This window comes from Pristis pectinata, chromosome 4 (assembly GCF_009764475.1).
Source record: "Pristis pectinata isolate sPriPec2 chromosome 4, sPriPec2.1.pri, whole genome shotgun sequence".
Classification (NCBI taxonomy): domain Eukaryota; kingdom Metazoa; phylum Chordata; class Chondrichthyes; order Rhinopristiformes; family Pristidae; genus Pristis; species Pristis pectinata.
In genome coordinates this window covers 56580226-56868583 of record NC_067408.1, presented here as the reverse complement: position 1 = coordinate 56868583, position 288358 = coordinate 56580226, and the positions used below count along the sequence as shown (strand labels likewise).

The 288358-nt window shown below is 42.7% G+C and overlaps 3 protein-coding genes across 10 annotated transcripts; all 3 read left to right on the top strand.

Moving 5' to 3' along the window:
- Window positions 1-7418: 7418 nt before the first annotated feature.
- LOC127569750 (T-cell leukemia homeobox protein 3-like) lies at window positions 7419-25770 on the top strand. The gene is made up of 4 exons (XM_052014587.1): window positions 7419-7830; window positions 8222-8227; window positions 10034-10271; window positions 25560-25770. The coding sequence occupies exons 1-4, from the start codon at window positions 7419-7421 to the stop codon at window positions 25768-25770; spliced, it is 867 nt and encodes a 288-aa protein (XP_051870547.1).
- Window positions 25771-91052: 65282 nt separating this feature from the next.
- LOC127569445 (nucleophosmin-like) lies at window positions 91053-104998 on the top strand. Its single transcript, XM_052014091.1, has 11 exons — window positions 91053-91186; window positions 91576-91658; window positions 93465-93584; window positions 94433-94526; window positions 95461-95561; window positions 95846-95880; window positions 98516-98615; window positions 101730-101840; window positions 102294-102404; window positions 103417-103491; window positions 104859-104998. Exons 1-11 carry the CDS (start codon window positions 91120-91122, stop codon window positions 104904-104906), a joined length of 945 nt encoding a protein of 314 aa, XP_051870051.1. The 5' UTR covers window positions 91053-91119; the 3' UTR covers window positions 104907-104998.
- Window positions 104999-123507: 18509 nt separating this feature from the next.
- On the top strand, window positions 123508-273052 carry LOC127569724 (F-box/WD repeat-containing protein 11). Of its 8 annotated transcripts, none has more exons than XM_052014539.1 (15): window positions 123532-123660; window positions 134325-134493; window positions 186595-186657; window positions 189015-189116; window positions 198367-198589; window positions 217853-218039; window positions 219554-219644; window positions 228393-228530; window positions 232414-232532; window positions 235928-236177; window positions 241551-241669; window positions 243988-244098; window positions 249611-249689; window positions 256660-256849; window positions 271002-273052. In XM_052014539.1, exons 4-14 carry the CDS (start codon window positions 189057-189059, stop codon window positions 256819-256821), a joined length of 1539 nt encoding a protein of 512 aa, XP_051870499.1. In that variant the 5' UTR covers window positions 123532-123660; window positions 134325-134493; window positions 186595-186657; window positions 189015-189056; the 3' UTR covers window positions 256822-256849; window positions 271002-273052. The 8 variants fall into 8 exon arrangements, with proteins under 8 accessions (XP_051870497.1, XP_051870499.1, XP_051870496.1 ...); XM_052014536.1 differs by lacking the exon at window positions 189015-189116 and adding an exon at window positions 144114-144215; XM_052014540.1 differs by lacking the exon at window positions 189015-189116.
- Window positions 273053-288358: the final 15306 nt, after the last annotated feature.

The window sequence follows — 288358 nt, the reverse complement described above, 5'->3', positions numbered from 1 at the left end:
TATACATGGGCCCGTCTGTGCTCGCTTCAATTATCTCTAACAAAACCTCATCTTGCCCGGCGCTGCCTGTTTCGGTTTGCTCTCTGCTCTGCTTGCTCTCCGGGAGTTGGACGCGCAGCAGCCCGGAGCTGCGTTAGGGGCCGTGTCTGAAGGCGGGACACCGGCTGCTCCACGCCAGGTTGCTGGTATCCAGGCAATCCAATTAGCTGCGGCCCATGGTAACTAAAAACTAATGATCCGGACATTCAGACACAATCGGCAGGCGAGGAAATCGAATTAGAGCCTTTACAACACCCGGCGACTACTTAAAAAGGGGCTGGGTTTCATAACTCCTCTCTAATGTAGGGTTTGTCTCAGTCACATTCTGCCGCTGCTGTCTTCAGGTGGTTGCAGTCCACGGGGGGTCTAAACTGTAGAATCTGGTAGTTTTACACTTAGAAAAAGTCATCGTTTTCATCCAGAGTTAACGCTGTGTTTTGTGCCAGGAATTTCGCGAAAAGCGAAAACTACCGAGAGAGAGGGAAAGTGGGGGGGGGGGGGTGAGAGAGGGAGAGGGGGAGACAGAGAGGGAGAGAGAAAGAGGAAGAGAGAAGGAAGTAGGGAGAGAGGAGGGAGAGAGAGGAGAGGGAGAAAGAGGGAGGGGAGAGAGAAGGGTGGGAGAGGGGGAAGGGGAGGGGGGAGGAAGAGGGAGAGAGGATGGAGTTCAGCTCAGGAGGGCACGCGAGTGCAGTGAGTGGGAAGGGTAAAGTCACTCCCAGATCACTCACATCACCCTCAGTGATCAGTCCTTCGCCGACTGACAGCCTCACTCAACCTATTTTCAGTCTCATGCAGCCCCTCACTCACAAGCACCCTCTCATTCACACCCTCTTTCACCATTCCCCCACTCTTCATTCACCCCCTCATTCCCCCTCTATTTACCCCCTCACCTACCCCCTTCCACTCTCCATTCTCCTCCTTATTCACGCCTGTCTTCACCCTTCCACTCACCCTGAACCGTCTTGTAACAGCCTCATTCACTCTCTCATCCAACCCTTCACACCCCATTCGCCCTCTCTTTCACGCACCTTTGCCCCTGATTCCTCCCCTCAATGACCCTTCACACCCTCTCATTCACCCGTGTCACTCCCTCCTCATTTGCCCTCATTGACCCTCTCATTTCCCCCTCATTGACCCTCATTTCTCCCTCATTCTCCCACCCCCCTCAGGTTACACAGACCCTTTCCTGCTCTCTCTCTCTCTCTCTCTCTCTCTCTCTCTCTCTCTCTCTCTCTCTCTCTCTCTGTTTCCTTGGCCTCTGCCTCGTCTCCTCTCCACCCACTGTGGTGGCGAGTTCCCTTCCACTCATTCACTCATACCCTGTCCCTCAGCAAATGGTCTCCTCTCCCGCAGGACCATCCGCCCCACACTCAGCCCCTCTCACTTATTCCTCCATCTCCCTCTGTCGCTCGCTCTCACGCTCTCTCATGCAGTAACTCCCCAGGATGACTCTCTCTCTCTCTCTCTTGGATTGTTCTCTATCTATCTATCTACCTATCTATCTATCTCTATTTCACTCTCACTTACTCTGTGTGTGTGTGCGTGTGTGTGTGTGTGTGTCACTCTCCCTCTCACTCTCTGTCACTCTCCCTCTCACTCTGCGTGTGTGTGTGTGTCACTCTCCCTCTCACTCTCTGTCACTCTCCCTCTCACTCTGTGTGTGTGTGTGTGTGTGTGTGTGTGTGTGTGTGTGTGTGTGTGTGTGTGTGTGTGTGTGACTCTCCCTCTCTCTCACTCGCTCTCCCGTCCAGTCCTGTCCCGCCCGCAGGGCTCCACTTTCCCCCATTCCCTCCTGTGGGAACCCAGAGAACAGTTCCGTCCTCAGTGAGTTGCTCCAACTCCGGCGATGTTGACGGGAACCTGCGCCCGCACCGAGCCCGGCCTCCCCCGTACCTTCCCGCCCTCGCCCCTTCCTCACACACGGCGGGTCCCTCTGACAATCCTCCGCCGTGATCCGCTCCGCTGCCACTGTGCTCCTGATCTGCTGGTCAGAATCTCCCGATTCCCGACCCCGCACCTTCTGCCTCTCTTTACCGAAAAGACAAAGTTTATTCTCAACAGTGAGCGGGGATCTAGAGTTGTTCACGTCGCTGAAATTGAACAACCACTCGACATAAACCCAGATCGACTGATGCTTTTGGTCTCACCGACCCGCCCGGCTCTTCGCCCTCTTATTCCACCCGCCCTGGGTAACGCTCTGCAGCACTTCAGCACGGCGCCCGCAGTCAAATATTTAAAACAAAATCAGTGACATGCAGACAAAACTTTCAAATATACGATATGAAAATCGAGAATACAGTTTAATATAATTTGACAATGCTGCCGCGAAGAAATTAAACAGTTTCCGATTATTCCTGTTGTATCGCACGGATGACCATCCACACTGGTCGATGCCCCGCTCTCTCTCTCTCGCTGCCTGTCTCGGTAACGCCGTTACCGGCTTCACATTCTCCGCAACAACTGGGGAAGTTTCGTTAGAGCATTTTTAATTTTTAGAAAAACTTTGTGTTACTATTAAACGTTGAGACATACACCACTCGCAGCGGTGTTTTTCCCTGTCCCACGCTCCGCATTTTCTCCACTTTAACCAGCCGGCAATCATTTTTCTTCTTCCCGCTCCGCGCCTCTGTTTATTTATAAATGAAGCCAATTCCTGAGTAATTCAGTTCTCTAAATAACAGTAAAAAAAAACAAACATCAACACTGTACGCTCCATGCAGTCGGTAAATAACTTAGATCTTACACTGGAGCTGCCACTGCTGACTAAATGTATTTAATATATGTTAAATATTATGGCACGGCTGGGACAGCTAACGGAGAATAATGTGCAAAAAACTCAGATTCATCCTTATAGATCAACAGTAAGAAAGCACTTTTAATACCATCCGGATATTCTGGGATTGGAGACAGCAGGAAGTGGCATTTCTCAGGAATGTTCCGTCCAAATTATAACCGCGTTAAATAAATAGAATTTAATGGATTAAACTAGTTACTCAAATCTTTGAACAAGCGCAATTTATACATGACAGGATATATTAATAATTTTTAAAGTACTGGCGCAAAGACAACATTTTCTACCATGCTTCATAAATATACAGAATATACGTGTAGAAAATATGCTCTGCAAATTTGCATACAGTTTAACGAGTGGTTATTTAAATATGAAAAAATAAAGTACGCCATATATAATAATTTATACGTCTAAAATTGATTACTTGTTGGCTGTATATATTCACAATTATAAATGCAGTATTTTGTAAAAAAAAACATTAGGTAGTTACATGTAATGGTTGCATATTAATGTACAAAATGAAATACAAAGGCAAAACTCGGTACTCGCACGTGCTAAACTAAATATTTGCCTAATTCGTAGTTGCCCATACTTCTCGTTTTTTTAGGTTATATATGTAAAACGTTAAATAGTGCGTAATGTTTGTGTATTATGCACCTGCAGTAATATAACTGTTGTTTGTAGAAATACTTCACTCAGTGTAATAGAAAATGCAATAATTTGTGTTTGTTCCGTTTGTAAAATAATTTCAGTCAAGAATAAATAAATAATAAATTTGACAAGTGTTTTATGCCCATTTGTAAATTGACAAACACTATTTTTGTTTGTTCATGCGCCGTGTACATAACATTTCATTTACAGGTTTTTACAACGTGAAACATCCTGATGGAGAGATTTCATCCCAAATTTCGTAGCGTCCTCACCCGCGATATTGTCGATCGCCACCAGGACGAGGTGCTGCTGCTTATTTAACATTTAACCTCCCAAAAGTTGAGTGATCCGATTACTATTTAGTCTATTTCAGTGAATGTTCATTCACTACTTTGGGGTATCCTTCACTGATCGGGAAGTGTGAGGGGGTTCTGTGTTGGCGGGATCCTCTCAGTAACTGCTCGAGTCCACGGCTACATTGTCGCATTTCAATATAACCATTATATTTATAGGACTTGAGGAACTTCTCGTATTAAAAAGAAAACTCCCTCCATGAAGGGTGTTTGGAAGCCCGATGTGGGAATTAATCTCACAGCAAAAGTCCAATAGAAATGAGAAGACGAGACGGAGAGAGAGGGAGAGGGTGGGGGGGAGGTTGAAGAGACAGAGAGATAGGGAGAGAAAGAGAGAAAGAGAAGATAGAGGGAGAGAGAGAGAGAGAGAAATCCATCCTTTTTTTCTGACAATGAACGATCCCTATCCTCCGGCTAGAAATCCATCAAATGTTCAACACCAATCTCCATTTTTTTACACCAAGCTAAAAGTCCTGGAAACAGCGCACAGATCACGGGCGGGTGGCCGCTTTTATTTTGTTTTGCGATCCGCTTTAGAACGAAATTAAACTCTTATTCTCTGTGCCGCGCACAAGTCTTTTATTAAAACCCCCGGGGCTGTGTCTGCTCTTCATGGATTCGGCTCAGACAGCCGCGACTGAAGTAGCACGCATTTATATAAAGTGTTCGTTTTGGGAGTATTTCCTGAACATTTGTGAAAATGAATATATATCTGTTCGGAGTCCAGTGCTGTTTGTGCGGTGAAAGTTTCCCGGTTTCACACTGACAGCCGCTCGCATTCACTGCGGGAGAAAAGATTCAGTCCGGATTTCCTCAAATATCATCAATCTGAAAAATCTAGAGAGGCGAGAGGTAGTTTAGATCAGAAACTGTGCGAATTGTTCCTCTAAAGAACAGCGCCATATTTCACTTTGTATATTAGAGCGCGATTGTGTGCATCGCACTCTGCATTGGTAAAACTGTATATTGGGAAGTTGTAATGCTATAAAACAAAACAGTGTCTGCGATATTGGAAAATAAGAAGCTATAAAGAACATGCAAACAGTCCATGTAATTCTGTCATAATGTTGTAGATCTGAGTACTGCATAGTGTAAATGTAATACCGTACACGAAAGCAAACACTACAGTTGGTGTGCGTTTAATATTAAAACAGCGAAAGTCCATTAGAAATGAGAGGAGACGGAGGCCAGGAGAGAGGGTGTAAAAATTATATGTACTATTTAATTTTGGTTTACACATTAATTTTGAACAAATATGTTAGATGTGCTCTGTGTTGTATTTTGCAGAAACGTGAATCTTTGCATATATCTTATATTGATTCATCTGTACGCACGTACATGTAAATATGTCTATACTTGCATATAAACGAACAACCCCTGCATGTGTGTCCAATCCTGCACATTTCCACAAATTTAGACACGGCGAATAAAATCTGTAAAAAGCTCGATATCATTCCTCATTGGTAAAGGAGATTTCGTCCGTTTTAAATTCTTCTCTGTTGGAGCCGTTCTAAAGGAGAGGAATATTAACGTTTTATAACACAGCTTATATGAACTAAATGTTGGAATTAATCTATTTCGTTTATGATTTTTTATTGACCTTAATCGCCCAGATGTTATTTCAATGAAGGTGTTCGGGAGTGAAAAATAAAGAATCTCGGAGCAAATTATATAAAATATACGAAAAGTAAGTTGTTCTAAAAGGAACGCTAATAGATTCAAGACAAATGTAGATAAAAAAACAAATAAACAATAAATGCCCTAATTAACTTAATGAGATGTATAATGGAAAAAACACAATTTAAAATTCCTTGCAAGGAAATTAATTTTTGTTAAGATGAGACTTCAGTGATGGTGCTGGGATCAGTCTCTCTGGCCGAGGAACCATGCAATTTGTTTCAATCTTTGTTAAGTGCCCTACATTTCATCCGGCTAATTTTTAAAAACTATTGGAAAAGACTCGCCCTTGCATTTCAGGACCACTTATCTAGTTCCACTGCATCTTCTAAACAGCAATCAGCAAATTAGAGAGATGGCTTCTGAAGCCGGCTGTTTTGTGCTGTTTTATTGCAGTGATTTAAATTATTCAGCATGTTTGTGTAATTGAATACGAAGGCTTCGCAAAAACTAATAACCCCCGCCTTGTAACTGTTTTTATAAAATCACGGAATGATTCCTAACATACGCTGATAAAATGCTGATTTTATTAATGTAAAATTGTATTCCCTCTTTTCATTTCTCTTATAAAGAGATAAGTGACTGCATAGCGAGACCGTGGCAGTCTAACCTCGTTTGATTCCTTACACTTAATATTGTTTATTGGACTGGGCGTGGCTAGGGAGCGTGGCCAAATTCCAAATTATATATATGTTTTTAAAAAGTCTTCCATAATATTTATAGAATCGTAATAAAACTGTTTTTCGAGGGGGTCGAACGATATGAATCAGGGGGTAGATTCCGTCTTTCTGCCCTGGACTAACTAGTTCAGAGTTAGGAGGATCTCTGTCCCTACCAACACAAGCCCAAAATTCCTGAAACGGAGGAGTTTCGTTCCTGCTCCGCGACTGTATGTTTTGTTTTTCAACAGTAAAACTCTGGGAGGTTAAATAAAAAACCGACCAGATTTTACACTCCGCCGTTCAAGAGTTTGTTCTAATGATTCGTTGTTGAAATGTGAAGGAACAAAGACAAACCAAAACCATTCAAACATGACAACCTGGAAACTCAACCCTTATTTTAATGGCAACTCTGCCGATTTCGATGTCGTGTTACTCTGCCGGTTGCCGCAGTCCGTTAACGTAAGGCTGCGAACTTGTTACAATTCATTGTGTTAATTTGCTTCGCTGTATCAGTAAATAATGTACAATTTGAAAACAAAACTCGATAAAGAACAGAAACTTCATTTTAAATCGATCTTGACTTCTTAAACCATTTGCCGGCCGGAAGTCTTTTTTTAAAGAATGATATAATTACGCGAGTGCCGAGCTGCCGAGTCTAAGACTGTCGACTTTTAAATAAAATATAATAAATGAGACTCTGCAGTTTAAGTGGAGGAGGCAGCGCTGACCAGCACTTATTCGATAAAACTCAACAGATCGCCGCACATCGAGATAAATCCGTGGCACAAACACTGCATCTGGCCCGCGTCCATCGATTGCTCGGAGACTTAAATATCGCTGCATTTAACACTCGACGCTGAATAAAACGTTTCATGTTAATAGTCTTTCTTATCAATGATTTTGCATTGAATTCTCTGGTTAAGGCTGCTGACAAATCCACACGGCCCCTTGGCTCCCCCTTCCTGTGGATTTGCCAGGCGTCGGCCAATAGCAGGTGAAGACCTCGTCGCTCTCAGCCAGTGAGGGTGGTGAGTGTGCAGGAACCAGCACCAGGGCATGTAGTCGGAAGCGTCCGAGAGTGATGAAAGCTCCCTCTCAAAGCTCCCTCTCAAAGCCCACCTGCTCCGTCCAACCCTCGCAAAGTCCAACCAGGAGCATGCTTTGTGGATCTGCCGTGGTGGCGAGGCGCTTCTCCTGAAAGGTTTTTTTTCCTGGGGTACATATTGCTTGGTTGGGGGCGGGACGATGGATCAGTCTGGAAACACACAGACCCAGCCTCAACACGAACCCATCAGCTTCGGCATCGACCAGATCCTCAGCGGCTCTGACCAGGAGAGCTGCCTGCAGACTGGCGCCAGAGTGTCCGAGGCCGGTTACCTGCCCAATCCGGCCGGCGGCGCCTACCCGACCCTCGCCCCTTCCTACCCGGCCATGGGAGCTACGTACGAGGACAGTCTGTCCGGATCTTACAGTGTTAACCTGAGTATGAACGTCAACGGCTTGGCTTCTGCCGGGGTGATCAGAGTGCCGGCGCACCGGCCCATCCCGCAGGCCGCAATGCCCAACGTACCCAGCATTGGCAGCGTGGCTGGGCTCAGCGGTCTGAACTTTCCTTGGATGGAGAGCAGCAGGCGGTTTGCTAAGGACAGGCTAACAGGTAGGGGAGCGCTTTTGTATTAAACCCGCGACGGAGGTGGGAGGAACGCGGTCCCCAAAACCTGCAAACCAACTCTCCGTTTAGCCTGTAAACTTTACCAGCTGGTATTGCTTGCTCCGAAAAGTATAAGTAACATATTTAGCATCAACGAACAATCGAACCAACGGGGTAAAGTTTGCAAACGCCGTTGATGCCTTGTAAAGTTGGTGGTATTTTACAACTTGTTTGATTTCAATGCCAGTTGTTTAACGATCTTGTCCTTTGCTGTGGATTGATTTTCCATGTGTGGGGACATTGAATATAAAGACGTGGATGTTTAGCAACAGAGTTGGACTCAGCAAAGGAATCGTTTGTTTGAAGAAGTAAATTAAAATTAAAACCTTGTTTTAAGCAGCGAGTCCGGCCTCGCGGCTGATTTCAAGAGGTGATCAGACCTGACACCATGAGAAAAGATGATCGGACTAAATTTACCCCCAGAACGAAGATGACAGCGAAAGAGTAGAGTGGTCTGTTGTACAGGCGGCTTGGGTTAAAAATGAGTTCAAATCAAAACCAATAATAAACATTAAACGATTCTGTTGTAGTCAAAGTTGACAAACATTCAAAACAAACATCCTCTCTCAGAGAGAACAGACTGAGTCTGAACACAGCAAGCCCCGTCCCAGACACCGGGCCCCGTCCAGGAGAGCAGATCCCGTCCAAGAGACAAGGTCCCGCCCTGACACAAGAGACTACAGGTGCTGGTATCTAGAGCAAAAAAACAAACTACTGGAAAAATTCAGCAGGGTTCAAGTAGGGTCGCGACCCGAACCGTCGACCATCCGTCTGTCTCCACAGATGCTGCCTGACCCGCTGAGTTCTTCCAACAGTTTGTTTTCGTTTTGCTCCAGATCCCGCAGGGAGCAGGTCCCAAACCAGAGAGCAAGTCCCAGATCTCGTTAGCTGGTCCCAGTTCAGACAGAGCAGCTCACGGCTCAGAAAGAACAGGCCCAACACAGAAGAGAAAAAAATCTCAGCCGGGAGTGAAGGTCCTGGCCCAGAGAGACCAGAACCAGGGACAGAAAGATCAGATACTCCCCGAAACAGTAAACCCCAGCATCGACGGGGCAGCTCCCACGCCAGGGAGACCAGGCCTCGGTCCAGGGAGAGCACGGCCGGTCCAGAGGGACCAGGTCCGTCCAGGGAGAGCACGGCCCGGCTCAGGAGAACAGGACTCAGCCCAGCGAGACCAAGTCCCGGCTCAGAGAGACCCAGGTTTCATTTTCAGCTCGTTGGTTTATACATTTCCTTTCAGTTCTGGATAATGTTTAACAGGTGCACCGTTAAGGCACTCCGAATATTTTAGGGAGGAGTCTTCACACTATGTCTCTCTTCTGTATCACGCTTTTACAAACCAAACTCCTGAAATCCTCAGCATTCTACGTACTCAGGTGTGGGAGTGGGAAAGGGAAGGATCAGTGACCAGCTCAGGCATTCCTTAAAACCCGGTGGATCACCAGCCCCCGCGGGGAACAGCCTTTCTCTCTCTTTCTCTCTCTCAACAAGTTATATCCGTGGCCTGCAAGTGAAACCGTCACCATAGAGGATAAAAGAAACGTGGGTCAACTTGCGAACATTGTAGTGTCCAGCGAGCAGCGGCCTTGGTAGAGAGACAGAGCGAGAGTCCAAAGCTACTGCACCTTCCACTAGCTCCTCCCCGCCCTGCCGAATATTAAATTAATTCCAAATTTATGCAAGGAAGCTCTAAAATACGGAGTTTTGTTTATATCTTTCATGGGTTCAAATTCCAATGCCACAAGCTTGGATTGGTCAGTTTGGGAAGACTGTGTGTGTGTGTGTGTGTGTGTGTGTGTGTGTGTGTGTGTGTGTGTGTGTGTGGGCCTTTAAATGTCAGATACAACCGGTGTCTGAGTGTGATTCTGTGTGTGTGTGTGTGTGTGTGTGACTGTGTGTATGTGTGTGTGTGTGAGAGAGACTGTGTGTGTGTGTGTGTGACTGTGTGTGTGTGTGAGAGAGAGACTGTGTGTGTGTGTGTGTGTGTGTGTGTGTGTACGCGCGCGCATTTATGTGAGAATAAGTTTAAGGTTGGGGATGGAATACAGAGACCTGATCCCCACAGAGGAAGGAAGTTAGATGCGGATTGATGGAATGACGCCGGTTTGGACAGATCACTCAGACGCCGTGTTCTCTTTCCTTCTGACAGCCGCCTTGACCCCTTTCACAGTGACACGGCGGATCGGTCACCCTTATCAGAACAGGACTCCTCCGAAACGAAAGAAGCCGCGAACCTCCTTCACCCGGATCCAGATCTGTGAGCTGGAGAAGAGGTTCCATCGCCAGAAGTACCTGGCCTCGGCGGAGAGAGCGGCGCTCGCCAAATCCCTCAAAATGACAGACGCCCAAGTCAAAACTTGGTTCCAGAACAGGAGAACTAAATGGAGGTGAGCGAGGGCAGACCGAGTCAAGTGGTAGTCTGCAGTCTCTTGTCTCTCTAAATGGTGGGCAGAGTTGGGGGAAAGAGTGCAGAGGGATAGAGAGTGAAAAAATACAGCAAAACAATCAAAGGGAGAGGCAGGCATTGGAAAAGGGATACAAGTTAGATGTGGATTGGTGATTTAGCAATAAAGACCAACGGGAGAGATTGAGTAAAAGAAAGAGAGGCCTTATTGAGGTTAACGAGATCACAGAGAAGAAATTCATGGTCTTTATGGTGCGGACTCAACCCGGTCAAAGTTGTCAACGTTTCCGTCCGGATCCGGTCTGTAGTCCCACTGGGGGACAGAGTCGACGTCTGGCAGCAGGAATTGAAGACGTCTGGCAGCAGGAATTTAACCCTCGTTGAGAAAGGAGACAGAGGGTCAATAGGTAGAAATAAGACGGACGGGGAAATACAATTATTACAGTTCTACATGTAGCAGGTGATGGAAGAGATCTGGAAGAACACTCGAGTGAATTCAACAGAGTGGGGAGACGGTCGGAAAAGAAATTGACAGATTCAAAACTCAGTGAGAGTGTGACAGTAACAATTTTATCATTGATGAGAGTAAAGCAGTAGAGTTGTTGATAAAAGTGAGTGATCCGATGAGGGAGCGAAATTAACATTTAGCATGTGTCAAGTATCGGGGAGAGAGGGAACAGAAATACATTTAGAGACATGGTGAATGAAAGGGAAAGGGAAATCAGTACTAAAGTAGAGGCGATGCTGGGAGAGTGAAAAATTGTACACTCTAAATCAGGGAGAGGAAAACGGATCGAGTAAAATACACGGGAGTGGCGCTGGCGAAGTTAAAATACAGCAAAATGACACGGAGGAAGAGCAACGGTGAGAGGACGCAGAGCAACGGGGAGAGGATGCAGAGCAACGGGGAGAGGATGCAGAGCGACGGGGAGAGGATGCAGAGTGACGGGGAGAGGATGCAGAGTGACGGGGAGAGGATGCAGAGCAACGGGGAGAGGATGCAGAGCGACGGGGAGAGGATGCAGAGCAACGGGGAGAGGATGCAGAGTGACGGTGAGAGGATGCAGAGCGACGGTGAGAGGATGCAGAGCAACGGGGAGAGGATGCAGAGCGACGGGGAGAGGATGCAGAGCGACGGGGAGAGGATGCAGAGGAACGGGGAGAGGATGCAGAGCAACGGGGAGAGGATGCAGAGCAACGGGGAGAGGATGCAGAGTGACGGGGAGAAGAGGCGAAATAGAATTAGAAGCATTGGGAGTCGGCAGGGTGAGAGCGCCAATATATGGTTTAATATTACTGAAGACAGAGAGACAGGGAGAGCTATTAATACATTTTAAAATAACAATCCAAAGAATTGAATTCTACGGTGCTGTACTCGAATAATCCGTCACAACACAGAGCGGTGTAGCCGAAGTCGGAACTTGGGTTATTGTGAGGCGCTGTTATTGCCCGTCAGGTATGATTTGGATGAATTCGTTTCGTCGAATCGATGTGACATAATACAATTAAACGTGTTTCTGACCAGGCAAGGCATGCTTAATAAAGTTCGTTGGGAAATATAATTCTAAGTTCAACTCTGTGATGTAATGAGGATCTGTTTGAAGTTGATCTGCTAACTGGCGGATCACCATCCGAGCAATCTGAAGCAAAGGGGAGTTTTATACCTGTCCCGTGTGTGGAGGGAAGGAGAAATGTGGGGAAAAGAAGTGATCGACATAGGCTCCCTATTCGGATATTTTCGGGGTGGATTGATATCAAAGAGAACCGCAGATGTGCCTTGGCTTTTTTTTGCAGCGGGTTTTTTATGTGTGTAATTTTCATTTTATTTAATAATTAAATAAGACTTGGCTGTCTGTAAAATCTGGCTTTGTACCGTAGGGCTGTTTTAATTAACTTTCCCACCAGTAATAACACCTCTTTGATGGGGAAACAATTACTTTCCAAGAGCTGGAATAAGAATGAAAAAAAAATAGGCTGAACAATCCTGTAAATGTGTAAACAACAGCCCCGAGAAGGGGAGGGCTGTTACAATTTAAGGGATACATAAATCAGACAAATTATTTAAATTATAACCTCGCCCTCAGCTCTAGTTTAAAGTTATCTTTAAAGTATCTTTAAACTCCATTCAGTTGGTAAAAGTCTGTTCATAATGACCCTCTGACTCCGAAATCTTTTGGCTCTATTTTTGGTGTGAATATGTTATTGATTAAATAATACAATAAAGCAATTCGATCGGATGTTGAAGGCAGTGAATATCAGGACGGGGAAGGTGCTATTACCATCTACGTGTAAAACGACCCTAATTGAGATCCGCATGTTGATTTTTTTTCCAAGGTTTTGTTTATTCAGAAAAAGGAACATACTTAAATATACATGCAGGGATTGACATTAATGGCTCGTTAGTGGGGACTGACCTGTTTACAGCACAGTGTCAAACGTAATAGATTCTGAACAAGATGATAGCATTTGTAATAACACCAGTAAACAGCAGCAACAGTGTTATTGAACAATCTGTTATCAACACTGACTGCGCTACCCGCCGCCACAGTGAACGGTGATAAAAGGATTGTGTTTATTTCTCCGTGTGTCCCACAGTTATAAATCTGAAGGGCATGGGAGACTTCAAGGATGAATGGCAACAAAGTGCACATTTGGATTTTTTCCTCTCTGGCACAGTCGCCTCCGGTGAAGTGAATGATGGAGCCTGTAGTGCAGTGCACTCAATCAGAGCTAAAGATTCCAACCCGCTCCGCCGTGAAAATACCACAAATTGGTTACATCGGCGATTTATGATTAAAAACTAGGCACACCAGCTCTCCGGTGAAATGTGTGGGAGATCGTGTCAGAGTGAGTGGGAGAGAGTGTGCGAGAGAATGTGTTAGAGTGAGTTTTTGTCAGAGTGAATTCGCGCGTGTGTGCGCGCCCGTCAGTGAGTCTATGTGATTTTGTGCCAGAGTATCTCTGTGAGAATCTACATGTTAGAATATGTTTTAGGATGTGAGAGAAAGTCTATGGTTGTGTGTGTGCGCATGAGAGAGAGAGGCTGTTGTGTGTATTAAACTTGTGAGTGAATATTGGAATCAGCATATATGTGAGAGCGAGTCTATTTCTGTGTGAGGGAGAGGGACTCGCTGGGGCGGGGTGGGGGGGGGGGGTTGTAACCGTGTAAATGTGTGAGAGAATGTTTGTTAATGTGGACGTTAGAATGAGTGTGAGAGCGGGGGCGGGTATTTTGCACGAAAGAGTTATAGTGCTCTAGGCTGAGTGTGTGAGAGAATGTCCAGGGAATATGTGGGCTAAATCAAGTGTGTTTTGAGTTTATGAGTTTGTATATTTGTTTGTATGTGTATGAGTGTGTATCTGTGTGCCTCTATGTGTGTGTGTGTGTCTGTGTCTGTGTGCGTGCGTGTCTAGTGTGTGTGCGCGCCCGTTTCAATAGGCTGCAGAGAATCATCAGTATTTTAATGTTGAAGGAATAAACTGTAAACAAAGCGACCTTCGAACAGTTAATAACTGAACCAGTTACATACAGTTCCCTGCAAGTAAATCCTGCTCTTCATGTCATACTGCACACCTTCTGTACTTGTTCTAAGAAAAATTAAGCCTTCCGACCTGTATCATACAGGAGTAAATATTCTCTCAAATATAAGACACTCGCCGACATAAATAGTGTTATTGATAAACCATTATAAACACGTGTATTTGACATACATATTTCTCATATATTTTTAAAAATTCCATAAGCTCTCTTGAACAAACGAGTTTCTCACGTCATTTAAATCACTTTTTAAAAATCCACACCAAATGCAACTGGCAAATATTTCGAGGAGTGATCACTTACTCGGCTTGTTCCCACATCTCCTCCACCTCCCAATTAAATGACGGGCCTGCCCCATCCTGCGGGCGTTTCCCGATTTCGTTCCTGAATCCCACGGTCTCTGTTCTGTAACCGTTCAACAGCATGTTGTCATATTATCGCTGCCTACGAACTTCTGAATCTACAAGAGGGAAATAAAGACTGGGATTTACTTGCAGGGAACAGTATGTAGCTGATTCAGTTATAATCTGTTCGAAGGTCGCTTTGTTTACAGTTTATTCGTTCAGCATCAAAATACTGATGATTCCTCGCAGCCGCTTATACCTTAACCGAAGAGGTTTGTGATACGGTAATAGAAATTGTTTAAACGGATCTATACAGCAAAATGTGGCAGATGCTGGATATCCGAATGAAAAACAGGGAACGCTGGAAACACTCGGCAGGTCGGGCAGCGCCTGGAGAGAGAAAAATAGGCTTAACGTTTCGGGTCGATGACTTGCATCAGAAATAGGAAAAAAATCATCAACCTCAAACGAATAAGTGTTTCCCTCTCTATGGACGCTGCCCGGTCTGTGGAACATCGCCGACATCCGCTGTTTCTGTTGGCGATAAGGCGGATCACGAACAAATGAGTGAGGGGAGCGGAGAGCGGCGGCTCCATCACAACGTCTGCCACTGGCAGCAGCTGGAGACTCCCAGTCAGGGGGTGAGATGGGGAACCAGTGAACCCGTGGCCATGAAAGTCTCTGCGTTATAGTTGGGCCGCGCCCACACGCCAACATCCGTCAACTCCGCCCGGAGTCTGGCTGCAAAAATATCTCCGTCTGTACAGGGAATCGGGACACGTTCATCATAGAACGGCTGGGGTCACCATTGCACTCGCCATTCTGAACTCTGAGCTCTGCGTCAGTCTCCGGCTATTTTCAATCCGTCCTCGACTCTTTAACCCACATTACAAAGCTGCGCTGTGTCAGTTACTCATCGGAGAGCCCACACGACACCCCGTTACTCCTCCTCCCCACCGCCCCAAACACACACACACACACACTCACTTCAGCCCATTACTGATCCACCGTCCTCCCACTCCAATTACTAATCATCCCCTCAACCGCATTACTGACTCACTATCCCCCTTCTCACATAACTGACCCTTGACCCCTCTCCACAACCCAGCCCAGTTACTGATCACAACTGCTCCAGCCCAAGTGCTGACCCTCCAGCTCCCTCCCTCACTCCACCTGATAACTGATCCTCCATCCTCTCCCCAGATCATTGATCATCCCCTTCCCTACTCTACCCCCATTACTGACTTCTCCCTCATTTTCACCCTATTCCACACCCAATGTTCCTGCCCCGAACTGCTCACCATACAATAATAATAATGTTGACCCTCCAGCTCTATAGGTAACTGATCCATACTCTCATTGTTAGTCATGTATCCCCCCCACACCTCCCTCCCCACATCATCCATAATACTTGACTGTCCAACCCACACACACTCCAACCACTCACCCTCCATCTCCTCCCCCATTAATAAAGAATCCCCCACCCAACCTCCCCTTGTCCCACTCTGCTGTAAACACTGACCACTGAATATAATACCATAGGGAAGTCACTGAAGAGCATATCCCCACCACTGTTGAACTACTGGCTATACAGGAGAAAGGTGATGCAGTAGCCATTGGAGATCTGATGGGTAGGGGTTTAGATGGGCAATACTGCCACCACTGCCAGGGGTCATGCACAGGGTGTCCCCTCCCTGCTGCTCCATGGGAAATAACATTGCTGGAAGGGAAGAGAACCATCAGGAGATTTGGGCCATGCAGGAACCTGGGAGAGAAATAAATTGATTTCCTGCTGTCAGAGTTTCAGGAGTTGGGGAGGAGGACCTCAGTGGCAGGAATTTCTGAATTAATCTCAATGGCGTGCACTAATGAGTAGGGGAATGGTTGGATGAAGCAACTTCTTGTTTGGCAGGAGAAATAATGCAAAGGGTGGCAGATTCAGATCCCACAATCATGGTGACTTCCTTTGGAAGACAGGGGACCTGCTCAAGATGATTGGTTTGCACCCGAGCAGAACTGAAAATATCGTCCTCCTTGGAAATGTGATAGATACAGAGAGAGATTATTTACAGTCGTTTGTCAAGAGGATGGAAACCAGGAAGACTGTCTTGGAGAGGAAAAGCAAGGCTCTAAGGTGACAAGGAAGGGCAAATAGCAAATGAACAAGGATTAGTTCAGAAATGGTAGGGTCATACTGGGGAAATGGAAAGCAGTCTAAGATGGGTTTGGGACTCATGCAAATTAGCATAGTGGGGCAAATAAGGTGAGAGTATTCTAAGCAAAGGGCACAGAATTCAGCTGAGATATAGTGGCAATCACTCAAAAAAGGAGAGAACTAAGAACATTAAAGTTCTGGTACCAAATATTATGAGAAGGAAGGGATCTTACAGTCACATCAATAATTATAGCACTGGAGGGAGACAATGTTATTGAAGTCTCAGAGGCAGAGCCCATGGTTACATTTACAGAAACATAGAGGTGTCATTGCATCACTGGCTGCATTCTGTAGATCACTGGTCAGGCAATGGAGGAGTTGCAGTAAAAAAGTGCAAACTACAGAACTTTGATAATATCTGACTTGAATAATCCAGACATAGATTGAGATATCAATAGTGAGGGCAAAAAGGAAGGACAATTCTGAATCCAATTTAAAAAACTTCTTGATCAATGTGTATTCAGTTCAGTCACAGAGGAATAAGGTACTGGATCTGGTTCTGGAGAATGAAGGGGTGGGAGGGGTGGGATTGGAGAATGTTTCAGCGGGTGAGCATTTGCAACATAGTGACCATAAAACCATCAGGTTTAGAATAGCTGTGGGCACAAAGCAAAACATTTAAGTAGAGGAGGCCAGGGAAACAGTCTGGGTGCATTGGAATTAAAATTTAGTTGGCAAATTCAAAGCATGAAACAAAACAACTAAGAATGAAACAATGAAAAGCCTTTAAAGAGGGGATGTATTGAAAACTGGCTGTCTCATAGAAGACAGAGTTGGAATAAATGTGACCTTTTCAGACTGGAGGGATGTAACTAGTGAAGCACCTCAGCAGTTGGTTCTTGGCCCTCAAATGGTTACTAGTTACCTAATGACCCAGAGGAAGGAACAGTATGTTTTGCCAATGATGTGAAAATAGGTGGAAGGACATGTTGTGTTACGGATACTGTTATTCACCAAGTGGGCAAAAGACTGGCAAATGTGGGGAAGTGTAGAGTCATGCACTTTGGTAAGAGAAATCAGAAGGCAGATTATCATCTAAATGGAGAGAGACTGCAAGTGAGTGACATACAGATGGATCTATATGTTTTATTGCATGAATCACAAAAAGTTAGCAGGCAGGTCCAACAAGTAGTTAAGAAGGGAAATAACATTTTGGCCTTCATTGCAAAGGGGTTGGAGTTTAAGAATAGGGAGGTTTTGTTGCAATTGCATAGGGTGTTGGTGAGGTCACACCTGGAATACTGTGCACAGTTTTGGCAATCCAAATGAGATTCACCAGGGTAATTCCTGGGATGAGAAGGTTGTCCCATCAAGACAGAATAAATAGTTTGAGTATGAATTCCTTGGAGTTTAGAAAAGTGAGGGGTGACCTTATTCAGACATATAAAATCCTAAGGGTCTTGATGGGGTAGATGTTGGGATGTTTTCACTGATGGGAGACTAACAAACAAGGGGACATACTGCAAAAAAAAGGGCTGGTCATTTAAAACTGAGGTACTTAGAAATTTCTTCGCTCAGAGGGTGGTGAGTCTCTGGAATTCTCTGCCCTGGAAGGTGGTAGAAGTTGGATCATTAGAAGTATTTACAGTGGAGGTGGATGGATACTTGATAGATTGAGGAATAGAGGGGTGCAGAGAAATGGCACAGAAGTGGAGTTGAGGCCAGCATTGATCAGCCGTGATCATATTGAATGGAGGGGCCTGATGAGCTACTCCTGCTCCTATTTTTCTGTGTTCTTGTGTAACTGGTTTATATACCTTCCCATGGAGTTGGAAAGGAAGGGCACCCAAAGTTAGCCCTCTGCAGATTGCTGAAGAAACAGATGCCAAAATTAGACAAAAAAATCTTGGAGTAATTATAAAGGTCATAAGTACAGTTTAAAAAAAAACAAGCTGAATGTAGAAAGTGGAGAGGAGGTCTAAAATTGGGAATGGGCTGAGGTGAGGTGAGCCTCTGCCAAGAGAATGACAATAGATTATTGTAGTTCGAGGAAGGGATGGGCCAAAAAGATGCCAAGGGAAATGTTCTTGTAGAGGCAGGACTGCGTTTAGGATCTTGTTTGTTCACTAGAGAGGAGATTGTTGCCAATGCAAAGGAGGAGATCCAAGTAGAGGAAACACCAGGTCCAGATGGCTGTGTTCCTGAACTGTGAGTGGGAAGGGTGGGAAATGTGGAGGGTCTGGTCTCAATCTTGCAATCTTCTTTGGATGTGCGGTCAGTGTCAGGGGACAGGATGGTTGCATTTTGTATTCTGATTAAAAACAAGGGGAATAAATGGAGCAACTACCGTCCTAATGTCAGTCATGTGGAAAACCTACGAGGAAAAGTTGGGGCCAACAACTGGCAGTCTGTATGAACTTGTTAAAACGTGTGTTACATATATTGTAGGTCTCTCCTTTTGTGTACACCCTTTAAAATCGTACCATTTAGTTTTTGATGATATAATGGACAGGGTTGATGAAGGATGCAGTTAATGTTATGAATATGGACTTTCAAAAATAATTTGATGAAGAACATACAACAGACTTGAAATTAAAGGGCATGGGATCAAAGGCACATTGGGAGCATCCATAAAACGGCCAACAGGCAGAGAGCAGAGATTATCTTTGTGCAGTGTTTTTAGACAAAAGTAAATAAGTAAATAATGCTGTCCTGGAGGAATTGTTATTGGAACCATATATTTATGGTTCCAATAACAATTCCTCCAGAACAGCATTATTTACGTCTGTGTGTGTGTGTGTGTGTGTTTGTGTGTGTGTGTGTGTTTGTGTGTGTGTGTGTTTGTGTGTGTGTGTGTGTGTGTGTAATATAATGTACCATGTAAATATACTTGGGTATACAAGGCATACTTACAACATTTGCAGATTGTATGAAAAAATGTACTAAATAATGGAGATGATAGCAATAAGCTTCGGGAGAACATAGCCGGTGAAATGGGCAATGGAAAATGTGAAGTAATATATTTAGGCAGGAAATTGAGGAAGAGTATAAACTGGATGGTAGGATTTTATAAGGTGTGCAAGGAAAAGAGACTCACAGATACGTTTCTGGAAATGGAAGGACTTTGAAAATGTTGTTTAAAATTATTCAGGATCCTCGACTTTAGTAAGAGTAACGAGGTGCGAAACAGGGTAATTGTTCTAAACTTTGGTTTGGTGTGAGTTGGAATTCCATGTTCAGTTCTTGGCGTCACACACTTCAGGAAGCATGTGGTGGTCTCAAGGAATAAGATAACGAAACGGTGCTGGTGTGAGAGCCCTCGGTTATGTGGCGAGATTGTTTCCCTTACAGCGGAGGCGATCAAGACGAGGTTTTATAGAAGCGTTCAAAATAATGTGTGGTTTTGATAGAGTCAGGGAACCCCGCTTCCAGTGGCAGAACGCGCAGATTTAAAATGATCGGCAAAAGAAGCCGAGACGACTTAAGGATTTTGTTACACGAGTCTTTGTGATCGGCACTGCACTGCCTAGAAAATCAGATACATTGGTAGCATTTCATAGAGAAATGGCTAAACTTGAAGGAGCAAAATGTCCCAGGGTTGTGGGGCAGAGACGGGGGGAGTGGGAGCACATCTCCGCTCTGTGAACCCTCACCCCAACCCCACCCGCCTCTGACTATCTTTTGCCAGAAGTCAGATCTAAAGTCATCGTCTTTCTACACAAATAACAGCCAACCGGCGGTTTATGGAGAACCTTCCACATCCCAGCGATGTCCCAACATCCTCTACAATGAATGAAGTTGTTTCTGAAGTCTTGCAATTAAGGGAGAAAGTCTCCTAACCCGAGCAGAAATATATCTGCGTATTTTCTGTGTGGTATTTATGATTTAATAAATCCGTATTGATCGAGTGAGGGACTTTCAATAGTGTTGTCAAGGCAGGATTTTCAGTGGCAAGGGAAAAGCAAACCCTGGACTGAGCGAAACTACTGTTAATCGATAGAAATAGAGCAAAGGACGGCTGCGGAACCTTACGGAAAATATACGTTTAATAATACATTTTACACCCTAGAAGTTCACAGCTGTCTGATTATTATGGATCTGTTTTTGGTTGCCAACTATTTCTCTGAACCCGAACAGGATGAAGGGTGAGGATAAACTTCCCGCCGCGGGTTCCGGTTCCACGGGAAGCCTGACAGCAGCCGACACATCGGGAAACTCTTAGTCCAGCGTACGCACTTCCGAAATAATTTACCGAGACCGCATCGGTAATCGGGGCCTCGTTTTCTTTTTGCCCTGATTTTTTTTGGGGGGAGGGGCAAACACTGTCCTCAATTCTGACTCTTACCCCCCATAACTGGAAGCCTGCTAATACAAGGACTCAATATAATAGGAGCAGGAGTTGGCCACTAGACCCCTCAAGCTTACCCTACCATGTAATATGACCATGGCTGATCTATGCCGGCCTCTTCTGTGTCATTTCTCCACTCCCCTCTATTCCTCGATATTTCAAATATCCATTTACCTCCACTTTAAGTACTTCTAATGATCCAACTTCCACCACTCACCGGGGCAGAGAATTCCAGAGATTCACCACCCTCTGCAAAAATAAATTTCTACACACCTCAGTTTTAAATGACTGGCTCTTTATTTTGCAGTTATATCCCCTCGTTAGTGACTCTTCCACGAGTAAAAACGTGCCAACATCATCCCTGTCAAGCCCCCTTAGGATGTTGTATACTTGAATAAGGTCACCCCTCATTTTCCTAAACTCCAAGGAATACAGACCCAAACTGTCCAACCTCTCTTGGTAGGACAACCCTCTCATCCCAGGAGTTACCCCGATGAATCTCCTTTGGACTGCCTCCAATGTTACCCACATCCTTTTTTAGGTAAGGGGACCAAAACTGTGCACAGTATTCCAGGTGTGGCCTCACCCACACCCTGTACAACTGTAAAAAGAAACATCCTTTTTCTTAAACTCCAACCCCTTTGCAATAAAGGTCAACATGCAGTTTGCCTTCTGAACTACTTGTTGAACCTGCCTGCTAGCCTTTAGTCATTCATGCACTGGGACACCTGGATCCTCTGAACTTCACTCACTTGCAGTTTCTCTCCATTCAGATGATGATCTGCCTTCTGATTCCTCTTACTGAAGTGCGTGACCTCACACTTCCCCACATTAAACTCTGTCTATCAGGTCTTCTCCCAGTCAGTCAATCTATCAGTATCCATTGCAGAGTCACAACATGCCCTTCCACCTATTTTCATATCATCAGCAAACTTGGAAACCTTACATTTTGTTCCCTCCTCTGGATCATTAATGTGCATAGAAAACAATTCTGGGCCAAGAACCAACCCCTGGGGTACATTAGTTACATTCCTCCAGTTTGAAAAGAACGCATTTATTCCAACTCTCTGTTTTCTATATGACAGCCAGTTTTCAATTCATACTCACGCATCTTTCAATACTTTGGGCTTTTAATTTGTGCACCAGCCTCTTCTGTGGCACCTTGTTCAATGCCTTTGGAAATCTAAATACACTACATCTACAGGTTCCCCTCTATCAACTGTCCCTGACTTATCTTCCAAGAATTTAAGCAAATTTGTCAAACACGGTTTATCTTTCATAAAACCATGTTGGCTAGGTTTGATTATATTCAGCTTTCCTAAATGACTGGTTATTTCCTCTCTGATTATTGATCCCTGGCGTCTTACCAAAAATAGGTGTTGAACTAACTGGCTCATAGTTCCCCAATTCTGTCTTCCTTTTTTAACAAAGGGGTCACATTAGCTGTTTTACAATCTCCTGGTACCCTCCTGGAGTTTTGAAAGATTTCAACCAATGGATCAACTACCTCTGCAACTGATTTCTTTTAAGCCCTTGGATACAGGTCATCGGGTCCCCGTGATTTGTCTGCCTTTGGTCACATGATATAATACTCTACCCCTTACGATTGGGACTTCTACAAGTTCCTCTCTGTCATTTGAAATTGGCCCATCTGTTATCTGAGGGATACTTGCGGTGTTTTCCATGGTGAAAACTGATGTAAGAATCTGATTTAACATGTCTGCCCTTTCGTTGTTTCCTGTTACTAATTCACCAGCCTTGTTCACTAGAGGTCCCACATCTACCTTAGTCAGCTTCTTCCTATTTATATATTCATAAAAGTTCTTCCTGTTTGTTTGATACTAGACACAAGTGTTATCTCAAAATAATATACTTCCTTGTTGTTAACTTTTTAGTCTTTTGCTGCTGGATCCTTAAAAACTTCCCAGTCCTTTCTATGCCCTACTTTTCAATTTAACATCCTTGAACTCCTTCGCGAATCACAGACTGTGTCATTTTTCATGGAATCCCTCTTTCTAAGTGTTATGGATAAGCTGTTTGAAAATCTGCCACTGTTCATCTACTGACCCATCCCTTAGCATATTACCCGATCCGCCCTACACAGCTGCACCTTCATACCATTATAAGTGCCCTTATTTAAGTTGAAATCAGTAGTGTTCACCCTCAAACTGCATTTGGAATTCTATCATATTGTGTTCATCCCCCCATGCAGGATCTTTAACCACGAGATCTTTTATTAATCCTTCCTTGTTACTCATAACCCGTTCCCGGGCAGGTTCTGGAACATATTGTTCTAAGAAGCTATGAATGACACACTCCACAAATTCTTCTTCTAAGATTCTCTTGCCAGTTTGGATCCCCCAATCAATAGGTAGATTAAAATCTCCCATGATAATTGCAGCTCCGTTCAAACATACCCTGGATATTTCCCAATTTATGCTTCACCCTATCGAGAGGTCACATTTTGGGAGTCTATAGACAACTCCTACCCATGTCTTCTTTCCCCTGCTATTCATGATTTTAGCCAATTCCACATCACTACCCACGGCGTCCATATCACGACAACGCTGCTCTGGTACCCTCCTTGAGTAACAACGCTCCGCCGCCTCCTTTCCCTTTTGGCTTGTTCCTTATCAGAGTGACCCGACACTGATGTCCAACTGTAAACGCGGTTCCAAATTGAACCGGAATCATTAATAAACTTAAATACTCCACAGTGCAGCCATGTTGGGAATGAAGGGGAGAGACTGGTTTACAGATCCATTCGCCACAAAGCACCGAAAAAGCTCGCCCTTTAAGGCTTGGTTCTGAACCCATTAACCTCTGGGTCAGAAGCGAGGGCACCGGCAGCGTCCCTATCACACTCCCAGCCTGGACTGTACTTTCAACATAGTTTGACTCCATAAGATACCAGCCTCCCTCCTGACTCTGTCAAGCCGCTCCAAGCGCTCCACCAAGCAGGTTTATATTGTGGTGTCTTCACACTTTAGTATTCTTTTTGGGAAGGCATTGGCGCTTGTTTTATGAATGTGAATCCGTACGAGGAAGATGTAAATCCTTTACACCACGTCCCTGCGGGCTGGTTTTGTTTTACATCTTTTACCGTTTTTGGAAGACACGGGGATGAATTGAACGCGACATTTTTCTCTGGTTAGGAATTCAGTGAGTTTATACTCCTTGGAAGTTGCTGGGAGACTGCCAGGAGAGCGGGGACATTGGGCTAAATGTTCACCGCGAGGATGAAGAAAGAGTTTAAGATGTACTTTGAAAGTCAATGGCCAAGGGTTGTGCTCCCGGCTGTGGGATTGAGTCAACCATTTTTGTTTAGGGAAAACAGAAACAAATACTTGAATCCAGGGTGGAGAAATTGGGATTGTGCGGAGTTAAAAGGGCGGTGAGGGGTTACTTCAACAAAGACAGGGGTATACTGCATCCAGAGTACTGGTGTTTATAAAATAAAGTTCCTCAAGGTGTGGCCAACTCCGAGTTATTGGAAAGACACAGCGGCCTGTATGTTTAAAGTATAATGCAGTGGTGAGCTGGGCATTACCCGACATATTCCTGCTGTCATTCGCACTTTGGTTCTGCACACGCGGGTCCCGGTTATCCTTTGTCCAAAACCCTCGCCGTTTTACTGCGGGCACAGATAACGCCCACCAGATCCCCGACAAGGGAAAGGAATGGCTTTTTTATTGACCTCATTTATGTAACAAGTAAAACCTGCCAAGCTGCCCGTCCAGTTTTGCTCTGGCAGTATGACATCTACATGGGGGAAAGGAGACTGAGACAGTTTCCCCGAGCCCGAGCCGCTGCCCTGTGCGGGAACCAGTGCGGTGGGGTCGAGTCGCACTCTGACTGAAGCGTAGTCTGACCACACTTGGAGGCAGCAGTCTTCTCCGAGATGTAGGTGCGTTACTCGGAAAGGACGCAAACTGGAATTGTTTTGCAGTAACTGTTGGGTGGCGCCAACAAACGGATGTGAAGGGATTGCGGAGCGACAAAGGGACGGTGGGCTGTGACTCGCTAATTGATCTCGGGGCACGGTCTTCACGCAGGAAGAGAGAGTGGGGCAGATTGAGGCCTGAAGTGCATGGACATCTGGCTGTTCCTGATTCCTTCCCCCTCTCACACTGTTATAGTAACACTTCCGTCTATGAGGGTTGATTTGAACCTGTTTGAGATATTGAAAAGCCCGCTGCTGGGGTCTTTGAAAACACTGCCTTAGGGCCCTTAAACATAGAACAGCACAGCACAGGAACAGCCAGATTAAATTTAACCTCTTCTGCCAAAACATGATCTACGTTTATCCCTCCGTTCCCTACTTAATAATGTGTCCAACAGCCTCTTAAACGTCCCCTGTGCTTCTCCTTCCACAACCTCCCTGACGGCCGGTTCCAGGCACCCACCGCTCTCTGTGTAAAAAACCTGCCCCGCACATCTCCCTTAAACTTTCCCTCTCTCACCTTAAATGCATGTCCTCCAGTACTTGTCAGCTCTACCCCGGGAAAAAGATACCGACTGTCTAGTCTGTCTATGCCTCTCATAACTTTATAAACTTCTGTCAGGTCTCCCCTCTGCCGCTCCAGAGAAAACAACCCGAGTTTGTCCAACCTCTCCTTATAGCACATGCCCGCTAATCCAGGAAGCATCCTGGCGAACCTCTTCTGTACACTTTCCAAGACCTCCATATTCTGCTGGTAACGGGCGGCCAGAACTGCACACAATAAATGTGGAGTGAAGCCGCTAACTGAATAAGGCGGCGAGGAGCGAGAGCTCAGTGGCTGGACCCAGGAAAGGATCCATCCCTTCCCTCGCCTTGACTGGGCCCAAGGTGCTGAGAACTGGCCTCTGATCTAACGGTCCTGTTGTGTCTTTATCCCACTCAGACGGCAGACGGCGGAAGAGAGGGAAGCCGAGAGACAGCAGGCCAACAGATTGATGTTACAGCTCCAACACGACGCCTTCCAGAAGTCCCTCAACGACTCCATCCAGCCCGACCCTCTCTGCCTGCACAACTCGTCACTGTACGCGCTGCAGAACCTGCAGCCCTGGGCCGAGGAGAACAGCAAGATCCCAGTCGTCACGTCTTTAGTGTGAGACTGGGGGAGAGAGGGCTCCACACCGACCAGAATTCTCCAGGGCGTTTAGTTGTGTTTTTTTCTTTCAGTGATGAGTTGGAGGGAGTATATGACCATGGATGAGTGACGGGGGTCGAGGGCTCTCATTGAACGGACTAGGGCACTGGGTACTCCCAGCTGGTGGTCTGAGTCTACGGGCGTATCCAGGAGACGGTAAAAGCCAATCGTTCCGACACGCTCCTTGAACACTGGCGGCCCGGGAACAATAGAGGGCGGCGAATCGCAGTCACCACCCCCCCCCCCACCCCCCGTGCACTAAGAGTTGCTCCAAACCCCACCCATTTGTCACCTGCGCTGAAACCTCCGCGGAATTTTAATAGGTTCGTTTCGTTAATACTTAATTTTTTTTTAAAGAACCCCTCAGAAAACAAAAGCAGAAATTCAAACATTTTTGCTCACTTGATCCACTGGAAGACTAACTTTAGAAATGTTAATGTAACCTCTGCCTCTGTGCGCGATTGGTGGGGATTGGTGTCTACCTGTGATGTGAATGTGTACCAGCTCCCTCACTGGAGGAGCCACCACACCCAATGTCTTGCTCCTGTCCTCAAAGGATCGAACGCTCTCCACACTTTTCATCCCGGTTCCCGGTGCATTCCCTCTCGGGATCCGCAGAACCGCAAAAAAAACTCTCAGACCCTGAAGCGAATTGAGAAGGAATCCTGAACTAGATATCATTGTGAGAATTCAACGGACTTCACTAATGTACCTTAATCCGCGAGCAAAACAGCAGCCGTCCTTCAGTTTATTTATGGCTGAAATGATCGCCTTTCTTTGGACGCCCTCTTGTTCACCGTTCTCCGGCTTCAACCCCACCTGCGGCAGGGGCGCCGTCATCTCCTCACCTTTGTGTAATGAAGCATGCGCCAGAGCATTTTTTAAATGTATGGGTTCATATAACGCCATCGACTATAGGTTTAAGTGACGGTAATATAATGTATATAACAAGCACTGTACACTATTACTTTGTACTTACGAAATATGTAAATAAAAGTCTGTTTTCATTAAAAAATATATTTTGGTCGTTCTGACCCTACGTTACGAAACTTACACCACTGATACACAACTCTGGCTCAATGCGTTTCACTGCTCCGTCCAGCTACCAGCATCGAACCCCCCACCCCCACCCCCCGACCCGTTAATATGCCCCATCTCTCTGAACATGCACAGGAATATTATCCCAACTAACTGCAACGTTCCGCCGATTCATTCCCCTTCCTGAATTGTATTTTTCAAAAAAGATTTACGGCGTCAGGATATCCCAAATGACAATACATACTCTTGGATGCAGAGGCAAATTTTTCACAGCAAGATCCCACAAACAGATCACCTGTTTTTCAGATGTTGGCTGGGGTATAACCATTGACCTCCTCCCTCTGTGAAGGCGCATCGCCAGCCGCCTCACCGGAAAGACTGCCCGCCCAATAACCCAACACCCCACGCCTGGGTTAGCGCCTTCAAACCCCTGGAGAAAACTGTGTGCCCCAGATGTTCTGATGCCGAAGCGAGGACACTAGCGCCTGACCCACGGCTCCCTTCTTCCACCTTACATTTTGCACACAGCTTTACTGATCCCATTCTGGCCAAACCCGAGCGGCAGTTTTGTTGGCACAGCGGGTGCCCGAGGATGTGGCGCCTTCCCAAATAATAAACAGCGAACACATTCCGATCGCAGGTCAGGGCTCTTGTTTTGTGTAACGAACAGTGATGTGTGAAGGTTTGGTGATGATCTCGACGTCCCCGATTACGGTCCCGCCACCACTAATACCCGGCCCCTCTCGATTACACTGTGATGTTGGAACTGTCCCCACTGTCCCTCTGGACCCACTAAATGAAGCGGTTAAAGAAAACGCTGCAAGTGTCTGTTGGGGGGACAAACTCAAGAGACATGGGGAATATCCCACTGGTCCAAATGTGGCGGAACAGGCCTGTCCCTCGGTGACCGCTCTATCAGAGTCAACCCCTCGCCTCGTTATTGTGGACATCAGATCCTGTGGGGGTGAAGGTGGGTGGTGGAGGTGGGGATGGTGGGGGTTGGGTGGTGGGGATTTGGATGGTGGTGGGGGTTTGGATGGTGGGGGCTTGGATGGTGGGGGTGGGGGTGGTGGGGGTTTGGATGGTGGGTGGGGGTGGTGAGGGTGGGGGTGGGGATGGTGGGGGCTTGGATGGTGGGGGTGTGGATGATGAGAGTGGTGGGGCTGATGGGGAGGATGAAATTGTTTTTCTCCTCAGTGCCCGGATTTCATTCGGACCAGCTCCCCTTCCACTGTTTCCAATTCTCGCCCCACATTCAGTACCGCCTTCGGACAGAAGAACGGTTGTGAGCACCGCACAGATGTGGGACACCAGGGTCTGATTCCCCTGTGAGGCCAGGCGCAGACTAGGTGACCGCTTCACTGAGCACCTTCGCTCTATCCGCCATGGCTGCCCGGAGCTCCCAGTTGTCAGACATTTTAATTCCCCTCCCCATTCCCACACCAACATGTCCGTCCTCAGCCTCCTTCACGACCAGGGTGAGGTCAAACTCAAACTAGAGGAACTGCACCTCATATCCTACCTGGGTAGCCTACAACCTGACAGCATAAACTGCTCCTCCTCTGTCCCTTTTCTTTCTCTCCCTGAGCTACCCAGTTCCTTCTACACCCACTCAGCCCACCCACCCCCAGCCCCCGCTTGCACCTCCCCCTCCCACTCCATCTGCGCATCACCCACCCACTCCTCCCACTGGGACCCCTCCCCCCACTGTTCCCATCTGCCCTCCCCACTTCTTTGGTTCCATGCTCCACCTTCCTTTCCTGTCAGATTCCATCATCGGCAGCCCTCTGTTGCCTCCACCTATCAACTCACAGCCTCTGTTGCTATTTCCACTCTCCCCTCCCCTATCTGCCTCTCACCCCTCCTCACCTGGATTCACCTATCACCTGCCAGTTCTTGCTCCACCCCTTCCCATCATCTCGTTATACTGGCTATCTCCCCTCTTTCAGTCCAGATGAAGGGTCTCAACCTCCACTTCTCTCCACAGGTGCTGCCTGACCTGCTGTGTTCCCCCAGCAGTTTGTTTTTCACTCCAGATTCCAACATCGACAGTCTCTGTGTCTTCTGATTCTAATTCTGAAACCCGAGTACAGGATGGGGCGGCTCAAACCCAAAACGATTCTTCCCTCACCAGGAATCCATCAGGACTCTCCATACTGGAGAGTGAGAGCCAATGAGAAATGATCCAACAATCCAGCTGGTAAGTGTGTGCAGAGCAGGGATACCCCAAGGGAGGGATTACCCCAGGGAGTGGTTACTCCAGGAAGGGGTTGCCCTAGGGAATAGTTACACCAAGGAATGGTTACACCAGGGAGGGGTTACACCAGGGAGTGGTTAACCCAGGGAGTGGTTAACCCAGGGGAGGGGTTAACCCAGGGTGAGCTGGATGTCATGGTGAGTTACCAGTGTGGAGCAATCAGATTTATTCCTGATCTTTGCCTTCCTGTTTTTAGAGGAGTGTAGTTCTGATCTCTGAGGTCAAGCAGAGATCAAAAGTACACCAGGGAGTGTGGGACAATGCTTTGGATATGGCCCTGAGACCTGCAGTGGGGGTTGCAATCTCCTTTTTTAAAAGAATAGATACAATAATATATTTAGAATATGTGCATCATTTCCTTCAGTATCTTTACAAAGTTCAAATTCAAAATAAAACACAACCATCTTTGTTCAGGACACGCTCCAGCCCCTGCTGTGCCCACCAGTCCCAGAAGGGTAGCAGAAAGCCGATGGACACCATGTGCTCCCTCTCCAGAAACACCTGGGTATTAATGTATCCTCAGAAGAGGGGCAGGCAGTTGACTTGTGTGGAACTCCAGATGGCCCACTGCCTGGACCTGTGAATGGCCACCTTGTCCAGACCCAGGAGCAGACTGATGAGGAAACCCCCAACCGCCTCACCCCTCAGCCCCTCTGCACCTCCCTTCTTTCACCCCCATCAGCATGGGAATGGGCATTGCTCCACTGTCAACCTCCCTGCCCCGGTGTCCAGCAGTCCCACTTCAGCCAGAGTTCCGGATGGAGATTCCTCATTTGCTTTGAGAAATTGTCCTCAATGGCAATGATAAAAAGGAATTAATATTTGCATTTACATTGGAGCGCTTTTTAATGCCAGATGCCCAAGTGCTTTACAGTCTATGAAATATTTTTGAAGAGTATTCTGATTGTAGGAACCACGAAAACCAAGCTCCCAAAACAGCAATGAGATAATGCCCAGATTAACAAGCTTTTAATGCTGCTAAGACCATATTTTAGTTTAAGTTATTACAGCTGTTTTCATAATAGGGCTGCAATTTTGATTACTATATATGTTGCATAATTATTGATGCTATTATAATAATTATTACTATTATTAATCACAGGACAAACTGGTTGGCAGAGAGGTGGAATGATTAAATCCTCGAATCTCCAGTTTACAAGCCAGGACCAGAGTAAGCAAACTCCAAGGAGTAATTATTCTCTGGTGTAATGTGGGGGATATGTGCCCAGTGCACAGGCTGAGAAAAGGACAGAGCACGTTGATTAAAGGGGAACTTATCAAAAAGATTCATCATCAAATAACCCCTTCTCCTCCTACCTGTGCTATTCATTAAAAAATATTAACTAGAATCTTCATGACTGGAAATGTATCTTTGTGCAGGGAAAGGACTGTTCTTTTATTTTCTCTGAAAGAAATACACAATGAAATTCCTTAAACAAGTTCCTTTCCTGGATGGAGGTATGTCATTCATTTAACAAAAGAACTGGATTTTACCAAATTTCTAAAGCTTCAGGTTAATGTTTATTTGTAGTTTTAGTGAGCGGGATAATCATCTGAGAAAAATGAAACCATCAAGATTATTTCTCTTAGTTTCCTGTTATTGGGACCATATGCAAGTGATTGGTAATAAGGCTAGTGCTCAGTTAATTGGCATTAAGTTGTGTCCAGTTAATTAAACTGGGGCTATGCCCACATGATTGACATGGAACCCATTTTCAGTTGATTGAGATTGTGAGTGTGCTCAGTTGACTGACTTTGGGATTGTCTTTAAATGATTGAGATTGGGCCTGTGTTTGTGTTTAGTTGATCAATATTGGGGCAATGTTCATTTGATTATGCTGGGGCTGTGCTTAGCTGATTCTGATTGGGAATGTGTTGAATTGTCTGGTATTGGGGCTGTGTTCAGTTGATTGAGACTTACTTTTTGTTTTTTTTTCATTTTTTTTCATTTCATCGTTTTAGCTGATCAATTTTGTGATTTGTTCAGTTGGTTGATATTGAAGCAGAATCAGTATCAGGTTTATTATCACTGACATATGTTGTGAAATTTGTTGTTTTGTGGCAGCAGTACAGTGCAAGACATAAAGACATAAAATTTACTATAAGTTACAAAAATAAATAAATAAATAGTGTGAAAGAGAAATAATGAGGTTGTGTTCATGGACCATTCAGAATCTGATGGCAGAGGGGAAGAAGCTGTTCCTGAAATGTTGAGTGTGGGTCTTCAGGCTCCTGTACCTCCTCCTTGATGGTAGTAACATGAAGAGGGCATGTCCTGGGTGGTGAGGGTCCTAAATGATGAATGCCACCTTCTTGAGGCACCACCTCTTGAAGGTGTCCTTGGTGGCGGTGCAGTTGTGTTCACTTGATTGGGAATGGCATCATGTTCGATTGATCCAGTTTGGGTTGTGTTCACTGTACTGACACTGGGACAATGGTCAGTTGATTAAAATTCCATCAGTGTTCAATTGATTGATATTCGTGCTGTGTTTATTTGAATGAGAATGGTGTCATGTTCAGTTGACTTAGATTGGAGCTGTAAAAAGATATTGGGTTTACGTTCATTGTGCAATATTGGGAGTGAACCAATTTGATTGATATTTGGCCCATTTGAGTTAATTGATAGTGTGGTTGTGTTGAAGGTTGGATATTGGGGCTGTGTTTATTAGGGTTGGTGTGGTTGTGTTTAGACCTTGGGGAGACCCACAGTTGACTGATTTTGGGGTCCTGTTGAGTTGATTGATATTGTAGTTGTGCTCAACTGAATGATGTTTTGGCCATGTTGAATTGATTGAGTATAATTGTTTTCAGTTTTTTGATGTCATTTGGTTGACATCACAACTGGTTCAGAAGATTGATATCGAGCTCTGATTTATTAATTGAAATTAGGCCTGCACACAGTTGATTGATTATTGGGGCATGGTCAGTTTATATATATTGGGCAGTGTTCTGATGTTTGATGAGTTGGTGATCATGTGATCGACATTAAGATAGTGTTCATTTGCTTCTGTTTGGGTTGTGTTCCAATTGAGAGTGTGATGGGATGTTTGGTTACCCTTCAGAAGCTGGTGGTGAGCCACCACCTTGAACCACTTCTGGTGAAGATGCTTCCACAGTGTTTTGGGGAACATGTTCCAGAATTTGGATACAGCAATGATAAAGGAAGGGTGATATATTTCCAACTCAACTTGGAGTGGGTGGTAGTACTCCCAGTCACCTGATGTCCTTGTCCTTCTTGGTAGTAGAGATGGCACAGCAACATGCCTTCAGTGTTGTCAAGGTTTCTCTGCATGTAGGTATGGGCTGCTGCTTAGAGTCATAGAGTCCTTCTGCCCATCGACTCCATGCTGGCCATGAAACACCATTTACATTATTCCTACACTAATCCTATTTTATTCTCCTCACAGTCACATCAACTCCAACCCCTCCCACCACCGCCCCCCCCGCCCCCAGATTCTACCACTCACCTACATACTAGGGGAAATTTACAGTGGCCAATTAATCAACCAACTCTCACATTTTTTTGGGTATGGGAGGAAACCAAAGTACCCAAGGTACACTCACACAGTCAGGGAGAAGGTGCAAATTCCACAGAGACAGCACCGGAGGTCAGGATTGAACCCTGGTCACTGGCGCTATGAGGCCTTTGTGCCGGCCTAATGACTGATGTTTCAGTTGTGATCAGTTGATAACTGTTGGAGTTGTTTGGATTGATTGATGCTGGGGTTGTACGGGGTTAATTGATACCAGGATTATACTGGGTTGATTGATGCTGGGGTTGTATTGAGTTGGCTGAGATTGGGCCCGTGTTCAGCTAATTGATGTTGGGACCAAGTTTAATTGGTTGAGGTTCTTCTGCTGAGAAGATGGAAATGGAATTGAACATTGTGAACATTCATCAGTGAACATCTCCACTTTGGTCCAGAAGTGACTTTAGTCTACAACCCAGAGGCATGAACATTGTTTTCCAATCTTATGTAACCCTCCCCTCCAATAGGTTCTTTCTCCCTTTTTCCCCCTCTTCTCCCTTCCCACGTCTTCCATAACCCCCCTTCTTCCCTCTGCTCTTCCCCCAACCCCTCTTCTCCCCCTCCCCCACCCCCTCCTTCAGATACTTCTCTGGTCCTCCCATTTTTGTCCCCTTTCCTTCAAACTCCTATCCCCACCCCCCAGCTCCCCATCACCCCTCGCCCTCACCTTCCTCCTCCCAGTTCCATCCACCCACTGCTAACACAATTCACCCAGGGCCCCTCCCCTCATTTAGTTCTGGTTCTATCTGCCTTTCACCTCTCCCTTCATGGTCCCATTCCCACCACCTATACATCAGATTCCAGCACTGGTAGCGTTTTGTGTTCCTGCTTATCTCCCTCCAGCAGCTGATCCTATCTTCATGCTCCCCTCTCCCCACCTCACTCCATTTGCCTCTCATTTTATTTCTCTCTATTTGTCTGCCTCCATCTATCATTTACCTGTAAGTGTCTCCCCTCTCTGGTACAACTTGCCTGTCATCTTTCACCTCTCCTCAGTCCACCCACCATTGGACTCCTCATGTCTCAGTCACCTTGGACTCCTGTCTCACTACTCCCCTTCCCCTCTTTATACTGGCCATCCCCCCCTCTCCACTCTTCAGTCCTGATGCAGGGTTTTGGCCTGAAATATCGATAATTCCTTACCTCCCACAGATGCTGCTCAGCCTGCTGAGTTCCTCCAGCAGATTTTTTTGTTGCTCCAGATTCCTACATTTGCAGTCTCTTGTGTCTCCACTTCTGAACTGGTGACAGAAGAAAGGTCATTGATGAAGTAGCTGGAGATGGTTGGGCCTAGGACACCACCCTGAGGAACTCTTGCAGTAATGTCCTGGGGCAGAGATGATTGACCTCCAACAATCGTAATGATGTTCCTCGGTGCAACAGATGACTCCAACTACCAGAGTGTTTCTCCTTTGATACCTATTGACCTGTTTTGTCAGGGTTCTTTGATGCCACATTTGATCATATGCTGACTTAAAGTCCCTCTCACTTCACCTCTGTAGTTCAGTTTTTGGTCCATGTTTGGATCAAGGCTGTGGTGATTGGTCCTGGAGAAACCCAAACTGGGTTTCCAGATGGTTGGGTAGATGGAAACAGATGCTGCCTGACCTGTTAAGTTCCTCTAGCGCTTTGTGTGTTGCTCCAGATTCCAGCAGCTAGAGTCTCTCTTGTCTCCAGATGGAAACACTTGGCTGGTTTTGGAGTGCAAGTCTTCAGTACCAGAGCTGGGAGGTTGCATGATACCACACAGTCTTTGCTGTATCTAGTGCTCTTGGCTATTTCTTGATACCATGTGGAGTGAATTGAATTGGATGAAATATGTTGGAATTGTGCAGACCGTTGAGACTGGGGGCTATGTTCAGTTGATTGACGTGTCAGTCATAACCAATTGATTGATGTTGGGGTTGTACTGGGTTGACTGAAAATGGGTCTGTGTTCCGTTGATTGATGTTGGGACAAGTTTCAGTTGTTGAGATTATGATTCCTTCCAGCTGACTGATATCACGGCTGTTTCCTGTGGTCACAGCTGGTGCAGGTGATTGATATTGGAACTGTGTTTTTGGATTGAAATCGGTGCAGTATTCAATTGTCTGATGTCAGAGCCTTGCGTAGTATATTAAAACTGGGGCCATGTTCCGTTGATTATGTTGGGCTGTGTTTAGTTGATTGGTGATGATCTGTGTTCATTAAACTGATGATTTGATTGAGATCAATCAACTGATGCTGTGATGTAATCATGGGTTGGTATTGCAGCTGTGTTCATCTGAGGACACAGGGAATGTGCTTAATTAATGCTGGGCTGTGTTCAGTTGATAGATGTTGTGGCTTTGCTCACTTTGATCGATACTGGGGTCTTGGTCATTAGTTAAAATTAATGTTCTGATCTGTTGAATGACCTTGGAGTGGCTTCATTTGATTGGCATTGGGTACAGTAGGAATGATTGAGATTGAGGTCATTTTCAGGTGATTAATGTCAGGGCACCTTGCAGTAGATATATATTAGGGGTGCGGTCAGGTGATTGATGTTGGAGTCAAGTTCGGTTGATTAGGATTAAGTTTGGTTGATTGTAAATGGGGCCTGATGTTTTGTTAATTTATATTGAGGCCGTGTTCAGTTCATTGATTTTTGTGGCAGTGCACAGGTGATTAACATTTTTCATTTTATTCTGTTTGTTTTGTGTTTAGCTGATTGAGATTAGGTCTGTGTTCAACTGAGAGAATTGGGCTGTGTTGATTTGTTTGGGGCTGCATTGTGTCTATTAAGTTTATGATTATTTCTCAGCTAATTGTTAAAACAGCTGTGTTTATTTGCATTATTTCTTATTGCTGCTTGATATTGGGTTTGTAATACTTTGATTAAAATGGTGCTGCTCTGTGTTGATTGAGGTGGGATCCATGGTCAGTTGCTTGAGGTTGGACCTGTATAAAGTTGAGTGTGTTTAGTACCCTGTTGAGCTGATAACTTCTCAGTAGATTTCAACCACAACTGTTCAGTTGATTGATGTTGGGGCCAAGTTCAATTGATGGATGTTGGCCTTCTGCCAGTTGATTTTCATTGGGCTGTCTTTTATTGAATAATTGGGAACTTGTTAAATTGGCTGACATTGGGCTATGACCATTTAATGATATTCTGCCTGTGTTCAGTTGTACGATTGTGGGGCTATGTTCATTAACAATGTTGGGATTGTGCTTAGTTGACTGATCTATTGTTGATTGCTACCTATGGCTTAAGCCCATATCATGCTATATTATAGTTCTGTTCAGTCATTTGATTTTTACAGCTGTATTCACTCGATTGAGTTTGGGCCCATCTTCCGTTGGTGAAGACTGAGGGTGTAGTCAGTTGATGGAGACAGGTGCTCTGGATAGTTGGTTGTGGCCAGTTAAGTGATGCTGGGCTGAGTTAATTTCATTTCATTTGCAGGTTAACAGCCATGATCTATAAGGGCTTTAGTAAGGCATTTGACAAGTAGGCTGGTCCAGAAGGTTAAGGCACATGGGATCCAATATGAGCTGGCTAATTGGATCCAAAATTGGCTTGATGATTGGCAGAAGAAGGTGGTGAAGGAAAGATGCCTTTATGATTGGAAGTCTGTGACCGGTGGTGGACCGCAGGGATCAGTGCTGGGACCCTTACTGCTTGTGATATATATTAAAATTTTGGTTGTGAATGTAGGAGGCATGATTAGTAAGTTTGCAGACAGTATGAAAGTTGGTGGTGTTGTGGATAGAGAAGAAGGTTGTCTAAGGCTACAGCAGGATATAGATAGATGGAAAGTTGGGCAAACATTAGCAGATAAAATGTAATCCTAATGTTGTGTGCAGTTCTGGATGTCACACTACAGGAAAGATATGGTTATGCTAGTGAAAATGCAGAGAAGATTCACCAAGATGTTGCCTGGATTGGAGGACTTTGGTTATGGGGAGAGACTGGATGTACTGGGCTTGTTTACCCTGGAGCGAGCAAGGCTGAGGGGTGACCTGATAGAAGTATGTAAAATTTATAAGAGGTGTAGATAGTCAGCATATTTTACCCATAGTTGGGGTTTCAAAAACAAGAGGCAAGGGGTCTAAGGTGAAAGGAAGGAGTTATGAAGGTGATTTGAGGGGAAGGCTTATTACACAGTGAAAGGTTGATATCTGGTACTCACTGCCAGAGGAAGTGGTGGAGTCGGATACAATCACTGCAATTAAGAGACATTTAGATAGATACTTAAATAGGTCAGGTATGGAAGAATATGGTCCTAATGCAAGCAAATGGGATTTAGATGGATAAAAAGGTCAGCATGGATGTGGTGGGCTGCTGTTGGGGTTGAGCTTGGGGCTGAGTTTAGCTTTTTAATTTTAGAATTCTCTTCAACTGAGTGATATTGGGACTGTGCTCAGTTAATTGATGTTGGGTTTGAGTTCAATTGATTTCTATTGAGGCAATGTAGGGCCTGATATTGGGCCTGTGTTATGTTGATTAATATTGGGTGGGTATCCTGTAGCTTGATGTTGGGGCTGTGTTCCATTGGGTTTATGATTACCTTCAGCTGATGGATGTCACAGCTGAGTTCATTTGGTTGATTTACCTTTTTTGTGCTGATTAATCTTCAGGGTCTTGAGTAATTTTTGACTTCTACTATTCAGCTGATGAAAAGTGAGGCTGTATTCAGTTGATAACTGTTCAGGTTATGGTCAGGGTTTGACGTTTGGGTTGTATTTGAAAGTATTTAGTTGATTGAGCTTGGAACTGTTCAGTTAACTCATTAGGGCCATGTTCTGTTGATTGGGACCTTGGTGAGTTGGTTGGGATATTTCCTGTGTTAGGTTGCTAAATATTGGGGTTGTTTAATTGATTGAGGCTGTGTTCAGGTGAATGATGCTTCGGGACAACTTCAATTGATTAACATTTGGGCCATGTTGAGTTGACTGATACCGGGACTATGTTTGTTTAAATGATGTTGGAGCCAAGTTTAATGGTTGATATTGGAGCAATCTAGAATGAATTTATTTTGGGTTGTATTTAGTCAATTGATGTTGGGGCTATGAGTAGTTGATTGAGACTGGGACTGTGGTCAATTGATTGCCACTTGTCCTTCTTGAATAGAGCTGTGTTTAATTGATTGATATCATGGAGAGGAGAGGTGGATTATCGATGCTGGGACACTGTTCAATTGATTGAATTTAGGATTGTTTTCCATTGATTAACATTACAGCAACTTCCCTTTTTTGATATAGCAGATTTGCTTAGATGCTTGATGCTTTTTGATTGAAATTGGTACTGTGATCAGTTGATTGATATTGTGGTTATGGTCACGGTCTGATATTGTTTTGTGATCATTTGAATACATTGGGGTTGTACTTGATTGAGGTTGAATTCAATTTGACTGACATTGGGCCCTGTTGAGTTGACTGATTTTGGCATATGTTCAGTTGATGAGATTGTGTTCAACTGATAGAGGTTATGATGTTTTCTGTTGATTGATAGTGTGGTTATGCTCATTTGGTTGATGTAGCATTTGTATTCAGTTTACTGAGATGGGAGCTGTATTCATTTGGTTCATATTTCAGTTGTGTTTAAGAATTACCACTGGGATTAAGTTCAGTTGAGTATTCTGGGGTTGTTTGGCTCATTGAGATTGTGGCTGTGTTCACTTGGCTTCAATGTTGAGGAGTGTCCGTCTTGTTTCCTGGTTGATCTTCCATCTGTGTAGAAGTGTCTGCAGTGCCCAGGAGCAGTGTCATAAGACTCCCAACAACTAGGGACCAGTTGTTCCCAGGTCACCCCAGTCATATGTTGCATCCTGCTGCCTTCCTTGGGGACTGCGTTGGAAGAGGCATCACTACCATCTTACATATTGGCTATCTCAACACAGATCTCTTATTACATCTCTTCATGACAGAAGGAGGCCATTTGGCCCATTGAGTCTATACCCATTCTCAAAGCAATCGTATCAATTCTATTCCCCCACTTACTTGCCTATGATTTTTAACACTCCCCTGATTCTCCTGTTACCCACCTACACACTGGGGGTAGTTTAAAACAGCAATTAATTTCCCAGCCCACATGTCTTTAGAATGTTGGAGGAAACCAGAGCACCTAGGGAAACCCATGCTGTCATAGGGAGAACATGTGAACTCCACACAGACAACACCTTTTCTTTTTAATCTTTTTATTAGTTTTCAAATTAATACAGATTGATATATAGCATCAATATTTATACATGTAATACAAAGAGATCAGGATAACAATCATAGCATATATAATCATAAAGAACAATAAAATATAAAAAAATTCTGTAGATCCAACGATCTCTTGGTAAATGAATATAATATAAAAGAAAGGAAAGAAAAAGATTTATTATATAAATTTTTAAAAATCCCACATCAAAAACAATATAAAGTAAACAAAAAAAAATCTTTTTAAAAGAAAAACAAACAAAAAAAACTGGGCTAAAATTTCTCAGTAGAAACAGAGCAATATTATGTCGTCAAGTCCGTTCCTCCAAGTTGGAAAGTTATTGAAAGGGGATCTACATCGTGTGAAAATATTGAATAAATGGACTCCAAATATCTTCAAATTTAAGCAAAGGATCAACAGTACCACACCTAATTTTTTCCAAGTTTAAACATGATATAGTTTGAGAAAACCATTGAAAAGTAGTAGGGGGTATTGGATCCTTCCATTTAAGCAAAATGGATCGTTTGGCCATTAATGTAACACAAGCAATCATACGGTTAGCAGAAGGAAATAAATGGCCAGACTCTATCCTTGGTAATCCAAAAATTGCCGTGATAGGGTGAGGTTGTAAATTAATCTTCAATACGTTTGAAATAATGTTAAAAATGTCTTTCCAATATTTTTCCAGAAGTGGACAGGACCAAAACATATGTGTTAAAGAAACCACATTCGATTTACATCTATCACATATAGGATTTATATGGTTATAGAAACGAGCTAACTTATCTTTGGACATATGGGTCCTGTGGACTACCTTAAACTGTATCAAAGAATGTCTGGCACACATTGAAGATGTATTGACTAAATGAAGAATTTTCTCCCAAGTCTCTCTAGGTATAGATGTCTGGAGTTCACTTTCCCATTCATTCCTAATTTTGTCTAATGATTCTAGACGTATTTTCATAATTAAATCATAAATTATCGCTATCAAGCCCTTCTGATAAGGAGTAAGACCTAAAATTTTTTCCGTCGTTTCAATTTCATAAGGTGTCGGAAAAGAGGGTATAGTAGTTTTTAAAAAAATTTCTAATTTGCAAATATGGAAAAAAGTGTGATCTAGGCAAATTATATTTATTAGACAATTGTTCAAAAGATGAAAAACAGTTATCAATGAATAGATCCCGAAAACATACTATTCCCTTCCTTTTCCATATGGAAAAAGCTGAATCAACTCTAGAAGGATGAAAAAAAATCAGATTGAATGGGACTTGACAAATAAAATTTATTCAGTCCAAAAAATTTACGAAATTGAAACCATATTCATATTGTGTGTTTAACAATTGGGTTAGTCGTATGTTTACTTAACTTGGTAAGTGCAAAGGGGAGAGAAGCACCTAAAATAGAAACTAATGAAAAGTCAGGAACTGATTGGTGCTCAAGGCATACCCATTTGGGGCATTGAATTACATCAGAATCTTGTATCCAAAAAATTAAATATCTAATATTAGTTGCCCAATAGTATAATCTAAAGTTAGGCAAGGCCAAACCACCATCCTCTTTTAATCTTTGCAAATATTTCTTACTTAACCTTGGGTTTTTATTCTGTCAAATTATATGAAAGAATTTTAGAATCAATAGTGTCAAAAAAAGATTTCGGGACAAAAGTTGGAATCGCTTGAAATAAATATAAAAAATTTTGGTAAAATATTCATCTTAATCGCATTAATTTGGCCTACCAATGATAAAGACAATGGAGAACACTTAGTAAATAATTGTTTAACATGGTCAATTAAAGGCAATAGATTAGCTTTAAATAAGTCATTATGTTTCTTGGTAATTTTAACACCTAAATACATAAAATAGTCAGTTACCAATCTAAAAGGTAATTGGCTATAAATTGGGGTTTGCATATTCAATGGAAAAAGTTCGCACAGACAACACCTTTGGTCAGGATTGGTCCTAGGTTGCTGTGAGGGAGCAGCATTACCTGCTGCACCACTGTGCTACTCAACTCATGGGTCATAGAGTTATACAGCATGGAAACGAGCCCTTTTGTCCATCTCGTCCATGCTTCCTAAGCTAGTCCCATTTGCCCGCACTTGGTCCATATCCCTCTAAACTTTTCCTATCCATACTGTTGAAAATATCCTGACTGGTTGCATCATGGTCTGGTACAGCAAGTTGAATGCACTGGAACATAAGAAACTGCAGGGAGTAGTGGACTTGGCCCAATACATCATGGGCACATCCTCCCACCATCTGTGGTATCTACATAAGGCACTGCCTCAAGAAGGCAACATCTATCATCAAAGATCCCCACCATCCAGGCCATGCCATCTTCTTGCAGCTACTATCGGGCAGGAGGTACAGAAGCCTGAAGTCTCACCACCAGGTTCAAGAACAGCTACTTCCCTTCAACCATTCAGTTCTTGAATCAACTGGCACAACACTATGACCAATTTGCAATACGATGGACACTTTTTGGTTCTAATTGTGTTCTTTCACAAGAAAAACAAATCATACAAGAATGTTGTCTCTAATGCTATGTGCCTGTGATGCTGCTGCAAGTAAGTTTTTCATTGCACCAGTGCATGCATGTACTTGTGCATATGACAATAAACTTGACTTTAACTTTATCTGTCTAAATTTTTTTAAATGTTATAATGGTACCCACCTCTACCACCTCCTCTGGCAGCTCATGCCATATACACACCACCCTCTGTGTGAGAAGCTTGCTTTAAATCTTTCCGCACTCACTTTAAGTCTATGCTGCCTTCTTTTGGACTCCCCTACCCTGTAGAGAGACTGTGACCGTTCACCTTATCCGTGCCCCTCATGATTTTGTATACCTCTACAAGTCAACCTTCAGTGTTCCTTTGCTAAACAGTTCCAGCCTATCCAGTCTCCCCTTGTAACTCAAGCCCTCCAGTCCTGGTAACATCCTTGTGAATCTTTTCTGGTCAACCCTTCCTGGATTGCACAGCAGGTGACAACAACACAACTCACCACCAAGGGTGCCTGTTAGACTAATCCAGGAAACGCGAGCAGATTCAGCTCCCCAGCTGTCCACTTCACTCTGCATGGGATTGTGCCTACCCTGAGCAGCACTGCTGCTCTTCTGATACAACATCAGAATCCACACCTTCAGACTGCAGCCCTGGACACATCAGAATTTGTGTTCCATTCAAGTCACTTTGGAGGGTGGAAGAGGCAGGTGCTCTCCCATGGTGATCTGTGCCAATAAATCAGATGTGCACTGCATTCATTGAGTGGGACAACTTCTGCATAATGAAGTTTGTCTTCACTCAGCCTTCAGTGCCTGTGGGGCTCACACAACAGCCCAACCAACTCCAGGACAGGGCAGTAGGGTGGAAAACACTCACCCTTCTCCTGTAAGAACTCCTCAAGACAGTGCAGTAACCTAGTGAAGGCAGGCCAGGTGCACAGGGTGATGCAACACCTGCTCTCACTGCCAGGGGTTGTGGCTCAGAGTCTGCCTAGGGTGCTCCAGAGGGGCAGAAAGGCAGTTGTCACTCTCATAACAAGCTGTCTGTGCCTGAGGTCATCCTTCAGTAAATTGTTAACCTGTAATGTTTAACCCTGGTTCTTCACAGATGCTGTCTGACCTGCTGAGTGTTTCTGATGTTTCAGATCTCCAGCAGTTTTTGGGTTTGACATGCCTTGGGGGCAAGGTTGCTGCTGGCAACACCTTGGGCAGGTCACATAGTGAGATTTGGTGCATGTGAGATAAGAGCCCAGAGCCTCATTGGCCTCAGTCTGCTGTCAGCTGGTTACGAGCAACAACGTGTAATTTGTAAATTCTTCACTTTTTCACCAATGGAGGCTCCTTTATGGCAGGTTCGCAGTGAAACTGCACCAAAGAAACAGCAGGACGCCTCCAGCAGATCACCTGACCACACTGTAACTACTGCTGTCAAACCAAAACCTGTAAAAGCAAAAAAGTTCAGAAAATTAAATTTCACCATCTGGCAGGGTCAGCTGCTGTCAAACTGAGCTCTGTTTTACTTTTAATAATTGAGGTAGTACAGGGTAAAAACAATAACAGTAAAGTATCACAGCTACAGGGAAGTGCATTGCAGTTAGACAATGAGGTGCAAGGTCATAACAAGGTAGATTGTGAGGTCAGAGTCCATTTCATCGTATAAGGGAACCATTCAATACTCTTATCACCGTGGGATAGAGACTGTCCTTGAACCTTGTGGCCCTAAAGTCAAAGAAATCGGAGTATAGGAGTACAGGAATGTACTACAGATGCACAAAACTGCTGAAGTCTGTAGTCCCACCAGCAACTGATGGAAAGTGGAGAGAGGCAGGGTGCATGTATTTCCCACCATCCAGTCAGCACTTCCTGAGTTCCAGGAAAGGGACAAGAGACAGTGGCACCACCCATGGAAATTGAAGATCCAGTCGAAAGCTCCATGGCAATTCAGGAGGTTGATGGTTCAGTGGAGGTGCATGTCTCTTCTGAGCTACCAATATGCCAACATAAAACATTGGTAAGTGCCAACAATTACTGCCAGTGGCACCTCAGACAATCTGGGCCCAATGTAGGTAGGAATGATTCAGAGAATGAGAAGATGTGAGTACTTGGCGAGGGTAAAGCTCCACAATACTGATTAGTTTACAGACATTCACCAGAATATTCACCTAGCCCTGCAACAGTTGCATTCTCTTTGTGACAGGGACACCAGGGTGGCTTCAGTATTGGTGTACACATGTGATGATCCACACTAGCTCTTGGCTTTTACTTGCATGCAAGACATGAAAGTTACATGGACAAGGCTCATTGTGCTGTCAGTAATTCATCTTTCTGATTTCATTACATTTCATTGAAGTCAGAGTCAAAGCACAGAAACAGGCCCTTCAGCCCATCGTGGACATGCTGACCATCTGTACTAATCCTACTTCCCAGCACTTCATGCTTTTAGTGATTGAAGTGCTTGTCCAGATGCTGCTTAAATGTTGAGGGTGTCTGCCTCCACCACCTTCTCAGCCACTGCATTCCAGCTACCCTCTGGGTGGGGTGAAAAAAGTCTTCCTCAGATTCCCTCTGAACCTCTTGCTCACCTTTAACCCATGCACTCTGGTCTTAGACACCTGACGTGGGGAAAATTTCTTACTATCAACTCTATCTATGCATCTCATAATTTTGTACTCCTCGGTAAGGCCCTCCCTCAGCCTCCCCTCTCCAAGGAAAACAAACCCAGTCTCTCCTCATAACTGGACTGCAACATCCCAGGTGAATCTCCTCTCCAGCACTATCACATCTTTACTATAGTGTGGCATACAGAACAGTATACACTATTCCAGCTGTGGCCTAACTAATGTTTTAAGGTTAGATGTCCACATCTATTACACAGTCCTCATCAATATATTTAGTGACTTCTGCTCTTGTACTCTGTGCCCTGGCTAAAGAAGGCAAGTATCCTGTATGCTGCCTTCACCACCTTATCTGAATTTCCACCTTGTGCACCAAGGTCCCTTGGATCCTTGGTATTCCCTTGGGCCCTACCTTTCATGGTATATGTCCTACCGTTACTGGACCCCCAAAATCTATCACCTCGTACTTATCAGGATTAAATTCCATTTACCATTGCCCTGTCTAGCTTACCAGCAGATGAATATCATTCTGTAGTCTAAGACCACTGTCCTCACGACCATCAAATTTTATGCCATCTGCAAGTTTACTAATCAGACCTCCTATAGTCACATCAAAGTTGTAACAAACCACTAAGGGTGCTAGCACCATTCCGTGTGGTACACCACTGGTCACAGGCTTCCGATCAAAATAGCAACTGTCCATCATCACCCTCTGTCTCCTATTAGCAAGCCAATTTTGGACCTAATTTACCAGCTTTCTTTGGATCCTATTGGCTCTAACTCTTTGGACCAGTCTTCCATGTGGGACCTTCACAAAGGCCTTACTGAAGTCCTTGTAAACCACATCAATTACACATCCCTCAGCAATAAGATTTAATTACTTTTTCAATAAAACCAAAAAACAGGATCTCCCACCAACAAATCTGAGATGACTATTCCTGATCTACCCCTGCCTTTCCAATTGTAGATTGATTGTGTTCTTCAGGATTTTTCTAATATCCCTACCATGATGTTAGACTCACTGGCTGATAATTACCTCTGCTTATCCCTGCATTGCTCTTGAATAAAGGTACTACATCTGCTGTCTTCCAGTCATATGGCACTTCAGCTGTGGCCAGCAAAAGTTTAGTCTCTGTCAGATCCCCAGCAATCTCCGCCCCTTGCTTCCCACAGCAGCCTACGATACATCTCATCAGGCCCTGGGGATTTATCCACCTCTATGCCCGCTAAGACACCTAATACTCTTCCTTTTTAATCTTAATGTGCTCTAGAATTTCACCTTCCAAACTGAAACCTTTAATTACAATGACTTTCTCCTTGGTGAATACAGAGAGAGAGTATTCAGTTATACACTCCCATCATCTGCATGCCCTAGTTACCTGCTTGCTCTTAATATGTGTATAAAATGCCTTGGAATTTTCTTTAATCTTACCTCGGTGATATTTCATAGACCCTCTTTGCCCTCCTAATTTTTTTTACATACACACACATACTTTTATAGTGCTCTATATCCACTATATGGTACCTTTCATCAAACCCTCAAGGTCCTTTAACATCCAGGGTTCCATGGACACGCTGTCTGTATCCTTCACCCTTGCAGGAACACATTAGCCTGAAAGCTCACTGTGTTTCACTCTTAAAAGACTCCATGTCCCTGCAGGTAGAGCTCCCAATTTCCATTAGCCAGCTCCTGTCTAATGATGTTGATATTGGCCTTCCTACCCCCTACCCCACCCCCCAATTTAGGCGTTTAATTTCTGCACTATCCGTTTCCCTTTTCATGACTTTGATCCTCACTGAATTATGGTCACTATCCCCAAAGTGCTCCCCACTGACACTTCATCCACTTGCTTGGCTTCACTCCCTAGGAATATGTCTAACATGACCCCAATGGGACAATCTATGAAGTGGTACAAAAAGCTCTGCTGGATGTACCTTAAAAATTCCACTCCCTCTAATCCTTCCACATTAAAGTGATCCTAGTTAATATTGCAGGGATTGAAATCCTTTGTTACTCTACCCTATTCCTCTTGCACCCCTGTGATCTTTCCTATGTATCTGCTCTCCTATTTCTTGCTGACTGTTTGGAGGCCCTCAATTTATTCCAGCAAAATGATCACTCCTTTTTATTTCTAAACTCTACCCACATGGCCTTGTTTGAAGAGCTTTCTAAGACATCTTCCCTCAGTACTGCAGTGATGGTTGTCTTGATCAATATTATAATGCCCATCCTTGTATTTCCCTCCTTCCCCCCTCTCCCCCCCCCAAAAAAAAAACTCCTATACCCTGGAACATTGAGTTGCAAGTCCTGCCCTTCTTTCAACCACATCTGTGACTGCAACAATATGATATTCCCTCATGCTGATCAACACTCTAACTTTATCTGCCCTACCAGTCAGGGTCCTCGCATTAAAATTGATGTAATTTAGCCTTCCAATCCTCCCATGTGTCTTTACATGCCCACGTCTGGTTTGCCTACTGGATTAACCTGGTTTTTCTATATTTGACTGATCCTCACCCCCAAAGTGATTAGACTGGAATGATTTGACTTTAGTTAATGAGAATCTCAGTCCTTCAGCATTAGAGGAAACTTTCTAATTGTATGGAGATATTATTTAATCACTCTTGTGTTTTGTTTCCTCAGTGATAACATCTGATGCTTTTCTCGCCCTGCTTCATCTACACACAGCCCACTGTGGATGCAGCCAGGTTTGTAGGAGGCACTCTGTTTGGGTTGCTGTGGTGGAAATGGCCGTGATGTCCACAAGCATTGGGAAAGATTGGGAAACATGTCTGCATAGAGAGTTGAGAGGTGGGAGATGGTCCTTCATATCTGTTGGTTACCTGACAATTTGTCAAGTGTGTCCACAAGCACCAACCACAGCCTCCAATGTATCCTCCCCTGTTAGTGGTCCTCATGCAAGTCCTATGGGGAGGTGGGAACTCTCCCTCCAGGGAACTGGCATCCTAGTTCCTGAACCTTGTGCTGCCATTCATGTCAGCCCGCATAAAGCACATTCCTCCAGTCTAGCCCACTTGATCCTTGATCATGTAGAAAGCAGAGGGTTGTGGTGGAAGGAGTGCCCTCAGATTGGAAGGCAGTGACTAGTGGTGTCCCGCAGGGATCGGTTCTGGGACCTCTACTTTTTGTGATATTTATAGATGACTTAGATGAGGGGGTGGAGGGCTGGGTTAGTAAGTTTGCGGACGACACCAAGATCAGCGGTGTTGTGGATAGTGTGGAGGGCTGTCGGAGCTTACAGAGGGATATTGATAGGATGCAGAGCTGGGCTGACAAGTGGCAGATGGAGTTCAATCCAGAGAAGTGTGAGGTGGTACACTTTGGAAGGACAAACTCCAGGGCAGAGTACAGGGTAAACGGCAAGGTACTTGGCAGTGTTGAGGAGCAGAGGGATCTGGGGGTTCATATTCACAGTTCGTTGAAAGTTGCCTCACAGGTGGAAAGAGCAGTTAAGAAGGCCAATGGGATGTTGGCTTTCATAAGTCGCGGGATTGAGTTTAAGAGCCGCGAGGTTATGATGCAGCTTTACAAAACTCTAGTTAGGCCACATTTGGAGTACTGTGTTCAGTTCTGGTCGCCTCATTATAGGAAGGATGTGGAGGCATTGGAGAGGGTGCAGAGGAGATTTACCAGGATGCTGCCTGGATTGGAGGGTATTGAATATGAGGAGAGGCTTAAGGTTCTAGGGCTTTATTCACTGGAAAGGAGGAGGATGAGAGGAGACATGATAGAGTTATATAAAATATTGAGAGGAATAGATAGAGTAGCGCCTCCTTCCCAGGGCACCAATGCTCAAGACGAGAGGTCATGGCTTTAAGGTTATGGGTGGGAGGTTCAGGGGAGATGTCAGGGGGAGGTTTTTCACCCAGAGAGTGGTTGGTGCATGGAATGCACTGCCTGGGGTGGTGGTGGAGGCAGATATGTTGAACAGGTTCAAGAGCTTGTTGGATAGGCATATGGAGGAACGTGAGATAGAGGGATATGCGGGAGGAAGGGGTTAGGTAGTGTGAGGGTGGTCTGATGGACGGCACGACACGGTGGGCCGAAGGGCCTGTTTTGTGCTGTATGGTTCTATGGTTGATGTATCTGGTAGATCAGATACACAATGTCTTAGTCTTCCTCTTCCTGTGTGGAATGATGATCCCTTGTTAGGGGAGTGGGTGGGGTCTATCTTCTCAGACTCTTCAACGTTAAAGACAGAGTGTGGTGACGGTGAGTGGATTCTGCTGTCAGAACAATCCAAGGATTCCATTAGCCCACCTTCACTTACTCTGACACTGTTCCCTCTGCCATTGGCTCAGTGTGGCTACGAGGATACTGCACCAAACTATCTTCAACGTCACCTTCTAAACCTACCATCCCCTCACCCAGCAGAGGAAGGTAGCAGGATCATAAGAATACCATCATTTCCAAGAATTTCCCCTCAAAATGCACATGATTGTAACTTGGAATAAATTACTATTTCATCACGGCTACTGGCTCACCCCTATTCAGAGTAACAAGGTATGAGCAACAAATGTTGACCTTGTCAGCAATCTCCATACCCTGAAATTTTAAGCATTAATCTGCTCCGTTGACTGCATTTTTAATGTCAGGGAGACATCAGTGTGTGCCAATCTTCTCAGAAGTATAATAAGTATAAGAGATTTACAGGTGTCGTGCACAGTCAACAGAACCTTTCTTTCAGCATGACAGGCACATGTCCCATTGTCCTCTGGGTACTGAAGGTCTGTATGGATTCCAAATGGGGTTAGTTGTCAAATCTGTATGGGGTGTTATAGTCCCCAAGTAATCATCCATCAAACAATTTTTACAAAGATTTATGAGAATATTGCCAGGACTCAAGGTCCTGGGTTATAGGGAGAGGCTGAGCAGGCTAGGACTTTATTCCTTGAAGCATAGGAGACTGAGGTGGTGACCTTAGAGGTGTGTGTGTGTATATATCATGGGGAGCATAGGTTGAATGTGCACAGTCTTTTTCCCAGGGAAAGGGAACCAAAAGCTAGAGGACAAGTTCAATGTGAGAAGGGAGAGATTTAATAGGTACCTGAGGGGCCATCTTCACACAGAGTAGTGAGTACCTGGAAAAAGCAGCCAGAGGAAGTGGTTGATGCAGGTACAATAACAACATTTAAAAGAAATTTGGATAAGTACATGGCTAGAAGTCAAATGCAGGCAAATGCGACTAGCTTAGGTGGGCACCTTGTTTTGTGTGGATCAGTTGGGGTGAAGGGCCTGTTTTTGTGCTGTAATACTGACTCTAATTGCCTGTTCTTTCCCATGCTGCTGCTGTTCAGATCTCTGCAAGTCCAAATCAGTGGTTTGTCCAGGTTATTAATCCAGTGTCGTGGACTTAGCTCTGGGCACTGCAGCACAAAGGATTTATTGGCTTTCTGGTGAGTACAGGGTGGGTTCACCAGAATGAGCGAGTTTGAAAGGTTGGATTGTGAAGACAAACTGCATTGACTGGACTTGTGTTCCCCTGAGCTGAAGCAACTGTGGAGGGGGAGAGTGGATGAGAGGTAACTAGGCTGAGATGTTGAAAACTTGAACAAGAGTTAACAGAAATTTAGATGCAGAGAAACAATATCCACTGGTGAAAATTCCAGGAGAGGAGCCATATAATTAGAGCTGGCCATTGGGGAAGGAAATCAGAGGATGTTTTTGCAACGCAATGGTGGTGGAAGTTTGAAAATCTTTTCTTCGAATGGTAGTCAATAGTGAGGGTTAATGGAGCTTCCAAGGACAAGACTGATAGATCTTGTGAGCTAAGGGATTTTCGAGAGATAGGGAGCTACAGCAGGCGTGATCTAACTGTATGGCAGAGCAGGGTTAACGTGATTGATGACCACCACCGTCACTGTACGTGGCCTGATATCATCTGCTTGTTGATGAAGAGAGAGTTGCCAGTTCAGGCATGTCGCATGATTGGAACATGTTTTGGTATCTGTGGGTATGGTCGGGGAGATTTACACTTTAGGAGGATCAGACATTTGCTAAATTGGCTGCATCTTCCTGTTGTGTTGCTGCCCATCTGGTTCGATGTCTGATTCTCTTTCCACCACTCTACTGCTGTCAATGTGACCTTTCCGAGGCAAGATGGTGCAATGGACAGCCTCAGTAACAGCAGCACGAAGAGGTGGTGTGGCAGGAAGCAGAGAAACCTTTATCCTTGTGGGATTTTATTGAACAGCTGCGTTGAAAGGAAGGTAAGAACCAAAGTTTGAGGGTGGAGCAGAGTCTCAGTGGGAATGATATCAAGGTCTAATCTGTCAGAATACTAAGGCAGAGAAGCCAGACATTGTGCCCAACTTGGACCTGGCTTCTTACCACCAAGCAGCATCTGCAGGTTTCCACTGCTCCTGCTGTGATGGACAGAGCTCGGGATGCTCATCACCTGTTCTCAATCCTTCTTTTCTCTCTTGAATTTGAGCTGTCCCTTTTTTATATATAAAAAAAGGTAAATAAGCCCTCTGGTTGCCATGGCTAGATCGAAAATGAATGGTCAACGTTGAGAAGATAGTGGAAGGGGTGACGGTTTACATTAGATCCCCTGTGAAGACTTCAGTGAGGACCACAGGAAGGCTGCAGAAGAACCATACTGACATAATGTCTGGGCTTGGAAACCATTTCTGATGAAGGGTCCCAGACCTGAAATGTTACTACTTCTTTCTGCACAGATGCTGCCTGACCTCTACTTTTTCTTTTTATTGCATACTATTTCCTGAGCATTAAGAAGCTCCTTGAAGGAGAAAACGGGTCCATCCAGTGAAGGGTCTCACCTTGCCACTCCTCCATCAGTCGCTAAAGATCTGATGGATTGAGTTGCTGTGTGTCCCTGGTCAAACCTGCTTCCACCAGGCCTGTGGGAATCTGTAGCCTTGCCATTCTGCCTCTCTTGGTTCCCCAGCACTTCCAAGATGACTGGCGTTCCCTGGAGCACTGGTAGATACAACAGGTGACTGCTTCAGATACACAGCAGTTTCAGTGCAGTGAATGGGTGGTCTCTCAGAAATCCCCATTAGGTGGGATTGTGCCATCTGACACACACTGAATGAAGTTTTCCACTTTGTGATTTTTATAAAAGTCACAGAGGGTGACACAGCATTGCAGCAGTCGGCAATGGTGCCTCACAGCTCCAGAGACCCAAGTTCGATCCTGACCGCTGGTGCTGTCCGCGTGGTGTTTTCACGTTCTCCCTGTGACAGTGTGGGCTTCCCCCATGTGCTCCGGTTTACAAAGATGTGGGGGTTGGTAGGTTAATTGGCCCCTGTAAATTGCACCTAGTGAAGGTGGGTGGGAGGAGAATCAGGGAGTGCGAGGGAGTGCGAGAGACTGCAGATGCTGGAATCTGGAGCAATGAATTGCTGGAGGAAATCAGTGGGTGAGGCAGCATCTGTGGGAGGCAGTGGACAGCCAATGTTTTGGGTCAAGTCCCTTCATCTGGACTGGATCCACATGAAGGGTCTCAACTGGAAATGTCGACTGTCCATTTTCCTTAGGTTACAGGGACATTAGCAGGGGGATGGAACTGATGGGGTTGGTCTGATATCAGCATTGTCTTGATGGGCTGAACAGCCTCCTCCGTCATAAGAAAACATGAAAAATAGGTTGCTGAGCTGTGGTGAGTAGCAGCTGTATTCTCAGTGCCCATGGCATGACTCTGCTGTAAAAAGCACAGTGGTGGTCACCACAGGGAAGATGTATTGCTAATTAAACACTTTGGTCTTTTATTTCTACTTGCACGGCTGGACAGTGCACTGATGGTATTTTTTTAACACACTGCATCAATCGCTCCACTGGAGGTAGACTGCTCCATACCGACTAACTTCCCAGAGTGCTGACACTCACATTTGGATGCCTTGTTGCCTATTAACTGACACAATTAAGCAGTGTGTTTATTAGCATTCACATAGTTTGCTGCAATGAAGGGCAAAGCTGATAACTGCAGAGCCAGCCAATCTGTGGAAGCTTCCACCACTCTGAGGGTGTGGGTTTGTGCCTGTAACCCTCCGGGATACCTGTCATCCTTCAGTTCTTGATCATTCCCTGAATTTAGTCGCTGTGCTACTGACAGCCATGCCTTCAATTGTTGAGGCCATAAGCTCCTGAATTCTCATTCTCCTCCTCCTTGCCTCTCTCTACCTCCTTTTCCACCTGTAAAATGCTTCTTGAAGTCTCCCATTGTGATTTGAGCTTTCAAGCATTTGCCCTAATGTAGCTTAGTGCTCATTGTTTGAACCTGCATCTGTGAGGCACCTTGGGGTGCCTTGCTATGTTAGATGTCCAGTATCAAGACAGGGTGTGAGGTAGGGTGTCTGCAAGTGCTGGATGGGTATGTGTGGACAGAGGAGTGTGTTTGGATCTATGTTAGTGTGAGCTTTTATGAAGATGTGCAGGGCTCAGAGTGGGTGGCTGTGTGTGTGTGTATGTGGGATGAATGTGCATGTGTGTCAGTGTGTGTGCAGGGATACATGTGAAGGGTTGTGCATGCACACCAGGATGGGTATGTCTGGACAGGAGTGAGTGGATATGTACTGTTCAGTGCAGGTTCTGGGGGAGTGAGTGTGTGCTTAATACTGAGTATGTGTGCAGAATGAGTGAATTTAACTGGCAGGGTATGCAGGAGTGAGTGTGGTGGGATGAGTGTATCTGTTGAGTGAATGTGGCAGGACAAGTGTGTCATTGATGGGTAAGTGTGATGGAATGAGTTTGTTCAGTAGTGGGTGTAAGGTGGAGTCAGCGTGTGGGAATGTCTGCACTCTGTTCAGTGAGTGTGCAGGGGAAGAGTGAGTGTGTGCACGTGTGTGTGATCCAGGGAGATTATTGGTTGTGGGATGTGACCTGCTGTTACACATTGTGGCTGATTAATGGTTGATTCCAGATTCTCAGATCTCCCTGTAAATGACCTTGACCCTTGGAACTGGTGGGCAGGCCCAATGTTCTGTCTGAGAACTGAAACGCAATCTCTCTGCTGCTGCCTTGATTGTCTCCACTGGTTTTGAACCACTTCAGCTTGACCATAATTGGATATGTCTCTGCACACGTACTGCTGGAAGGTATTCATCTCGATACAAGGTAAATGCTTGCTTGCTGTCAGAGCTCGTGTTATGCCTGCACACAGTCTGGGTCTCATGAGACAGACACAAGTTAGAGTGCGTCACCAGCTTTGTCATTCCTGCTCTGAACCTTTGGATAAACTCTTGGTCACTTGTCCTAATTTTTTTTCCATATGTGGCTTAGTTTTATATTTGGACTGATAACGTACATGGGTGCTTGGGCTGTTTTACTGGTTTATGGCCGATATATCATTCTGAACCATTGTAATCAGCTCTGCTCTTGCTAATTTACCCCACAGTCAGTCTCACCCCTCTCCTCACATCAGATTCACCGGCTCTCGTGAGGAGAATTATAGAGGCACCTGCAGTCATTCAGTGCACTCATTGGATGGCCACTCATATCAATCAAGACAAGGAATGCCAGCTGGTGACCACCTCAGCCACAGCTGATCATTCTCACTGGAAATCTGCACATACCTGTACTAAAGTCCAGATGAAGGGTCTCACCTGAAATGTTGACTGTCCACTTCCCTCCACAGATGCTGCCTGACCCACTCAGTTCCTCCAGCAGCTCGTGTGTTGCTCCAGGTTCCACCATCTGCAGTCTCTTGTGTCTCCTGTACTGAAAGACCTTTTGTTGATGAAATCAAAGATCTGACAGAACAGATGTGGAAAAAAGGCCGAGTAAATGGATTGGAAAGAGAGGATTTGTAAATGACAAAGGAGGTGTAAGATCTTGAAGTAAGAACATAAGAAATGAGAGCAGGAGTAGGCCATTCGACCCTTTGGGTCTGGTCCACCATTCATCAAGAACATGGCTGATCTTCTACCTCGGCACCATTTTCCAGCACCATCCCTGTACCCCTTTCTCCAGAAATCTATGTCACTTTTGAACAAACTCAATGATTGAGTGTCTGAGGCCTCCCAGGATAGGGAATTCCAAAGGTTCACCAGCATCAGTGAAGAAATCTCTCCTCATCTCAACCCTAACTGTATTCTGTAACTGTGCTTGATCTTCATCCAGGAAAATCATCATTCTTGCATTCAAGTCCTTTAAAAAAAATTTATTGTCTGTTTCAGCAGTATCACCTCCTAATCTTCTAAACACTAGAGAAAAAAGTCCTAATCTACTCAATCTCTCTCTATATTGCCAATCCCGCCATTCCTGGAACCATCAAGTGATTCTTCACTACACTCTATGGCAAGTGCTTTCTTTCTCATGTAAGGAGACCACAGGAGCACACAACACTCCAGGTGCAGTCTCCCCAAGCCTTGAGACATTTGCAATAAGAGTTCTTTGCTTTGGTTATGTTGGCCTTAATTATGAGAAGATTTATTACATTTGCAATAACCTTCATAATAAAGGCCAACATACCATTTGTCCTGCTAACTGCTTGCTGCACTTACACATTGTCTTTCGGTGACTTGTGTACAACACTGCCCAATCTCTCACCATTTAACAAATATCCACATCTCTGCTATGTGCACCAAAGTGGATAATCTCGCACCTTTTTGCATTATATTCCATTTGCCACTCACTCACCTTGCCCACTTCCCTGTGAAGCCTCTTTACATCTTCCTCCCACTCTCAATCTTGGGTTAGTATTATCAACAAATTTGGATGATGTTTGGTTCCCTTGATATGGATTGTGAGTAGCTGGGGCCCGAGCACCCATCCCTGCATGCCACCCATCACAGCCTGACCACCCAAGACCATCTATTTATTCCAACTTTTTGCTTTCTATCTGATAACCAATTCTCAATCTGTCACTATTTTACTTCAAAGTCCATGTGCTCTAACCTTGTCAACCAACCTCCTTGCTGGACTTCATGGAGTGCCTTTCAAAAATCCAAGTACACCACAAACACTTTTTTCCTCACCTATTCTACTAAACACTTCCTTAAAGCTCTCCAGTGGATTAGTCAAACATGTCATGTTGCAGCTGTACAGAACTTTGGTCAGGTCTTGCCTCGAGTATTGTGTACAGGTCTGGTCACCACACTATAGGAAGAATGTGGTAGCATTAGAATGCAGAAGATTCACCAAGAAGTTCAAACAATCTGCTGGAGGAACTTAGCAGGTTGAGCAGCATCCGTGGGAGAAAAAGAATTGTCGACGAATTGACTTCCACACACACACACACACACACACACACACACACACACACACACACACACACACACACACACACACACACACACACACACACACACACACACACACACACACACCCACCCCCTCCAGCAGATTGTTTGTTGCTCCAGATTCCAGCATCTGCAGTCTCTTGTGTCTTCACCAGGATGTTGCCTGGAATGGAGGGCTGCAGTAATAAGAGATTGAATGGGCTGGGTTTATTCTCAGTGGAACTGAGACTGAGGGGTGACCTCGTAGAGGTTTATATAGTTATGAGAGGAGAAGACAGAGTAGATAGTCTTTTTCCCAGGCCAGAGGAGTCAAGAGCTAGAGGACACAGGTTTAAGATGAGAGGGGAGAAATGTAAAGGAGAACTGAGAGGTAGGTTTTTCCACACAGAGGGTGCTGGTTATCTGGAACATTCTGCCAGAGGAGAAGGTGGAGGCAGATACAATCACAACATTTAAAAGGCTTTGTACAGGTACTTGGACAGGAAAGCCATTGAGGGATATGGGTCTAATGTGAGCTAATGGGGTTAGTGTAGATGGGCACCATGGTTGGCATGGACAAATGGGCCAAAGGGCCTGTTTCTGTGCTGTACGACTCTGTGATTCCCTCATTCATGCCTGTCGTTCAGAGGCTGTGTCCTCGCGGTGTTTCTTCCACTTTCCACCTAGGTTTTGCAGCCTGTGACAGAGATGTCCAGTTGGGTGTCTGTGGATGGGGTGGGGAGAGGATTCTGGAGGCCTCGCCCCTGTTCCCCAGTTATTGCCCCTCTGCTGTGACTGCTCCTGTGTGTACTGCACCAGCTGGAGCTGCAGCTGTAGAGGCAGGGGTGTGTGAGGAAGACCAAGAATGCTCAGGAACCACCCCCGCCCCTCCTTGGAGCGATTTATCCGGGGGGTAAAGTTTCCATCCAACAAAGATCTGAGACCTTGGTCAGGCAGTAAAACCAATGGGCACCTGACCTGGGCCACTCTGCCCAGAGACATTGTGGTCTCTGTTAACCTGAACTTCCTCATCTCTGGATCAGTCCAGGCAGCAGCAGCCTGTCTCTGCCATATTTGGTGCTTGCAGAGGGAGGTCTGTGATGCTCCCTCCTCTCTCCTCCTCGGGCAGAGACCATCAGACTGTGCAGGCAGGATGACTTGAGGACTCTAGCCTTTCTGAAGGTTCCAGGTGACTGATTGAAATCCTGGGGTCCCTTTCAGAACCTGGAGCTCCCTGTGAATCACAGGGACTTTCACTCCCCCTGTCTGCCAGTTTGCTGCACACTGCTGCTTCAGAGTTACCTGCCAGATTTGTTCTGAGGTCAGTGTTCTACAGATTCACCATGCAGGATTAACCCAGTGTTTGATTTGCCAAAGGAACATCAGTACCCAGATTAAGACTGATATTCAGAGTAATGTCAAAACCCACAGTAACATCAACACTCATAGTAGCATCAACAATCACTGTAACATTAACACTTAGAGTAACATTGGGCTGACAGAACATCAGAGTAATGCCAATGCTCACAATAATGTCAACGATCACTAACATTGCCACTCACGGTAACATTAACACTCACAGTATCATTAATACACAGAGTAATGTTACCAGGTGAAATTGAGCCAGTTGTAATGTTGGACCAGGCACCTCCATGCACTATCCAGGTTATATTCTATACCCCAACTCGTGAAGACAAGTATTCATGTACCACAGGCCTGTAATTACCAGGATTATCCCTGCTCCCCTTCTTGAGTAAATGTGCTACGTTTGCTGTCCTCCAGTCATCTGGCACCTCGCATGTGGTCAGTGAAGAGTTTAAAAATCCTCTGTCAGGGTCCCACCAACTTCCCTTCCCTGCTTCCCACAGCAGCCTGAGATAGAACTTATCAGGCCTTGGGGACTTATCCACCTTTGTGTCCATTAAGACACTTAATATTTTGTCCCCTTTAATGCTGATGTATTTGAGAATTTCAGCATCCCCTCCTTGAATTCTCCAGCTACAATGCCTTTCTCCTTTGTGAGTACAGATGAGAAATATTCATTTAATACCTCACCCACATCCCCTGGCTCCATGTACAGAATGGACTTTGGTCCATAATGGGCCCTTATCTTTCCCTGGTTACTACCTTGTTTTTAAAATACATAAAAATCCTTGGAGATTTCCTTATTCCTGGCTATTGGTGACAATTCATATCCCTTTTGTCCTCCCGATCTCTTTAAGTACCCCCACACTTCCTGCTCTCCTGTATTCAGTTCTCTCAGGCTTGGGGTTTCTGAGGTTCTCATCACCCAGATATCTGACATTCAGCTCTACTCTGGGGCCTGGAGGTCAAGGTCATCTTTCCAAGTGACAACATCAGGTCTCTGCCATGTCTACCAAGTTTCTGCACACCCCTGCATCAGAGTTACCCAGGATCCCATGAACACAAGGAAACAGGAGCAGGAGTAGGCCATTTGGCCCCTCAAACCTGCCCCACTATTCAATGTGATCATGGCTGATCTGCCCCAGGCCTCGACTCTTCTTTGCCGGTTCCCCACAGCGCACAGTTCCTCAATCTTTCAAAAAGAATTCAAGCCAGTTTATTCAACATGATTTACCTTTTGTGAAACCATGTTGATTAGGTTTATATTAATCTTTCCAAAATGATTAGTTATTTCTTCTAAGATTATTGCCAACAATAGATGTTAAACTAATTGTTCTATAGTTCCCTGATTCTGTCTTCCTTTTTAAACAGAGGTCACATTTGCTGTTTTCCAATCCTCTGTACCCTCCTGGAGTTTAGTGAGTTTTGAAAGATTTCAACCAATGGATCCACAATCTCTGCAATCACTTCCTTTAAAGCTCTTGGGTGCAGACCATCTGGTCCTGGTGACTTGTCCACTTTTAGTCCAGTGAGTTTTTCAAATACTTGTCTTTCCTGATTTTTACATGTTTGCCTGTGCTATTTGAAACTAACCCTGTTAGCATCAGGATATTTGCAGTGTTCTCCATTGTTGAAGACCAATGCAAAAAAATCTCTTTAACATATCTGCCATTTCCTCATTTCCTGACAGTAATCCCCCCCACCCCTTCATTCTCAAAGGGGTCCCCACACTAACTGTACTATTTTTATATATCCATAGAACAATTTACTGTTTGTTTTGATATTACATGCAGGTATTCTTTCAAGATCAATCTTCCTCTTTGTTATGAGCTGCTTAGTCTTTCCCTGCTAGTTCCTCAAATATTCCTAAACCCCTTGTCTACCACCAGCCCTTGCTACAACTAGCCCTTCCTGGTTTTCAATTTCGCCCATATCATTGATCTCCTTTCATAACCACAGATGGTCCCTCTTTCTCATGGAGTCCCTCCACACTTATGAACAAACAATTTCATCCTCTTTACTTTCTGAGGAACAGGTGGATTCTCAGACCCTGGGATGTCCCAGCATTCCTGGCTTCCCATGAGTGTGGATGGCCGTGGACTCTATAAGTTCCATGAAGAATGTGGACCTCTTCATCAACAGCAAAGGGTTCCACTCCCTCAAAGTGCAGGTGGTGTGTAGATCTTGAGAAGAACTTCCTGATGGTGAACACCATGTTTCCAGGAAGCTACATGACTCCATCCTGAGTGTCCACACTTCTCAGAGGGATAGATTGTAACATGTGAGGGCCCTGACTCCTCGCACCAGGGAACTCTCCAACCGCAGAGACCTGAGCCCAGGTACAAGGGCCATGCAAGTACTGGAATGAAGCCTTAAGATGAGATTTCAGTGCCTGGACATGGCCTGCAGTAGTTGCCAAGTGGAAGCAGAGACTTCATGTGTGCACCTTGTGAACTGAAGGCAGTGGTCATGATGCAGAGCCTGAAGAGCAGCAGGAGAAACAAGAGTTGCCCAAGAAACATCCCTCCTCAGCATCCAGTCTCGTCTCCCAGCTGAGCAGAGGAGGGGAGAACTGTTGCATGGACTACAAGGATTCCCTTCTCCTAAGGAGCCTGGAAATGCAGGTGATGGGAAGGATTGTACAGGAGAGGGGGGGGAGGTAACAGGAGGTTCTGATCTGAGAAGGGAAGGGTTTGCCACTGGCCGGGCTTTGAACCATTTGGTGCTGAAGGTTCCAAGAGTTGAGGGGATGTCCTTTGCATCTTTGGGATGAAGCAGTGTGCTGAGACTTGGATCTGCCCTCGGGACCCCCTCGGAGCCACCCTGCAGCGCACCACACTGAGTGTGCAGGAGTGCCGTGTGGGACAATGATGGCCAGCTACACTGGAGTGTGAGCAGGGTGCCTGTGTGGTGGACGTCCTCAAGGCATTATGGCACCTGCTGGTCATAGCACTGAGACAGTGCTGCTGGGCACTGGCTGCTCTCCCTGTGGGTCTCGGGATGAGGGAGTTGTGATCGGTACCATCTCTGCCACCCTCATTCTGTGGTCTGAAGCCCCACTCTGCAGACTCTGTGACCATTCCAGTGCAGGTTCCCAAGTCTGAGTGATCCCATTGTGTGACATCAACTGACCCCACCCCCAGCTTCCACCATTGGTCACCCGACACTTCAGCCTGCCACCTTCCACAACTCCTCACCTCCTGATTGGACCAATACAGCAATTTGGAGCAGGAGTAGGCCACTCAGTCCTTCAAGCTTGCTTCCCCCATTCAATAAAATCATGGTTGATTTGGTTGGAACCTCGACTCTACATTCCCACCTCCCCTGGGTTGCCCTTCACCTCCTTGCCTATGAGATAACTCTCTCCCTCTGCCTTAAAGTCTGCCTTTACTGTCCTTAGAAGGAAAAGGGTTCCAAATGCTCACAGCCCTCAGAGGAAAATGAATCATTTCATCTCCATATTAAATGGGCAACCCCTTATTTTTGAACAGTGATTCCTGATTCCAGATTCTCCCACATCCTCTCTACTTCCACCCTGTCAGGATCCTTCAGCCAAGTTTCCACTCACTTCTCCGAACTCCAGTGGGTATGAGCCCACCCTGTCCAAAGTTCCTCATGAGACAACCCTCCTATTCCAGATGTCAGCCCATTAACCCTTCTCTGAACTGTCACTCTCCACCAGTCTGTTTCCCAGCTCCATAAAACTATCATCACCGTAAACATCGAAGAATATGAAAGAATATTTAAATCTGATTCTGAGTAGGTTTCTGTTTCTCAACAACCTCTCCCCACACTGATCCTGTCAATGTGTCCTTCCGTTTATTTCTCCCTCATGTAAATTGCTCTCAAGTTTATCCATGCTGTTGACCTTAGCAACTCCTTGAAATGCAGGATTCCATGTTCTAACTGCCTTCTGTGTAAAGAAGTATCTCTAAAATTCCTTAATCTGGTGTAGCAGTTAGCGAAACACTTTACAGCGCCAGTGACCCCAGTTCAATTCCGGCCACTGTCCGTAAGGAGTTTGTACATTCTTCCCCATGTCTGCATGGGTTTCCTCTGGGTGCTCTGGTTTCCCCTCACATTCCAAAGACGTACAGGTTAGGAAGATGTGGGCATGCTATGTTGGCGCTGGAAGCGTGGCGACACTCGTGGGCTGCCCCCAGAACGCTCTATGCAAAAGATGTATTTCACTGTGTGTTTCGATGTATGTGTGACTAATAAAGATCTAACTTTAGTTACGGATGTGTACTTATGGACCCAGATTTTGGGCTGCACTATTGTGATGAAGTCTCCTCCATGTCTACCTTCATGAATTATAAACCTCTGTCAGGCCACCCTTCCTTTCTGGAGAAGGGGGGAAATTCCTGATCAATCTTCCCTGAAAACTATCACCTTGCAGTTTAATTTTTCTTCAATTTTCCCAGTGTTTTCTTAAAAAAAAAAGTCCCCTTTTAATTTTTGCCTGGACTACAGTGGCCGGGAAACTCCAGGATAATCTGGGGAAGCCTGGTAACCCCACATTTGTGCTGTGCTGAGGTGGTAATAGGGTCCTCCAGAAAGAAAGGTGCACTTCAGTACAGAGTCTAAAATTTAACTAAATACTGCCCTCTGGTGGATTCAGCAGATGAAACTGAGGCAAAAGATATAACACAAGATTTGCTAAATTACCTGATCTACAGTAAGCAAGGAAGCAGTAGACTTACATTGGTTTTAGTGTCCTCAGATCGGGCAGGGTTTGGCCAGACAGGGTTCATGGAATGTGCAGGTGTTGGGTGAGTATAGGCCTGGGCATGGCAATAGGTGAATGTCCTGCCAGAATTCATCTTGATTCAGACTTGAAGCATGGAAGGTTTACAGCAGAGAGAAAGAGGATTAGGTCAGCCAATTACCAGCATTTCTCTCCATTGAACCTGCAGTCTAACCCCACTGTCCTGTAAACTCTTGTTCCCTTTATTCTCAGACTCTATGCAGAGAAAGGTTGTGATACTGAGATAAAGAAATACTTTCTAATGTCCTTTTATTTATTCTTTATTAAAGTCCCACTGTTTAGCCCTCGGTTGAAGCACACGGAATCAACTTCAAATGTGCCAAATGATCACTGAGCCCCCTCCCGAGATCCCCAGCATCACAGAAGCCAGTCTTCAGCCAGTTCAGTTCAGGCTGCATAAAATCCAGAAATCGCTGAGTGCATCAAAAACAGTGAGTCTCCAGACCAGACAATATCCTGGCTGCAGAGCTGAAGGCAGGCTCCCACACCTCTAACCAAGCAACTCCTGTGAGAGAAGCTAGTCCACAAAATGCAGGGTGGATCCAATGGCGACTTACTGCTCAGAACTCGTACGTCCGAGTGATGAAGATGTCATCTATGGTCCTGGCGAGTAGCACTACTTCATCAAAAACCTGCTCGTGAATACTCAGTGTGAATTTGGCTCCAGACCACGTTGTAGTCTCATTTCAAACATAAGCAGAAGAGCCAAAGTCTGCAGCTGATGTGAGTCTGAGGGCACCTCACTGAGTACCATGCAGTGTGACTGCTGGTGGAGCATTATACCAGCCACCGCTGTTAGTCTGGGTACATGGATGCTACTGGCTGGAAACCAGTTGGTCACTGGTTGCAGAAGGCAGAAAGTCAGGTGAGTGCAAAAGTCAATGTTGCTGTTTGAGGGGGTGACAGGACAGTGATGAAGTTAATGGAGAGCTGGGTTCTCCAGATAGTGATGGGTGGTAGTGGATGTGGCCAAAGAGCTGGAGAAATACAGGAAGTCTCAAACAAGTGGAACATTTCCTGAGGGCCAGTGACATCAGGAGAGGACACTGAGCAGAGAACAAGGCAGCCCTACACCACAAGGGAGGGTGATATTTCTGCTTGTCGGGGCGATTCTGGGAACAACTGGCCAAGGGAACAATCCAGCTAGACAGCCGTCCACACACTAAAACTGGATAATGTGGTGGAAATGGGACTGTTCAACAGCGTTACTTGCCCATTTGAGGAGGCTGGTAAGAATAGCACGTTTAAGGCCACCCTGTTGACTCGGAGCAGAGAAAAGCATGGAATGTGGTGGTCTGTTGTGGGTCAGGACAGGTGCTGGAAACACCTCAGCTTTCAATTGAACTGGTACAAATGGAGGAGGGACCATCCTGTGTACAGGGAGGTGAAGTGTTGGGTTGTCAATGGAGACAGATAGGTGCAATGGCCAACTGTAGCATCAGTGATCATAGGTGTGGGCTGGATTGAGTGACTCAGAATGAGGGACGGTGTGTCAGAAGGGATCATAGCAGTGGGCACAGAAGATCCAGGAGTCACTCACAGCTTGTGGGACACTGGCCCTGCCCGAGCAGACCACTGGTCTGGTGGGATTGAGAGATCTGAAGAAGTCAATAGTTCCTAGATACTGCTGACTTCTGCGATAAGTACCTGAGGGCTGACACCAACTTGGGGGCAGAACAAGTTTCTGTGCTTTGAGTCCCAGTTCCATAAACGAGAAGAAATGAATGGCTCCCATGTAGTGGGAGGAAGTATGGTCCCGGGTGAGAGACGCTGAAGGTAGCTGGCTCTCTCTGCCAGAGCTGGTACAGTTAGCAGCACTGCAGATGGAGTTTGATAACAGGCCATTTGAAGGGGAGTATGGAGCCTGGGCTATGATGTGAGCTAAACAGCCAAGCACAAGACCACCTTGGGAGGTCAGCCAGAAGTTGAGGCCGAGGAAAGATTGAGAGATCTGATCCTGGAGGTGTAGTGAAAGGGCTGGGCAATGAATGCAACTATATCACTTGATCACTGGTATCAATCCAGGTGGGTTAGTGATGTGAGTCAGCAATATCAGTAAAGAATGTACTTTCTGTGATATGAGGTGAATATTAAAAGCATTCATTGGCAGTCATGGATGTGCAGGGAGACTCCCAGAGGTTATTTCACTCTGCGTCAGCCAGTGAAGGAGGTAAGGCATTATGATGGCAGTGTGGTGCTGGGACAGGAGGTACCTGTTACTGAAAGGCCAGAGTCCTCACCAGGAGGTACAGAGATACATCTGCAGAGAGGGGTCAGGCACTTAAGAAGCTGCTGAAATAGAATTTGTTGCAATTGAGTCTGTGGTATTTAATAATAAACCAAATACAATGTATAATTGGAGCAAAAACCCAACTGCTGGAGGAACTCAGTGGGTCATGCAGCATCTGTGGAGGCAAAAGGATGGTTGACGTTTCAGGTCAAGATTGCTCCTTTGACTAAGTGTAGAGGGGAGATGGTCAGTATATGGAGGTGAGAGGGAGGGGTGAGGCAGGGGCTGGAGGGGATAGGTAAATGGAGCCCCCACAATTAGCTTCAGTTCTCATTACTACTGCTACCCTAAATTAGCATTAAGGTCACTAGAATGGGCAGCATAGCAGTACAGCTAATAGAACCTCTGCCTTGCCCCTCCCTCTCACCTTTTCATACTGGCTATCTGATGTCAGGTCTTGACCTAAAATCCTTTGCCTCCACAGATGCTGCCTGACCTGCTGAGTTCCTCCAGCAGTTTGTTTTTTGCTCCAGATTACAGCATCTGCAGCCTCTTGTCTACAATCTGTAATTACATAGTTGTGATAATTAGTAAGTCTTATTAGCCTATGTTAACAGTTTTGTAGTTGAGATCAAAAACAGTGTAAATGTATCTGGAGCAAAAAATCATAGGTGCTGGAAATTCAAACTAAAAAGCAGGTTTTCGAAGCACTCAGCAGGTCAGGCAACATCCGAGGGGAGAGAAACAGAACAAGCATTAGTCAAAGACCTTTCGTCAGAACTGGAAAAGTGAGGTGTGTTTTAAGTTTCGGAGATGGTGGAGAAACAAATAACATGACAGGGTGCAGACGAGGGTAACCGATTTGTCCCAGCCCAAACTTTGAGAGGCTTTACCCCAGTTGTCTTGTCCAAAATTCCAGAGACTGGGTATGAGTGACTGCTCTTGACATCAAGATAGAATACTAGCCTGTGTAAAACTGATATTAATGTCAAGGGGGGACCCTCCATTACTGAAGTCGTACCTTGCCCAACGGAAGATGGCTATGGTTGTTGGAGGTCAATTATCCCAGTCCCAGAACTATTCACTGTGAATTCCTCAGCCAAACGATTCTTGGCTTTTCATCAATAACCTCCCTCCCACCCGCGTGGATAAGGTCAGAAGTGGTGATGACTGCACAATGTTCAATTCCATTTGCAGCGCTCATATTGTGAAGAAACCCATGTCTGCATCATTGAGGCATAGGCTGATGACTAGCAAGGAACAGTCATGCCATACAAATGCCAGGCAATGGTCATCTCCCAGAAGACAGCTTGACATTCAGTGGCAGATCCATCACCAAGTCACCCTCTTCCCCTGTCCCCTCCTGCCCATCAATATCCTAGTAACCATCATTGACTAGAAACATCTGGATCAACCACATATATACTGTGGCTATGAGAGCTACTTAATTCCCTTCACTTTCCTAGACAAGTGCAGCCTTAACAACTCTAAAGAAGCTTTGCACCATTGAGGGCAAAGCAGCCCAGTTGATTGACAGCCCATCAATCACCTTCTACCACCAGTGTACAGCAGCTGCAATGTGTATCATCTACATAGACACTGTGCCTCAAGCAGGTGGCATCCATCACTAGGGACCTTCACCATCTGGGACATGCCCTCTTCTCATTACTACCATCAGGGAGGAGGTGCAGGAGCCTGAAGACCTTCGCTGACTGACTTAGGAACAGCTTCTTCTCCTCTGCCATCAGATTTCTGAAGGGTCCATGAACACTACCTTGTTCCTATTTTTTACACTATTTTGTAATTTATAGTAATTTTTATGTTTTTTGCACTGTACTGCTGCTGCTGCAAAACAACACATTTCATGTCATACAAGTTGGTGATTGTAAACCTGATTCTGACTCTGATAATGCACTGCAGGACAAACCTGCAGGTTTCCTGCCAAGTCACTTCCTGTCATAATTTGAACATCTATCACATTGCTTCATCATTTCTGGGTTTAAGTACTGGAAATACCTATCCAACAGCATTGGAAGGATGTGGTGGTTCAAGAAGGTGGCTCAGCACTACCTTCACAATGGTGATCCCAATGTGTTATGAGTTATAAAGCTGGTCTTGCCAGCAACTCCCAACTCCTTCAAATTATTTTAAAAAATGAAGATGAATTGGAGACCTTTCCCTGACTTCCTGACCATATATTTATCTCCCATCCCCAACTAGAACAAATTACCTGATCCTCGCCTCAGTACTGTTTGTGGAGCACCATCAACTGCCACACTTCATAGCATGTTACAATTAAAATATTGACATGTCCTGAAGCTGTGAAAGGTGCTACAGATTAAAGCCAAGTGAGATTCACTGAGCCAGACTTGGTCAATGTGCTAATACTGCAGGAACATTTATGGTAGAGTGATCATAACAGGATCAGGTTCAATGATGCCTTTGAAAGGGAGAAACATGCAACAACTACAAAGACTCCAGTTAAAACTGGCTTTACCATGGTGAACCATAGCCTGCCCAGGGTAAGCTGGGGAAAGATGATCACATGACATGTTCAGCAGATGGGGCTAAAAGAAAGGACTTCAATGTGATGTGGAACCAGTTTACACCCCTAAAGGACACAAGATCTACCCAGTTTCAAAGAATAGCCTCAGATAAACCAAAAAAGGCCAAATGAAAATGCGAAAATTGCAATCATGCTGGAGTTGGAGAAAGATGCAAAAAAACAATAAAATTCCAAGTGGAGAAGAGTGTACAGTCGCAGTTTACAGAACACTTGATCCTACTGAACAGGATTGAATTTCCAGGTAAAAGTAGGTATTATAAAAAGACGGAAAAATACTCAGAAAGGACATTGATATCAGCACCAAATATTTTTTAAATTATACCAAGGGAAAAAAAAGTGTGAGGAGTAATTTGACTTGCTAGTAAATGCAGTAAGGTGGCACGGTAGCGTAGCAGTTAGCGCGACGCTATTACAGCGCCAACGATTGGGGTTCCATTCCCGTCACTGTCTGTAAGGAGTTTGTATGTTCTCCCGTGTCTGCGTGGGTTTCCTCCGGGTGCTCCGGTTTCCTCCCACATTGCAAAGACGTACGGGTAGGTTAATTTGGGTTTAAAATGGGCGGCGTGGACTCGTTGGGCCGGAAGGGCCTGTCACCACGCTGTAACTAAAATTTAAAATTAAATTTAAAATTTAAATTTTTAAATTTAATGGTAGTAGTGTAAGTGAAACTGAGGAGATGGTGGACATGTTGAATGATTACTTTGCAACAGTATTTACAATAGAAGAGGATGGATTCCCAAACATTCCAAGAACACTAATACTTTACCAGGGACAAGGACTTGATAAACTAAGTTACAGCAATGAGGAGAGTCATGGCATTGAGTGTGACATCGCCAGGTCTAGCTGGTTTCCAGCACTGTTTTAGAGGGAGTAGATGAACACTGGGGTCCTAACTTTAGGAAGCCTTGTCTCAGTTGGCAGTGAGGTGTGACCAAAATAACATTTGTCCCAAATTCCACAGAGTGGCAAAAGTTCAACAATTCCTTTTAGTAAGGAATGGGGAAATGTGTCTTCCGTTCCCTTTGAAAATGGTCAAGACTTGACAAACACCTAACTGGGTGGTCTCTTTCATGCTGCTCCTCTCAAGCCCACAACTCTCAACCTCCACTCCCTGATACCTTCTACATGAATTACTAACAGAGCAGCAGTCTGCAGGATGATCAGTGGCACAGGCACAGCCCTAGCCCCAGCCCCAAGTCACTGGTTTGGAGAGGCATGATGTTCCCAGGTCAGTCCCCACATTCACAGATCCTGTAGTGCCACATACTGCATTGGTTCCTGCTGATGTTGGAGAAACTTTGCCTCCGTAGCGGGAGCCAAAACAAGGAGAAGCGTCCAAGGATGAGGCATCACTGGTTGATCTGAGGCCCATGTGAAACAATGGACAGAGGTGGTGGGACTGAGCTCTGGGGGATGGGCAGAGAGAGCTAACACTTGGCAGGAGCAGTGAGAATTTCCCAGCTATGTCCAGAATCCTGAACATTGGCATTAACCGTCGACAATCTGCAAAGCAAAAGATAAGATACTTATTTATTAGTCACATGTACATCAAAACACACAGTAAAGTGCATCTTTTTGTGTTACTGAAAATGTGCTGGGGGCAGCCCGCAAGTGTTGACATGCTTCCAATGCTAACATTGCATGCCCACAGCTCCTAACCTGTATGTCTTTGGAATGTGGGAGGAAACTTGAGACACGGGGAGAATGTACAAACTCCTTTCAGACAGTGGTGGGAATTTGACCCAGGTCATTGACGCTAATAGCGTTACGCTAACTGCTACACTACCGTGCCGCCTCTGCTGCCACCAAACAAAATAAATAGGTACTACAGATGTCAGAAATTGTCCTTGTGTTATAAACATTCTGAAATCAAAAGAAGACAGATACTATGTAAAATGCAATACAAAACTTCCTCTCCCATGCAGCAGTTAAAAAACAGTTGCTTTAATAAACAGGGATTGTATAAATAAAAATGTTTTTCTGTCAAAAATTGCTGCTGATCTCAGCTTTTTATGTGAGGCAAAGGTTACTTGAAACTTTAAAGTTTCAAACACTTTCCAATCATTGTTCTATCTGCAGTGTACAACCCGTGAGTGGCAGTGCACTGGATTTACAATCACCTCAGACTAGAGACTGGAGTCCACCCTGCTTTAGGATACCCTGATACATCTGGTAAAGCCACTGCCTCACAGCTCTAGAAACCTGAGTTCAATCCTGACCTCGAGTGATGTCTGTGTGGAGCTTGCACGTCCTCCTGTGACTGTGTGGGCTTCCTTGGGGTGCTCTGGTTTCCTCCTACATCCCAAAGATGTGTAGGTTGGGAGCTTAAATGGGTGTGTGGTAGAATTTGCAGAGTGTTAATGAGAAGGAGGTGTGAATAAAAAAGGGATTAGTGCCAATGAGTGGTTGATGGTCAGCATGGACTCAGTGGGCTGAAGGGCCTGTTTCCGTGCTGTATCTTGCTATAACTCTATGGCAGTGGTTTTCAACCTTTTTCATGCTGCGGACCCCCAGAACATGTCCTTGTTAGATGGCGGACCCCCAAAGCCCACAAAATCAAACAATCGATAATTCATGCATACAACACTTAAATTACTGCACATAGGCCCTATGGAAATAGTGACTATTTCAAGCACTGATAATTACCAACGGTGTCTTTCAGTGTTCAGTTCAATGTGAAGGTTGTGCCTGTTTTGCACTGCAGAGTTTGTCCAAACGTGGTGGTATGTGCGACAAACGTACGCATATGTCATCCTCAATATTCAGTCTTGATCTGTATTTGGTTTTCATGGCAGTGACTGCAGAAAATGCTATTTCGCACAAGTAAGTGGTTGCAAATGGTAACAGAACATTGACGGCTTTGCCGGACAGCAGTGGATATTCCTGGGAACATGCTATCCAGAACGACAACAGTGACATTCAGTTGAACTGCAAGCGCAAAGTCCTGTCAGATGACAGTTCAGCCAATTCTTCTTGTTCACGTCCAGTTAAATCAGTGAGCATGCATTCAAACGGATTTCGAATCCAATCAAACCTGCTCATGTCATTGTTGCTGAAAAACTCATGGAAATAATGTGACAGCTGTTGAATATGTTTCAAAATGGTGCTCACAATGGCCTCTGTCTTCATCTCATTCACTGTCAGGAAGTCAGCCAGCAACGGAAACATATCATAGACGCCTTGCTCGCATCTTCCCTTCGAGATACGGAGTTTTTTCTGGAAGGCATTGATTTTTGTCATGCGTTTTCAGAACATTTGAGCCAGGTCCTTGCAATGATAGATTTAAGCTGTTCAAAATGTTGAAAATATCTACAAGGTAAGCTAATCTGGCAACCCACGTCTCATCTGTCAAGAACTGTGCCAATGATCCGTTATGCTCATTTAGAAAATTGAGCAGTTCATCTCACAATTCATATACATGCTGCACAATGCGGCCTCATGACAGCCATCTGACTTCTGTATGTAGCAACAAATGCTTATGCTCGGCTTCCACTTCACAGCATATGTTTTCAAACAAACGATGATTGAGTGGCCTGGCTTTGATAAAGTTAACTATTTTAATGCATGTGGAAAACACATCTGCAAGATTTTCATCCATATCCTTTGCAGCCAAAGCCTCACGGTGAATCATGCAGTGTGTTGCTGCTACATGTGGAGCAGCTACTTTCACTTGTGTGACTAGACCTGACTTCCGTCCCGTCATTGTGGCAGCACCATCCGTTCATACTCCAATACACTGTCCACGCCAATGCCGATTGTATATAAAAAAAAGTGTCAAGCACACGGAAAAGTTCTTCACCGGCTGTACGCCCTGGGAGTGCCTTGCAAAACAAAAAGTCTTCCAAAGCTTCTCCTTCCCAGCAATATCGAACATAAGCCAATAACTGCGCAGAACTGGCAACATCAGTAATTTCATCAAGCTGAATCGCAAATCTGACTTGCTGAAGATGTGCTATCAGCTGACTCTGTATATCTTCTGCCATATCATCAATTCTTCTGTGTTATCAGACAGTGGAATGGCTTTCAGTTTTTGACTGGATTCTTTTCCCAGTACAACTTCGCACATATCTACTGCTGCAGGCAGTATAAGCTCTTCTCCAGTTGTGTGAGGCTTTCTGGAATGTGCTATTCGTAATTCTACCAAATATGATGCGTGAAGACTGTCATTTTGCCTTTCTGCTTGAGGTACAGCTCCTTTGGCCGCTCAAAATATTCCTTCAGCTTACTGGCAATATCTGGATGCACTGTTGTTAAATGATGCTTCAATTTCGCTGGTTTCATTGCATCATTGGACAGTGTTTGCAAACACGCAACATAGAGAGGTCGGTCCGCATTTGTCCCCACTGCGATGGAGCCATATGAAATGTATTCTGGATCATACTTGCGTTGTTTTCTCTTTTGGTCACCCTTATCCCCTTCGTCATCAGAATATTCCGGTTTCTGGTCAGCTTTTCTCTTCAGAAATTTCTCCATACTCAGCAATACAGGCTGGACAGTTTAATTACTATTACTGATAATATTATCAAAACTAATCTAAAATTTACACGCTTGCACACTTTTTGTTTAACATCACTGTGGTGTAAATGCATGGTAAGTAAGCAATATTATTAAGGCACACCAACAACGTCACTCAGTCTCGCTAACACTACAGTGCACAACAGAATAGTAGTGAGTAGTGAACACTACTGACTAATCTGACTACACAAATCGAATATTAAGCGGCAATTTACCAGAAGGGAACACCGTCTAAGTCTCTAAGATTGTCGCCTATAACAGATAGAATAGATATGGCCGATTTTCTGAATAGTGGAAAACTGGAGCAAGCAAGTAAGCTACGTCTTTGTAACTTTCCATGTTTTTTTCTTGGCTTGCTCACGGACCCCCTGGCAACCTGACCGCAGGTTGAAAATCTCTGCTCTATGGAGTGCTATGTACGGAAGCAGCACCTAATCTGGTGAACAAAATGCTGTTAAAAAATCAGTAAGGGATTTTCATCTTAAACCATGCACAAAAACATTACCCACAGAGCTCACAGCTGCTGTGAGGAGGGACTCAATGAATAAAGACCCTCCCTATGGAAGTAGCAGTACAACAGGATAACAGGAGGAGCAGGAAAAACATGGGAGGGTGGGGGTTGGGGTGACATAGCACTCTCCTGTGTCTCTGGTCATGATAGGCTTCCAGACTAGCCTGAGAGCCCCCACACCAGTCTGGGTTCATCAGGAGGCCAGTGACAGCAGTACCTTGCACTGAGGTGCATTACACATGGGTGCTGTGACCTTTGGGGATAACAGTGGAGCACAGGAGGAAGGGTCAGGCAGAGGTCATGGGCAGAAAATTGACAGCCTTTCACTCACATCACTTTGCTGATATTGCAGGGTTTGGCCCTTAAGTCACTGTGAGTGAAGAATGCAGCTGGTAGGTTACACCATTAACAGCCGGTGTCTGTTGGTGATCGCGGAGCAGTGCAGTGAATGGGGGTGATAATGTCATTACTTGTGCACCTGACACCAGCAAAATGTCAAACACCCCAGTGTGGCTCATAACCAGAACTCTCATGATGTCTACAAGAAATAGTGACCAGGGAGAATACCTTCTGTAGGCAGCTTGCTAAAATTTCCAGCACTCATTCCTGTGAAGATTGGTCCTGGTATCAACCACATATAAAATTTATCAACTGCCAAAAGATCAAATTCTTGATTCATGGACCTCTGTGGATGTCAATGGAACTGAATGAAGAAGGGAGAGTATAATGCACATAAATTGCTCTAGTGAATTCCTAAACCGTTGTATTGTATAACTACATTTACATGAGTGTAGTTTGTCCCATGGTTGCAGAAATGTGGATCTGTAATCTAATCTCATGTTCTCCAAGACAAGTCTCTGGTCTGGCCTCAGACGTGGTCAAGTGTGGCCACTGAACCTCAGAATTGATTCAGGAATTAGATCTCACAAAGATGCATCTTTATTTTGGTTTGAACTCTACAGTGTTATCAGCAGCAATGGGACATTGGTCACTGATACCGTGCCCATTTTCCCAGCACATCGTTCTACATGTGGAGAAGCTGTCTGCAATCAGAGGAGACACACCATAACCTCCCATCAACAGAGCTGGCACAGCCCTTCATCCTTGCAGCAGCCTTGCCAGCCTGTTTGTTCATGGAGACAAGTAACTCATCAACATACTTCAAGTCACATGCTCTACTAATGCACAGACCTTTTATTTGGCTGCCTCTCCACTGCACTGAATATCAAAACAAAACTGCAGATAATGGAAATCTGGAATAAAAACAGAAAATGCTGGAAATACTCAAGCAGCATCTGTGGAAAGAGAAACATGTAACATTTCACATCGAAGACCCTTCATCAGAACATAGAACATAGAACAGTACAGCACAGCAACAGGTCTTCAGCCTACAATATCTGTGCCGACCGTGAAGCCAATTTAAACTATCTTCCTGCACGTGGTCTGTATTCCTCCATTCCCTGCCTGTTCATGTGTCTGTCTAAATGCCTTTTAAACCTTGCTATCGTATCTGCCTCCGCCACCTCCCCTGGCAGCGCATTCCAGGCACCTACCAGTCTCTGTGTAAAAACGTGCCTCGTAAATCTTTAAACTTTCCCCCTCTCACCTTATAGCTATGCCCTCTAGTATTTGACATTTCCACCCTGGGGAAAAAAAGACTCTGACCATCTACCCAATCTATGAACTGTGACAAGAGAGAGGAAGTTAGTTTGAGCAGCAGAGAGGGTGGGGGAACATGGAGAAGCTGCCTCAGACACAGAACTTCGTTCTATCACACTCCCCCACCTTGTCTGATACCAAGACAGACTTGTTTTCCCTCTTTCCCGGTTCTGATGAAGGATCTTCCACCTGAAAAGTTAAATGTTTCTCTTTCCACTGATGCCTTCTGACCTGCTGAATGTTTCCAGCGTTTTATTCTTTTCACTGCATTGCTGCCTATTTTACATCATAAACATTTACAGATTTTCTTTCATCTCATACTGGTGAAAAATGGCCTTTGACATGAGTTACTATGGTAATGCATGCACATGGCATCCAATCACATTAACCTCAGTCACGAGTCAATATGATGCAGTGTGAGTCACATTACATGTACCTGGGTGATTCTCTTTGATCTGCTGGGGAAGATTTTGTCTAAAAGCCTACTGTCACAATAATATGTGTTAATTTTACTGAAACTCACCAAATAATAAAACGGAGTGGAAAAATCACTGCTGAATTCTCTAATTATATCACTGCAATGCAAGGGCAGTTTACAACTATAATTCAGCATCTGATGCAGCAGTGAGTTGTTTATGAAGCAATGCAATAGTGGCAAAACTGAATAGTGGTAAAACTGCAACAATGGTAAAACTGTCAGGAGTTACCCTTGTCCCAGATACCAGCAGACCCAATGCTCATGGACGTGGTTCATTGCTTGAACCTGCTGCCACAGACATCTTGCTCAAATGCAGAGGGCCTGTGGACCTGATCCTATCTACCTGACAGGTGGGACTGCACTCATACTGTGTCTAATTCATTGCCCCAGCCCAAGGACACTCTCCCCCTGTCAAAGACTTTTTAACAGTTTCCTTTTTCAATGGCTCTCAACTTAAAAGAAATGATTGGTTAAAAAGATAAATTTAATTATTGGCATTGGTATTGGTTTATTATTGTCACTTGTACCGAGGTACAGTGAAAAACTTGTCTTGCATACCGATCGCACAGATCAATTCATTACACAGTGCATTGAAGTAGTACAGGGTAAAAACAGTAACAGAATCCAAAGTAAAGTGTCACAGCTGCAGAGGAAGTGCAATGCAGGTAGACAATAAGGTGAAGGTCATAACAAGGTAGATTGTGAGGTCAAGAGTCCATCTAATCATATAAGGGAACCATTCAATAGTCTTATAACAGCGGGATAGAAGCTGTCCTTGAGCCTGGTGGTATGTGCCCTCAGGCTCCTGTATCTTCTGCCTGATGGGAGAGGGGAGAAGAGAGAATGTCCTGGATGGCTGGGGTCTTTGATTATGCTGGCTGCTTCACCAAGGCAGCGAGAAGTATAGACAGAGTCCATAGAGGGGAGGCTGGTTTCCGTGATATGCTGGATTGTGTCCACAACTCTTTGCAGTTTCTCACAGTCCCAGGCACAGCAGCTGCAATACCAAGCTGTGATGCATCCAGATAAATGCTTTCTATGGTGGATCGATAAAAGTTGGTGAGAGTCAAAGGGGACATGCCAAATTTCTTTAGCATCCTGAGGAAGTAGAGGCGCTAGTGAGCTTTCTTGGCCATGGCGCCTATGTGGTTGGGCCAGGACAGGCTATTGGCGATGTTCATTCCTATGAACTTGAAGATCTTAACCCTCTTGACCTCAGCACCATCAATGTAGACAGGTGCACGTGCACCGCCCCTTTCCTGAAGTCAATGACCAGCTCTTTTGTTTTACTGACATTGAGAGAAAGGTTGTCATGACACCATGTCACTAAACTCTCTATCTCCTTCCTGTACTCCAACTTGTCGTTATTTGAAATATGGCCCACTATGGTGGTATCATCTGCAGACTTGTAGATGAAGTTAGAGTAGAATCTGGCCACGCAGTCATGAGTATATAGGGAGTAGAGTAGAGGGCTGAGGACACAGCCCTGTGGGGCACCAGTGTTGAGAATAATCCTGCCGGGGCTGTTGCCGCCTATCCTCACTGATAGCGGTCTGCTGGTAAGAAAGTCAAGGATCCAGTTGCAGAGGGAGGTGTTGAGTCCCCAGGTCATTTGGTGATGAGTTTGCTTGGAATTATAGTATTGGAGGCAGAGCTGTAGTCAATAAACAATAGTCTTTAGGTGTCTTTACTGTACAAATGCTCCAGAGATGAGTGTAGACTGGTTTTGGTGGTAGGTGAATTACAGTGGGTCAAGGTTTTCTGGAAGGCTGGAGCTAATCCGTGCCATGACTAGCCTCTCAAAGCACTTCATGATGCTGGATATCAGAGCCACCGGTTGGTGGTCATTAAGGCATGTGACCTTGTTTTCCTTAGGTACCAGGATGATAGTGGTCTTCTTAAAATAGGTGGGAACCTCAGATTAAAGCAGGGAGAGGTTAAGTATGTCTGCAAGTACTCCCACCAGCTGGATCTGAGGACACAGCCAGGGACACCATCCAGGCCAGATGCTTTCTGCAGGTTCACTCTCCAGAAGACTGATCTTACGTCCTCAATAGTGACTATGGGTTCAGCTGCATTGGAAGCTGTCAGGGTGGGTGGTGACAAACCAATCCCCTACTGTCCAAAATGTGCATAGAATGCGTTAAGCTCATCGGGAAGGGATGTACAGTTGTTGACGATGTTGCCCAACTTCGTTTGATAAGGTACTGTATCTTTATTAGTCATATGTACACTAAAACACGCAGTGAAATCATCTTTGTGTAGAGTGTTCTGGGGGCAGCCTGCAAGTGTCGCCACACTTCCGCTGCCAACATAGCATGCCCACAACTTCCTATCCCATACATCTTTGGAATGTGGGAGGAAACTGGAACACCCAGAGGAAACCCATGCAGACACGGGGAGAACGTACAAACCCCTTACAAACAGTGGCCAGAATTGATCCTGGGTCTCTGGCGCTGTAATAGCATTACGCTAACCGCTACACTACCGTACCTGCCTGTTATAACATGTAAACCCTGCCACAACTGACGGCTGTTCTGGGACTCGATTTTGGATTGGTATTGTCTCTTGGCATCTCAGATAGCTTTACAGAGGTCATATCTCAGTTTCTTGTTAAGGTCAGGGTCACCAAATTTGAACACTGCAGTCCTAGACTTCAGTAGAGAGTGGATCTCCCGGTTCATCCAGGGTTTCTGGTTTGGGAACACCTGTATTGTCCCCTTTGGTACACAGTCCTCAACACACTTGCTGATAAAGTCTATGATGGTGAAATTAAAATACATTTAAAAAAAAAATTTTAAATACAGCAAATGCTCAGTGATGGTAGTAAAGGCGAGGCTACACCAGCACCTTTCCTTCCAGGCATGCCTGGCCAAACATGGAGATTCAGACTTCCTAAGGCATGATTGGCTGAGAACTGACAGTTCTCCTCAAGCTACAGGCAATCAACCAATCGATTCATTGTTGTGGAGCCAGTGAATGCACACAGCTGCTGCAGACCTTACAACACATGGTGCCCAGCGCCACTGTCTGACCTCTGGCTGTGTATCAGAGTTCCAGCTGTGTCATATCCATATTCAACAATTGCAGAAAACATTGGTTGTGCCAGTCCAAAATCTGAAGCTCTGATAAAAGAGTACTAGTTCTGATGAAAGGTCTTCACCTGAAACATTGACTCTGTTTCTCTCTCCACAGATGCTGCCTGACCTGCTGAGTGTTTCCATCATTCTCTGTTTTTGCTTCTATGAGGTTAGATTACCTTGATAGATGAACATCTCAATGGCATCACTCTCACCAGAGTCAGATGGTTCAGACCCATACCTAAGCAGTAATACTAGAGAAACATCCTTCTCCCACCCCAGGAACTTTCCACTGCCCCCACCATAGGTGCAACACCTGCCCTTACACCACCTCCATCACCTCCATCCAGGGACCTAAACAGTCCTTTCAGGTGAGACAGAGATTCACCTACACCTCCCTTAATATCATCTACTGCATTTGGTGCTCCAAGTGTGGCCTCTTCTACACTGGAGAGACCAAACGCAGACTAGGTGACCATTTCGCAGAACACCTGCACTCTGTTCGAAACTGCGATCTGCATCTCCCCATTGCCAGTCACTTCATCTCCTCCTCCTATTCCATCACAGAACTGTCTGTCCTTGGTTTCCTCCACTGCACCGCTGCCAGGAGGAGTCCAAGCACAAACTAGAGGAACAGCATTTTCCGTTTTGGAACCTTGCAGCCTAATGGCATGAACATTGAATTCTCCCATTTTAAGTAAACCACCCTCCCAACATGCTTCTTCTCTTCTTCCCTTTCCCAGCCTCTTTTTTTTTCTACCTTTTTTTTCCTCTCTCTCCTTACCTTTGACCCATCCCCCGGTGGATCTGCTCTCCCATCTCCCGCACCTGCCTGTCACTATCTTTTACCTGCATCTACCTATCACCAACTTGTGTCCACCCCACCTCCCCCCTTTTGTCCACCTATCACTGCTCTGCTTTTCCCTCCTAAATATTGGTCTTCCCCTTTTCCTATCTTCAGTCCTGAAGAAGGGTCCTGACCCGAAACGTTGACCACCTGCTTCTCTCCACGGATACTGCCTGGCCTGCTGAGTTCCTCCAACATCATCGTGTTTTTCACCTAAGTAGTAATAAGTGGTCCAGGCAGACGCTTCTGTGCAGCACTGAGGAAATTTTTCAAATGATACATTAAACATGGGTCTGTCACTATTCAAAGAGGATGATGATAGCTGCCCAAGTCCTGGACAATCATCTCTGCAAGAGCACCGCTTAACAAATTATCTACTCACTAACTCAACTCAGACAGTACATCTTTCATGAGTGCTGATGTTGATAATTGCTATGGGATTTGGGGTGGGATTATCCGCTTAGAGAGCCAACTTCATCTGCACTCTCATCCAACTGCACAACTCATCAGTGAGGAGGGCTGGAAAGGTGGCCCATACCACTTCCAGAGGCTGTTCACCAAAAACATGTTTGATGTTAGCCATACTTTACTAGTTGCAGATATTTTTGTGAAGTATGAAGATAGAAATCCTGTAACATCATAGATCCAGTGCTGTACTGTTCTATGTTCTATATGGATGATACACAGGAAGAGGACATATAGTATAAATTGGCATCAAGATTGGCACAACGTCGTCAGGGATAAATTTGTCCCGGTGAGACAGAGAAAGAATGGCAGGGTGAAGGAACCATGGGTGACAAGAGAGGTGGAACAATTAGTTAGGAAGAAGAAGACAGCATACATAAGGTGTAAGCAGCAAAGATCAGACAGGGCTCGTGAGGAATATAGAGTAACAAGGAAGGAACTTAGGAAGGGGCTGAGGAGAGCAAGAAGGGGACATGTTAGACCACACTTGGAGTACTGTGTCCAATTCTGGTCGCCTCATTATAAGGAAGGATGTGGAAACATTGGAAAGGGTGCAGAGGAGATTTACCAGGATGCTGCCTGGATTGGAGAGTATGGATTATGAGGAGAGACTAAGGGAGCTAGGGCTTTACTCATTGGAGAGAAGGAGGATGAGGGGAGACATGATAGATGTATACAAAATTTTAAGAGGAATAGATAGAGTGGACAGCCAGTGCCTCTTTCCCAGGGCACCAGTGCTCAATACAAGAGGACATGGCTTTAAGGTAATGGGTGGGAAGTTCAAGGGAGATGTCAGAGGGAGGTTTTTCACCCAGAGAGTGGTTGGTGCATGGAATGTGCTGCTGGGGTGGTGGTGGACGCTGATACGTTGGTCAAGTTCAAGAGATTGTTAGATAAGCATATGGAGGAATTTAAAATAGAGGGATATGTGGGAGGAAGGGGTTAGTTAGTCTTAGGCATGGTTTCAAGGTCGGCACCACATGGTGGGCCGAAAGGCCTGTATTGTGCTGTAGAGTTCTATGGTTCCATGGCCGAATGGCCTGCCCAGTGCTGTCCTTCTCTGTACTGCTTAGGTATTCCCCCGCCATATGCGCGCCACTCTCTCCTCGACTCCCTAGTTCACTCCTTCCCCCCACCCACCCCTCTCCCACCATGGGAACTTTCCACTACCCCCGCCATAGGTGCCCTCCCTACTGTGGTCAAGAGAGCTCGCACCTGTATATCTGCCATTTCCCGCACCTCTGCTTTCACCCGCATCCCTCCCAGACCTAACAGGGATAGGGTCCCCCTTGTTCTCACATTTCGTTCTATCAGCCTATGTATCCAACACATCATTCTCCGCCACTTCCGCCATCTCCAACAGGACCCCACTACTAAGCATATCTTCCCCTCCCCACCCCTTTCTGCCTTTTGCAGGGACCGCTCTCTCCATGACTCTCTAGTTCATGTTACGGACTCAGTGAAAGTCCCTTTAAGATAGAGAGTGTGTGTGTATGTGTGTGTGGGGCGTGCTTACGTCAATAGAAGATAAAGGACGTAATGACGTTGTTGAAGAGGTCAGAAGCAGAAGGAGAGAGAGAGAGAAGGGAGAGCGACACCAGCCTGCTTGTTTTCTCTATCGATGGATGAAAAACAATAACTGTGTTTGCCACTGAAACCCATGTATGGAAGTTGGAAGTAATCTGGTGGAGTTCACTTTGTTGCTGACCTGTAGAAGGAAACAGGTATTTGTGTGTGGACGACCACGGTTCGGATGCTTTTCGGGGTGAGGAAGTCACTACCGAGTAAACACTGGAGTGTCGTTTGGGTTCCATCGTGGAACATTTGGATTTCATATGTACTCTCTCTATGTTTTTCTACATCTACATCTTACCTTCAGACAACGGTGGTTGTTGAAAAAGCCCTTGCTCATGTTTCACCTTATGGCTTGCGGAACTGAACTTTAAGAACCATTCCGGAATTGGGAGTTTTGGACTTTGTCACACACACACACGAAGAGTTTAGTTTTGGGGTTAACGTTCGAGGTTTAACATTTTTGAATTCTAACATACTAACATTTTTACTTTTATTTTACGTATTATCATAAGTAGTGATTAATAAAATAGTTTTTAACACTAAATCATGCTCAGTGTGTTTCTTTTGTTGCTGGTGGGAGTGGGATGCCCACCCATCCCACTCCCACCACGGGAACTTGCCACTGCCCCCCTGCTATAGGTGAACTGCTCCACTGCACTGTTCAATGTTCTATGTTCTTATTCCATTCAAATTGCCTCCAAAAACCAATAAGTGGTTTCTCATTTAAAATGCAGGGAATTGTGACTGTTTTAATGTGTCATTTTTATAGTCCTCATCAGTCATGATGGCCCAATAACAGTTTTTGATCCAACAAGCACCTCATCATTGATTTTAAGATTTTCAGAGTTTTACAGATTAAATTGAATGTTAATTATTAAACAGTACAACTTTGCCCTCTCCTCTCCTAATAACACACAAATAGGACAACCTTGGGCAGGCAACTTGGTCGGCACAGACAAGTTGGGCCAAAGGGCCTGTTTCCATGCTGTATAACTCTATAACTCTATGAATCTATAACACACAGTAGTCTGCCCTGATATGAAGCTGAAATGCTAGAAGTGGTCAACAGCTCTGATTGCATTTGTGGAAACAGTTAATATAGAACATAGAGCAGCACAGCACAGGAACAGGCCCTTCGGCCCACAATGTCTGCACCAAATATGCTGCTGTATTGAACTAAATCTCTTCTGCCTGTACATATCCCTCCATTCCCTTCATATTCATGTGTTGATCTAACAGCCTCTTAAACACCACTTCTGCTTCTACTACTTCCTCTGGCAGCCCGTTCCAGGCACCTACCACTCTCTGTGTAAAAAAAACTTGCCCCGCACATCTCTTTTAAACTTTCCCCCTCTCAACTTAAGTGCATGTCCTCTAGTACTTGACATGCCTATCCTAGGAAAAAGATATTGGCTGTCTATGCTATCTACGCATCTCAAAATTTTATAAACTTCTATCAACCCAAGTTATCCAACCTCTCCTGATAGCTCATACCATCTAATCCAGGCAGCATCCTGATAAACCTCTTCTATGCACTTTCCAAAGCCCCATATCCTTCTTGTAATGGGGCAACCAGAACTGCACACAATACTCCAAGTGCAGCCAAACCAAAGTTTTATGTAGTTATAACATTACTTCCTGACTCTTATACTCAATGCTCTTTAGCATTGTATGCACTGTATCTTTTGCCAATCAGAATCAGATTTATTATCACTGACTTAGATGACATGGAATTTGTTGTTTTGTGGCAGCAGTACAGTGAAAAGACATAAAATTACAAAAATAAATAAATAGTGTAAAAAGAAGGAATAACGATGTAGTGTTTGTGGGTTCACGGACTGTTCAGAAATCTGATGGTGGAGGGGAAGAAGCTGTTTCTGAATTATTGAGTGTGTGTCTTCAGGCTCATGTACCTTCTCCCCAATGATAATAATGAGAAGAGGGCATGTCCCAGATGGTGAGGATCCTTAGTGATGAATGCCACCTTCTTGAGGCACCACCACTTGGAGATGTCCTCAATTGTGGGGATCTGGCTGAGTCTACAACGCTCTTCAGCCTCTTATGATCCTGCGCATTGGAGCCTCCGTACCATAGAACCATAGAACACTACAGCACAGAAAACAGGCTATTCGGCCCTTCTAGTCTGTGCCGAAACTTTATTCTGCTAGTCCCATTTACCTGCACCCAGTCCATAACCCTCCAGACCTCTCCCGTCCATGTATCTATCCAATTTATTCTTAAAACTTAAGAGTGAGCCCGTATTTACCACATCAGATGGCAGCCTGTTCCACACTCCCACCGCTCTCTGAGTGAAGAAGTTTCCCCTAATTTTCCCCCTAAACCTTTCCCCCTTCACCCTTAAGCCATGTCCTCTCGTACTCATCTCTCCTAATCCAGGTGGAAACAGCCTACTCGTGTTTACTCTATCTATACTTGTCATAATTTGGTAAACCTCTATCAAATCTCCCCTCATTCTTCTGTGCTCCAAGGAGTAAATCCTTGTTCAATCTGTTCAATCTTTCCCTGTAACTCAACTCCTGAAGACCCAGCAACATTCTAGTAAATCTTCTCTGCACTCTTTCAATCTTACTGATATCCTTCCTATAGTTAGGTGACCAGAACTGCACGCAATACTCCAATTTGGCCTCACCAATGTCTTATACAACCTCACCATAACATCCCAACTCCTATACTCAATACTTTGATTTATGAATGCCAGGATGCCAAAAGCCTTCTTTACAATCTTGTCTACCTGTGATGCCACTTTCAGGGAATTATGTATCTGAACTCCCAGATCCCTTTGTTCCTTTGCACTCCTCAGTGCCCTACCATTTACTGTGTATGTCCTACCTTGATTTGTCCTTCCAAAATGCAACACCTCACTCTTGTCTGCATTAAATTTCATCTGCCATTTTCTGGCCCACTTTTCTAGTTGGTCCAGATCCCTCTGCAAGCTTTGAAAGTCTTCCTCGCGGCTCACAACACCTCCAATCTTAGTGTCATCAACAAACTTGCTGATCCAATTTACCACATTATCATCTAGATCATTGATATAGACAACAAACAACAATGGTCCCAGCACAGATCCCTGAGGCACACCACTAGTCACAGGCCTCCAGTATGAGAAACAATCATCCACTACCACCCTCTGTCTTCTCCCACACAGCCAATTTCGAATCCAGTTTACAACCTCTCCATGGATACCTAGTGTCTGAACTTTCTGAACTAACCTCCCATGTGGGACCTTGTCAAAGGCTTTACTAAAGTCCACGTAGACAACATCCACAGCCTTTCTTTCATCTACTTTCTTGGTAACCTCATCGAAAAACTCTACAAGATTTGGTAAACACATTCTAGCACATACAAAGCCATGCTGACTATCCTTAATCAGCCCTTGGCTGTCCAAATACTTGTATATCTGATCTCTCAGAAGGCCTTCTAATAATTTACCTACTACTGACGTCAGGCTCACCGGCCTGTAAGTACCAGGCTGTGATGCATCCAGTCAGAATGCTCTCCATCATACATCTATAGAAATTTGTATGAGTCTTTGGTGACATACTGAATCTCCTCAAACTCCTAATGAAGTAGAGCCGCTGGTGTGCCCTCTTCGTGATCCGCAACACCACTAATCTTTGTGTTGTCTGCAAACTTTCTAATTCACCCATCTATATTTTCATCAAAGTCATTTATATACATCACAAACAACAGAGGGCCGAGCACTGATCTTTGCAGAACACCACTGGTCATGGAACTCCAGCCAGGATAACTTTACTACCCTCTGTCTTCTATAGGCAAGCCAATTCTGAATTAATGGTCTTTAGTTAAATGTTGGCTTTGTCTACACTTGTGCTCTCTGATCATTGAATGTTTCCTGCTTTTACTTCAGATTTCTAGGATTTCATAGAATCATAGAATCATAGAACAGTACAGCACAATACAGGCCCTTCGGCCCACAATGTTGTGCCGACCTTTAAACCTCACCTAAGACTTTCTAACCCTTTCCCCCCACATGTCCCTCTATTTTAAATTCCTCCATATGCTTATCTAGCAATCTCTCGAATTTGACCAATGTACCTGCCTCCACCACCAACCCAGGCAGCTCATTCCACGTTGCAACCACTCTCTGGGCAAAAAACCTCCCTCTGATATCTCCCTTGAACTTCCCACCCAATACTTTAAAGCCATGATTTTGTTTTTTTTTATTACTAGTTTGTCCTGTTGAGTTTCAAGATTAGGCAATTAATTAACCGGAGACTAACTACTGTTCATAAAGCTTGTGTAGAATCAATTGACTTTTAAATTTATGTATAGCTTGTATGGGTTTGCAGATTTTTCTCATGCCATTCATCAATAACAAATTTAACCTTCCTGGTAGCTGCTGAAAATGGTATCACACTGTCAGCACCACTTGGCAATTTTACCTTTGCGATAAGTTTTACCTGAAGATGAATGAATGAAGTTAAATTCATAGAAAACTGATCCAGAGCAATCAGCACATTTTATAAATTAAGATATTACAAGAGAAGAGGTTCTTTTTGACCCAAAAAGGCCTTTTACTTTGTGTTCAAGATCTGTGCTCATTGTAGTCGGCTGGATTTCCTTAAGTTTGTCTCTCAGCTCAAACACATCTGCCGATTCTCAAGTCTCTGTCAAGTCGGGTGTCTGATCCATGCATGACTGTGCCAAACTGTACAGCACAGAAACCACAAGTTTGTGTTGATGTTTGTCCATATGAACCTCTTTCACTAAATCCATAAAATAATTACACAAATTTCCAGCATTTTTACTGATCTCATTTGTTGCCCCTTGTGGTGGAAGGGTGGCTGTTCTTGCCCAGGGAGAATACCCACCCATGGTATTCTTCCATCTCCTGTATCATATTCATTCAGAAATCTTTTAAACTTTTAAACCTCAACTTACCTTAAAGGAATGATAACTTCTTTATCTTGGTGTCTTGGACGTGCTGGTTTCTGGCAGGCTTTGGTTCTAGGGCTATTCACCCATAGCGGTCCTGCACCAATCAATATTGCTCTCCCTTAATATTGGCATAAGCTGAAATTTTTCCATCACCCCTCCTCCTCACAAATGATGGGGACCAGTTAATCTGCAGGCCTGGTTTCCGGGGTAAGATCTGCCATGTCACATGAGCTTGTACTTACCTGATCATAACTTAACTAACCATCATATTCTGATTGGATGATGGAAAGGCTAAGTGGCCTTCATCTGTTCTAGTTGGAACAAGAAACATGACAGGGTACCATGAGAGGCTGTGGCTGGGGAAGGAATTGAGTGAGCAGTGGGCATAGGGATTAAAGATTCATCTTCAATTAATGCAAGCTATGCAAGCATCTTCAGAGAAACAAAGGACTGCAGATGCTGGAATCTAGATGAGAAACATGATGATGCTGTAGGAACTCAGCAGGCCAGGCAGCATCTATGGAGAAAAGCAGGCAGTCAACATTTCGGGTCAGGACCCTTCTTCAGGACTGCAACCTGCGCTCTGTCCATAACTGCGACTCCCTGTTGCCAGTCACTTCAACTCCCCCTCCCACACTGTCACTGATATGTCAGTTCTCGGCCTCCTCCACTATCAGGAGAATTCCAAGCGTAAACTGGAGGAACAGCACCTCATTTTCTGTCTTGGAACCTTGCAGCCTATCAGCATGAACATTGAATTCTCCCACTTTAAGTATTCCTTCCCCACATCCCCCCTTACCATGCTTCTGCTCTTCTTCCCTTTCCCAGCTTATCTCTCTTTTTTCTACTTCCCCCTCCCTTTACTTTCCTTTTTTTCCTTTCTTTCCTTGTCTTTGACCCATCCCCCGGTGGATCTGCTGTCTCCCGCACCTGCCTATCACTATCTCTTACCTGCACCTACCTATCATCACCCTGTGGCCACCCCGCCTCCCCTCTTTTGTCCACCTATCACTGCTCTGCTTTTCCCTGCTATATATATATTGGGCTTTCCTTTTCCTGTCTTCAGTCCTGAAGAAGGGTCCTGACCTGAAACGTTGACCGCCTGCTTTTCTCCACGGATGCTGCCTGGCCTGCTGAGTTCCTCCAGCATCATTGTGTTTTTCAAGCATCATCAGAGGTTGGAAGATGATTATAACGGGCTTGTCTGTGGATTAAAAATGCAATTGAAAGCTTATTAAAACATTTAGGTGCCCTTAATTTGTCTTTAGGTAGATTGTAATTGAGGGAAAAATCATTTTTTTCTCCCCTCAATGGAAATTATGGTGTTAGTGAAATTGAAAATTAATTTTACTGATGAGGTTGAGTGGGCTTCAGTCAAAGAGCAGTTAACACTTTTTCACCATTTCCCCCCACCTCCCCTCAACTTGAAAGACTGACCAAGAGAGATATTTCAGGTCAGTTCCTTCTTCGGAACTGGGACATGTTTAAATTCAGCAACTTAAGGAAGTGCAGAGCTAGTGAGAAGGATAAAGAACAGCTAACAGCCTGATAGTGAGATCTCTTCTTCCGCAAATATTTGCAGATTTGCCTTATCTCTCGCCCATTTGCAATGCATCTTATTTGCATTGGCACTGTGATTCAAACTGAGCTCCGGTATACAGATTTAGTAGGGATAGAGGTAGTGATTAGGTTGGTGCAGGTTGGTTCAAGAACTGAATGGTTGAAGGGAAGTAGCTGTCTTGAACCTGGTGGTGTGGGACTTCAGGCTTCTGTACCTCCTGCCCAACGGTGGGGATCTTTGATGATAGATGTTGCTGTCTTGAGGCAGTGCCTCTCATAGATATTTTGAGAAACAGAGTATCTCATAGATACTCTGTTTCTCTTCCCACAGATGCAGCCTGACCGGTTGAGTATTTCCAGCATTTTCTGTTTTTATTTCAAATTTCTACTAACTGCAATGTTTAGCTCTTTCATTCCTCTAAGCAGCCGTTTGCAGGATCAGTGAGACGTAATTCCATTTGCACAGAGCTTAATAACACAGTCTGTCCTGCCCACCGCCACTAAACCTTCCTGGTCGTGAAATATCAACTTGTCCCAGATGCTGTTCGTCCTGCTGAGTAATTCCAGGATTTCCCATTTTTATTTCAGATTTAAACTGCAGTTTTTTGATGTCATTTTACTTCTTTTATATTAAATAAAATAAGATATGAAATTTCTTTATGAATCACATGGACATCAAATGCATCTATTGTGTAGAATGTTCTGGGGGCAGCCTGCAAGTGTCGCCACGCATCTGGCATCAACACAGCATGCCCACAACTTCCTAACTCGTATGTCTTTGGAATGTGGGAGGAAACCGGAGCACCCGGAGGAAACCCACGCAGTCACGGGGAGAACGTACAAACTCCTTACAGATAGCGGCCAGAATTGGACCTGGGTCGCTGGTGCTGTAATAGCGTTACGTTAACCGCTACAATGTTTCGTTGCGAAAAGGCTGCGAGTGGAATCGGCCGAGGATTTCCGGAGAGAAGCTTAATTTTTTTTACTGCTTGGGAAAAGAGAGGCAAGACTGCGCAGGCATGTGACGTCAGCCAGTAGAGCGCGAAGGGTTTAAAAACACCGCCATATCCAGCGGGCAGCGTTCAGAGCGGGTAGTGGAGTGAGAGGTAGCAGAATGATTGGGCTTTGGCTCAATGGGTTTAGGAGGTAACAGGACGGGGCAAGGTAGGTTTATCTGTGCTAATTGTGGAAAGGAAGTAGTATGAGTGTGAGGCCGTTTTTCTGTGCTCGGTGTCAAATGTGGGAGATCCTGGAGTCTCCCAGCAGCCTGGACAGCCACATCTGCACCCGGTGTGTCGAGCTGCAGCTCTTAAGGGACCACATTAGGGAACTGGAGATGCAGCTCAAGGACCTTCGTCTGGTCAGAGAGAGTGAGGAGGTGATAGAAAGGAGTTACAGGCAGGTGGTCACACCGGGGCCAAGGGAGACAGGCAAGTGGGTCACAGTCAGGAGGGGAAAGGGGAAGAGTCAGGTACTAGAGAGTACCCCTGTGGCTGTACCCCTTGACAATAAGTACTCTTATTTGAGTACTGTTGGGGGAGACAGCCTACCTGGTAGAAGCAACAGTGGCAGTGCCTCTGGCACAGAGTCCGGCCCTGTGGCTCAGAAGGGTAGGGCAAGGGAGAGGAAGACAGTAGTGATAGGGGATAGGTGAAAAGGGATGACGTCCTGAAAAAAGACCACAGGGAGTTAGGAAGGCAGTTGAGAAGCTGGACCGCAAAGGTAGTAATTTCAGGATTACTGCCTGTGCCACGCGACAGTGAGTATAGGAATAGAATGAAGTGGAGGATAAATGCGTGGCTGAGGGATTGGAGTGAGGGGGCAGGGATTCAGATTTCTGGATCATTGGAACCTCTTTTGGGGTAGGTATGACCTGTACAAAAAGGACAGATTGCACTTGAATCCCAAGGGGACCAATATCCTGGCGGAGAGGTTTGCTAAGGCTACTGGAGAGAGTTTAAACTAGAATTGTTGGGGGGTGGGATCCGAACTGAAGAGACTGGGGAAGAGGCGGTTGGCTCTCAAATAGAGAAAACTTGTAGACAGTGCAAGAGGAATGATAGGCTGGTGATAGTTTGAGATGTGTCTATTTTAACGCAAGGAGTATTGTGAACAAGGCGGATGAGCTTAGAGCTTGGATCAATACTTGGAGCTATGATGTGGTGGCCATAACAGAGAAACTTGGATGCCTCAGGGACAGGAATGGTTAATCCAAGTGCCGGGTTTTAGATGTTTCAGAAAGGACAGGGAGGGAGGCAAAAGAGGTGGGGGCGTGGCACTGTTGATCAGAGATAGTGTCACGGCTGCAGAAAAGGTGAATGTCATGGAGGGATTATCTACAGAGTCTCTGTAGGTGGAGGTTAGGAACAGGAAGGGGTCAATAACTTTACTGGGTGTTTTTTATAGGCCGCCCAATAGTAACAGGGATATCAAGGAGCAGATAGGGAAACAGATCCTGGAAAGATGTGATAATAACAGTTGTTGTGATGGGAGATTTTAATTTCCCAAATATCGATTGGCATCTCCATACAGTGAGGGGTTTAGATGGGGTGGAGTCTGTTAAGTGTGTTCAGGAAGGTTTCTTGACGTAATATGTAGATAGACGTACAAGAGGAGAGACTGTACTTGATTTGGTATTGGGAAATGAACCCGGTCAGGTGTCAGATCTCTCAGTGGGAGAGCATTTTGGAGATAGTGATCATAATTCTATCTCCATTACAATAGCATTGGAGAGATATAGGAACAGACAGATTAGAAAAGCATTTAATTGGAGTAAGGGGAATTATGAGGCTCTCAGGCAGGAAATTGGAAGCTTAAATTGGGAACAGATGTTCTCAGGGAAAAGTACGGAAGAAATGTGGCAAATGTTCAGGGGATATTTGTGTGGAGTTCTGCATAGGCATGTTCCATTGAGACAGGGAAGTTACGATAGGGTACAAGAACCGTGGTGTGCAAAGGCAAAAAGAAAAGAAAAGCTTACAAAAAGTTCAGAGAGCTAGGTAATGTTAGAGATCTGGAAGGCTACAGGAAGGAGCTTAAGAAGGAAATTAGGAGAGCCAGAAGGGGACATGAGAAGGCCTTAGTGGGCAGGATGAAGGAAAACCCCAAGGCATTCTACAAGTATGTGAAGAGTAGGAGGATAAGACGCAAAAGATTAGGACATATCAAGTGTAACAGTGGGAAAGTGTGTATGGATCCGGAAGAAATAGCAGAGGTACTTAATGAATACTTTACTTCAGTATTCACTATGGAAAAGGATCTTGGTGATTGTAGTGAGGACTGGCAGCGGACTGAAAAGGTTGAGTATGTAGATATTAAGAGAGAGGATGTGGTGGAGCTTTTGGAAAGATCAAGTTAGATAAGTTACCGAGACCAGATGAGATGTACCCCAGGCTGCTGTGGGAGGCGAGGGAGGAGATTGCGGAGCCTCTGGCGATGATCTTTGCATCATCAATGGGGAAGGGAGAGGTTCCAGAGGATTGGAGGGTTGTGGATGTTTTTCCTTTATTCAAGAAAGGGAAGTAGAGATAGCCCAGGAAATTATAGACCAGTGAGTCTTACTTCAGTTGTTGGTACGTTGATGGAGAAGATCCTGAGAGGCAGGATTTATGAATGTTTGGAGAGGTATAATATGATTAGGAATAGTCAGCATGGCTTTGTCAAGGGCAGGTCCTGCCTTATGAACCTGATTGAATTTTTTGAGGATGTGTCTAAACACATTGATGAAGGAAGAGCAGTAGATGTAGTGTATATGGATTTCAGCAAGGCATTTGATAAGGTACCACATGCAAGGCTTATTGAGAAAGTAAGGAGACATGGGATCCAAGGGGACATTGCTTTGTAGATCCAGAACTGGCTGGCCCACAGAAGGCAAAGAGTGGTTGTTGACGGGTCATATTCTGCATGGAGGTCAGTGACCAGTGGTGTACCTCAGGGGTCTGTACTGGGACCCTTACTCTTTGTGATTTTTATAAATGACCTGGATGAGGAAGTGGAGGGATGGATTAGTAAGTTTGTTGATGACACAAAGGTTGGAGGTGTTGTGGATAGTATGGATGGCTGTCAGAGGTTACAGCGTGACATAGATAGGATGCAAAACTAGGCTGAGAAGTGGCAGATGGAGTTCAACCCAGATAAGTGTGAAGTGTTTCATTTTGGTAGGTCAAATATGATGGCAGAATATAGTATTAATGGTAAGACTCTTGGCAGTGTGGAGGATCAGAGGGATCTTGGGGTCCGAGTCCATAGGACGCTCAAAGCAGCTGCACAGGTTGACCCTGTGGTTAAGAATGCATACGGTGTTGTTGTCCTTCATCAATTGTGGAATTGAATTTAGGAGCCAAGAGGTAATGTTGCAGCTATATAGGTCCCTGGTCAGACCTCATTTGGAGTACTGTGCTCATGTCTGGTCGCCTCACTACAGGAAGGATGTGGAGGCCATAGAGTGTTTGCAGAGGAGATTTACAAGGATGCTGCTTGGATTGGGGAGCATGCCTTATGAAAGGAGGTTGAGGGAACTCGGCTTTTTCTCCTTGGAGCGATGGAGGATGAAGGGGGACCTGATAGAGGTGTATAAGATGATGAGAGGTATTGATCGTCTGGATAGTCAGAGGCTTTTTCCCAGGGCTGAAATGGTTGCCACAAGAGGGCACAGGTCTAAGGTGCTGGAGAGGAGGTATAGAGATGTCAGGGGTAAGATTTTTACTCAGAGAGTGGTGAGTTCGTCGAATGGGCTGCCGGCAACCGTGGTGGAGGCGGATACGATAGGGTCTTTTAAGAGACTTTTGGATAGGTACATGGAGCTGAGAAAAACAGAGGGCTATGGGTAAGCCTAGTAATTTCTAAGGTAGGGACGTGTTTGGCACAACTTTGTGGGCCGAACGGCCTGAATTGTGCTGTAGGTTTTCTATGTTTCGGGCCAGGACCCTTCTTTCATGTCCTGAAGAAGGGTCCTGACCTGAAATGCTGATCGCCTGCTTTTCTCCACGGATGCTGCCTGGCCTGCTGAGTTCCTCCAGCATCATAGTGTTTTTCATCTAGATTCCACCATCTGCAGCCCTTTATTTCTCTAAGTTGAAAGGAGGTGTGCGGGGCAAGTATTTTTCACACAGAGTGGTGGGTTGTCTGGAACGGGTTTCCAGGGATGGTGATGAAGCCAGATACGACAGTGGCGTTTACGAGGCATCTAGACAGCCACATGAACATGCGGTGTTAACGCGGTGCCGCTCTCAGCAGAGGGGACGGACCATGCAGCCTCCTTCACTGGGAGTCACACGTGGGCAGGCACAGCAGTCCCGGGCAAGGCAGCTGGAATCTCCGCCGCCTGGTGATTGACAGCCCCCCGTCGGAGGTGATCTCGCGAGAGCGGCGGGCAGGGGGCGGGGCCAGGCCGTCTATATAAGCACGGTGGCGGGCGGCGGGCGGGTCTTGGTGCCCGGGCAGCAACAGCCGCAAGATGGAGGACTACGAGCTGGACAATGCACTGGAGAACGCGTCGCTGCCGTCGCGGACCTTCCTGTTCGGTGAGGTCCGGGTCGGCCGGGAGGGCCGGGGCAGTGCGTTCAGACCCCAACCGGGGTCTGGGACCGCCCGCTGCTCTGGGGCCTGGCCCCATCTGGCGGCCCACGTGTAGCGGGCCTGCGGCCTGGGTCCGGCCCGGAGCGGGTCGGCCGGAGGCAGCGGCGTCGCCTAGCTGATGCCCGGCTGTAGAGGCGGTGGATGGGGGAGGGAGGTAGGTGGGTGGGTGTCTGGGGCTGGTGGTGAGGCCCCGTGGCCGGCCGGCTCTTCCTGCGGGGAACACGTGGGGTGGGCCTGCTGGGTCCCGGCACCTGGTTACTGTGCCCGCGGCCACGTGTGGGGATGTCCCGGTCCGGCTCGGCCCGCTGCTCACTGTGTCTGTCCCTTCCCCCAGGCTGTGAACTGAAGTCCACTGCGAAGGAGTTCAAGATGGAGGTGGCGGACGATAGCTCCGAGCACCAGCTGTCCCTCCGGGCGGTATGTACCTACCCCACATCGTTGGCTATCGCACTGAGCTACATCGTCCGCTTTGACCGTATCTCTTGCACTCATGTATTGTACCCACTGTGTGTCTGCCAGGTGAAAGGTCTCTTCCCGAAACGTCGACTGTCCATTTACCTCCACTGCTACTACCTGCCCCGCTGAGTTCCGCCAGCTTGTTTGTCACTCCTAGACTTGCATCTGTTTATGTATATCACGTGCATCAGAGGTTTCAGTACTAGTGTTATAGTAGATGAATGGTCACAGTGGAGCTTTCACCCACGCCCTCCCCCACCCTCTTGCCTTATATTGGTTTATTATTGTCACTTGTACCTAGGTACAGTGAAAAGGTTGTCTTACAAACCAATCATACAGGTCAATTCGTTACACAGTGCAGTTACATTGAGTGAGTACAGAGTGCATTGATGTAGTACAGGTAAAAACAATAACAGTACAGAGTAAAGTGCAGCGCAATAAGGTGCGAAGTCACAACAAGGTAGATCATGAGGTCAGAGTTCATCTCATTGTATAAGGGAACTGATCAATAGTTTTATCACAGTAGGGTAGAAGCTGTCCTAAGTCTCGTGGTATGTGCCTTCAGACTCCTGTATCTTCTACCTGATGGAAGAGGAGAGAAGAGAGAATGCGGGTGGGTGGGGTCTTTGATTATGCTGGCTGCTTCACCAAGCCAGTGAGAGGTAAAGACAGTCCAAGAGGGGAGGCTGGTGTCCATAATGCACTGGGATGTATCCACAACACTCTGCAGTTTCTTGCGGTCCTAGGCAGAGCAGTTGCTGTATCAAGCCGTGATACATCCAGATAGGATGCTTTCTATGGTGCATCTGTAAAAGTTGGTGAGAGTCAAAGAGGACAAACCAAATTTCTTTAACCACCTGAGGAAGTAGAGGTGCTGGTGAGCTTTCTTGGCCGTGGCTTCTACATGATTTGACCAGGACAGGCTGTTGATGTTCACTCCCAGGAACTTGAAGCTGTCAACCCTCATGACCTCAGCACCATTGATGTAGACAGGTGCATATACACTGCCCCCTTTCCTGAAGTCAACAACCAGCTCTTTTGTCTCGTTGACAGTGAGGGCAAGGTTGTTGTCATGACACCATTCCACTAAGCTCTATCTCCTTCCTGTACTCTGACTCATTGCTGTTTGAGATACGGCCTGAAACGGTGGTATCATCTGCAAACTTGTAGATGGAGTTAGAGCAGAAACTAGCCACGCAGTCATGAGTGTATAGGGAGTAGAGTAGAGGGTTGAGGATGCAGCCTTGTGGGGCACCAGTGTTGAGAATAATCATGCTGGAGGTATTGCTGCCTGTCCTCACTCATTGCGGTCTGTTAGAAAGTCAAGGATCCGGTTACAGAAGGTGGTGTTTAGTCCTTGGTCTAAGACAATTGTTAAGATAATTTCGCAAATGCCTTAGATCCCAGTGGAGTCTAATCTAGATAGGCCTACCATGCAGGACCTTGTCCACGTCCTTGAGGTTCATGTGGGCACCGCTAATCCCACTTAGTTGCTATAATGTGTTATGATTTGATAAAATTCAGTCATACTTGAGGGATGGGATTTCCCCATGCTGACATTCCCTAATCAATCCCTGGTTTTTCAAGTGAAGATAAATCCTGTCCCTTGGTTTCCACTGTAAGACTCACCTGGCTGCATTGTTTTTTTAACTACCTTGGTGTACTTGTGCATGGCATGATCTAACTGGATGGCACACAAGCTTTTCACTCTATCTTGCCCAATTTCGTTTGAGAACACTTCTCAATGTTGTCTCTTTGATTTTACAGGTTTGCCTTGGTGCTGATGCTAGTGATGATCTACACTTGGTAGAAGTAGAAGGATTGAATTTTGAAGGCAAGAATACCAAGGTCACATTGGCTGCTTTGAGGCTATCTGTGCAGCCTACAGTAAGTATCCAATATAACTGCCAAAAGGGTGGAAATCACATTGGAAAGAAATTGTTTATCATGCTTCATTTGGGGTTATTATGAATGTGTAAGTAAAGCATAAGAAATAAGAGCCAGGAATGGGCTTTCCAACCCTCTGAGCCACCATTCATTAAGATCATGGCAGGTCTACCTCTGCCACATTCTTGCACTGTCTGTTGGATTAATGTCTGCAATCATTGTTTTAAATCAGCATAGAGTTGGAATTCTATTCCTCAATGTCTCCACAACCCTTGGGTACAGAGTTCCAAAGGCTCACTACCCTCTGACTGAAGACATTTCTCATCTCCGTCCTTAACCTATCCCTTTTCCAGGGGCAGTATCTTCCACACGGCCAGCCTGTCAAGCTGTTTGGTTTAATGAGATATCATGTCCTTGAGCTTAGGTCCTGCCTGCTTAGTCTCTCCTTGAGAAACTTGCCATCCAGAATCAATTTGGTGGACCACCTGTCTTTGTACTATCAACAAGTTTGGATATTTGCAGTTGACTGCCTTCTTGAAGTCATTTGTGCAAGTTGTGAACAGCTGGAGTCTTATTCATGTTCCTGTGGTGTATTAAGTCCAGTTCTTTCAAAATATAAAGGCTCGTCAAAGAAGTTGGGACTGCACCTTTCAAGTTGAAGCGGGGTGGGGGGGAAGAGAGGAGAGAAAGAAGGCTTCCCACTGTTTGGTAACACCTGACAGTTTTGATAAAAGCAAATAATTCACAGAATCGTTGACTACTATCAGCTTACAATATTTCTAACAGGTTGGGGCACTACTTTCTCTGGAAAAGACTGAATTTATTAACTTTTTGTTTTGGAAAAATAGGTTAGTTTGGGAGGATTTGAAATTGAGCCACCTGTGACATTCAGACTGAAATCTGGAACAGGTCCTGTGTACATCAGTGGACAACATCTCATAGGTGAGTGGGCTCTGAGAAATATCTGGCTGGAGGGAAGAGATGAGTGTGGTGTAATGTAGCTTTCATCTTCATAAGGGTGGGAAGTGCAATGATGCATATTGGTTTGGTGTGGAAGCAAGTGGATTGCTCAGATCAAGGAAAACCTATCGTGAAACAAAGTGCATTGGGCCTGAAGTACTTTATCGGGATCAAAATGTCTGGAATTTAAAAGTTGGTGTGGCAAAGATTTAAACAGAATAAGCTTGTTTCTGGGTTGGCCTTTCTGAATTTGTTTGCTATTGACTTGATACAAGGGAAAACAATAACAGAATGAAGTGTTACAGTTAAGTGCAGGCAGATATTAAGGTGCAAGGTCATAACGAGGTTGATTGTGGGGTTGAGTCGAGTCCATCTTATAGTAGGGGACTGTTCAATAGTCCTGTAGCAGTGGGACAGAAGCTGTCCTTGAGCCTGGTGGTATGTGCGTTCAGGCCTTTGTATCTTCTGCCTGATGGGAGGGGCAGAAGAATGCCTGGGGTGGGTGGAGTTTGTCTACCAAGACAGCAAAGTGTAGACAGACTGGGGGTGGGGGGAATTGGTTTCCATGATGTGCTGAGTTGTCCACAGCTCTGCAGTTTGTTGTGGTCACTGACAGCCATACCAAGCTGTGATGCATCAATAAAATCCTGAGGAAGTAGAGGCCTGGTGAGCTTTTTTGGTCATGGTATCGGTGGTTGGACTAGGACAGGCTATTGGTGATGCTCACTCCTAGCCTGCTTGACCTAATCACTGATTTAAACGGACTTGTGTGCTGCCCCCTTTCTGAAGTCAATGACCAGCTCGTTTTGCTGACATTGAGGGGGAAGTGCACATTGTATGGAAAGTAATCAAGGATGATAATTTCTGTATATTTTCTCCCCTTTCCTACTTGGAATAAATTCTTTTCCTCTTGCAGCTGATTTGGATTCTGATGAGGAGGATGACAGTGTGTTGGAGAATGCTGTAACAAAACAAGCAGTTAAGCGAACAGCTCCTGGGGTGTCAAAAATAATGCAGGTAAGAATGTTATGGCTGAATTTGGTGGAAGACTGCAATATTTTCTGCTTGCTAACCAGATTTGCTAGACTGTGTACACTGTACCTGAAGAATTTTCTGTGGTATAGTCATGCTGTGTATATGGAGCAGCATGCAGATTTCCAGCATCTGCAGTCTTTGTCTTCACACTATACATTCTGGGGTTGGGGTGCTCAGTTACTGAAGTTATGAAATTGTTTGCTTTTCTCCCTCTAGTTGCATCAATAAGTACCTCCAGAGTAACAGTTTTTTTTTTTGCTTGACAGAAAAAAATGAAAATGGAGGATGATGATGACTTTGAGTGAGTAATTTCAGAATTTCTCTTGTATCAATGGAAAGTATTGTTTATGTGGAAAACTTAGCTGACTTATCAAACTTGAGTTTTGGCAGTAGCATAGGCAGTGTTGGATTCAGAATTTTGAGCTGAAAAGTAACCCAATTCAACCTTGGGTTGAAAAGAATTTATGGGGTCTGTTAATCGAACATACAGCACAGGAACAGGCCCTTCAGCCCAAGATGTTGTGCTGAACTAATTAAGCTAATGACACCTAATTAACTAATCTGCCTGTGCATGATCATACCCTTCTTTGCATATTCATGTGATGAGTAGATATTCATATGATGCATGGGTTATATTCATAATATGGAGTAAGAGTTAAACTTGGAGTGTTAGAGCAATACAGCACTGATACAGGCCCTTCAGCCCAATGAGTCCATGCCAACCATGGTGTCCACCCATCTAGTTCCAATTTCCTGTGTTTGGCCCATATCCCCCTTAAGCCCTGCCCCTGCGTGTACCTATCAAGTGCTGTTTAAGTGATACTATTGTACCTGTCTCAGCCACTTCCTCTGGCACCTTGTTCCATATACTCTCCACCCTCTGGTTGAGAGTATATGAACAAGTTGCCCCTCAGGTCCCTTTTACATCTTTACTATGCTGGGGAAAAGACTGCTCCCATTCACTTTATCTATGCCTCATGATTTTATAAACCTCTAAGATATCCTACATTCCCAAGAAATAAAGACCTAGCCTGGCCAAACTCTCCCTATAACTTGGGCCCTCTTGTCTTAGCAACATGCTCCTGAATGTTTTCTGAACTCTTTCCAGTTTAACCACATCTTTCCTATAACAGGATGACCAAAACTATACACTGCTCAAGTGTGGCCTCACCAATGACTTGCACAACTGCAACATAATGTCCCATCTCCTATACTCAGTGCCCTGACTGATAAAGGCCAGTGTGCTAAATGACTCTTTTACTACCCTGTCTACCTCTGCCTTCTCACCATCACACTACTGCTTTCAATGAACTACTCCTAGGTCCCTCTGTTTCATTACTCTCTAGTGCCCTACCATTCATTGTACAAGTCCTACTCTGGTTTGACTTTCCAAAATGCATTGACTTGCACTTATCTGTATTGAAATTCATTTGCCACTCCTCAGCCAACTTCCCTAACTGATCAAGATTGCCCTGTAATCTACAATAACCTTCACTACCAACAACACCTAATTTCATGTCATCCACAAATTTACAAATCAAGTCTTGTGCATTTGCATCCAAATCATTTGTATAAATAACAAGGGTCTCAACACTGACCCCTGTAGCACACCACTAGTCACCAACCTTCAACCTTCAACAACCACCCTCTGTTTCCTACCTCTGATCCAATTTTGAATCCACCTAACTAGCTTGGATTCCATGGGACATTACCTTCCAGACCAGCCTACCATGTGGGACCTTGTTGAAGGCCTTGCTAAAGTCCAAATAAACAACATCCATTGCCCTACCTTCATCTACCTTTTGGTTACCTCTTCAAAGAACTATTAAAAGGTTTGTCACGCATGATTGTCCACACACACATCCATGCTGATGACTCCTAATCACTGCTAAAACCAGCGTTTATTATCCATCCCGGATTGCTGGTGGTGAGCTGCCAACTTGAATGATCCTGGGAATGAAAAGCTTAATGTATGACAAGTGTTAGATGTCTCAGCCTGTACTCGATGGAGTTCAGAAGGATATGGGGGAGTCTTATTGAAACCTAGCTAATACTGAAAAGCCTGGATATACTGGATGTGCAAAGGATTTTTCCATTAATAGTAGGATCAAAGGGCATAGCCTCATAATAAAGGAACATTCCTTTAAAACTCAGATGAAGAATTTCTTCAGCCAGAAGGTGGTGAATCTGGAATTTGTTGCCACAGAAGGTGGTGGAGGCAAAGTCATTGGGTGCATTTAAGGCAGATTGATAGGTTCCTGATTGGTGAGGGGGTTAAGGGTTATGGGGAGAAAGCAGGAGAATGGGATTAAGGAATAAACCACCATGATTAAATGGTGGAGCAGACTTGATGGGCTGAATAGCCTAATTCTGCTCCTCTGTTTTGTGGTTAAATGCTGGTAGATCCTGTCCCTCAGAATTCCCTCTAGTAACTTCCCTACTGCTGATGTCAGGCTGAGTGGCCTGTAGTTCCCTGGCTTGTCCTTGCTATCTTAAACAACATTAGCCACCTTCCAGTCTTTGTGAACTTCACCAGTGGCTAATGAAGCAAAAATCTCTACAAGAGCCTTTGCAATTTCTCCCCTAGCTTCCCACAAAGTCCTAGGATATACTCAGTCAGACCCTGGGGATTTATCCACTTTAATGTGATGTAAGGCTGCAAATACCTCCTCCCTGGTAATGTGAATGTCCTCCAAAACATCTCCAGTAGTTTCCCTTGTCTCTTGAGCAACCATGATTTTCTCTTCAGTAAACACAAAGGAGAAATATTCAGTAAATCCCACCCATTTTCTGCAGCTCCAAGCTTTAAATACCAAAGATGCAAAAAATCAAGTTATGGAATTGGGGTTGCTTTGATATTTAAAAGGTGAGAATTTTGTAGGTACTTGTCAAAGAAACATAGGTGGTTGACTCACTGAAACAAGTTCTTGTTTTAGAGATGACGACGATGAAGATGATGATGAAGATGATGATGATGAAGATGATGAGGAAGAGGAGGAGGAGGAAGAGGTAGCAGTCGTGACCCCAGCAAAAAAGGTAAAAAGTTGCAGATAGTGGATCCAGAGGCTCCTTTGGAGAACATGCAATTTGATCCAGGGTACTGCCAGGCCACAGGGAAACATGCAGAGCACATGGAATCTGTGGTTTGAATGTGTACGTGTTAAAAGCTATAGAACCATACAGCACAAAACAGGCCCTTCGGCCCACCATGTTGGGCTGTCCATCAAGCCACCCTCACACTATCTAACCCTTTCCTCCTGCATATCCCTCTATCTCACATTCCTCCATGTGCCTATCCAACAAACTCTTGAACCTGTCCAATGTATCTGCCTCCACCACCACCACCACCCCAGGCAGTGCATTCCATGCACCAACCACTCTCTGAGTGAAAAACCTCCCCCTGACATCTCCTCTGAACCTCCCACCCATAACCTTAAAAAGCCATGCCCTCTCGTCTTGAACATTGGTGCCCTGAGAAGAAGGTGCTGACTGTCTATCTATTCCTCTCAATATGTTATATACGTCTATCATGTCTCCTCTCATCCTCCTCCTTTCCAGTGAATAAAGCCCTAGCACCTTAAGCCTCTCCTCATATTCCATATGCTCTAATCCAGGCAGCATCCTGGTAAATCTCCTCTGCACCCTCTCCAACACCTCCACATCCTTCCTATAATGCAGTGACCAGAACTGAACACAGTACTCTAAGTGTGGCCTAACTAGAGTTTTGTAAAGCTGCATCATCACTTTGCGGCTCTTAAACTTGATCCCACGACTTATGAAAGCTAACATCCCATAGGCCGCCTTAACTGCTCTATCCACCTGTGAGGCAACCCCCAGATCCCTCTGCTGTTCACTGTGAATATGAACCCCCAGATCCCTCTGCTGCTCTACACTGCCAAGTACCTTGCCATTTACCCTGTACTCTGCCCTGGAGTTTGTCCTTCCAAAGTGTACCACCTCACACTTCTCTGGATTGAACTCCATCTGCCACTTGTCAGCCCAGCTCTGCATCCTATCAATGTCCCTCTGTAAGCCCCAGCAGCCCTCCACACTATCCACAACACCGCTGATCTTAGTGTCGTCCGCAAACTTACTAACCCGGCCTTCCACCCCCTCATCTAAGTCATCTATAAATATGACAAAAAGTAGAGGTCCCAGAACCGATCCCTGCGGGACACCACTAGTCACTGCCCTCCAATCAGAGGGCACTCCCTCCACCACAACCCTCTGCTTTCTACAGGCAAGCCAATTTCTAATCCACACAGCCAAGCTTCCCTGGATCCCTTGGCCTCTGACCTTCTGAAGAAGCCTACCATGAGGAACCTTATCAAATGCCTTACTAAAATCCATATAGACCACATCCACTGCACTACCCTCATCAATCTTCCTAGTCACTTCCTCAGAGAACTCTATCAGGCTTGTGAGGCAAGATCTTCCCTTCACAAAGCCATGCTGGCTGTCCCTAATCAGTCCATGATTCTCTAGGTGTTCATAGATCCTATCCCTTAGAATCCTTTCTAACAGCTTACCCACCACAGACGTGGGACTCAATGGTCTATAATTCCCTGGACTATCCCTACTACCTTTTTTGAACAAGGGGACAACATTCGCCACCCTCCAATCCTCTGGCACCATCCCTGTGGACAACGAGGACTGAAAGATCCTTACCAGCGGTTCAACAATTTCCTCCCTTGCCTCTCGAAGCAGCCTGGGGAAAATCCCGTCAGGCCCCGGAGATTTATCTGTCTTGATATTATTTAACAACTTCAACACATTCTCTCTTTATGTACAACCTCGAACATTACCCTTACCAGCACTCCCTTCCGTGTCATCAAGACCCCTCTCCCTGGTGAATACTGAAGAGAAGTATTCATTGAGAACTTCTCCAATTTCTGCTGCCTCCAGGCACATTCTCCTACCTTTGTCTTCAATTGGACCTACCTTTACCCTAGCCATCCTCCTACCCTTCACATACGTGAAAAAGGCCTTGGGATTTTTCTTAACCCTACTAGCCAACACCTTTTCATGTCCCCTTCTAGCTCTCCTCAGCCCTTAAGTTCCTTCCTTGCTACTCTATATTCCTTACGGGCCCTGTCTGAACCTTGCTGCTTATACCTTATGTATGCTACCTTCTTCTCCCTAACCAGTTGTTCCACGTCTCTCATCACCCACAGTTCCTTCACCCTGCCGTTCCTTCCTCCTGCCATTCCTTCTCTGCCTCACCGGGACACATTTATCCCTAACATCCTGCATAAGATCCCTGAACATCGACCACATCTCCATGGTACTTTTCCCTTAAAAGGACATCCAATTTACACACCCAAGTTCTCTCCTCATAGCCTCATAGTTTGCCCTTCCCCAATTAAATATCTTCTTGTCCTCTCTGCACCTGTCCCTGTCCATGACAATTTTAAAGGTTATGGAGCAATGGTCACTTTCCCCCAAATGCTCACCCACCAATAGACCCTTCACCTGTCCTGGTTCATTTCTTAAAACTAGATCTAGCATGACATTCCCTCTAGTCGGCCTGTTGACATACTGCATCAGGAATCCCTCCTGGACACATTTAACAAATTCTGTCCCATCTAAACCTTTGGAATATAAAGTCAATCAACATTGAGACAAACAGTGGGCAACATTTGGGAGGGAAAAGGTAACTTTTGTGTCACTTTCCCAATATTTCTGTTCTCGAGCACCTGGTTGCAATGTGTAGGGTTACAGACCAAAAGTTTAGATACTTGTTGAATGATTAAAATGGCAGTTTTCCTTGTCCAGATGAAGTCGTGTGGAAAATATCACCTAAGGTGAGTGGATGGAGTTGGGATCCAGATAAACCATTCACTAGTTTAGATAATGGTTTGAGGGATCAGATGGCCATCTATTCCTATGGCAGACAATAATGTAATGGGTTAAGGTATTATGTTGGACTTGAGCTCATAACATTGCATTCCATCCCTGAGAATAACTGAGTATACTGCAGGAAAAACATTCCAAGTTGTCACAGATGAATAATTGGTCAAAATCTGAATGATGCATTGGGTTTGGTAAATGTTTGAGATGTAGAAAATTTAAATTGTAAGCCGAATAAATGTTAACTTTTGACATTTTCTCAATTGTTGAGTTACTTTCAATTGTGCTTTGTTTATCCAGAAAACTCCACAGAAAGATACTCCTGGACCGAAGGGGGCAGGACCAAAGGGGGCTTCCAACCAAAATGGCAAAACACCTGCCAAATCCACACCAGCTAAGCAGCAGTCAAAAGTTAGTGTTCATGTTCAAAATTTTAATGTCTACAGCAAACTGGGTTCCTGCCAGCTGCTTGTGTGTAGATTCTGTGAGCAGGTGTTATTAAAATAAAGTACTTTGGTCCTTTGATAATTTCCTGCTAAGTCTGCCTATACATTCTGGTGTATGTTTATAGATTGGCACTTCAGACAGATTTGCAACCTTCTGGACCAGAAGTAATTGTTAAATTGGGATTTTCTCTCTGCTCACAGGTCAACACTCATTGATTTTAATGTTTTTACCTGGACTATTGAAGGTAGTTTTGCTGTTCCAATATTGAACTGTAATCCACTGGTAGACCATGTTAAGATACCAGGATCAAATTCCATTGCTGTGTACCATTGTTGCAGCTTAACATGTGCATTGCTATACATGCTTAGCATACTACACAGGATAAATGGGGATGTTTATTGTTGTTTTTCTCTGCAGACACCAGAATCAACAAAGAAACCCAGTAATAAGCCTCAGACACCCAAGACCCCAAAACCTTCATTGACTGCTGAAGACATAAAGGCTAAATTGAAGGCTTCAATGGAAAAAGTGAGTGCATTTGGAATAACCATTAGAACTTGGCTATCTGAGTGTACTAACTGTTGGGTTCAGGCTGGGTTGGCTTTGTTTCTGGTCAAGTAACATTAGTTGGCTTTCTATAAATGTTACTAGAGATGTAGAGGTACATTTAGAATTGGGATGGGAGTTCTAGGAGAAGTGGGTGTACTGCATGCTTGAGTCAGGATTGGAATATGAATGGTGAGTTGGCTGTTAAAAGTTGTGCTTGGCTAGTCTTGTACCTGAGTAGATATCTAATACCAGTGATACATTAACTCATCTGCAGGCATAGTTTTAGAATGAGGAATCTGATGTGGTTTGAATGTGTACAAGTGTTAAAAGTTATGATTGTTAATCCTTGATTTGGTTCTGCTTTGACTTTCACCTTGGCTATTGTGGGCAGCATTCTTTTAAGCCAATTCTGTTTACGCATGTGGTCGTGTATTCTGTTCAGTTTCTGTGGCAGGTTTGGTATTGAAGCAAATTCCATGCCTGTTACTGCTGCTTGGGGTCAACACAAGTACAGGAAGTCCTGTACTTACGAACCGACCTTCATGGTCGTGTAAGCGGGCCTGGCCCCCAATCCTACCACAGTGGTGGTACACCTTCTTTAGCCCAGCCCCAGGCCAAGTGCGTATTGCAGCTGGGGCCATGCGCGGCCACGATCCCTGGCCCAAGTGCGCATGCACGGACAATTCTGTGTTACATACAAAATCAGGTTACGAACAGTCTCAAAGACTGAACTCGTTTGTAACCCAGGGACTTCCTGTATTGAAAATTTGGGGGATTTTGATAAGATCATGGCAATCCTTCCATGGTAAAGTCTTGACCAAAAGGCAGTCATAGATAATAGGGTAAATGGTTTGTGCAACAGATTGCATAGCTTGCTTGAAATTCAAGTTCTCAAAGTTGTGGACAAAGATGGGAGTGGGGTTCTTTCTCTGAGTAGTAATGCATAGATGCCTGTATTGTAGATTCTGATTCTAATTATTTGTTTCAACAGGGTGCTGGTCTGCCAAAAGGAGAGGCAAAGTTCTCCAACTATATTAAACACGGTTTCAGAATGGAGGACCCAGAGGTGAGCATTTAATGAGGACTTCAGTGCTAGATTGTTAATGAACCAGTTTACTACTAATGATCACCCTAACTAGAATGTACATTCATATGGTGGCTGAGTTGTTTCTTCACTGTCAGTTGTTAATGTTTGGGAAGATTGCTTGTCTGTAGATCAGTGCTGTGCAACTTGGGGGGGCAGGAGCTGCCAGGTTTACAATCCACAGGACCAATCAAAAGTCAGTTTTATTTTAACTGTACTTAACCATTTACTGATGTCAGATGGGCTTTAAGTATGTAAAAAGGGAATATGTTAAGGACATCTTGTCAGGCTTGAACAGTGGAATGGCAATGTTCAAGTTGTGATCCATGTTAGGATTCTGGATAAGGGGATGTTCTGAAGAGCAAATGAGCCAATAGCTCATTTATACCACACATATCTGGATGCTGCCTAAGCCATGTGCAAAATGTGTGGCTCAAAGATTGGTCTGAGAAGGGTTTCAATTTGTGGGATGCTAGTGTATGGGAAGGGGGGGGGGGGTGCTATTCCAGTGGGTTGGGTTTGAGTTAAAACCAATGTCCCTGCAAATTAAATAACTAGGACTAGTTTGCATATTCTCCATGGCTACATGAGTTTCCTCCCATCCCAAATGTGCAGGTTTGAAAGTTAATTAGCTATTAAATTGCCCCTGGGATATAGGTGAGTGACAAAATCTGGGTAGGATAAAATGGGATCTGCATGTGCTAGTGCACATGGTGGATCTGTTCTGTGCTGTGCAACTGACTACAGATTGTCAAAATAATGGATCTTGGGTTATAGTTGTTTCAATTACAACACATTCTTCTACAGAATTCTTGAGGCTTTAAAAGATAGACTACAGGGCTAATATTTGTCCCCTCTGCAGCATTTTGATAATCCCTGACTGGGCTGGAATTTTCCACTTGTTGATGTTCAAATGTTGAGTGAGCCATTGATGCAGTAGTTAATGTGGTTGCTGTGCCTCCAGCAGCCTTGCTTCAATCCTGGTCTTGTGCTGTCTGGAGTTTTCATGTTCTTCCTCTAACTGGGTTTCCTCCCAATTCCCACTTTAAACTGGTTGTCCAAATGGCAGTGCAAGGATTATGAGCAAATTTACAGTGATATGGGTTAATGAGGCCTTAACTAGTGCAGACTTTGACAAATGAGCATGATTGAACAGACTACTCCAGAAAAGGTTAAGGGGATTTATTTAGAATTATTGTTGTACATTAGGGAATTCTATCATGAATGCTAAAACAAACTGCAAGGGTGCAGTTAAGGTTGCTGGATAATCTGATGTATGTTAATGGGTGAAATATGGATTTGAGTATAATTGTGACACTGTGTATGATATAACTTGTTTGTCTTTGTAGATCATCAAGGAACTCTGGGCATGGAGGCAAAGTGCAGATGGGAAATGAAGACTGGCAATAGCAAACAGTTTTCAGACATTGCAGTGAAAATTTATATTACTTATGTATGTTTCATGTCAATAAATGTTTCTTTTACAATATTTTCTGGACTAGAATGCTTTCACTTTGTGAGCCAGTGAGTCCTCTGGATGAATGGGATTTGGTAATATTAGTTGGGAGGGGGGCTGACTTGGAAAGCCTTGAGGTTGTCTGAAAGTAGCAATTATCTGCAGGGCTTCTGGTGCAACTTGGCCTGAGGCAGGTCTGGGGGTGGGATAATTAGAAATGGTGCCAAGAATACGGCCCAGAGAGCACAAATTTCCATAAGATGAGTGAAATTTGTGCTAATGGCTTCTAATGCTCCCTCAGTTAAATTGGCAATATGGGGTTGGGGACAAATATTGTAAAGCCAAATTTTGGGCCATGATTTGGATGTCCTTCCTCAGTTGGGTTATCTTTAAATTTGGTAAAGGGTTGGGATCATTTCTTAATCTACATCAGGTTCCTACTGCTAACACTGAAATACTTTCTACAAGTCCAGTAATTTGGGCACTGGTAGATTTGAGGCTCCTGAAGCTCCAGGGGATGCATTTAACAAAACAGGAAGACAAGGACATCCCAGATTTAGATTCTTTTGCATGTAACTATGGATGATTCTGCATTAACCCGAACACTTACCAAGCTGCTGCAAAACTGAACCCAGAATACCAATAGAAACTTGCCATGTTTGTGAATCTTGCTTATTTTGAGATGAGTGACATAATTAAACTTGCAAATACAAGAGTTAAGTGTGCAACCCTCTAGGCCTGAGAAGCAACCATTCACTATCATGGAGTTCCTTGAGTTTTGTACTATGCTACTGCTGTTCATTTTCCATGTTTCATTTGAGTTTTCTGTAAGTATGTTATCAGACAACTTCAAAGTTCTCCAAGCTCCTTTGCTTTCAAAGTGTCCCAATAATCTGGAGCCTTTTGGATAGATTTATCTTGCATTCTGGTAATGTCTTTGTAATTTTAAATGTTCTGGTTAATTAAAAGCTTTCATCTTGAAAAGTGTTTTGGACTTCAGGATCTACATGTGCCATTTATGGAAATGAGAAAAATTGTTTAGATCATTAAAACTGTGAATAGCTAAGAATCCAAGTTTCAGTAAAATTCTGTTGCAAAGGATCCAGAATTGGGATCATGTAATTGTAACAGCCATGGAAGGGGAAAGCCTTTGGATGACTTCATTGTAATGAAAACAGAAAATGCTGGGAATACTTGGGTCAGGTGATATCATGAAGAGGGGAAAAATTTGATGGATGACCTGTCAGAAATGGCCAGTTTTGACAGGCTGGTTATCTGAATGTTGCAGCTGTGAGGACTTGTTAAACTTTAAGTGACCACCCTGTTCAATTTAAACTAGCCAGTTCTGATTGAAGGTAATCTAAAGCTGTCAAATATTCTTCCCATGGATGCTGGTGGGGTGGGGAGGTGGTGAGAGTTCTCATCCCTACACCACCTCCAGACATATTGGTGATAATGGGCTTTCAGCTGTTACCAATATAATGTTTCATCTGAATTCTTAAGTTTCTACCCTATCAAAACACATTGTTTATGCACCCTTCTCTGCAACTTCAAATGCTTTTCACCTAGTTTTGATGCAGGATCATTGCCCTGAAATACTACTTCACTTCTCTCTTCCATTTTATTTCCCATAGCTGCAGTTTGCTTTCAAATGTGATGTCATGCTTTTAAATGTGCTTTTGTACCATAGAGATGACTCTCCCTAACTTGAATGACCAAGCATGTGTATGTGAAGAACTGGTGTAGGGGCTGTGCAAGGAAAACCTCAGCAATGGGGAATTTTTGTCCAGTACAACAATGCAAAGCTAAACTTCTCAAGTTGCTTCTGGCCATTGAGTTGGGACAGTAACAAGGTATAGTCAGTAGCAATAGGAAGCTTACACGTCATGCAACTCAAAACACCAGGGTATTGACTCTTCAGATGTGACAGGATGAGTGATTTTAAGAAATCCAATACTGTGGCAATGAGGGATGATAGCTTAGGCTCTTTAAATGATGCCATGTGGGTAGAGTTTAAGAACAAAAGATAAGTGATCACTTTACTGGGATTATACTAGAGACCTGACAGCAGAAGATGGAGAAGGGGATATGTGGACAAATAGCAGATGGAAGGATAACAGGGTTATCCCCCTTCAGACTTCAACTTTCACAATATTAATGGATCACTTTAATGTGAAAGGCATAGAAGGGTGGAATTTGTTCAGGAGAGTTTTGAGCCAGGATATAGATTATTAGAGAGATGCAGTACTACACTTAGGAAATGTAGCTGGGCAAGTGGTTGGAGTGATAGTGGGAGAACATTTTGCAAATAGTGCAAGTTGTGGAGTTTTAAGGTGGTTATTGAAAGGGGTAAGGATGGTAGTAGGAAAGTTTTACTCATACCAGAAGTACCTAGAACTAGAGGGCAAATGTTTAGAATGAAGAGAGATTTAGGAGGGATTTTTCCATGCAAAGAGCAGTTTGAATCTTTTGCACTGCCTGAAGTGGTGGTGGAAATGGGTGCTCTCTCAACATTTGGAAATATAGGAGGGTACACACCAAATGCTGGTAATTGAGATTGGTATAGATAGGTATTCCATGGGCAGCATGGATAAGGTGGGCTGTGACTAAAAGTGGAAAAAACTTACTCTCCAAAAGTGTTGATTATAATACAAGGTCAAATATGTATAAACATGTACCTTTAAGAAAGGTGTGGTATGATTGGTATGACAGATTTAGCACAAGGTTTCATTGATTTTTTTGATTGGGAAGACCATTAATGTTTAACTGATAACAAGCTGTCCTTGAGCCATTTTGTGCCCAATAAGAGTGCAGAGCTAGGTCATCCTTTCTCAATATGATTACGATGTCGACTACAGACTATATAAACAAAGTTCTTGTCAGAACCACCCAATGAAGAAGTCACATTGAACATAGGAAAAAATATTCCTTCAGCCTGTAAACTAGATGAGTTTTGCATTACTGCAGTGGAAATAACTGGAACTACACAGATCTTGTTTTGAGAAAGTGAGTGATGGGTGGCAGATTTTAGACATAGGTCTCCATGAAGACATGAAACCATGTAGTTGCAGATGCTATGAATTGTCCACCAATCTAGATTGTGTAAGGAGGTGATAATTATTAGTGATCACAAAGGATTGGAAAAGGTTACAGTAGAACACCTAGGTACAGTAAATATGAAAGGGGCTAGAGGATTTACCCATTGGCTTGGCATCTGGAAAAATGTAGACCAAGCCAGTCACAGCTCAACCATTTAAAACATGACTCCAACTATCAAAGTGGCCTGCAGGACTAGTCCAGCAGTTCTGTGTAGGTTACTGTGAAAATATTAGTTGACAGACATTTGCACTCACATAGAACACACAACAGAGGAGTTAGGATCTTCACAAAGTAATTTCAGATAGAATGTTTGTTCAACAGTTCTGATCATTTTTCATTGCACCTTTGCATATACGTACTTGTGCATATGACAATAAACTCTACTTTGAGGTTTCTCTTTGCTTCCCCATTTGAAGCTTTGTGATGTCAGTTTGCAGGTAAAGTAGGTGTTGAACTCTTGCTTCTGAGCTACAGGATACTTGAGAATAAAGTATTTGGGATAGGTGACAGAGTTCAGATACTGAGACTGCCAGCAGATCAAAGCTGAGAAGATAATGACCTGGGGAGATAATGGAGGTATATGGTTCAGGAATTATGTGAAAATTGGAGAAACTCCATAAAATCCATTGTGTTCACTCATTCCAAGGGACAGTTGCATGGGAGAACAGCGAAGATGTGGAAGATATATTCGAGGTGTGTAGTGCTATTGTTCCTGCTGTGTGAATGTAATCTTCTATTAAGTAAAAAAGGGGAACAACACTGTTAAGTCCAGTGATGGATTATACCCCAACAAAAGCTGGTGAATCAACATTTTCAACATGTGTAACGTTAGCACTATACAGGGATTGTTGAGCACAGGCACCAGTGACTCAGTTAAATATATAAAAATGCTGAATGTTTATGTTTCCTTTTTACAAAAGAAATGGCAAGCAGTTTTGTATATACAATATCAGTTGTGAATAGTAATTTTTACTTTAAGGATACTACTCTGTTAAGGATTTGTCATGTGACTGCCTTTTGAGTTGCTACAAGGTGCAGTCTGTGGCGATACTTTCAGTATAGTTAACATACAGTAGAACTCTTAATCTGGCATGTTCAGGACTTTGGTGGTACCAGACTGGCAGATTTTTCAGACTGGTGGTGGTGTTCCTACCAATACACTTTTTTCATGTAATTATTTTTATTCCATGTAATACACTTTTTTAAAGACGTTATACAGAAGAATAGTGAACTTGGAGGTTTAAAGGGTGTATCAGAAACAAGGCCCTGGTATGTTTGAAGGTAGCATGGGAAGCTAGCAGAAGCAATAGCAAACAAAAGCAAATGAACTTCAAGGAAATGCATGTAAAGCAATCTGGTGAGTTTTAAGGGGGCACTGGAACTAGGACCCCAATGCATTTTAAAGGATCACTGGAACCAGGGCCCCAGTGAATTTAAAGCGAATGCGGGAACTGGTGAGCCAGATGCTGAACCATTGGGATTTGCAAATAGTTGGACAGCAGATTACTGTACCTTCTTTGAGCTCATCTCTTTAATAAATTTAAATGCTGCGGTGGACTTTGTCAGGGGTGAGCTCATATACTTTAAAACACCTTTTCACAAGCCATTACCTGAGGTTTCATTACCGCCTTTGGAAGCAGATGCAAAAGTCTGCTAAATCAAAATGCTATTTTCAAAGCTCTGGGACTTCAACCAGCACAGCTGTTGAAGATATTCTGTGATATTTTCAGACTACCACATTTTCCTGGTGTATGGTTCTGCGAGTGTCAGGAATGTGCTCATCAAATATTATGCATTTATTAAAACAATGAACATCACTACAGTACTTCACTGTGGTGGGATTGGAGGCTAGTGTGGTTCCTCTGACCTTAAATCGTGTTTAATTTGCCTCCAAACTGGTTGAGTCAACTCCCTCTGGAGGTGAAGCACAAACTTTCAGCAGAAATAGCATATGAAGTTTTAATTTAAATACTTCCTCTACCCTAGTTCTTCGTCTGATCCAGCAAAACTTGATGACTGCGTAGATCTAATGTACAAGATGAGTTTAGAGAGGGCATGAGGAAATGAGAGTCCAAACACTTTTTTAAGAAAACCCATGCCTTTCTATGAAATAGGACATGATCTGGGTTGAACTTTTCATCCTAAAGATGGCACTACAAATAGTGTAGTGAACTGAGGAAGTGTTGGCTGGATTTCTGGACTCAAGATTCTGACTCAGATGTAAGGAATATTATCATTGGGTTATGGATGAACAGCTGAGAAAGCTTGGGCTCCTAGATGAAAATATTGTGCTCATTGTCTGTGGATTAAACATTTATACAACAGCGATCAAATTGGAGGAAAAAACAGGAACTATTGTCCGTTTATCCCCTCTAATGTTGACATAGGGGAGTCCATTTTTGTAAATTGGAAACTTATTTGTGATGATTTAAAGGTCTTTTTAGTTCAAAGACTGTCCCAGGATTCAGTGCCATTCCATGTTTGATCTCACCATCAAAGAATTCAAAGTGTTTTAAACCTGGGGTGTTATCCTTATCAATTTTAATGGACACTGTCCAACTATAATTTGCATCCACCCCCTCCCATTCTACACTCCTCCCCACCCTCTCTGACATCGTGTAGTTGGCTTGTCCCCTCACTATTTCAGCATTTAGTACACAGCCTTGATGTCAAGCATTTGGCTGATCTCCAAATCACTTTTTCACTCTTGCCTATTCATGTGAATTTTGGCCTCCCAAAATACACTCCTATCATTATTTCAGATAAATCTCAGGTGAAGGGAACAGCAACTTCAGTAGCGTGGAACTCAAACAGGTTCTGTTTCATCGACTAATGACCTAGCATGTAAAAATCAAAAAGCAACATTAAATGAATTGCTTCAAACTAAACCAATCATTTTTCAGCTACTCAGCCTGTTAAAAACACACTCTATTCTTTGAACTGCGTTAGTTTACGGGGATTTGTTGATGTCTATGTTATGGTCCTTGGATTACTTCTAGCCAATAAGCAGAGACATAACCAATATTAAATCTCAGAATTGGACTGAAAACCCCAGGCCTGCAAAACTTGTTAACTTGTAAGGACTCTAAAATGGCTGGCACAGGAACTGCAAAATTGGTACAGGACAGACACTTGGTTTAATCATGGATCTAGTATACTGCAAGAGGCAGAAAACATGGGTGGGAGTTGTATGTGGACCCCCAAGCAATATTGCTCATGTTGGGAATGGCACTAAACTGAAAATTAGAGATGCATGTCATAAGGGTACTATTGTAATCATGGGTGACTTTAAACTACATATAGATTGGTATTGGGGCAAACTAAATCAGCAATAATACTGTGGAAGAGTTCCTGGAGTGTGTTCAATGTACCTTTTTGGACTAATACATTGAAAAGCCAACTGGAGACTTCCTGATTACACAATAACCATCCTAGACTGGTTATTGTGTAATCAGGAAGGACCTTGGGGCAGGCCAACAATAACATGGTAGAATTCTTCACTAGGATAGAGAATGAGAGAGTTGATTACAGATCTAGGTGTCTGAATCTAAATATAGTGAAACTCTGATAAGCTGGCAATATCGGGAGATTTTCTGGATTCTTGGATACTACCCCCAGATAAGAGATTTCACGTGCAAAATTAGAGCATGTGGGATTGGGGGTAAGATATAGATGGAGAACAGGTTGGCAGACATGAAGTGAAGTGACTAATGTGGTACCACTGGGATCAGTGCTACGACCACAATATGTATTAATGATTTAGATGAGTGAATTCAATGTAATATCTCCAAGTCTGTAAACAACACAAGATATTTATTAATGACTTGGATGAGGGGGTAGAAGGGTGGGTTGGCAAGTTTGCAGATGACACAAAGGTCAGTGGTGTTGTGGATAGTGTGGAGGACTGTCGAAGATTGCAGAGGGATATTGATAGGATGCAGAGCTGGGCTGAGAAGTGGCAGATGGAGTTCAATCCAGAGAAGTGTGAGGTGGTACACTTCGGAAGGACAAACTCCAAGGCAGAGTACAAGGTTCTGGATAGTGTGGAGGAGCAGAGGGATCTGGGGGTTCATATCCACAGATCACTGAAAGTTGCCTCACAGGTGGATAGGGTAGTTAAGAAAGCTTATGGGATGTTAGCATTCATAAGTCGTGGGATCGAGTTTAAGAGCCGTGAGGTAATGATACACCTCTACAAAACTCTGGTTAGACCACACTTGGAGTACTGTGTCCAGTTCTGGTTGCCTCATTATAGAAAGGATGTGGAAGTATTGCAAAGGGTGCAGTAGAGATTTACCAGGATGCTGCCTGGTTTGGAGAGTATGGATTATGAGGAAAGACTAAGGGAGCTAGGGCTTTACTCTTTGGAGAGAAGGAGGATGAGGGGAGACATGATAGAGGTATACAAAATGTTAAGAGGAATAGATAGAGTAGACAGCCAGCGCCTCTTTCCCAGGGCACCAATGCTCAATACAAGAGGGCATGGCTTTAAAGTAATGGGTGGGAAGTTCAAGGGAGATATCAGAGTGAGGTTTTTCACTCAGAGAGTGGTTGGTCCATGGAATGCTTTGCCTGGGGTAGTGGTGGAGGGAGGTACGTTGGTCGAGTTCAAGAGATTGCTAGATAAGCATATGGAGGAATTTAAAATAGAGGGATATGTGGAAGGAGGGGGTTAGATAGTCTTAGGCATGGTTTAAAGGTTGGCACAACGTGGTGGGCTGAAGGGCCTGTATTGTGCTGTATTGTTCTATGGTTCTAAGACCAGGTGGAAATGTGAACTGTGGGGATGATACAAAAAGGCTCCAGTGTGATTTGGACAGGTTGAGTGAAAGGGCAACTTCATGGCAGATGCATAACAATGTAGATAAATGTGAGGTTATCCACTTTGGTGGCAAATAATAAACCAATTTACAATAGGAAGGCAGATTAAGGGGAGCTGCAAAGAGACCTGAGTATCCTTGTTCACCGGTTGATGAAAGTAAGCATGTGTGCGCAGCAAGTGATTGAGAAGGCAAATGGTATGTTGGCCTTCATAGTTAGAGGATTTGAGTACAGGAGATAGAATGTCTTGTTGCAATTATACAAGCCCTTGGTGAGACCTTGAATGTGGTGTGCTGTTTGATCTCCTTATCTGAGGAACAGTGTTCTTGCTAATGGAAGGAGTTGCAGCGAAGGTTCAACAGGCTGATTCCTGGGATGGCAGGACTGATGTATGAGGAGAGATTAGGACAATTAGGACTTAGAAGAATGAGAGGGGATCTCATAGAAAAATACAAAGTTCTAACAGGTCTGGACAGACTAGATACAGGAAGTATGTTTCCAATAACTGGGGAATCCAGGACAAGGGATTACAGCCTAAGGTTAAGGACTAAGCCATGTAGGACTAAACTGAGAAGTTTCTTCATCCAGAGAGTGGTGGTCCTGTTGAATTCTTTACCACAGAAATAGTTGACACCAACTCATTAATCATATTTAAGAAAGAATTAAATATGGTTCTTGAAGGTAAAGATTCAAGGATATGGCAAGAAAGCAAGGATAGGGTATTTAATTTGGATGATCAGCCATAATCTTATTGAATGGTGGAGTAGCCTCAGGGAGCCAAATGGCCTACTCCTGCACCTATTTTCTATTGTGTCTATGTTTCTAAAGTTTATTATACTTCCAAAATACTTTTCACTGAAAAGTACTTTGTGATATTTGCACATTGAGAAAGAAGCTGTAAAAATGCATCTCCTCTATTATACCAAGAAAGACCAATGATAGTTAAGATCATTGTTAACAGATTAGGAAAAGAACTATATTGTAACGGGAAATAAGAAATTCTTTCCACTGCAAAAAATATCGCCACTCTTGATTTGATCCCTTTGGAAGGGAGAATGGATATGGCTGTTGCTATGGTTTTCACAGTCCAATAGCACTCATAACTTCTACTTCCACCAAGTGGAAATCATCACATGCAACATACAAAGAGTAAGATCGAATCAGAGCTCTGCAATCCTGCCACATGTAACCATGAATGAAAATAAACAGTTAAAAGAGCTAACAGGAGTTGAAGACTCCAAGAACATCTACATCCTCAACAAGTGGGCCAAGCAGATGTGCTAGAGATAAGGCTGATGCATTTGCAACATAGAGTACATATAGAGTCATGCAGCACAGAAACAGGCCCTTCGGCCCAACTGGTCCATGCCAACCAAGATTCCCATCTCAGCTTGTCCCATTTGCCTGCATTTGACCCATATCCCTCTAAACTTTTCTCATACATGTACCTGAGCAAGTGTCTTTTAAATGTTGTTAATGTACCTGCCTTAATCACTTCCTCCAGCAGTTCATTCCATATACTGACCACCCTCTGGATGAAAAGGTTGCCCCTCGGGTTCCTATTAAATTTCTCCCCTCTCACCTTGTCTTCTACTTCTTGATTCCACAACCCTTGGGAAAAGGCTGTGTGCATTTACACTATATATGTCCCTTGTGATTTTAATTGGTAAATTGGTTTGTATGCAGAGGTTAAATGCAAAAGAAATGTCAAGAACAGTTGAACTATTGAACTATATACAGATTCTGAGAGTCAGGGTCCCATGGCCAGGCTCTGAAATCAATATAGAAGCTATTCTTGGTGGCAAAGTTACTAAATTAAGATGAATATGTCTTCTAATTTCTTGAAAATTACAAGATCAAAGGCATTGGGAATGGAAGTTCAGCATGCACATCATGGTCATAGTCATATACTATCATATAGTTTCAATAAAGGCCATTCAGCCCAACTTGTCCACCATGACCAATGGGCACCCTTCTGTATCAATCCCATTTCCCAGCACTTGACCAATAGCCTCTTACTCCTAAGCGACTGAAGGGCTTCTCTCAACACTTCTTAAATGCTGTCAGTGGCCCAGCTTCAACCACTATCTCAGGCAGTGCATTCCAGGTAGTTACCAATCTTTGGGTGAAGAAGGTCCCCCTCATATCCCTCCTAAATCTCTTCCTCCTTACTATAAAACTATGTCCTCTAGTTTTCTCTACCTCTGCCATCTTTCAAAGATTCACTACCCCACTGGGTGAAGAAATTTCTTTCCATTTCTTTTCTGAGTGGCTTATTAATTACTTTGAGATTGTGATTCCTGGTTCCAGACACACCAGCCAGGGAAACAGTAATTTCTGCATCTGAATTTAGAGTCATTAGAGACAGAAACAGGCCCTTCAGCCAACCATATCCAGGGTGCCATTGTACCTACCTACTAATCCTATTTATCCACATTAGACCTGTTTGCTTCTATGTCTTAGCGATTCAAGTACTTGTCTAGATGTTTCTCAAACATAAGGAGAGTATCTGCCTCCATCACCTCATCAGGTGGTACATTCCAGACTCCAACCAACCTGTGTGTGAAAAAAATCCCCCTCAGATTCTTCCAAACCTTCCATCTCTTACCTTAAACCTATGGGTTCTTGACTTTGACACTCACACTATGAGAAAAAGATTTTTTACTATCAACCCTGTTTATCCCCCTCATCATTTTATATACCTCTATCAGTCATCCCTCAGTCTCCTCCACTCTAGGAAAAACAAACTCAGTCTATTCAGTCTGTCCTTTCTAACCATCATGGTCCAATCAGGCAACATACTGATGATTCTCCTCGACACTCTCTCCAACATAATCATGTTTGTCCTATGGTGTGGCGACCAGAACTGCACACAACACTCCACATGTGACCGAACCAATGTTTTATAAAGCTGTAACATGATGTCCCAACTCTTATATTCAATGAAGGCAGCATCGCATGTGCTTTATTTACCACCTTATCCACCTGTGCTGCCACTTACAGGGGTCTATGGATTTGTACCTCAAGGTCCCTCTGTTTATCAACATTACCTAGGGCCCTTCCACCATCCTCGTTTGCCTTCCAAAATGTATCGCCTTGCATTTGTTACGATTAAATTCTATTTGCCATTGCTCTGCCCAATTTTCCAGCTGAAAATTGATCTATATCATGCTGTAGCCTTAAACAACTTTCCTTGCTATCCACAACACCATCAATTTTTGTTTTATCTGCAAGTGTCTGCATCTTACTTCTTGACATTCACATCTAAGTAAAGCCCTATAAAAATTTTGTAAGTTTCAATGAGTTTACCTCTAATTCTTCTAAACTTAAGAGAACATATGCCCGGTCTGCTTAATTTCTCCTCACATGACAAATCCATCATCTCAGTAATCAATCTGGTGAACCACTGATACACTCCTAGTATTGCAGTTATATCCTCTCATAGGAAGGGACACGAGGCATGTACACAATATTCCAGATGTGGTTTCACCAGGGATCTGAGTAACTGGAAGTCCCTACTTTTGTATTCTTTAACATATCATTTGCTTTCCTAATTGCTTGGAGTACCTGCATATTACCTTTCAACCATTTGTTTACAAGAACCCCAAGACTCCTCTGAACACTAACACCTACCAGTCTATAACTGCTCTCTGCCCTTGTGATCTGCAAGGGATAGAGGCACGGAGTAGCTGTGGAGAACGATAACATGAATACCACTAAGATCCTCTCCTATGTAAAAACATCAAAGTGAGTGGCCTTCTTGTTTACCTAAATCACGGTTCTGGAAAATTTAAACGTATTTTGGAGGTGGTGGGAGGGAGATGCCTTACTGAGATTCTCCCTCATCTCCAAAGCAACCTTCATCCGAATGATCTCTGTAAATTAGAGGCCTCCCAAATCCCACAGGTTCAATTTATACCGGTGACAAATTGCTGCTGCTCTATGGAGCTATACTGTTGCTCTGTCTGAAGCCAATGAGATCGGGGACATATTCAGGTATTGCACCTGTCACTCTGAGCTCAACCTGACTCCCACTCCACATAATCAGGTCCCATCCTAATTAGGAAAGAGACTGGAAGCATGGTTATGTTTCCCAGGAAGCCTCAGGCAGAAGTCCCCCTAACAGACACTACAAGCTTGATCTTTACTGCCATTCTTGGTAGTACACAGCTGAACTCGTGAGTACGTGGATAACAAATCAGTGGATAAGGTAGAGAGATTGTATCTGAAAAATAATTACCTTAATCTGATTAGGCTCTGATAGGGTGAATGCTCCTGCACTTCCAATCAGACCTGGGTGGGATTTAAGAAAAGGGATGAATAACCCTAAACCTCATCAATGGAGTTGCTGTACAATGGTTGACAGATTCAAGTTCCTAGACATCCATACCACCTGGTCCCTCCCTACTAATGCAATGATGAAGAAAGCGCATCAGTGTATTTACTTTCTTAGGTGTCAGAAAAAATTTGGCTTGTCCACGTGGATTCTCTCAAACTTCTACAAATGTGCTACAGAACATATCCTGACAGCATGCATCTCAGCTTGGTATGGTAACTGCTCTGCTTGGACTGATGGAACCTGCAGAGAGTGGTAAAGACTGTCCAGTCCATCACAGGCTCGTCACTTCCTTCAATCCAGTCCGGCTTCACAATGTGTTGCTTCAGGAAGGCTAATAGTATTGTCAAGGATGCCTGCCACCCTGGCCATTACCTTTTCTCCTTTCTACCTTCTGGGAGAAGATACAGGAGCTTGAAAGTGCAGACGACCAGATTCAAGAACAACTTCTTCCTCACTGCTATCACACTTCTGAACCAATCACCTTCTTCATATCCCCTTCCCGAGGATCCTGCCATCTTCTCAGATTCTTAATTCCACCTCTCTTGATTACTCCATTATTGTTTCTTTAGCATTTCTTTTTTCACTACTTCAGATTGTACTACTATCTTTGCCCCAGTCTGTTGTTTTGTACTCATCGCTATATTTATTGTTGTATTATTACTATGTGTACACTTTAATCTGTGAGCTTCACGTGAGCAAAGAATTTTATTACATCCTAGTGTATATGACAATAAACATCTGATTTGATTGGATAATCTAATCTGATGAACACAGCTAGTCTAACATATTGGGTTTTGGTTGGAAATATAATGAAATCTTCATTCAAAGGTATGATCAGAAAAATACAAAAACACAATAAAGAAAAGTTGCCAAAGATTTCAAAATGGAAGGCATTGTTCAACTAACAGCATCGAATTTTTTGAAGGAGGTACTCAAAATTTTTGAGTTTAACTTCATACATAATATACGGATTTACACAAAGCTTCCAAAAAAGAAATGTAGTGATGTATGTATATAAATGAGGAGCTGTAGTTAATACCAAAGATGACTGTAAAGAAATACAAGATGTTTACAAACTCACAGGATAAGAGGTGCAGCAGTTGGTGGGAGAAATAAGGAGGCCACTTATGACTTGAAATATTAGGATTTATAGGCAATAGCAACAAAAAGAGGACATTTCCACACTTTATTAAATGTAGCAACAGAGGATACAACAGTCATTAAAATGCAAACCAAGTATTATGGTCCATTTCTAGAGGGATTACATTTTAAAATGCAAATGTTATAGAAAACTTTGGTTGGATAACATCGTACGCATTTCAATATGACAAAAAGGATATGGAAGCACCTCAGAAAAGTATAATAAGGATGACGGTAGAAATACAGAGTATAACTATTGGAAAGTCTGAATTCTTTTCTCTAATACAGTGCTGACTGATACATGACCTGAAATGTAAACTTATGAGAGTGTTTGTGTGTTTAGATTTAGAGATGATGTTTCCATTTACAGGAGTGTATTAAAAAAAGGTCACAAATTTAATGAAACTAATAATGATTTTAGGAAAAACACTTAGCTGCTCAGTTGGTTTAAAAATGTAGAGCACCATCACATGAAGTGCTTGGGAAGAACAGCATAAATGCACTTCAGGGGAAGTGAGACAAATAAGTGTGTGATGATGTAAATTGAGTGTGTGTGTGGGGGGGGGGGTGGGTATGTGAACCTGATTCTGTGCTGTAAATACAACAGCTGATCTTGAGAAAAAGATGGAAGAAATTTAGAGAAAGGGCCAATTATGTTTAATATCAATATTTAATTGGGACAATGGAAAACAGTATTTTCGGTCCACGTCACAAACTCAACTCCAGCCACTGACCCTATCCCTTTCACTGGCATTGCATAAGGTGGAACCACTAAATTTGTATTATGATGTTATATTTGACTTTAATTTGCGATCTGGAGCTCAAAGTCAAACATCTGGAGAACCATCAATATCTATCTCCATAAAAACATTTTTCCTTGAGTCATTTCATCAGCTGTTGTAGGGCACATTGATGTATTTATTATTGCATCACAGTCCTGACTGACTTCTGTCGTCTGACTGTCTTTAAACCCAAGGGCATCTACAACTCTGCTAGCTTTGCCCTAGCCAATTATCCATTATTCTTTGCTTGTCATCTACACTGTCTTCCAGTAAATCAACTATTCAATTTCATTTCTCATCTTTGTTTTCCAATCCCTCTATTATCTCTTTCCTTCCTCTTTCTGAAATTGTCAGTCCTACAACCCTTTGAGATATTTTCCATCTCTGACTTCTTGAGAATTCTGGCTACTATTGGTGGCTGTGCCTTCAGTTACTAAGGCTCCAAGCTCTGGAATTTCTTTTCAAGATCTCTCCATCCTTCTATCTCTCTTTCATTAAAAATCTCCTTAAAATCTACTTCTTTGATCAAGCTTTTGGTAATTTGCCCTGATATGTTGTGCGGCTGTGCCTATTTTTTAAATTTGATAACACTCTAACACGAGGGGACATAATTTTAAGGCGATTGGAGGAAGAAGGGGGATGTCAGGGGTAAGTTTTTTTTACACAGAGAGCGGTAGGTGTGTGGAACGCACTGCCGGCAGAGGTTGTGGGGGCAGATACATTAGGGACATTTGAGAGACTCTAGAGACATGAATGATAGAGAAATGGAGGGCTATGTGGGAGGGAAGGGTTAGATAGATCTGAGAGCAGGATAAAATGTTGGCACAACATTGTGGGCCGAAGGGCCTGTACTGTGCTGTAATGTTCTATGTTCATATTAGGAGGTCCTACTACTTTAAAGGTGTTTTGTAAATGAAAGTTATAGTTGAGTCGGCAATGATTAAGAGTGGACATATAATTCAACGAGGGGATAAACTGCAGGGACGTGATAGGACTAAAGCATGGAGAGATATAAAAATGTGCACTAAGATGGCAAAATAAATATGTTGAGCCATGAAAAGCTACAAGAGCTTAGCAAAAATAGGAGTTTTTAAAAAATTTATTTACATGATGTGGGCATCACTGGTAAGGCCAATATTTAGTGCCAATGCCTAACTGCTCTTGATAAAGTGGTGGTGAGCTGCCTGTTTGAAATCCTGCAATCCACCTGGTGAACGTAATGCTGTTGGGGTAGGGAGTGCCAGGATTTAGACCCAGTGATCATGAAGGAACAGCAACACATTTTCAAGTGAGGATGGTGTGTGACTTGGAGGGGAGCCTGCAGTTGATGATTTTCCTTGGTGTCTGCTGCCTTTGTTCTTGGTTGGAGAGGTCTTGCGTTTGGAAGCTGCAACTGCAGTAGCCTTGGCAGTGCATTTTGTAGAGGATATAAACTGCAGCTAAGGTGATGGAGGGAATGAATGTTAAGAATGGTGGATGAAGTGCCACTAATGTTGAACTTCTGAGTGTTGCTGAAGTTACATTCATCCAGGCAAATATTCTATTGTACCCACCACTTGTACCTCTTTATACTGGCCACTCTCCTTTATCTCAGTCCTGATGCAGGGTCTTGATCCGAAATGTTTACTATCTATTTGCCTACACAGATGGTGCCTGACCTGCTGAGTTCCCCCAGCAGCTTGTTTTTTTGCTATGTATTCTCCAACCTGCTTTCACCACAGTATGTGTGTGAATAGTCCAGTTGTGTGTTTGGTCACTGTTGGCCCTGGTGTCGAAGATGGGGAAACCATGTGAGCATCCAAAGTAGAAGGTTATACTGTATCTTCTTGGAAATAGGTTTATCTGCTATTCTGTTTGCAGTGCATTTCCTGCTGGTTTTGCTCTCAGATGTAGTTCACATTTAGATGATTTCCCCATCAAGTAGTTGAGCTGGTTGGAGTAAATGAGTTTCTATACTCATTTACTCCAACCTACTTGCAGTATGTCTTCAGAAATTTCCCATTGACATGTTGAACTGCCACAGTGCATTTCAACAACAACTTGCATTAATAAAACATCTCCAGGTGCTTCACAGGAAGAAAATTTACACAAAGCCATAAGATATGTTCACACCAAACTATAAGTTCGCCAAAGGTTTGATCAAGTTTAATGAATCTTATCGAGAGAAATGTACAGAAGCACAAAGGTTTAGGGAAGATTTTCCAGAGCTAGGACCGAGGTAACTGGAAGTATTGTTGCCAAAGTTGAAGCAATTAAAATCAGGTTTGTATAAGAAGTGAGCATGGGAGGGGTGTAGATATCTTGGTGGTAGGGCTGGAATGAGTTGCAAACGATGAGGCAATAGACTTGAAAAAAGATAAAAAAATTTAAAATTGAAATATTGTCAACCTGAAGCTAATGTTAATCACTACACAGAAGATTGTTACACAAGTGGTGTGAATTAGGCAGCAGAGTTTTAGATGAGCTCCAATATGGACTCTCCAGGAAACTGCCTTCCAGATATTGATCGGTCTGCAATGCAGTTGCAGCAACTTATCCCTTGCTGTGTACCTGCAACTACTTGTTTCTTGATGTTGCTCCAAATCCACCATGTCAGAACTTGATTCTCTGATGTTGATCAGCCTGAGATTCATTTGGGCAAACTTGCATTCAGATGTTGGCTTGACAGAACACAGATTGGCAGAGGACCATTATTTTGCTGATGAGGAAGCACAGATGGAAAGACTGTAGGAGAACCTGCAACTCCCTGTGCTGCAAAGACCAAACACCCCCACAAAGCCAGGAATGGAGTAGAGCTTAGCCAGGATAGAGGGTCAGTGCCAAAAGAAAGGAACAATTTGAAGGACTCTAAAAACAGAAAATGCTGGAAACATCAGGCAGCATCTGTGGAAAGAGAAACAGGTCGAAGACCCTTTAGCAGAACTTGAAGAGCTCCTCAATCAAGACTATCCTGGATGTGAGTGTCCTTGAATCCATTCCAACACACTATCACACAACACTGTGTTGGGTCTTGCAGGTACCCTAAACTGAAGAGGGGGTTAAAAAGGCTGTATGTCAAGTGAAAAGCAACAAGATCTCTGGAGCAAATGATATCCTACACTGTTATTGTGACCATCTTCAAAAAAAAGATTAATCTGATTGCAGTAACTACAGAGCAGTCACCCTGCTCTCTGCCACTGGGAAAGTAATTGCAAGGGTCCCTTTCAACCACCTGCTTTCAGTGACTTAAGAGTTAAGAATCCTTGGACTGTGATGCTGAATCCATACATCCAGAGGTACAATGGACATAATCTTCTCTACAGGACAACTCCAAGAGAAATGTAGGTAACATATTATGGCCTCTAAAGACCTCACAAAAACCTTTGAATTTGTCAATCACAAGGGATTGTGATTATTTCTCAAATTTGGTTTCCCTCATAAATTCATCCCCATTCTACATTTGCAACATTGTGACGTGCAAACCATGATTCTAACTAGTGAGTCCACCACAGACCCAATCTCAATGCCAACAGATCCCAAGCAAGGCTAAGTCATCACCCCAATCCTCTTAGAGTCGTAGAGTTATACAGCACGGGAACAAGACCTTTCGACCAACTCATCCATGCTGATGAAGACATCTCCTCAATCTTTCTTACCTCATTGCGTCTCATATTCAAAAAGCATCCCCTGGACTGGAGCTAATCTAGAGGCTGGAGAGGAAACTGTTCAGCCTATCACCACTACTGCTGAATCACCCTCAGTAATTGAGCTGTAATATTCAGATGTCGCTTATGTATAGGCACACGCAGATCCCAAACTACAAGCCATCATTAACTGGTTCACCAAAACCCTTGCTCTCCCTTATGCTGGGGAGGATGGACCCACCTACAAAAGGCACCTCAAAGCAGTGGTGGCGTATCACCAACACAACCTGTGCGAAATCCTCCAAAATCAGGACAATGTCAGCACCCTGTCCTAGGGTCCGGGCGAGGCTTCCGTCAGTTAGTTGCTAAAGGGCGGGCCACATTTGCTTGCATGCCCGACACCAGACTGCTGAGGCAGGTCCTCTGCTCCGAGCTCCACCGTGGCCACAGATCACCAGGGACGCACTTCAAGGATGTTCCTCAAGGGCTCTGGGGGATAAAAATAGCTGCACACCCTTCATTGGGAGTCATGGCAGGGCGGCAGGATTGGCCCACGCCTCCTGCCCCACCGTCCGTATCCGAACCCCCACAGTGGAGGAATCAGCCTGGTCCCGCCTGAGCAGACGACAACTCACCTCAAAGAAGGCCGGCCGCAGCCCGACAGCCAGGCGGCACCCACAGAACGCGTGACGTCAGACGCGGCTGACGCTATAAAGAACGGGCGTTCTACGTCAGCGTGATTGTGTCAGACGCTGGGAGTTAGCCGATCGGTTTGGATCGGGTTGGAGCGGAAGGCGGACGGGCTGAGGTCTGATCCCATTAAATTCACCTCAGTTACTGATCGGGATGGAGGCGGACTCAGTCATCGAGGATAAAACCATCGAGCTGATGGTGAGTGGGAGTCCCGGCGAGGGCGTGTGGTGGCACCGGCGGTGGGAGGCAGCGGCGCCCCCGGGCCTCGCCGGCTCCAGGCGCTGGGCTGAGGCGGGCAGCGCCGGCACAGGCCGCAGGCTGCGGCCAGCACTCCCACAGCCCGCGGTCACTGTGCACTGGGGCCCTGCCGTGCTTGTTGGTGATCGGGAACAAAGCGGGGGGGGAGATCCTTCGGCGCAGCCGGGGAGGCGGGGGGTGGGGTATGGGGCAGTGCTCGGGGTATAATAGGGATCGGGAGTGGGGTTTACAGGGAGGGCTATTGGGGCAGGCCACTAGTGTGCGCGGAGAGGGGTGGTCGGCCAGGCCGTTGGGGTGTACGGGGAGGGGTGGTTGGGTCGGTAATGTGATATGGGTTGGGTGGTTGGACAGGTCATTCAGAACGCAAGAAAATAGCAGCAGTAGTGTATTTGGCCCCTGAAGTCTGCCCCGCCGTTCAACATGATCATAGCTGATCAACTCCTCCTCTGTGCCAGATCCCTCGATCCGCGATCTTTCAACTACTTGTCTACCTTACACTTATAATGATCTAGCCTCCACAACTCTCTATGGTAGAGACTTCCAGAAATTCACAACCCCCTCTGAGAAGAAGTTTCTACGTATCTCACCTTTAAATGACTGGCTCCTTGTAACTGTTTCCTTGATCGAACTCTTCCACTAATGAAACCATCTCAACATCTACCTTGTCATATCCCCTTAGGATCTTATATGTTTCAGTAAGATCACCTTTCATTCTTCTAAACTCCAAAGATCTAAGTTCATCTGCTCGTGATGGGCCAACTTGTGTCAGGAATCAACTTACTGAATCTCTTTTGGACTGCTTCCAATTCTGCTATTATCCTTTTTTAGGTTAGGAGACCAAAACTGCACAATACTACAAATGTGCCTCACCAATATCCTGTACCATTTGTAATAATACTTCCCAGTTTTTAAATTTCATCTTCTTTGCAATAAAAGCCAATATCCCATCTGCTCTTTTTTTTGGAGTGGGAGTAAAGGGGGCCTTTTCTGGTCAGTGTTGTTTCCATTAGTTTTCATATTATATGTTAATGATCTGGATGACAGAATTGATGACTTTGTGGCTATGTTTACAGATGATACGAAGATAGGGGGAGGGGCAGGTAGTGTTGAGGAAGCAGGGAGTCTGCAGAAGAACTTGGATAGGTTGGGAGAATGGGCAAAGAAGTGGCAGATGGAATTCAGCGTAAGAAGTGTATGGTCATGCACTTTGGTAGAAGGAAGAAAGGCGTAGACTATTTTCTAAATGGGGAGAGAATTCAGAAATCGGACGTGCAAAGGGACTTGGAGCCTTAGTGTGAGATTCCCTAAAGGTTAACTTGCAGGCTGAGTTAGTAAGGAAGGCAAATGCTATGTTAACATTCATTTTGAGAGGACCAGAATATAAAAGCAAGGACATAATGCTAAGGCATTATAAGGCATTGGTCAGATCACATTTGGAGTATTGTGAGCAGTTTTGGGCCCCATATCTGAGGAAGGGTGTGCTGGTGTTGGAGAGGGTCCAGAGAAGGTTTACAAGCATGATCCTGGGGATGAAGGGATTTGATGGCCCTGAGCCTGTATTCACTGGAATTTAGAGGGATGAGAGGGATCTCATTGAAACCTACCAAATATTGAAAGGCCTGGATAGAGTGGACATGGAGATGATGTTTCCAGTAGTGGGAGAGTCTAGGACCAGTGGGCACAGCCTTAGAACAAAAGGATGTCCTTTTAGAACAGAGATAAGGGGGAATTTCTTTAGCTAAAGGGTGGTGAATCTGGAATTCATTGCTACAGATGGCTGTGGAGGCCAGTTGAGAGGGAATAATAAATCAGTCATGATCGAATGGTGGAGCAGATTCGACAGGCCGAATGGCATAATTCTGCTCCTATATCTTATGGTCTTACAGTTTTAACTACTTGCTGCATCCGCCTTCCACCTTTTTGTGATTCATGCAGAAGAACACCTAGATTCCCCTGCACTTCACTAATTTTCAGTCTCTTTCCATTTAGATTTTCCTGTTACTGAAGTGCATGACCTCATATTTTCCCACATTAAACTCCATTTGCTAGGTTTTCACCCACTCATTCATCCTATCTATATCCTGTTGCAGAGTCCAATTATCCTCATTGCAACATGCACTCCCACTATTCTTGTGTCATTGGCAAGCTTAGATAACTTGCATCCCCTCTCCAAATAATTAATATATAATTGAGGACCTCAAACAGACTCATAGGGCATTTCATCATTTCACTACAACCTGAAAAAGACCCATTTATTTCCAATTCTATTGTCTACGTGATGAACAATTTTCACACCATGCTAACACATTTCCTCCAAAACCATGAGCTCTTATGCTCCAGTCTTTTATGTGGAACTTTGTCAAATGCCTTTTGGAAGTCCAAACACAACACATCTACAGGTTCCCATCTAGCTACTCTGCTTATTATAACCTCATAGAACTCGGGGCGGGTGGGGGGGGAGTGGGAAATGTACTTGGTTTGATTCTGTTAAGCTTTCCTAAATGATTAGTTATTTCCTCCTTTATTATTAACTCCAGCATCTTGCCAACAATATATGTTAAACTAGTTGGCCTATAATTTCCTACCACATACCTTCCTCCATCTTGTGACTTCTTTGATCAAGATGCTTTTCCAATCTGTTAGTCCCCTCCCAAAATTCAGTGAACTTTGGAAAACTTGTACCAAGGGGTCCACTATCTCTGCAGCCACTTCCGTTAATACACTTGGGTGCAAGCCATTGGGACCTAGCCATTTGTCTGCCTTGAGTCCCAAGAGTTTTCATTAATACCTTGCCCCTTATGATTGGGATTTTAAGTTTTCATGCTGTTTGAAACTAGCATATCATTGGGAGCCTGAGGAGGAGTGTTTGCCATTTGGGTTTAAGGATTGAGATGGTTGGGCAGAGCTGGGATATGTCATTTGTGAAGTGGGGTTATGCAGTGGGGAACACCAGTGGAATTGTGTGTGTGTTGGGGGGGGGGGGTGGATCAGGGTATTGTGGGTCTAAGGATTGGAAGTGAGGCAGGGGGGTGCTGCACAGCAGTGGTATGACGAGCAAGGTAAAGTGGGGGTGGCAGTCATGTGATGTGGGGTGCCAGAGGGGGAAATGGGTCAGGCCATAGGGTACAGCAGTGTAAGATGAGATCCTGTGTAATGAGTAAGGAAGTATTTTATAAGTGGTGTATCAAGCTGTATGGTGTCTTGAAGTTTGAATAGCAGGGAGTGACTGGATCAGAATTACTTTCCAAGGCACACAACTATTGGTCGGAGCAGATGTACTTGTTGGGAGAGGGCAAGAGTTGAGGGACATAGGTTTGTGTCAGGGTATTGAGGTTCTTCTGGATAGGATTACATCAGAGCAAAACTACCTAGAATATATTGTTTGGAGACAGCTTTCAGGGACACCAGTTTTGTTAATGGCGTCTAGTTACAAAATGATGAGATACTGGGTGAAACCACTGCATAGCAATTGTTCATATTGAATGTGGTTCTGGTTTATAGAGTAGCATTAGGCTGGTTACACAGGGATTAGCATGTCACTGTGCTTTAATCCATTTGTTAGTTCATTGCACCCAAGATCATTGTAAAGTGACACTTGGTCTTATTACAGATGGCAGACTGCCTCTATAATGGATCAGTATGTCCAATTCTTTGAAGTATCATTTGGATTGTCACTATTTTCAGGGTCATGTTTTGTACATGTTACCACTTTTTAACTGCCTTGGTTCCATTGGACAGATTCTTTCTGGAGACTGTTCTGCATAAATGAACAAAGATGGGATCAGTCAGCTGTTTGAAAATAGGGGCAACATTGAACCTATGTGCCGACTTGGGTGTTGTTTAGTACAAAAGGTGAGAGAGCCTGTATTCCTCCTCCATAGGCCAGTTACATCACGGCCTAATTTAGCATTATGTTTTAATGGAAAGGCTAACACAGCACAGATCAGGAATAAAATCTTGGAACCTTCTGTTCTGCACAGTGTGGTACCAATAAATTGACCTTTCCATTAGTTTATTGTTGGAGCTCTGATTATAAATTTGTAACTCTGAATGTGGCCCAGACTTCTAAACCCTGAGTGTTTAGTTTGGAAGATATGCTAATTTTCAAAGATAGAGCCACTTTAATGATGTTTACTGTGTTGGGCAATGAAAAAGGAGATGAGGCTTTAAATATTACTTTATAGCTTTTTGATTCTTTAGCTGAACCCAAAATTCACCTGCCAAACATCTTTTTGCAGCTGTTGAGTGTTCTGGGTGTAAAACTCTTCCAATTCTGATAAGAGTTCTATGGAGTCTCAACCCAGTGCTATGTGCCTCCAGTGCAAATTGACAAGCTAGCTCAGAGAGTGCATGTCCTGGCAGGGTTAGCTTGGGGCTATATTCTCTACTGGGTGATCTGAAATCATTTTCCATTTCCCTTTTGTTTTGTTGACCAGTCTAAAAATATTCATGCCACACTATATAGCTACCATGTCATTTTTGCATGAAACTGATGGGCAAAACAAAAGGTCAGCTGATCCATTATTCCTAAACACTACTTTAGGAAGAGACAAAATATGCAGGTACACCGGAGGAAATTTTCCCCCAAATCTCTTGGTTGAATGAAACCATTTCCGGAAATTGCATGTTCTCAGTTTTATTTGTAATCTCTGCAGCTGAGTGGGTCAAGCTCCTGCTTGTAGGCATTGAGAGAAATGCACACTGCACCATACCAACCTTCAGTGTTTCTCAGCAGAAAATATTCAATTTTCGCCTTTTGCATTAATGATCAGTGATTTTATTTCACATGACTCAAATAACAAGGCAGTGAAGCAGATGTAGTGGGAGTTTGTTCTGTTACAGTACCACATTGTTCTGTGGAAGAGATTTATGATGTTTGAATGAGGGATGGCAGGATTTCAATTAAAGGGGACGGTCTAATCCCCTTTCTCACTGGTTAAAAGCAATTTGGTGTTAGAAATTAGGTTTGATTCTGGACCTACACAGCCAGTTGATCCTTCTGTGACTGGTTGAAAGGGCATTATAATTAGCATTTGAGATTCTGGATAATAGATGGCTATGAGGTAGAGACTAACGGGGAATGCTGGGGAAGAGCAAGGGTTTCTACTTCTGACTGTAGTCTCCAATTCGGAAATAGGATTGGATTCCATTCTGAAAACTTTTGGAGTGCATCTAGTATTAGAGGGCAGGCATTTTAAAGTGAGAGGGGCAAGTTTTTTTTAGAGTGGTGGGTGCCTGGAATGTGTTGTCAGGGACGTTATGGAGGTACATATAATAGAGGTGTTTAAGAGGCCCTTGGGTAGGCACATGAATATGCAGAGAATGGAGGAATATGGACCATGCGCAGGCAGAAGGGATTAGGTGTCACTAGCTTAATTAGTTTGGCACATCTCTTGGGCTGAAGGGCTGTTCCTGTGCCGTACTGTTCTATGCGCTTTGTTCTATGCACTTGCTCCTGGATTTATTTATTTCTTGAGGCACAAGGGAAATAAATTTGGCAGTGGGCAAATTAATCCAGATGTCTGCACACTGAATTGTAGGATTACTGGTTATGGTACTGGTAGACTTGCTGTATGTAAGGAGAAAATAGTTTTCTTGTCATGGGATATCACTCTTACAAAGGTAGTTGAAGATTAAGAAGACTAAAGATTATGAGCAGGAATAGGCCATATGGTGCCTCAAGCCTGCCCTTCCATTCAATATGATTATGATTGACCTGCCCCAGGCCTAATTTCTTTTGTGCCAGTTTCTTATAGTCTTCAATTCTCTGATCTTAAAAACAAATCTCTAGTTCCTCCTTAACACCTGAATGATCAAGTCTCCACAACCCTCTGGGGTATAAAATTCCAAAGATTCACCACTCTTTGTGAGAAGTTGTTTTAAATGGTCACCTCCTAATCTTGTAACTATATTCCCTCAATTGAGATTTTCTTACACCCTGCAATACCCTCTAAGGATCTTGCATGTGACCCCTCTTTCTTCTAAACCAAAAAGTACGTAACTAATTTATTTAGCTGCTTATAATGGGACAACCCTCTCATTCCAGGAATCGGCTTGCTGAATCTGTTTTGAACTGCCTCCAATGCTGGTATATCATTTTTTAAATAATAGGAGCGAAACTATGGCCTCACCAGTACCCTGCCCAATTGTAATAATACTTCCTTGTTTCTAACACCAACCTTCTGCCAATAAAGGCCTACATGCAATTTACATTTCTTAACTGGAAAGATTGGAAGCTTCATAAATACTGTTTCCCATGATATAATAGTAGAAGAGATCCATAGAATGAGAAAAGTTGACACATTATAGCATAGACAAGTGTCTCATATAAACCAACTCACTTCAATATGCAATGTTTAATTGAACTCACTGATGTTACCTGGTCTTGCCCAGCACATGGCCCGATTTAAGAATTGACAACGCAGAAATAGGCCCATCAGATCTAAGCTGGTGGTTATTCCTCTTGAGTTTCCTTTCATCCATTCATTGCAGCATCTAAGAATGCACTTCCTATTTTTATCCTTAGTGCACTCAGCTGGCTTCCCTGTAAGTGCATCTGTCTTATTCAGTTGAACTATTTCATGTCATAATGAATTTCATATTTCATATTCTCATTGGTCTCTATGTTAAGAATTTCCTGGATTTATTATTGATGTCTTGCATTTATGGTCCTAATATTGGCCTTTTTGATAAGTTAAAGGAGCATCTCCATGTCTACATTTTCAAACCTGTTCATAACTTTAAATATCTCGATCTGGTCACCTCTCAGATTTTGCAGTTGTAGAGTTTATCAGGGCAAGGTCAGTGGTTGCTCCTGTGCATTTCATTTTTGACTGCATGTACATAAAATTTGTGCAACATGAATGATTTAGCTTACTGAGACATTGCTGTTGAACTGATTAATCAGTGCTTGTAATCTGTGGTAATCATATCCTCCCAAAGCTGTTGAGTTTTTGAAAGGTGATTAAGGTGTGGTATTTTTTACTTTTTCAAAGCTGGTGTATTTTTAATGTTAAATAGAAATTGATGTGCGTATGGCACCCCACATCAGGTATATTAGTCAATTTTACACTGTCATTCATGTTTAAATATTTCTTGCTGAAAGGGGTGCTAATTCTTCATCTTGTTTCATCTAAATCAATTTTGTGGTACAGATGCATTCCCCCAAAATAGCATTTTATCTTGAAGTGTTCCTACAAGAATCAGTCATTCAGCTGCTCAGGACCACTTCCCTATTTAATTAGTTTTTGCCTGATCTATACCTCAACTGCTTTTATCTAACTTGGTTTATTTCCTTAACCAATAGATTTGTCAATCTTCAGTGAGTAATCAGCTTTGTACTTTTCCCTTCATCTTTTGCCTTAGTTCCTTTAATCTATCATCATTCTGCAAATTAAGTCTCAGAAATCTGTGGGAAATGGTGGATGATGCCAACCATACAGTAGAATGAGATGGTCTGGATTTCTCCTCTTCAGCTGGTTTGTAAATAGGGGCATATTTTTTATTGTTTCTCGTCAAGAATAAAGATATCTTGCTACAATTATTTAAGACTTGGGTGAAACCACACCTGGAGTTTTGTGTATAATTTTGGCCTCCTTACCTAAGAAAGGATATATTTGTCACAGAGGGAGTGCAGTAAACATTCACCAGACTGATTCCTTGATTGGCAACTGTCTCATGAGAAGAAGTTGACTTGGCTGGGCCTCTGTTCTTTAAGTGCCCATGATGGAGTTGCAACAGAAGCATCAAAAGTGAGAGGTGATTTCATTGAAACATACGAAATGTGCAGAGGGGTTGACAGGGTACAAATAGGGAGCAAGTTTCCTCTGACAGAGGAATCTAAAACTATGGGTCACAGTTTCAACTTAAGGAATAGGCCATTTAAGATGGGAATAAGGAAATTTTTCACTCAGAAGGTGAATCTTTGGAATTCTGTACTCTGGGTGGGTTGGGGGGTGGGGGAGGTCTCTGGAGGCCTGGTCATTGCATTCAAAACAAGTTGATAGATTTCTGGATATTAGAGGAATCAAGGCAGAGAAATAGAGTGGAGTTAGAAGATCAGCCATATCTTTTTGTATGATGGGGCCAAATGTCCTACTCCTTCTACTTCTCTTTTCTTATACCATTTCTAAATCATTACCTGAAATGTCTTCTCTTTCGTGTTCCATGAACATTCTTCCACTAATGCTTCACCCATTCCTCAGGATCGGATCCTTCCTCATTGGGCCAAAAACCTACTTAGCAAGGAAGTTCTCATAAGTACATTTCAAATATGTTCTTTTGTCTCCCAGGCACGTTTTGGTGGCTTATAGAATAATCCCCAGTCCCTTTTTTGCCTTTTAACTCCAATCATTTGGATTCTGTCCTTGACACCCATCAGGGATGTTCTCACTCTCCAGCAATATAATACCACTTTTAACCTGTACCACTAGCCAGCCTTTTTCCCCCTTCCCTATATTTTCTTGAACTCCAGAAATGTTAAATGCTCAATCTTGTCCTTTTGAGACTTGTTTTACTTATAAATGGCCATGTGAAAATAGAGAAGCAATGCCAGCAGCTCATTGACCTAATCCACTGCATTTTGTGCATTTACATGTATTTTGAATGTGCTCTTATCTTCCTATTATAATGCAAACTGCCACTCCCTCTTCTCTTTGCTGCATCTTCTGCTTTTCAACAACATGCTTGTGTCTATACGCTGTCAGTTTGATTTAAATGCCCCACGGGCATGCTAATATATCTCCTGCTCTTTACGACGTGTTGTGTCATGACTAAAGTCAGCAGTGAGGTGGGGGGAAGGAGGGGTTTGGCAGGAAGAAGAGACAAGAGGGGCTTTATGGGTGGGAAGGGACATGGGAGGGAGTTCAAGTTTGAGTTTGTGTCTTTGCAATTGAAACTGTGATTTGCACATATGTTTGGCTGGCTCCCTTGGTTTTTGAGATAAAGCAATCAATTATTAAAATCGCAGTTAACTTCCTTTTAAAAGCTCTAATAAGCCCCATGATGTTGCTTTCAAGAGGGGAAATTTGTTTTAATTTGCATGCTCCAGATGCACTCCACCCAAGGAAGTGCTGGGTTGACATTGAGTCTTCTAGACATAAAGCGAGATGTTGTATCACAAGTCAGGTTACTTAACTCTGATTCATCTTGGAACCATTTCTCTGTTCGTAATTATGATCCTCGTAATGCACATGCCGGGTAAGACATACTGCTTATGCCAACTTCCTGCAAACTTGCCTAACCTATCAAAATCTTTGTAAATATTTCCTATCCTCCTTGTAACATGCCTTCACGTCTGCTTTGTGTCATCTGCAGATTTGGTTATCGCTTCCTGTTGGTTCGTTTCTGTTAGCCAAAGCTCTTTCCATCCAAGCTAATACCTCACCTCCAACGCTTACTTAAGCTTTTGTGATGCACCTTGTTCAAGACCTGGCAGTTCAAATTCAATACATCTGCTGGTTCCTTCCATTCTCTTTGGTTGAGATCTTGTCAAAAAAATTCTCTTAACTTTGTCAGACATGATCTCTCCTTCACGAAGCCCTGCTGACTCTGCTTGATTAGATTATGATTTTTCCAAATGTCCAGCTGTTACATTCTTTATCACTGCTCACATTTTTCCAGCAATAGATGTTAGATGAATCAGACATTAGTTACTTGCTTTTTGTCTCTCCCTTTTGTTAAATAAGAATGTCATGTTGGCAGTTTACCAATCCTCTGGTACTTCTCTATAATCCAAAGATTATTGGAAAATTAGAATTTATGGGTCCAGGAACTCAGTAGCAGTTTCTCTTAAGATCCTAGGGCGCAAGTCATCTGGGCTAGATGGCTTGTCGGTTTTTAGCCACATTACTTTGCCTAATCATCATGATGGTATTTAATTCTTTCCCAGCATTATTCAGTATTGATAGGACGTTTGTAGTATCTTCAATGTAAAGACTGATGCAAGACATCGGTTTAACTCCCCTGCCATATCCTTGTTCCTAAGTTATTGCAGTTTTCCAAAATTTCCCTTTGTGACCTGTATAATTCTGTTTCCTATTGTTCGCTATTAGAATGTGTAAAATTTGTGTAAGATATGGTTAAGTTGATATTGCTCCTCCAACCACATCACAGTTTAATGATGGTGACAAAAACATAGGGAGGATAAAAACTTCTGGGAAGTCTGTTTTTTCTTGGAAGCAAGCAAGTGGTTCTGGAAATCCTGCAATTAGTTTGATTTTCCAAATGCACCTCTATTACTTCCTTTGTCATTGACTCTGATATTTTTCAGGCAATAGATGTTAGATTAATCAGCCTTTAGTTGCCTGCTTTATGCCTTCCCCTTTTTTTGAATAAGGATGTCATGTTGGCAATTTTCCAGTCCTCTGCTTCTCCATAATCCCAAGGATTTTAGGAAGATTATAATTGCAAGAAATCCTACCAGCAAGTAGAGCTCCAAATGGCACAGTTGCACAATTGGTATTTCTGCACTGGATACATGATCTGGACGTACAAGTCCATGTCCCACCAGAGAAGCTGGGGAACTGAAATTTTGGGAATTCACTAATCTTAAATATAAAAACAGCATCAATAAAGGTTAACAGGAAGCTTCTTGATTGTTATAGCTACCCAGCTGGAAACCGACTCACCAGAACAAATTTTCCAGCTAAGGACCTTGAACATTACTGAAAGAACTAGAGAATACAAGCGCACAGAAAAAAACAGTAGTTTGATACTGTTACAACGTCTCAGTTGGTCAGCTCATTATGGACATCGCTACCAAATTGGGCTAAGGTGGGTTGTGAGAGAATTGCTCTGAGAGGAAACTCTTCTTTGAATTCATGTTTCCCAATCTACCTGTTGCAGATTTATCTGTCCATGGTTTTATTGGTAGGAGTGACCACTGCATGGTACTACTGAGATAAAATCCATTTTTGCTTTGTGCTATACAACACCATGGAAGATGTCATCAATGACTCTATTCAGTGGGAAAGATTTGGAACCAATCTTAACAGCTCAAAAATGAGGCACTGTGAACTGGTAGCAATAGAATTGTATTCCACCACAACCTGTAACCTCATGGCCTGGTTTATTTAATTTTCTGCTTATTTTCATTTTTCCGTAGAACAGTGAGACAGGAATGAATTTCCCTCTGGTGAGCTACCTATCCTCCTGGCCATTGTCGCCATTTCAAAACTACTTTCTGTCTGTCTGTAATTTGCATGTTTTCCCTGACACCATGTGAGTTGTTCCTGTGTGCTCTGGTTTACTCCCAAATTCCGTAGATGTATGGATTGATAGATTAATTGGCCACTGTAAATCAACTGGTTATAGACCCCAACACTGTCCTGATGTAGTGTGATCTGTGATCCGGAAATAATTGTGCCTCAAGCCACACCATACCTGTGTAGCAGGTAATGCATATCATATTATCAAATGATAATCCCTCACTTTTAGCATTCATGGAGTTACCAATTACCCAGAAATATAACTGTGCTAACCTTGTAAATAATGTTTGCAAGAACAGGTCAGTCTGATAGTTTGCAATAGAAGACTTGTTTCCTGACTCCCTCCAAAACTCTTCTCCCACTTATAATGCTCTTCATGTGGTTGGATGAGTGAAGCTCCAACAGCACTGAAAGAGGTGATCACCCTCCATGTCAGAGCAGTGGTTTCATGAGTACTCGTCCACCATCCTAAACATTTACTTCCTGCTCATTGTGATTGCAGTGTATTTCATCCAAAGAGTGAGGGATCAGGCTTCAACAACAGCTTCCACTTCTGTGATTTCTACAACTAAGGACATGTAGCAGGCTCATGGAACCCCACCACTTGCAGTTCTTCTGTGGAGTCATATGTCACCTGAATTAGAAATCTAACTCTGATACTTCATTGTTGCTATGTCAAACACCAAGACTTCATCAGTACTGAATGTATCTCCATCGTTTGGTTTGTAATGACTTGCGGAGGCAGCTCATTGCCATACCTCAAAGGCAATTTGGGATGAGCAGGAAATGCTGGTCCTGTCCCTTGTATGAATAAAAAGCCTTGTTGCTGTGGATACACAAAAACAAATCAAAACACTTCACCAATTAAAACAACTTTCTCTTTGAGTAGGTGGATGGTACCTCTGCCTTTTAAATTCCCCTAGTTTGCAAATTTAAAGTCAGAGGTACCATTCACAATATTTTTTTTCCTTTTGTTGCTTTAGTCTTTCTTCCCTCTTCTCCCTCACTCTTCCACATGATGGTATTGACTCTTCACTGGGTATGTTTCCACATTGGAATTGTTTCCAGTGATCTAGTTGCCTGGATTTGTAGGTTAGTCGTTCTTTCCCTTGTTTAGGTTCCGATCAGGTCTCTCTCAATAGCTTTATCCAAATTATAATTCTCCTTCCAAATTATATGAATATATATGAATTATAATTCTCCTTCGGTGGCAGCCATAAAAGAAAGATAGCAAGAACTATGACCCAAAATTCACCTATACAAACAGTTAACTTATACTGTTTACCCTTCAGTTTGGCACTTCACTGACCAAACAAGTCAGGTGGACTGAAAGCTGAGGTTTGTTTAGTTAGTTTCAGTTAGAAGGATTGTTATCACAGGCCCCTGCAGAGATTACACAAGTGTTGAGAGGGGGCATCTGAAAATATTCTTGGATTCTGGTGTGTAATGTGAAAAATGATCCAGATCAAACATTCACTGTGTTTTATACATTCTCTCCAGAAGTAAAGAACTTTTTTTTTGTTTTTTTTCAGAAAAACAGTTTTTGTGTTTTGATTTCTCTTAATACCATGCATTATATAGTTTTGTATGAAGCGCAGTTTAACAGTAACTGCGCTGAATAATGGTGGACCTTTAAACTTGGAACCAAGATATGAAACCAGCTTGGAGGTTGGAAAATATGGTAAGAAGATGGTATTGGGAAGAGGTTGGGTGGGATTGGGGACTATGGGGACAAAGTGGGTTCAGGAAATCAGATGGTTTAGATTTCAAGTAGGTCTGTAAATGCCACTCCTTTTCTGTTTGCAATAGTTGAACTTGCTGTGTGGAAATGCCCAGTTTAAACATGAGCTCAAAGAACTAGTGTTATTGAAAGTTGGTACACTTTCAATCACCCATGCTCTGAATTGTATTTATGTTGTATTGTATTGTATGACCACTGTATCCCAAGGATGATTTTGTGTGTTGGAGTCAATTTATAACACAGAATCAGATCAAATGTAAGGTAAACAGTTGCAAAATAACATATTCCAGAACACTTGATCTGAATCTTTTGGATAGATCAGCTTGAGCCACATCTACCAGGCAGTATTTCTTGTTTGGCTTCGGATGAATGTTGGTCAGTATGCAGTAGAAAAAGATGATAACATTTTGATTCATTGGATTAACTTTAATTTGGGGAACCATGGAGTAATTTGGAATCAACTCTTCTCTACAGTAACTATTTCATCCCTTACCTTCAAGGTACTAGATCAGGTTTCAATTCTTCATCCTTCCAACATCATTACACCTTTCTGCCAACGTTTTGCAGTTTGCTTTTCAGACTGTTAATGAGAAGGTGTCAGTTCTCTTAGGTCAACAGGTCACTAGTTAAAGCTGCATTCCATAGATTTCAGGAAATAATTTGAGAATGTACTGCATTGTTGGAGGCAGTGTTTGAGATGACATGTTTAAACTAGTCTTCCTTCTTGGGTGGACATACAGATCTGTGGCATAATGTGAAGTAAAAAATGAGAACATGATCTGGCCCTATTAATCACTTCCTTTGCCTTTACACTATCACCTCTTTTGTCATTTCATCTCTCCAGTCTTCCATACAACCATAGTGCTTCTCTTGTATTCTCCTTTTCTAAACACTTACATCTTAAAGCTTGTTTAATCAACAACTTTCCACAGTTTGGATGAAAAATCAAACATCTAAAACAAACTGTTTTCCCTCTATAGATGCAGCCTGTGCTGTTGGGTATTTTCAGCATTTTCTGTCTCAAATTTCTAACATCTGCAGTTTTGGTTTACTAATATTTGTCCTTCAGTTATCAATAATAATGCAGATTAATTAGTTATGTTTATTATTATGTGGGACTTGTGCAAATTTGCTGCTTTGTACCCCTTCATCACAAGAATGACTACACCTAAAATATTTAATTGAGTGTAAATGGCTCTGGAAATACTGGGGTCACGAAATATTTCAAAGAACTGATTTACACTTGTATAGTACACGTTTTTTGATAGACTTACTTGGCTAAATGTAACAAGCTGTTTGATTGATGGTCATGTTATTACCTTGATCCTAATTTTGAAGCAGATGTGTAATGGAAGAATGCTCTTTTCAAACCTCGGGCACCCCTAATCTTGTAATAATCTAAAAGTCACCTGCAATATGTGATTAATATTCTATGCACTTGTGCTTGGTTGTCAACTTGTGCATAGCTAGGACCCACAACAAGTCTTAGTAGCAAATTTTTGGCCATGGTAGTTGAAAGAGGAACATTGGCAAGTAGAAATTACCCGTAGAAGTCCCATTCTCATCCTTCAGTTAGTGACACAAGATATTTTGTATTTACATGAAAGGATGGATAGAACTTCACTTGCAGTTTTTCTTTCCTTAGCATTGCATTAACATATTGGTGAGATAATATGGTTTGTGGTGGAACTTAAACCCACAACTTTCTGAACTGGATGGAAGTGTTATTAGCTGAGAAGGTAGGTCTGGTATTTCTCTGGTAACTGAAGTTCAGAATCAGACTTATGATCACTGACTTAGATGACATGAAATTTATTGTTTTTGTGGCAGCAGTACAATGCAAAGACATACAATTACCATAAATTACAGAAGTAAATAGTACAAATAAAAGGGAATAATGAGGTAATGTTCATGGACTTGAACACTACCTCAATCTTGAGCTGTTAGACCATACTTGAGCTATTGTCTAATTAGTGTTGTTTACAGGTCTAGCATAAACTCCTTTGTCTTGAATTCTTGGCTCCTGCTTAAAAAAAAGGTACCCTGCAGGGTTTTGTAATCACCTTATTGATCTGTCCTACCTTGAGACACTCAATTTTTCAATTTTCCCTCATTAATTGGGTATTCTTTTGTTGATCTCTCCATATGTGTTGTTATTCACACTTCTCTGGATTGAATTCTGTCTTGCTACTTTTTTGTCCAACTGACAAGACCATCTATATCTTTCAGTCCAAAGCTTTGCTCCTGACTTGATGATACATCTATTTTTTGTGTCATCTGCAATATATTTCATCTGGGACTGGTTAAATGGATTTCTCCACTTTGAAAGATACTAAACCTCTTAATAGTTCCTTATTTTCAATGTTTATCCCATCCTATATTTTGCCTCGATGCAGTATCAGCATCATACCGCACCTCTATCCCTCCCTCTTTTGTGAGAACTGTTCCAAAGTATTTATTAACCTTGCCCACTATGTTGCTTCCTAATTACCTTTTCTGTTTCCTTGGTTATTTTCTTGCTCTTTATGTGCAAACAAATTGCCTTTGAATTTTCTTTGCTATTACTTTTTAAATTATATATATTTCCTCTTTGCTTTCATGATTTGATTTTACTCATACACACTCCATTCTATTACAGGTTTTTTGCAATATTAAGCCCTTGAAGCTTCCTTTTTTGTCTTATCCTGCTCTCTGTGGACCTTGTTATCTAGGGATGTCTAGATTTGTGGAACATGTAACTTTAAAGACCTTTCTCCCCCCCTCCCCCCCACCCCAGAGAGAGGGGGAGAGAAAAACACACACGTGCGCGCGCACACACGCACCTCTGACTTGCATTCAATTAACTGCTTCCAATCCACTCTTGCGAAATCGTTTATCAGTCCCGTAGGATCGGCTTTTCCCAATTTATAATCTTTACTTCTATTTTTACCTGTCCTTTTCCATTAACACTCAAGTCTAACTGAATTTTAATCACTCCCACTGATGATACTTACATCTGTCTGGCTATTTCCTAAAACAAAATCCAAAATTACCCTCCTCTTTTTTTGGGCTTGCTACCTACTGGCTAAGAATAGTTTGCCTGAATGCGGAATTGGAGTTTTGTGCCCATGTACCCTTCACACAGATTGTATCTGTTAATATTAGAGTAATTGAAATTTCTGACTTTTTCTGCCCTTGTGTTTTTGCATAAATTTGTTTACAGGTTTGCTCTTCTGTCTTCCTTGAACTGTTTGCAGGTCTGCAGCAGACGCTCAGCCATATGTTTGCTCATCTTTTGTTCTTTAGTTCACTTGTATAGCCTCATTTCATGATCCTTCCAACATAACATCACTTCTCTCTGCTGTAATTATTATTTTAATCAATACTGCCATCCACTTCCCTCTGTTTTAATCTTCCTCTTTATCTCGTCTGAAAACCAGGGATGTTAAGCTAATCCTTAAGCCTCACTTTCATAGTAACTACACCTTCATACTTTCGTGTCTATCAGGTCCTTCAGCTTCTTGCAGTTAGGTCTATACATTTAAGCAGATTCCACGTTTGTCTATTTTTTCACCTTTTTGTCTTTCAAGCTCTAATTAATTTTCTGCCTTCCACTTCCAGTTCTGCTTTTCTCCTTTCTGAATCTATGCTTGGGTCCCATCCCTTGCCAAGCTGGTTTAACTCATTAATAGTGCAGCAAACCTACCTATGGAGGATATTGGTCCTGGTCTCTACCGCTCCCAGCTTTCCCAGAACTAGTCCTAATGGCTGAGGAATCTAAACCCTTTTAACCTGCATCATCTGTCTAGCCATGCATTCATCTGTAGTATTTTCTGGGAAATTTACTGAGAAGTATTGGAAGCTTATTTTGTATGCTGTGCTAGAGAAAGAGTTCTCCTGCAGAGAAGGGGGACAATTAGGCTCGTGTTTTTTTTGCAACACTTTGATCATGAAGACATAGGCACGTGGTATCTTGGTCATGCTTGATCACTGCAAAATGATCTGCTTTTGTGACATTCCCGTTAAGTCATTTGTGTTTCAGTAGCTTTATTAAAGCTTATTCTTGATGACTAATTTTCCATTAATTTCATTTCATTGTAACTTCTCAGGGGTGAGCTCTTGAGTTCCCTCCTTTTCCCTTCTTTAAAGTGCTCCTTGAATCTATCTTTGAAGTCCATTGGGACATTTTACTGTGTTAATGGTGCTATATAACTCCTAGTCCGCAGCAGTAAAACAGATTTCAGCTAAAGAAGCCATCAGTGACAACAGCTATTTTGCACTTGTTAGGGGAAAAGTAACCACAGGAAATAGGCTATTTGGCCCAACCCTCTGAAATAGCATTAACGTGCACATGAGCAAATTGTTTGTTTCTATTCTCATTTCATTTTATTCCATTCCTCTTCATCCACCTATCCAACTGGTTATCCTTGCTGTTTGATGCAGTAATTCAATTGTACTTGCTAGCTTCACAAGTGTTATTGGTACTGAACATTGCTGCTGCTAAGCTTTCATCATCCAGTAACCAAGCTAATACTTGAGCCTTTGCTGTACATCAATAAACTTGTCAGGTTTGATCTGAGACTTGGAAGACATGAAGTGAGGAGAGAATGGGAAGCAAGAATATGCCCAGTATGCACTTAAGATACATGGAAACATCTGTATCCGTGTACATCTGTCACCTTTCTCAATTATAAGCAATAAGTGAGTTGTAATCATATCCTCCATAATGGAAGCACCACAAGGAGAAGGAAGTAATGACAGCACAATAAATCTGTATGTGCAGTTTCCATTTCAAAAATGGATGTTACATCTCATAATGGAAATATAAAAATGAGTAAAAATGTGTCTTCAAAAAGGGATTGAATTACAGCAAAATGGGAATTATGTTCAACATCTTTCAATTAATGTTGAACATAATTCCCATTTTGCTGTAATTCAATCCACAAGAATCAGTACTGGAACCTCCTGTTTGTGATATTTATAAATGCTTTAGATGAAAATGTAAATGGGCTGATTAGTAAGTTTGCAGATGACACAAAAATTGGTGGGGGTGTGGATAGTGAGGAAGGTTGTCAGAGGAGTCAACAGGTTTTAGATCAGTTGAAAATGTGGGCAGAGAAATAGCAGATGGGGTTTAATCTGGACAAGTGTGAGATGTTGCACTTTGGGAGGTCAAGTGTAAGTGGAAATTATACAATATATGGCAGGAGCCTTTGGTGCAGTGATGTACAGAGGTATCTTGGGGTGCATGTCCTTAGCTCCCTGAAAGTGGCCACATAAGTAGATAGGATGAAGGTGTATGGCATGCTTGTCTTTGTTGTTCAGGACACTGAGCATAAAAGTCATGAAATCGTGTTGCAGCTGTGTAAAATTTTGATTAGTCCATATTTAGAGTATTGTGTGAAGTTCTGATTGCTGCATTACAGAAAGGATGTGGAGGCTTTGGAGCAGGTACAGAAGAGATTCACCAGGATGTTGCCCGGATCAGAGTGTATTAGCTATAAGGAGAGGTTGGAGTGTCGGTGAATGAGCAGCAACTTGATAGAAATATATAAAATTATGGGAGGTGTAGATAGTCTTTTTCCTAGGGTGGAAATGTTAAATACTAGAGGGCATAGCTTTAAGGTGAGAGGGGAAAAGTTTGTTTTACATGGAAGGTGGTAGGTTTCTGCTGCACACTGCAAGGTGAAGTGGTGGATGCAGATACGATAGCAACGATCAAGAGAGATTTAGCTGGGCACATGCACAGGCAGGGAATGGAGGGATATAGACCCTGTGCAAGCAGAAGGGATTAGTTTGGATTAGCATCCTGGTTGGCACAGACATTGTGGGCTGAAGGGCCTGTTCCTGTGTCATACGGATGTGTACTGGTGTAGTAAAGTAGAATTGAATGTGAATAGAAAACTCAAGAAACTTAAAAAGCTGCAGTATTGGGAATCTGGGTATCCTTGTGTATAAAACACAGGTCAACATGTAGGCAGAGCAAATAATTAAAGGTAAATGGAATGTTGGCTTAAACTATAAAGGGGATGGAGTACATATCTGTACTGCTGTACAGTTGGAGAGACTATACTTGGAGTACTGTGTGTAGTTTTGGCCTGGCTTAATTCCTGCAATTTGATGACGGAAATGACTCGTACTTGGGCCTATACTCATTGAAGTTTAGAAGAGCCAAAGATTATTTTACTTGGGGGGCTTAATAGGGTGGCTTCTGAGGATATTTCCCTTTTAAGTGAATCAAGAACCGGGGAATATAGTTTCAGGATAAAGGTTGCCCATTTACGAGTGCAAATCTGAGCAATTTCTTCTCTACCCGTTGAGATGCTTTGAAATTCTCTTTGCAAGGGAAATGTGGAGGTTGAATCATTAAACATTCAGAGCAAAGACCACATATTTTTGGTCTTTGAGCAGTTAAGACTGGGGAACAGGCAAAAAAGTGGAGTCAGTGCTCATCAGGTCAGCAGCAAACCATTATCTTTTCGGATGGTAGAAATGGCTCATTTGGCCATGTTGCCTACTTGTCCCATTTCTTGTGGTGTTATCTGTTAAAGTAAAGGTAGTTTTCAAATGTTTTCCAGTGTCACTTTTCATGAGTTTGGATACTGAGCATTGAGAATTGTTTTCTGCCACATTCAGTTTATCACTCGCTCACGTTCTTGTGCTCATATCCGCTTGTGCCTCACCTACTTTTTTGAGCTGGCGGCCTGATTTGTTGTCCCCTCCTAATTCACAAGTGCTGGCTCTAGTTGACATGGGTCAACTTGGTGTGATCAAACCCTGGGACTTCATGTGAATGTTTTGACCCCTGCTGTAGTAGAAGGTATCTATTAGCCTATTGAGAATGTTTTCATATTTTTAATATTTAGCTTCACCCCTTTTATGCTAGGAATTTCCAGGCCTGTGCTCACAGCTGATTTTATTGGAACATTTTGCTTTACTTCTGTATGCTCATCTGCATGCTTAAGTATAAAAATATTCAACATGGGGAGTTTATGACATCCAATATTACATGGAGCTGCCTGGAGGGGCTGAATGGCCAACTACTGATTTGTATGTTCAGACCTCATTCTAATGGAGGGTTACTGATGGAATTACTTGACACAAGTAGAAATAAGAGGAATTGCTTCAAATAGTACTTAACAATTGAAAAATCTTAACTTTAATTTACCCTGAGAACAAGGACTGAGAAATATGGAAAGGAAGTGGGATAATTTTAGGGAAGACTTATTCGATTCAATGGCTTTTTCCAATAACTAAGTTATTGCCTATTGCATTATCCTTAGATACTGTATTCATATAAAGTTCTGAAATGATTTATGAGGCTCATTTAATGTTACTGTTGAATTTCAACTTCTTGTCTGACCTAAGCCTTCTGTTTTTAATTACTAACAAATAAAGTAACCTACTTCAATCTGATCATGTCTGGCTTCTAACTGCTTCTCTTCCTTCCTTTTGTTATCCTGCAGTGTTCTGTGCCCAGGTCTTTGTGGCTAGGCTGCTCCAACCTGGTAGAGAGCATGTGCGCACTGAGATGCCTGCAGAGCATGCCCAGTGTCAGATGTCTCCAGGTGCCTTATCTTCTTTACTTACTGTGTTTTTATTTTTATGATTCTGTGACTGTGTATATGTAACCCTCTGAGTACTGACAAATTCCTGTTATGATCTTTCGTTACTGACATTTTGTGTTTGTTTGAGAGTGTGCAGGTGTGTGCACGCGCATATAAGTGCAACAGATTTAAGGCTTGAAACATGCATCAATATGTGCATCAATACTTTGCTTCAAATGAGGTGCCAGTAGGAAGATTGAAATGATCAGAATGCTTGGAAGTGAATCATCTAGGGCTGCTGACTGAATGCATGATTGGCCCTAGAAATGATACCTTACAACTAAGTAGCATGCGGCCTGCTTAGTGTCTCAATTCAGGCTAGATGAAAGATTTGACATTGAGGGCTGCCAGTAGGTGTCTCGGTACTTCCAGAACAGAAGGGCAGAAATATGACTTTAGAAAGACAAGGGAAATGGAGCTGTTAATGCTGCAGGAGCAGTTGCAGGATCTGTTGATGTAGTAGAGGCTTTTGCAGGAGCTGTTGGAGTGGTTGCCTGAATTGGGAACTGTGGCTGTGGGGCGCGCACTCGGGGTGGGGAGTGCGGCTGTGGGGCGTGCGCTCGGGGTGGGGAGTGCGGCTGTGGGGTGTGCGCTCGGGGTGGGGAGTTCGGCTGTGGGGCACGCGCTCGGGGTGGGGAGTGTGGCTGGAGCAGATGGAAGAGCATGAAAGCTGTTGGGATGGGTACTGGGCTGTGGATGATTGCCAATACTGCTTAGTGTTGTTACTGTGGTGGATGTTCTTGGGTCAGAATTTGTTGTAGAGTCCTTGTACCTTGTACTTTGCCCACTTTAATGATGTGCGAAATGGGCTTAAATACATTGTAAAACATTAATTTTAAGTAGTCTTGAAGGGATTCTGAAATCACTTACAGAAGATTAGGAGCATTCCCTCTGCACAGCTGTTCCCTAAATAAATACATTTTTCAGGGCAGTTCTCACTCAAGAAAATTGTAAGCAACTCACGCATTTAGTCTAAGATTCAAAAGTTTCAACATAATTGCATTTCATAGGGGAATAATGAGACCATGAAATGAGTTTGGATATGATGTCAGTTTCCAGAGCTCTTAAGTTGAAATCCAGCAAATTCAAATTATTTGGACTTTCTTTACATTGTACTGTTTCAATATTAAAGTTTAGACTGATTTTTTTTATTCCCACCTCTTGCAGCACTCAGAGGGTTAAATTAATTTTGATGTTAAATCCCTTTTTGTTCTGCTTGAAGAGCTTGGTGTTTGACATGTATGTGTTTATATGTATTGTGTTAATGTATAAATTTGCAATGTTGCAACAATGCGTAACAATGTTAAATACTGAATGTGTCTGCATGCGGCATGTATTTTGGTGTCATTTGCTGTAGCTAGTAATGTTTAGCTTTGAGGTTTATGCTAACTTAACATACATGTTCCAATCTGCCATGTTGTTTAGAACAATTGATATCAGCTCATATGAATGCAGTCCTTAGGGCATTAATGTGGAGGTCCAGTACTTACTGTGAATGGTATGGATTCCAAGCACCTGCTACCTTGCATACTTAGGGCTATTGAAAAAAATTGTGATTTGAAAAATTCTTATAATCTTTACCAAAATGGCAGTTTAGGTGGATCTCCCCCGGACTAGACTGAGAAAAATAATGTGCAACAGTGCCTTTTGCGACTTTAGAATGTCTCCAGCACTTCACATACAGTGAAGGACTTTGGCAAAGTAGTCACTGTGGCAGTGTAGAAAGTGTCACAGAAGTTTGCACTGGTATTGGTTCGAGAACAGTATTATAATAATGACCAGATGATTAGTTCTGGAGATTTTACGGGAGGACATCAGGGATGACTCCACTGCTGTTATTTCAGTAATACCATGGGTTATTTTCATTCATCAGGGGGAAATCAGGTCTTAGTTTATCTCATCCAAAAGAATGTACTTCTAGTAGTACACCACCACCTTTCTGCTTCATGAAAGTGTCAACCTAAATTTTGTGACCAAGCTTTTGGAGTGGGGTGTGAACCCCACAGCCTTCTGATTCCAAGGTGAGTGTTCCTCAGTTTAGCCATAGAGATAGCTATAGTGAGATATTGCACAGAAAAAGGCCCTTTGGCTCACTGAGTCTGCACTGACCTTAAACTGCCCATTTTTGCACTGATCCTATGCTTACCAATTTTATTCACTACCCATAACTGACCTGAAGTGATCTCATTCTTGGTGCCCAGTTTGTGCCAGTATCTAGTTTCAGCAAACTGACTGTGAGGGGACTGTATATGTACTAAATGCCCTCTCCATTGCATCAGAGCATATCAAATAGAGAGCCAAACATACCTATGCCCAATAGCATCCTGTAATTCTGTTGAACAAGAATGTGAATATCAGCATTTACAGGTAACAGTTTTGGTTTTAGCTGCAATGTCACATGAACTCTTGCATTCACTTGGCTTGGCATGAAGAATATTTGAGGTAATGGTAGATATTTCTGGAGGGGTCCACAGAATCATGCTGCTAGTAAGAATTTTCATTAAGGAACATAAGTAGGCATTGGATGGGCAGCTGGATTTAAGAACTTGTATGTGAACAGAGTGTGTATGCACATCAGTATTCATGTTGCAGGTATAAAGTCTGTGTTCATAGAAGAATAAGGATTAAACTTGCTTATATTCAGGGTTTCAGTTCCCTTGATCGGTGGAAGTGATTTCTCTGCCATTTTTTAAAATCGGCTGTCAGTTTTCATAGATTGTTCCCTGCGTAGTTCCTCTTTAGCAGTTGCACTGTTCATATTGTATGCCTGTAGTCTGCAATGGTTGTGGAAGCAAGCATGTTTGCTCATTCAGGAGGTTCTATCCTCTTTTCTGCTTCCCTCATCAATCTTGACCTTGAGTTACCAACTCCTGACTGGTGCATTCTTGGAAGTTTCATCACATTTCTGGCCACCAGCCATCTCATTCGACCAATTAGCCCCTTTTCATCTCTTGCATTTTCATAATCAAAAAATATTTTAAGATGAAGCTTTTGTAGGAACTTTTCCTAGCTTGCTCATAGCAGTATCTGGAAAATTAACCTTTCATTCTCGGAAACCCTGGGGCAGTCCTTGAGGAGTGACAGCCTTGATCAGGCATCTCGTGTAGCTCTATTTAAGTGTGGAATACTGACTTTGTGAGGAGCTTGGTTTGTGGTAGTTTAGAATGAAGCTGATGTCACATTGCTTTTTTTTAAAATCTCTGGCATTGACTGTCATGTGGAGTTTCTACAGTGTACTGTATTGGCAGTTCCATTGATTTTTGTACAATGTTCTGATGATTTAATGCTTAGATGGAGAAACAGATATAAGAACATGAGAAATAGTATCAGGAATAAGCTATACAGCACTTTGAACTTGTTTCATATTCAATAGATCACAACTAGTCCTGTACCTCAAGTCCATTGAACTCTCCAACAACCATACACATAATGGTGCCCAAGAGTCTATCAATCTTAACCTTGAAACTAATCAATGGCTGAACATCCAAAAGCCTCGAGCAAGAAAATTCTAAAGATTTACAATCCACTGTGTAAAGATGTTTCTTCTCTTTTCAGCTGTGAAAGGCTGTCCTCTCATCCTAAAAGTATGTGCCATCAATCTGGACTTGTCAGTGAGAAGAAACAGACTCTGAGCATCTACTTCATTACTTCCCCTCAGAATCTTGTTTCCATCTCAAGGAGACGACTGTTCTTCCAGGCTTCCATGTGTGAACAAATAATGTGTTTTAAGCACCTCTTTTACAAGTCCACTCTGAAACTAAAGAAACAAAGGACTGCAGATACTGGAATCTAGATGAAAAACACGATGATGCTGGAGGAACTCAGCAGGCCAGGTGGCATCTATGGAAAAAAGCAGGCGGTCAATGTTTCGGGTCAGGACCCTTCTTCGGGTCCTGACCCGAAACATTGACCGCCTGCTTTTCTCCATGGATGCTGCCTGGCCTGCTGAGTTCCTCCAGCATCATCATGGTTTTTAACTCTGAAACTAAGATGGACAAATCAGAAGGGGCGACCTTCAGTCCTTGGTATATGCAGTGCAATGAAGCAGCAGGAAGCCTCAGTACCCCAAGAGTGGCTGCAATCCATTGAGATGGTGCATAAACCCCCTATGTTCACACTCTTGAGTTCACATGTAAAAGATGGGCATTTAAATGTGCTACCAGACTCTACATGAAAGGGGACAATGGGTGTATTCTATTCTATCCTATACTTTCGCATATTGAGCAATTTAAATTGTACAGCGAAGTTCCTTTGGTCCCTAAGGCTAGCATATTGTGATTGTGCTATGCAGTGTATACCTCTGTTCTGCTGAGTAATCAGTGCACTTTTAAACTTTGATTCAGTTCCTTTGATTGTTACAAGGGTTTGGACCTAGTAGTTAGATTACATGTTGAACTACTTGGTTGATAAGCTACCTTGATGCTGCCAGAGGTTGCTAGTCTTTTTTTTATGGGTGTGTAATATAGTGATTCTGCTGGATGAGGTATAAGCTTTATTGACTCATAGAATAAATACTTAGTCCAAGCTAGTTTTCAGCAGACATGAGCCAAGTAATAATAATCTACTGCAGCATTACAATTTAGAAACACAACCCAGGGTTTTATTTATTTAAAAAAAAATGTATTGTCCCCATCAATGTTTCTCTCTTCCTGAATACACTGCCAACCCTCTTACTGTGCATGTTAATAGAATGTTACCTGACCTTGGCTCACCACAAATAGCATAGCTATTTAGCCAATGGGAAACCCCAAAGCCAAGTCTAATTCTATCCTTGCCACGTGGCCATGTATTGTTGTTCTACGTCACGATTCACTTTTAGTAATAAAGGAGGCAACCCATTCCTTTCACTTTTTCCAACACTGCTTTGGGATGTACTGTAACAGAGACCATTCTTTATGTAAGTTGATTGTTATTCTGATATAATGTCTGAGCAGGAGAACTGTCTGATCCCATCAGACACCAGAACCTTGCTGGATGGCGACTAGTTTTTGAGACCAAAACTTGTGCACAGTGACCTATCAGGAGTCACTGGATGTAAACCAGTTACTTCCATACAGACTCTGGTAACTGGATGCCTTGATCTTTGAGGCTCAGCTCTTTACTGGAAGACCTTTCATGATAGCATTTCTTTTAATATTGATTACCTGTACTGGAATTATTTTCCTAAAAATGATCTGGTGATGATTTATAAGTAAGCTGACAGCTGTCAAATAATCCTAACGTATAATAAAACATCTATTCCACAGAAGTAACTCAGCTCACATTGCTAAATAATACATTGTCTATTTGGCAGTTGTGGAAACAACCTGAATTTTTTTAATATAAAATCTGTGGAATTTTCCTGTGAGTGCTGATTTGTTTCCCCAGTGTGGTGTTATTTCACATTCCATTCATGAAGTATAATTGTATTTGGGTTGCAGAATGTGGATTTAGTACATTTACATATCCTTCCAGTTTAGTGGTCGAACAGGATTATATAGCGAAGGGTCTCCCCAACTCCCAACACCGTTGGTTTATGATTAAACAGTAGTGTGAGCAAAGATTGGGTGAGATGAGGAGTGTTGGTTCTTCTCTCATCATTTTAGTTGGTATGGAGTAAGGCTCAAAGGAAAAGAAGGAATCAAGCAACAATGCCCCTCCTTTTCAACACTATTTCTTGCAATGTAATTGGTACCTTTTTGTAAGCTCAAATGAGCATATTTTGTGTATCAGGGTTACTGAGTAGGAGTGTGAGCCCTAACTTTTCTCTCCCTAACAAGGGATATTCAAGGCCATCTATCGTATTGCAAGGGCTGCCGACCCAGCTGAGATTAGGAATTGAGTTGAAGGCTATCTGGTTTGGCTGGTTTAGTCACACATAGCCCTTCCTAATCCAATAGGGAGTTTGTGTTGCCAGTTTCTAATCTTGTCCAACTGTTACAAGATGCAGAGTTTGAGGCCCAACAGGGAGTTCTGACCCTGAACCACATTCCAATACAACAACTGGAGTTTGCTTGTAGAGTTTTTTGGGTATGGGTGCATTTATGTAGCAATTGTTTGCTAATGCATTTGACAAGGATTGATCCAGCATTACAACACCACAATGGATGGAGTTCGGGGGAGACAAAGTGGCACAGCTAGTAAAGCCACTGCCACACAGTACCATAGATCTGGCTTCAATCCTGTCCATGTGGAGTTCTCAGACTCTCCATGTGACAGTGTGGGTTTCCTCCAGGTGCTGCAGTTTCCTCCCACACCCCAAAGGTGTGCAGGTTGGTTGGTTAATTTTCCACTGTAAATTGCACCTAGTGTATAAGTGAGGGGGGGAAGTTGAGAATGTGGGGAGAATAAAACAAGGGATTAATGAAGGATTAGGGTAAATGAATGGTTGATGGTTGGCAGGGACTTGGTGGGCCAAAGTGCCTGTTTCTGTACTGTACGTCTCTGACTTAATGAAAGAAATTTTCATTTCTCATTGAAACCCATGAATATGTTCCTAAAATGTTTAAAATTGTTCCAGAAGAATGTTCCGCCTCCCCCATCCCCACAAATTTTATTACTATGGCAGCACTGCGCATCTGCTTCATCACTGGTTCTTATCCCAGATATGCAGGTTCACGGAACATATGGGGATATGGTCAGCAATCTCTGATGCATCACCACCACAGTATCCTTGATATTAAACTTGAAAAGTGTGATTTTAAAATGTGCAGCTCCAGAGTGAACTCCTGCTTAGTCCACGATTTTTGAAGGAGTTTGTAACCTGGTGAGCAGGGTATTGCATTTCTCATGGAGTGCTGAGACATGAAGTTCACTCTGTGTGGGGGTTTTGGTGTCCGTAGAGTGCAAATCCCACACCAATCCTGTTGCAACAGTATTTGCACTTCCTGATTGAATGAGTCTCTTGACTTAAGCAATGGTTAGTCAAAATGTAATGAAGCAGATGCTTCTGGGTTGAACAAGGCTGAGTTGCTTTCTGCCATCTCAGTTAGGGGAGTAAAGTCCTTGAAAGTACTGGCAGTATGTCAACAGGAGCATATTACATACCCAGTTACTATTCTCATGCCAAGTTCAGGGCAACATTGACTTTGCTGGTGTGGCTGCTTTGCTCTCAAGCTAAAAAGCAGCATTCAGCAGTTTATGCTGAATGCAAGAACTGATGAAGCAGTGGTCGTGAAATTAGCTTTCCAGGTGGTTTTTGTGACTCATCTTGTATGCAAGTGTTGACTACTGGTTTCATTGACTCTCACTTCCTCAAAAAGTATAATCGAGTTAGATGAGAACGAATTCAGGTTGACTGTCTTTGATTAACTTGCCATTTTGAGTGAAAGTTTATACTGTCTCTTAGAAATGGGTTCTAATAATTTGCCCACGACCAAAGGGAATGTTTGTGGTAGAATTATGGGGCCTTGTCTGGACTCGGGTTTCCAGATTATAAACTATGTCACAGATGACATAGTTTATAATCTGGTGTAACCCAGATGTTTTTTTTTCTTGTTTTCGGGTTGTTTCGGTGGACTTCGGAGCAGCGAAGTTTTTTTTTCTCTAATCGGGAATAGCGGGGCAAGACTGCGCAGGTGCGTGACGTGGGCAGTTTAAAAAGCAAATTGCCGTATCCAGCGGGCAGCATCGGAGCAGGCAGCTGAGTGAGAGGGAGCAGAGTGGTTGGGCTTTGGCTCAAGGGGCTTCGGCGTAAAGAGGCGAGGTGAGGTAGGGGATTTGAGGAAAGGAAATAGAATGAGTGTGGTTTTCTGTGCTCAGTGTCAGATGTGGGAGGTCCTGGAGTCTCCCAGCCTCAGGACAACCACATCTGCACCCAGTGTGTGGAGCTACAGTTCCTCAGTGACCACGTTAGGGAACTGGAGATGCAGCTCGATGACCTTCGTATGGTCAGAGAGAATGAGGAGCTGATAGAAAGGAGTTACAGGCAGGTGGTCACACTGGGGCGATGGGAGTCAGGCAAGTGGGTCACAGTCAGGAGGGGGAAGAGGAAGAGTCAGGTATTAAAGAGTACCCCTGTGGCTGTACCCCTTGACAATAAGTACTCCTGCTTGAGTACTGTTGGGGGAGACAGCCTACCTGGTAGAAGCAACAGTGGCAGTGCCTCTGGCACAGAGTCCAGCCCTGTGGCTCAGAAGGGTAGGGAAGGAGAGAGGAGGGCAGTAGTGAAAGGGGACTGTATAGTTAGGTGGGCAGACAGGTGATTCTGTGGGCACAGGAAGGAATCTCGGATGGTAGTTTGCCTCCCAGGTGCCAGGGTCCGGGATGTTTCAGATCGTGTCCAAGATATCCTGCAGAGAGAGGGAGAACAGCCAGAGGTCATGGTACATATTGGTACCAATGACATAGGTAGGGAAAGGGATGAGGTCCTGAAAAAAGACTACAGGGAGTTAGGAAGGAAGTTAAGAAGCAGGACTGCAAAGGTAGTAATTTCAGGATTACTGCCTGTGCCACGTGACAGTAAGTATAGGAATAGAATGAGGTGGAGGATAAATGCGTGGCTGAGGGATTGGAGTGAGGGGGCAGGGATTCAGATTTCTGGATCATTGGGACCTCTTTTAGGGAAGGTATGATCTGTACAAAAAGGACAGGTTGCACTTGAACCCCAGGGAGGTTTGCTAAGGCTACTGGGGAGAGTTTAAACTAGAATTGTTGGGGGGGTGGGATCCAAACTGGAGAGACTGGAGAAGATGTGTCTGGCTCTCAAATAGTGAAAGCTTGTAGTTGGTACAAGAGGAAGGATAGGCAGGTGATAGAGAAGGGACTTGCTCAGACAGGCGGTTTGAGATGTGTCTATTTTAACGCAAGGAGTATTGTGAACAAGGCAGATGAGCTTAGAGCATGGATAAATACTTGGAGCTACGAAGTGGTGGCCATTACAGAGACTTGGATGGCTCAGGGACAGGAATGGTTACTCCAAGTGCCGGGTTTTAGATGTTTCAGAAAGGACAGGGAGGGAGGCAAAAGAGGTGGGGGCATGGCATTGTTGATCAGAGATAGTGTCACGGCTACAGAAAAGGTGGACGTCGTGGAGGGACTGTCTACGCCTCTGTGGGTGGAGGTTAAGAACAGGAAGGGGTCAGTAACTTTACTGGGTGTTTTTTATAGGCTGCCCAGTAGTAACGGGGATATCAAGGAGCAGATGGGGAAGCAGACCCTGGAAAGGTGTGATAATAGTGTTGTGATGGGAGATTTTAATTTCCCAAACATCGACTGGCATCTCCATACAGTGAGGGGTTTAGATGGGGTGGAGTTTGTTAAGTGTGTTCAGGAAGGATTCTTGACATAATATTTAGATAAACCTACAAGAAGAGAGACTGTACTTGATTTGGTATTGGGAAATGAACCTGGTCAGGTGTCAGATCTCTCAGTGGGAGAGCATTTTGGAGATAGAATTATGATCACTATCTCCTTTATGATAGCATAGGAACAGAAAGACTAGAAAGGTGTTTAGTTGGAGTAAAGGGAATTATGAGGCTCTCGGGCAGGAAACTGGAAGCTTAAATTGGGAACAAATGTTCTCAGGGAAAAGTACAGAAGAAATATGGCAAATATTCAGGGGATATTTGTGTGGAGTTCTGCATAGGCATGTTCCAATGAGACAGGGAAGTTACGATAGGATACAAGAACCGTAGTGTACAAAGGCTATAGTAAATCTAGTCAAAAGAAAAGCTTACACAAGGTTCAGAGAGCTAGGCAATGTTAGAGATCTGGAATAGTATAAGGCTAACAGGAAGGAGCTTAAGAAGGAAATTAGGAGAGCCAAAAGGGGCCATGAGAAGACCTTGGCGGGCAGGATTAAGGAAAACCCTAAGGCATTCTACAAGTATGTGAAGAGTAAGAGGATAAGATGTAAAAGAATAGGACCTATCAAGTGTAACAGTGGGAAAATGTGTATGGATCCGGAGGAAATAGCAGAGGTACTTCATGAATACTTCAGTATTCATTATGGAAAAGGATCTTAGTGATTGTAGTGATGACTTGCAGCAGACTGAAAAGCTTGAGCATGTGGATATTAAGAAAGAGGAGGTGCTGGAGCTTTTGGAGAGCATCAAGTTGGATAAGTCGCTAGGACCAGATGAGATGTACCCCAGGCTGCTGTGGGAGGTGAGGGAGGAGATTGCGGAGCCTCTGACGATGATCTTTGCATCATCAATGGAGACGGGAGAGGTTCCAGAGGATTGGAGGGTTGCGGATGTTGTTCCTTTATTCAAGAAAGAGAGAAGAGATAGCCCAGGAAGTTATAGACCAGTGAGTCTTACCTCAGTGGTTGGTAAGCTGATGGAGAAGATCCTGAGAGGAAGGATTTATGAACATTTGGAGAGGTACAATATGATTAGGAATAGCCAGCATGGCTTTGTCAACGGCAGATCCTGCCTTACAAGCCTGATGAATTTTTTGAGGATGTGACTAAACATATCGATGAAGGGAGAGCAGTAAATGTAGTGTATATGGATTTCAGCAAGGCATTTGATAAGGTACCACATGCAAGGCTTATTGAGAAAGTAAGGAGGCATGGGATCCAAGGGAACGTTACATCGTCGATCCAGAACTGGCTGGCCCACAGAAGGCAAAGAGTGGTTGTTGATGGGTCGTATTCTGCATGGAGGTTGGTGACCAGTGGTGTTCCTCAGGGATCTGTTCTGGGACCCTTACTCTGTGATTTTTATAAACGACCTGGATGAGGAAGTGGAGGGATGAGTTAGTAAGTTTGTGGATGACACAAAGGTTGGAGGTGTTGTGGATAGTGTGGAGGGCTGTCAGAGGTTATACAGAGACATAGATAGGATGCAAAGTTGGGCTGAGAAGTGGCAGATGGAGTTCAACCCAGATAAGTGTGAAGTGGTTCATTTTGGTAGGTCAAATATGATGGCAGAGTATAGTATTAATGGTAAGACTCTTGGCAGTGTGGAGGATCAGAGGGCTCTTGGGATCTGAGTCCATAGGATGCTCATATGGTGTATGGTGAAGGCATATGGTGTATTGTCCTTCATCAACCGTGGAATTGAATTTAGGAGCCGAGAGGTAATACTGCAGCTATATAGGACCCTGGTCAGACCCCACTTGGAATACTGTGCACATTTCTGGTCACCTCACTACAGGAAGGATGTGGAAGCTATAGAAAGAGTGCATAGGAGATATATAAGGATGCTGCCTGGATTACGGAGCATGGCTTATGAAAGGAGGTTGAGGGAACTTGGCCTTTTCTCCTTGGAGCGACGGAGGATGAGGGGGGACCTGATTGAGGTGTATAAGATGATGAGAGGCATTGATCGGGTAGATAGTCAGAGGCTTTTTCCTAGGGCTGAAATGGTTGCCACAAGAGGACATAGGTTTAAGGTGCTGGGGAGTAGGTATAGGGGAGATGTCGGGGTAAGTTTTTTACTCAGAGTGGTGAGTGCATGGAATGGGCTACCGGCAAAGGTGGTGGAGGCAGATATGATAGGGTCTTTTAAGAGACTTTTGGATAGGTACATGGAGCTGAGAAAAATAGAGGGCTATTGGTCTCTAAGGTAGGGACATGTTCAGCACAGCTTTGTGGGCCGAAGGGCCTGAATTGTGCTGTAGGTTTTCTATGTTTCTATGACATGGGCATCTCAGTGAAGCCAACTTACTGTCTCCATTCACTTCTTTTAGTGATCGCTTAACAGCCTAGAAAAGGCTGTTTAATTGATTTTTTTCACATCTCTAGACTGTCTGTTATGTGAGCATGTCTGAAGCTGGTGTGATTTGTCACATTGAACTGGTCCAGCAGTGGCACATCTGAAACCCTTTTTGGATTCATCAAAGGAGCCAAATCTCTGCATGCTAAAACTGTCACGCACTGGAAGAGTTTATGTCCCTCGTTGACCCTTCAAGAGTACTCAATAGGACGGCTCAAATTGGGTTTTAGACCTATCTGTATTTTGACCTTCCCATTGTTGGGTTAGTGTTGCCTTTTTAGTGCTTGAAATATTTTGGATTCCTTGTTAGTATTGATAAGTTCCATTTCATAAAATATGAACATGTGCTTTGTTGGTTATAATCCATGTGAATTCCTTGTTAACTTGAGCTTTACTGAAACATTTATTATGTTGTTGTAGGCTGACCTTACTTTGAAATTTCTACCTGTTATGGCATTTAGTTCCACTCATATGGACCAGAAGGCCCCACATGTGAATTCCTTCCTGTTGTATTGGCTGACCTCGAGTGGGGCAGCGTCCGTTGCCCTTTAATGTGCAGAGGTGATGACAGTGGGAACCCACACACTTATTGCTCCTGGTTATTCTTGCTAATGCTGCCACATTTTGTTAGATGGATGTTACCATCTGCAGGGAAGTATTTCCACAAGAATGAATGTGTTAGGGTGGTGCAAACAGTTTGGGTGAATGGAGTGCTGGGCATGGTGTCAACAAGCTGTTGCTGTCATAAAATACAGTCAAATATGTTGTATTATATGTGCATGTTTATACAAGGAGTATTCAGGAGTCAGACATAATCTTAATGCATAATTCATTTGCAGTCTGAGCACAACATCCACAAGTTTTCATTCAAGTATAGTTTATGGAAGTTTAAACAGTTTGTTCTGATATCCCTTTGGAGCACACTGTTTCCTCAAACCAATATTTTTACTTTTATTCCATTCAGGTTAATGTCCTATTTAGTATCTGCTTTATTTCAAGTCTCCCTTGAATGCTCTGTTGGTGCCTCAGTATCTGGTGTTTCATTGACCAAAAGATGAAAGATTCTAATTTCAGTTTGTTTTTGTACGTCAACCAAGTTAGCATTAAAAAAACTAGTAGTTGGTCTCTTCATTGCCAGAAAAATAGGAAGGTGTTTGGAATGTGGGTAGATTTGCAGCTGAAGCAGGGTCCAGAGTGCTTGAATATTTTCCTTTCTCTTTGAACTTATCGGGCTCTCTGGAAAATTTATTATACCACCCAAAAAAAGAGAAATGTTTAGATTTTAGTAAGAGTAACATCTAATTGCTCAAAGTCTGCCAGTCTGGCATTATCAAAGTCCCAAATGACCAGATTCTCTATTTTACTCTTTGTATGCAGACTCTTGAAGAAGATAGGATTAAGATTTGCTGTGATATTTCCTTGGTTCTTTTGCTTGTAAATACATTCTTGCACGTGTAGGTTGATTTGCGGAGGATAACTGGAAAGCAATATTACTTGAGGAGCTGTACCCTATCATCAGGCGGAGGAGATGGTAAATTTCACCCAAGCAAAATTAATGAGCATTAGGTGTTCAGTTTTTTTTTATTGATTTTCATTCTCAACCTGCAGGGATTTAGTTTACAGTTGTGTGACATTTTATTCAACTCCTGAAAACATGAAAATTAAACTTCTAGTAAGATTATTTTAAACTTTAAACTTTATTTATACAGCACGGTAACAGGCCCTTCCGGCCCAATGAGTCCGCACTGCCCATTTAAATCCATGTTAACCTACTAACCCATACGTCTTTGGAATGTGGGAGGAAACCCATGCAGACACGGGGAGAATGTACAAACCCCTTACAGCGGGAATTGAATTTCGGTTGCTGGCGCTGTAATAGTGTCACACTAACTGCTATGCCACTATGCTACGCTACCAGGATAATTAAATTTTCTATTTAATTATCCTGGTAGATTGCATGAATTCAAATAGGCATTTTAGTGATGGTACAAATGAGACCCAAGATCACTGATCTGCCAAAACTGAGGCTGCAAAGTAGTAAAGAAAATTTTAGTTCTGCTCTCCTGCACCGGTAGTTTTGTTATTTCTGCTTCGAGGGCATCCTTTGGTGAGCAGAGTATCATGCTTTGAAGATCAATTAAGATTTCTACCATAGCTGTGTGGATTGGTGCTTAAGTGATCAATTTACTGTCCAGCATATAGTATAATAATTGAAAATTTTGCAAGGTAGAAAATGTCTGCCAATTTATATGCAGCGTACTTCCCACATACAACATTTGTACGTATTTGACCATTCAGTGTCTCTCATCATGATTCATAGGAAAAAAACTGTTAGAATAGTAGGATAATATTTGGCTGGTCTTCATCTAGTGCTGAAGAGTCTACCTATTGCCTGAATAGATAAATAGGGTCTTATTACTGCTTTATTCTTTCAGTACCAAACTGAAGACTGGGGAGAGAGAATTGGGAACAATGGTGGAGAAATGAAGTACAAAACTGGAGAAATTTTCCCAGTGATTAGATGAATTAGTTGAACAGAGCTTCTGTCACAATGTCCTTTGCACATTTTCCCCAGTGAAAGTGCAGGGATAGTATCCTAACATCCTCTCCTCACTGAAATGAGGCTGACGGTTATGGAGGTGGTGTAACAGTATTACAGTTGCCATTTGGACAATATTCTGCTCTGGAATGAACTTTTGCCAGGGATCGAATAGGAGACTCTTGCTGTGGGAAGTATTTTAGAGGTGTTGACAGCTTTCACACAAATGAAAAACTGTTTCCTTAAGTTGTGAACTTGCAGGTTTGGTCAGTTTTATAAATCACAACTCAGCCTGACCAGAGGGTCAGCCAGTGTCCTTGTATATATTTGTCAGTAACTGATATCACATTTCTGCCAAGAGGGTGGAATCTTGGGTGACTTCCATTATTCCTCCAAGATGTCAAAATTATTTGCATAACTAATACAACATAGACTGAGGAGTACTATATAAATTTTATCTACATCACCTTGTGGATGCTCACCAATCACTGATGAGAGAGGCAATTCAGGCCATCTTAATTTGCCTATCTAGAAACCAATTTACGGACCTCTGTGCCATTGAAATATTCCCGAGTTTTCACCTGCACTATTCTGAGAGAATGCTTTGTTTTAATGGAGACACAGGAGACTGCAAATGCTGGAATCTGGAGCAAAGAACAAACTGCTGGAGGAAGTCAGCAGTTCAGGCAGCATCTGTGGAGGGAAATGGACAGTTGATATTTCGGGTTGAGACTGAGAGTAGAAGGGAGATAGCCAGTATAAAGAGGTGAGGGGAAGGGGTGGAGCAAGAGTTGGCAAGTGATAGGTGGATCCAGGTTAGGAGGGGTGAATGGCAGATGGGGGGGGGGGGGGGGTGGGAGTGACAGAATAGTGACAAAAGTTGGGAGGTGATGGGTGGAGGCATCAAAGAGCTGCAGATGATGGAATCTGATAAGAAAGGGAGGTGGAGCATGGCACTAAATAAGGAAGCTGGGGTGGCCAGATAGGAACATTAGTGGGAGGGGACCTAGCGAGAGGAGTGTGTGGGTGATGGGCAGATGGAATGGGTGGAGGTGGGGTAAGAAATGGTGATTGGGAGTCAGGTGGAGATTTGAGGAACTGGGTTGATCAGGAGAAGAGAGAAAAGGAACGGGGGAATGGGTTATCTGAAATTGGAGAATTCAATGTCATTCCATTGGATAGTCTGCAATATGGGATGCAAGTATTAGTAATTTGTTAGTTGTTACTATTTATTTTCTCCTGCATGTGGAAGTTACATTGGATTTCTTTATCAATAATCCAGAACTCTTAAACCAGAATGTCAAATTCAGTTTCTGAATTCACTTGTGCCTTTTGTTTCCATATATCAGCTTGAAGGAGAGCATTCAGTCATGGATATTTGTTGTACATTCTGACTTCTGGTGATAAGGAATGAATGGAAACCATTCCATCTCAGTAGGCAGTGGTTCTCACAGTATTTGCAGTTTTGGGGTTATCATATTTCCAGTATTTTATGATGTTAAAATTGATTAATAATCTTTGGTGTCCTCTGTTCTATTTTATTGGTGAAGCTGAGTGGCAGGTTTCAAGGGTCCATGGTCCTGGTATGTAGTGAAGCCAGATTGGATGCTGGCAATCGGCATCAACCCAGCTTAATTGTACAAACTGGCTGATTCCAGGATTCTTTGTTGCTGATTCACAGTGAAGCCAAGTGGTTGGTTCCCAGAGTCCATGGTCTTTCTGAGAGCCAGGCAACAACATAATGCCCTGAGTAAATGCTTGACCACGCTGAATTCCTATATCTTTGTCACTTTTTTTGGTTGAAGAAACGAGGACCTTGAATGTTTCATTCTTGAATAAGAAAGTGGTTTTGGACTTGCATAGCACCTCAGAGGCTTCTGGAAGTCTGCATGACTTGCCAGATCTGAATTGGCTATAATATAATTATATTTGTTTATTACTGTTTCTGTTAGAAGTGTTTGGAGCATTTCTCTGGGCAAGGTGACAGACTGCTGCCTGTTGTTTGATAGTGTTTAGCTGCACCTACATTTTCTCTATACACTTCCTGTCAATGGCAGTGTGCAGTATTCATCTGAGAAAAGGAAGGAATATGCTGGGTATTTGCAGGGTATGAGCATCTTCTCTCCAGCTGTTTTCAGCTAATCTCTGAACTAGGCTACAGTTTTCATCATATGTTGATTGTATGTGAAACAATGATCCAGAATCACCAAGGCAAATTGGGTAGCCTTTATACCTGAATTCAGACCAATGAAGATGTCATCTTTTGAAATGAAATGTAGATGCAACTTTTTACTGCTTTAGATGGAGCTACTGCACAATATGATTATCCTTGACTATTTTCTTCTGGTAGGTGTTCCACCTGGGCTGCAGTTCATGTTGGAATGTTTATTTCAAGGCATCTGATTATCTGAAATTTTGTGACTGGATCTACGGGTTGTTGCTAATGTGAATGTTGAAAAGTGAGTTGCTAATACTGAGCCTTAGATTGTGATATTTAGTAGTTGACATCAGCCAGTCTGCCTCATGACATACACTTGGAGTGTGCATTTTGTAAATGTAACTCTTGGGGACAATGTTGGTTTGTGGTGTAGACCTTTTATAGCAATAGACAATCATTCCACGTCAGAACATAGACTGCAAAAGTCTTTTAGTCCTAGCCTCAGTGTGTACTCTGAGATCAATTATCTGCTCAGGAGTGTTCTCACCAGATCCAAACCCCACGTCTCCTGAGAGATGCAATGCTCAAAGAATGGCATGGTTCCTTGAGTACATACACACCAGGACCTTGCACGCAAGTCATTGTAAATTGTGCAGCTGCCTGTTAGAATGTCAGTCATCTGTGGGCATGTTGAACTAGACTGTTCAGGAACCTGCAGAATCCCAGAAGCAACGTGGATGAGGGCAATTCTTTCCAAACATTACAAGCCAGTGAATAAGAAATTTATATAGAACATCTATGAGTGGAAGCCCGTTGTGGCTGTTTTTAATTAGGACTGTAGTAAAGAATGAGTTTCTGTGATTGTATACTGTAGAACTTTGCCAAATAAAAGTTGGACCTGACCATTTGTGTGACTTAGAAGTTTACAATTGAAGACTCTATAGTGAAGCTTTGGATATGTAAAAGCACTGTTGAGCAAAGAAAAATGAGCAGTGTTTCCATAACTTATTATCTGAAGTAATTTTGAATTGAGGTGGAGGACTTTCAGTATGATTCTAGGTGAAAGATGTGAATGCAAGTCAACTTTTTGTAGCTGATATGAACTTCAAATTGGGTATTAGGTACTGCAATTAGGTTCAGTGGGAAGCACTTAAGTCTGGTTCTGAGTATCAAGATGCATGGATCACTGGCTTGTTTCTTCTTCTAACTACCAGAGTTCAACTTTTTGACCAAGTTTATATTTTAACTTGCTCTTTGTGGTTCTACTTAGGTATCAAATTGTAAATATCTGTCACGCTCATTAAGTAATTGTTCAAATTAGTATGAGTATGGCATAATATAGCTTCAGGCTATTATATCTATGTTGATGTGAGTGTTATAATAATGGCTGGGCTATATTAGATGACATATGTGCTTTCTGGTTAGTGATCAAAGTCAGGGACCTTGTATACCTGTGTGTTCTCCCTCCTAACCTGATAGTATGACTCTAACTATTTTGCAGATTGTAGGTGGCACATGTAACCTTTGCTTTCTTGACCTAAGTTAGTTCTAGAATTATTGATTAATATAGAGAGAGCTCTCGCTTGTACCATCTTTTGTAGTCTATGCTGACAAACTGAATTGGAATCTTTTCAAGTGTCCTAATCTACCTGTCCAATGTGGCTTCATAGTGATGAACCTTCTTAAAAAGGAGGTTGCAGTAAGTTGGCTGTCATTTCTGTTTGGATTCAAACCCATTGCCTATCACTTATGAGATTATTTGTTGCCATGGTAACTAATAAATACAGTAGACTGAACTTGTGTTTCTCCAGATTGAGAAGTGTTTTAAAATCTTTGGGTAATATTTAATATTTTAAAATGGAGATACTCAAGAGGTCAGGCAGCATTTATAAAGGGGGAACATTTCAGATCTCCCTATGTATAGATTGTTTGAAGTTGCTGAGGGAGGGGTTGGAGGGAACAAAGGGAATGTTCATTATAAAGTGGAGAACTCGAGTGACACATGCTACTGGTGCCATCTGGGAGTGGGTGATGAATACTTGTTAATTATAGCTTATCTGTCTAGAAGAGTGTAAATAGAAGATAAAGAATGAGGGCAATAGAGAGAGGAAAAGTAAAACAATGCTGCAACTTTCTGTTAGGTGGCACCAATTCCAGTTGTCATCTGGACAATCTTGGTTTCTACCCTATCACATATGTTCCTTTTTTCCCATCCACTGTACTGCAACTTAAAATTTGCTTTCTCACTTTGCTCAGTTTTGATGAAAGGTTTGCAGACCTGAAACGTTAACTCTGTTTCTCTCCCTGCAGATGCTCCATGACTTGCTGAGTGTCTACAGTATTGTCTGTTTTTCAGCATTTTTTCTGTCCTTATTTCAAATTTCCAACATCAGTTTTTCACTGTTCAATTGCCTCTGGATATAACTGTTCACCTAATTCCATTTCTACCAGCCCATTTAAACAGGTCACCACTATCAATAAATGACCAACCAACTGGCAATCCAAATGTAACAAATTGTAGCGGTTGCTACCGCGGAATGAACACAAGACGCGAGTCGTAGAGTTTCAGAACAGAACTGGTTTATTTTCCTGCCTTGCGCGGGCCTTTTAAGGGAGACTGTTCCCGCCCAATGCAACTGGCAATGATGTATATGCTACGTCATCAAGTCTTTCCCGCCCGCGGGTTCTCCCCGTCGCTCGGGGAAGACAAAGGCCCACCGCCATCTTGGGCCTCGCCGCTCTGACGTCGTGCGACCCGACTGCCGAGCCGGTTCGCTTACCCAGACGGTGAGTCGCTACACAAATTAAGTTTCCAAATAGTAAGCATAAGGTGAATAAAAGAGAAAATTGTAAGGCAAGCGATCTCAATGTGCATATTCACATAGTCCAAGCTTGTGAACCTTACCAAGGAATGATAAAAGGCAATGATGAAAAGTAGTCATAGAGTAATACAGCATGGAAACAGGCCCTTAAGGACCAACTGGTCCATGTCGATCACAGCATCTTCCCTGCAAGTCCCAGTTGCCTGTATTTGGCCCGTAACCCTCCAAGTCCCTCCCCTCCATATACCTATCCAAATGCTTCTTAAATGTTGCAGTTGTACCTGGTTCAACTACTTCCTCTGGCAGCTCATTCCAGGTACTCACTACCCTCTGTGTAAAGAAATTACCTCTCGGGTCTCTTTTAAATGTCTCCCATCTTATCTTGTATCTGTGCCCTCTAGTTATGGACTCCCCAACCCTGGGGAAAAGACTGTGACTGTGCACCTTATCCATACCCCTCATGATTTTATAAACTTCTATGAAGTCACCCCTCATTCTTCTATGCTCTAAGGAATAAAGATTCAGTGTGGTCAACCTCTCCCTACAGACTCAGGCCCTCTAGTCCAGGCAGCATCCTTGTAAATCTCTTCCACAGCCTCTCCAGCTTGACAGTGCCTTTCCTATAACGGTGACCAAAGCTGTACACAATATTCCAAGTGCTTCACCAACGACTTGTATAACTGCAACATAATGTCCCTACTCCTAAACTCTGTGCCCTGACTGATGAAGGCCAGCATGCTAAACGACTTCTTCACCACCCTGTCTACTTGCGCGGCTGCTTTCAGTGAACTGTGCACTTGTGGAACAGGAGGACCTGGGAGTACAACAGGCTGCAAATACCACCTTCCTCGTAATATGCATGTGATCCAAGACCTCACAACTAACTACCCTCATTTCTGTGTCATCCATGATATTCTCTGTAGTAAACACCGAGGAGAAATAAACATTAAAAATCTCAGCTTCTCCTGCAGCTTCACACATGGGTGGCTCTGCTGCACTTTAAGAGAACCTAGTTTCTCCCTCGTCATCCTTTTATTGTTAATATAACTGAAGAACCTCTTGGGATTATCTTTGACCCTGCCTGCCAAATCCATCTCATACCCTCTTTTTGCCCTCCTGATTTCCCCCTTAAGCCTGGTCTTAGTGTGCAAATGTATTTCATCACTGAGTGTTTTACATCCTCGCTCACTGAATAGTCGTAGGATTGTTAAGTAAATATAAATTTTGACTATGTTGAACCTCTACAAACCACTGGTTATGCCACATTTGGAGTATTGCGCCCAAGTTGGTCACTGCAGTTTAGGAATGATTTGAAGTTCCTTGAGAAGGTGCATAAGAGATTTCCTAGGATGGCTCCAGGGATGAGGGGTTTCAGCTACAAGATTAAACAGGAGAAGCTGGGGGTATTTCCCTTGGAGCAAAGAAGGTAGAGCGGAGATTCGACAGAAATGTGCAGATTGGTGCATTTGATGGTTTTAAATAGCATGACAAGACGGAAACCACATTTGTTGGCTGTCCCATGTGATGCTCTAGGTACTGTATTTCAATTGATGTTGACTTTGGGCCTTCATAAGGCACCACTGACAAGATGGGTCTCAATATTAAAGCTGTTGCCTTCCATGAAGACATGAAATTAGTGGAACCATAGAACAATACAGCACAATACAGGCCCTTCGGCCCACCAAGTTGTGCTGACCTTCAAACCACTCCTAAAATTATCTAACCCCTTCCTCTCATATATCCCTCTATCTTAAATTCCTCTATATGCTTATCTAACAATCTCTTGAACTTGCCCAACGTATCAGCCTCCACCACCACCCCCGGCAGCGCATTCCATGCACCAACCACTCTGGGTGAAAAACCTCCCTCTGACATCTCCCTTGAACTTCCCACCCATTACCTTAAAGCCATGCCCTCTTGTATTGAGCTTTGGTGTCCTGGGAAAGAGGTGCTGCCTGTCCACTCTATCTATTCCTCTTAATATTTTGTACACCTCTATCATGTCTCCTCTCATCCTCCTCCTCCTCTCCAATGAGTAAAGCCCTAGCTCCTTTAGTCTCTCCTCATAATCCATACTCTCTAATCCAGGCAGCATCCTGGTAAATCTCCTCTGCACCCTTTCCAGTGCCTCCACATCCTTCCTATAATGAGGTGACCAGAACCGGACACAGTACTCTAAGTGTGGTCTAACCAGAGATTTGTAAAGCTGCATCATCACTTCGCGGCTCTTAAACTCAACCCCACGACTTAGGAAAGCTAACATCCCATAAACTTTCTTAACTACCCTATCCACCTGTGTGGCAACTTTCAGTGATCTGTGGATATGAACCCCCAGATCCCTCTGCTCCTCTGCTCTGCCCAGAATCCTGCCATGTACCTTGTATTCCGCCTTGGAGTTTGTCCTTCCAAAGTGTACCACCTCACACTCCTCCGGATTGAACTCCATCTGCCACTTGTCGGCCCAGCTTTGCATCCTATCAATATCCCTCTGTAAGATTGGACAGCCCTCCACACTATCCACAGCACCACTGATCTTTGTGTCATCTGCAAACTTGCTAACTCATCCTTCCACCCCCTCATCCAAGTCATTAATAAATATCACAAAAAGTAGAGGTCCCAGAACCGATCCCTGTGCGACACCACTAGTCACAGCTCTCCAATCTGAATGCACTCCCTCCACCACAACCCTCTGCTTTCTACAAGCAAGCCAATTCTGAATCCACACGGCCAGGCCTCCCTGGATCCCTTGGCCTCTGACCTTCTGAAGAAGCCTACCATGTGGAACCTTATCAAATGCCTTACAAAAATCCATGTAGACCACATTTACTACACTACCCTCATCAATCTTCCTGGTCACCTCCTCAAAGAACCCTATCAGGCTAGTGAAGCAAGATCATCCCTTCACAAATCTATGCTGGCTGTCCCTAATGCTCATAGATCCTATCTCTAAGAATCCTTTCCAACAGCTTGCCCACCACAGATGTAAGGCTCACTGGTCTGTAATTCCCTGGACTATCCCTACTACCTTTTTTGAACAAGGGAACAACATTCGCCACCCTCTAATCCTCTGGTACCATCCCTGTCGACAACAAGGACTCAAAGATCCTAGCCAGTCTCCTCCCTTGCCTCACGAAGCAGCCTGGGGAATATTCCGTCAGGCCCCGGGGACTTATCTGTCCTAATATTTTCTAACAGCTCCAACACATCTTCTCTTGATATCTACATACTCTAGAACATTACCCTTACCAACACTGTCCTCAGCGTCATCAAGACGCCTCTCCTTGGTGAATACTGAAGAGAAGTATTCATTGAGAACCTCACCCACTTCCACAGCTTCCAGGCACATCTTCCCACCTTTGTCTTTAATCGGACCTACCTTTACTCTAGCCATCCTTCTGCTCTTCACGTACGAGAGAAAAGTCTTGGGATTCTCCTTAACCCTACTTGCCAAAGCCTTTTCCTGTCCCCTTCTCGCTCTCCTCAGCCCCTTCTTAAGTTCCCTTCTTGCTACTCTATATTCCTCATGAGCCCTGTCTGATTCTTGCTGCTTACACCTTACGTATGCTGCCGCCTTCTTCCTAACTAGTTGTTCCACCTCCCTTGTCACCCATGTCTTCTCTTGCAGGATGTTAGGGACAAATTTATCCCTAACATCCTGCAAGAGTTTCCTGAACATCGACCATGTCTCTCTAGTACATTTCCCCTCAAAAATGTCACCCCAATTTATACTCTCAAGTTCTTGCCTTATAGCCCCATGATTCGCCTTTCCCTAATTAAATATCTGCCCGTCCTCTTTGCTCCTATCCCTGTCCATGACAATTCTAAAGGTTATGGTGCAGTGGTTGCTGTCCCCCAAATGCTCACCCACCGAGAGATCTGTCACCTGACCCGATTCATTACCTAAAACTAGATCTAATATGGCATTCCCTCCAGTCGGCCTGTCAACATACTGTGACAGGAATCCGTCCTGTGTACACTTAACAAACTCTGCCCTGTGTAAACCTTTGGCACTAAGCAGGTGCCAATCAATATTTGGGAAGTTGAAGTCTCCCACTATAATAACCCTGTTATTTTTGCATCTTTCCAAAATCCACCTCCCAATCTGTTCCTCAGTATCCCTACTGCTACCAGGGGGCCTATAGAATACTTCCAGTAAAGTAATTGCTCCTTTCTTGTTCCTAACTTCCACCCATATTGACTCTGGAGAGGATCCTTCTACATTATCTACCCTTTCTGCCGCTGTAATAGTGTCCCTGACCAGTATTGCCACCCCTCCTCCTCTTCTCCCTCCCTGCCTATTCCTTTTAAAACACTGAAAACCAGGAATATTCAATATCCATTCCTGCCCTGATGTCAGCCATGTCTCTGATAGCTGCAATATCGTAGTCCCATGTACTTATCCAAGCTCTCAGTTCATCTCCCTTATTCCTGATGCTTCTTGCATTTAAGTAAATGCACTTTAGCCCATCCACCTTTCTACTTTTATAGCCTGTACACTGCTTCTCCTTCCTCAAAGCCTCTCTGCCTGTTAAATCTGACTTTTCCCCATCCCCTTCTTCCTCTGACCTCCTCCTCCAATTCCCATCCCCCTCGCAAACTAGTTTAAATCCTCCTGAACCGCCCTAGCAAACCTGGCTGCAAGGATATTGGCCCCCCTCAGGTTTGGGTGTAACCCGTCCTCTCTGTACAGGTCCTACCTTCCCCTGAAGAGATCCCAATGATCCAAAAATCTAAAACCCTCCCTCCTGCACCAATTTCTCAGCCACGCATTTATTTGCCATCTCCTCCTATTCCTATCTTTACTATCAGTGGCACTGGCAGCAATCCCGAGATTGCAACCCTTGAGGTCCTGTTCTTCAGCCTTCTGCCTTGCTCCCTAAACTCACATTTCAGGATCTCATCTCCCTTCCTACCTATGTCGTTGGTACCAACATGAACCATGATTTCTGGCTGTTCTACCTCCCGCTCGAGAATCCTGTGGACCCAATCAGAGACATCCCAGACCCTGGCACCTGGGAGGCAACATACCATCCAGGATTCATGCTCACTGCCACAGAACCTCCTATCTGTTTCCCTGACTATCAAGTCCCCTATCACTACTGCCTTCCTCTTCTCTTCCCTTCCCTTCTGAGCAGCAGGACCAGTCCCAGTGCCAGAGACCTGGCTACTGCTGCTAGGCCCCTGCAGGTCACCACCCCTCCTTCCCCCCCCCCCCCCCCCCCCCCCCCCCCCCCCAAACAGCTTCCAAAGCAGAAAACCTGTTATTGAGGGGAATAGCCTCCGGGGTCTTCTCCAGTATCTGCCTGTTTGTTTTCTTTTTCCTTTTCCCTCCCCTGACAATCACCCTTCTATCTACTTCCTGGATTCCAGAAGTACCTGCTCTAAGGGGGGGGGGGGTGACTGTCTCCTGATGTACAGTATCTACATAACTCTCTCCCTCCCTGATGCTCTGCAGTGTTTGAAGCTGCGACTCCAGCTCATCAATTCTGAGCCGAAGTTCCTCCAGCCTCAAGCACTTACTGCAGATGTGGCTATCGTGGACTGCAGCAAGGTCCACGGCCTCCCATATCAAGTAGCTGCAGCACACCACCATGTCCTCCATCTGAACTAATTCTTTTTTTTTCCCCTACCTAATTTTTTCCTACTTAAAAATTTATAACAGATAACAGGTAAACCTTACCTTTACTTACCAGCTGCTCACCTGCCTCACCCCTTTAACCCGAAGCCCCTTGAGCCAAAGCCCAAATCACTCTGCTTCCCCCTCACTCAGCTGCCCGCTCCGATGCTGCCCACTGGATATGGCAGTCTTTTTAAACTGTGCGCGCGCTAACTACTGACGTCACGCGCCTGCGCACTTACTCCCCGCTATCTCTGAAACAGTTAGAAGAAAGAGGAAAAGAAAACTTATCTCCTCGGAACTCCTCAGCTGTTTCCGTGCACTGGCGTATCGCTCCCTGGCTATAAAGGGCATGCAGCGTAGGTTTACGAGGTTAATTGCGGGGATGTCGGGACTGTCTTATGCTGAGAGGTTGGAGAGACTGGGATTGTACTCGCTGGAATGGAGAAGATTGAGAGGGGATCTGATTGAAACATAGAGGATTATTAAGGGATTGGACAAGATAGAGACAGGAAGTATGTTCCAGATGTTGGGGAAGTCCAGGACCAGGGGGCATGATTTAAGAATAAGGGCTAGGCCATTTAGGACAGAGGTGAGGAAAAACTTCTTCTCCCAGAGGGTTGTGAATTTGTGGAATGCACTGCCTCAGAGGGCAGTGGAGGCCAATTCTCTGGGCACTTTCAAGAAGGAGCTAGATAGGTTTCTTAGAGATAGGGGAATCAAGGGATATGGGGACAAGGCAGGAACAGGATATTGATTGTTGAGGATCAGCCATGATCTCAAAATGGCGGTGCAGACTCAAAGGGCCGAATGGTCTACTTCTGCTCCTATTGTCTATTGAAACACCAAAGACTTCCTTGTTCTTTTTAAACGGTGTGCGTGCTAACGATCCTCCTATTCTTCTGAACAGAAGGCTGGTGCTAGTAGTCCAGGTTTTTTTGGGTGTTTTCTAGAAATCTGGCATGCATTTTGATCTGGTTATTGAACCAATGAGCCTGTTTGCAGAAGGCAAGACTGATTCAATGGCTTCTGTGTTGAATATCCATGTCTGTGTTAACCCTCTGGAAGAGATGAGTGCAAAGAAAGGCAAAGTGTTTTGCATTTTCCAGTTCCTTACTGTCAAAGCAGATCAGCTTTGTTGGGTCTGATGATTTACTGGGAGCAGGCTGGTGGTGCACTACTGTTTTGCAAATGATCGGTTCTTTAAAAGCAGTGAAGCACTGTTGGTAAACCTTCTAAGTATACAAACTCAGCACAATTACCTGCATAGAAGAGTTTGATTTTATAGCCAATGTAACTTTTCTCTAGCATGGAAGCCAGAGAGGTTTGTTGATGATCCAACATTGGATGCTAACATCCTGTAGCAAAAGGTCTTGAATCAATGTTATCACAGCTGGTGGAGAAAAAGAGGAGGGTGGGTGCCAGTGCACTACTGTTTTCTGCCTGTTCTGATGGCTTGGAGCTGTCTGCACTGTACAGGATAGAGGCAGTCATCTGATTGTGGAGGATCTTAAAACAATGATAAATTTGTTTGGGTAGCCAAATTTTTACTTGGTTTTCCACAGACCCTGTGATTGACTGAGAAGTTTTTGGTCAGATTGATGAAGGCTCCAAGTGTTGTTCCACCTGTTGTTCCCAGATTTGCCAGGCCAGGATATTGTGTCATTAGTTGCCCCCTGCTGGTCTAATGTCACATGGGGACTCGGGAATTACTTTTGTGCAAGGATGAGCTGGCCATTCAGTAAGATTGCAGGTAAATTCTCCTTGCACTCTCACATTGTCAAAGTGGAGAAGTTCCATGCATTAAAAAAAATTGTAATTGGATTTGGAAGTCTGTACTTGAAGGGTGACCCATAGTGGGAAAGTTGTGGGCGACGTACCAGAAAAGTTTCTTGGAACATGGAATGCATGAGGCCTACTCGACCACTCAAAAGACAAATGACCCAAATGCAGAGCACAGTTGTCACCTGAGAACTCTTGAAGTACAGCATTGATATTGCTGCTGCTCGGTGAGATGAAGTCACTTGAGGGAAGCAGGTAGCGGATGCACCTTCTTTTGGAAAGGAAAGCCAGCAAGCAACAGTGTTGGCTTTGTCACATTCTTGTCAATTATTGACTGAGCTCCCTGTCAGTAATAGTGAATACCCTATGATCCTCCATATCCAGCAGCCTACATTATTTGCTACGATCATTAGTACATATGTACCCAAGGCTTGATGCCGAAGAACAGAAAGACTCCTGCTCTGACCTTGATAACAATATTCTTGTCCATTCCAAATACTGACAAGCTAATCACTCCAAGAAACTTCAATGCAAGAGTTGACGGAGTATCAAGCGGCACCATTGGGAAAGAAGTTGTGGGCAAGACCATTTCTAATAGTATTCTACTTGGCAGTCTTGTGATCACAAATCTTTATACAAAGCAACTTGTAGCCTCCTTGTTCTGAATAATAGCACCCTATTAACCTATGTCTTTGTAAGAGGCATTCAAATATCTGTGTTGTAGAGGAATCAATGATTGCAGGACAGATCCTTGATTGGTGAGAAGTTACAACCATCTGGATTGCACCAAAATGCAGAAGTTAACCCAAATCAACAATCATCAAAGCACCATCCAAAGACATCAACTCTCAGTACAGTAAGAGAACTTCCCAGCACACTTTGGTCAAAAATTATCCACACAGATACCTGAAAATAACGATAAGATTGGGAAGCCCAAAAATGAACATCCATGAGGAATCAATAGACTTTGTTACCTGCCAAAATCAGGGTTAGTTTGATTATAATAACTCTTGGATGAGGAAAGGAAAAGTTTCCATAAGTAGCAAAACCACTTATCATCCAGTCAAAACACAGCACATTCAGTCAGCTTCAAAGGAAAATCCAAGAAGTTAGAAATGTTGGGTGAATGAAGCAAGAGAGCTCCCAAGTATTTGTTAGCATAGATAACATGCAGAATATTTTGCTGCAATGCAAAGACCTTGTGTAGACCAAGCTCATGGCCTGAAACTACAGAGGTCTGAATCAACTCCTGCCTGAGTAAGCACTTGGATTCACTTCAGTTTGCCTATTGCCAAAATAGGTCTGCAGCAGATGCTATCTCACTGACCCTCCACTCTGCTCTGAACATCTGGAACATGTATGTCAGGCTGTTGTTCATTGACTCGGCGTTCAACACCAGCATTATTACCAAGCTCCAAGTCCTAGGCCTCTGTGCTGCAATTGGATCCTCGACTTCTTCACTGGGAGACCACAGGACTCTGAGAAACTTCCACAGATGTACAGTAGAAAGCATTGTGGTTGCATAATAGCCTGGTATGGAAACTCCAGTGCACAGGAATGCAAGAGGCTGCAGAGTAGTGGATGCAGCCAGTTCCAGTATGGCTACAGCTCTTCCCTACCATCGAGGATGTCTACAAGAGACAGTCTTAGGAAGGTGACCCCAACCATCTGGGCCATGCCCTTTTCTTGATGCTGCCATCAGGCAGAAGGTACAGGAGCCTGAAGCCCCACACCTCAAGGTTTAATAACAGCAGCTTCCCCACTGCCATCAGGTTTTGAACTGAGCTGCAATACTCTAAAACTACCTCAGACTATATTTTTTTGGTCTCTCTCAACTTGCACTAATATCATTGTTTATTTTGTTATGTATGTACAACTTATGTTTGCCGTTTTTGAAATCTACTGTGCTGCTGCTGCATTAAGCTAATTTTCATGGCATTTATACCCTAGGTATGTATGCCTGTGGCAATAAATTTGAACTTGAGATAGTATCTTTCTTAAAAACAATGAATCTATCAAAGCACTGTTGGAAAGAACATTCCCAAAAGCTTCTAACTGATGTCATCAACCATCCCTCAGCATCTATTGACAACTTATGGAGGTCTGAATATTTAAACAATTGATGAAACAACAATAAAGCATCATACCAGCCAAAGTACTGAAAACGAGAGAAGGAACACTGACAAACAAGCTCTTATTTTACTGCACCTTAATGTGGAACACTGAAGAAATCCCCACTGATTTCACCCTACACAAATGTCACCATTTTTTAAAATGGGAGATAGGGCTGATTGTGATAACCACTGAGGCACTGTCCTACTGTCTGCAAGGGCACATAGGCAGACCATGACCTGCAGGTCTTGCTACCTCTCGCAGGGAAGGTTCTTGCTCAAACCTTACCAGAACCTCTGCACTTTCTGGTAAGAGTTCCTGATGGTTCAAGGACCAGGAATATAGGATTTAAAGTTTTGACCAAATGATGGAAGGAGGAAGTGTGGGGGGAGTGAGAGGAGGTTGGGGTGATAGAAGCTCTCATCTAGAGTATGTATGATCTGAAATTCTCTGCCTATGGGGATGGTGGAAGTGAAGTTAATTGGGGCTTTCTTTAAAAAAGGTGGGTAGACACTTGAAAGAATTTGCTATGCTGTGGGGCAATATGGGATTCCTCTGAGGAATTGGCATGGACTTAATAGGCCAAGTGCCATCTATTGTGCTGCAATAGTTCTGTGCCCCCTTTGATTTATCTATATTGTGTGAGTGTTTAAAAATAGTGCATGTAGTCAAAACCTTGCCATTATAGTCACAAATAGTCAGTAGTTAACATTGGACGATACTAGGCTTCCATTAATGGAAAAAACAAGCTCAAACCAAGATAGTGAAATACATGAGCATTTGGTGCAGAACTGTCAATTTTTTAATTGCACAATGAAGCTTCGATACCAAAAAAGTGTCACACTTCAGCCCAACTGTGTTTGCATATTCTCTATGCGGCCTGGCTTGCTGAGTTCCTCCAGCATCGTCGTGTTTATCATCTAGGTTCCAGAATCTGCAGTCCTTTGTTTCTGTTTCTCTTTGCATATTCTCTACAAATTGCTGTATCTTCCCACCCATAATTTTGACTATAAAGTAAAAAGGTGTTTGGGTAATGTATTCAAAAAGGTGCAATTAGAATTTTTCTTATTTTCCATCTTTTGGATTGAGTCTGGAAATTTAACTCTCTTGTAGAGGATTTAGGTACAATTAGACAAATGTTTCTGAGGTTGGATATGTCAGAGCAGCTTATGATGACAAATGCAATGCAGATTGCTGCTGTTGACTCGACTGTAGTTTGTTGGTACCTTTTTATGCCATAGTAATAGTGCTGCTTGCTATTTAAATCTTTCCTTGATAACGTTAACTCTTTCAGAAATAATTTTCAAAACGAATCGTGTTGGAAGTTTGGGTGCAGTGCCTGTGGTTAGTGTCCTTTGGAATATTGATGAAGGTATTGTGAACTTAAAGTAAATTGTTTAATCATTCAGTAAAATGTGGAGATTGACAAACTGTCAAGTGAACTATGTCACATTTACAGGATGTGGCCATCACTGGCAAAGCCAACATGTAGCCCATTTCTGATTGCCCTTGAAAGGTAAGCTGAGTCCTTGTGCAGTCCTTCTAGTGAAGATATTTCCACAGTGAAGATTAGGGAGCAGTTCCAGGATTTAGACCCAGTAACAATGAAGGGATGATGACTTATTTGCAAGCCAGTATGATGTGTGACTTAGAAGAGGACCTGCAGGTCATGGTGTACGTTGTATGTCTTTGTCTGCTTTGGTAGAGGTTGCAGGTTTTAGAAGTTCTATTTGAGTAGTAAGTAATTGCAGGTCATTTGTAGATGCAGCAATGGTTCATCAATGCCTGTGAAAATGCATATTTAAGGTGCTAGATTGTTTGCCAATCTAGTGGGCTGCTTTGTTATGAATGACATTGAGCTAATGTGAGTGTTTAGAGCATTCATTCAAGCGAGTGTTGCATCACACTCCTGATGAGGGAAAATTTTCTTCTAAAATTGGAATTATGTTCATGTAACGCCTTCCGCATCTATAGGAGGTCCAAAATGCTTCATAGTTGTACTACTTCTGAGATGTAATTGCGGGTATCATGTAAATAAATATGGCAGCAGTTTATGCATTGCAACGTCCCAAAATCAGCAAAATAACAAATTACCATGTTTTGGATATGTTGATTTTAAGTTAAGTGTGCAGCGGTCTCGCTGTTTAAGCACTAATGGCCAAGCTGAGAAAGGATTGCTGAAGAAGACTAAAGTAGGCACCTATATGTGGAGCCACAGGAGATGGACAAGGTCTTCAATGAATATTTCTTCTCTGTTTTTACCATGGAGAAAGACATGAAGACTAGGGAACTCGGAGAAAATTAATGGGCATGTCTTGAGGGTAGTCAACATTACAGTAGAGGAGGTACTGGCCATCTTAAAATTTAAGAAGGTAGATAAATCCGGGGTCTGATCAGGTGTATCCAAGAATGTTGTGGGAAGATAGAGAAGAAACTGCAGGAGTCCTGGCTGAGATGTATGCATCACCGTTAGCAATGGGTGAGGTGCCAGAAGACTGGAGAGTGGCTATTGTTGTTCCTTTACTTAAGAAGGGTTGTAAAGAAAAAACTAGGAACTATAGACCAGTAAGCCTAACATCAGTGGAAGGGAAATATTGGATGGGATACTGAGGGATAAGATATGTGCACATTTGGAAAGACGGATTGATTAGGGATAATTAGCATGGATCTTTTGTGGAAGATCATATCTCATGAATTTGATTGTTTTTCTTTGAAGAAGTAACCAGAAGGTTGATAAGAGCAGAACATTAGACATAGTCTATATGGACCAGCAAGTCCTTTGATAAGGTTCTACATTGTCGGCTTCTCTGGAAGATTAGTTCTTGTAGGATCAGGGACAGCTAGCTGACTGGATACAGAGCTGATCTGACAGTAGGAAGCAAAGGGTGATAGTGAAAAGTTGTTTTCTGGACTGGAGGCTCGTGATTAGAGGTGTGCCTTGGGTCGATGCTGGGTCCATTGTTGTTTGTCATCTATAGCAACGATTTGGATGAGAATGTACAAGGCACAATTAGTAATCTTGCAGAAGACACTAAAATAGGTGGTTTTGTAGATGGTGTAGGTTATCAGGAATTACAGGATCAGCTGGGAAAGTGGGCCAAGGAATGGCAAGTGGAGTTTAATTCAGATAGGTGTGAGGTGTTGCATTTTGGGAAGTCAAACCAGGGTAGGACTTTCACAGTGAACAGTAGGGCCCCAGGGTGTGTTGCAGAACTGAGGGACCTAGGAGGACAAGTATATAGTTCCCTGAAAGTGGTGTCACAGGTAGACAGGATGGTGAAGGTGGCTTTTGGCATGCTTGCCTTCAGTCAGGGCAATGAATATACAGTCGAAGCTGAGATTTATGTTGCAGTTGTACAAGACAATGGTGAGGCCTTGCTTGGAGTATTGTGTTAGGTTTTGGTCACCCTGCTATAAGGAGATGCCATGAAGCTGGAAAGAATGCAGAAAAGATTTGAGGATGTTGCCAGTTCCTGAGGGACTGGGTTACAGGGACTGGTTCAGCTGGCTAGGACTTTATTCCTTGGAGTGTAGGAGACTGAGGGGTGATCTTTGTGTATAAGATCATGAGGGGCATAAATAGATGGTCTTTTTCCCCAGAGTTGGGGAATCAAGAACTAGAAGGGCATAGGTTTAAGGTGAGAAGGGAAATAGGAACCTGAGGGGCAACTTTTTCCACACAGAGGGTTAGTATGTCGATGGAATGAACTGCATGAGGAAGTGGTTGAGGCATGTACAATAACATTTAAAACATATTTGGACAGGTACATGGATAGGAAACATTTAGAGGAATATGGGTCAAACGCAGCCAAATGGGACTAGCTTAGATGGGCATCTTGGTCAACATGGACGAGTTGGGCTGAAAGGCCTGTTTCCATGCTGTATGACTCTGACTCTCTCTCAGCCTTCAAAAAAAATGTAAAGCCAAGTTTAAACGCAGACTCATCACTGAGTCCTTGGGAAAGAGTAAAATTGATTTGATTTCATGCCCATATGGAGGGAGGCAAGAAATCATAGCCATAGAATATGGGAACTCACCCTTTGGTCCAGTGAGTTTGTCAACTATCTTAATCTTACACCAATCCTATTTTATTTTCCCTACATTCACCATGGCTGTTCCCGCCCCCAAGATTCTAGCACTCATCTATGCACAAGGGGCAATTTATAGTTGGCCAATTAAACTACTGCCCACACAGCTTTGGAATATGGAGGAAACTGGAGCACCTGGAGGAAAATCGTGGGGTCATAGGGGGAATGTGCAAACTCCACATACAGTAATGGAAGTCGGATTGAACCCAGTTCGCTGGAGCTGTGAGGCAGCAACTTTGCTGCCCAGATGGCAATGGAACTTGTGGGTAGGTATGTTTGGAGTTTGAAATTCTATTAATTAAATAATCTGGAATTTTGGAGAAATAAAAGTCCTCAATGTTGAGGACTAGTGACCACAAAATTACTGAGTCACTGTAAAACCCATCTGTTCCATAGATACCCTTCAGGGGAAAACAATCAATCTGTGTTCTTAACTGAGTGTGACTAGATACCATCAGCAATGTTGTTGATTCTCAAATGGCCTAATGTTCAATTACATCATAATTGAATGTGGCTTGCTACCACCTTCTCAAGGATGTTAGAGATTAGCAATAAATGTCGTCTTTGCTGACAAATAATGAATGAAGCTAGTCCATTTAATCCCGGAAACATTTTCTGCCATTCTGTGAGATCACAGTGGATCTATAGCAGAATTTGAATATTATGTATGTGATCAGTTCCTTTTAATGAGAATATAACAAATGGAAGCAGGAGTTGACCTTTTGAGCTTGCACTATTTTAAGTAAAAAGCACTGGCTTTTTTCCTAATGAAGTGGATGACCTCACGTTTTCTTTTACATCTTCCATCTGTGATGTCTTTGCCCAATCACTTAACCAATCTACTTCCCCTTGGAACATCTCTGTCACAGAAGAACACAGTGTCACGGCACGGTAGCATAGTGGTTAGCGCGACGCTATTACAGGGCCAGCGATTGGGGTTTGATTCCCGTCGCTGTCTGTAAGTAGTTTGTACGTTCTCCCGTGTCTGCATGAGTTTCCGCTGGGTGCTCCAGTTTCCTCCCACATTCTAAAGATGTACGGGTGGGTTAATTTGGGGTTGAAAATGGGCGGCGCGGACTCGCTGGGCCGGAAGGGCCTGTTACCACGCTGTAAATAAAATTTTAAAAAAGTAATAGTAATTTAAATGTAATGTATAAAAAAAAAGTTTGGTGATGATAAAGTTAAGTGGTTAGATGGACTGTGATGAGACAGAGTGAGGTGCTTTGATCAATGTAGATGTGCCACCGCCCTATCAGAGAATCTCACCAGTTTGACATCCTTACCCCTTCTCTGTACCATTGCAATGTGTTTTCCACCAATATACTTCCATTAGATCTCCCAATTGGCCTTTTCAAAGAAAACAGTCCCAGCCCCTCTAATCTCTCCTTGGAATTGTGGTCCCTCATCCCAGGAACTATTTCTTCTAGACCATCTCCAATGCAACTAGAATTGAACACAGTACTCCAGCTGAGGTTAGATCTGTGTTTTATAAAGGTTCAGCATGACTGTCTTATCTTTTGTACTTGCTGCCTCTGTTGATAAAGCCCAGAATTGTGTATGCCTTTAACTACTTTCTCAACTGGCCCTACCACTTTCAATGATGTATGCAACCACACCCCAGGTCCCTCTGCGCCTGTACCCCTTTTGGAACTATTTCTTCTATATTGCTTTCCTTATTCTTACCAAAATGCGTCACCTCGCATTTCTCAGCATTAATTATCATTTGCTACACACCTGCCCACTTCATCCTGTTTATATCATTATCATCTTTGCAGTTAATTGATCAAGATTGATATAGGGTGTGTCTTTCTGGGCCCTCAGCACCAATCCCAATGTGCCCCATAAATCAAAGCCTCCCATCCTGGAAGTGATCTGTTTTTTTTCCAACTCAGTCCTGAATCCAAGCTTCTCAAAACAAACCCAGAGTGTGTTTAATAATTTCTTGTGTAGCAACTGAGCAGAATCTTTCTGGAAGGCCAAATACAACACATCAACTGGTTCTCCTCTTACTATTCTAATTACAATTCAAAAATACTCAAAACTTTGTTAAATGTGATATTTTTTTTTCTTTTCACAAGTTCATACTGACTTTGCCCTTTTATTTTTTTCTAAGTGCCCAATTTATCACTTAACAGACTCAGCATTTCTCTAAGATTGATATCAAGCTAACTGGTCTGTTGTTTCCTGTTTTTTTTTTCTCTCTCGCTCTCGCTCTTGCTCCTTTCTTAACTAGTGGGCTTACATTTGCTATCTTCCACTCAGTGGGAACTATTGTTGAACCTGTAAAATTCTAGAAGGTGGCAATGAGTGAAGCCACGATCTTCATTGACATCAACTTTAAAGGCCAAAGGAAGCAGGTCATTGGATTCTGGGAACTTCTCCAAATACTTTAAACTAATTCTAATTTCTTTGAGCTCGTCATACACTCTTGACTTAGTTTTTCACTATTTTTGAAAGGTTTTCTGTGTCTTCTGTGAGCACAGACACAAACATTTGTTTAATTGCTCTGCCACTTCCTTATTCCTCAACATGGTTTCTCCTGCCTCCGTCTGTAGGTGATCCACATTAACCTTAGCAAATCTTTTCCTCTCCATACATCCATAGAAGCTTGTACAGTCTGTTTTTATGTTTCTACTGGAAGCTTCAATAAAATCTCCTTGTAAGATTCTAAACATTCCTGGTTTGTGTGTAATTTCTCATAGTAATTTAGTTGAAGGTCTTAATAAATCCATCAATTGCAAAGATGAAGACTACATTCAAGGCTCGGGTAGATAGGTTTTTGGGCTGTGGGGGAAATCAATGTTTCTGGGTAGAGGCTGGGAACTAGGGTTGAGGCCAAGGTGAATTACAAAGGGATGTTAGAGTCCTTGTGCATGGATCACAGTTAGCAGGCAAGTCCAGCAAGTATTCGAGGACAAGTGGCATATTGACCATTATTGCAGAGGAGTTGGAGTGAAAAGGGAATTTTTTTTATATAGTTGTACAGGGTGTTGGTGAGGCCACTCCTGGAGAACTGTGCACAGATTTAGACCCCTTGCCTAAGAAAAGATATAGTAGCATGCGAGACAGTTGATTCACTAGGCTAATTTCTGAGATGTGATTGACCTATTAAGAGAGTCTAAACAGGCTGTGTTAATATTTTGAGTTTAGAAGAATGAAGTGTGATCTTATTGAAACTTGTTTGGGGCATGACAGGGTAGATGTCAAGACATTTTCACTAATAGGAGAATCTTGAATGGGGGACATAGTTTCAAGATCAAGGGCCAGTCATTTATAGCTGGGGTATGGAGAAGTTCCTTCTTGGAGTGGTGAATCACTGGAATTCTCTGCATATGTGGGTTGTGAAGGCTAGATCATTAGAAACATTTAAAGTGGAGGTAGATAAATTTTTGAAAGATCAGGTGTTTGAGGGTAATGGGGATTTGGCAGAGTGAAGGATTTGAGGCCAGGATAGATCAGCCATGTCCTTAATGAATAGCAAGGCAGGTGTGAGCAACCAACTGGCCTACTCCTATTTTCTGTATTCTATGTGGAATGAAACAAGTCATACAGATCCAAGACAACCAATTTGATTCCTGGTTGGCAGTCCATTAGTCAATATCTGGCATGACACTGGTGCCTTCTGTGCCACTGGGTTAGGAAGGGGAAATGCCATCTCAGGTTTTTCACCTTAGTAACAATGATCACCTCAAACCTTATATATTTAAAAAGGTGCAGTCCTGAGGGTTTGGGTCGGTTATGTCATAGAAGTGTCCAGTAGTATGAAGAATATATTCTGCGTTTGGTCTTATTAAATTAACATATTTGGGGGTTTTTAAACAAAAAGAAGGGAGAAATATTTAGCAAAATGTTTGTATCTGTTGGACACTATGCAGTTTGCAAAAATAGCAAAATATTTAATTTTGTCATCCCTTTAAATGTAGTTTTGGGTACCTAAAAGGTAATTTGAAGTATTTTTTTTCTTGAAAAGAACATATTAATTGTCCTGGGATGGATAAGTTTTTCTCAGAAATAGTGTTTTGGAGCTGTTAACCTCTAATGCAGAACACTACCCGACCAGACATGAAGATTGAGACTGATCCATACCTACTGTATGTCAAAACCCTTGGATATTAGCTGAGTGCATACAGCTTGTTCACAGTTGTGCAGACTCTGCCTTTATTCTCACCTTGGATTTGCAGATCAAATCAGATGGCCATCAGGGTGGCAAAACCTTGAACCACCGTTAGCTTTTTACTCTAGGTATCCTGTGTCCTGCAGTAAGTAATTGCTGATTTTGTGGTGGAATAATAATTGGCTTTCAGTTTTTTTTTACTAGTTGCTTTATTTCCCACTGGTTGCTTGAGGGTGCAGCAGGATGTTACTTGGATTAGAGAGTATTAACTATCAGGAAAGGTTGGACAAACTTGGATTGTTTTTTTTCTGGCGTGTTGGAGGTTAAGGGGAGACCTGATAGAGGTTTTTAAAATTGAGAGGCATAGATAGGGTAGATAGTCAGAGTCTCCTTCCCAGGGTAGAAATGTCAAATACTAGAGGACATGCATCTATGATGAGAGGGGGAAAGTTTAAAGGAGATGTGTGGGGTACGTTTTTTTTTGCACAAAGTGGTGGGTGCTTGGAAGGTGCTGCCAGGGATGGCAGTGGAAGCGGACGTGATAGTGGTATTTAAGAGGCCTTTAGACTAGCACGTGAGCAGACGGAGTGAAGAGATATGGATCACGTGCAGACAGATAGTTAGTTTAATTTTGTATTGTGATCAGCACAGACATTGTGGGGTGAAGGACCTGTTCCTATGCTGTCCTGTTCTATGTTCTAATACAATATTGATTAAGGACAACTGGAAAACCAGTGAGGAAGCAGTGTTATTACTCAGAGGCTAGGTACTAAATTTACAGAATAGTGCTGAATCATGGTTAGTTTTGTTGCTGTGAGGGTCCAGTTGACAAGGAAGAACGCATTAAGATCCTAGTGGCTTGCTGTAGTATTACACTGCCAGCTGCCTTCACTGTGGCAAATCCAGGCTGTTAAGGAAATCTCCCTCTTTTGCTATAACTGAATACTACAGGGTACTAAAGAGGCTATTTGAAGTAAATTCTCTCTGAAGTAAAGAATGTGGAAATTGCAGCCTGTCACTTGCATATTCTTCCAATCTGGTGTGTATAAAATCTGTTCCATAGTCAAACTATTTGACAGACCACTTGTCTGTTCTGCCAGTCCTGTGGTTCATTAATCTTTGTACCTCCAAGTCTTCATAAGGAGCTTCATTGCGACCTCCGTCCATCTGCCACTACACTTGACTCCTTTCCTGCCCCCATCTCTACTTGGCTCTCCTTTCTTCCTTTGCCAACAATTGAACGTGGTTAAGTTTAAAGATTGAAGATTTAAATTAATGGATTTCTCTTGCCTGCTGTGAAATCGAAGAAATAATTTGAAATGGCATATTCATAAATATTTTTTTTAGCTCTGTAGGCAGTAAAGCAACAATTTTTCCAATATTATAAATATATCCATGCTCAAAGTACTGTTGTTTTCCCACAGCCACAAAAATTTGTGGGATTTCAGAATTGCTGCTGAGCAGGTCACCTAGTGTACTAACTCCAAAAACAGATTCTTTCTTTTCCTTGATTTTCCTTAGTTTGCTGATACGAAAAGTTAAAATTTGTTCTATTTCTGGTCTTATCAGTACACTTATAATGAAAACTCTGCTATTAAAAGGACAGGGAAAGAATTCTTCGCAATCTCAAAAGCATGTCACTTCTCTGTGCCCTCTATTCTTAATCCTTATTTCTCTGTATGGTGCATTTGGTGATATTTAAAATTAGCATTGCAATTCCTTTGATACATTTCTAATCAATTGCCTGTTTCTAAATCAAACCTTGTACTTTTGGTTGCCTTTTGGAGCTGTCTTTTGAAGATTGCAGCACTCTCTCTGTGGTAGAATACTTTTAATCAGACTCACTGCAGACATTTAGTTCTAGTGCCGCATTAAGGGCATGCTGCACAATTGAATAGCCACCTTTCAGGTGATGTGGGGGCAAGTGTACTCTCTTGGAACAATGCAAGAGATACCATGGCAGTATTTGAAGACCAGAAGGGGAATTCTGTAATTGTCCTGCAGGTAGATATACTTTAACCAAATCAACTTTGAAGGGTTATCTTGCCACTTAAGTACTTTTTGTGGTACCAGGCTGTGCACAAATTGGCAGCTCCCTTTTGCAACATCAAAAAAAAATGGTTCATTGCCATGTGATTTTGAGAGATCCATCAAAATACAAGTTCACTCTCTCTGCTGCTTGAACCCACTAACCATTTGCACTGTATCTTCTATTGCTGTATCTTATGGGGATGTGAATTGTTTTAATATACGAGGCATAATCCCTCCACACATAATGGTTCTGGAGATGTACAAGTGAATCATGGATGATCTAAATGGCTTTGTTATTGTTGCACTGATGTACAGAACTCAGATTGTGTAATTACGTGATGGGAAAAGACTGAAGCCTCTCAAATATGCCTCCTGCCACCCTGGAAGTATCATAACAATAACATGGTTGTTGACTAACTGTGATCTCAATCAGTTAGTTTACAACAGATTTTGCCGAATTGGAGAGACTCTTCTTGTGGCGAAGCTTTGTAATAATTTCATAGAGTAATACAGCATGGAAACAGGCCATTTGGCATGCCACATCCATACCAAACAGTGGGCACCCATCCAAATAAATCCCATCTTCCAACACTTGGCCCATCACTTCCTATGCCAAGGCAATTTAAGTGCTTGTCTGGACACTTAATGCTGTCAGCAACTCTGCTTCCACCACTCTCTCTGGCAGTGTATTCCAAGTACTCGGCACTTTCTGGTATTGTCAAATTTTCTCATATGGCAAGTGTAGTATCTCCTGTCTCAGGTTACTCTACCTGGCTACCTTACAGACTTATTATAGTGCTTTTGGTTTTCTAGTCTGAACACTCACGAGCACACGTCCCCCTGCAATGTAATTTGAAAAAGACATCTGCTTGGATTGTGTGCTATTGTGCCGGGAATCTAATGAGAATTCCTGTTGCTTTCACAGTAACGAATCACCCACAGCTTGACATGAAGAGGATAGCTTTGAGGATTATGTTGGACAGACTGGGAGAGGCAGTGTGGTCACTCACTACTGAGAGATGGCCCACAGGAATGTCTAGGTGCCACAGTAATCACCTCCTGTTGGGTAGTATGGTACAGTGCTCACCATTAAGCTGACTGGGAAGTTTCCAGGCTGGGGGAACTATGCAGCCCAAGAGACGAGGCACATCAAAAAGGAGCTGAGGAGAGATGGTGGGATCCAACAATCTGTCAGCACGTTGAACAAATGCAGCCAGTCCCCAGCATTGGCTTGCAAGCAGCATGCTGGCTAGGGTGTAGTCCTGAGCTGCACACCTTGCAGCTGAGCAGGTACACCACCTGCTCCAGTCCTCACAGGCAGCCTCTCCACATTGCTGCCAGAGCATCAGAGGAGGGTAGGGATTCGCACAAGGTTCCTGGCACAGCAGTCTCTATGCATAATGTCTCTCTATGCATAATGCTGTAATGACCCCTTTTAGTGCTGATTCCATTAGCAGGAGGAGGGATAGCAGAGTATTGCATCATAACGTCTATCTTGGCATCGATATGAATCAAACACTTCTTGCGTACGTATAAAACTTTGGTTAGGCCACATTTGGAGTATTGTGTGCAGTTCTGGTCACTGCATTACAGGAGGATGTGGAGGCTTTACAGAGGGTGCAGAAGAGGTTCACCAGGACATTGCCTGGATTAGAAAGCATTAGTTATAAGGAGAGGCTGGGTGAACGTGGATTGGTTTCACTGGAGCGTGGGAGGCTGAGGGGTGACAAGATAGAAGTATATAAAATTATGAAAGGCATAGGGTAGATAGTTGGTCTTTTTTCCCAGGATGGAAATGTTAAATACTAGAGGGCATAGGTTTAACATAAGAGGAAGGAAGGAGATATGCAAGGCAAGTTTTTTTGCACAGAGATAGGTACCTGGAGCACACTGCTAAGGGAAGTGGTAGAAGCAAATACAATAGCAACATTTAAGAGGCATTTAGACAGGCATTTGAACAGGCAGGGAATGGAGGGATATTGACCAGGTGCAAGCAGATGGGATTAGTTTAATTTGCATCATGGTTGGCACAGATTTTGAGCCAAAGGGCCTGTTCCTATGCTGTACATACAGCATACTTCGATGTACATACTAAAATTACAAAGTTGTTATAATGTTATGGCATGGAAACCATCAACCACAAGTGGAATTTGTTCTGTATGCTTGGTATCCAGGAATAGGAAGGAATTAAATTTTTCTTGGTTGTTAGACTGTTTTCTGGAAATGGAGTCTTTTGAGAAGATTATTGGAGGTGAAGAAGGGAATGTTCACAAGTTATTTGTACCAGCTGGTCACAAGTCAAGTGTTGAAAATGTCCTTTCTGATGGTCATGATCTGAAATCAAGCTTTGAAAATGCCCTCTTGGCTCGCATCTGTAGTTATTGTCAAATGTCTTGCATCTAAAGTCATAGAAACATAGAGTAATACAGCACGGAAACAGGCCCTTCAGCCCAACTTGTCCATGCCAACCCAGATGTCCCTTGAAGCTAGCCCCATTTGCCTGTGTTTGGCCTGTATTCCCTCTAAGCCTTTCCTATCCATGTAGCTGTTCAAGTGGCTTTTAAATGTTATTGTACCTGCCTCAACCACTTCCTCTGGCAGCCTGTTTTGTATATGCACCACCCTCTGTGGGGTTTTGTAGAATTTTATGTAAAATTCTACTAAACTTAATGGAGCATGGATAAACCTTTTTGAAATATTTTACTGGATAACCAGGACTGTCTGAAGGTCCTGGTTTCCCAGAACTTCAGTTCTGAGGAAGGGTCCCTGACCCAAAACATAATTGGTTTCTCTATCCACAGGTGCTGCTTGAGTAGCTGAGTTCTTCCAGCATTTGTTTCTGTATAAAGAACTGCTAGAACTTTGATTTTAGAGGTAGCTTGGAAATTTGAGATTTTGTTTACATTGTTGAGTTATGTTACTAAATGATAATGTTCTTGGCTGTGTTTTTTGACTACTTTTGAGTAGTTTAATTCTATGCTAGTAACTACTGTGCAGATGAGCTTCTGGTTGTAAATTGAAGTTATTGAAGGGAAAGGAAATTTAAAATTAATCCACTGTTTTGTACTGCAAACAATGACAAGCCACAAGTTTCTGCCATCAAATCAGTTTTGTGGAGTTTTGTCTAATTTCATGGATCCTTCTGTTTCTATTCAGTAAGTCATTACGTATTTTTCATTAGCTTTGTATACCTTACCAGGATTCACTTGGGTAAAAAGGTCGGCATGGACCTGCTGGGCTAAAGGGCCATTTTCTGTGCTGTATGACTCTATAAAACACCTGTGTGTGTGGTGTTCAACAATCAAGTTTGTTAATAAGAAATTGGATGAGTATGGATAGGATTTTGAATTGTCTGCATTTATGAAGCAGGAAAGCTGCTTCATTTTAGAATATTATTTCCCCAAGCAATTTTTTCACCTATTCTTAAATTGCAGAATACATCGGGTATGGAGGATCAGAATGAGGATGAGTCCCCAAAGAAGAATACAGTATGGCAGGTAAGAGTGTGCAGAGATGTGAACAACATCAGGATTATTTGAGGCAAATGGGCCATCTTAGTGACCTTTCTCTTCACACATTATAGATTGCAGAGAATTGACGTGTCACTATTGGGTTCATTCGTGGCACAGGTGGTAGTAGTACGTTGTAGGACAGCTTAAGTGAAGGTTTTTGGCGTCAAGCAGTTATCTCTTGATCTCAAGTTCTCAGTGCTGGTATGGAATCACACCAGGTGTTCATTCTTTGCAAGATGTAGAGACACAGACTTCTGGAGGTAACAAAAAGCATGGATAATACTAAGGCCCTCTCCTTTGTGTCTAGTACAAACCTAAACTTAAACAGAAATATGCCAATAATGTTCTCAAAGCTTTCTTAACATTAATAAATACATTAAAAATTAATTATGGAAGGAAGTTATTTTAGCTAACAAACTACTTCCATTGAGAGTTACAAATAATGATGGGATTTGAAATCACAAAGGTGCAGCTGTGTAAACAAAGGCCACTGTCTGTGGGCCACCTGACATAAGTGGTCTAACAACTGATCACCATATTTATACAACCAATGATTGGTTCCTCAAAGTATGCATATATGTTTTGAAAAAAATCAAGATGGGGCCTGGAGCTGACTTCACAAGTATGTGGTTACACAGATGGCAAATTGGTGGGTAAGGATTCTATCAATGCTTCACAGGTCAATATACTTCTCTGGTCAGGCCAGAATCCTTAATTATACTGTTAAGCCACCTATAATGAAATTCTCGCAGGATTGCTGTAAACTGTTAGAAGTTATGTCCTGACAACTTGGCTGTATTTGGAACTGTGTAGCACATGGGTTAAAAGATACCAATGGTGGCAACAATATTGGCAATGGGTGATGAGTGCAGAACTGCAGCTATTCAGAACTTTAGCATAACATTAACAGCTGTAGCAGCTTGTGCTTGCACCATGTCTTGAGCATGATTAAACAATTCCAGAATGTCAAAGGCAAAAATAAGCCAGGGTGACGATGGGAAAAGAGTTAATGTTGGTAATCAAAAGTGTGGTCAAAACAAGAGATTTCATTGAGGAAACTTGGGGAAGAGAATTGCAGTGTGGGGCCAAGACAAGTAAAGGGTTTGAAGTGAAAATTCGCAGGTGGTTGTAAAGATGGGGAAGCAGTGAGGACATGGTCATGGAGGAACTAGTGAGAGGAGTTAGTGCTGGCATTTATTGTCCATCCTAATTGCCTCTAAATTGAGGAGATGGTTAAGAATCAACCACATTGGTGAGTCTTCAACCAGACTGGGTAAGGATGGATGATTTTCTTCTCAGAAGGACATCAGTGAACCAGGTGGGTTTTCAGTCACTGTTATTGAGATTGACTTCTTGTTTTCAATTCTAGATTTATTTAGTTACTTGAATTTCAATTCCCATGCTGCACTGTGTGATTCTAATTCCCATGCTGCACTGTGTGATTCTAATGTGTCCCTGAATCAATGATTCAGAACCCCAGCTACTAACTACTACACTTCTCCTTTAGACGGAGTTTGATAGTGGGAAGTACATAATTTGCAGCATGCTCAAAGGACAAGTGAAAGAGAAGTTCAGAGGCAGGATGACAATGAAGGGAACAGGATTCAAGAATGTGAATGTAATGTTGATTGTTGAGAGAACAAATTTGGAATAGAAAGAGCTAGTTCTTTGTCAGCAAGCATTAGGCCAGGGTAGATTTAAGGGTTATATTAATAGAAGTCAATGGTACAAGAGGTATGCCGAAGGAGAGTCTTTCAACTAAAATCTATTAATTTCAAATGCAAACAACTTGTATAGCATAAATTTCTCATTTTGAAACGAATTGGAGATCTCCACCACTCTTTGCATTGAGGAGTGTTTTCTAACTTTGATCCTTAAAGACGTTTCTGTAATGATCCCTGGACACCCCAGAGGAAATACGTTCTCCCTATCTGTCTTATTAGTTCCTTGTAAAGTCTTGAAAGCGTGAAGAAAATCATCTTCCAATCTTCTAAATTTGAGGAATACAGCTTACTGGTGGTGGATTTTGTGTCCATTCACCAAAGTCGAAGATCTTCCGATTGTGCATAAGTTGCAAGTTGCCATCCTGCATCCGATTGTGCATAAGTTGCAAGATCCTGAGCTGTACGTAGGCCATCCCTGAGTGGTGATAGGCCAAAAGGTGTTGCATTGCTTGTCCATCACTGTAAATACGTGTGTTGGATATTTTAATATAGCCCAAGTTGTGTATTTTAATTCATGTATCTGTGCCCCTACATATGTCAGGATCTCTGCTGAATCTAACTTTGACAGTTTAAAAAATGTTTTGTTCTATCCTTACCATGTTTGTTCTGATTGGCCAGGTTGTCCAAGGGTCTAGTCTAGAGCCCTAAGTGGATCATTTCATGGCCCTCACAGAAAGGTGCTCAGTTGCTGCTGATGCATGTACTGACGCCACTGTCAAGGTATGCAAGTGCGTGTCTGCCTTAACTTCTCGTGGGTGGTTGCAGCTGTAGCGATGACTAGCTGTACTGTTTTGAGGAAATCCCTGTGTGACTTCAGGCAATTTACTGTCAAGGTTTGTCATTTCCTTTCCCTATTGCCTGGCCACAGCTCTCCAGATGTCTGGTGGTGCTATTCCGACAAGGAGGTACAAGTTGCTGACGTTCATTGGCTTACTGCTGGTGATGATTCTGCAGATGTCACTCGGAACCTGGTTAATTTATTTGTATGAATAGAATGTTCCCATACCAGGCAGCACACTGGTGCCACTGAGTGCAGAGGTCCCAGTTGTATGTTGGGACCAATTGCACGTCCCAAATGTGCTCCCATTTTGAGGGGCATCATTATAGTTGATGTTTATCTTTTTGTTGCACTGTAATTATGCAGGTAGAAGAGGCTGATCTGTTTGTTTGGGTTTGGTGTAAATTAATTAGTAACATACTGTACAGCAGCATAGGCCAAGCAGACTGTGATATAATCTTTCCTCACAATTTAACCATTGGAATCCAGGTAGATTCAAGCTGAACTCCTGCTGAGGTATGGTGACTGGAGCCCCCTGCAACATGTCAGATGTGATTTAACCTGGGCTACTGTATAGATGTAGACCGAGTCTTAAATTTTACTCCTTTATATTCAACAGATTAAAGGCTAGTTTTTCCATGATTTTCTGATATTTGAATCAAAGGAATATATGTATCCCTAGCTGTTTCTAGCCATGGCTGTTTAAAATAGTATTTTGTTCCATCCATCCTTGGTCCAAAGTGGAAGACTCCACATGTGTCTACATTAAAATCTATTTGCCATTCATTCACTCAATATGTTACTTTCAACATTTCTGCTTCTATCAAATGCTTTTATTACTGTTTTTATCAAAGTTACTTGCAAATTTTTAGTGTAGCTTTCCATCCTATTTTTAATATTTCTAATAAATAGTGAATAGTTGAGGCCACAGCTTGTATGTCTGAGGCACATCAGTATTCACATCCTGCCAATTGCAATGTATGGCCATTATCCCTCTTCAGCCTCCTCTTCTTCAGCTGATTTTCCCAACCAAATTAATATTTTGCCTCAATCTATGAATTTCAATATTTGAGGCTTCTCTGTTATGAAAGCTTTAGTAATATCCATAGATATTCTACTGTCCACTACCTCATATCTTTTCAAAAATTTCATTTAGGTGGAAGGGTGGAAATGAAAGATTTGTTTTAATGTAATGCCCTTCAGAAAATCTCATGGTACTTTACAATAAATATGTTTTGAAGTATAGTGACTGGGGTAATGTTGACCACATGTCAGCCAAGTTTTACTTAAAGCTGCACTGTGATATTGCCCAGAAATATGTTTTTAAAAATGTTGACAAGGGATGAATATAAGGACAATGTGCATACTTCCCCTGTTCTTCTATGCAATGTCAAAAAGTACATAAAGCTTCTGTTCTGACATTTTAATTTGCAAGTGGTGCTTATTACTACATTAGAGTCAGCCAAGAATTTTGCCCTGTGGTTCATCGATGGGACTAATGACTAGATAAGATAAGATCTTTATTAGTCACATGTACATCGAAACACACGGTGAAATACATCTTTTGCATAGTGATTTTTGGGGGGCAGCCCGCAAGTGTTGCCACGCTTCTGGCGCCAACATAGCATGCCCATAACTTCCTAACCTGTACGTCTTTTGGAATGTGGGAGGAAACCGGAGCACCTGGAGGAAACCCACACAGACACAGGGAGAACGTACAAACTCCATACAGACCGTGGCCGGATTTGAACCCAGGTCGCTGGCGCTGTAAAGCATTATGCTAACCACTATGCTACCGTGCCTGCCGTGAAGGCGATCACTGCTTTACGGTGTTCAGGTAACAGAAATTCGCCTTCACAGAATTCACAATTCATTACCCCCTAAAAATTTGACATATGGAATCAAATTTGTTCTCACGGAATTTTGGGTGGGGGGGTGGGGAGAAAGTAAGTAAATACTTTATTTTCAACTAGTGTTTCTTGACACGTGCAAATGACATGGCTTTGCGTTACGGAAAACCACGATACGGACCAATTTCTAGGAATGCAACCACCTCCCACCCCTGTAACACAGAAGTCAGCTGTATTTCCAAGTTGCTGGTAGTGCACCCATGTGCTGCTGTCCTTGATGGAAGAGATGATAGTTTTAGCAAATTCTTGTGGAGTAGCCTTGGTGAGATGCTGCAAAGTATTTTGTAGATGGTACACATCACAGTCCAAGCACACTGATGGGAGAAAGAGTGCATGTTTAGGGTCGTGGATGGATACCAAAAAAGTGCTCAAATTTGTCCTGGATGATATCAATTTTCTTGAGTGTTATTGGAGCTGCATTGATCCAGGCACATGGAGAATATTTTACCACATCTTGACTTGTGCCTTGTAGATGGGAAGATTCAGAGAATGAAGTGATTTACCTTCAAGCTGCTTTTGTAGAGTGAGTAGTCTGGTCAGTGGTGACGCCAGGATATTGGTGGCAGATATGATGTTCAACAGTATTATCATCATAGAAACACAGAAAAACTACAGCACAATTCAGGCCCTTCGGCCCACAAAGCTGTGCCAAACATGTCCCTACTCTAGAAATTACTAGGCTTACCCATAGCCCTCTATTTTATTCAGCTCCATGTACCTATCTAACAGTCTCTTGAAAGACCCTATCGTATCCGCCTCCACCACCGTTTCCGGCAGCCCATTCCACGCACTCACCACTCTGAGTAAAAAAAAACTTACCCCTGACATCTCCTCTATATCTACTCCCCAGCACCTTAAACCTATGTCCTCTTGTGGCCACCATTTCAGCCCTGGGGAAAAGCCTCTGACTATCTACCCGATCATCATCTTATATACTTCTATCAGGTCCCCCCTCATCCTCCGTCTCTCCAAGGAGAAAAGGCCGAGTTCCCTCAGCCTGCTTTCATAAGGCATGCTCCCCAATCTAGGCAACGTCCTTGTAAATCTCCTCTACAACCTTTCTATGGCTTCCGCATCCTTCCTGTAGTGAGGTGACCAGAACTGAGCATAATACTCCAAATGGGGTCTGACCAGGGACCTACATAGCTGCAACAATACCTCTTGGCTCCTAAATTCAATTCCCCGATTGATGAAGGACAATGCACCATATGCCGCCTTAACCACAGAGTCAACCTGCGCAGCCGCTTTGAGCGTCCTATGGACTCGGACCCCGAGATCCCTCTGATCCTCCACACTGCCAAGAGTCCTACCATTAATACTATATTCCGCCAACATATTTGACCTACCAAAATGAACCACTTCACACTTATCTGGGTTGAACTGCATCTGCCACTTCTCAGCCCAACTCTGTATCTTATCCATGTCCATCTGTAACCTCTGACAGCCCTCCAAACTATCCACAACACACTCAACCTTCGTGTCATCCGTAAACTTACTAACCCACCCCTCCACTTCCTCATCCAGGTCGTTTATAAAAATCACAAAGAGTAAGGATCCCAGTACAGACCCCTGAGGTACACCATTGGTCACCAACCTCCACTCAGAATACGACCCTTCAACAACCACTCTTTGCCTTCTGTGGGCCAGCCAGTTCTGGATCCCATGTCTCCTCACCTTCTCCATAAGCCTTGCATGGGGCACCTTTCAAACGCCTTGCTGAAATCCATATACACTACATTTACTGCTCTCCCTTCATCGATGTGCTTAGTCACATCCTCAACAAATTCAATCAGGCTCGTAAGGCAGGACCTGCCCTTGACAAAGCCATGCTGGCTATTCCTAATCATATTATACCTCTCCAAATGTTCATAAATCCTGTCTCTCAGGATCTTCTCCATCAGCTTACCAACCACTGAGGTAAGACTCACTGGTCTATAATTCCCTGGGCTATCCCTACTCCCCTTCTTGTATAAGGGAACAACATCCACAACCCTCCAATCTTCTGGAACCTCTCCCATCTCCATCGATGATGCAAAGATCACCGTCAGAGGCTCCGCAATCTCCTCCCTCACCTCCCACAGCAACCTGGGGTACATCTCATCCGGTCCCGGCGACTTATCTAACTTGATGCTTTCCAAAAGTTTCAGCACCACCTCTTTTCTAATACCTACATGCTCAAGCTTTTCAGGCCACTGCATGCCCCCACGACAATCCCCTAGATCCTTTTCCATAGTGAATACTGACGTAAAGTATTCATTAAGTACCTCCGCTATTTCTTCCGGATCCATACACACTTTCCCATTGCTGCACTTGATAGGCCCTATCCTTTCGCATCTCATCTTCTTACTCTTCACATACTTGTAGAACACCTTAAGGTTTTCCTTAATCCTCCCGCCAAGGTCTTCTCATGTCCCCTTCTGGCTCTCCTAATCTCTTTTCTTAAGTTCCTTCCTTTTAGCCTTGTACTCTTCTGGATCTCTAACATTACCTAGCTCTCTGTACCTTTTGTATGCTTTTCTTTTCCTTTTGACTAGATTTATTTTAGTCTTTGTACACCACGGTTCCTGTATCCTCTCGTGACTCCCCTGTCTTATCAGAACATGTCTATGCAGAACTCCACACAAATATCCCCTGAATATTTGCCACATATCTTCCGTACTTTTCCCAGAGAACATCTGTTCCCAGTGTAATCTTCCAATTTCCTGCCTGAGAACCTCATAATTCCCAGTACTCCAAGTAAACGCCTTTCTAGTCTGTCTGTTCCTATCTCTCTCCAGTGCTAATGTAAAGGAGATAGTGATCATAATTCTATCACCAAAATGTTCACCCACTGAGAGATCTGATACCTGACCAGGTTCATTTCCCAATATCAAATCAAGCACAGCCTCTCCTCTTGTAGGCATATTTAAATACTGTGTCAAGAACCCTTCCTGAACACCTAACAAACTCCACCCCATCTAAACCCCTCACTGTCTGGAGATGCCAGTCGATGTTTGGGAAGTTAAAATCCCCTATCACAACAACTCTGTTATTCTCACACCTTTCTAGGATCTGCTTCCCTATCTGCTGCTCAATATCCCTGTTACCATTGGGCGGCCTATAAAAAAAACACCCAGTAAAGTTATCGACCCCTTCCTATTCCTAATCTCCACCCACAGAGACTCCGTAGACAGTCCCTCCACGACATCCACCTTTTCTGTAGCTGTGATACTATCTCTGATCAACAGTGCCACTCCCCCATGTCTTTTGCCTCCCTTCCTGTCCTTCCTGAAACATCTAAAACCCGGCACTTGAATCAACCATTCCAGCCCCGGAGCTATCCAAGTCTCCATAATGGCCACCACATCATAGCTCCAAGTATTGACCTAAGCTCTAAGCTCATCTGCCTTGTTCACAATACTCCTTGTGTTAAAATAGACAAATCTCAAGCCTGTCTGAACACTTCCCTTCTCTATCACCTGCCTCTGGTACTTACTCCTAGCTTCCTCTATTTGAGAGCCAAACACCTCTTTCCCCAGTCTTTCCAGTACAGATCCCACCCCCCAACAATTCTAGTTTAAACTCTTCCCCAATAGCCTTAGCAAACCTCCCCACCAGTATGTTGGTTCCCCTGGGATTCAAATGCAACCCGTCCTGTTTGAACAGGTCATACCTGCCCCAAATGAGGCCCCAATGATCCAGAAAACTTAATCCCTGCTCCTTACTCCAATCCCTCAACCATGCGTTTAACCTCCTCCTCATTCTGTTCCTATACCCACTGTTGCTTAGCACAGGCAGTAATCCGGAAATTACTACCTTTGAGGTCCTGCTTCTCAACTTCCTTCCTAATTCTCTATAGTTTCTTTTCAGGACCTCATTCCTCTCCTTACTTACCTATGTCGTTGGTACCAATATGTACCATGACCTCTGGCTGTTCTCCCTCCCCCTTCAGGATATCTTGGACGTGATCTGAAACTTCCCGAACCCTGGCACCTGGGAGGCAAGCTACCTTCCGAGTTTCTTTCCTGCATCCACAGAATCGCTTGTCTGCCCACCTAACTATAGAGTCCCCTATCACTAGTGCCCTCCTCACTCCTTCCCTACCCTCCTGAGCCACAGGGCCAGACTCTGTGCCAGAGACACTGCCACTGTTGCTTCCCCCAGGTAGGCTGTCTTCCCCAACGTTACTCAAACGGGAGTAATTATTGTCAAGCGGTACAGCCACAGGAGTACTCTCTAGTACCTGACTCTTCCCCTTCCCCCTCCTGACTGTGACCCAATTGCCTGATTCCGATGGTCCTGGTGTGACCACCTGCCTATAACTCCTCTCTATCACCTCCTCACTCTCCCTGACCAGATGCAGGTCATCAAGCTGCATCTCCAGTTCCCTAACACGGTCCCTCAGGAGCTGCAGCTCATCACACCGGGCACAAACATAGCCTTCCCAGAGGCAGGGAGACTCCGGGAACTCCCACATCTAACACTGAGTACAGGAAACCGCACTCATACCCTTTACTTTCCTCAAGTCACCTACCTTTCCTCGCCCCTTTACGCCATAGCCCCTTGAGCCAAAGCCCAGAACACTCTGCTCCTTCTCACTCAGCTGCCCGCTGGATGTGGCGATTTGCTTTTTAAACTGCCTGCGCCTTACCTGCTGACGTCACGTGCCTGCGCAGTCCAGTCCCCACTATTCCCGACTAAAACTTATTTAAAAACTTATAAAACTTTATAAAACAGAACCTTACTCAACTAAACCTTACAATAAAAACTCTATACAAAAAAAAGGAAAACTTATCTGTCCCAAAGTCCCGACCTCTGCCGAAGTGAAACCCACGAAACTCATCTATGGTTGACTCTTGTAGGAGATGGTCATTACTTTAGCAGTTGTGTAACTTGGATGTTTCTTTTGACTATTGTCTAGATCTTGCTGCATTCACAAGTAGGTTGTTTCTTTTTTTTTGGGGGGGGGGCGCGTATTGTGAATGCATTGGATGTTTTGCAATGATCAACAGATATCTCCAAGATAGAAGGAAGATTGTTGATATAACATTTTCAGTTGTTTCAGACCTGGTATACCATCCTGAGGGACTCTGGTTGATTTTCAACAGCCAAAACATCTTCCTTTGTGCATGTCATAATTCCACCTCTTGATTCCCTTTGACCACAGTTTTACCAGGGTTCCTTGAAGCTATGCTTTGTCAAAAGTGGTTTGCTTAGCTTGCCTCTAGAATTCAGCTCCCCTATTCATGTGTGCACCAAGGTTGTTATGAGGTGTGGGACTCAAACCAGTGATCCCAAACTGAGCATTGGTGAGCACTGCTAGTTACATCTTCCATCAATTTGCTGGTGATACATAGAACAGTACAACTAATGACATCTAATCCCTTCTGCCTGCACATGGTTCATATCCCTCCATTCTCTGCATATTCATGTGCCTACCTGTTAAATGCCTCTATTGTATCTGCCTCCACCACCATCCCTGGCAGCGCATTCCAGGCACCTAGCACTCTGTGTATATTTAAAAAGGAACTTGCCCCACACATTTCCTTTGAACTTTCCCCCTCTCACCTTAAAAGCATGCCCTCTGGTATTAGACATGTTGACCCTGGGAGGGAAAAAAATACCAGTTATCTACTCTGTCTATGACTCTCATAATTTTATAAACTTCTATCAGATTTCCCCTTAGCCTCCACCATTCCAGAGAAAACAACCCTATTTTTTTTCCAACCCCTCCTTATAGAACGTGCCCTCTAATCCAGGCAACATCCTGGATCACCTCTCCAGCACCAACTCCAAAGCCTCCATGTCCTTCCCTATAATGGGGCAACCAGAACTGAATGTAATGCTCCAAATGTGGCCTAACTGGAGTTTTATAAAGCTCCAACATAACTTCCTGACTCTTGAACTCAGTGCCTCAACTAATAAAGGCAAGCATGCCATACACCTTCTTTACTGACTTGTGTGGCCATTTTCAGGGTTCTATGGACTTGGACCCCAAGATCCCTCTGGACATCAATAAGGGTCCTGCCATTAACTGTGTGCTTTCCCTTTACATTTGCATATCTGCAACTGATCTATATCTGATCTACATGTGCGCGAGTGACACCAAATGAGGACAGGATTGTTAATACATTTATAGTAAGAGTCAGGCTGTAATCAGGATGAGTAGCTGTGGTGGATGTGTACACTGCCTTCAAGATAACATCATAGACCATTTGGTAATACTCGCATTTCAGAGTGATCAACTCTATTCCAGGGCCTTGAGTGTACAATCTAGGTATGCTTCAGTGCAGCAGAGATGGGCTGCAGCATGTTTGAAGGTGCTATCTTTCAGATGAAACAGTAAATCAAGACCTTTGCCCACCCAGACATGTGTGATAAAACGTTGGGAGTCTTTCTGAAGTGCAGGGGACTTTTCCCTGCAGCTCCAGACAACATTTGTTCAGCTAACATCACTAAAATTGGTCATTTGTCTTACTGCTATTTGCGGATCACACTGTGCATGAATTTGCTGTTGCTTTTCCCCATAATGACGACTATAATTGGTGGGGGTGGAGGGGAAGAGTTTAAAAATTCAGTGACGTCCTTTAGGAAGTCCTGAAATCATGAGACATGTTTCTTGCTTTCTGTGGCTTGGGAGGAGGAATGACAGCTATTTGTGTTCTGTTGACCTGACTGAAATCAGCTAACTCAGTGATCTTGATATTTCAATCTCATTTTCTGTGCTGTGCTCTCCTGGCTGTTTGGCTGCTTGACCTATTTTCCCGGTATAACACTATGGAGAGACGTAAGACCAGATCAATACCATATCGGTCTCTTTGCTTCACAGGATGATAGCTTTGCTCTGTTGCTATGATATTTTTTTTAAGTTAACAGCTGTAAGGCATGCTATGCATCAAATATAGATGTAGATAAAATATTTTTGGCCTATATAGGCCAAGCTTACAGCACTGAGTTTATAAATATTGCATCTGTTTTGTATGTATTACCTCTTGTGATATACATTTTGTAATGTAAATGTTTTGTAAAAAAGAAATTGTTAATTTATTAGACTTGGAGGTCCCTGAGATGTTGAATTTTTCCTAAAAGGCCGGTATGTCTCAGCTGATCTGAATGCTGCTTCCTTGCTCCTTTCTATTAACCCAACCCCCCCCCACTTTCAACTCCACCTTCAAGCTTAGCGCAGAAAGTCTGCAGTCTTTAAAGTGTTTAGTATTGAAGCATCTATATTGATTTGGTCTCAAACTTCAATCTAAGTATCCATCATGTTTTTGTTTCCTTTCTTCTGATTAAATGAATCCAGATCACAAATGGGCCACCTTCCATGATTGTTCCCAGAAAAAGGCCTTCAGGAAACTACGAGAAAGAGAAGGATTTGTGTATTAAATACTTTGACCAGTGGTCTGAATCAGATCAGGTGGAATTTGTGGAGCACCTAATCTCCCGAATGTGCCATTACCAGCATGGACATATTAACTCCTATCTGAAACCCATGTTGCAGAGGGACTTCATCACTGCTTTACCAGGTAAGATGCAGTATTGTGTATATGTGAGAGGGTAGGAATATGACTGGTGGGTGTGAGTCCCTTGGTGTTATTGGTGGGCCTTTTACTAAATAAATGGAGAAGGGTAAAAGTCTAAGATGTAATGCACAGTCAAAATTGCAAAGAGTGAAAAATGACAGCATGGCGAGTTGTGAATTCATGGATTGAAGCGGGAGGCAAGGCTTAGGAAGAAAGGAACTTGAAAGTAAAAAATCTGCAGGTACTGGAAAAACTCAATTAAAATCCCATCAGTTCTGGAAATACTCAGCAGGTCAGGCAGTATACGTGGTAAGGAAAACAGGTAACATTTCAATTCTAAAACAATTCATCAGAATTGGGAATGAGAGAAATCAATTTAGTTTTAAGTTGCAGAAAAGGTGGGAGAGGAATGGATAGAACAGAAAGAATATTGGTGCTAGGACGAGGCCAAAGTGGAACTTAACTACTTTTGTGGACTGAGAAAAAAACTTGAAGCAGAGGATGCACAAAGGAGGAGGAGTGTGTTGGGCTAACATGAAAACATAAAGTGCTGGAAACACTCGACAGCTCTGAAGAATCTTCGACCTGAAATGTTAACTCTGTATCTCTTTCCACAGGTGCTGCCTGACCTACTGAATGATTCCAGCATTTTCTGTTTTTAATTCAGATTTCCAGCATCAACAGTTTTTTTTGATTTTTCTGAGCCTGTGGCCAGTGTTGAAGTTTGGAAGGAATGTTAACAGAGAGGAACTTTTTTTTGGAGGAAAGAACAGGAAGGAATTTTATTGTAAAAGTGTGAGGTTAACATTAAATATAAACATTGTTAAAGGTAACTAAAAGCACTATTACCAGGACAACATAGATGGAAATGTACAGAAAGTTTTAATATGTCACTTTTGATATATTGATCTTGGATGTTTTTTTAAAAATGCCCGTGCTTCTAATTTTTTAAAAGAATCTCAATACAAGGTTATGGCAGGCAATAGCTCACTGACCACAGCAATGCTGTTAACCACAACTGAAATGGCTTGTGGTGATTACAGTTTTTGAAACTGACAGATATATGGCCAAGCTCCATTGAACAGCACTTGCAAAGTTGAGACAATGAGGTAACTAAAGGGTAGTGAATAGTTAAATCTAAGAATTGATTTTAAAAGCCTGAAGTTTCTGAAAGAATATAAGAATATTTGGCATCATTCTCAGCACAAACATCACAGGCCGATGGGCCTATTCCTGTGCTGTGCTGTTCTATATTATATGATATAATGTGGGAGATGATCTAGCACATTGTCTCTTCTCTCCCTAGCTTATCAACTGGCATTCCATTTCACTGCTCTTACCTGTATTTCACTTCTTAAGAACTTGATTGCTTCTCTTTTCAGTTATGTTAGAAGTATCTGCTCTAGCACATAAAAGAAGCCTCTAATCCTGAAATTGAGTCTGATTTGCCCTTCACTAATGAGTTACCTGAGGAGGGTATCAGAAAATGTTGGATACAGCAGATCAGGCAGCATCTGTGGAAGGAGAAAGTTAAGGTTTTTGGTCCAAGACCCTTTGCCAGAACTCTCTCAGTTCTGATGAAGGGCCCTGGAACTGAAACATTAACTGCTTCTTATTTTATGGATGCTGCCTGACCTGCTGATCTCCAGCATTTTCTGTTATTATTTCTGGCTCCCAGCATCTGCAGTTTTTCTTATTTTTCATGTCCCAGGAAAATGTCTATACTCAGAGCAGAGTCATGGGCTTTTTGAAATTTTGACAAAAACATCCAATAGCTTACACTTTTATGTTGCCATGCAGCAATTTCAATGTAAACCTGTTGCAGGTAGTACTACATTCAGATGGTTGACAGAAGGCTCATAGATCCACCAATCTGAAATAGAAGCACATCAAGTTAGAGGGCATCTTTTTTATTACTTTCAACTCTTGTCTTTCTGAGCAGTGCTAGACCAGATCTAGAGCTGCAGCTTGGTGTAAAGGTTCCTCAGCTCTCAAACCCAACTTCAGAAAAGAATCCTGCATCACTTGTATTTCCTGTACTTGTTTCCTATAGGCTTGCCTGGGACATGGGAGGGTTTGTGCTTTACTCCCAATGACTATTGGAAATTGGACCATTTCTACCCAAGCTATGTACAATCCTTGCAGTCGGGGTGCAAAATTTATCCTGTTGCTCTGGGTTTGAATGGAGTTCAGCTGTCAGAGCTAAAGGGCACTTGGAATTCTAAACCATAGCACCAATCAGTTCCTTAGTGTTTTTTTCTCTAACTGTGGATGTTATAGGAATGGCTGATACAAATACAAGGTCACTACTATTAAATGGTCCCAACCTTGGCGAAAGTCTGTATTTTTTTAAAAAATAAAACGCTCATCCATAGCATCTCCTTGTGGTTGCTATACATTAGCTAATTGTGTTGTCACTTGATTACTGCATTTGGTCCAGTGCATGATGGGAAAATTCAAGTTCATCTGAAATGTTTCAATGCTAATGATGCATATACTTCATATCCTCAATTTATTCCAATATCTGCTCTCACTGAATGCTTGACTGGTTTTATAGAGCTCACTGCTCCCTCCACACAAAAGTTTCTAGTTCAAAAGAATTGGAATGTTTAATTGTACCACTGGAGGTTTTCTTACTGCCTAAATAAACATAGCTTCAAAAATGCCCTGCCCATTTTTTCAGTTCACTGGAGTCCCATTGAGAACATTGGGATATCAAGAGAGCTTGGACAGCGATGTCTGCACTTCATCGGAGACCCAGGAGATGGCAGCATTAGTTGACAGTTCTCCTCACAGCATCTTTTTAAAATCTCATTAATCTTGTGCCATGGAAATTAATAATTTTGCAGGGTTCAAGCCTAAGCTAGTATGTAAAATAGAATATCTAAAATTTGCCTGTTTTTATATTCACTACAGCATTTGGGATTCCTGTCCCATAAGGAGTTGGTTGTTGAGCTATCTTCATTCAGGCAAGTTCAGTGTTGGTTGATGCTTTGACTGGATAGGGCTGGAATAACAGAATGATACTACATTTGAGCTGATAGTAGCACAGCCACATCTGGATTCAATTGGTTTCTTTATCCATAGCCTCACCTTGAAGAAAACAAATTCAATTTTTCAGAATGTACTAATAAGCAATTGATGTGGTGACATTGTTCTGCCAATAAAAGAACAGTTGCTCAAGCAGTCAGACTCTAGAGGGTGCTGTTTGCAGTACTATAATCATTCTAAAACATGCACAATGTGTGTTGGATTCCTTTGCTTTATCTCCTTTTTATTTTTCATCAATCTTCTCTTTACCAGATATGGATCAATCAGGCTTTGCATTAATGTATCAGGTTTATCTGATTTCCAGCATCTATAGTCTCTCAGCTTCATTTGGGTGTGAAGATGAGTTCAGCTTGCTTGCCTTCCTAAAAGTTGACTAAAGGATTTTTTCCTTGCATCTCTGTAGGACACATGTGCTTCTCCCCATTAATCCCGTCCCACCCAAGTGTATGCCAAGTATTTCAGCCTGAAATTCAATGTATCAGATTATGGTGTGCTAGGCATGGTGCAGTGTAGGTTGCTAATGTTTCAAATGGTGGCACATGCACACTGACCAACCTGATCTGTTTGGGCTTGTGGAACATTTATTTCAATGTGTTGGAGCAGTAACATTGAGCAAATATTCTAGAAGGAAAACGGGTGACCAGCCAGAATAAGCATCCGCATTTGAAATATTTTATATCAATGGAAAGGTTTCTGATGTTGAATATTAAGAGTGGGACTAAATAAATATTTAGACCCATAGAACATTTCTTAAATTGCTATATTTCCTGTATATATAAACAGTATATATTGCTGTTTCCTTGGTTAGGGAGAGGACATCTACTGAGCTTTTCTTCAACCTGTTCATTTTTATATAACTAAAAAAAAACTTGTATATTACACAAATCAAAAATTGGGAAGTAAGAATGGAAGATAAACCTATATCTATCTGCAGGTAAATGAGGAACAATTATGGAGAGAATACTGTTGGAAGGGTTGAGTATGGAAGCACAGTTGTTAACCAAGTAGTCTAGCAATCCAGGGAGAGGAGCTAACAGTGCAGTGAATGTAAGTCCAAGCCCTCTAGGGCATATTGAAAATTTTGAACTAAGTTTTAAAATAAATCCAGAAATAAGAGGCAACTGAAATAAAAAAAAGTTGTTTTCTGCAGTGAAATTCCTCAACATGGAATATTATTCTTGCACATTACCAGGAACTCAACAATTCTAGGAGTGAAGGTTTTCATTTTTCTTTGTGCTCAGTCTTCGAGTTAAATGCTTTGAAGGTTGCAATGCTGGTACAAAGTGACATTCCTCTCCAGCTCTGCTGGTTAATGGGATTAGCTTCAAGCAGGTATGTCTAACTGGAAGCTTCAGGTTGCTGACATTTAGTCACCTAAGCTCCAAGCTCCTTGGTGCCATTTGCACATATTATTTCTTAGTTTGTCCTATTTGACTTTTATGGGTCTTAGAGTTTGGGAAGAACAATATTGTCTTATTGGTATTTAAATTCTAATCACACGAAGCTCCATGTCTGCAATTGACCAGAAGAGCAACATTTTAAACTTTATAGTTTGCCCCTGGTTGATGCTCACTTATACCTTTGTTTCAAAGTCTTGGACATCCCAAATTTAAGTAGATGAATTAGATGAATTGTAAGGGAAGACCTTCATTTAATGTTAGCAGAGGTCTAGATAACCACTGTTTGAAGAAAACAGTTGTCAATGTGGGCATGCCTCTTCACTTTTCTAACTGAATCTGCAAAAAGATGGCCTCATTACATTCAATCAGTGAAGTTCTTCAGTGAAGTTTCTAGAAGCTTAACTTATTGGTTGGTTTCCATGTTGTGGTAAGCATTGACCTATGTAGAATGTGAAACAAACTTCCAGTGACTTACTGCATTACTGAGAGCTGTTATAACCATAGAACCATACAGCACAAAACAGGCCCTTCGGCCCACCATGTTGTGCCGTCCATCAAACCACCCTCACACTACCTAACCCTTTCCTCCCGCATATCCCTCTATCTCGCATTCCTCCATATGCCTATCCAACAAGCTCTTGAACCTGTCCAATGTATCTGCCTCCACCACCACCCCAGGTAGTGCATTCCATGCACCAACCACTCTCTGGGTGAAAAATCTCCCCCTGACATCTCCCCTGAACCTCCCACCCATAACCTTAAAGCCATGCCCTCTCGTCTTGAGCATTGGTGCCCTGTAAAGGAGGTGCTGACTGTCTACTGTCTATTCCTCTCAATATTTTATATAACTCTATCATGTCTCCTCTCATCCTCCTCCTTTCCAGTGAATAAAGCCCTAGCACCTTAAGCCTCTCCTCGTATTCAATACGCTCTAATCCAGGCAGCATCCCGGTAAATCTCCTCTGCACCCTCTCCAACACCTCCACATCCTTCCTATAATGAGGCGACCAGAACTGAACACAGTACTCTAAGTGTGGCCTAACTAGAGTTTTGTAAAGCTGCATCATCACTTCGCGGCTCTTAAACTCAATCCCGCAATTTTATGAAAGCCAACATCCCATTGGCCTTCTTAACTGCTCTTTCCACCTGTGAGGCAAATTTCAATGAACTATGAATATGAAGCCCCAGATCCCTCTGCTCCTCCACACTGCCAAGTACCTTGCCGTTTACCCTGTACTCTGCCCTGGAGTTTGTCCTTCCAAAGTGTACTACCTCACACTTCTCCGGATTGAACTCCATCTGCCACTTGTCAGCCCAGCTCTGCATCCTATCAATATCCCTCTGTAAGCTCCGACAGCCCTCCACACTATCCACAACACCGCTGATCTTGGTGTCGTCCGCAAACTTACTAACCCAGCCTTCCACCCTTATTAGTGATTTGTTCTGCATAGTTCTTGATAAATGTGCTGTTAATACAGACATTGAATGGCAAAAAGAACTCAGGGTCTGCTTATGAAATGGACAAGCAGTTGTGTTGAATTTTTGGCTGCATTGAATGCAACGAGGACACATTTCTGCAGATTCAGTTAATCTTTTGCATCTCTATAACAACCAATCAAATTTTCAGAATGACTGATTTCCAATTGTGGATATTCATAATTAAGGGTTATCTAATCCAGGCCACTCAGATCATTTACACAGCCATAGTTAATGAATAATATCTCATTGCACAGTGCTTCCTAAGTAAAAGTAGCCTTGTACGTGCATTTCATGTTTACATCTGCTAGATTATTAATTGAATTTTCCACAACTGTCATGGTGGGATGTGAACCCTGGTCTGCATTGTTAATCCTTGCTTCTAGATTACCAATCCTGTAACTTTACTGCTGCACCAATGCTATTCCTTTCTTGTTGCCTCCCTACAAGCAGCAAGCCCAGCAAATCGTCCTATTCACTGTGATCTCCCTACTCAGCGTGATTGCTGGTGACTAATCTCACCATCCAGCAATTTGTTACGTCCAGTACTGAACCTATGAACTTTGTGCACTCCTTCTAGAATGTCTGTTCACTTCAGGTCAGTGCTCTTCCATCTGAGAGCTTGTTGTGGATAACTGGATCAGTTTCATGACCATGATGGTATGACACCAACCCCATAACCTCTCTGCCTAACTCCTGTGGTGCTATGGCTCTTTTATCACCAAGTTGCATCTAATCCTTCTACCAAGTGTCAGAAAAAATTCTGATTGGGATATCTGCACTGCTTTCTTCCTCAGTCTCTAAACTAGGTACTGTGTTGCACTTCAACCTCTGATTTCAGCTTGTGGCTCGAATCACCGTACCCCCTCCCCTAAACTCACTTCCCTCCTTTTATTCTCATTGCCTATAAATATGGGTGGGCAATTTATACAATGCTTTGAACACTGCCTTGTGTCTCCTTACCATTTCCATTGCAGCCATCACTGTCAACTTCCCTGTTTCTGTTTCTTATCCTCCTCCCCATCTGTCTTTTAACTCTGTTTTCTCCCATTTCTGAGAAAGAAATATCTCTCATTCACTTCTGCACTTTCATATTGACTTTCTTTTGACGAAGGTGTAGGCGGGTGATGATGATGCTTCTCCCATTAGCAAAGCTTCCCCACCTAGCTCTGCTTTCCAGCATTTACTCCATTCAGAATTGTCTTTGAAGTATATCTGTTTTATTTACAACTGTCAACCTCCCCTTGTCTCATCTTGCTTATCATTTATTTTGAATTGTTCTTTATCGTCTATTCAAGTATCATGCTATGCTTCTCAGTAAGATCCATTCAGTGCCTCATTATCCTGGATGTTTTCAATATTAACAGTCATTGCTATCTTCCAAATTCACTGCTCTCCTTTCATTAAGTCTCTCCCAGCATATAAACCATGTTACCAATGCATATGATCACCCTTTCAATCATGCCTTTTGACATGGCTCCTGTACACTACTTTATCTGTTTATAGGTGCAATTAAGTTCGAAGTTTTTCATTTTGCATTGTAGCAAGTTTTTCCCACTTTAAAATCCATTTCTTTAAGTATCCATCCCAGATAAAATTTTCTTTACCTAGCACTCCTCATGATATTTCTGAAACTATTGATCTGCGAAATCATATCCTTGATGCCCTTGTTCCCATTAAGCCAATTTCTCTTAATAAAGCCATTCCCCATCAATTAAGGGGCTGGGATATGAATTCCTTTAGCAATAAAATTAATTTAGCCATTCATTGTGATGCTTGGCTACATTTGTATTATGCATGAGCAGGTCCTGATTTTTTTCCCTTGTTAAAACTAATTGTTATTCAGAGATTATCCAGGAATGTAAAGACATGCCCAATTACTTTACTCCACCCTAAAGTTTATTCTGAAACCATCCTTCACTGCCTGCTCCATCCTAAACTCCAGCAGCAATTGCAAGGAGCTCATGGACTTTTTTTGTTGTAAGTAATGAAATTATCTGCCCCTTTCACTTCCCTTTCCCTTGGCTTACTGAAACAAACCTTCCCAAATATTCTTTGTGGCTCTTGTGTCTTCTCTGAATTCCATTCCACCTCTTATCCATTAGAGCCACCCATGCACCCCTTGATCTTATTCTGACCAAACTGTTGATCACCTGACTCCTGCCCCATTGATAATGTGAATGGGTTCCTCTTGCATACCATTTAATTCTTCCTCCTCCACCAGTCCCCTACCCATGACTTATAAACATATTGTTGTCACCCCTGAAAAATACCCACTCTGATCTTAGTCATTGGAGATAAGTGGCAACTCTCAATCTCATTTTTCCATCCTAAACCCCTGCCCACTTTCCTCTCGGTTCTATGTTTTAATCTCTCCATCCTGTAATAAGAACTTAAACACTTAAGAACTTAAGAAAATAGGAGCAGGAGTAGGTCTCTTGGTCTCAAGCTTGCCTCACCATTCAGTATGATCATGGCTGATCAGATCAGGCATTGTCTCTTTTTTTTCTGTGCTAATACCTCGAAGCTCTTAATTCCACGGTCTTTCAAAAATGTATCTACTTCCTCTTTAAATATACCCACAGCTCTCCAGGGGAGAGTGTTCCAGAGATTTATCAACCACTGTGCAAAAAAAGTTCCTACGTAGCTCGGTTTTAAATGACCGACCTTAATCTTGTAACAATGTCCCCTCGTGCGGGGCTCTGCCACTCGTGAAAACATCCCAATATCTATATGTTTACCCTGCTTAGGATTTTGTATCTTTCAATTAGATCACCCCTCAGTCTCCTAAAGTCCAAAGAATATAGATCTAATTGTTTCAGATGCTCGTGGTAGGACAGCCCTCTAATTCCTGGGATAAGCCTAATGAATTTTTTTGGACTTCCTCCAGTGTCAGTATATCCTTTATAGTGCTAAAATATCAATACTCAAAGTTGCAAATAACATGTGTTATCAACTTTGTGGGTGAACTACTCCCCTTATTCTTCTCGACCTTTTCACAGTCTTCAACAGAATTCACTACTCCATTCTCCAATCTTTAGCTAGGTGTAATTGTATCTCCTTGTTTCCATAGAGGCATGATAAGGTAGATATTGATATGTTTCTACTAGTGGGAAAATCTCAATCAAAGGGACAGTTACAAGATTGGGGGCGGTCATTTAAAACTGAAACTAGTAGGAACAACCTCATCCAGAGGTTGGTGAATCTCTGGAATTCTCTGCCCCAGAGGGTTGTCGAGGCCTGATCATTGGGGATAGTTAAAGAGGAAATACAGAAACTGGCCCTATAGTCCACCACATGTATGCGAGCCGTTGGGTACCCATCTAAACGAATCCCATTTTCTGGATTCATCTGGGCCATCCTCCAATTACTATACTCGCTTGCACAAATCATCGGAAGTAACATAGGGGTTCCATTCTTATTTATCAAATTGTCCCGTTTGATAACTGATGTTTTACAGCTATTCCATATCAAAAGAAACCACGTACTGGCAACTTCCTTTCCACATTGTGCAGTTTGGGACTTGAAGTATTAGAATCCTTAAATGAGTGCAGTCGAATTTGCTTGGTTCTTATTTATCAAACTGTAACCAGAGATTTATCTGCAATGGTTTTTCTTAACACTGTCATCCAAAAGGATATATTCTTGACCCATTTTTTGTTTTTCCATTCATATGGTTCTGTAGTAAGCTGAGATCATTGAGCTTGATCTCACCAACATTTCTTTAGACCACACTGCAGTGTCAGGATTTGTTATCCTTGTATGCGTCCTGTATAGGACACCTCGATTTCAAAGTCCTCATATGTTCAAGGTTCCATGCCAAACCACTACAAGGCACACCCCTTCACCACCCTCTATCTCTGTAATCCTCTTCTCCTCCTACAAGTCCTCTAGAGTTCTGCACTTCTCCAGTTGTCACCTCTTGCACAATCCTGATTTTAAAAATCCTACCATTGGTGGCCTTGCTGTCATCTGCCTTGGTTCTGAGCTTGATGATTCTGGTTCTAAAATTCTCTGCCTCTCTATCCATTGCTCCTTACAGCTTGTCTCTTTGACCAGGCCTACAGTCAATGGTCCTGATTTTGTCAAATGTTTTATATAATACTCCTGTTAATGCATTGAGGCATTCACCAATTAAAGGTGGTAGTTAAATGCAGGTTGCTGATGTAGCCCTGTTGTCATTACTGACGTGAGGTACCTGTCCAGTTTCTGGTATTGAGACATTCCGTGTTCTGATGCAAGTTTTGTTACCTAACAATGTTCTGATATGGCAGTCAGGTTAAGGTGGGTGTCTAACTCCATTTTGTGACTAGGGTGAGGTATCTCAATCATTTCTGATGCTTTTTTTTGAACAAACAATGGGCAGGGGAATGTAGCTGGAATTGGTGTTCCTGCATCATTCTGTTCTGATGTTAGATTTTGAGGGGTGGGTCTGAAACCCTGCCTTAATGTTTGTATGGGAGTCTAAACCCCTGCCTCGGATGTTGCTATGGGGGTTTGAGCCTGTCCTGATGGTGTGCAGACTTGACCCTGTCCGGGCAATGGCATGTGGCTTTTGAACCTGGTATGACAATTATTATTGGGTTGAGTGGAGGGGGTCTGTGGTCTAGTGCTGTTCTGTTGAGTCTCGGAGTATCTGAGCTTCTCACCTAGATATCATGTTCCCAGTATGCAGTCCTCATTTTAAAAAAATTTCTTTTCAGTGGTTCATATCTTTGCCTTTTTTAACAATGTGCACAACTGGAATACAAGTTGTTTCTTTCTATTGGTAAACTGAGCTGAGTGCTTTTGGAGAAAAGGGCAGCTTTGAGTAAATTGGTTTAAATAGTTAAGTTGATTAATCTGTTTGGTGTAATTAAGTCTGAAGATGATGGGTGAGGTATGAAGAGCCTTTACCAGCTGCAGAGTCATTAAAGCCTCTAACACCAAGCTGCTAGCCTGGATAATTTCTCTGATTGTAACAGCTGCCAAAGACATTATTGATTCCTTTTCACGTCTAAAGTAATCAATCTTTTCTCTTGATCTTTACCCTCTGCCCTCTTCTGTCTTTCCTCCAACCCCATCCAACAGCCACTGTGGCATTTTGTCCGTACTGGTTTTATAAGTTGAAGTTCCTGCCTGTTTTCTTTCTTCAGATATACAGCCAGAAATAAAGACGTGGTTTCAAATAACTTGGATTTTAAGTGCTGTGATTGTACTATGCTTCTGGTTTAGTTGAAATCACTTGCTGTTAATGGTTCAGGAGATTGCTGTGAAAGAATAAAATTTCTTGAGATAGTATTTCAGATTTAATTATTACTTTAAAGGAGAAGGGGAGATGGAAAGGACAATTTTATTCAAAGTTAGGATGAGGAATATAGGATCTCTTTCTAAATGCACTGTAGGAGCACCTTCAACATATTAACAGCATTTCAAAAAGATTCCCACTGCCGCCTTGATGGTGGCTAAGGATAGACAATAAATGTAGCCTTCCCAGTGACTCTCACTTCCTGAGATTCAAGCCATTGTATCTGCACAGCCATCTGTTTTATAATATCTGGTCTAACACAACGTAAGGATTAGGAGCAAGAATAGGGCATCTGGCCCTTCTAGCCTTCTCCACCACTCGTTAAGGCCATGGCTGATCTTTTACCTCATTGCCTTTTCTCAGCATTGCTCCCTTGCTTCCATTAATGTGCAGAATCCTATTGCTACCTGTTTTGAATGAACTCAATGAGTGAGCCTTCTCGAGCCTCCAGGGTAAAGAACTGCAAAGATTCGCCATCCTTATTGTGAAGAAATTTCTCCCTGCATGACCCCTGAATGGCCTTTCTCTTATTCAAAGACTGTGACACCTGGATCCAGACTCTATAGCCAGGAGAAACATCCCTTTAAGAATTTTAAGTTTTAATGAGATACAGACTTATTCTCGCCAATCTGCATTTTAACTCCATTTATTGGCCTTTCCATGATACCCTTGTCTCAGTTTTGAAGATTTAGTTTGCCAGGATCCAGTATATTTGACAGGGTTGGAGGTGAGGGAGTGGTTTGTGCTGATGGGTGCAAGTTTATTTGGGATGAAATGTTTATTTTGGGGCTGCTAACCTACAGATCTTCAGTAATACTGACGTACACTCTACATACACAGCAGCAGGACTGAAGTTTCCTGGGATGGGTTGGCTTCACGTGGAGCAGCTCTGAATCAGAGCAGCCACACTGCAGAAGGGAATGTTGCACACACAGCATGCAATAAACATGCTGGAAAAGTTGCAGACTGACATTTCTGTAAAAGGTCATGTTTGATATTTGAAACAAATACACTCTGTACCTTTCCACTGTGCAGTGAGGGGATAATTTTGAATGAAAGTCTTTTCCTTCAAGCATGAATTTAGTATTTTTACCTTGTTTATTTGATCTGCATTAATTATCCCTGCTGCATATGGAACACAGGAAAATAAATCCTCAAGCAGGTATGTAAATTTGACACTTAGAGGCACACGTACCTCCCTAATTTTATTAGAGCAGTGATGGTGCAGGGGAGGAGTTGTGTATATGAGTGCATGACTTCACTTTGTACACTGGTGATTATGGAGGGGAGGGTGTATTTCATTTCCTTCCCACCAGACCTCCATCTCGCCCTTTTGGAGTGTAATATAGCACTTTCCCCAGTTAAGTGGTGTTGATATTTTTCTTTATTGAGCCTTCTATAAATAATTTTGGAAAAGTTATCATTGGCAATCTGGAGAGTGTAAAACACATTTTCTTTGAATAGCACTTTGTGGTCAATTAGCCATGGAATGTTGTTACAGCAATCAAAGCTTCTGTGGTGCAAGTTCATTGGTTAACAACTGTTGACCACAGTTGGTGTGGATCGGTAATAACATCACCTCCTCGCTGGCATTCAACACAGGTGCACCTCAAGGATGCATGCTTAGCCCACTGCTCTACTTGTGTTTGCATGTACGTACCGTTTATCGTCTGAGGAGCTGCAAGTGGAATTGAAGGCTGCACAATCATCAATGTTCTCAATTGTGGAGATGTGAGAGGGAGGAAAGGTCACTGATGAAGCAGCTGAAGATGATTAGGCTTGGGGCACAGCCCTGAGGAACTCCTTGTCCTTGGGATGAGATGATTGACCTTCAACAACCACAGCCATCCTTTTCAATTATGCCTCCAGTCATCCTTTGATTCCCATTTACTTCAGTCTTTCTTGAGTTACTCAGTGAAATGATATTGCTTCATTTCTGAAATCCAGCTACAGACCAAGTGGTCAGATGCAGGCCCCAATCACAATCTGCCAATGGATCTGACTAGCTCAGTCGTTGGTGGTACTTGATAGAAATTAAACTCTCCATATCTGGAGCATTATGCATTTTATATATTCAATGCTTCATCGAAGGCATATTTAATATAAAAGAATACTAGTCTATCAGCTGAGGGCTGTTGGAATGGTGGGTAATAATCAAGATGTAGTTCTCTTGTACAGGTTTCAACTGATGCCATCAGTTTTTAATGAGTCCAGAGCCAATGCAGAGACTCCAAATGAAAATGGGGGCAAGAGAAATTATGTATGGTGAAAATCACAAATAAACACGGATGTTACTGGAAACACTCAGCTTCCATGGATAGAGAAATGGGTTGGAAGTTGTTCAGTTTTGACAAAATGTTAACTTTCTCTTTTCACTGATGCTGCCTGATCTGCTGAATGTTTTCAGCAATTTTTGTTTTCGAAGGCTTTGTATACTGCGTCTAATCTCTGGGACAATCCATTTATGGTCAAGTTGCATTGTGGGGAATTGATCACTACTGAAACAGAAAATAGAAGTTTATGTATGTTAAATCAACTTTACTGCTTGAGGTGAATGCAATTACACGTCTGGCAATTGAGATGATAGGAAAAAATTTCCCACTGCGGATGGAACTTGATGTGATCCACTTTGGGGTTTGAATCCACCCTTTTCACTTGGAATGACAGTTTTGTTGGCACCAAGGAGATCTGTGCATATGCATGAGCTGCAGCTTTGGATTTGGGGGTTTTGCCGTTCTGGTTCTGATGTTGGTGAGATGGTGTTATGGACTGGAAATAAAGCACCATTTGTGTGTGGCCCATAACCACCCTCGCCTCATAGCAAGAGAAAGTGGTATGTGGCTATCTCTGCAACACTGCTCTGGAGAATAAATAATAAAATTTCCCCTTGCAGATTGGGGATCAAACCTTGATGTTGCAGTGGATTGTTGATAGCTTGTCTGGCATTGGAATGGAAAACAGCAACTTCAAGCTGAGAGCAGGAAGTTTGTAAGTGCAGTACACTTTGCTAGCTGGATGATCTGTTAAAACATTGTAGATCTGCATTAGCCAAAGCATTCTGACATTATCGTGGCTATGTGTAGATTTTCAGTTCATTGGCTCTAGGATTTCTGTGAAATGTAATGGTGTTTAGGTGGCTTATTCACAATATGATCCGTGAAAACATCTGGCAGTGTTTGGCAACTTGACTTGCGTTTGGAGAGTGTATGTTGAGCTGACTAAGATGGAGTGCTGGTGGTGACAGGTCTGTTACTGTTGGTGGAATTACCAGGAATAATTCAAATGATGAATTAAGCATATGTTAAATAATTGAAGTACTTTGGTTTTGGAGCAAATTTTCTTGGAATGTATTACTGCCAGTAGACTGGTGACAACACAGTAATAGCAACTAAATAAATCAAAAACTTCTTTAATATTTAGCCTGTGATATACAGTGAGAAAATCCTGATCGAGATCACTGGAGAGTCTTAAAGACAACATAAACCAGATTATGACTGTGGTTAAATTTGTTAGTGCTGGCATAACAATACAAAGAGAAATGAATGACTTTGAATTTATATTTTACTGTTCATAGCCTCAATGTTCCACAGCACTTTGCAGCCAGTTAAGTAGTTTTGAAGTGCAGTCTCTTGTAATGTAGGAAAGGTAACAGCCAAAGTTCCATGAACATCAAAGAGAGCAATTTTTTTTAATGATCTTGATTGAGAGAGATTTTGTCTTGGATGCAGGGAGAACTTCTCTGTTCTTTGAAAGGTATCATGATATTTTTGCATTCATCTGAACGCAGATGGGATTTTGTTTCACACCTCATCTGAGAGGTGGTGCAATATTCCCTTGATAAATTATGTACTCCAGTTTTTGGGTTCGCCTTGAACTCGCAACATTCTAAATCTACGCTGTGAGTGCTGCCACAGAACTCTGCTTGAAATCAAAGCTAGCTGCTAATGCATGGAGTCTTAGTACACTTCTACGAAGAGCATTCTTGCTTCATAAGACTTGATAGACTGGGCAAAAAATTATGCAGCAATTGAAAAGCAAAAATAAACTGCAGGCGCTGTAAATCTGAAACAAAACAGAAAATGCTGTAAATGTTCAGCAGGTCAGGCAGCATCGGTAGTGATTCTCCCTGACCTGCTGAGTACTTCCAGCGTTTTCTGATTTTTCATGAGAAAGTAGGCAGGTGTTTGAAAACTCCTTGCATCTATATTTAATTCTATTGCATTGAAACGGTCCATTCGACTCAATGGATCCTTGGCAGTGTTTTGTGCTACACACAAGCTTCCTCCCATGCCATCTCTGACCATAAATATATCCTTTTCTGCATGGATCCCTTTCTGTGGTCACCCCTGTCATCTGTCACCCTGGTAGCAATGCACCAATCTTTTATATCTGACTGCTGTTTGATAGAAAATATAATTCAACACAAGTTTAGTAGACGATAAACCTAAAAGTGGAGTTCCTTTAAATAATCTAATAGTGGTCACAATGTTCCTATTGCAAGGTGGTGTTATCTAGACATATTGATCCTTTCAGTCAGTGGATGGCTGCTGCACCTTTCCATTTTTCGAGCTTGTTGCAGTTTTATCTGTTTATTACTTGCTAATTAGCACTATACTTTTCTGTTTTGCATTATCTGTCTCTTTGACTTATGATTAATGGACACCATTTACATTATCGTGTAAGTCTCCCCTTGTTCTTTTTCCTACATTAAGGGACCCCAGTCTCATTGCTTGATATGGCTCTACCCTGATGCTATTCTATTAATTTTCTTCCTCCTCCGGTGCCTCTCTTCATTTGTAATTTCAAATCCAGACTGTACCCAGTACTTGGCGGAGTCAAACTAAGGTTCTTTAAGCTTTACATAATCCCTGCTTTTCATTTCTATTTCTCCAGGAGTGAACACCAATGCTTTGCATTTCCTGTGCCTTTCTATCACTACTATATGCAACTGGACCCTTAGAAGCCATTTAAACATTTTCCCAGGACTTGCTCTTCCTAACAAGATGCACCACTTCGTGCTTATGTGGGATGTGGAGCAATTTATTATGATTTGTTCATAAGAAGCTTGTATCTTATATCTACCTGACTGATGAGCCAGATGTTGTCAAATTTGGGAAAGGGTAGGACCAGTAATATTGAAGATCTGTGGCTAATTTCACATGGCTAACAAGAAAATTGAACGGCAATTAATTGTCTTGTTGAAACAATCCTGATTCTGCACAAGACTTTACAAGTGCTTGCAAATGGAATGCTGTCTAGTTCTGGTAGAGTGAGTTTGTAATGTGTGAATGGTGCACTCGGTGTGAAAGGGATAGGCAAGGCTAATTAGAGTCAGAGAGTCATACAACATGGAAACAGGCCCTTTTGGCCCAACTGGTCCATCCTGATCAAGATTCCCATCTAAGCTAATCCTATTTGCCCATGTTTGGCCCATATCCCTCTAAACCCTTCCTATCCATGTACCTGTCCAAATACCTTTTAAATGTTGTTAATGTACCTGCCTCAACCACTTTCTCTGGCAGCTCATTCCATATACTGACCATTCTCTGGGTGGAAAAAGTTGCCCCTTGGGTTCCTATTAGATTTCTCCCCTCTCATCTTAAACCTATGCCCTCTAGCTCTTGACTCTCCAACCCTGCAATAAAAGACTGTGGCATTCACCCCATCTATGCCTCTCATGATTTTATACACCTCTGTAATATCACCCCTCATTCTATGCTTCATTGGGGGGGGGGGGGGGAGAAGGGGAAGGGGGAGGGAGTTCCAACCTGCTCAAACCCTCTCCATAACCCTCCCTCGAGTCCTGGCAACATTCTCGTAAATGTCGTCTGCACTCTTTCCAACTTAATAGCACCTTTCCTATAGCAGGGTGACCAAAACTGAACTCAATAATTCAAATGTGGCTTCACCAACGTCTTGTACAACTGCAACATAATGTTATGTACCAAGTAAACTGGAAAATCTGTATATTATGTAATAACTTATGAAATCTTTTACTCAATACTAAATACACTGTTTGTCAATAGCCAGATTCCTGAATGTGGGGTAGATGTGCTGAGCTTGCACAACCAACTCAGAGTGCTGAACCAACAAATTTTCTTTTTGAGTGAGGGGTAGATTCATCTGTGTTGTCTTCCAGCTATGACAAGAAGCCTCACCATGAAAAGCAGATAATGCTGTGTATGAGAGTGTGTGCGTTCAAATACACCTTCAATTTAAAGGGTGGCATGTGTGCATGAAAATTTGGCAAGTGATTAAACTTGATAAAGAAGTTTGCAGATGTTACAAAAAATTGGCTGTGTGATTGACGGGCAAAACCTGTAGACAGGAAGACACAGGTGGTCTGGTTAGTTGGGTGGAAAAGTGGCAAATGGAATTTAATTCCAAGAAGTGTGAGGTAATCTGTTTGGGGAGGTGCAATAAGGCAAGGGAGAATTGAGCAGTTAGAGGGAACAAAGGGACCTTGGAGTGTATGTCCACAGATCCCTAAAAGCTGTAGGGCAGGTCAGTAAAGTAGTTGAAAAACCATACAGTTACTTTCCTTCAAATCAAGGCATAGAATAAAAGAGCAGGGAGGTTTTGTTGGAATGGTATACAACAATAGTTAGACCAGAGCTTGAGTATTGCATATAATTCTGTTCAGAGAATGTGATTGTCCTGGAAAGATTTACTAGGATGGTGCTAGAACTGGAAAATTGTAGCTAGTAGGAAAGTTTAAATATTCCAAGGTCATTTTCTTTGGTGCAGAGGTCAGTAAGAGGAGATCTTATTGCAATTTATAAAATTATGTGAGCCCACTGAGTAATTAGCAAGGGCCCACTCCTCTTTACAAAGAGGCTAAAAATGAGAAAGCAGAAATCCTGAAAAGGTGACGGAGGCAAGAACACTGATCAGATTTAGAGGGAACCTGAGGGGCAAGTTTTTCCACATAGAGGGTGGTAGGTATATGGAGTTAGTTGCCAGAGGAAGTGGTAGAAGTGGATACAATTACAACGTTTAAAAGGACAGGTACATCGATAGGAAAGGTTTAGAGGGATATGGGCCAGATGCAAGTAAATGGGACTAGCTCAGGAGGACACCTTGGCCACCATGGGCTGAAGAGTCTGTTTCTGGCTGTATAACTGATTATACTTAAACAGTTCTTGATGTGAATATGGCTTACATATTAGCACTATGGATTTAATGCTGGATAATTACTTTTTGCCTGGCAAAGTCATGACTAGTTAAGTGACTTGTGTCATAAATTTTCTATGGTTCTAAATTTAAAGTGGTCAAGTTCAGAGGGGGAATTCAGAAATCTTCAATAAAATCAGCAAATTCAATTGCATCAGTAAAAGGGAAGACAAATTTGAGTTTCAGATGTAGAAACTGAAGGATTGACATGCATTTTAGTAGCAGCAAGAACTTTTGTGAGCTGGTTAAATAATCTGTGTGTTGTTTTATAACAAAGTAAATTGGTTTATTCCATAGGTTGTTTTGTGGTTCACAACTTTTATTCCTTGCAGTGTCCAAGTTCTGCAGGCTGATATAATGTCAAGGAATAGTCTTTGTCAATTTAAAAAAAAAATCCTCCAGTGCTCTGTCAAATTAATTAGTCAAAAGAGGAAAGCAGATTTTTTTTCATCAACTTTCTATATGGAGGAGGTGGAAGCAGGCTACTTGACTAAGCAGGAAGTGGGTACGATTTAACTTGAGCCTGATTACAACACATGAATCAGTTATAGCAGACCTCATTGGGTATTGAGCTAGTTCTCTGTTTGACACTTTCCCTTCCACCAGCTGAGCTCAGGGATGATTGAATGAATTTAGTGTTTCAACCTAGATTAACAAAAGTGAAATGGCCAATAATTGAAATTGTCATTGTGACTTAATATTACACTACATACCAAATGTAGCCACTATACCATGAAGGGGAGTGGGTAGCAGTTGAGGGCAATGATGATGAAAACAATTAATGGTATACATTCTTATTTTCTTTAAAATAACCTAATTAAAAATGTTAGTTACTGGACTGCCTATTAATTGATGTGGTTTTCTCAAATGTGTTTACAGCCCAAGGATTGGACCATATAGCAGAAAACATCTTGTCGTACCTGGATGCCAAGTCACTGTGTGCTGCTGAGGTGGTGTGCAAAGAATGGCAGCGGGTGATTGGTGAGGGAATGCTGTGGAAAAAGCTCATTGAAAGAATGGTACGCACGGACCCACTGTGGAGGGGACTTGCAGAGAGGAGGGGATGGTGAGTTCAGATAGCATGCAGTGAAAATTTTGCAGCACATTGTTCAAAGTAGGCAGTCATAAGATACCTATGACTGGCAATTGGGGGTAAACACCAGAATTTCCCTCATAAACCTCCTATCTCCCTCTCCTTCTAAGACTTCCCTTACGAATGAGAGGTTTGCTTGGCCATCAGAGGATGGCTTGGTGTCAACCACATGGCTTGTAGGCCTAAAGTCACAAGTAGGCCAGCTGATAAGACCACACCTAGTAAGGATCTTTGCTGTGAAAAATGTAGGTAGTGGGATGGGTTTTAATGATCAAGATTACTAACCTTTTCCTCCAGATTTCATTTAATTAACTGAATTTAAATTTACTGGCTGTTATAGTGAAATTTAAACTTGTCTCTGGTTCATTAGTCCAATCTATTATTAATGCACCCCATATTATTCTATTATTACTATCCCCCATGCCATTCTCCCTTTTCAGTTAGTAACATCAGTAAATTAGGAAATTATATCTGTCATTTCTGTTACCTGCTGAGGCATGGAGTCTATGACCAGGGAGATCCTGCTAGATCCACATTCAACATGAGTTAGGGCACACTTAGAATACCGCATGCAGTTCTGGCTCCCACATTCTGAGGAAAATGTGATGCCACTAGAGAGAGTTCAGCAGAGCCGGGACAGATTAGTTATGAGGATAGCTTGAAATGTTTTCTATGGGGCAGAGCAGGCCAAGCAGAGATTTAACCAAGATTTATGAAATTACAAGGAACCTAGACAGTGATTTGAAAGGATACATTTCCCTCAGAAGAGAGGTCAGTGACTCAGGGATATAAATTTAGTATTGCAGGAAGAATGGGGAAAAGGAAATTTACCCGATGAGTTGTTAGGTTTTGGAACGTAATCTGAAAGGCTAGGTGCGGAAACCCTCAGCATATTTAATAAGTATCTAGATGAGCACTTGATGTGCTGTAATCTAGAAGGCTGAAAACTTTGGTCTCAGTAGGATAAGATTGTGAGGGGGCTGAAGAGGGTAGATGGTGAGAAGATGGTTCCTCTGGTGGGAGGAATGAAAATCGAGGAGGCATGGTTTCAGGATAAGGAGAGTCATCCATTTAAGCCTGGATTCTTCAGCGTTAATTTCATTCCACAAACCAACACAGTGCATCTCCAGACCAACTTAGCAACGAGGATTACCGTGAGATAACACTGAATGATATCAGTGCTTCTAAGCTGCTAAAAATATTTAAGATACTGCTAGCTCTTGTGTGACACCAACATGCAATTTCAGTCCACTAGTGACTGGGGATTTGATATTGCTTCGAGTAGGGTTTGTCTGTCTCCAGCTTGGGGAAAGGAATAAAATCTAGAGAGAAACAAATGGTGATATGGTCACTACTCATTAGCTGGTCTGTTACAAGTCTGGCTTCCAAATTTCTTCTGCTGTTAAACAGCTGAAACAAAGAAAATGTAGATTTTAGCCAGCATTAACATTAAACTTTGCTGACAAACATGTGTTCTTCCTTCCCAGGGAACAATACCTGTTCAAAAATAGGCCTGCTGATGGCCCACCAAATTCATTTTACAGAGGATTATACCCAAAGATCATCCAGGATATAGAGGTATGATTATCCAAATTCAGGATTGCACGTGAAAACAGATGGATTGTTCTCAGTTTCTTTATAATTTAAATTTGTGATGGGATTCTGAATTTTGAACGCTTTACGATCCCTCTGCAGGTTTTGGTATTCCTAATATATTTGCATTGTGCTATCACCATTCCTTGGCACTTTTTCTTATTCTCTTTTGTCTGGCCTCTTCCCATGGCAGAAGTACAGTTTACTGGTACAACAGGGTTACAGTTTCTGGGACATTTGTTTTCCACACAACGTTCACTAACTAGACTTGAAGTATTTAAGATAATTCAGCTCTGGCTGTGCAACATTAGCTGACAATTCATCAGCATCTGGTTGAAGAATGGCTTTCGCTGATAACCAGTCCCTATGAAATGGTGCTACTTTTAAAAGAGCAGAAATCCCATTGTGATTAAAATGGAATAAATATTAGGTTGAAACATTTTCTTGTAAACTCATGGTCTGTCTAAAATGAGGATGGGAACACATTTCAGAATCATCTAAGAAATAAAGGGTTAACTTTTCGATGTAGATGCTAACACTAACACAAGTCTGGTTTATACAGTGTTTGAGATCTCGTATGGAGCTGCAGTCAGGGCTAGCCATAGAATTCCTTTAGGTGAGATGGGGGAAAATGAATCCATGAGGTGTGCTGTATTCTATCCAGTGACCACTGCATGCAGGTTCATGCCTCACTTCACCCACACAGTGCACCTTCCTTGCTCTCAATCCATCTACCCCTGCTTGCCTTGCTTTCCCTTTCCCCTCTGGCTTGGTCTACCCTGCCCTTTCTCATTTTGGCTTACTCTGCAATGCCACCTCCTTCCCCTTCTGGCTCAAACATGCACTGAAGTATTCTGCACCATTGAACAACTGGCATCGCCAGCTCTTCCCCCTTCTGGCAGGTTCTTCCTCCCACACTCCTCTGTGCTAAACACCCCTGCATTGATCCTTGAATTACACAGTAGTGTAATCATTAAGCACCCAGGCCAGCAAGAGGTGGTGGTATAATTGGCATTTCATAGCTAGAAGTCTCGTTTATGTTTTTTTTTACAAAGTGTGCATTGAAACTTGTCTAATGAATGCTGAGTGGTACGTCCTTCAGCTCTTCCTGCATTTTGCAAAGCAAACGTGGAGAGGTTCCAAGCTGCGTAAGTGTTGGTCCCAATCAATAAAAGGCTGATAACAGCTATCCAATGAAGCTCTCCATTTGTCGTCAGGTCAATCCAACTTAAATAATTTAAAATAAACTTTTATAATTTTACAAACACAGCTGTTGTCTGAAATGTTGTGTGGAATTTATTGTTCTGTCAAAGCAAATTGGCTTTGGCGTGTGTTGTAACGACAAGTGAATGCATTTTATCCCTAAAGACGTACCTTGTAAAACATACATCTTTTATGATGTGGATAAACTTGTAAACTCTTGATGTGGTTTAGAGATATTAACCAAGGTCTTTTTGGCTGCTACACAGGCATTCCATAGATTCAAAAGAAAAATGAAATTTGTGTAAAGCTATATTTTTCTTTTCAAACACAAATTATATAATTTTTCCAGCTGCTTTAGGTGTTTATGAAGTTCAGTTTTTGGTGTATATTGGGCTAATCAGGACCAAATTTTTTTTCAATTAAACCTGCAATCTAGATATGCACACAGCTCTTTCTATACATTTCCACAGAAGATGTGCAAGTTATACTGATTGAGATCTAAATAGCTGGTTATAATTTTAATTGCCAATCTAACTGGTGGTAGCTCTTTCACCTCTAGATTTAAGATGATAGGTTGTAGTTCCATGGCTGATATTCAAGCGCAAAATCTAGGCCGACACTTCAGTGCAAGAGTCCTTCAAACCAACAAATGATGTAGTTCTGAATCTAATTGATATAATTTCTGATTGTGGCATTTTGCTGTATTCTATATTTTCCTGCATAACACTGACTATGCTCTAGAATATCTCAGTTAATATGGTATGATCTGACAGTCATGAGTGATGATGAGCTGTTCCATATAACTTTAAATATAGATCCCAGTAGAATTCCTGAACTCTCCAGTACTGTGATCAATTCATCAGAGACACTTGACAGCCCCTTTAATTACGTGGCACATTATGGGTGGTCACGTCTCTTTCCTTGTCCAACCTTCCTACATGCTAGTATTGAAGCCAAATGATTCCATAGCTGTTTGATTTAACTCAAATCTATATTGATATCATTGGTCTTGGCTTTCCTCGTGAATAATAGACAAAGATTTTTGATCTTGGCACCAAATCTCCATATAATTGTGGTAGTAGTTTCCCTAAGTCTGGTACATTTTCTCCCATGCAGTATAGTATTTGGAACAGACATGAAAGTGAGAATGTTTCTCTTCTCTTGCCAGGAAGTGTGTGTTCAAAATATGTGATTGACAGTAGACGGCTATAGTCTAGGTGTTCATGTTGAGTGTGTGCTAAATAAATGACACGTCCTTGTTTCCTCATCGTGAATAATGACCTGATGGAAGAGTTCAAGTCCTGTGTTGCAATGTATCTTGAAGCTCTCAGGTATTCTATAAGCGTATTGCAGCAAAAAGAATACTGAAAGGTGTCTGAGGTTTAAATGTTTGGGATCCATTTCTTTCTATCCTGCCCACCCAGGATTGATTTCCCTAACCTAAACTAATGTTATTTCTTTGTTCTAACATCTGTTTTCTTTCCTTTGCCAATTTAAATTCCGCTTGACAGAAAAAAAAACACCTCTCCTCCTTTGTGAAACGTGGGCTCTCTTCCCATTGCTGTGTTAATTTACAGTGCAGTGGGATTTTTTTGGTTGCGAAAAACTTCATGAAATTTCCTACAATGCTTGAAACCAAATGATGGTTAAATAGAATTACATCGAGTCATGAGATTGAAATGTGCACCTGTGTCTCCTTGTTTCATGATAAATCTGCTTTTATATTCTAGAATTATGTTATTCATTCAGTAAGCTATTATAGTCCTCTCCTCTTAAAATGGGTATATGTGGGTGGGTCAAAGGCTAGTAACCGGTTTTGGTAGAGTCTCAGATGCAATGGAAGTAGTAAGAAAAAAAAATCTACTCATTTTGGTGTTAATTTTTCAATCACATTAGAGCCCAACAGATAACTCACTAGAAGTTTTCCACAATACATGGAATGGAGAGAGAAAACACCTGAAAATACTGAACAGATCATAGAATATGTGAAGGGAGAAGGTGTGTAATGAGCTAGCATCAGAATAAAAATGCTAAATGTGAGTTTTAAGCAAGGGTAGGGGCAGGAAAAAGATGGGCAGTGAATGTAACAGGAAGGTCACTATTAGTATGGAAGACAGAAATAAATGCCAAACTGATGATAGCACAAGCCAAAAGGGGGTGGTAATGAGACGTGTAAAGAAACGCTTGCCTGTCGGAGACTGTCAGTTTTGTGTCACTGCCTGCAGAGACCTCTGAAATTCATTTCTTATTTGTCAGTTCGTGGGTAGTGCCTGCATTTCTTGTCTATTCCTAATTGCTGCTAAATTGAGGAGGCAGTTAAGGATCATCCTCTTTAATGTGGGTCTGGAGTCATGCATGGGACCAGACTGGTAAAAGGTGGCAGATTTCCTTCCCAGAAGCACATGTGAATTAGATGTATTCTTTATATAACAATTCATTTTTTCAGTGATCACCAGATTAATTGTTTGAATTTGCATTCTCCAGCTGCTGTGGCGGGGTTTGAACTTGTGTTTTAGGATTATTAATCCAGAACTGTGGCTGCTAGTCCAGTAATTTAAGCACAATGCCACTGTACCTCATCTATCATCCAATATATTACTAATCAATCACTTACATTCCTGATTATTGAGCTTCTTATCAGATCAAATACTGCAGTTAGTTCTGATTTGAATGGCATAAGACATTGCTTAATTCTGACCTACGTTGAAGATCTTGTTTTTTTTAGTGTTAAGACTGCAAATGAATTCCTTTGGTCAATAATAATCCATGTTCTGGAGATGAGCGAGTGGCACACTCCACTTTGTCAGTGTCACATGGGATTGGGTAGCATGAGAAGTGAAACCCATAATGCAAAGTGAGGTATGTTAAGTCAGGTGCTGGACAGAGTTTGTTTAGGGAGATTTATCTACTGGTTCTGGAATCAATTTGGAAATGTAGGAAGATGTTCCTTTTATTTCAAGACTTAGTGATTAAGTGTGCCAATAAGAGTGACAAAGATACAGTCATGGGTCCTGAATAATCAGCTTAAAACCAAATTGAATCATCAGCACAGCCCATGGTGCTATTTATGAATTAGTCACATTTTGCTTCTATTAAATGTCAGAATTTGAGCTGAAGAAATGCAAGTATTCACTGCTTTGTGATATACCAACCCAATTCTTCTAGCATACTTTTTTGAAAAACATTTCAGTTTAATACAGAATTTATTTACATCTCCAGGGGATAAAAGCCCTGTTGCCATATAATCAATGTACCTTGTATGTAGATAAACTGTCTATCTGTTGCCAGCAGTATCCAAGCTTATTTTATTTTCAGGTTTCCAGGAATCGTGGATTATCATGTGATAAGCAGCTTTAAAGCAGATTGTCTTAACTTGTATTCAAATTGCCTGAACTATTTAATGCATAAAACACAATCCTGCATTGGTTAGCAATGATAGTGATTTTTCACTCTTTGTAACATTGGATGATTGGAAAGCAGGGTCCTAATTTTTAGAAATCATTATACCATCTGCAAAATCACATCACCTATTGGAGGGGGCTTGCCATCCTAACCCTGAATTCTGTGCAGAATTCTGAAACTGATTTCAGCTGGCTTACTACCTTGTGAGCTCATCCAAAATTCTGCTGTTAGTACGCTAATTCTCACCTCATTGAATTCACCCATCTCTTCTGTGATTATTAACCCTTGAGATCATGGTCAGGACATGAATTTGAACATTGTGTTCTCATGCCTTTTAACCCACCCTGGTGAAGAAATTGTTCCTTTTTTTTGTTAAGATAGCTTAGTGGGCTACTCTAACTCTGTGAAAGTTGCATAAAGGGCAAGAACTTTAAATATAAGCTTCACATAATAGCATTGTCAGGTTCCCCCATACAGTTCTGTTTCAGAATGGTATTCCCTAATGTATTGCAGACTCGTGCAGTTACTTCAATTTACTCAACTGGTTTGCACAATTTGTGAAGTCCATTAAGGTACATGGATTATATGAGCAAGACATTCCTAGCTAAAGTGGAATGATGCTAGTGAATGAATTGATACCACAAAGAAGGGAGTTTGGGGAGGAAGGGCAGAGGGCTATAGACAGGCTGGTGAAGAGCAGTGCCTTCTGGAGGCATGCTCTTTGTACATAAAGATAGCTCCAGGAAGATCTCTGAAAGTTTTTCAATGTAGTGAATGAATGCCTGCACTTTGGGGAAATGCTGATGACTGATCCTGTAGATTAAAGGAAAAGTAGATGAAGTCTCTCTTTGACAATGGTGTTTGGGTGACCTCAGTGCAACAGTGAACAGCAAACTAAGATGTGGCAGAATTCAGCAACAGCTTGGAATATTCCTGAGACTAGGGGGGAAGAGAGTAATGGTGACCCTGATCTCCATGGGCAAAGCAGTCAAGACGCATGAATAGCTGCATTTGAGGTTTTGGGGTCACAAACCTCAGAACGAAAAATGCATTTTGAGTGTTAGCCATTAAATAATAGTTACAGGGGATCAGTAAAATTTAGTAGTCCAGTGAATAATTAAATAAAAAATATTATTGATGTTGAAAATATCACTGCAGTTAAATTTTCCATGTTCCACCTTTGCTGATGTCTTTTGGGGAAGTTTTATGCCATAAAGTAAGTGCTAGGGAAGTTGAAAGCCCTGCCAAAAAAATTAAGAAAATTTCCTGATGGGCACTAAGGCACCCAGAAATACGTGTGAAATTGCCCTCCTCTGGATTAATCCTTTTTTTCAACAGCACAACTCTTTCAATGCTGCAAATGAAATTCTCACCTTTGATCTCTGCTTATGGACCAATGAGAAAGGAAGCAGTGCTGGAGAGTAGAATTAGATTTGGGGTATGTCTAATTGGACAGCATTTGGAGTACACTGATCAGGTTTAGAATGGTTATGGAAATGGCCAAAATCTAATCAAGTGTAAAAATACTTGATTGCAGAAGGGCTACCTTCAGGAAGCTAAGGAGCAATCTTGCTGCAAGTAGAGTAGAATCAAAAGTTAGCCAAACCACATTTGAACAATGTGGAGGTGATCTAATTATAGACACTAGCCTTGATGATAAAGATAGGGGCATTTAATGCTTCCTTGATGGATAAACATCTAAAAGCTAAAATGGTACAGAAACAAAAACGATGAAAATTGTAAGACTCATACTACAGCATAGAACCAAGCTAAATATGGAAAGTACAAAGTCCTATAACAAACAATGAGAAGGGCAAAGAGCGACTCTGAGAGCAGATTATAGGCAAGAAATACAAGAGGAAGCTCAAATGTCTTTTGTTAACTCAAATAATAAATCATCAAAGGAAGGGTGGTCCAGCTACTGACAAAAATAGAGATACTATATTCTTGTGAAAGGTGAGGGCATTGAATTTATCTTCACCAGACCATAATCTTCTCAGCATCTCTGCCCCCCCCCCCATGCTTTCTCCTCTTTTGCCCCCCCCCCCCCCCTCCTCAATCTCCACATCCCTTCTGCTCCTCCACTCAAACCACATGAAATCTTTACTGTATGGTCTGTGGGACAGAAAACAGAGCTTAATGGAATAGCTGCAAATTTCCAATTGTACCTCTCATAGGAGTCCAAAACTTAACCTCACAGACTCATCTAATGACAGTTTTTTAGTGGAATATTGTAGGTGAGGTGTCAACCATACCCACAATATGCACTCAGTGTATAAGGTCACTGTGGTATATTGCCTATACACTAGGCACAAGCATTGTATGGAGCTGCCACGTAGTTGGGATGTAGTAAAACATGTAGCATGCATTCACTGTTAGCAGTGGATGGCAGACACCTTGTGATATTGTTGTGACCCATGTGCACTTCATATACAACAATACATTTAATCAGCATTGGTATAGTATTGAGCCAGATGAAAAGCATATAAAGTTCCACCAAAGTCTTTAATGTGCATAGAGGTATCTGGTGTTTTGGTTCAAATACAAAGTTCAGAAATGCGTACCTCTTTCCCCCAAGCATGTAGAGGCACTTTAATGTCTGGCATACACACCCTTTCCTGAGTGTAGAGGGATATGAGTCCAGATCAAGCATGGAACCAAGCTTGTGAACTGTTTGGCTCAGTTTCAACCAGTTGCCTGGCAGAGGGATGGAGTTGGAGTTGATGATGAAGGAAAGAGTTTCCGATGAGGAGTAAAAGTAATGGGTTCAGTGACCCAATAATCAGTTAAAGGAAATGTCTGATCATGGTAAAACTGATTCCATATTTTGGATGATTGTATTGGCATGGCAGAATGCAGATGAGTACCAGGAGTGGCCAAGACACACCAGAGGTCATAGTGCTGGCATGGGAGGATAAGCCATAATTCTCTGATTATCACAATTTGGAAAAGGCTGGAAGTAAATAAGTGCAATCTCATCCAATTGGATAATGGTGAAGAGGCACTGGAAGCAGATGGAGTCAGCTATGTCAATGACTGCAGACAGGTTGAGAAATACAGAAGGATAGACTGCTTTTGTCCAATCATATAAGATGTCATTTGTGACTTTGATCAGAACTATTTTGCTTCTGATTGGAGGGATAAGATGAGTAAAAGTATGATAGGTTACAACATGTTGAAGGAATTTGGAGAAGAAAGTGTGTTTGGAGATGGAGTGGTAGCCTACAAGGACGAAATGATAAAATCTTTGTTGTTAGAGATGAGATCAATGATGATGGCAGATTTGAAGGAGAGGTGGACTGTACCCAAGGACGGAGAACCAGTAACATTATTAGCTTGCGTGGCAGCCTGGAAAGGAAGTTGGGTGGTTAGACGTATTGTCAGAGCAGGATTGTGAGTGTGGTAGGTTTGATACACAGATGAGATGACTTCCCATAGGGTATGATGGGAGGAAAAAACTAACTAAGCATGCAAGTTTAGAATGATAGCAGTCGAAACATTGACTCAGTGGACCAGAGGAATGAAGAGCAAAGTTTATGAGCTGCTTGTACTTTTGGAGTTGAGGTGGAAGAAAGGGGAGAGAAGATGGTTTGCAGTAGAGAAAAGAAAACGGGGCTGTTATTGCAGTCCAGGTTGATCCTAGAATACTGAACAGCTTTGGCAGATTGGAGTAGAACCTAAGTGCTCTCTGGGATCTAGCCAAATTTCCTCGTGAACAGCTAAACGAGTTGTCTGCTATATCCATTTAATTCTCTGTAGGATTCTTGAAGGAAGATGTATGTAAAATGTTTAAAAACCCATCTTGGAAGCAATTTTTTACCCCATTGTGCGCTCTGTTGCAGAGCCTCATGATATGAAGTAATCTATGGAGGTACTTTAAGCTTCAGATCTCCAGACAGAGCTAAAATGAAATTAGAAGATTTATGACTGCCTTGGAAATTGCTTTCACATCATAACCATGCCTTTGAAACTTTGACCATGTGAGGTACTGTGTAGATGTTTGGGTGTATTTTTCCTTCTGATAGCTCACTTTAATGGATAAGCTGTCAGACTGCTTAGATCAAATTATTACCTAATCTGTTAACTAGTATCCAATGACACTTAAAGCAGTTCTCTTTCTCACTCTAGACCATAGAATCCAATTGGAGGTGCGGGCGGCACAACCTTCAGAGAATCCAGTGTCGGTCAGAAAATAGCAAAGGTGTTTACTGTCTCCAATACGATGATGAGAAAATAATCAGTGGTCTGAGAGACAACTCAATCAAAGTGAGTATTGAAAATAATGTGTGATCTGAATTATCTTGGTATTTCAATATGTAAACTCCTACTTATTAGAATGCAAAACATTGTGTTTTGCTCTTTTGTTTTAAATGTAGATTGTATTTTCTTCCCCTTATAGATTGCCCTCATAGGTCCTTAAGGAACCAATGAGGAAACAGAATGTTTTAGATCTAGAAGTAAGCAATGAGAAGAGGTTAATTAATAATCTGGTAATTCAAGGGTCTTTAGGGAAGAGTGATCATAATATGATGGGGCTTTATATGAAATCATAAGTGATTTAGTTCAATCTAAAACCACGGTCTTAAGTCTAAACAAAGAAAACTAAAAAGATGTGAGTTGCTGTAAGAGATTGGGAGCCTTCACAAATGAGTATTAGGAAACATTTAAATTTGGCAAAGGAGGACCAAGAAATTGGTAAGGAAGTAGAAAATAGAACAGTGCGTAAAGTACCAACAAACATTAAAATCAGACTGTAAAAGAATTTATAGATATGTAAAATGGACGTGCTGAGCAAAAGTTAATCTGGGTCACTTGAGATAGGAGAAACTATATTGGGGAATAAGCAAACAGCAGAAAAATTAAACAAATATACCATGGAGGCATACTAAAGAAGGCACAAACCTTATGGAGTAATGGAAAGGAACAGATTTTGAGTGAATAAGGATCTTAAAAAAAAAAATGAAGAAATTAATGGTGCTGAAACTGATAAATTTCCAAGCTAGGAGAATCTACATTGTAAGGTTTTGAAAGGAATACCTATGGAGATAGTGGATGCATTAAATGTCATTTTCCAAAATTCCATAAATTGGAAGGTAACAAATGTAACTCCACTATTTAAGAAAGGAAGAAGAGAGAAAACGGGAAACTATAGACCAGTTAGCTTTAAGTCAGTAGTAGGAAAATACTAGAATCTATTATTAATGATATGGTAACTGGGCACTTGGAAAATAAGGATTGGTCACAGGTAACATGGATTCAAGAAAAGGAAGGCAAGTTTGATAAATCTGTTAGACTTTTAGTGAGATTGTAATCGCGTGAAGTGATAAGAAGAAACCAGTGGATATGATGTACTTGGCCTTGCAAACCGACTTCAGTACAAGAGATTATTAAGCAAAATTAGAGCACATGGGATTGGAAGTAATATACTGACGTGGATTGAGGATTGCTTAATGGAGATAGCAGAATAGGTTTAAACAGGTTTTTTTTAAATTTAAAAAAAACTGGGTTCCAGATGTTTCCAGTGCTGATGGTACAAATATGGGTATGCGGATTATCAGGAGGATGTAACAAGGTACCATAATGATGTACATAGGCCAAGTGAATGAGCAAGGACATGGCAGATGGGATAAAAGGTGGAACATGTGAAAACAGAAAAGCAGTGCATTTTTTAAATGTTGAGAAATCAAAATGTTGCTCACCTGAAAATTAATGTGCAGGTGCAGAAAGCAATTAGGAAAGGCAAATGGTATGCTGGCAAGAATAAGGATTTACTGCAATTATGTAGAACCCTGGTGAGATCGCACCTGGAATATTATATACCAGTCTTGGGCTCCCTACCTAAAGAAGATATCCTGGTATATGCCTAGTCTACATTGGATCTTGAGTAGGTGCAGACCTTCTGGTTTCAAATACAACCAGACGTATCTCTATGATTTAAGAAACTTAAGAACAGGAAAGGATCAATCACAATATTAGGATGATTGAAGAGCAGATTTGCAGGAGAATTTCTGACAAGTGCAAAAACACCAGGGTGGTCATAGTGGAGGCATTTAATTAGCCAAATATTAACTGGAATCTGGTTAGTTAAAAGGTACAGAGGGCACTGTATTTCAAAATTGCATGCAAGAGCTGTTGAGCTGGTGTGTAGTGATCCCAACACGTGGAGGGTTGGTGGGGGTTGTTCATGGTGCTATTCTGGGTTTTGTGGTGGGGAATGAGATGGGTGACTGATAGGAGCATCGGGGGAGAGCATCTTTGCACTGATCATAACTCAGATTAAGCAAAGTTATGGAAATGGACAGGGTTAGAGTTCTGAGTTGGGATAATACCAATTTTACTAGGTTGAGAAGTGATTTAATAAAAGTGGACTGAACCAGTGCAGACAAATGAAAGGCGTTTAAGGAGATTCGGGGGGTTCAGGCTAATGATGCTCTCTGAAGGAGAAAGGATGGGATTGTCAAATGTAGAGCTCCAGGATGATGGGGTCCATAATGGGCAGGAGAAGACGAAAAGCAACAAAAGGAAGCTTTTGTCACAAACTGACATACTGCAGAAAGCTTAGAAGAATATGAAGTTTAGAAATGAAATTAGAAGAGAAATTAGGAAATCAAATTAAGGATGTTTCACAAGCAAGATGATGGCTAAGAGTAGGTCCTAGTGGGAACTAAAAGAATAAACTGTGTGCAGGGATTGTGGATGTGGATAGAGTTCTTGAAGAATATTTGAGTGAATTCCAGGTGGTTCAGTGATCAGTCCCTTGCCCTTTTTGTATATATTAATAATTTGCAGTTAAATGTAGTGAACATAATGAAGAAATGTGTAGTTCATAAAAAAAAATACACTGTCAGTGAGGTGCAAGCATTTGATAAGGATGGTTTGAGTTGGGCAAAAAGTGGCAAATGGAATTTAATCAAGGGAAGTGTGACCTGGGTTATGCAATTGAGGAGATGCCACAAGGCAAGGGTATACACAGTAGATGAGGGAATATTGAATGCTATTGGGGAACATAGGGAATGCAGGCCCACAGATCCTTAAAGCTAGCAGTGCAGATAGTTATAAAGAATTAAGCAGGGTAATTTTCTTTACCCAAAGCAAGGAATGTAAAAACAGAGGTAGTGCTGGGATTGTGGACATAGCTTGTTACTATGGCTTGAGTGCTGCATACACTTCTGGTCAACGCATTACAGGAAGATGTGTTTGCCCTGGAGAGAGTTTGGGGGCCATTTGCAAGGACATTGCCAGAACTGAAAACTTGTAGCTATGAGGAAAGATTTGATAGACTAGGGTTGCTGTCTTCAGGACAGTTTAGTGTGAGGGGAGACTTAATTGAGAAGTTTAAAATAATGAGAGGGCTAGGTAGCAACTAAGAAGGGTCAATAATCAGATTTATAGTAAATGGTAGAATTATTAGAGAGGACATGAGGAAAGTATTTTTTCATCTGGAGGGTGGTAGGGGTTTGGGAAGAAATTGCCTGAAAGGGTGAGAGAGGCAGAAACACTTATTCTATGACTCACTGGATCTGGTGCAGGATGGTGGGTTGGGTTGGGTAGCTCTATTTTGACAGGCATGGACCCTGTGAGCTGAATGGCTTCTTCCTGTGAATTAAGTTTTCTATGATTCTGTTCTACAAGTTTTTATTCTGCATTATTTGCAGGAGTGCCAGGGATATTGACCTTCCATTTTAGGAGACGAGGCCAATTTGGGATGAATTCTAACTTGTTCTCTGGGACACTTAACAGCAATTGGGGTTAGCGCCGTGTTGGTCTTTCCTAATATGAAAACTCTGAGGCTAATTAGAATGCCACCTGTACCACCTAGTGTTAAACGTGCTTATAGAGAAATTCACTGAACCATTGAGCAAAGTAATAGGATGTGTCTGGAGGAGAACATTTTAAATGCTGTTCTATCAGAAAATACATCTGTTACAGATGAAGGAAATTTAAGATGCGTTAAGAGTACCAGATGAATTATATTGTTAAAGCATATTGACACTTCTTTTTCCCTATATTGTCTGGATATGTGATTATGCATATAAAGGAAAAACAAGAGTTTTTGTTTTTTTTTTACTACTAAAGCTTTTGTCTTAAAGAGGAAAACATCTGCATTAGGTTTCTTGATTACTTGTATGCTTTTGTTTGGTTGCTGTAGATTTGGGATAAACAGTCACTGGAATGTTTGAAGATACTAACAGGTCACACAGGCTCTGTGCTTTGTCTGCAGTATGATGAACGGGTTATTGTTACTGGGTCTTCAGATTCCACAGTAAGGTAAGATGTAGAAACCCAATAGGAATTTATGAAGACATAAAGCAGCAATCGGAGGATATGAATTCAAATCCCATGATGACACCTGAAGAATTCAGATAATAAAATAATCCAGATTTTCCTTTTAAGAAATACCAGTCTTCGTACTGGTGACCATGAAATGGATAGTCTTAAAAAGAAGCACAATCTAAGTCACTAGTCCCATCACTAGATGGATCCACCAGGTGTGATAGCACTCTAGTATACATGACTTGGGAACCCTCAATATTTATTCCAAATTGCATAAAGTGTCGTGGGTTCAGGTCAAACGTTGGCAAAGAAACTTCCTCCTGGTAACCCCTATAGATGAATCTCTCAGATAAATCGGTACTTCTCCATGTTGAACAGCATTTGATAGAAACATGGCAAGTACCAAGGGCATAGAGTAAGGTCTTTAATATAAATCTTTAAGAGTGACTTGGTAGCACCATCACTGATAGAGCTGCTGTGTCCTAAAGGATATAGTTTTTAGACTGCGTTCGGTAGCAGATGGTGAGTGAACCAATGTTAGGGATAAACCTACTTCACTTTGTACTCATCAATCAATCTGTCACAGATGCATTACTGTACAGTTCTTGTGGAAGAGGAGATGGCTCAAAGAATGTCCCATCCTGAACAATATCAGAGTCCGGCAAGTATTTGCAAACATCTTCAGTCTTCCTTCTGAGATCCCTGCCATGATGAAAGCCATGCTTCAGACATTCAATTCAATCCATATCAAGAAATGGCTGAGAACACTGGACATAGCAAAGGCCATGGGATCAGACAGCCCCACTGTACTTCAGAACTAACTGTGTCAGTGTAATTGCACACTGCCATCAGTCTGAAAATGTGGTGGGGGGGGGGGGGGAACGCCCAGAATCGTCTAACCACAAAAAGCAAGAACCATAGAACCATACAGCACAAAACATGCCCTTTGGCCCACCATGTTGTGCAGTCCATTAGACCACCCTCACACTACCTAACCCCTTCCTCCCGCATATCCCTCTATCTCACGTTCCTCCATATGCCTATCCAACAAGCTCTTGAACCTGTTCAATGTATCTGCCTCCACCACCACCCCAGGCAGTGCATTCGATGCACCAACCACTCTTTGGGTGAAAAACCTCCCTCTGACGTCTCCCCTGAACCTCCCACTCATAAAGCCATGACCTCTCGTCTTGAGCATTGGTGCCCTGGGAAGGAGGTGCTGACTGTCTACTCTATTCCTCTCAATATTTTATATACCTCTATCATGTCTCCTCTCATCCTCCTCCTTTCCAGTGAATAAAGCCCTAGAACCTTAAGCCTCTCCTCATATTCAATACTCTCTAATCCAGGCAGCATCCTGGTAAATCTCCTCTGCACCCTCTCCAATGCCTCCACATCCTTCCTATAATGAGGCGACCAGAACTGAACACAGTACTCTAAGTGTGGCCTAACTAGAGTTTTGTAAAGCTGCATCATCACCTCGCGGCTCTTAAACTCAATCCCGTGACTTATGAAAGCCAACATCCCATTGGCCTTCTTAACTGCTCTTTCCACCTGTGAGGCAACTTTTAATGAACTGTGAATATGAACCCCCAGATCCCTCTGCTCCTCCACACTGCCAAGTACCTTGCCATTTACCCAGTACTCTGCCCTGGAGTTTGTCCTTTCAAAGTGTACCACCTCACACTTCTCCGGATTGAACTCCATCTGCCACTTGTCAGCCCAGCTCTGCATCCTATCAATATCCCTCTGTAAGTTCCGACAGCCCTCCACACTATCCACAACACCGCCTATCTTAGTGTCGTCTGCAAACTTACTAACCCAGCTCTCCACCCCCCTCATCTAAGTCATCTATAAATATCACAAAAAGTAGAGGTCCCAGAACTGATCCCTGCAGGATACCACTAGTCACTGCCTTCCAATCCGAGGGCACTCCTTCCACCACAACCCTCTGCTTTCTACATGCAAGCCAATTCCTAATCCACACAGCCAAGCTTCCTTGGATCCCTTGGCCTCTGACCTTCTGAAGAAGCCTACCATGAAGTGTCTGTCAAATCTCTTATCAACAAAGTAATGCAGATGTCATTTAACAGTGCTATCGTGGTACTTTATTAATAATTGCTCATCAATGTTCAGTTTGGGTTTGCCAACACGTTATAGCCTTAGTCCAAACATGAACCAAAGAACTGAGTTCTAAGGCAGCTTTTGACAAGGCAGCCTTTGACTCTGGTAAAACTGAAGTTAATGGGTCATAAGGGGAAAACCTTGAAGTCATTCCTAACACAAAAAAAGATGGTCGTAGTTATTGGAAGCCAATCATCTCAGATCCATGACGTTGCTGTTAGAATTCCTTACAGTAGTATCCAAGGGCCCACCATCTTCACTGCTTCATCACTGTCCTTCTACCTTAGGATCCAGAATGGGGATGTTTGCTCTCCATTACAAAACGTTCAGTTTCATTCACAACTGCTCAGAAAATGAAGTAATCCATATCTGCATGCAGCAAGACTTGGGCAGCATTGAATTGAGGTTGATGAGTTACATATAACATTTTATGCCACACATGACACAGCAGTAACCATCTGTAATCATCAACCCTTGATGTTCAATGGCAATACCATTTATGACTGCCCCACCATTGGTCCGATGGGTCACCTTTGACCAGAAACTTAACCAATCTACCCACATAAACACCACGAATGCAGGAACAGGTCAGACCTGAGTATTCAGTGGCAAGTGATCTGCCTCCTGAATTCCCAGAACCTTTTCATCATTAATAAAGAAAAGGTCAGGAGTGAAATGGAATTTTCTCCACTTGCCTGGGTGAGTGCAGCTGTAACAACTTTCAAGAAGTTTAATCTGACCTAGTACAAGTCCAATGGCTCCCCACCCAGGATTGTAAATGTTCAGTTCCTCCAGCATCAGCCCACCGATTATCTAGTATATATCTTCTGTGAAATACATGCAGTTTCTCATGTAGACCTATTATGTAGGCTATTCCTCCCAAAACCATGACTACCAACTAGAAGGGCAGCAAGTAAAATGGTACATCACTATTTGCAGATTCTTCACCAAGTCGTACATCATCCCAGCTTGGAAATATATCATTCCTTTATCATCACCAGGGTAATCCTGGAATTCCCTACCCAACAGAAATGCGAACGTAATTTCACCAGTAGGACTACAGGTGTTTCATCGCCACCACTATCTCAAGGAATAGGTTTAAAAAAAATACTGGCTTTGCCAGTAACACCCACATCACATCCATAGAGGGCTTAACAGGGTATATTTCTTTCATTGTACAGATTCACTGCAGTCTTACACAGTGCAACCCCATTGTAAATTGGTGGTTCAGTGACATTCCCTAATCAAATGTATGCTTACCTTAGGGTCTGGGATGTGAATACAGCGGAGGTTCTGAACACACTGATACATCACAATGAAGCAGTATTGCACCTTCGGTTCAGTAATGGATTGATGGTTACATGCTCAAAGGACAGATCTATAGCCGTGTGGGACATGGCCTCTCCAACTGACATCACTCTGAGACGGGTCCTAGTTGGCCATCGGGCAGCAGTCAATGTGGTGGACTTCGATGACAAGTACATTGTATCAGCATCGGGTGACCGAACTATTAAAGTGAGTTTAAATTTCCTCCCATCTACCTTTATCTTTTTATTGTGTGTGTGGTCTCACTGGTAGGATCATACTGAGTTAGGCTTCAATTTATTTCTAAGTCCAGCAGCAATTGCCACTCCTCAGAATCCTGGCAATGGTCAGGTAGGTCCAGTACACAGTACAAACACTTGGCAGCTGACCAAAGGGTCTATTGCAAGTCAAGTGCTCGGGTTTAAAAAAAGTATACAGGAAATGGGGTGTTTCATACTGATAGTGTACATAGTAGCCAACTTGCAGTTTCAAATAGGGTGACACATCCAGTATAATAATGTTATTAAATCAATGACCATTCCCCTATTCTCTATTCCTCCAAATCCTCTTTCTCCCCAATTTCAACTCCATGCCTGCTTCCTTTCCATTCGTTTGCAACTGCCTGCTCTCACTCCCAGTGCCAACGCCTCGCCACGTGCTACTCCCTCCATGGTTTCTCCTCTTGCTTTCTGCTCTCTGTTCTCACTTGATTCATAAAATCATAGAATTGTGCAGCATGGAAACAGGCTATTCAGCCCAACTCATCCACACTAACCAGCAGGCACCCATCTCTATTAATCCCATTGACAGAACTTGGTTCATAGCCCCCTCTATCTAAGCAATTCAAGTGCTCAACTAGACACTTCTTAAAAGCTGTCAGTGACCCAGCCTCAACCACTTTCTCAGGCAGTGCATTCCAAGTACTTGCCACTCTCTGGGTGAAGAATTTCCTTCATCCCCTTCAAAGTCCCTTACTTCATGCCCTAAACCTATGTCCTCTAGTTTTATCTACCTTTTGATATGGGAAAAGTTTCCTGCAGTCTATCCTATCTATACCCCTCATAATTTTTTATATCTCAGTTCTGTCCCTTCAACCCCCGCCACTCTAGGGAGAACAGACCTAGCTGCTTCAGTCTCTCCTCATAATTGAAACACTCCATCCCAGGCAATATCCTGGTGAATTTCCTCTGCATCCTCTCAAGTATTATCACATCCTCCCTATAGCATAATGACCAGAACTGCGCACATGACTCCAACTGAGGTCTAACCAAGGTTTTATAAAGTTGGAGCATAATTTCTCTATTTCTGTATTCACTGCCCTGACTAATGAAGGCCAGTATCACGTATGACTTTCTAACCACATTGTCCACCTGCATTACTATCTTCAAGGATCTGTGGACTCGTACAGAAGGTCCCTCTGTTCCTCAATACTCTGTAAGCCCCTACCATTCATGGTATGTGTCCCAGTCTCATTATGCTCCCAAAATGTGTCACCTCACATTTATCTGGATTAAATTCCATCTGCTATTTTTCAGCCCATTTCGCCAACACATGGATATCTCTCTGTACTCTAAGACTACCTTCCACACTAGTAACAACTCCACCAATGTTCATCTCATCTGTGAGCTGACTGATCTTGCCTCTCATATTCACATTCAGATCAGTCACATATACTACAAGCAGCAAGGGTCTGAGCACCATCCTTGTGGGACACCACTAGTCACAGGCAACTGATCATAAAAACAACTCTCTGCCTTCACTATCTCCTATTGCCAACCCAATTTTGGATCCAGTTTGCCAACTTCCCCTTGATCTCAGTGGCCCTAACTTTTTGGACCAGTCTCTATATTGGCAAATATTTTACTGAAGTCCATGTAAATCACACCTACCCAACCCTCATTGATACACTTTGTTACCTCTTTAAAGAATTCAATCAAATTGGTCAGACAGGATCTGCCCTTGATAAGGCCATGCTCATTATCTCTGATTAGTCCCTGCCTGTCCAAGTGATCATTAATCCTCTCCCTCAGAATTCTTTTCCAGCATCTTCCCTACTACTGATGTTAGGCTCACGGGTCTATACTTACCAGGCTTTTCCCTATTGCCTTTTTTGAAAAGGTGGACTACGTCTGCTGTCCTCCAATCATCTGGAAACCCACTTGTGTCCAGTGAACATTTGAGAATTGCAGCCAGAGCCCCAGCAATCTCTTCCTTTGCCTCCCTTAGCAGTCCAGGATAAATCCCATCTGGTCCTGGGGATTTATCCACCTTTAAGGCTGCCAAGGCACTGAGTACCTCCTCATTATTTATGGAGACTTGCACTAGACTTTCATCTATTGATTCACTGAACTCTCCAACTACAAAGTCTGTTTCCTTCGTGAATATCAATGAAAAGTACTCATTTAAGACCTCGCTTATACCTTTTGACTCCATGCACAAATTGCCTCTGTTGTCCCTAATGAGATTTTTTTTTAAAGATTTCTTTACTAGTCACATGTACATCAAAACAGTGAAATGCATCTTTTGCGTAGTGTGTTCTGGGAGCAGCCCGCAAGTGTTGCCATGCTTCTGGCGCCAACATAGCATGCCCACAACTTAATTCGCCACCCACTGCAATTCACCTATCACCAAAATAGGTCTACAGTGGATGCCATCTCCCTGGCCCTACACTCAGCTCTGGAGCATCTGGACAGTAAAGACACCTACGTTAGACTATTGTTTATTGACTACAGCTCTAGACTATTGTTTATTGACTACAGCTCTACCTTCAATACAATAATCCCAAGCAAGCTTGTCACCAAACTCTGAGACCTAGAACTCAACACCTCCCTCTGTAACTGGATCTTTGACCTTGTAACCAACAGACTGCAATCAGTGAGGATAGGCAGCAATACCTCCGGCACTAGTGGTATTGCTGCCTATCCTCACTGATTATTTTCAATACTGGTGCCCCACAAGGCTGCGTCCTCAGCCCTCTACTCTACTCCCTATACATTCATGACTCTGTGGCCAGATTCTGCTCTATTTCCATCTACAAGTTTGCAGATGATACCACCATTGTCGGCTGTATCTCAAACAGCAATGAGTCAGAGTACAGGAAGGAGATAGAGAGCTTAGTGGAATGGTGTCATGACAACAACCTTTCCCTCAATGTCAACAAAACATAAGAGCTGGTCATTGACTTCATCAATGGTGCTGAGGTCGAGAGGGTTGAGAGCTTCAAGTTCCTGGGAGTGAACAACAACAACAGCCTGTCCTGGTCAAATCACCTAGATGCCACGGCCAAGAAAGCTCACCAATGCCTCTACTTCCTCAGGAGGCTAAAGAAATTAGGTTTGTCCCCTTCGACACTCATCAACTTTTATCGATGCACCATAGAAGGCATCCTATCTGGATGCATCACGGCTTGGTACAGCAACTGCTCTGCTCAGGACCGCAAGAAACTGCAGAGAGTTGTGGACACAGCCCAGCGCATCACGGACACCAGCCTCCCTTCCTTGGACTCTGTCTTTACCTCTCGTTGTCTTGGTGTAGCAGCCAGTATAATCAAAGACCCCACCCACCCGGGACATTCTCTCTTCTCTCCTCTTCCATCGGGTAGAAGATACAGGTGCCTAAGGACACCAGACTTAAGGCCAGCTTCTACCCCACTGTGATAAGACTATTGAACGGTTCCCTCATACAATGAGATGGACTATGACCTCACGTCACTTGTTGTGACCTTGCACCTTATTGCACTGCACTTTCTCTGTAGCTGTGACACTTTACTCTGTACTGTTATTGTTTTTTTACCTGTACTACATCAATGTACTCTGTATTAAGACAATGTAACTGCACCGTGTAATGAATTGACCTGTATGATCGGTATGCAAGACAAGTTTTTCACTGTACCTCGGTACAAGTGACAATAAAAACCAATACCAATAACCTGTACGTCTTTGGTATGTGGGAGAAAACCCACGCAGACATGGGGAGAACATACAAACTCCTTATAAACAGTGGCCAAAATTGAACCCAGGTTGCTGGCACTGTAATAGCGCTACGCTAACCACTACACTACTGTGCCTGCCCATACTTTTTCCTCTGATTATGAGAGTCATAGAGTAATGCAGCATGGAAACAAGCCCTTTGGCCATACTCATCCATGCCAACCAAGGTGCCCACTTAAGCTGGTCCCATTTGCCCGCGTTTGGCCCATATCCCTCTAAACTGTTCCTATCCATGTACCTGTCCAAATGTCTTTTAAGTGTTGTTGTACCTGCCTCAACCACTTCCTCTGACAACTCGTTCCATGTACTCATCACCCTCTCTGTGAAGAAGTTGCCCCTCAGCTCCCTTTTAAATCTTTCCCCTCTCACCTTAAACCCTTTAATTTTTGGTTCCCTTTCCCTGGGACTGTGCATTCACCCTATGTATGCCCCTCATGATTTTGTACATCTCTATAAGATCACCCCTCAGTCTCCTACATTCCAAGTAATAAGATCCTAGCCTGCCCAACCTCTCCCTATAACTCAGGCCCTTGAGTCCTGTCGACATTCTCATAAGTCTCCTTTGCATTCTTTCCAGGTTAGTGATGTTCTAATGACATCTCTTTGACATGCTCCTGACTATCCTGTCTACTAAACCTGCTCTTGTTGACAGCAATAGTATACTTCTATTCGTTCTTTTGCCCTATTATACTTGTACCACACCTTTTTGGTCTTGCCTTAATCCTGTCTGCTAGTGACTTTTTTCATGACCCTTTTAGCCTTCCTAATTTCCTTTTTTAAGTATCACAGTACACTTTATACTCATGACATCTCGTTACAGAAACATGTTGCCTTGAACACCTGCTATTTCTCCATTTTGTATGCTTCCCACTGTGCAAATGTAGACTTGCCTGCAAGTAGATGCTAGCTTTCTTTACCTTTTCCGGGTCTCCCTTTTATGTTAGTGAAATTGGCCTCTCTCCTCTTCCCCCCCCCCCCCCCCCCCCCCCCAACCCAATTTAAGACCTTTATCATTGGTCCATCCCCATCCTTTCCCATAAACCATTTAAAAATATACCATTCTCCAAAATGATCCCCCACTGACACACTCTCCATTTGACCAGCTACTTTTCCCCAAGATGAGGTCCAGTAATTCTCTTCCCCTTGTTGGTCAAAGTCAAGTTCATTATCATATGCACAAGTACATGTATGCACAGGTGCAATGGAAAACTTACTTGCAGCAGCATCACAGGAACATAGCATTATATAAGCAGCATTCACAAGAAAAACCTAAATTAAACATTGCGTGTCAAAAAACTCTCCATGATGCATCTCAAAAATTCCATGCCCTCTGAGTCTTCAATGCTGAGGCCATCCCGATTAATATTTGGGAAATTGAAATCCTCAGTACAATAACCCTATTTTTATTGCATCTTTCTTACATCTGCCTACACATCTGTTCCTCTATCTCCTATTGACTAGGGAGGTCTGTAATAGACCCTCGGAAAAGTGTTTTTATTTCTAATCTCTACCCATATGGCCTCTCTGCTCTTCACCTCTTCTTCTCCCTTTTTTCTGTTGCCTTCATGGTGTACTTTTTGCTTTTTCCGTCCAGGTGTGGAGCACAAGCACTTGTGAATTTGTACGTACTTTGAATGGCCACAAGCGTGGAATAGCATGCCTTCAGTACCGGGACCGACTGGTTGTCAGTGGCTCCTCAGACAACACCATCAGGTAGGGTCTGTCAGAATGATTGATGTACATGCATATGGATTCTAGGGCTATGGAAAAGGAGCAGGATGGAATGGGACTCAGTGAATCGCATTTTCAAGGAATGGGATTACGTGCAATATGACAGATGAGTTTCTCTGCTGTGTGGCTCTGTGATTGTGATATGAAAGGAATACCACATTATTATGCATCCATGTTTCCACCATCATATAGACTGATTGCATATCCCTATAAACAAATTACATCTGTGCAGTAATAAACTTATAATACTTTGTGAAAAGTAAATTCCCCTTCCTCCCCATTCCCCACTCAACATTATGTTGGAGTACCTTCTAAGTACATTTTCTATTCCCTTTGTCATTAAACCTTGATCTTTTTTTGAAGATCTGCAGACTGAATATTGATTGGCTATTCACCTTAATGAGACCCCATAGTTAATCTAATGCTTGCCCCTTCTCTTACATCCACAAAGGATTTGTTGGATGATTGGGATCCTTAGCTATGGGTAACTGCCCAGCCTCTGTCCCACTCTGTTTTGGTATGACCAGTTCAGTATGATTGTGGTATGCAAGGATAAAAAGTAACAGCAGGGAGGGTGGACGGAAAATCTAATGATAGAGACATTGAAGACTTTGAATTATAATTAAAGCTGGGGTGAGTGCAGAGGGGATTCGCCAGGACATTGCCTGGTTTGGAGGATTTTAGCTATTGAGAGAGATTCGCTAGGTTGGGTTTGTTTTCTCTGGAGCAAAGGAGGCTGAAGGATGACCTGGTGGAAGTATATAAAATTATATGAGGCACAGAAAATCTAAATAGAATTTTTTTCCCATGGTAGAGGTATCAAAAACAAGAGGGCAAAGGTTTGAGAGGAAGGAATTTTAAAGGGGATCTGAGGGTAAAGGTTTTCCATATGGAGAATGGTTGATATCTAGAACTCACTGCCAGAGGAGGTGATGGAGTCAGATACAGTTGCTATATTTAAGAGGCATTCAGACATGCACTGGAATAGACGAGGCATACAACAGTATGGACCTAATGCGAGCAAATGGAATTAATGTAGATGAACAAAAATGTCGTCATGGTGGGCTGAAGGGCAAGTTTCTGTACTCTATAACTTTATATAAATATTTGTCCATGCAAAGAAATTATCTTTGTTATGATTATAGAGGGACAAGATGATGTAGATCATCAGAGAGGTGGTTACTATCTTTATAATACTGGGTTCTGTCCAGTACACAGCTGTAAACTACTTGATAGATATTGATTGCCTCTAGTCCAGGCAATTGCCTGAAGTTGAAGGGGAATAACTTTAAAGCAAATATACGGCCATTATCACACCTACGGCTAGCCAGCAGTTCTATAGAAAAGCACCAGCTTGATAGTGTGTGTTGAAGTGTTCCATTTGTGTATGTGTGTGTGCACTCTGCAGCATTGAAATAAGAAATGCACGGGATCAGGAGCAGGCTCATTGGATCTCTTCACAGTTTCATTGAATCCAAAGACATTCCATAAGTTAAGTCAAGGACCAAATACATTACAGTAAAAATCCAATAATCTGCTACCTGACCATTTGGAAATTCTGATGGTTCAGCATCTGGCACACTAGGTAATGTTTACCATGTTCCCTTCCCACTCACTGGGGCTGCAGTTCCCTCACTCCCCTTAATCTGATTATGACATTTGGGCTGCAGTATATGAATAGCTTGATGCAAAATGTGGTTATGAATTGTCTGCTTGAACAAATGATTTGTATCTTTCTACTACTGGGGTCTGCCCAATATAATGTTTACACTTGCAGACTATTTGCAAGATCCTGGTTGCCATGATTAGTCAACAAATTCACTATTAATATATCATGGCTGTGAGAGTGATAGAAGAACTGCAAGATGGAGTCTTTCGTCCAATAGTCCCCGTGTTTCATCATGCTAAAACAAAATTATGAGATGAAATTCAAAATAGTGGACACTTGAAGTGGGCTATAAGCTTCTGCAAGTTTTGTTCAACCTATTTCTTATTTTATCTAGGTTAATGATAATGAGATTGATCTTGTAAGGTTTCTTGCTGATGTTCCATCTGATCCATTTTGTAGCTGTGCTGCTCCAGGAATAACTCTTACCAGGTTTCCAGTATCTGCAGTATTTTCAAATTAGTTTCTCAAAGAGATGTTGAAAATATATGAAAATATCAGAAAATTTAGGCTGGGGATGGTTCAAGATGTGCTCAACAAGGCAGTACCTTCATGGGTCCATTGTCATTCCGATTTTTGAAATATAATGTTGGAATGCTGAAATGGTTTGTGACATTGATGTTTCCTGTTGCAGGTTGTGGGACATAGAATGTGGTGCTTGTCTGCGGGTCTTAGAAGGACACGAAGAGTTGGTTCGATGTATTCGATTTGATAACAAAAGGATTGTGAGTGGAGCTTATGATGGGTATGTAATCCTAATAGCAGGAACTAATTGTGCAGTCTGGAAAGAAAGGTTGTATGTTCTTGGGATGCACCAGAGTGCTTTACAGCCAATGAGTTCTTTTTGAAGAGTAGATGCTGTTTTAAGATGTCCTTTGGCTCACCACAAAGCTCCTGCAAGTTACTTTTTATTTAGATTTCTATTATTCAATGTTTTATGCTGTTTGATTTTCCTGTAACTGAAGCTTCATTGAAGGGCTGTTCTCTTATTGGTTGATAATTCCCAAGTTTTGAGATCAGCAACTCAGTGTACATCAAGAATGATGTGAAAAATACTCTGTTGTTCAGCCAGATATGGTGCAGTCTTATTGAACATTTCCACCCTCTCCCCATTTCCCTAGGTCACACTTTGTGCAGGGAGACAAAGAAAGTGAACCAAGATCCATTTTTCAGTGTTTTCTAGAAGAAAACCACAGTGACCCAGGGATCTTCATAATTACCAACTTGTTATCCCTGTGTGGGACATCTATTTTTCTCTCACTCATCCAGTTTTTGAATCCATACTGGTTACACACCTTGGTAATTTGTTCCAGAGGACAATGACTTTTTGGAAAAGCAATGCATTCTGATGTCTAATCTCCCTCTTTGCCACTGTAATTTAGAATCATTTTAGCAACCAATGCAGTGGCAAAGACTTGGATTTGGAGAAGGTGTAATGGAGGTTTTTAAGCCTATATATTTCTCAAAAGAGTATAGCCCATATTCATATAACTACATGGAAAATTCACAGAAAAGGACCATTAGACCCCACCAGTCTTTTTGGTATTTATCTTTCAGCTGAATTATGATCCTAATCCTGCCCTGTTCCCATATGTCTGTATGGCCTTTCTTTCACATACCCTTGTTTCCTAGAATCAAATGTATAAAAATGAAAGCATTTGGATTACATTTTACATTTTCCATGGCTTCAGGACATCCCAGAATGGTTTGCAGCAAGGTCTAGTAAAGACCATTAGATAGCTGATGAATTAATGTTTTGGTATGTTGGCTCATTGATTAAGTATTGGCCCAGACACCATGGAGAACTTCACCCCCTCTCAAGTAGTGCTGTGGAATGTTTAATACTTGCCTGAGAGTGCAGATGGGTTTCAAGTTTAATTTTTAATCAACAAGATAGTATTTCTAAAGACGTTGGGTATCTGTGCACTAACTGCAGAGGGGTCTTCCCATCATCAGAAGGGACTTCAACCATTTCCTGCCACTGGCTAAAGAGTTGCTTCCCAAATCATGGTGTAGATTCCATCCATGTAGAGGCACAATAGGGATGAACTAAATGGTGCAAATAGAAAAGTAGGAATCAGCATCAGTTACTATACATGGCCTTTTTGATCTCACAGAAGCCTTTGCCTCTGTTAAGCAATAAGGACTGTGCACTGTCCTTTTTGAATTCAGCTGCCCTCATTAATCTCCATACTACATCTGCTATTTGATGGCATGGAAGGTGTGATTGTAACCAGTGGTTCCTCAACGGACCCAATCTCAGTGTAGGCTGAAATCAGGCAAGGCTGTGTTATCGCCCAGCACTACTTTCAGTCTTTCTCATCACAATACTGCATCTCACTTCCAGCAAGTTTCTCAATGGAGTGGACCTAACCTACAGAGCAAAAGGCAAATCAGTATAATCTACGCTACCTCCATTGCAGAACCAATGTCACTTCAACCTAGATCCAACTTGGCTTGTTCACTTGACATCTACAAATGAAAGGTCTTCCACCTACCTGGCCATGCTGCACCACAGCGCCATCATCCTCCCATCCCAACTCCCCATTGCTGATAATAAAGGTGCAGTACAAAACTCTGGGGAAAACTTGGACTGCTTACCAGGAGCAATCTCTCAACAAAGATCATCATGGTGAAATTTACCATTGTCTTCAGATCATCAGTATATTCTTTGGCCTTCTGAGCCCAAGTGTTTGAGAATCAATGATAGACAGCAGCTTGGGAGCTGAAAAGTCGTAGAGCAATACAGCACGGATACAGGCCTTATGGCCCGACAAATCCATGCTGACCATGGTAACCATCCAGCTAGTCCCAATTTCCTGTGTTTGGCCCATATCTTCTAAGCCCTGCCCCTGCATGTACCTATCCAAGTACTTGTTAGTGATACTATTATACCTGCCTCAATCACTTCCTCTGGCAGCTTGTTCCATATACTCACCACCCTCTGCGTGGAAAAAGTAGCCCCTCGGGTCCCTTTTAAATCTCTTCCCCCCCCCCCCCCCCCCACCTTAAAATCTGTGCCCCTCGTTTTGGACTCCCCTACCCTGGGAAAATACTGTTACCATCCACCTTTTCTATGCCTCTAATTTTAAACACTTCTATGAGGTTGCCCCTCATTATCCTACGTTCCAAGGAATAAAGACCTAGCCTGACCAACCTCTCCCGATAACTCAGGTCCTCTAGTCCTAGCAATATTCTCGTAAATCTTCTTTGCACTCTTTCCAAGTTAATGTTCTAATGACGTGCCTTGTGCGTTTGCATCCAAATTATATAAATAACAAATAACAAGGGTCCCAACACCCACCCCTGCGGCACACCACTAGTCACCACCCTCCATTCCGAGAAACAGCCTTCAACCAGCACCCTCTGCTTTTTAGCTGTGAGCCAATTCTGAATCCACCTAACTAGCTTTCCTAGGATTCCATGGGACCTTGTTGAAGGCCTTGCTAAAGTCCAGATAGACAACTTTCACTGCCCTACCCTTATCTACCCTTTTTCATTACCTCTTTCAAAAAAAAATACACTAGAAGGTTCATCAAGCATGACTTTCCACACACAAACCCAGACTCCTGTCTATCCAAATGCTGGTAGATCCTGTCCATGAGAATTCATTCCAGTAACTTACGTGTTACTGATATCAGGTTGATGGGTCTGTAGTTCCCTTCTTAAACAACGGAGCAACATTAGCCACCTTCCAGTCTTTGGGAACTTCACCAGTGGCTAATGATGAAGCAAATATCTGCACAAGGCCCTCCTCAATTTCTTCTCTAGCCTCCCACAAAGTCTGAGGATGCACTAGATCAGGCCCTGGGGATTTATCCATCTTAATGAACTGTAAGGCTGCAAATACCTCCTCCCTGGTAATATGAATTTCCTCCAAAACATCACTAGTTTCCCTTGAGCAATCATGATTTTCTCCTCAGTAAACACTGAGGAGAAATATTTGTTAAAAAATCTCACCCATCTCCTGTGGCTCGATGTAGGCGGCCCTGCTGATCTCTAAGGGGATCTACTCTATCCTTAGCAACCCTTTTTCTTTTACTGTAGCTATAGAACCTCTTGGGATTTTCCTTAACTTTGCCTGGCAGATCCATCTCATATCCTGTTTGCCCCCCTGATTTCCCTCAAGTGTATTCTTAATCTTTTTATAGTCATCAAGAGATTCACTTATCCCTGACCTCTTAAACCCAATGTATGCTTCCTTCTTGACCAGAGCCTCTATCTCTTGTTAATCAAGGTTCCCTAAACTTGCCAGGTTTACCCTTCACCCTAACAGGGACATGCTGTTCCTGGACTTTTGATATCACACTCTTTGAAGCCTTCCACTTGCCACTGTTTCCATTTCTTAAGAACAAGAAATATGAGCACGTAGGTCCACTTGAACCTGCCACGCTATTCAATAGGGTTGTGGCTAATCTGTTTGTTGGTCTCCATTCTATTCTCCTACCTGAGCCACTGAATTTGTTGATTTCCCTGCAGTCCAAAAATCAGTTCATTTTGACCTTTTATATTCAGTGATATTCTCTGATATAGAGTATTCCAAAGATTTCTGCTTCTAAGAGCAGAAATTCTTTCTTAACTTAAGGAAATGCCATTTAATATTAAGATTGAACCATAGTTACAAATTCCCCCACGAGGGAGCATCCCCAGAACATCTATCCTCTCAAGCCCTCTCGTTCTTCAAGACTCGAGGGTATGGACCCAATCTGCGCAACCTTCTGCCATTAGACAGTCCTCTCATTGAAGGAATCAATCTAATGAAGTTTTTCTGTACTGCCTTCAAGGAAGGTATGTTTAAGTGAGACCAAAACCATACAGAGGCGTGGTTTCACCAAAGCCCTATGCAGCTCCAGTGAAACTCTTGTTTTCCATTCTCCTTGCAATAAAGGTCAACATTCCAATCGCCTTCCTAATTTCTTGTTATACCATCGTGCTGAGTTTGGGTGCTCTTGTACAAGATGCACCATATCTCTCTGAACATCAGGATACATTGGTCTTGCTCTGTTTAAATCATCTGCTTTCCTGTTTTACTTATCAAAGCTCTCATCAAATCAAACCTCTCATTTCCCCACCTACTCCATCTGCACTCACTTCCTTCATCAGAGTCATTCATGTAAATTATGCGTATCTGAGATCCCTGTGACACTCCACTAGTTATAGTTTGCCAATCTGAAAATGAGCCCCACATCCCAACTAAAAACAGAAAAGGCTGGACATGCCCAGCAGATCACGCATCATCTTGTGTTTCAGGTCAATGACTTTAATCAGAATTGTCCTGAAACGTCAGCTGTGTTTTTCTCTCTCCATAGATTTTGCCTGACCTGGTGAGGGTTTCCAGCATTTGTAGTTTTTTTTTATTTTCACATATGGCAACTGTCTGTTTTATCAGTTAATGAATCACCTACCCATGCCAAAATACGAACCTGAAACCATGAATCCATTTTCTTGTGTTTTATACTTGGAACCTTGTGCAATGCATTTAATCATCCTCAAAGACCTCCAATAAGTTTATCAAACACCACTTGAGTTTCATAAAACCACACAGCTTCTCTCTAATCATAGTTTAAGTTCCTACATGTCTTATTGCTACTTGTTATATAATGACTTTCAACATTTGCTGGATTGCCAATGTTAACTCTCCTCCCTCCTTTCATGAATAGTAGTGTTACATTTGCATTTTGCAGTCTGGAAGGATCTTTCCAAAACCTTGGGAATTTTGAAAACTAGAATCCAAAGCATCTGCCATCTCTGCAACTGCCTTTATAACCCGCAAAGTCTAGAGGATTTGTCGGTCTCCAGACCCATTAGTTAATTTAGTATCCTTTACTGATAACTGCTTTAAATTCCTCCTCCTCTTTGTTTCCTGGAATGCTTTTAGTGTCTTCCAGTGTGAAGGCAGATACAAAATATTTGTTTACAATTTTGTCTCATCTCTTTACTTTCAGTTTCCCGTTTTCCCCCGTCTCAGTTTGGTCCTTCCCAACTAATTGTGAAATACTATGTTATGCTCTTTACCAAAGGATCCATAACTTTGAGATCACTAATTCATTGCATCTTATACAAATGATCAGGTTTAAAACAATCTGCTCCCTGTTTGGGGTCACCAATGTATTGTCTCTAATGCATTCCATGAAGTTGTCCTCAAGACCACACAGAGAAACAGTTGAGAATTAAACTTGATGACTTTGTGTGCAATGGGTTAGTTAAAGACTGAGTGTGTCACAGGTAATATTTAGCTTTATCTCTTCTCCCACCAGCAAAATCAAAGTATGGGACCTGCAAGCTGCTCTTGATCCTCGTGCCCCAGCAAGTACTTTATGTCTACGCACTTTGGTGGTATGTATCAGTGCTCTGGTGTGGCCAACCTATTGGAAGGCTTCTTTTGAGCTTTCACTGTTTAGACACAGGAAAAGTTATTCATAATGCACTTGTCCTTCAGTTTAGTCAGTGCTCACAATGTGCTCTCCTCTGCAATGGAGAGACCAAATGCAGATTGGGTGATCACTTTGCTAAACATCTCTGCTCAGTCTGCAAGGCAACCCTGAGCGCCCAGTCGCTTGTCACTTTAATTTTCTGTCCCACTTCCACTCTGACCTCTGTCTTTGGCTTCCTTTGTTGCTCTAATGATGCCCAGTATGTCCTTGAGGAACAGCACCTTATCTTTCATCATTGAGGCCCTCAAGACTTGATATTGAATTTAACAGTTTCAGGTAACCACCCTTTCCCCTCTCCACAGATCTGGCTGTACTTTTCTGTTTTAGTTTGTTCCTTTTTGTTTTGATTTTCTGTCTCTTGTTTTCAAGTAATTGTTGTTTTGACAATTTTTGGTCTGCACTGTCACAGATACTTCCACTCTTTGCAACCTAAAACATGCATGTTTTCTCACTTTTCCAGTTCTGGTGAAGGGTCCTTGACCTGAAATGTTGACTCTCTCTCCCCATGGATGCTGTTTGATCTGCTGAGTGCTCTCAGTACTTTCATTTTTTAGATCTCCAGCAATGTAGTATTTTGCAGCAAGCAATTCATTACACTTGTGGTGAATGAACGATCCCTGCTTTTCTAGAGTCCTGCTGCTGTTAACCCCAGTGGCCTGCTTTTGAAGTTGATCCTGTTTGTGTCATTTCGTGTTCTCCCCATGACTGCGTGAGTTTCCCGTGTCTTCCCATTTCCTCCCACATCTCAAAGTTGTACCATAGGTGGAGGGCAGAAGAATTGGGGTGGAGTTGGTGAACCTCAGAGTAAGTTACAGGGAAAAAGTGGGAGGATGGGACTGACTCAGAGCTGCTGGGCTAAATGGCCTCCTTCGATGTCATACAGAAATATCACAATATAAGAAGCAAAATCAGCAGTTACTTTCATGGTGGAACTGAATATATATTTGAATATGGGGAATAGTCATGGTTAATCATTGGATAGTTCTTTTACTACTGACACTACTATAGAATGACCCCTTCCTGTGTCCCATGCTTCTCTAGCACTAAAGTTTGGAACAAAACGTTCAGGCTGCTGAATTATGTAATGTAGATTCAGGGTATGATAGTGTAGTGGTTATGTTACTGGTGTTCTTCCTGCCCAGGTGATTAACTGGGAGCGTGACAATTCAGAATGCCAGAAACCTGGACTATTAATCTGGAGGTATGAGTTTGGATCCCACCATAGCAGCAGGGAATTCAAATTCATGTTAACAAATTAATGAACACCTGGTTGTTGTAAAGATCCATCTGGCTCACTGATGTATCTTTAGGGAAAGTGCCCTGCTGACCTTGCCTCATCTGACATTTCCTTCACCCCCATACTGCTGGGATTGACTCATAACTGCCTAATGAAATTACCCTATTTGAATGGTCAAGGAATGGGTCAACAAGGGTTGTTTCAATTCTAGCTATTCTGCCCAATGTTCTCCCAGAGGATGGTGGTTCTTGATAGGCATGACTGTGGCTGGATTCTTCTACACTTGAGTGGCAAGTGAAGACTTGCACAGGATCAACTTGCATTTAGAAAAGCATAAACTTATTAGGGATAGCCACCATAGCTTTGTGCAGTGGAGGTCATGTCTCACAAATTGAATTTTTTGAGCAGGTGTCAAAGATGATTGAGGGTAGAACAGTAGATGTTGTCTACATGGACTTTAGTAAAGCATTTTTCATTACACTTTCAGGGAGCTATGGGGGGTCCATAGCTCCCTGAAAATGGCAACACAAGTAGATAGGATGGTAAAGAAGGTGTACGACATGCTTGCCTTCATCAGTCAGGGTGTTGAGTATAAAAGTTGGGAAGTCGTTTCACAGCTGTACGAGACTTTGGTTAGGCAATATTTGGAGTATTGTGTGCATTTTTGGTTGCCGTATAACAGGAAGGATTTGGAGGCTTTGGAGAGGGTGCAGAAGATGTTCGCCAGGATGTTGCCTGGATTGGAGAGTATTAGCTATAAGGAGAGATTGGACAGACTTGATTTGTTTTCTCTGGAGTGTCGTCGGAGGCTGAGGAGCGACCTAATAGAAGTTCATAAAATTATGAGAAACAGAGATAGGGTAGACCGTCAGGTTCTTTTTCCCAGGATGGAAATGTCAAATATTAGAAGGGAGCTTTAAGGTGAGAGGGGGAAAGTTTAAAGGAGATTTACAAGGCAAGTTCTTTTTACACAGAGGGCAGTTGGTGCTTGTAACATGCTGCCATGGGAAGTGGTGGAAGTAAATATGATAGCTATGTTTAAGAAGCCTTTGGACACACAAACAGGCAGGGGATGGAGGAGTATGGGCCTTGTGCATCATCGCCATCACATTCATCGCAGGCTGAAGGGCCCATTGCTGTACTGTACCGTACTCTTCTATAGGGCATCAAAGCCAAGCTCAAGATTGTCCTTGCTATACTTGCAGATCTGCATTTACATCTGTGCAGGGATGACCAGAAACCCTATTAACCTTTCCCTTACTGGTGGTGGAGAACTGGGGCTTTTGAATGGTTGGGAATGGAATGAATATTTGTCTGTGTATTTGCTGAAACCCACTTGTTTGATGTAGGCTGGACCTTTCCTGGTCTATGTAACTCAGCTATGCACAGTACAAATCTGCTGAGATTTGTGAGGAATGAAAATAACACCTAGATATGCATTTTAACTTGTCTATTGAATTCTTGGTTACTAAGCAGCTGGCATATTGTGGGACATCCTATTGAGACCATTTCTCTTTGGTGCAACATATTTCAGTCCCAGTCTTTTGAATAATGCCTTCCTGCTATGCCACTCTTGATCACTTTTCTAGTTCTAGCGACCCTGTCCTCTTAAAATAATTGACAGCTTACTGTGTATATTTGAGTTATTTTGAGCAAAAGCCATTGCTTATGACATGTTGGCAGATCAATCTGTTTCGCATAGAGTCCTTGGGCAAAATGCAGATGGTTTCCTTTCCTTCAGTTTGGGCCAGACTCAAATCCTAAAATCTATTGACAAAGTTTGCCTGTACACCAGCCTTCACCCCATGCTTTTCTCCGCCTCTTTCACTCACCCAGCCCTGCTTGTAAACTAGGAGTACAGAATTTTAGACTAAAACTTGGATTTTGGAACAGTTTTGCTTTAAAAATGTAGATTTGACGAAGGTGGCAATTGCAGTTTAATGCAATATTATAGCCCTGTTGACAGGTTAAAGAATATCACTTGCTCCAGGGTTTGGAACCATCCAAGTACTTTATAGTTGCTAGCTAGGAAACAATGGCTTTCATGGCAGAGCCTGTCCAGTTTGTCGCTCATCAAGAAAAGCACTGCAAGAGCTGTTGGAACTTGCTGTTAGTGCCAAAAGCAAGTTACTGTGAACGCATCTTGATACTCTGCACCCAGAGGAAGTCTACCAGCATTGAAATTTCACAGATCATCCTTTCTGTGCATCTTTGTCTAAGTTTGTCATTGCCTATAATTCTCCCAACGTAAATATAGTTACCCATCTAATTGGAGAAGTGCACATGAGCCCAGAGAGTTGCATCAGACATATGTTAGGTTATCAGAAGGACTATATCAGACAGAACCTGTTAACGGAAGAGCATTGCTCTTGCTGATTTGTTTGGCATTGTTTCAGTTTCTATTATTAGTGCTCAATGAAGGGGAAAAGTTTAAAAAAAAGACCCCATTTTGTGCCATCTCTTGTCAGCAGCTCTTAAGATCCATGAAAGTTGTATGTGAGAGCCTGTGAAAGAGCAAAAGAAGAAAATATTTCCACTGACAGGTAACCGTGGGACATAAGTTTAGAATAATGGGGAAAAGAATCAGAGGGGATGCAATGAGTTGTTTTGATCAGCGCTGCCTTTAAGGAAGCAGTTACAACAATGGAAATTTTCTTTCTTTTTTTTCAATCTTTTTATTTCAAATTAATACAGATTAACATATATATACACACACATACATACATATGTAAAACATCAATGATTATACATGTGATACAAAGAGATCAGGAGGACAATCATGACACATATAATCATAAAGAATAAAAAATATAATCTAGACCTCACGGTCTCTTAGTAAGCAAATATAATACAAAAAAAATCAAAAAGGGAAAGAAAAAGATATATTGTATAATAAAAAAAAGAACCCCCAAATCAAAAAAAAATTATAAGTAATAAATCGAAACAAACTTTAAAAAAAAATTTCAAAAGAGAAAAAGAAACTGGACTGATGTTTTTCAATGAAAAAAGAGCATTATTATGTTATCAACTCCGCTCCTCTAAATTCAAAGGTTATTGAAAAGGGATCTATATCATATGAAAATATTGAATAAATGGACTCCAAACTTCCTCAAATTTAAGTGAAGAATCAACAGTGCCACTCCTAATTTTTTCTAAGTTTAAACATGATATGGTTTGAGAAAACCATTGAAAAGTAGTAGGAGGTATTGGATCCTTCCATTTAAACAAAATGGATCGCTTGGCCATTAATGTGACAAAGGCAATCGTACGGCAAGCAGATGATACGTGACCAGATTCCATCCTTGGTAGCCCAAAAATTGCAGTGATAGGGTGAGGTTGTAAATCAATATTCAATACAATTGAAATAATGTTTAAAAATGTCTTTCCAATATTTTTCCAAAAGAGGGCAGGACCAAAACACGTGGCAGGGAAGCCACCTCTGACTTACATCTGTCACATATAGGATTTATATGGTGATTAAAGACAGGCTAGCTTATCCTTAGAAATGTGGGTCCTGTGAACTACCTTAAACTGTATCAAAGAGTATCTGGCACACATTGAAGATGTATTAACCAATTGAAGAATTTTCTTCCATGTCTCTACAGGTAAAAGTATCTGGAGTTCTCTTTCCCATTCATTCTTAATTTTATCAAGTATCTCTGGGCATATTTTCATAATTAGATCATAAATTATTGCTGTCAAGCCCTTCTGATAGGGATTAAAACCTAAAATTTTTTCCGTAATTTCAATTTTATATGGAGTCGGAAAAGAAGGTATAGTAACTTTTAAAAAAAATTCCTGATCTGTAAATATCGAAAAAAGTGTGATCTAGGCAAATTGTATTTATTAGACAACTGTTTCAAAAGACAAAAGACAATTATCAATGAATAGATAACGGAAGCATGTTATTCCCTTCATTTTCCATAAAGAAAAAGCTAAGTCGATTCTGGATGGTTGAAAGAAAAAATTAGATTGAATGGGACCTGATGATAAGTTAAATTTATTCAATCCAAAAAATTTACGAAATTGAAACCGTATTCGTATTGTATGTTTAACTATTGGGTTAGTCATATGTTTACTCAATTTAGTAAGTGCAAAAGGGGGTGAGGCTCCTAAAATAGAAACTAATGAAAATCCTTACACTGATTCATACTCAAGGTATACCCATTTGGGACATTGAATTACATCTAAACCTTGTGCCCAAAAAATTAAATATCTGATATTAATTGCCCAGTAGTATAATCAAAGCCATGCCGCCATCCTTTTTTTAATTTTTGTAAATATTTCTTACTTAACCTTGGGTTTTTATTCTGCCATATATGTGAAAGAATTTTAGAATCAATAGTGTCAAAAAAAGATTTCGGGATGAAAGTTGGAATCACCTGAAATAGATATGGAAATTTTGGTAAAATATTCATCTTAACCACATTAATTCGGCCTATCAATGATAGAGATAATGGGGACCATTTCGTAAATAATTGTTTAACGTGATCAATTAAAGGTAACAAGTTAACTTTAAACAAGTCCTTATGCTTCTTGGTAATTTTAACACCCAAATACATAAAATAGTCAGTTACTAATCTAAATGGTAATTGCCTATAAATTGAGGTTTGCATATTTAATGGAAAAAGTTCACTGTTATTAAGATTTAATCTATAAGCAGAAAAAACACTAAACTGAGCAAGCAGTGATAATACTGTGGGGATAGATTCCTCTGGGTTAGAAGTATAAAGTAAGAGGTCATCTGCATATAGAGATATCTTATGAATCCCCTGTCCACGAGTGATACCAAATATGTTAGAAGAATCCCGAAGGGCAATTGCCAAGGGTTCCAAAGCAATGTCAAATAATAAAGGACTTAGAGGGCAACCCTGTCTAGTACCTCAAAAGCCTGAACAAAGGGGATCTCTGATTATTAGTAAGTATTGAAGCCATAGGTGTGTGATAAATCAATTTGATCGCAGATATAAAATTGGGGCTAAAATTAAATTTCTCAAGTGTATTAAATAAATATTCCCATTCGACTCTCAAATGCCTTTTCAGCATCTAATGAGATAACACATTCTGGAATTTTAGATGAGGGGGTATATATAATATTCATTAACCTCCTAATATTAAAATGCAAATAACGATTCTGAATGAATCTTGTCTGGTCATCAGAGATAATTTGTGGAAGAACCTTTTCCAATCTAAAGGCCAATATTTTGGAAAATATTTTGGAATCCACATTTAATAAAGAAATAGGTCTATAAGGTGCGCATTCAGTGGGATCTTTATCCTTTTTAAGAAATAAAGATTTTCAAAAGAGTTCAATACATATTTGAAAAGAAAAATATTGCAGAGCTATGGAAAAGTGCAGGGGAGTAGGACTAATTGATGCAAGTCCTGGAGACTAAATTTTCATTTCTTACAGTGACAGGTGCTCTTGGAAACATGTTACAATGGCAAACTTTCACAGTGAAACTGTCCAACATAAATTACGTCACAAGGTTTCAATTAGTCATCAACCTGAGATAGATATTTCATTAGAATAGCCTTGAGTAATTAGTGCTTTGTGGACAAAGGCCCTTTGTTTCTAATACACTGTAGTGATTGATTCTATATAGTGATTGACCTATGGCTGTTTTGATTCCAGGAACACTCTGGTCGGGTATTTCGACTGCAGTTCGATGAATTTCAGATTATCAGTAGTTCCCATGATGACACCATTCTGATCTGGGATTTCTTGAACGTGCCGTCGAATAACCAGAATGAAACTCGTTCTCCATCAAGGACGTACACCTATATCTCAAGATAATGGAATATATGGTCACTACCTGGAGCAGGTACCGATGATTTTCACTTCTAAAACTGCAGGTTCTCAGTTGTTGCTCCTCACCAATACCATCTTTGCCCCTTTTTCATCAGATGTGAGCTCCCCATTATTCTAAGAAGCCATCACTGTGTGGTGATTTAACTAAATGAACTCTCAAGTAAATTTCTTTTTCTCGTGGAGCAAGTTGAACTACTGGCTCAGATTGCTTCTCACACTATGACTGCTTTTGATCTGTAACCCTTGGTAACTTATGTACTGTCTTTTTCTTCAAAAAAGTTTGCCTTATTAAGGTCTGTGTTTCTTTACGTGAACTGTATTGCACTCCCACAGAAACTGATAATAGGCTTGGTTCCAATTATATATTTTTTCATTGAAAGTGTAACTTCAATTTTGCAATTTCGGGTCAGTTCTATTTCCCACCTCTTCCTTTCCATTTAGCTGTCAAATTAAATAATATTCAGATCAAAATATTCTGACAACTTTGGCCAAGAACAAATTCTTCATTCTGTGCTGTTGAATTCATTTTCATTGCTGTAACCTGATTAAGATTGTTCCCATATGATAAGCTGGCTGATTTAACCCTTTGCTCTCCAGCTGGAAATAGTGCTATAACTGAAAAATAAACAGAAGGCCTTGAGTTTCAAATTTCTCAAGCAGATAGTCTGTTAGCTAGTAAAACTCAACACGTGTGAATGGACAAGAAACGATGCATTTCATGACCTCATGTTCAAGACAAAGGCAATGGTTCAATATTCTGATAAGATGGAAGGACCATTAAAGTGATTCTGTTTGGAAATGATGAGACTGTGACTGAAACTATCTCTGTCTGAAGTGTGCTCTCTCTCATTGAAGGAAGATGTGTTGTTATGTTAGTGCTAAATTGTATATGGTGGATCCCAAACCATATGGGTTGAGCCCATTATCCCCTGTATTTCCTTTAAATTCTGAATCACTCACTTCTCATTTTGTTCTGCTGTAATAGTAATTCTCTGTAAAGCAAATTTAACATTGTAAAATGTCCCTAGTTCCTGCTCATGCAAGTTTGTTTGGCAATATTCCTGAGGAGGTATCAGGACAAATAAATAATTGCTTAGACAAAGATGTAGGAGTGAAGAGGCATCCTCAAGGCCGTAATTCCATTTGTGTTTTAAATTTCTTTTAGCACATGACACGTATGTGTGTAGTCCCCTAAATCCTTTTTGAACCTTTACTATTTCTAGAGCTTTTAAAATTTACAAAATACTCTGATCTATCAATTTTGGATTCAGAATTGATGACCATGCACTTGACATTGTCCAAATTTTGTCCATTCATTTAATCTATTAACATATCTTTGAAATGCTTCCATCTATACTATTCAAAATGTGGCCTACCTTGACCTTACCTGCAAAATTTGCATTGGTGGCTTCCTTTTAAAACAGGAGCAGACTATGTGGCTCCTTGAACCTTTACCATCACCCAATGAGATTATGACTGATCCTGATCTTTGTCCACTTTCCTACCTGGTTCCCATATCTCCTGATTGTCTGTGACCAAAATCCATCAGGTGTAGCTTTGAGAACACTTAATGATTCTCCCTTGGAGGTAGATGATTCCAAAGAGTTACAACCATATAAGTAAAGAAATTCCTCCTCAAAGTAGTGCTGACTCCTTTTTCTGAGACACTGCCATCCCAGATCCAGGTAGTCAAACAGCCTCTCAGCAACAACCTTGTCACTTGCCTCTCAGGCTCTTGTCTCAATGACGTCACCTTTCATTCTTCTATAACTTCCTTGGGTGGGGAGACCAAAACTGCACACACTACTTCAGGTGTGATGTCAGCAAAACACTCTATACTCAGCAAGATGTACTTTTGCATTCCAATCCCATTGTATGTATGTCCGGTTACTTTGTACCTGCTTATTTATTTTCTACATCTTACGACAACCTCTCAAATTTATTAGTTTCTCACGGTTTAAAAACATTCTTTCCTTTTGGCCATAGATATAACCTCACATTTCCCTTAATATACTCCATCTGCCACCATCTTGCTCACGTGCTTAACCTCTTCATATATCTTTACAAACTGTATCCTTTATGCCACTCAGCTTTGTTTTATCAACCAATATGAGTATGTTACACTTTTTTCCATCTAAGTCATTAACATAAGTTGTGAATAGCTGCTGTTTCTTGGACTGGGTGTTCTGATCCTTGTGGCATCCCACCAGTAATGGTTTGTCAACCTGAAACAGATCTGTATATTCCTGCTCACTGCTTTCTGCGCTTTAGCCAATCTTCTTTTGTGCTCATGTATTATTTGCAATCTCATGAGCTTTTATTTTACCCAGTCAAATAAATTATTAAGAGTGAATAATTGAGGATCCAACAGAGATCCTTGGGGGCCACTGTTTGGCACCTCCCTCAAATTGGAGTACTTTCCTTTTGCCCCCCACTGTCTCCTGTCCTCTACCCACTTCCCAACAATCTGAGCAAAGCCACCCCAACCATGTGCTTTTGCTATATTAGTTTCCAAACAGAATTTCTAGCTGATGAAGGGAATACCATTTTGTTTTTACAGCCATGGCTAGAAGATTCACACAACTGAAGCAGGTTTTATTTGATGGTATTTCCAAAGTAGCTGTGGAGTAATGAATATATTTCTGAGGAAGTATTACTTTGAGTCCATTGTGTAAAGATTTGAGTGGTATAATCTTAGCAACTAAGATCTCTGCTCCTGGGAAGTAAGGCTCCCTCTTCAGGTCACCTCATGCTTGCTGTGGTAAATGTCAACATGATGAATGGTAAACTATGCTCCCCATTGACCTGAGGCCACCTCCACCTACTGAGTCTGCTGTCCCTCTTTGGGAGTGGATGCTTATTTGTTCTTGGCCTTTGGATCTAAATGACCTGTCAGCAAAGCATCTCCATTGCAATAAGTATCATGTTGAAATTATCCTCCTCAGTCTCCACCTAGGATTTGGTCTTTTCCTATGGTGTCAGGTGGTACCTCAAGGTTCAGGAATAAAGACTGTCTCACCTATTATTTTCAAATCTTTCTGCTGGAACACTTGGGCAGTATTTTCTTTCCATTTGAACTGTGTCTTTAGATATCTTTAGGTTTAGGATTGTTGATCAGTTACAGATTCAAAAGGCCAATAGAAATTGCAATGGAAGGTGTTATTTTTTCTCTGACCTATAAAAATTGTTCTTATCATACTTTTTGAGTCTTGATTTTGATCTTTTAAGGTTGAATTTCATAACCAGCAATAAATGAGTACATTTTCCAGGATATCTTTAACTGATGCAGTGCCAGTCTAGCCATTGCAGCATAAGCCTAACAATTAACAATTGAATTCATAAACTGGGCAGAACAAGGTTGGGTTTGTCTACGAACAGCCTGAAGATTGTACTTGCTCTGCCCATAGTGTATTCTGAGGAACTGTTCTGTTTAGGGGCTGACCCTGTATCTTATCAAGACACAAAGCAAGATTCAATTCGTATTAATGAGTGCTGCCAGGTCTGTCTTTTGTATGATAAAAGTTAACTGAAGCAGAATGGGTGCAGGTCTTGGAAAATTTTGCTCAATAGAAGAATAGAAAATTATTAAAATAATCAAGAAAAGATGACTAAATGGGCAGTTTATCTTTATTTTGCTTTGAAATGGATTAAAGTTTCCAGGTGGTAAGTAAGTAAACTGCAATTTTTTGTCCTGTCAGGTGTAATTCAGTGGTAGCTTACTTGCCTTTGAGCCAAAGTTGTAGTTTAAAATCCTGAGCATGTATTCCAGGCCACATCACAGTGCTGTATGGAGAAAATGCAGCAGTATTGTCAATGCTGTTTCTGGCTGAAAAGTTAAACAAAGGCTTTAAGTCTGTCTGTCCTTGTGGGTAGATTTAAAAGGAAGAGCAGAGAGGTATTTCATTCTAGTAACCTAGTTAATATTCATCCATCAATCAACAGCAGTAAAATAGATTATCTTGACTGTGGGACCTTGCTTTATACAGATTGACTGATGCAAGATCCATTCTAAATGCAGGCTTTTCAGACTGGACTTTCCAAAGTGTGTTTAAAACCAATTGAGTATTTTTGCAATGTGGTTACTATAGTAGTCTAGGGAGCTACACTTCACTTTGAGCATGAAGGTAAAGATGGCCAATCTGTTTCAGTGATTTCAGGTGAGGAATGAAGAAAAAAAAAACAGCATTGCTGTTCAGATCTTTTGCATGCACCACAGTGGGGTAACAGGAGTGGAACATGAATGCTCAATCTTTTGATTCAGAGAAGCAATCACTAACACAGATGGTGCTGCATACAGATATGAAGGCATTATCCTTTGCACATCCCAGCACCTCCATATCCTCAGCAAAGGCTAACATTTGAAATAAAGAGAATGGCTTTTGCGGGGGCAGGTGTACAAAGTGGCTGATATTTGCTGAGTTTAACTATTATAGCCTTTCTTGCAGATCTTCATTTTCACAGTTGGTATTTGTAATATATGGTTCAGTGGGAATTGGTAGGTATTTTTGGTTTCTGGTCTCTGACCTGATTCCTGAAGAGTGGGAACTTAGGCTAAATCTCACCAATCCTCACCCCTTGAATGTTTCCTAGTATGATGCATCCTTATTGCTACCTGGCCTCTGATCAGCAAACAGCAGAGACCAGTGACTGAACTGGGGTCCATTCAGCTCTGTGTTATGCATTGCCAGGTCAGACACTCGCCAGCTGAGCTAATAGAGTTCCCTAACCAAGTATTTATAAAGAGACACACCTGGAGGATGTAACTTCTTGTGGTTTCATATTGTAGCCACCCTCCAATCCATTGAATGGGGAACATCAGGAGTGTGGGTGGCAGCTGTAGTTTGAAAAAAAGTGAAGGTGTAAAACTACACAAGGTCACATCTGTCAGCTCACAAAGATTCTTTGTCTGTTGCATAAACATATGACACGTGTATGTTTATGCATGTTGAGTTCTGTAATGAATTTTTTGAAAGCAAAACTTTAGAGAGGAGTGTACATTCTAATAATATCATCTATCCCGTTGTTCGCTCTCCCAGTCAGATCACTCACTATCTTTTTAATCTAAACTCTAAACTGGAAAAGACTTCTCAACATCAAAGTCATCGAATCAGGAAGCTCATATTTAGGAAAATGGCGTTCCTGATGTATTAGAAGACCTAGGAAAAGTTTGTTTTCTAAAAAGAAACACCCCACCATGAATCACAGGTTCTAATAATGACTGTTGGGAGCATCTGGGAGCATGGTGACGCATGTGGGACCCATTATACTGTTCTGTTTGGGAATTGGTTTTAATTCATTATAAAGGAAGATAATTTTACAATGTATATATTAAATAATAGGGCTTCTCTGTATGGTTTTGATTGCTAATTTATCTGGTTACTTATGAGCATTATCCTTTTACACTATTGGCACTTTGGTACTGTCCAATTAGGCTCTTAGACAAGGTTTATGTAAAAGATCCTCAAGTTTTATTTTTACTCAAGTTTTATTATTATCCATCGTATTTTTACTCGAGTCCTAAAATATTGGCACAGTCTTGGTACAATCAAATAGTTCCATCTGTGATGGCAATAACTGTGCCTTAAACCTGGTGAAACATCACTAGGGTTTTCACAGAAACATCACTCAACAAAACTGGATGCTAAACCACATGAGCAATTGGGTCAAGTGAACAACAACTTAGTAAAAAGTACATTTTACTCCTTTAAGGTACTTTAAAAAATATCTTAATGAAATGAGGTAGAAAGGGATTTGAGGACTTGGGGTCAGGCAGCTGAAGACGCAATTGCCGAGGAGGAGTGATTAAAATCAGAGATGTAGAAGAGGCAAGAACTGGGGGAACTTGGTTATCTGGAAAGGCTGTAAATTTGAATAACGTTACTAAGGATGGAGCAGAGATGGTGTTGCCATAAGATTTGCTATTTTTCATGCTTTTAAGATTCTTAATGAAATTCAACGGAAGGGAGTTATTTGTGACTAAAACAAACTGTGTGGTACAAGTATAATAGTTATAAGCACAACAATTTATTAAGTAATTTCCATCTAGTAGAAGGAAGTAATACTTAGAAAAGTGGTTATCACAATCTGTTCTTGGAGATGATCTCCCAGTGACTGTATCTGTTTGCCTTAATAATCTTTGCATCACTGTTCCATAGCAACAACTATACCAAAATATATCAGAAGTAACTTACAAGATTATATATTTAAACCATTTCTCTATTTGTTCACACTACCTCTTGCATTGGAAGCTCCTCTCCAAGTCAAATAGGACAGTTATGAATAATTTGGTTCTGTTTCTGATGGAATTGGTGGCTAGAGAGCAGTGTTTGTGATGGGGACCAAAGATTGTGACTTCAATCTTGCAGATATTTTGATGAAGAAAGTATTTGAACATCAGGGCTGGTTAGAGGATAAATAGTGACAGTTTGGAGATATTTAGAGGTGGTTATGAGGTGGAGCTTGGTTGCTTCAGTGTATATGTTGAACCTGAGACAATTTGACAAGGAGGCAGTGTGCAGATAATGAATAGGAGGAGAAGGGTAGATATTTGGGAAATGCAGAGGTAATGGCACTGGATCACAAGACAAAGGAGCAGAAGTAGGCCATTCGGCCCATTGAGTCTGCTCCATGAGCTAAACTAAAACTATTCCTATCTAGCCCCATTTTCTGGCCTTATCCCCATATCCCTTGATACCTTGACTACTTAGATACCTATCAATCTCCTCCTTAAACACCCCCAATGATCGGGCCTCCACAGCTGCATGTGGCAAAGAATTCCATAAATTCACTACCCTCTGGCTAAAGAAATTTCTCCTCAATTTCTGTTTTAAACCAGTACCCTCTAATTCTGAGACTGTTCCCTCTAGTCCTGGACTCACCCACCAAGGGAAACAGCTTAGCCACATCTACTCTGTCCAGTCCTTTCAACATTCTAAATGTTTCTGAGGTCTGCTCTCATTCTTCTGTACTCCAGCGAGTACAGTCCAAGAGCAGACAAACGCTCATTGTTTGTAAGCCCTTTCATTCCAGGAATCATCCTCGTAAATCTTTTCTGAACCCTCTCCAACGTCAGTACATCCTTCCTAAGATAAGGGGCCCAAAACTGTGCACAGTATTCCAAATGAGTCCTCACCAGTGCCCCATAGAGCCTCATCAACACTTCCTTACTTTTATACGTTATACCTCGCGAAATGAATGCCAACATAGCATTCGCTTTTTTTGCCGCCCATCTGACCTGGTGGTTAACCTTTAGGGTATCCTGCACGAGGACGCCCAAGTCCCTTTGCACTTCTTTACTTTGAATTTTCTCCCCATCCAGATAATAATCTGCCTGTTTATTTCCTCTTCCAAAGTGTACAACCACACATTTCTCAACGTTGAATCTCATCTGCCATTTCTTTGCCCATACGCCTAAACTATCTAAGCCTCTCTGCAACCTTCCTGTTTCTTCAATACTCCCTACTCGTCCACCTATCTTGGTGTCGTCTGCAAACTTAGCTACAAAACCATTTACTCCATAATCCAAATCATTGATGTAGAATGTAAAAAGAAGTGGCCTCAACACCAACCCCTGCGGAACACCACTGGTTTAACCGGTAGCCAACCAGAACAGGATCCCTTTATTCCCACCCTTTGCTTTCTGCCTACCAGCCAGTGCTCCACCCATTCTACTATCCTACCTGTAATTCCATGAGCTCTCATCTTATTAATCAGCCTCTTGTGCGGCACCTTGTCGAAGGCCTTTTGAAAGTCTAAATTCACAACATCCACAGCCTCTCCCTTATCCACCCTACCTGAGATTTCCTCAAAAAAACTCCAATAGGTTGGTCAGGCAGGATCTTCCCTTCATGAAACCATGTTGGCTTGGACCTATCTTGCCTTGCACCTCTAGGTATTCCATAACCTCATCCTTGAGGATCGATTCCAATAACTTTCCAACCACCAATGTCAGACTAATAGGTCTGTAATTTCCTTTATGCTGCCTCCCACCTTTCTTATACAGCGGAACTACATTTACGACCATGCGGGAGTCTATTGATACCTGGGAAAATTATCACCAGTGCCTCCGCAATCCCTAAAGCCACCTCCTTCAGAACCAGAGGGTGCACTTCATCCAGTCTGGGAGACTTATCTGTCTTTAGTCCATTTAGCTTCCCTAGCACCTTCTCTCTAGTAATCTTGACTGAACTCAGTTCTATCCCCTGAGACCCCTGGCTATCAGGTATATTGCTGATTGTCCTCCACAGTGAAGACCGATGCAAAATACTCATTTAGTTCCTCTGCCATCTCTTTGCTTTCCATTATAATCTCTCCCGCACCGTTTTCAATTGGTCCTATGTCAACCCTTGTCTCTCTTTTGCTCTTCATATATTTAAAAAAACTTTATCCTTTTGAATGTTATCTACCAACTTCCTTTCATAATTCATCTTTTCTTTCCTAATAACCTTCTTAGTTTCTTTCTGTAAGTTTCTAAAAGTTTCCTAGTCTTCTGTTTTCCCACTAATTTTTGCTTCCTTGTATGCCCTCCCTTTTGCTTTTATTTTAGCCTTAACCTCTCTCGTTATCCATATTTGTGCCATTTTTCCATTCATAACCTTTTTTTCTCAGAATATATCCTGCATTTTCCTTATTTCTTGTAGAAATTCCATCCATTTCTGCTCTGCCGTCCCTCCAACTAGCTTACTTTTCCAATCAATTTGGGCCAGTTCCCCCCTCATGCCACTGTAATTTCCTTTGTTCCACTGAAATATTGATACACCTGCTATCGGCTTCTTTTCAAATTTGAAACTGAACTCAATCATATTGTGATTGCTAGTTCCTAATGGTTCCTTTACCTTTAGTTCCCTAATCATCTCTGGTTTGTTACACAGCACCCAATCCAAAACAGCCAATCCCCTGGTGGGCTCATCAACAAGTTGCTCCAAAAAGCCATCCCATAGACATTCCACAAACTCGCTCACCTGAGATCCACTGCCTTCTTGGCTTTCCCAATCCACCTTCATGTTAAAATCCCCCATAATTATCTTGAAGTTGTGTCTCTGACACTTTTTTTCTATTTCTAACTGTAAGTTATAGTCCACATCCCGGCTGCTGTTAGGGGGCCTATATATAACTGCTATTATTGTCCTTTTACCCTTGCCATTTCTTAGCTCCACCCATAAGGATTCCACTTCTTCTGACCCTATGTCCCTTCTTTCTATTGATTTTTATATCATTACTAACCATCAGGGCCACACCACCCCCTCTGCCTACCTGCCTGTCTTTCCTATACACTGTGTACCCCTGGACATTCAGTTCCCAATCACATCCATCATTAAGCCATGATTCGGTGATTGCCACAATGTCATATTTTTTTAATCTGTAGCTGTGTCACTAGGTAATCCACTTTATTTCTAATGCTACGTGCATATAAATATAGTACATTTATACCAGTATCTGCTACCAATTTTGCTGTATTTCTATTGTTCAGCAAATTATCCTGTCTTTTCACCTGCCTGTCCTTCTTACCATCTTCACTGCACACCGTCTTGGACTTGTTTCTATATACCTCTTCCTCTATCCTAACATCCTGATTTCCTTCCCCCGCCAAATTAGTTTAAACCCTCCCCAACATTCCCACCAGGATATTGGACCCCTTGGAGTTCAAGTGTAACCCATTCTTTGTGAATAGGTCATACCTCTCCCAAAAAAAGGTCCCAGTGATCCAAGAAGTTGAAGCCCTGCCCCCTGCACCAGTTACTCAGCCATGCATTCATCTGCCTGATCTTGCTATTCTTTCTTTCATTAGCACGTAGCACAGGTAGTAATCCTGAGATTACTACCCTGGAGGTCCTGCTTCTCAATCTTCTTCCTAGCTCCTTGTAATCTTCCTTAAGGACCTCCTCTCTTTTTCTACCTATGTCATTGGTACCTACATATACCAAGACTTCTGGCTGATCACCCTGTCCCCTCAGAATATTCTGGACCCGGTCCGAGGCATCTCGTATACCCTGGCACCAGGGAGGCAACACACCATCCGGGTATTGTTGTTGGGTTTGCAGAATCTCTTACCTGTTCCCTTCACTATAGAATCCCCAATAACCACTGCATTTCTCCTTGCCTGCTGGACCACAGCACCAGGCACAGTGCCAAAGTCCCGGTTGCTGTGGTCTTCCTCTGTTGGGATTTTTGAGGGGGACTGCCACTCTCTACAAATCCTTTATAGTTTCTGTCTATCTCCTCACTCTCCCTAATCAGCCGAAGGTCATCGAGCTGCAACTCCAGATCCCTAAGGAGACTCATCTCAATGCACTTTGCACAGACGTAGTCCTCGGGGAGGCTGGTAGTCTCCCAGGGTCCCCGCATCTGGCACTCCAAACGTAAATCTAATCCCAGATGCATACTGCTATGGCACTGTCTAATGCTACTAAAATAAATAAACTAGTAACTTACCCCCACTCTATAAATCTCGCCTCTTACCTGTTCTCGCCGAAGCCTGTTGAGCCAAAGCCTTACCACTCTCACTCAGAACACTCCGATGACCGCTCTCCAATGACTGGTCCGCTAGGCACTGCCTCTGCTATGTAGGGAAGGTAGGTTGCTGCACCAATCAGGTCACTCGCTCTCCGATACTCTGTACAGAGTGCACTAGCAAAGAGACCACAAAGAGAAGCCACTGCAGGTTGTTCTCTGGCTGCAACTGGGTTGATAAGAATGGAACCAGGAGAAAATGATCCCACCAAACTAGACAACGAAGGCTTTGGAAGACAGTTTGGTTCACCAGTTAAAGGCTGCAGACATTGAGAAGGTGGCGGCAAGATTCTTTACTACAGTCACATAACCTGTCATGTGACTTTTTAAAAATTTTACTTACAGCATGGTAACAAGCCCTTCCGGCCCAACGAGTCCGCACCACCCATTTTAAACCCCATATTAACCTACCTGTACGTCTTTAGAATGTGGGAGGAAACCGGAGCACCCGGAGGAAACCCACGCAGACACTGGAGAACGTACAAACTCCTTACAGACAGCGACGGGAATCGAACCCCGATCACTGGCGCTGTAATAGCGTCGCACTAACCACTACGTTGCCTTGCTGCCCCTTTGATAAGGGCAGTTTCATTGTTGCAGTAATATTGGAAACCTGAATGATATGAAGGTGTGGACAAGGTGGGCGTGGATTTTAGAAATGAAAGGCAGTTTGGAAATGGATCAATGGTTTTCAAGGACAGAAGAGTTTTGAAATAGATGACTGCATGTTTGTGGGAGTATCCAAAGACAAGCATTTGTTAACAGTATTAGTTTAAAATGGGCCCCAGGATGTGAAGTTTAGTGGTCACCAATAGAATGGAAAAGGTGCAGTGAATCAGAGGACAGCAGAAAGATGCAAGCTCTAGACTAGTGGAGAACTTATAGAAGGTTTTGGTGGTCTAGGGGAAGGCTGAATTGAAACCGAGAATGTATTTACACTGCATTGATCAAGGCAAAAGCGATTTTGACTTTACACCAATGCTAAATTGTAACTCCAGATTGTTGCTGTGGATTGAGATTTCCTGGTGGCCATGGTATTGGTTTATTATTGTCACTTGTACTGAGGTACAGTGAAAAACTTGTCTTGCATACCGATCATACAGGTCAATTCATTACACAGTGCAGTTACATTGAGTTAGTACAGGGTGCATTGATGTAGTACAGGTAAAAACAATAACAGTACAGAGTAAAGTGTCACAGCTACAGAGGAAGTGCAGTGCAGGTAGACAATAAGGTGCAAGGTCACAACAAGGCAGTTTGAGGTCAAGAGTCCATCTCATCATATAAGGGAACCGTTCAATAGTCTTATCACAGTGGGATAGAAGCTATCTTTGAGCCTGGTGGTACATGCCCTCAGGCTTCTGTATCATCTGCCTGATGGGAGAGTAAAGAAGAGAGAATGTCTCAGGTGGGTGGGGTCTTTGATTATGCTGGCTGCTTCACCAAGGCAGTGAGAGGTAAAGACAGAATCCATGAAGGGGAGGCTGGTTTCTGTGACACATTGGGCTGTGTCCACAACTCTCTGCAGTTTCTTGTGGTCCTGGGCAGAGCAGTTGCCATACCAAGCTGTGATGCATCCAGATAGGGTGCTTTCTATGGTGCATCAATAAAAGTTGGTGTGTCAAAGGGTACATAACGAACTTCCATTTGTGTAAGAATGTAAAATTGCCAGTGATTCATTGTAGGCCCAACAGAGCAGAGATTATGCTGACTCAACACTACCCATTTAAATGTTTGGGTTATGGGCCCAAGGCTGGGCAAAGGGATCTGGAGTGTACCTTCTATCTTCTGAAAGAAAAACATGGGTGTTTATTTAATTCCTTTCTCCGCCTCGGGATGTCCCATACCTTGAGGGCTGTCTGTATAGAACTTGCATATTCTCCCAGTAACTGTGTTTCCTCTGAGAGCTCTGGTTTCCTCCCACATGCCAAAGGTGTGATGGTAGGTTATTTGGCAGCTGTATATTAACCCTAGTATCAGTGGGTATGGATGTTGATGGTCATGTGACAGAGAATTGCAGGACAGTAAGTGTGGGATTGGGACTGGTAGGATTGCTCTGAAGTCAGCCTCCTTCTCATTATGAAATATAAATTACCAAAGAAAGACTTTAGAAGTATAATCACTGTCATAATGTAGGAAAAGAGATTGGCAAGTTATGTACAGCGATATCCCACAAATGTAATCATGGCTGGGTAATCTGTTTTTCATGATGTATGTTGGCAAAAGCTGCCTTTTTCTTTGAAATAGCATCATGAAATCTTTTGCATCCACCCCAAGTACAAGGTGAGATTTCTGTTTAATCTGTCCAAAAGAAGTCATTGTCAACAGTTACAGCCCTTTCCAGTTCAGCGCTGAATGGTCAGTGTAGATTTTGCAAGGGCAAGACATTTCTGTTCAAATATGGGCCCCACTATATGTTGTACAATTTTGTTTGTGTGGGACATTGAGTCAGCTGACAAGAAATCTGTCCTGCTGAATCAAAAACATAACAGGATCTTTAACTTCAATCTGAACTCTGACAGTACTGGTCATGCTCATGTCTATTTTGAATAAGTCTAGATACCAGCTTGTCAAGACCGGTCTGAGCTCGAGGCTTCTATCTTAGATAACAGTGCTACCAATTGACCCCAGACTGACATTTTAGTTTACTATGTACATACCCGTGTCAATAGTCTAAATATTCTGTTGAAGAAATCACAAATCACTTGGCTGCTAAACACACCTAGGAACCCACCAGTGAGAATTTTCTCATTTCTGAACTGATCAGTGAAGCATGACACAGCTCGGCACAGGGTTTTTCCAATTGTAGGTGGCAAACCCAGCCAGTTAATCTGTGCTCCCAGCCTTACCAGCTGTGAAAGAGACTGAATGTTTTGTAAATGTCTCTAACATTCAAAAGCGTTCAAAATCCATTAAAAAGTAAATGTACTAAAACACTTTTTAAACTTAAAAGTTAAAGCACTTTAAAACATTAGAAATCAATCATGTATTAAAATCAACTTCATTAAATCAAATGTTAACCTATATCCACTTGCCCTTCTCCCGTGCAATCATTTCCACTCCCCAAGTGAATGGCCTTGCTGAATCTAGATCACAAGATCTTACTTGGTGCAGGGATGTTTCTGCATAAGGGCTGAGAATGGTTGCAAGGAGGTAAGTGGTCAGCTATATGGAACTTCAAATCTACTACAAAACTTCTGCACAGTTCCGTAGGTAAGTGCCAGCGACTCTTCATGGATGCCTATTGGCAATGTTTTCAAAGGGAGGATTATGAATACTAAGGGAATTGGGAACATGAAGGGAGTGCAGCAGGGACCAGTTGTGGTAGGAGTTCAGTCTTATTGAATGGTGAGTCTTATTGAATGGTGGATCACTTTGAAGGCTTAATGGTACACTCTGGCTCCTATTTCTTATTGTAAGTACATTAATCACTGAAGGATAACTACTGGCCTGGATTCCAGGGAAACTCAAAATAGATACAAAAGATCCGTGGCACTGTCTGACATTCAATATGTGTTTAAAGTGATGATACCCCAGCCGTACAGCACTCGCCGATTGCCCTGCTGAAGTGATAGTCTAGATTTTGTTGGTCGGGGGAAGGTTTGGAAGAGATGGGGAATTGAAACCTAATAATAATTTATTCTTTTGTCCTACAGGGGCTGAAATTACTACTGGATATTAGCTATGCAGAGCCTGAAGATGACTATGCTCAAAAACCATGTTTAGTTGTGGTGGCTTGGTTTCTATGGATGTGGACAGATTGAAACCAGCAAGATATCAGTACAGTACTTCATGCCTTCTTCCCCCATTCCCCTTTATCTCTCTCAACCCCGACCCCCCCCCCCCCAACCCCTTCATTCCTGTGTTTCTTTCCTTGGAGAACTCCAAATAGATTTTTACTGCAGAACTTGCAAGACTGAATGTGTAACAAGCCTAACCATCTGCCATACCATATATATAAAGAAAAGAGCGGTTTCTGGTTCCCAAAGCTAAGTGTTTCAGAAATGGATTCTTTGAAATGGACTCTCTGCCAAACGTGTGATTGGAGGAAGGACTTGGCCCATTCAGTATCGCTTTGCACTTTGCCCTGAGGAAAGGGATGAAGTCATTTGTTGGAACATTCGTTTCTTTGTTTGGGTGCCATATTGTTTTAGAACAACATGCAGAATTTTTCAAAGCTTGGTATGTATTAGGAAGCAGTATTCTGTCAAATCTTGTAAAGATGCCCCACAATTTGGCTGCATTTCTCTCATTTTCATTTAGATTACTAATGGATGCATGTTCAGCACAAGGAAACAGTGCATCGAATGAATTCCTAATGTTGGTGTTTTTTGAATGGGGGTGGGGTGTTTCTTTTAATATATATATTATATATATATAATATATATATTATATATAAAACTAACAGTAAATAGAAGTGGTAGCTGCTTATATATGAAAATTACATGCAATTCGAGCTGTGTCGAATGTAGCTAGTTGTATATAAGTGTTGTGTGTTGATTGTATAGTAACCAATTTGAAGCTTCTCATGGTTTTTTTTCCCCCTTTTCCCTTCAAAGTTCCTGAAACTAACAGAGGGCTATGTTGCACTAACTGTGAAAAGCATGTATTTATGCGCAGACTGCTGTGCCCCTTACCCCCCTCCCCCTTCAAAACAGGGCCACCATGTGCTAGAAAGTGAAACCCATTCTGATTTTAATCCCAGATTATTAACCTTGTATCTGTTCTCCTTTCAAGGATTTCCTTTTTAAAGAAAAGTGTGGAAGTCCTGCTGAAATTTTATTTAAAATTAAATTTGATTTATTAAGAAAAGCTGTTTCTCTTTCCTACTCACTCCCCCCCCACTTCAACTCCAAGCCTCCAATATATAATTAGGTGCAGTTCTTGGACCAAGTAATTATTGAATATCTCTGTTTTTGTACATATTCTGGAACCCTCCTTGTGTTTTAGCCAGATGTGTTCATCTGCTACCTAGCTGCCAGATAAGCTTCAGACTAAATAAAAATGATTCTCTCCTCCTTCCCACAACCCTTCAAAGAAAGGTTGCAATTTCTTAGAACACACGTTTTGTAAAAGTTGAAAGCTATGTTTTAAAACATCTCGACTAACATTATTATCTTTGCAGAAGCAGTTTCTGTAAGTATTGCCTCTACAGTTTGTGTATTGTCACGGCCAAAGCTGAGATTCTGTACTTTCCTCCTTCTCTCCCCCGAGGAAGAGGTTCAACTGCTTGTGTTTTACACATTTTGAGAGAAAAGGCGTCTGGTCCCACAAAAGTTGGTGTCTTTGTATTTGGGTGTATATTTTGTAATGCTTTAATTTAAAGACCTGTTTTGAAGTCCTGTGCCCAGTATGTCACTGCAAAGGAATCTTTTCTCAGTTGGCAGCTGCAGAACCATGTAGCAGGAATGCAAGGAACCGAGGATTAAGGAACTGTTGGACATTGGCTGTACTCTGCGAGCATGCTTAGTGCTCACAGCTGTGGACCTTGTTGAGGGACAGTCCGGCTGATGCTCTGAAAGTGCTGGGATGCGATGATTATGTCATGTAATTATGATTGAAACCTCTGAACCCTGCCATCTTACCAGTTGAAATAAGTATATATGTCTGGACAGTTCATTAAGACTGTTATAAATGTACAGAAAATTGTTTCAGTTCAAGCTTTTACTGTGGAATGTGCTTAATAAATTACTTCAGTTTCAGAAAATGCATCCAGTACAGACCATCACTGAACCCACTGAGCTGGACAGAGCAACAACTGAACAACCAGAAGGGAATATCATTCACAAAGCAGGAAGCTCCAAACCCTTAGTTGATCTACTGTAGCTCTTCCCAGTAGTATGTTGTCAGTAATACAGAAGCAGACTTGATATCTGCCTTGTTTTCCCTTCAACAAAAAAAAATTTAGAAGTGATCTAATGCAGGTCAAAAATGAGTTGGTAGATAAAAGACGGACAATGTTTCCATGGCTGGGAGAATCTAGAGTAGGGCGCCATAATCTGAAAACCAGAGCTAGGCTGTTGAGTTATGGTCTCAAAAAATGGTACTCCCAAGGGAGGGGGGAAATCTGACATTCTGAGATTGAAAGAATTTTGTTGGGTGGAGATATTATGGGATTTAGAACCAAGGAGGGTGAAGTTAGAGATCAACTGTGATGCAGCCAAATAGTGGAACAAGCTGGAGAACTGGATGCCCTGTTTCTGCACATATGTACCAGTGCATACATGTACTTGTGCATATGACAAACTTGACTGACTGTACCTGTGCAGTGCTCAACTCGGGTTCTCCACTGTCCCAAGGTCTATTTGATGCAGTGGAAAATTTGCACACTAGTAAGGAGAAAGCCTGTCAGGGTCCTGTGTTCATTGAATAATTGCTCTTCATCCATAGCTTTGCTAAGACTAATGTGGAAGATTTTGCTTTGATCTAATCAATGACACCCTTCCAAGATTGAGATTGAATCTCTCTCTGGGCTATGTAAGAGGGGGTTTACCTCTATCCAGTCTGACCTGTATCCACATTGGAAATACCTGGGAATTCATGATTTTGGACAAGAATATTCCATTCTACGGAAATTCACTCTCAGAACTGCAACTGATCCAGAAAACAAATTGACATTCCAAAGGGGAGATAAGAGAATTTTTAATTGGTCAATCAATATTGGACAGAGAAGTTAACATTTACTACATAAGCCTTCATAGCCACAAATCAAAGCTTCCGGAAGCTGACTGATTATGATGATGCTTTCCCAAAATATTCTGTTCTTTTTAAATTTCAAATCACCAACAAAGCCATTTAAAAAAAAATTGTATACCTCCAAGGAAACTCTGGTGAGGCTCTTTAAGCGAGAGGTTAATTTGAGCTTATTTAGAAAGGATGTGCCTGGGCAATTCCAATGTATGCCATTATAAACTTGCTGTGGTCTGGGCACTATGTGTTCAGTGACATTTGGTTAGGGGGTATTATAACAGAAAACCTATGGCACAGGAGGTCATCCATCCTGTCAGGTATGTGCTGATAATTAAGAGCTACCCAAACTAATCCCACTTTACCCTAAATCTATGTCCTCTAGTTTTATTCCCATCTGATAAAGGGAAAAGTTTCCTGCAGTCTACCCTACCAAATGTCCTCTCTTAACTTTCTCCACTCCAGGGAGAACAGACCCAGCCTCTCCACTCTCTCCTCATAACTGAAATGCTCCATTCCAGGCAATGCCCTGGTCAGTCTTCTCTGTACCCTCTCCAGCACTATCACATCTCTCCTATAGTCTGGTGACCAGAACTGCACGAAGTACTCTGTTCAGTGTTTTATAAAGTTGGAGCGTAACCTCCCTGCTGTTGTCTGCCTACAATAATAAAAGAAGGCATCTCAGATGCAATTCCAGTCACCTTATTACTCTGCTACCTTTCTGGATCTTTGGATACACAATCCCAATGTCCCTATATTACTCCACTCCTTTCAGTATCCTCTCATACTGTCCCTTGTGTTCCCTGGTCTTGTTGGAGCTCAATAAATGCATTACCTCGCATCTTTGGATAGAATTCCATTTGCCACTTTTCTGCCCTACTGAGCAGACACAAATCTTCTCATCTAAAGTTTTCCTCCCTGCTGTGAACCTATTTCTGATTTTTGTATCATCTGCAAATTTCATTATGCCCTCTACATTTGTGGGATCGTGTAGATGTCAGTCTGTTGCTTCTGTGGATCAGTGAGACAGTGCTGTAACCAGCACCCTAATTACCCCCTCAAAAAGTCAATTGCTAAATATGACTATAGCAAACCAATGCTAACCTGTGACTTTGTAAGTGTAGGTTATGCTATCCCTCAGAATTGATTCCAATAACTTGCCCACTGTAGTTAAACTAACTGGACTCTAAGTTTCTCTCTTCCCTCTTTAACCCATACTATGACCCCAATCTTATCCACTCCTTTAGATTTGGGGAAATGGAAAAAAAATGATAGTTGCCCTCTGCAATTTCCTCCCCTGCTTCTAACAGCTTGAAATATATTTCACGCGGACCTTGTGATTTAGCCTCATCCTTGTACTTCCTCCTCTACACTTAAGTATAAAATACTGTATTTGAATACTAGAGTGTTGTTATCACCACCACCCCTTTCTGAAGAGAGCCATAAAATGTTAATTAAGATCCTTGCCTTTCCAACATGCAGGTTATCTCATGGGTCCCTAGGCCTTGTTTATTCCTTAGTTATCCTGCATATGTACTTAAAAGAAAAAACTTAGGATTTTCTTTACTTTACCAATCTATTTTCATACCTTCTCTTTGCTTTCTGATCCTCCCTTTTACTTTCACCCTTGCACTTCTCACAGAGCCATACAGCAAGGAAACAGGCCCACTGAGGCTGTTAAGTTTCAAACACCTGTTGACTCTAATCCACTGAACACAATTCTTTTATTTCCCCAGTGAGTGGTAGAATCTGGGGGGAGCTGATGGCAATTTACTGTGGCCCACTAACTTACAGATCCACACATCTTTAGGATGTGGGAGGAAACTGGGGCACTCTGGGGAAACCCACTTGGTCACAGGGAGAACATGCAAACTCCACACAGCTCTGGAAGTCAGGAGTGAACCCAGGTAGCTGGAGCTGTGAGGCAGTAGCTATGTTAGCTCTGTCACTGCAGCCTGCCAGAATGCTTCTGTACTCTTCCAGCCTTCAGCATTAAGTTCTCCATATCTCCTTTATTGGTTTATCTTTCTCTCCACCTTGAGATCCAGAGTTCTAGATTTGGCAGTGCCAGTCATTTGTCATAGAGTTGTACACAAAACGGCACGGTAGCGTAGCAGTTAGCGCAACGCTATTACAGCGCCAGCGATCGGGGTTCGATTCCCGTCACTGTAAGAAGTTTGTACGTTCTCCCATGTCTGCGTGGGTTTCCACTGGGTGCTCCGGTTTCCTCCCACATTGCAAAGACGTACGGGTAGGTTAATTTGGAGGTTAAAATGGGCGGTGCGGACTCGTTGGGCCGGAAGGGCCTGTTACCACGCTGTAAATAAAATAAAATTAAAAAAAAATAAAATTAAAAATAGCTGGCCCAACTCATCTGTGCCGACCCAGGTGCCATCCTGAGCTAGTCCCACTTGCCTGTGTCAGGCCCATATCCCTCTAAACCTTTCCTATGTATCTGTCCAAATACCTTTTAAACACTGTAATTGTACCCACCCCTACAACTTCCATAGCTCGTTCCATATACCCACCACCTTCTGTTTGGAAAAACCTGCCCCTCAGTTCCCCTCTTTAAATTTCTCCCCTCTCACCTTAAGAGGGATCAAAGACTGTGACCATCCACCATGTCCATGCCCCTCGTGATTTTATAAACCTCCAAGGTCACCCTTCAGCCTCCAGTGCTCCAGGGAAAACAGTCTCCTCTTGTAATTCAAGCCCTCCAGCACCAGTAACATCCTTGTAAAGCTTTTCCAGCTTAATGACATCCTTCCGATAGCTGGGCAACCAGAAACACACACACTATTCCAAGTGTGGTCTCACCAATGTTGTACAGTTGTAACATGACGTAACAATTTGTGAGGATATGCTTACTCTGAACCCTTTGAATCTCCTCTCTGAAGTGTCTTCCATTGCTCCTTCCATTGGAGGAGTTGATTGGAATGTGGGGAGAATAAAATGATCAGTATAGGATTAATGTAAATGGGCAGTTGATGGTGTGGACCGTGAGCCAAAGAGCCTTTTCCTGTGCTGTATGACTCTGACTGAATAATCAAAGGGGACAGGGAGGGCAGGGTTGGGCTTGAAGTGGGTTTGCAGTGAGGAGGGCACACTAAAAATATTAAGGTCGCAAGAGGACTGTTACACTAGTAGTGTACTATAGGTCCTCAGATTGATAAAGAGACAAATATTTCATAAATTCCTGATGAGTGCTGAAACAATAGAATAGTAATAGGGAATTTATTAACAGATCAGTGTAAGAGATATGGAGAGTGCAGAACTTTTAATGCATTCAGGGGAACTTTATATAAGCTCGGTAAGTCTGGACTTGATCTCAGGTAATGAAGCCAGGTAGCTGGAAAGGGTATCAGTGGCTGTGTATTTCAGTGGTGTTCATCAAACCTCAGTTACATTTAGCATGGTTGTGACAGAAGATGAGGAATAAAATCAGGGGTAAGGACAATTTGAATGAGTTCATATATGATATGGGGAAAATGGATGGGAACAAGTGTTTGAAGATGAAAAAACAATGGTGGAGGAACTCAGCAGGCCACGCAGCATTCGTGGAGGAAAGCAGGGGGTCAACGTTTCAGGATAGGACCCTCCTTCAAGATTGAAGATAGGAAAAGTGGAAGCCCAATATATTGGGGGGGGGAACAGCAGTGATAGGTGGACAAAAGAGGGGAGGTGGGGTGGGCACAAGGTGGTGATAGGTAGATGCAGGTAAGAGATAGTGATAGGCAGATGCAGGGGAGGAGGGGAGAGCAGATCCACCGGGGGATGGGTCAAAGGTAAGGAGGCAGGTGCCCATGGGTGGAGGGGAGGAGAGAAAAGAAATGTAAGAAAATTCATGAGGAGAAAAAAGACTAGGAAAGGGAAGAAAAGAAGATGCATGGGGGAGGGGTTGGTTTACTTAAAGTGGGAGAATTTGATGTTCATGCTGTTATGCTGCAAGGTCCCAAGATGGAAAATGAGGTGCTATTCCTCCATTTTGCGTTTGGACTTCTGGCAGTGGAGGAGGCTGAGGACTGACAGATCAGTGATGGAATGGTAGGGGGAGCTGAAGTGACTGGCAATGGGGAGATGCAGATCATGGTTACGGACGGAGCGCAGGTGTCCAATGAAATGGTCACCTAGTCTGACCAATGTAGCGGAGGCCACAGTTGAAGCACTTAATGCAGTAGATGATATTAGGGGAGGTGCAGGTAAATCTGTCTCCCTGAAAGGACTGTTTTGGTCCCTGGATGGAGGTGCTGCAGGGGCAGGTGTTACACCTATGGCAGGGGCAGTGGAAAGTCCCTGGGGTAGGAGCAGGATGGGTGGGGATGGAGTGGTCCCGCAGAAGGCAGAAAGGAATGGGTAGGGGAAGATATGCTAGGTGGTGCGGTCCCATTGGAGATGGCGGAAATGCTGGAGAATGAGGTGTTGGATACATAGGTTGGTAGGATGAAATGTGAGGACAAGGGGGACACTATCACTGTTGGTCTGGGAAGGATGGAGGTGAGAGCAGAGGTGTGGGAAGTGGCAGAGATACAGGTGTGAGCTCTCTTGACCACAGTAGGGGGGAAACCAAGGTTAGTAAAGAAGTTGGACATCTCAGATGTACTGGAGTGGAAAGCCACCTCATGGGAGCAGGGATGGAGAAATTACGAGAGAGGGATTGCATCCTTGCAAGGGATGGTGAGAGGGGCTGTAATCAAGGTAACTGTGGGCATCAGTGGGTTTGTAGAAGTTGGTAGATAAAGAATCTCCTGAGATGGAGAGGAGAGGGAGATAGAGTTCAAGTGAATTGGAGAGCCAGGTGAAAATTAGTGGCGAAATTTATGAAACTGTCAAGTTCCACACAGGTGCAAGAGGTGGCACCGATGCAGTTGTTGATATAGTGGAGAAAGAGTTGAGGAATGGGGCCAGAGTAGGCTTGGAACAGAGACTGTTCAATGTCTCCAACAAAAAGGCAGGTGTAGCTAGGGCCCATGTGAGTGCCCATGGCTACACCCTTGGTCTGCAGAAAATGAGAGGAATTAAAAGAAGTTGTTTAGCAAGGACAAGTTCAGCCAGGTGGAGGAGATTGTTAGTGGAAGGCGACTGGTTCTGTCTCTGCTCAAGAAAGGAGTGGAGGGCGGTGAGGCTGTCATGATGGGGAATGGAGGTTGTGGGGAATGGAGGTTGTAGGGACTGGACGCCCATGGTGAAGATGAGGTTGTGCATGCCAGAGAACTTAGTTATGGAAGAGTTGGAGAGCATGTGAGGTGTCACAGATGTAGGTGGGAAGGGATTGGATGGTGGGGGGGGGGGGGGTGGGGGGGCAGTATAGTGTCCAGGTATGAGGATATGAGCTCAGTAGGGCAAGAGCATGTGGCGACTATAAGTCTGCTGTGACAGTTTTCTTCTGGAGCAGAGGAGACATCAAGGATCAGACAGAAAAAGGATGGGATTCCAATCTAGACAGTCTAGATATCTAGGACTATACATGCAAGATACACCAAAAAAAACCTGAAAGCTCAAGTCGGTTAACAAGTGTTTAATCCTGCAGAAAGTTCAAGGTTCTGAAAACGCAGTTGTAAAATTGAAAAGGAAATTAGGGAGGCAATGAGAGAGTATGAAAACTTTGGGCTTTCTTTGATTTTTGTCAAAGGTGTTTACATAAATGTATGAAAGACTCAAGGATAACAAAGGAAACATGGTCTGTTAAGGCAGGGAGTGTTTTATTCTCACCAAATATTTCACTTTTGTTGTCACAAAGGGCTGGGGGATGCATACGGTAGTTTAAAGAGTGTAAATTATTGAATGAGATAAAGTGAGAGGAAAATGTATTTGTATTCTTAGCTAATCTCCAGAACCTGATGGAATATACTTATGAAGACTGACCATGATTTTTTCCTCATTTTCTGGCTCCAGGCGTGATGCCAGAATACTGGAAGATGACAATCCTTGTACCAATGTTTCAAAGGGAGTAAGGGATAGACTGAGTAATTACAGACTAGTCAGCCAATTATTGGAAAAGTATGAGGGGAAGTAATTTAGGAAGGCACCAATCAATAACTGTCAATGCAAATTTGTTAAGGCAAGGTTGTCTTTCAGCAACCTTTTGATTAGTCTTCATGGATTTTAACAAAGCTTTTGATCAGGTCCCAAGTGAAAGAATGGCCAGGAAAGCGGCAGAAAGCAACAGGTAACAGTGGGCAGGCGTTTTGGTGCAATACACAAAGTGCTGGAGAAACTCTGGAAATCAGGCAGCATCAATGAAGGGAAATTGACATTTGAAGGGCTGTTGACATTTTGGGTTCAGGTGCTTCATCTGGACAGAAAGATAAAGGGGAGATGGCCAGTATAAAATGGAGGGAAGGGGTGGAGCAAGAGCTGGCAGGTGATCATTGGATCCAGATTGAGGGGGGGACTGATTGGCAGATGGGGAAGGGGAGAGGGAATAGCACCAGAAGCTGGGAAGCAATAGGTGGAGGTGACAAGGGGCTGAAGGGGAATACAGAGGGAGAAACAATCAATGGAGCACAAATACCTTGGATGCTGGCTGGGGCCAAACTTGGAGGCCTGGAAGCTGAGCTGGAAGCCACGTGGGACAAGATGGTGGCAGGGACTAGTGCCCAGGAAGGACATGTGGCTGTGGAAGCAAGTCTGGGTAAGAGAGTGGTCAATAGCATAGCGATTACAGCGCCAGCGATCGGGGTTCAATTCCCGTCGCTTTCTGTAAGGAGTTTGTATGTTCTCCCATGTCTGCGTGGGTTTCCTCCCACATTGCAAAGACGTAGGGGTAGGTTAATTTGGGTTTTAAAAAAAATGGGCAGCGCGGACTCGTTGGGCCGGAAGGGCCTGTTACCACGTTGTAAATAATAACAAAAAACAAGCAGCAGAGTTGATTGGTCTGTAGTGAGGTCCCCCAAGGCTTAATACAAGCCCTCTTCTTGTGGCATATATTGGTAATCTGGTCAAACATCAAAGCCATGATTAACAAGTTTGGAGGTTATGTAAAGGTTGAGCATGATCTTGATAGCAAAGAAGAAAATGAAGATACCAGTCGTGGGCAGATGGAATTGGCTCCAGGGAAGTGTGGGGATACTACTCTTGGGAAGGTTGGGAGCCATGCTTTTTTTCCCCCTACAGAACACCATTTTTATACTGTTGCAAGGTCAATGGAGCTTGGGGAGGATTTTAAACTTTGCTATAAATTGGCCACATGAGAAAGCTGTAGATTGCAGGAAAATATCAATGGACAGGTAGACAAAGATGTGGCAACTGAACTTCAATCTGGAGAAATACATGCTTGAAGTTTGATTCTTTAAACCTTTAACCTGCTTTTCTATATTAAATCCCTTATACTGGTCTCAGACAGTAAGTTTGAGGGGCTCATGAATTGATAGTGTTGATCACAAATTCAAGGTCACCTCTCCTCCTCCTGATCCAGCCAAGCTTTATTTTGGCTTTTCTCAAGAAGTTACTTGTTTAAGAAGTCCATCATATGTGAATAAGCAGTGACTTGAAATATTGACTCTTTCTCTCTTTTGGTGCTGACTGACTTACTGAGTAAACTTCAGGATTTTAGATTATTTGTTATCTTGATTCTCCTGATTTGAGATGCTAATCACTCAGCCTTTCACCCCATTCCCCTGCTACCCTGCTGTCATTAATTGGAGCATTTTCAATGGCACTAGCCCTCAAAATTGCTCTCTCACACAGCTGCAGCATGTGGTTACACTCTCAGGACATCTTGTTCTGGACCTTTCATATTCTCTGCTTCACACACAGCGTTAAGGCAGCTAGTCAAACCCATTGTATCTCATTAAGCATGGTTGCTGGTGTCTTTCTCACTTCCCATGATCTTTGAATCCTTCCACCTAATTGATCACTCCATCCTCCTTGAATATCTATCCCCTACAGTTATCCTCTGGCAATCGACTGCATGGTTTGCAGTGTTGTTTAAACCCTTGCCTTATCCTATTATCTCACATGGTCAACTCTGGGGTATCCTAGAGTTGTCAGGTTATATGTTGCACTATGGCACTAATGGGAAACTACTTCAACTTCTTTCTGGACTGTTTAGTGCATGATTCCATCTCTCCAACTTTCATTGACTCAAAGCAGTTGAGGCTCTCCTTGCATTGATCCAGTACCTGTCACAAAATCAGGAAGTTCAAAAGATCTTTCAAACCAACATTTTTGAATGTTGTAATGTAAGAAAGCCAATTTGCATAGGGCAAGAGCCCACAAACAAGTGAGGCGAATGACCAGGCCATTTTATGTTAGCAATGGTACTTGAAGGATGGAGTCAGAGCACCAGGGGATTCCCTTGTAGTTTCTGGAATAGTGTGACTGGATCTTCTTGGAATCTGAGAAGACAACCAACATTTCAGTCTAACACTACGGCATTGTCTAACACTGTGGTTTAGTGTCAGGAGTTGGTCTTGAACCCACAACCTTCTGGCTTGTGCAACAATACCACCAACTTAGCCTGGCTTCAGTCCAACCTCACTCCCCAACAAGGATGTGTGACAATGATCAGGTATGGGTACCCATTTCAGATTTTATAGAGTCATAGAGAGAAACAGCCTGGTATCAGGTCCTCCATTCTTACACCTAATCCATTTAATTCTCCCACATTCCCCTTTGCTTTCCCTCACATAAAGTTGCTGAAGTACACAATGAAATCAAGGAGTGGGAATCAAACCAGGCACCTTCCTCTTTGTATTTGCTTCAGTTCCTGAATTTGATGGTGTCCACAACCCATCTGCACCTTTTGCCTCATTAATGCCCTCATTTTCCTTGTAGCTACATTTTGTTTAGTCAGATCATCAGTGCTATCATCCACCTCATCACTAACCTTTTGTTTTATTTTCTCCCCTCCCTCCCCCAGTCTTGCTTAAAATGTTATATTCTGTGCCAACTGAATTTTTGCAACTGTTGCTGTTCACTTCTTGCTGTCATAGCAGGAATTGGCACTTGAGGAATAGTTTAATGAGGTAACCTATGGTGGGAATGCTGTTGGGATTTGATTGGTCCTACAACAAGCCATTTATTTGCTACGTCCATCTATTTCACCCAGGCAATGTGCCCCCTACTCTGGTTTCTGTGGGAGGAGTTGGGACTGTTTGTGCATGGCCTCTCCTTGACTCAGCAATCCTGGATGGGGTGCTTCCTTGCCAGTGAATGCTTTCTTCAGCTTCCTGTAATGAATGGGAAAGGGAGTTTGTCAAAGTCAAATGAAAGAGTGCAACATTGGATATCCCAATTACGTGTTACAGATGGCCAGCCCACAACCTGCTAACATAGAACAGTACAGCACAGGAACAGGCCCTTCAGCCCACCATCACTGTGCCGACCATGATGCCAATTTAAACTACTCCCATCTGCCTGCACATGGTCTGTACCCCTTCATTCCCTGCCTGTTCATGTGCCTGTGTAAATGCCTCTTAAGTATTGCTATTGTATCTGCTTCCACCACTTCCTCGATAGCATGTTTCAAGCACCTGCCATTTCTAGATTTAAAAAAATATCGCCTCATAAATCTCCTTTAAACTATATACTCCAAAGTTCCAGAAAAACAATCCAAGCCTTGGAAATCAGGTTAGAGAGTGGAAGGAGAGGGAGAGAATTGAGGAATTACAGGGAATATGGCATTCTAAAACTGGTTTTCAACACAATACTAGTGAGGTAGTTGCTATCTTGGAGGAGTGCAGAACATCATGTTTCTGCTGGTGTGGACACATTTCACAGGTATGTTGTCTGTCCAGCACCAAATGAAGTAGGTCAGAATGGATCCAGAACATTCGAATGGGGAAGTCAAACAGCTAGGGGAATCCTCTGTAATGGGACCAGCAATGTAGGGAGGAAAGGGATGATGTCTTGCTGTCAGAGTTTCTTCAGGATCTTTGAAGTGGTAATCTTTGGGTTGCACACAGCCAAGTGGGAGTGGCAAATGGTGCAAGGGGATGGACTTCAGATTGCTGGGGCCAGTTCTGGAATGGGAGAAGCATTTGCAAGTCATATACATTGTATTCTGAGGTTTGGTAGCCTAGTAGTTGTGCTACAGAACTGGTAACCATAAGGTCAGCACCAATACTTTTAAAAACTCATCCTGGCATTTAATTTCAGTCAACTAAATAACTTAGAATAAGTTAAACTCATGGTAAAGGTGGCTTTGAAATTATCAAATTAGAATCAGAGCCATACAGTACAGGAACAGGCCCTTTGGCTCAACTGGTCTGCGCTGATCAAGATTCCCACCAAAGCTAGTCCCATTTGCCCACTTTTAGCCCATTTCCCCCAAACCTTTCCTGTCCATAGACCTGTCCAAGTACCTTTTTAAATGTTGTTAATGTCCCCGTCTCAACCACTGCCTCTGGCAGCTCATTCCATATACTGACCACCTTCTGGGTGAAGAAGTTGCCCCTCAGGTTCCTGTTAAGTTTCTCCCCTCTCATCTTAAACCTCTAGTTCTTTATCCCCCAACCCTGGGAAAAAGACTGTGCACATTCACGCTATCTATGCCCCTCATAATTTTATACACCTCCATAAGATCACCCCTCATTCTCTTAGGCTCCAATGAAAAGGGTCCCAACTTGCTCAACCTCTCTCTATCACTCAGTCCTGAGTCCTGGCAACATCCTTGTAAATCTCCTCTGCACTCTTTCCAGCTTACTGGCATCTTTCCTATAGCAGGGTGACCAAAACTGAACACAGTATTCCAAATGCAGCCTCACCAATGTCTTGTACAACTGCAACATAACATCCCAACTCCTGTACTCAATACTCTGACTGATGAAGGGCAGCATGCTAAAAGCTGCCTTCACCACCCTGTCTACCTGCATCACCGCTTTCAGGGAACCATGTACTGGTACTCCTAGGTCCCTCTGTTCTACAACACTCCCCAGGGCCCTACCATTGACTGTAAATGTCCTTCTGATCTGTCTTCCCAAAATGCAACACTGTGTACTTATCCAAATTAAACTCCATTTCCCATTCCTCAGCCCACTTACCCAAATGATTAAGGTCCCTCTGTAAATCCTGACAATCATCTTCACTGTTATTGACACCACCTATTTTAGTGTCATTTGCAAATCATTGATATAGATGCCAAATAGCAATGGGCCTAGTATCCTAGTAGTGTTCCCCTGGGGAACACTACTAATCATAGGCATCCAGTCCGAAAAATCAACTTTCCACCATCACCCTCTGCTTCTTACCATCAAGTCACTTCTGTATCCAATTAGCTAGCTCTCCCTGGATCCCATGTGATCTAATTTTCCATAGCAGCCAACCACATTGAACCTTAAAGGCCTTACTGAAGTCCATATAGAACATGTCTATTGCCCCGCCCTCAATGACCTTGTTGGTTACATAGAGCAATACAGCACGGATACAGGCCTTTCAGCCCAACCAGTCCATGCCAACCACGTTGCCCACCCAGCTGGTCCCAATTTCCTGTGTTTGGCCCATAACCCTCCAATCCCCACCCCTCCATGTACCTATCCAAGTGCTTCTTAAATACCTCAACTACTACTTTTGGCATCACATACGATATATTCATCACCCTGTGTGTGGAAAGAGTTGCCCCTCAGGTCCCCTTTAAATCTTTCCCACTCTAAATCAATGCCCCCTATTTTTGCACTTCCTTACCCTGGGGAAAAGACTGTTACCATCCACCTTATCTATGCCTCTCATAAAATTAAACACTTTGATAATGATGCCCCTCATTCTCCTATGTTCCAGGGAATAAAGACCAAGCCTGGCCAACCTCTCCCAATAATTCAAACACTCTAGCCCTGGCATCATTCTCAAATCTCTTCTGCACTCTTTCCAGTTTCACCACATCTTTCCTATAACAGGGTGACCAAAACTATACACAGTATTCCAAATGTGACCTCACCAATGAATGTACAACTGCAACATAATGTCACAACTCTTATACTCAATGCCCCAACTGAAGACCAATGTGCTAAATGTCTTTTTCTTTACCCTGTCTACCTGCGATGTTGCATTCAATGAACTATGCACTTGTACTCCCTAGGGCCCTCTGTTCCATTACACTGCCTGGTGCCCTATCATTCATGGTATAAGTCCTACGCTGGTTTGACTTCCCAAAATGCATCACCTCACACTTATCTGTATTGAAATCCAGTTGCCACTCCTTGGTCCACTTCTGCAAATAATCAAGATCCCCCTGTAATCCACGATAACCTCCTTCATTATCAACAACACCTCCTAATTTCATGTCATCTGCAAACTTGCTGATCAAGCCTTGACATTCATATCCAAATCATTTACATAAATAATGAGCAACAAGGGTTCCAACACCGACCCCTGCAGCACACCACTAGTCATTGGTCCCCATTCTGAGAAACAATCTTCAATCACCACACTCTGCTTCCTACCTCTACCTAACCAGCTCTCCCTGGATTCCATGGGATCTAACCTTCCAGGCCCACCTGCCATGCTGGACCTTGTCGAAGGCCTTGCTAAAGTTAAAACAGACAACATCCACTGCCCTACCCTCATCTACCTTTTTGGTTAGCTCTTCAAAGAACTAAAAGATTCATTAAACATGACTTCCCACACACAAACCCAAACCCATGCTGACATCTCCTAATTGGACTCTGTATCCAAATGCTGGTAGATCCTGTCCCTCAGAATTCCCTCCAGTAACTTTCCCTCCAGTAATTTACCCACCACTGACGTCAGGCTGTCTGGCCTGTAGTTCCCTGACTTGTCCTTGCAACCCTTAAACAACCAGAACAACATTAGCCACCTTTCAGTCTTTGAGAACTTCACCAGTGGCTAATGATAAAGCAAAAATCTCCACAAGGGTCTCTGTAATTTCTTCTCTCCCCTCCCACAAAGTCCGAGGTTGTACTCGGTCAGGCCTTGGAATTTATCCACCCTAATGCACAGTAAGGTTGCAAATACCTCCTCCCTGGTCATGAATATTCTCCAAAACATCTCCACTTGTTTCCCTTATCTCTTGAACAACCATGATTATCTCTGGTATACTCATTCTGCAGGACCTCATCCCTTGTTCTAACTATGTCACTTGTACCAACATGTACAACACCTATTGGCTATTCGCCCTCCCCCTCAACATGTACAACACCTCTGGCTGTTCACCGTCCCCCTCAAGAAGCAGTTCCATAGAACCATAGAACCATACAGCACAAAACAGGCCCTTCGGCCCACCGTGTCGTGCCGTCCATCAGACCACCCTCACACTACCTAACCCCTTCCTCCCGCATATCCCTCTATCTCACGTTCCTCCATATGCCTATCCAACAAGCTCTTGAACCTGTTCAATGTATCTGCCTCCACCACCACCCCAGGCAGTGCATTCCATGCACCAATCACTCTTTGGGTGAAAAACCTCCCTCTGATATCTCCCCTGAACCTCCCACCCAGAGACATCCTTGACCCTGGTACCCAGGAGGCAACACACCATCCTGGCATCTCTTCTGCAGCTACAGAATCTTCTGTCTGTCCCCCTCACTATCAATTCTCCTATTACGATCACCCTGTCTGACTGCACCCTTTCCTTCTGAGCCTCAGAACCAGTCGCAGTGCCAGAGACCTGACTACTGCTACTAGCCCCCGAAAGATCATTCACTCCAACACTATCCAAAAAGGTATACATGTCAGGATCATCTGGGATTCTGAGAACATCATAGATGAGACTTTTATAGAGGTGGCCACACCCAAGGTATAGGATTCAGATAGATGGGTGACCACCAGGAAAATGAAGAGGAGTAGGCAGACAGTGCAGAGTTCCCCTATGAAGAATGAGGGGTGACATTCATATATGTAAGGTCCTAAAGGGGTTTGATAGGGTAGATGTTGGGATATTTCCACTAGTGGGAAAGTCACAAGGAGACATAACTACAAGATAAGGGGCCAGTCATTTAAAACTAATGTACATAGAAATTTCTTCTCTGAGGGTAATGAACCTCTGGAATTCTCTGCCTACAAGAGTGGTGAAGTCCAGATCATTAGATATATTTAAGGTGGAGAGAGATAAATATTTGAAAGATTGAGTGCAATGGGAAACCAGCACAGGAGAGCAGCTGAGACCAGCATGGATCAGCCATGATCATATTAAAATGGCAGGGTAGGCTTAAGGGGCTGAGTGGTCTACTCCTGGTCCTATTTCCTTGTGTTCTGAATGTTTCCCACATCATGATTCTAGGAAAGGACTATTACTGGACTTACTGGGAAATGAAGTCGCACAAGCATGAGTGACTGTTGACATGTAATTGGGAAACAGCAGCCACAATGAAGTTGGGTAGAACAGAGCAAGTAGGAATCAAAGATAAAGCTGCTGACTTCAGTTTTTAGTCAG

Bases quoted from the DNA above. Each gene is read 5' to 3' on its own strand.
- LOC127569724 (XM_052014535.1), top strand. From the start codon at position 123,616: ATGGAGGCGGACTCAGTCATCGAGGATAAAACCATCGAGCTGATG. The intron at 218,040-219,553 runs GTGAGTTCAGAT...CTTCCTTCCCAG, and splicing joins CTTGCAGAGAGGAGGGGATG to GGAACAATACCTGTTCAAAA. The intron at 244,099-249,610 runs GTATGTAATCCT...TTCTCCCACCAG, and splicing joins GTGAGTGGAGCTTATGATGG to CAAAATCAAAGTATGGGACC.
- LOC127569445 (XM_052014091.1), top strand. From the start codon at position 91,120: ATGGAGGACTACGAGCTGGACAATGCACTGGAGAACGCGTCGCTGCCG. The intron at 91,659-93,464 runs GTATGTACCTAC...TTGATTTTACAG, and splicing joins ACCAGCTGTCCCTCCGGGCG to GTTTGCCTTGGTGCTGATGC. The intron at 98,616-101,729 runs GTAAAAAGTTGC...TTGTTTATCCAG, and splicing joins TCGTGACCCCAGCAAAAAAG to AAAACTCCACAGAAAGATAC.
- LOC127569750 (XM_052014587.1), top strand. From the start codon at position 7,419: ATGGATCAGTCTGGAAACACACAGACCCAGCCTCAACACGAACCCATC. The intron at 10,272-25,559 runs GTGAGCGAGGGC...TATCCCACTCAG, and splicing joins AACAGGAGAACTAAATGGAG to ACGGCAGACGGCGGAAGAGA.